The following is a 288,358-nucleotide window of genomic DNA, read 5'->3' on the forward strand; positions in this document are numbered from 1 at the left end:
TTTAAGCTTAATCTCGGCTGAGGTGCGGGTATCAAAGGTGTCCCTCAGCCGGGTTAGTATCCCCGCGACAGTCCTCCTCCCAGGTGGCCAGGACTTTACCTCCCTTTGGGCTGCCCCGGTTAGTTGGGCCACCAGGATGCTCACTTTTTGCTCTTCTGTGAGGGGGTACACCTGGAAGAGGCTATCCAGCTTTTCTCTAAAGTCATTCAGGGTATGTGACTCCCCTGAGTATTGGGGTAGCCAGGCTGCTCCCGGGATATAGGGCATGGTAAAAGGCATGACTGCAGCAGCGCTGGCGCTGGCGGGGGTTGAGGCAGTGAAGCTCTCCTCCGTATCCGACATCTTCCTCCCCCCTAGTGGACCGTGGCCTACCTTGCGATGATCCTCTTCCGTAGGCCGCGGCTCCGCAGTGGATCGTCAGGGTTGAGGACCTTCCGTCGCGCTCCTGTGACGTCAGCGTCTGCTGGGCTCCTTCCAGGACCTTACGCGACGTCTGGACGTGAGGCGGGGCTTCAGTTCTCGCGCGCTTTTGGAGTCCACGCCCCTCTTCTTCCCGCGCGGCGTCTTCAAGATGGCGTCCAACGGCGGGAAAACTCCACGGAAGGCGGGAAGAAGGCTGAAAATGGCGCCGGATGGCGGGAATCTTCACCGATGGCGGGAAGAAGGCTGAAGATGGCGCCGGATGGCGGGAATCTTCGCCACAGGTAAGTTTAAAAGTCTCTTTTTTCAGGCACGCAGTACCCGGTGGTTGCGGGCACGGGATCCTGCCGACTACGCCAAAAGCTGACGCGCCCCTGGGCCTGAGTCGCGCAGCGTTGCGCACGCGGGAGCCTACCCGGAGCCGGATCAGATAGGGGTAGTAGTCTCGTGGCGATGACCCGGTCCGTGCCCAGGGAGTCAGACTAAGTGGCGATATATTAGCAGTAGATGTAGGACGACTACGCCACCCGTTGAATGCAGCTATGGAGCTGCCACTGCAGGGCAGACCGCTGAGGCCGGTGGAAGGATGGTGCAGCGTGGATGGTGTAACCCCCAACGGGAGGGGTATGGCCTCAGGGCAGCCGACGTGGATGATGGGGGTAGCAGGAACCACTCAGAGACGATGCGGTGTAGTTCAGGGTCTTTACTGGTGACAAAGATAGACCCTCCCGGAGTACTGGCTAGCGGTCGGGGCCTGGTCAGTCCTTGAGCAGATGGGATCCCCCTTGGCCAGGCGGAGTTGTAGGCCTCCCCAACTAATTGTACTCTTCTGGCTCCCTTGCTAGAGGCGGGTAAAGGTAGCCCACGTCCCTGAGTGTACCGTGTGGTGCTCACCCGTATGGCCGGTGACTCGGGGCCTTCTAGTGGCTTCCGCTCCACGACAGCGGTGCTGGTCCCACGCGTGTGACCGTGCCTTCGGGTTTCTTGGCCAGAGGACCTGAAATCCCCTGCCGGTCGGTTTCTGCTGCTGGGTCAGGGTTAATCCCCACAGCCTCGGACTCCGGGTCCGGTGGTAACTCTTCAATCAGGGCGAGCTCTTCAGCTGCCAGCCCCTGATTCCTTTTAGCACTGCTCCCACTGAGCTCCTGATCTTTCTTTCCTAAGCTGCTCCTCTTCTTCTCCCTAACCCTGCCTCAGCCCCAGTTTTATATAGGGGAAGTCCTTCCCATCCCAGGACCGGGCAGGAGGTGTGGCATGAATAGGATTCCTGACCAAGAGACCTCCCACCTGCTCTCAGACATAACATTGCTATTACTGTGGAGACCAGACCCCTGGGGTGCCACATTGAATACCTCCCAATCATCCCCAGACAGCCACTCCCTGCTGGCGTGCACATCAGAATGAACATAACTCCACCACTGCTTAGTGCCAGACAAAGAAACATCCTGCGTTGCCTGGCAACCGGGGAAATCAGTGAGAGACACAGCATCCCGCATCTTCACACATCCTACAACACCAGAACACGATGCTCCAGAAGATTGGGACAGTCTCCGCGCGCTTGTAGTAGGTCCGCCTCCAGGGTCAGGACAATGGCGGCACCTGCAACCGGAGTACCGTAGCACTGGACCTGCTCCATTCCCAGAAGGGAGCACAAAACCACGATTCCTAACAATATCGATCCTTTAATGAGCCTTGCTATATGACTTAGGATAAAAGCAAAACCAGAATTTAAATTTGTAGATTGTCTTTCAGGCTGTTGCCCCTTGTCAGTGCAAAGTATGAGATCTGATTTGGCTAGGTGAGAGGCTTAAGACTGGGATCTAAGGGGTAATGTTTCTCCAGCTAGCTACTTTGTTATTCTGGAGTTAGTAGTGACTGTACTGGGGTATATATACTGTGTGTATATATATATATATATATATATATATATATATATATATATATATATACAGGGTGGTCCAAAAGTAGGTGGACAGAAAGTGTAATAAGGTTATGAAGGGGGAGATTTATCAAACATGGTGTAAAGTGAAACTGGCTCAGTTGCCCTTAGCAACCAATCAGATTCCACTTTTCATTCCTCACAAAGTTTATAGTCGAAAACCAAAAAGTGTCAGTGATTTGAAAAATTACATAAGATGCATTTCAAGAAATTAATACCCAAAGAGACTTGTGCAAAAAAGTTTGTCGAAGCGTAAGAGGCAGACTTCAAAGCTGTGCAAATTGTAATGGAAAACAGTTTGAGCCCCTGCGCTGATAAAATTTAAGGGCTTTTGTATTATTGTTCAGAATAAAATGTAATTGTCAATGTTATGCTTGTGTTAGTAAATATAATTTTATATATAAATCAAAATGAATGTTATTATTTTCTGGCCACCTACTTTTGGACCACCCTGTATATATATTCCATGTGTTGGGATCGGATGTGTATGTACTATACGCCCACTGTGAGTTCCCCAACTAGTAGTAGACCTAGTAGTGGAAACAGCCGCAGCATTGTTTATCATTCGTCAGTCAATTGCATAATTGTCCTGATGCTTGGAGGCAGCGGAGTGTTGTTTCCTGACATATTCGTGTTCTCAATGACAAACTGGTGGCAGCGGTGGGATCTGCATGATTCCCCTGGTTGGTTCCGTTGATAATTTGGTGGCAGCGGTGGGAACTGTGTGATTCCCCCTGTTGGTTCCTTGACAAATTGGTGGCAGCAGTGAGATCTACATGATTCCCTCAGTTGGTCCCCCTTGACAAATTGGTTTCCCAGAGCAGCATGCATGGTGTATAAGTCTCCCGACTCTGACATGCTAGGCCTGGCTTGTCACTCTCCACAAGGAGAAACGTTACCCCTTAGATGCCAGTTTTAAGCCTCTCACCCAGCTAAATCAGATCTCATACTTTGCACTGACAAGGGGCAATACAGCGAAACACCGTGTCTTCAAATTTAGATTCTGGTTTAGCTTTTATCCTAAGTCATATGGCAAGGCTCGTTAAAGGGTCGATATTGACTTTTAGGATTTCCAGTAGGTGGCACTAGAGTTCAAGTCCTCTTCTTCACTGAAGAGGCAATTTGCATATTTAATTTTCCAGAGGGGCATGCATGGCATCTAAGTCTCCTCACTCTAATATGCCAGGCCTGGCTTGTCACTCTACACAAGAAGAAATGATCCCAGAATTATAGTGAACATTTTTTGCATGTGAGAAAAACTGATTGGTTTTCATCGGTGTGGCATCACTTTTTAGCATACGATGAAGCCCTATGAGTCATAAGAATGATATAATACGATTTTTATTATGTATGCACTTGGCTGATTGTAGATTGTACTATATCTATTGTAAATGATGCAATAAATTCTATTTCTGATAAAAATAAGGTTTTTCTCACATTCAATACATTTTTTTTAAATGTTCATGCTTTCTACCTATTAGACAGTAAAAAACAGACTGCACTTAGAATGTTTCCAAGTGCTATGTGTTTTTTTGAATGACCCATTCACTTGACTTGGCAAGTTTGATCTGAAATTCGGATGAATAATGACCATGTGAACAGTCCCATAAAGTATAATGGGTTTGTGCTCTGTCTGTGAAAAACACAGATAGAATACATACGTGAAAAACGGAAGTGTAAATTGGGTCTAGGAGAGGGTGTCTACAATTATTTCACATTTAGGGTCAGTAGAAAGCTGGGTGATACGCTTATGATCCTTGTAATTATCAATGCATGCTATACATATCAGAACACAAATATGGGCTTAGATCCAAGGTTTCAGCAGACAGTACCACACAGAATAAGATTAGCTAGAACAGCTCAGCAGGCGGTAGCACGGAAGTGAGGTATCGCAATTTATATTAGTGTTGACACCCAGCTATTATTATCATGTATTTTGCATAGTTCCATGTATTTAATCATATAGTTTAAAGGAGTTGTTCAGTATTTAGATGTTGATGGCATAGCCTCATCCTTTTGATAGGTCATCAATATTAGATTATTTTTGGGTTTGACACCTGTCACTCTCATATTCAAGTGCTCACAGGTCCCGCGGCAGCGATTTTCTCATGTCCAAACATGCGGCTTATGTGTTGTGCAGAAACAAAGAATGGGGTGGGGGCACCAAAGTGCAAATTTGTACTGGACTTCATTTAGCTTAAGGCAAACTGATTAAAAAGTTTGTAAAAATAGAATCAGAGAAATCTACAGCTTGTACTGCAAACAGTGAGCCCTCACACAGCTCTGTCTAAAGAAAAAAGTTATGGGTCGGAATATGGTGACAGAATAAAAATCTTTTAAAATGTGATTTTTTTTGTGTTTTCAAAAGCAGTAAAACCTAAGAATAAAAAAAATATTATTGGGTATTATCATTATCAGAACAACCATAGAAAAAAGAGCTGAACATACCAATTATCAAACACTGATCACCATTCAGTATAAAAAAAAACAACACACAATTCTAGAATTGCTCTTTGTTCATTCCGCCTCTAAAAAAGTGGAATAAATAGTGATCAAAAAGTCGCAAGTATCACAAAACGGTATGAGTCGCAAAAAGTGAGTGATTGCCGGAGGGGATTCCCAATCCCATCTTACAGCCTCTTATGTATCTATGAAGCTGCAAGTTTGGGTTGGAAGACCAGTCGTGAGTCGGGGCATTGTGGCGTGTGTACGTACCGTGAAAAGGACCTATCTGATCCCAGGCATAGGGCCGTGGCTATGCACTTTTAATACCTCTTCATCAGCCAGCCTTTTGGATTCTTGTTACACAGTCTTCTGTCTTGATAACAGCCACACTCTTCCTTTATTGGGGGCTTACAGGGGTTGGTTAACAGCGGCTCTTATTATAAAACATTCTTCATGAAAAACTTGCGCATATGCAGCGTCGTGTGCATTGGTTTTCCATGGAGGTTGCTAATGGATAGTTAGCTCACATGCCTTGCCCCGCTCCCTCAATGCTTGTGGTGCTGACAGGTTACAATGGCAGCAGAAATCTCACAATGACCTTTGGATCTGCCATAGGTGCCAGAGCTAGGGTGGAATAGGCTGCCTGTCAGCGTTACAGTAGTTGGCTTTCATATGCCGGTAGTTGGTGTACCCTCACCAGCTGTGCCCATCCACTGGGTTACCATTACACTGTACAGACAACTCATTGACTCCTATGGGCATACCTCTTTGCACCAACATGATGCCCATGCCGGAACATATAGATCACCTTGGTGAATTTATGCATCGCTATGGTAACAGACTAGAAACACACAGGTTATAGTGTCATCCTGCTGTATGTACTTAATATTCCTATGTCTAAAGGCTCTTTCTAAATCAGTATCACTCATAAGAACGTCGGAGGGGTAACATTGGTGCCCTGTGTATGAACCGCAATCCCCAGACTGACCGTGAGGCCCCGACCTTATAGCCTGATAGACACATATGAAGCATGTGGTCAGTCTGGGCATTGCGGTGTGAAAAGGGGCCATGAAATACCCCAGTCTGAACTTGGCCCAACCGTGAGGACACACAGTGTGGAATTATTGTGATACAGATAGCACCAGGAGTGGATTACACGCTTTCCTTATACGACCCACACCTGTGGTGTATGGGGTCAGAGTATTGTGCTCCCATACAGGTGGTATCGGCTATTGTGCCAGGTCAGAGGTGACACATATGTGGCGCCCCTGCGGGTTCAGTCGCCACAGAGGTACTGCATCTCAGCCAGAGGTGTGGTGCCCCACTCTCAGGTAATGATGGGGTACTGTCCGGGACCCACCCACCTGCATCCAATACTACACCATTCCAGACCAGCAGGCGAGGCAAGATGCATGCATACAGTCCTGAGCCTTGTCCCAGGTTGGAAGTGGGGTAACCAAGAGAGAGGGAACCATGTAGTGGGTGTGGGTGCAGAAAGTAGATCAGGGGAGCACCTTCAGTAGGTGTATAAGAAAGAAGGGAACCATCTAGGAAGAGATCAGTCTGTGGAGAGAGTTGGGAGCAGGAGCTCTGGAGGAGCTCTGCTCAGAGGAGTGGAGAAAGGAGAGGGGCCTAGTCTGAGAGGCCCAGGAGGAAAGACTGAAAGAAGAGGACGGGAGCAGAGGGAAGGCTTCAGAGACAGAGGGGATCCCAGGGGCATGGTGAGTGCGGAAGCCACCCGTGCGCCCGAATCTACATTGACGTGGAGGGATCAGGCTGGAGAGGGGACCGGCCCCTAGACCAGTGGAGAAGAATCAGGCTCAGCTAGATAACCAGAGGCTACTGTACTTTCAAGGTGCAGCTGCCCACTACCACAATTACATCGCCGAAAAGGTGGCCGCATAGGGTCCAGGGGACTGCATGTTGCCCGACAGGATTCGAGGCTACAGGCTTGGGACACTGATTGTAAGGTGCAGGGCTGGAGGGTGAGAGCCAGCGCAGGAAGACGACCGGGAAAGGAACATAGAACGGGGTCCCGTTTAAGCACTCCTGAAATACTTGAGAGCTGCTGAACCCCTTTCTTGGTGAACGCAGGACGACGTGGGAGGTTATAATCTGGCAGTTGTAACCAGGAGCAGCGTGATAACTGTGAGTAAAACCTTGAAGACTGCACCCCACTGTGTCCTAGAATTATTGCTGCGCCATCACCAGCCCTGCACTACACAGAACCAAGAACATCTACCTCATGGCATCACTATATCCTGCCCTGGAGCTTAGCTCTACCTGTGGAGAGCTGAACCAACTCTGCTGCGTCACCATCAGCTACAGAGGATCTGCACCGCAGCGGCGGCCTCATATAGCCACATACCACAGGTGGCGTCACGAAGATTATCTCTATCAAAACTTTATTCCCTTTTACTTTTCCCCTTTTATTGACCGCCCTGGCTCACGGACAGGGTCACTGCCACTGTGACATCCCCCAGCATCGACCGGCGCGGCTACTGAGTACCCCAAGGCCCAGGGGGCGCATCAACTTGGCGTCACGAACAGGGTACGAACCAACCCGCTATAGCCGGGTACTGTGCGCCTATAGACTGTGATTAATACTGAATGTGGAGCCCACCCCAGAAGAACGCCATTATGTGCGTGATAAAAGACAAGAAACCTCCCATCATGGGCTGGGGTACAGCCTCCTCCATCCCTGGGATACAGCCTTTTCCATCCCTGGGGTACAGCCTTCTCCATCCCTGGGGTACAGCCCTCTCCATCCCTGGCGTACAGCCCTCTCCATCCCTGGGGTACAGCCTTTTCCATCCCAGAGGTACAGCCCTCTCCATCCCTGGGGTACAGCCTCCTCCATCCCTGGAGTACAGCCTTTTCCATCCCTGGGGTACAGCCCTCTCAATCCCTGGGGTACAGCCTCCTCCATCCCGGGGGTACAGCCTTTTCCATCCCTGGGGTACAGCCTTCTCCATCCCTGGGATACAGCCACCTCCATCCTTGGGGTACAGTCTCCTCCATCCCTGGGGTACAGCCTTTTCCATCCCTGTGGTACAGCCCTCTCCATCACTGGGGTACAGCCTCCTCCATCCCTGGGGTACAGCCTCCTCCATCCCTGGGGTACAGCCTTCTCCATCCCTGGGGTACAGCCCCCTCCATCCCTGGGGTACAGCCCCCTCCATCCCTATGGAGTACAGCCCTCTCCATCCCTGGGGTACAGCCTTCTCCATCCCTGGGGTACAGCCCTCTCCATCTCTGGGGTACAGCCTTTTCCATCCCTGGGATACAGCCACCTCCATCCTTGGGGTACAGTCTCCTCCATCCCTGGGGTACAGCCTTTTCCATCCCTGTGGTACAGCCCTCTCCATCACTGGGGTACAGCCTCCTCCATCCCTGGGGTACAGCCTCCTCCATCCCTGGGGTACAGCCTTCTCCATCCCTGGGGTACAGCCCCCTCCATCCCTGGGGTACAGCCCCCTCCATCCCTGGGGTATAGCCTTCTCCATCCCTGGGGTACAGCCCCCTCCATCCCTGGGGTACTGCTTTTTCCATCCCTGGGGTACAGCCTCCTCCATCCCTGGGGTACAGCCCCCTCCATCCCTGGGGTACTGCCCCCTCCATCCCGGGGGTACAGTCTTTTCCATCCCTGGGGTACAGCCTCCTCCATACCTGGGGTACAGCCCACTCCATGCCTGGGGTACAGCCTCCTCCATCCCTGGGGTACAGCCTCCACCATACCTGGGGTACAGCCTCCTTCATCCCTGGGGTACAGCCTCCTTCATCCCTGGGGTACAGCCCCCTCCATCCCTGGGGTACAGCCTCCTCCATCCCTGGGGTACAGCCCCCTCCATCCATGGGGTACAGCACTCTCCATACCTGGGATACAGCCTCCTCCATCCCTGGGGTGCAGCCCACTCCATCCCTGTGGTACAGCCTCTCCATCCCTGTGGTACAGCCCCCTCCATCCCTGGGGTACAGCCTTTTCCATCCCTGGGGTACAGCCCCCACCATCCCTGGGGTACAGCCCCCTCCATCCCTGGGGTACAGCCTTCTCCATCCCTGGAGTACAGCCCCCTCCATCCCTGGGGTACAGCCCTCTCCATCCCTGGGGTACAGCCCTCTCCATCCCTGGGGTACAGCCTCCTCCATCCCTGGGGTACAGCCTTTTCCATCCCTGGGGTACAGCCCTCTCCATCCCTGGGGTACAGCCTCCTCCATCCCTGGGGTACAGCCTTCTCCATCCCTGGGGTACAGCCCTCTCCATCCCTGGGGTACAGCCTCCTCCATCCCTGGGGTACAGCATTTTCCATCCCTCTGGTACAGCCCCCTCCATCCCTGGGGTACAGCCTTCTCCATCCCTGGGGTACAGCCTTCTCCATCCCTGGAGTACAGCCCCCTCCATCCCTGGGGTACAGCCCCCTCCATCCCTGGGGTACAGCCTTCTCCATCCCTGGGATACAGCCCTCTCCATCCCTGGGGTACAGCCTCCTCCATCCCTGGGGTTCAGCCTTCTCCATCCCTGGGATACAGCCACCTCCATCCCTGGAGTACAGCCTTCTCCATCCCTGGGGTACAGCCCTCTCCATCCCTGGGGTACAGCCTCCTCCATCCCTGGGGTACAGCCTTTTCCATCCCTGGGGTACAGACCTCTCCATCACTGGGGTGCAGCCTCCTCCATCCCTGGGGTACAGCCTCCTCCATCCATGGGGTACAGCCCTCTCGATCCCTAGGGTACAGCCTTTTCCATACCTGGGGTACAGCCCTCTCCATCCTTGGGGTGCAGCCTCCTCCATCCCTGGGGTACAGCCCCCTCCATCCCTGGGGTACAGCCTTCTCCATCCCTGGGGTACAGCCCCCTCCATCCCTGGGGTACAGCCTTCTCCATCTCTGGGGTACAGCCCCCTCCATCCCTGGGGTACAGCCCCATCCATCCCTGGGGTACAGCCTCTTCCATCCCTGGGGTACAGCCTCCTCCATCTCTGGGGTACTGGCCCCTCCATCCCTGGGGTACAGCCTTCTCCATCCCTGGGGTACAGCCCCCTCCATCCCAGGGGTACAGCCTTTTCCATCCCTGGGGTACAGCCCCCTCCATCCCTGGGGTACAGCCCCCTCCATCCCTGGGGTACAGCCTCCACCATCCCTGGGTTACAGCCTCCTCCAACCCTGGGGTACAGCCTCCTTCATCCCTTGGGTACAGCCCCCTCCATCCCTGGGGTACAGCCTCCTCCATCCCTGGGGTACAGCCTCCACAATCCCTGGGGTACAGCCTCCTTCATCCCTGGGGTACAGCCTCCTCCATCCCTGGGGTACAGCCCCCTCCATCCCTGGGGTACAGCCTATACCATCCCTGGGGTACAGCCCTCTCCATCCCTGGGGTACAGCCTTCTCCATCCCTCTGGTACAGCCCCCTTCATCCCTGGGGTACAGCCTTCTCCATCCCTGGGGTACAGCCTTCTCCATCCCTGGAGAACAGCCCCCTCCATCCCTGGGGTACAGCCCCCTCCATCCCTGGGGTACAGCCTTCTCCATCCCTGGGGTACAGCTCTCTCCATCCCTGGGGTACAGCCTCCTCCATCCCTGGGGTACAGCCTTTTCCATCCCTGGGGTACAGCCCTCTCCATCTCTGGGGTACAGCCTCCTCCATCCCTGGGGTACAGCCTTTTCCATCCCTGGGGTACAGCCCTCTCCATCCCTGAGGTACAGCCTCCTCCATCCCTGGGGTACAGCCTTTTCCATCCCTGGGGTACAGCCACCTCCATCCCTGGAGTACAGCCTTCTCCATCCCTGGGGTACAGCCCTCTCCATCCCTGGGGTACAGCCTCCTCCATCCCTGGGGTACAGCCTTTTCCATCCCTGGGGTACAGACCTCTCCATCACTGGGGTGCAGCCTCCTCCATCCCTGGGGTACAGCCTCCTCCATCCATGGGGTACAGCCCTCTCGATCCCTAGGGTACAGCCTTTTCCATACCTGGGGTACAGCCCTCTCCATCCTTGGGGTGCAGCCTCCTCCATCCCTGGGGTACAGCCCCCTCCATCCCTGGGGTACAGCCTTCTCCATCCCTGGGGTACAGCCCCCTCCATCCCTGGGGTACAGCCTTCTCCATCTCTGGGGTACAGCCCCCTCCATCCCTGGGGTACAGCCCCATCCATCCCTGGGGTACAGCCTCTTCCATCCCTGGGGTACAGCCTCCTCCATCTCTGGGGTACTGGCCCCTCCATCCCTGGGGTACAGCCTTCTCCATCCCTGGGGTACAGCCCCCTCCATCCCAGGGGTACAGCCTTTTCCATCCCTGGGGTACAGCCCCCTCCATCCCTGGGGTACAGCCCCCTCCATCCCTGGGGTACAGCCTCCACCATCCCTGGGTTACAGCCTCCTCCAACCCTGGGGTACAGCCTCCTTCATCCCTTGGGTACAGCCCCCTCCATCCCTGGGGTACAGCCTCCTCCATCCCTGGGGTACAGCCTCCACAATCCCTGGGGTACAGCCTCCTTCATCCCTGGGGTACAGCCTCCTCCATCCCTGGGGTACAGCCCCCTCCATCCCTGGGGTACAGCCTATACCATCCCTGGGGTACAGCCCTCTCCATCCCTGGGGTACAGCCTTCTCCATCCCTCTGGTACAGCCCCCTTCATCCCTGGGGTACAGCCTTCTCCATCCCTGGGGTACAGCCTTCTCCATCCCTGGAGAACAGCCCCCTCCATCCCTGGGGTACAGCCCCCTCCATCCCTGGGGTACAGCCTTCTCCATCCCTGGGGTACAGCTCTCTCCATCCCTGGGGTACAGCCTCCTCCATCCCTGGGGTACAGCCTTTTCCATCCCTGGGGTACAGCCCTCTCCATCTCTGGGGTACAGCCTCCTCCATCCCTGGGGTACAGCCTTTTCCATCCCTGGGGTACAGCCCTCTCCATCCCTGAGGTACAGCCTCCTCCATCCCTGGGGTACAGCCTTTTCCATCCCTGGGGTACAGCCTTCTCCATCCCTGGGATACAGCCACCTCTATCCCTGGGGTACAGCCCTCTCCATCCCTGGGGTATAGCCTCCTCCATCCCTGGGGTACAGCCTTTTCCATCCCTGGGGTACAGATCTCTCCATCACTGGAGTACAGCCTCCTCCATCCCTGGGGTACAGCCTCCTCCATCCCTGGGGTACAGCCTTCTCCATCCCTGGGGTACAGCCCCCTCCATCACTGGGGTACAGCCTTTTCCATCCCTGGTGTACAGCCCTCTCCATCCCCGGGGTACAGCCTTCTCCATCTCTGGGGTACAGCCCTCTCCATCCCCGGGGTACAGCCTTCTCCATCCCTGGGGTACAGCCCTCTCCATCCCTGGGGTACAGCATTTTCCATACCTGGGGTACAGCCCTCTCCATCCCTGGGGTACAGCCTCCTCCATCCCTGGGATACAGCCACCTCCATCCCTGGGGTACAGCCTTTTCCATCCCTGGGATACAGACCTCTCCATCACTGGGGTACAGCCTCCTCCATCCCTGGGGTACAGCCTTCTCCATCTCTGGGGTACAGCCCCCTCCATCCATGGGGTACAGCCTTTTCCATCACTGGGGTACAGCCCTCTCCATCCCCGGGGTACAGCCTTCTCCATCCCTGGGGTACAGCCCTCTCCATCCCTGGGGTACAGCCTTTTCCATACCTGGGGTACAGCCCTCTCCATCCCTGGGGTACAGCCTCCTCCATCCCTGGTGTACATCCCCCTCCATCCCTGGGGTACAGCCTTCTCCATCCCTGGGGTACAGCCCCCTCCATCCCTGGGGTACAGCCTTCTCCATCCCTGGGGTACAGCCCCTCCATCCCTGGGGTACAGCCTTTTCCATCCCTGGTGTACAGCCCTCTCCATCCCTGGGGTACAGCCTTCTCCATCCCTGGGGTACAGCCCTCTCCATCCCCGGGGTACAGCTTTCTCCATCCCTGGGGTACAGCCCTCTCCATCCCTGGGGTACAGCCTTTTCCATACCTGGGGTACAGCCCTCTCCATCCCTGGGGTACAGCCTCCTCCATCCCTGGGATACAGCCACCTCCATCCCTGGGGTACAGCCTTCTCCATCCCTGGGGTACAGCCCTCTCCATCCCTGGGGTACAGCCTCCTCCATCCCTGGGGTACAGCCTTTTCCATCCCTGGGGTACAGACCTCTCCATCACTGGGGTACAGCCTCCTCCATCCCTGGGGTACAGCCTCCTCCATCCTTGGGGTACAGCCTTCTCCATCCATGGTGTACAGCCCCCTCCATCCCTGGGGTACAGCCTTTTCAATCCCTGGGGTACAGCCCTCTCCATCCCCGGGGTACAGCCTTCTCCATCCCTGGGGTACAGCCCTCTCCATCCCTGGGGTACAGCCTTTTCCATGCCTGGGGTACAGCCCTCTCCATCCCTGGTGTACAGCCTCCTCCATCCCTGGTGTACAGCCCCCTCCATCCCTGGGGTACAGCCTTCTCCATCCCTGGGGTACAGCCCCCTCCATCCCTAGGGTACAGCCTTCTCCATCTCTGGGGTACAGTCCCCTCCATCGCTGGGGTACAGCCCCCTCCATCCCTGGGGTACAGCCTCCTCCATCCCTGGGGTACAGCCTTCTCCATCCCTGGGGTACCGCCCCCTCCATCCCTGGGGTACAGCCTTCTCCATCCCTGGGGTACAGCCCCCACCATCCCTGGGGTACAGCCCCCTCCATCCCTGGGGTACAGCCTTCTCCATCCCTGGAGTACAGCCCCCTCCATCCCTGGGGTACAGCCCCCTCCATCCCTGGGGTACAGCTTTCTTCATCCCTGGGGTACAGCCCTTTCCAGCTCTGTGGTACAGCCTTTTCCATCCCTGGGGTACAGCCCTCTCCATCCCTGGGGTACAGCCTCCTCCATCCCTGGGGTACAGCCTTCTCCATCCCTGGGTTACAGCCCCCTCCATCCCTGCGGTACAGCCTTCTCCATCCCTGGGGTACAGCCCCCTCCATCCCTGGGGTACAGCCTTCTCCATCCCTGGGGTACAGCCCCCTCCATCCCTAGGGTACTGCCTTTTCCATCCCTGGGGTACAGCCTCCTCCATCCCTGGGGTACAGCCCCCTCCATACCTGGGGTACTGCCCCCTCCATCCCGGGGGTACAGCCTTTTCCATCCCTGGGGTACAGCCTCCTCCATCCCTGGGGTACAGCCCACTCCATGCCTGGGGTACAGCCCCCTCCATTCCTGGGGTACAGCCTCCACCATCCCTGGGGTACAGCCTCCTTCATCCCTGGGGTACAGCCTCCTGCATCCCTGAGGTATAGCCTCCTCCATCCCTGGGGTACAGCCCCCTCCATCCATGGGGTACAGCCCTCTCCATACCTGGGGTACAGCCTCCTCCATCCCTGGGGTGCAGTCCCCTCCATCCCTGGGGTACAGCCTTCTCCATCCCTGGGGTACAGCCCTCTCCATCCCTGGGGTACAGCCCCCTCCATCCCTGGGGTACTGCCCCCTCCATCCTTGGGGTACAGCCTTTTCCATCCCTGGGGTACAGTCTCCTCCATCCCTGGGGTACAGCCTCCTCCATGCCTGGGGTACAGCCCCCTCCATCCCTGGGGTACAGCCTCGACCATCCCTGGGGTACAGCCTCCTTCATCCCTGGGGTACAGCCTCCTTCATCCCTGGGGTACAGCCCCCTCCATCCCTGGGGTACAGCCTCCTCCATCCCTGGGGTACAGCCCCCTCCATCCATGGGGTACAGCCCTCTCCAAACCTGGGGTACAACCTCCTCCATCCCTGGGGTACAGCCTTCTCCATCCCTGTGGTACAGCCCCCTCCATCCCTGGGCTACAGCCTTCTCCATCTCTGGGGTACAGCCCCCACCATCCCGGGGGTACAGCCCCCTCCAACCCTGGGGTACAGCCTCCTCCATCCCTGGGGTACAGCCCCCTCCATCCCTGGGGTACAGCCTTCTCCATCCCTCTGGTACAGCCCCCTCCATCCCTGGGGTGCAGCCTTCTCTATCCCTGGGGTACAGCCTTCTCCATCCCTGGAGTACAGCCCCCTCCATCCCTGGGGTACAGCCCCCTCCATCCCTGGGGTACAGCCTTCTCCATCCCTGGGGTACAGCCCTCTCCATCCCTGGGGTACAGCCTCCTCCATCCCTGGCGTACAGCCTTTTCCATCCCTGAGGTACCGCCCGCTCCATCTCTGGGGTACAGCCTCCTCCATCCCTGGGGTACAGCCTTTTTCCATCCCTGGGGTACAGCCCTCTCCATCCCTGGGGTACAGCCTCCTCCATCCCTGGGGTACAGCCTTTTCCATCCCTGGGGTACAGCCTTCTCCATCCCTGGGGTACAGCCTCCTCCATCCCAAGGGTACAGCCTTTTCCATCCCTGGGGTACAGCCCCCTCCATCCCTGGGGTACAGCCTCCTCCATCCCTGGGGTACAGCCTCCACCATCCCTGGGGTACAGCCTCTTTCATCCCTGGGGTACAGCCTCCTCCATCCCTGGGGTACAGCCCCCTCCATCCCTGGGGTACAGCCTCTACCATCCCTGGGGTACAGCCCTCTCCATCCCTGGGGTACAGCCTTCTCCATCCCTCTGGTACAGCCCCCTCCATCCCTGGGGTACAGCCTTCTCCATCCCTGGGGTACAGCCTTCTCCATCCCTGGAGTACAGCCCCCTCCATCCCTGGGGTACAGCCCCCTCCATCCCTGGGGTACAGCCTTCTCCATCCCTGGGGTACAGCCCTCTCCATCCCTGGGGTACAGCCTCCTCCATCCCTGGGGTACAGCCTTTTCCATCCCTGGGGTACAGCCCCCTCCATCTCTGGGGTACAGCCTTCTCCATCCCTGGGGTACAGCCTTTTCCATCCCTGGGGTACAGCCCTCTCCATCCCTGGGGTACAGCCTCCTCCATCCCTGGGGTACAGCCTTTTCCATCCCTGGGGTACAGCCTTCTCCTTCCCTGGGATACAGCCACCTCCATCCCTGGGGTACAGCCCTCTCCATCCCGGGGGTATAGCCTCCACCATCCCTGGGGTACAGCCTTTTCCATCCCTGGGGTACAGGTCTCTCCATCACTGGAGTACAGCCTCCTCCATCCCTGGGGTACAGCCTCCTCCATCCCTGGGGTACAGCCTTCTCCATCCCTGGGGTACAGCCCCCTCTATCACTGGGGTACAGCCTTTTCCTTCCCTGGTGTACAGCCCTCTCCATCCCCGGGGTACAGCCTTCTCCATCCCTGGGGTACAGCCCTCTCCATCCCTGGGGTACAGCCTTTTCCATGCCTGGGGTACAGCCCTCTCCATCCCTGGGGTACAGCCTCCTCCATCCCTGGTGTACAGCCCCCTCCATCCCTGGGGTACAGCCTTCTCCATCCCTGGGGTACAGCCCCCTCCATCCCTAGGGTACAGCCTTCTCCATCTCTGGGGTACAGTCCCCTCCATCCCTGGGGTACAGCCCCCTCCATCCCTGGGGTACAGCCTCCTCCATCCCTGGGGTACAGCCTTCTCCATCCCTGGGGTACTGCCCCCTCCATCCCTGGGGTAGAGCCTTCTCCATCCCTGGGGTACAGCCCCCACCATCCCTGGGGTACAGCCCCCTCCATCCCTGGGGTACAGCCTTCTCCATCCCTGGAGTACAGCCCCCTCCATCCCTGGGGTACAGCCCCCTCCATCCCTGGGGTACAGCTTTCTCCATCCCTGGGGTAGAGCCCTCTCAATCTCTGTGGTACAGCCTTTTCCATCCCTGGGGTACAGCCCTCTCCATCCCTGGGGTACAGCCCCCTCCATCCCTGCGGTACAGCCTTCTCCACCCCTGGGGTACAGCCCCCTCCATCCCTGGGGTACAGCCTTCTCCATCCCTGGGGTACAGCCCCCTCCATCCCTGGGGTACTGCCTTTTCCATCCCTGGGGTACAGCCTCCTCCATCCCTGGGGTACAGCCCCCTCCATCCCTGGGGTACTGCCCCCTCCATCCCGGGGGTACAGCCTTTTCCATCCCTGGGGTACAGCCTCCTCCATCCCTGGGGTAAAGCCCCCTCCATGCCTGGGGTACAGCCCCCTCCATCCCTGGGGTACAGCCTCCACCATCCCTGGGGTACAGCCTCCTTCATCCCTGGGGTACAGCCTCCTCCATCCCTGGGGTACAGCCTCCTCCATCCCTGGGGTACAGCCCTCTCCATACCTGGGGTACAGCCTCCTCCATCCCTGGGGTGCAGCCCCCTCCATCCCTGGGGTACAGCCTTCTCCATCCCTGGGGTACAGCCCCCTCCGTCCCTGGGGTACAGCCCCCTCCATCCCTGGGGTACTTCCCCCTCCATCCTGGCGGTACAGCCTTTTCCATCCCTGGGGTACAGCCTCCTCCATCCCTGGGGTACAGCCCCCTCCATGCCTGGGTTACAGCCCCCTCCATCCCTGGGGTACAGCCCCCTCCATCACTGGGGTACAGCCTTTTCCATCCCTGGTGTACAGCCCTCTCCATCCCCGGGGTACAGCCTTCTCCATCCCTGGGGTACAGCCCTCTCCATCCCCGGGGTACAGCCTTCTCCATCCCTGGGGTACAGCCCTCTCCATCCCTGGGGTACAGCATTTTCCATATCTGGGGTACAGCCCTCTCCATCCCTGGGGTACAGCCTCCTCCATCCCTGGGATACAGCCACCTCCATCCCTGGGGTACAGCCTTCTCCATCCCTGGGGTACAGCCCTCTCCATCCCTGGGGTACAGCCTCATCCATCTCTGTTGTACAGCCTTTTCCATCCCTGGGATACAGACCTCTCCATCACTGGGGTACAGCCTCCTCCATCCCTGGGGTACAGCCTTCTCCATCTCTGGGGTACAGCCCCCTCCATCCCTGGGGTACAGCCTTTTCCATCCCTAGGGTGCAGCCTTCTCCATCCCCGGGGTACAGCCTTCTCCATCCCTGGGGTACAGCCCTCTCCATCCCTGGGGTACAGCCTTTTCCATACCTGGGGTACAGCCCTCTCCATCCCTGGGGTACAGCCTCCTTCATCCCTGGGGTACATCCCCCTCCATCCCTGGGGTACAGCCTTCTCCATCCCTGGGGTACAGCCCCCTCCTTCCCTGGGGTACAGCCTTCTCCATCCCTGGGGTACAGCCCCTCCATCCCTGGGGTACAACCTTTTCCATCCCCGGTGTACAGCCCTCTCCATCCCCGGGGTACAGCCTTCTCCATCCCTGGGGTACAGCCCTCTCCATCCCCGGGGTACAGCCTTCTCCATCCCTGGGGTACAACCCTCTCCATCCCTGGGGTACAGCCTTTTCCATACCTGGGGTACAGCCCTCTCCATCCCTGGGGTACAGCCTCCTCCATCCCTGGGATACAGCCACCTCCATCCCTGGGGTACAGCCTTCTCCATCCCTGGGGTACAGCCCTCTCCATCCCTGGGGTACAGCCTCCTCCATCCCTGGGGTACAGCCTTTTCCATCCCTGGGGTACAGACCTCTCCATCACTGGGGTACAGCCTCCTCCATACCTGGGGTACAGCCTCCTCCATCCTTGGGGTACAGCCTTCTCCATCCCTGGTGTACAGCCCCCTCCATCCCTGGGGTACAGCCTTTTCGATCCCTGGGGTACAGCCCTCTCCATCCCCGGGGTACAGCCTTCTCCATCCCTGGGGTTCAGCCCTCTCCATCCCCGGGGTACAGCCTTCTCCATCCCTGGGGTTCAGCCCCCTCCATCCCTGGGGTACAGCCTTCTCCATCCCTGGGGTACAGCCCCCTCCATCCCTGGGGTACAGCCCCCTCCATCCCTGGGGTACAGCTTTCTCCATCCCTGGGGTACAGCCCTCTCCATCTCTGTGGTACAGCCTTTTCCATCCCTGGGGTACAGCCCTCTCCATCCCTGGAGTACAGCCCCCTCCATCCCTGCGGTACAGCCTTCTCCATCCCTGGGGTACAGCCTTTTCCATCTCTGGGGTACAGCCCTCTCCATCCCCGGGGTACAGCCTTCTCCATCCCTGGGGTACAGCCCTCTCCATCCCTGGGGTACAGCCTTTTCCATACCTGGGGTACAGCCCTCTCCATCCCTGGGGTACAGCCTTTTCCATACCTGGGGTACAGCCCTCTCCATCCCTGGGGTACAGCCCCCTCCATCCCTGGGGTACAGCCTCCTCCATCCCTGGGGTACAGCCTTCTCCATCCCTGGGGTACTGCCCCCTCCATCCCTGGGGTAGAGCCTTCTCCATCCCTGGGGTACAGCCCCCACCATCCCTGGGGTACAGCCCCCTCCATCCCTGGGGTACAGCCTTCTCCATCCCTGGAGTACAGCCCCCTCCATCCCTGGGGTACAGCCCCCTCCATCCCTGGGGTACAGCTTTCTCCATCCCTGGGGTAGAGCCCTCTCAATCTCTGTGGTACAGCCTTTTCCATCCCTGGGGTACAGCCCTCTCCATCCCTGGGGTACAGCCCCCTCCATCCCTGCGGTACAGCCTTCTCCACCCCTGGGGTACAGCCCCCTACATCCCTGGGGTACAGCCTTCTCCATCCCTGGGGTACAGCCCCCTCCATCCCTGGGGTACTGCCTTTTCCATCCCTGGGGTACAGCCTCCTCCATCCCTGGGGTACAGCCCCCTCCATCCCTGGGGTACTGCCCCCTCCATCCCGGGGGTACAGCCTTTTCCATCCCTGGGGTACAGCCTCCTCCATCCCTGGGGTAAAGCCCCCTCCATGCCTGGGGTACAGCCCCCTCCATCCCTGGGGTACAGCCTCCACCATCCCTGGGGTACAGCCTCCTTCATCCCTGGGGTACAGCCTCCTCCATCCCTGGGGTACAGCCTCCTCCATCCCTGGGGTACAGCCCTCTCCATACCTGGGGTACAGCCTCCTCCATCCCTGGGGTGCAGCCCCCTCCATCCCTGGGGTACAGCCTTCTCCATCCCTGGGGTACAGCCCCCTCCGTCCCTGGGGTACAGCCCCCTCCATCCCTGGGGTACTTCCCCCTCCATCCTGGCGGTACAGCCTTTTCCATCCCTGGGGTACAGCCTCCTCCATCCCTGGGGTACAGCCCCCTCCATGCCTGGGTTACAGCCCCCTCCATCCCTGGGGTACAGCCCCCTCCATCACTGGGGTACAGCCTTTTCCATCCCTGGTGTACAGCCCTCTCCATCCCCGGGGTACAGCCTTCTCCATCCCTGGGGTACAGCCCTCTCCATCCCCGGGGTACAGCCTTCTCCATCCCTGGGGTACAGCCCTCTCCATCCCTGGGGTACAGCATTTTCCATATCTGGGGTACAGCCCTCTCCATCCCTGGGGTACAGCCTCCTCCATCCCTGGGATACAGCCACCTCCATCCCTGGGGTACAGCCTTCTCCATCCCTGGGGTACAGCCCTCTCCATCCCTGGGGTACAGCCTCATCCATCTCTGTTGTACAGCCTTTTCCATCCCTGGGATACAGACCTCTCCATCACTGGGGTACAGCCTCCTCCATCCCTGGGGTACAGCCTTCTCCATCTCTGGGGTACAGCCCCCTCCATCCCTGGGGTACAGCCTTTTCCATCCCTAGGGTGCAGCCTTCTCCATCCCCGGGGTACAGCCTTCTCCATCCCTGGGGTACAGCCCTCTCCATCCCTGGGGTACAGCCTTTTCCATACCTGGGGTACAGCCCTCTCCATCCCTGGGGTACAGCCTCCTTCATCCCTGGTGTACATCCCCCTCCATCCCTGGGGTACAGCCTTCTCCATCCCTGGGGTACAGCCCCCTCCTTCCCTGGGGTACAGCCTTCTCCATCCCTGGGGTACAGCCCCTCCATCCCTGGGGTACAACCTTTTCCATCCCCGGTGTACAGCCCTCTCCATCCCCGGGGTACAGCCTTCTCCATCCCTGGGGTACAGCCCTCTCCATCCCCGGGGTACAGCCTTCTCCATCCCTGGGGTACAACCCTCTCCATCCCTGGGGTACAGCCTTTTCCATACCTGGGGTACAGCCCTCTCCATCCCTGGGGTACAGCCTCCTCCATCCCTGGGATACAGCCACCTCCATCCCTGGGGTACAGCCTTCTCCATCCCTGGGGTACAGCCCTCTCCATCCCTGGGGTACAGCCTCCTCCATCCCTGGGGTACAGCCTTTTCCATCCCTGGGGTACAGACCTCTCCATCACTGGGGTACAGCCTCCTCCATACCTGGGGTACAGCCTCCTCCATCCTTGGGGTACAGCCTTCTCCATCCCTGGTGTACAGCCCCCTCCATCCCTGGGGTACAGCCTTTTCGATCCCTGGGGTACAGCCCTCTCCATCCCCGGGGTACAGCCTTCTCCATCCCTGGGGTTCAGCCCTCTCCATCCCCGGGGTACAGCCTTCTCCATCCCTGGGGTTCAGCCCCCTCCATCCCTGGGGTACAGCCTTCTCCATCCCTGGGGTACAGCCCCCTCCATCCCTGGGGTACAGCCCCCTCCATCCCTGGGGTACAGCTTTCTCCATCCCTGGGGTACAGCCCTCTCCATCTCTGTGGTACAGCCTTTTCCATCCCTGGGGTACAGCCCTCTCCATCCCTGGAGTACAGCCCCCTCCATCCCTGCGGTACAGCCTTCTCCATCCCTGGGGTACAGCCTTTTCCATCTCTGGGGTACAGCCCTCTCCATCCCCGGGGTACAGCCTTCTCCATCCCTGGGGTACAGCCCTCTCCATCCCTGGGGTACAGCCTTTTCCATACCTGGGGTACAGCCCTCTCCATCCCTGGGGTACAGCCTCCTCCATCCCTGGTGTACAGCCCCCTCCATCCCTGGGGTACAGCCTTCTCCATCCCTGGGGTACAGCCCCCTCCATCCCTGGGGTACAGCCTTCTCCATCTCTGGGGTACAGTCCCCTCCATCCCTGGGGTACAGCCCCCTCCATCCCTGGGGTACAGCCTCCTCCATCCCTGGGGTACTGCCCCCTCCATCCCTGGGGTACTGCCTTCTCCATCCCTGGGGTACAGCCTCCTTCATCCCTGGGGTACAGCCCCCTCTATTCCTGGGGTAAAGCCTCCACCATCCCTGGGGTACAGCCCCCTCCATCCCTGGGGTACAGCCTGCAGATGTTGTCACACGTCGGAAATACGTAAAACTGCAGCGATCCTCCCTGCGCGAGCATCTGGGCAGGTCTGCAGTACCGGCTACGGCCGCCAAGCGGCCACGTCCGATCAATGCAAACAATAAGGCTGCACAAGCCCTGAGCTCCGGCTCTGCCCACTGTCACCGCTCCATTGTATAGGGCATAGAGGAAGGCAATGCGAGGAGTGGGCACCAGCTCCACTGTACTGACAGGCTGCAGCATGCCAAGCCGACCCCATTCATCGGGTGGCACAACGTGCCCACAACTGGTGGCAGTGTAGAGCGCATCTGCATCGCTGGGCTAGCTCCGCCCGTGTGTAGCCCTTCCGTCCAGCTGCACGGTGCGCCCGTCCTCCTGTGCAGTCCCTCCTCCTCCTCCTCTTTCTTCTTCTGTCTGTCTCTTCCTCCCTCCTCCTTCCTCTCGCTTCCTCTCTCCCCCTTTCCTTCCCTCCTCCCTTTATCTCAGCATCCTCGGGGACGTAGCGGGAGAGCAGCGGAGGGAGTGCCGTTAGGACCGACCCCGGGCTGCCGTGCTTTCTATTGCGGTGGGTACTGAGTGTGGGCAGTGCCAGCGCCATTAGTATGCCTCCCCCAGCTCCTGCCCTACATTAGCCTGACATCTAGTTTGCCTTCCTTTTCCTATATTCTCTGTGCATCCTTCTCCACCATTTTCTTCCCTTGCATCATCCCTCCTTTTCTCACACCATCTTTCTCCATTTTGCCTGTGTCCTCCCCCCATGCCCGGCAGCTTGCTCTGCTGTAGGCCACTGCTGTGCCCACGTGTCGTGCCCACCTGTCATTCACCCCCGTCTTTCAGTATTTGACCCCTCAGACAGATTTGCCCCCTTTGCAATATTTCTCCTCTTTCCCCAGGACGGGGAGGTGGAATGATGCAGCGGAAAGTGAAGCCGCCCTCAGGGGTGGGTCCAGGCCGATCTGCGGAGCTGCGTGTTTTCCGTGGCCCCTCAAGTACCTCCCACGAATCCCGCTTGCCCGGAGCACCTCTTAGACGCCAGCGGTCCCTCACCAATCTTTCTGTGTTGACTGATGCTGAGAAGAAACTACGTCTATGTGGCCCTGACTGGTGTGATGACCTGTCTACCATAACGCCACCACGCAACCATGCGGCCAGCCCAGCTTCCCCTGCCATGTCCAGGGCGCTGTCTCGCTCAGAACACTCCCTTCTACAGCCCCGGACGCCTAGCCGTATTCCTCGCGGTCCATATGCCGAGGTGAAACCGCTCAGTAAAACATCAGACACGAGCACCGGTGGCCCTGCGGCCGAGGAGTCCACCAATGAACCCTCTGATGACAAGAAGACTTTCCTCAAGGTGGATCCTGAACTAGTGGTGACTGTCCTTGGCGATTTGGAGCAGCTGCTCTTCAGTCAGATGTTAGGTAAGAAAATTTCTCTTTGGGACCCATCCGACAAGCTACAAAGTTGCAGATGTTTGTGCAACAACAGTAGGTGCACAACAAAAATGTTACAACTTTTGTCACTTTCATGCCAGCACTGTCACCTTTAGAGAAATGGGCAGAGCTCAGCGTTAGTGGAAGAGGCCGCGCCAGGCCAGATACACTCTCATTTATGTCACAGCTAAATTATAGCAGAAATGTGCTCAGCAGAAAGATATGCCACATGTACTGATAAGCGCATATTATTATTATTAATTTATATCTTAAGGGATGGTCCCCGTTCAGTTAATGTCTGTCCCAGGGCACTGTTTAGTATACAAAAAAGAAACGGCGCTGTACTGACCATTTCCACCGACGAGTCTCCTTTGCTGCTCCCAGTGACTGTCATTGGCGCTGCCGTCACGGTGACAGCTCGGCAGCCAATCACTGAGATCAGTGGCTCTAAGTGGGGCGTTCCGTCTACACTGGCTGAGCTCACTGATTGGCTGCCACGGTATCGACATAGACGCCACAGCCACCGGGAACAAATGGGGACTCGTCAGTAAATTTGGAGACGTTGAGGATAGTGTGGTTTGCTTTTACTGCTTCCACAGACAAACATTATCTGAAACAGTGAGGGTGATCAATGAGTGGAACAGGCGGCCACGAGAGGTGATGAGTTCTCCTTCAATGGACGTCTTCAAGGAGAGCCTGGACAGACATCTGTCTGAGATGGTTTAGTGAATCCTGCATTGAGCAGGGGGTTGGACCAGATAACCATGGAGGTCCCCTCCAACTCTAACATTCTAGGATTCTATGAGATCAACCCCTTTAATTAATTAATTTTTCGCACCTAGACTGGCGTACTAAGGCATCATTCACATGTCCGTTTGTCCCGGTCAGGATACCTGTGGCCAGTCTGAGATCCGTGGCCTGTACTCCAACCACGGCACATGAATGTGTGAATTCGGCTTACACATTATCCCCCCAATGAGCAGTTTGTGAATATTCTGGGATCCGAGTTCTAGTTACATGACAGCAGCCATATAGGTACAAGAACATCTGCAAACTTGTATTCCTCACCACAAAAGAAGGCTCAAGCTTTTTCTGTCATGGAGTATAACAAGTTTTGAAGATCTATTGCACGTACAGTATGTGGTGGCTGACATTTTGGTAACTTGGATAGCTATGGTGTGAGTGGGCTCCCAGACTCCGTGACCCTGGGTGGGAAGAGTGAGTGCTTATCCTAGCTGTCCTGTGGCAGGTGAGTCAGTGGATGAGGCCCAGATTCAGACATTAGTCAGATACTGGGCTGTCAAGGGTCAGAGTCATACAATGACTGATTGGTAGGGTTTGGGTTGTAAGACTGTAGTTTCCTGCACCTATTCTGCCTGAAAGGCTTATTGTTGGTTTGTAGATGTCTCTTTCTTATTTTGGCCCCTTTATGTCAGATTGTATAATATAGTAGACTGCTGTTCTTTTTGGGAAGCCGGCACTGTGGCATTGGGGATCACGGGCAGATTCCTGAAAGAAATTCCAGAGAAATGAATGCTCTGTTTGGTCCAGTGGCATTTGGGTTCTATTGATGCCCACCATGGGACGGATTCATCATGCCAGTATTTCCCCTTCCTATAATGAAGCAGAACAATGGAGATAATGCAGACGTGAGCAGATCCCTATCTCTGGAGGTCTTACACAACGAGTTCTAATTTTTCTAGATTTTTAGAGTAACAGGATTTATCAACTACAGCTTTCCCTGCTGGATTAGCCGCACATTTTACTGGCGAAGTCCGCAGCGTAATCATGTGTCATGGTGCCCTGCAATGAGCTGGCCTGTCACTTTTATGCTGCCCATGTTTAGGGCAGCGTGAAACTGCTGAAAGGTTGGAGTCATGCATAAATAGAGGAACCAGCAATCTGACTCCAGATTCATTGCGGCTGCTTCCCTGGCTGTGTCAGCAAAATGGAGCTGCTGCTTGCATATGGTTTCTCAGGGACATTTACATCTCATCTTGTAGTGTTGATCCAGTGTAAAGGAGAACTAACCCCAGAAGGCAATTGTTCTTCCTTACGCCAATTGTGATAATAATATGCACACTGTTTGCCCAAGGGCACATAAAAATCACAGTTTACCACAATACAAGATTGTATTATATAATTTCATGAATACAACTTCTTTTAAAGGGAACCTGTCTCCTCTTAGTTGCTATGTACACTGCCCCCAGTGCTTTGTTAGTGATGCAAGTAATGTGCATCACTATCAATCTTTTTAATTAAAATCGGTGATAGTATAATGATTTTATAACATTATATACACTTTGTCCTACCTGCTCGTTTTCAGTCATAGGGGTGTGATCCTGCTATTCAGTCATAGGGGTGTGATCCTGCTATTCAGTCATAGGGATGTGATCCTGCTATTCAGTCATAGGGGTGTGATCCTGCTATTCAGTCATAGGGGTGTGATCCTGCTATTCAGTCATAGGGGTGTGATCCTGCTATTCAGTCATAGGGGTGTGATCCTGCTATTCAGTCATAGGGGTGTGATCCTGCTATTCAGTCATAGGGGTGTGATCCTGCTATTCAGTCATAGGGGTGTGATCCTGCTATTCAGTCATAGGGGTGTGATCCTGCTATTCAGTCATAGGGGTGTGATCCTGCTATTCAGTCATAGGGATGTGATCCTGCTATTCAGTCATAGGGGTGTGATCCTGCTATTCAGTCATAGTGGTGTGATCCTGCTATTCAGTCATAGAGGTGTGATCCTGCTATTCAGTCATAGGGGTGTGATCCTGCTATTCAGTCATAGGGGTGTGATCCTGCTATTCAGTCATAGGGGTGTGATCCTGCTATTCAGTCATAGGGGTGTGATCCTGCTATTCAGTCATAGGGGTGTGATCCTGCTATTCAGTCATAGGGGTGTGATCCTGCTATGCAGTCATAGGGGTGTGATCCTGCTATTCAGTCATAGGGGTGTGATCCAGCTATTCAGTCATAGGGGTGTGATCCAGCTATTCAGTCATAGGGGTGTGATCCTGCTATGCAGTCATAGGGGTGTGATCCTGCTATTCAGTCATAGGGGTGTGATCCAGCTATTCAGTCATAGGGGTGTGATCCAGCTATTCAGTCATAGGGGTGTGATCCTGCTATTCAGTCATAGGGGTGTGATCCTGCTATTCAGTCATAGGGGTGTGATCCTGCTATTCAGTCATAGGGGTGTGATCCTGCTATTCAGTCATAGGGGTGTGATCCAGCTATTCAGTCATAGGGGTGTGATCCAGCTATTCAGTCATAGGGGTGTGATCCTGCTATTCAGTCATAGGGGTGTGATCCTGCTATTCAGTTATAGGGGTGTGATCCTGCTATTCAGTCATAGGGGTGTGATCCAGCTATTCAGTCATAGGGGTGTGATCCAGCTATTCAGTCATAGGGGTGTGATCCTGCTATTCAGTCATAGGGGTGTGATCCTGCTATTCAGTCATAGGGGTGTGATCCAGCTATTCAGTCATAGGGGTGTGATCCAGCTATTCAGTCATAGGGGTGTGATCCTGCTATTCAGTCATAGGGGTGTGATCCTGCTATTCAGTCATAGGGGTGTGATCCAGCTATTCAGTCATAGGGGTGTGATCCAGCTATTCAGTCATAGGGGTGTGATCCTGCTATTCAGTCATAGGGGTGTGATCCTGCTATTCAGTCATAGGGGTGTGATCCTGCTATTCAGTCATAGGGGTGTGATCCTGCTATTCAGTCATAGGGGTGTGATCCAGCTATTCAGTCATAGGGGTGTGATCCAGCTATTCAGTCATAGGGGTGTGATCCTGCTATTCAGTCATAGGGGTGTGATCCTGCTATTCAGTTATAGGGGTGTGATCCTGCTATTCAGTCATAGGGGTGTGATCCAGCTATTCAGTCATAGGGGTGTGATCCTGCTCTTCAGTCATAGGGGTGTGATCCTGCTATTCAGTCATAGGGGTGTGATCCTGCTATGCAGTCATAGGGGTGTGATCCAGCTATTCAGTCATAGGGGTGTGATCCTGCTATTCAGTCTTAGGGATGTGATCCTGCTATTCAGTCATAGGGGTGTGATCCTGCTATTCAGTCATAGAGGTGTGATCCTGCTATTCAGTCATAGGGGTGTGATCCTGCTATTCAGTCATAGGGGTGTGATCCTGCTATTCAGTCATAGGGGTGTGATCCTGCTATTCAGTCATAGGGGTGTGATCCTGCTATTCAGTCATAGGGGTGTGATCCTGCTATTCAGTCATAGGGGTGTGATCCTGCTATTCAGTCATAGGGGTGTGATCCTGCTATTCAGTCATAGGGGTGTGATCCTGCTATGCAGTCATAGGGGTGTGATCCTGCTATTCAGTCATAGGGGTGTGATCCAGCTATTCAGTCATAGGGGTGTGATCCAGCTATTCAGTCATAGGGGTGTGATCCTGCTATGCAGTCATAGGGGTGTGATCCTGCTATTCAGTCATAGGGGTGTGATCCAGCTATTCAGTCATAGGGGTGTGATCCAGCTATTCAGTCATAGGGGTGTGATCCTGCTATTCAGTCATAGGGGTGTGATCCTGCTATTCAGTCATAGGGGTGTGATCCTGCTATTCAGTCATAGGGGTGTGATCCTGCTATTCAGTCATAGGGGTGTGATCCAGCTATTCAGTCATAGGGGTGTGATCCAGCTATTCAGTCATAGGGGTGTGATCCTGCTATTCAGTCATAGGGGTGTGATCCTGCTATTCAGTTATAGGGGTGTGATCCTGCTATTCAGTCATAGGGGTGTGATCCAGCTATTCAGTCATAGGGGTGTGATCCAGCTATTCAGTCATAGGGGTGTGATCCTGCTATTCAGTCATAGGGGTGTGATCCTGCTATTCAGTCATAGGGGTGTGATCCAGCTATTCAGTCATAGGGGTGTGATCCAGCTATTCAGTCATAGGGGTGTGATCCTGCTATTCAGTCATAGGGGTGTGATCCTGCTATTCAGTCATAGGGGTGTGATCCAGCTATTCAGTCATAGGGGTGTGATCCAGCTATTCAGTCATAGGGGTGTGATCCTGCTATTCAGTCATAGGGGTGTGATCCTGCTATTCAGTCATAGGGGTGTGATCCTGCTATTCAGTCATAGGGGTGTGATCCTGCTATTCAGTCATAGGGGTGTGATCCAGCTATTCAGTCATAGGGGTGTGATCCAGCTATTCAGTCATAGGGGTGTGATCCTGCTATTCAGTCATAGGGGTGTGATCCTGCTATTCAGTTATAGGGGTGTGATCCTGCTATTCAGTCATAGGGGTGTGATCCAGCTATTCAGTCATAGGGGTGTGATCCAGCTATTCAGTCATAGGGGTGTGATCCTGCTATTCAGTCATAGGGGTGTGATCCTGCTATTCAGTCATAGGGGTGTGATCCAGCTATTCAGTCATAGGGGTGTGATCCAGCTATTCAGTCATAGGGGTGTGATCCTGCTATTCAGTCATAGGGGTGTGATCCTGCTATTCAGTCATAGGGGTGTGATCCTGCTATTCAGTCATAGGGGTGTGATCCTGCTATTCAGTCATAGGGGTGTGATCCTGCTATTCAGTCATAGGGATGTGATCCTGCTATTCAGTCATAGGGGTGTGATCCTGCTATTCAGTCATAGGGGTGTGATCCTGCTATTCAGTCATAGGGGTGGGATCCTGCTATTCAGTCATAGGGGTGTGATCCTGCTATTCAGTCATAGGGGTGTGATCCTGCTATTCAGTCATAGGGGTGTGATCCTGCTATTCAGTCATAGGGGTGTGATCCTGCTATTCAGTTATAGGGGTGTGATCCTGCTATTCAGTCATAGGGGTGTGATCCTGCTATTCAGTCATAGGGGTGTGATCCTGCTATTCAGTCATAGGGGTGGGATCCTGCTATTCAGTCATAGGGGTGGGATCCTGCTATTCAGTCATAGGGGTGTGATCCTGCTATTCAGTCATAGGGGTGTGATCCTGCTATTCAGTCATAGGGGTGTGATCCTGCTATTCAGTCATAGGGGTGTGATCCTGCTATTCAGTCATAGGGGTGTGATCCTGCTATTCAGTCATAGGGGTGTGATCCTGCTATTCAGTCATAGGGGTGTGATCCTGCTATTCAGTCATAGGGGTGTGATCCTGCTATTCAGTCATAGGGGTGTGATCCTGCTGTTCAGTCATAGGGGTGTGATCCTGCTATTCAGTCATAGGGGTGTGATCCTGCTATTCAGTCATAGGGGTGTGATCCTGCTATTCAGTCATAGGGGTGTGATCCTGCTGTTCAGTCATAGGGGTGTGATCCTGCTGTTCAGTCATAGAGGTGTGATCCTGCTATTCAGTCATAGGGGTGTGATCCTGCTATTCAGTCATAGGAGTGTGATCCTGCTATTCAGTCATAGGGGTGTGATCCAGCTATTCAGTCATAGGGGTGTGATCCTGCTATTCAGTCATAGGGGTGTGATCCTGCTACTCAGTCATAGGGGTGTGATCCTGCTATTCAGTCATAGGGGTGTGATCCTGCTACTCAGTCATAGGGGTGTGATCCTGCTATTCAGTCATAGGGGTGTGATCCTGCTATTCAGTCATAGGGGTGTGATCCAGCTATTCAGTCATAGGGGTGTGATCCTGCTATTCAGTCATAGGGGTGTGATCCTGCTATTCAGTCATAGGGGTGTGATCCTGCTATTCAGTCATAGGGGTGTGATCCTGCTATTCAGTCATAGGGGTGTGATCCTGCTATTCAGTCATAGGGGTGTGATCCTGCTATTCAGTCATAGGGGTGTGATCCTGCTGTTCAGTCATAGGGGTGTGATCCTGCTATTCAGTCATAGGGGTGTGATCCTGCTATTCAGTCATAGGGGTGTGATCCTGCTATTCAGTCATAGGGGTGTGATCCTGCTATTCAGTCATAGGGGTGTGATCCTGCTGTTCAGTCATAGAGGTGTGATCCTGCTATTCAGTCATAGGGGTGTGATCCTGCTATTCAGTCATAGGAGTGTGATCCTGCTATTCAGTCATAGGGGTGTGATCCAGCTATTCAGTCATAGGGGTGTGATCCTGCTATTCAGTCATAGGGGTGTGATCCTGCTATTCAGTCATAGGGGTGTGATCCTGCTATTCAGTCATAGGGGTGTGATCCTGCTACTCAGTCATAGGGGTGTGATCCTGCTATTCAGTCATAGGGGTGTGATCCTGCTATTCAGTCATAGGGGTGTGATCCAGCTATTCAGTCATAGGGGTGTGATCCTGCTATTCAGTTATAGGGGTGTGATCCTGCTATTCAGTCATAGGGGTGTGATCCTGCTCTTCAGTCATAGGGGTGTGATCCTGCTATTCAGTCATAGGGGTGTGATCCTGCTATTCAGTCATAGGGGTGTGATCCTGCTATTCAGTCATAGGGGTGTGATCCTGCTATTCAGTCATAGGGGTGTGATCCTGCTATTCAGTCATAGGGGTGTGATCCTGCTATTCAGTCATAGGGATGTGATCCTGCTATTCAGTCATAGGGGTGTGATCCTGCTATTCAGTCATAGGGGTGTGATCCTGCTATTCAGTCATAGGGGTGTGATCCTGCTATTCAGTCATAGGGGTGTGATCCTGCTATTCAGTCATAGGGGTGTGATCCTGCTATTCAGTCATAGCGGTGTGATCCTGCTATTCAGTTATAGGGGTGTGATCCTGCTATTCAGTCATAGGGGTGTGATCCTGCTATTCAGTCATAGGGGTGTGATCCTGCTATTCAGTCATAGGGGTGTGATCCTGCTATTCAGTCATAGGGGTGTGATCCTGCTATTCAGTCATAGGGGTGTGATCCTGCTATTCAGTCATAGGGGTGTGATCCTTCTATTCAGTCATAGGGGTGTGATCCTGCTATTCAGTCATAGGGGTGTGATCCAGCTATTCAGTCATAGGGGTGTGATCCTGCTATTCAGTCATAGGGGTGTGATCCTGCTATTCAGTCATAGGGGTGTGATCCTGCTATTCAGTCATAGGGGTGTGATCCTGCTATTCAGTCATAGGGGTGCGATCCTGCTATTCAGTCATAGGGGTGCGATCCTGCTATTCAGTCATAGGGGTGTGATCCTGCTCTTCAGTCATAGGGGTGTGATCCTGCTATTCAGTCATAGGGGTGTGATCCTGCTATTCAGTCATAGGGGTGTGATCCTGCTATTCAGTCATAGGGGTGTGATCCTGCTATTCAGTCATAGGGGTGTGATCCTGCTATTCAGTCATAGGGGTGTGATCCTGCTATTCAGTCATAGGGGTGTGATCCTGCTATTCAGTCATAGGGGTGTGATCCTGCTATTCAGTCATAGGGGTGTGATCCTGCAAATCAGTCATAGGGGTGTGATCCTGCTATTCAGTCATAGGGGTGTGATCCTGCTATTCAGTCATAGGGGTGTGATCCTGCTATTCAGTCATAGGGGTGTGATCCTGCTATTCAGTCATAGGGGTGTGATCCTGCTATTCAGTCATAGGGGTGTGATCCTGCTATTCAGTCATAGGGGTGTGATCCTGCTATTCAGTCATAGGGGTGTGATCCTGCTATTCAGTCATAGGGGTGTGATCCTGCTATTCAGTCATAGGGGTGCGATCCTGCTATTCAGTCATAGGGGTGCGATCCTGCTATTCAGTCATAGGGGTGCGATCCTGCTCTTCAGTCATAGGGGTGTGATCCTGCTATTCAGTCATAGGGGTGTGATCCTGCTATGCAGTCATAGGGGTGTGATCCAGCTATTCAGTCATAGGGGTGTGATCCTGCTATTCAGTCTTAGGGATGTGATCCTGCTATTCAGTCATAGGGGTGTGATCCTGCTATTCAGTCATAGGGGTGTGATCCTGCTATTCAGTCATAGGAGTGTGATCCTGCTATTCAGTCATAGGGGTGTGATCCTGCTATTCAGTCATAGGGGTGTGATCCTGCTATTCAGTCATAGGGGTGTGATCCTGCTATTCAGTCATAGGGGTGTGATCCTGCTATTCAGTCATAGGGGTGTGATCCTGCTCTTCAGTCATAGGGGTGTGATCCTGCTATTCAGTCATAGGGGTGTGATCCTGCTATTCAGTCATAGGGGTGTGATCCTGCTATTCAGTCATAGGAGTGTGATCCTGCTATTCAGTCATAGGGGTGTGATCCAGCTATTCAGTCATAGGGGTGTGATCCTGCTATTCAGTCATAGGGGTGTGATCCTGCTATTCAGTCATAGGGGTGTGATCCTGCTATTCAGTCATAGGGGTGTGATCCTGCTATTCAGTCATAGGGGTGTGATCCTGCTATTTAGTCATAGGGGTGTGATCCTGCTATTCAGTCATAGGGGTGTGATCCTGCTATTCAGTCATAGGGGTGTGATCCTGCTATGCAGTCATAGGAGTGTGATCCTGCTATTCAGTCATAGGGGTGTGATCCAGCTATTCAGTCATAGGGGTGTGATCCTGCTATTCAGTCATAGGGGTGTGATCCTGCTATTCAGTCATAGGGGTGTGATCCTGCTATTCAGTCATAGGGGTGTGATCCTGCTATTCAGTCATAGGGGTGTGATCCTGCTATTCAGTCATAGGGGTGTGATCCTGCTATTCAGTCATAGGGGGGGGGGATCCTGCTATTCAGTCATAGGGGTGTGATCCTGTTATTCAGTCATAGGGGTGTGATCCAGCTATTCAGTCATAGGGGTGTGATCCTGCTATTCAGTCATAGGGGTGTGATCCTGCTATTCGGTCATAGGAGTGTGATCCTGCTATTCAGTCATAGGGGGGGGATCCTGCTATTCAGTCATAGGGGTGTGATCCAGCTATTCAGTCATAGGGGTGTGATCCTGCTATTCAGTCATAGGGGTGTGATCCAGCTATTCAGTCATAGGGGTGTGATCCTGCTATGCAGTCATAGGGGTGTGATCCTGCTATTCAGTCATAGGGGTGTGATCCTGCTATTCAGTCATAGGGGTGTGATCCTGCTATTCAGTCATAGGGGTGTGATCCTGCTATTCAGTCATAGGGGTGTGATCCTGCTATTCAGTCATAGGGGTGTGATCCAGCTATTCAGTCATAGGGGTGTGATCCTGCTATTCAGTCATAGGGGTGTGATCCTGCTATTCAGTCATAGGGGTGTGATCCTGCTATTCAGTCATAGGGGTGTGATCCTGCTATTCAGTCATAGGGGTGTGATCCTGCTATTCAGTCATAGGGGTGTGATCCTGCTATTCAGTCATAGGGGTGTGATCCTGCTATTCAGTCATAGGGGTGTGATCCTGCTATTCAGTCATAGGGGTGTGATCCTGCTATTCAGTCATAGGGGTGTGATCCTGCTATTCAGTCATAGGGGTGTGATCCTGCTATGCAGTCATAGGGGTGTGATCCTGCTATTCAGTCATAGGGGTGTGATCCAGCTATTCAGTCATAGGGGTGTGATCCAGCTATTCAGTCATAGGGGTGTGATCCTGCTATTCAGTCATAGGGGTGTGATCCTGCTATTCAGTCATAGGGGTGTGATCCTGCTATTCAGTCATAGGGGTGTGATCCTGCTATTCAGTCATAGGGGTGTGATCCTGCTATTCAGTCATAGGGGTGTGATCCTGCTATTCAGTCATAGGGGTGTGATCCTGATATGCAGTCATAGGGGTGTGATCCTGCTATTCAGTCATAGGGGTGTGATCCAGCTATTCAGTCATAGGGGTGTGATCCAGCTATTCAGTCATAGGGGTGTGATCCTGCTATTCAGTCATAGGGGTGTGATCCTGCTATTCAGTCATAGGGGTGTGATCCTGCTATTCAGTCATAGGGGTGTGATCCTGCTATTCAGTCATAGGGGTGTGATCCAGCTATTCAGTCATAGGGGTGTGATCCAGCTATTCAGTCATAGGGGTGTGATCCTGCTATTCAGTCATAGGGGTGTGATCCTGCTATTCAGTTATATGGGTGTGATCCTGCTATTCAGTCATAGGGGTGTGATCCAGCTATTCAGTCATAGGGGTGTGATCCAGCTATTCAGTCATAGGGGTGTGATCCTGCTATTCAGTCATAGGGGTGTGATCCTGCTATTCAGTCATAGGGGTGTGATCCAGCTATTCAGTCATAGGGGTGTGATCCAGCTATTCAGTCATAGGGGTGTGATCCTGCTATTCAGTCATAGGGGTGTGATCCTGCTATTCAGTCATAGGGGTGTGATCCTGCTATTCAGTCATAGGGGTGTGATCCTGCTATTCAGTCATAGGGGTGTGATCCTGCTATTCAGTCATAGGGATGTGATCCTGCTATTCAGTCATAGGGGTGTGATCCTGCTATTCAGTCATAGGGGTGGGATCCTGCTATTCAGTCATAGGGGTGGGATCCTGCTATTCAGTCATAGGGGTGTGATCCTGCTATTCAGTCATAGGGGTGTGATCCTGCTATTCAGTCATAGGGGTGTGATCCTGCTATTCAGTCATAGGGGTGTGATCCTGCTATTCAGTCATAGGGGTGTGATCCTGCTATTCAGTCATAGGGGTGTGATCCTGCTATTCAGTCATAGGGGTGGGATCCTGCTATTCAGTCATAGGGGTGGGATCCTGCTATTCAGTCATAGGGGTGGGATCCTGCTATTCAGTCATAGGGGTGGGATCCTGCTATTCAGTCATAGGGGTGTGATCCTGCTATTCAGTCATAGGGGTGTGATCCTGCTATTCAGTCATAGGGGTGTGATCCTGCTATTCAGTCATAGGGGTGTGATCCTGCTATTCAGTCATAGGGGTGTGATCCTGCTATTCAGTCATAGGGGTGTGATCCTGCTGTTCAGTCATAGGGGTGTGATCCTGCTATTCAGTCATAGGGGTGTGATCCTGCTATTCAGTCATAGGGGTGTGATCCTGCTATTCAGTCATAGGGGTGTGATCCTGCTATTCAGTCATAGGGGTGTGATCCTGCTGTTCAGTCATAGAGGTGTGATCCTGCTATTCAGTCATAGGGGTGTGATCCTGCTATTCAGTCATAGGAGTGTGATCCTGCTATTCAGTCATAGGGGTGTGATCCAGCTATTCAGTCATAGGGGTGTGATCCTGCTATTCAGTCATAGGGGTGTGATCCTGCTACTCAGTCATAGGGGTGTGATCCTGCTATTCAGTCATAGGGGTGTGATCCTGCTACTCAGTCATAGGGGTGTGATCCTGCTATTCAGTCATAGGGGTGTGATCCTGCTATTCAGTCATAGGGGTGTGATCCAGCTATTCAGTCATAGGGGTGTGATCCTGCTATTCAGTCATAGGGGTGTGATCCTGCTATTCAGTCATAGGGGTGTGATCCTGCTATTCAGTCATAGGGGTGTGATCCTGCTATTCAGTCATAGGGGTGTGATCCTGCTATTCAGTCATAGGGGTGTGATCCTGCTATTCAGTCATAGGGGTGTGATCCTGCTGTTCAGTCATAGGGGTGTGATCCTGCTATTCAGTCATAGGGGTGTGATCCTGCTATTCAGTCATAGGGGTGTGATCCTGCTATTCAGTCATAGGGGTGTGATCCTGCTATTCAGTCATAGGGGTGTGATCCTGCTGTTCAGTCATAGAGGTGTGATCCTGCTATTCAGTCATAGGGGTGTGATCCTGCTATTCAGTCATAGGAGTGTGATCCTGCTATTCAGTCATAGGGGTGTGATCCAGCTATTCAGTCATAGGGGTGTGATCCTGCTATTCAGTCATAGGGGTGTGATCCTGCTATTCAGTCATAGGGGTGTGATCCTGCTATTCAGTCATAGGGGTGTGATCCTGCTACTCAGTCATAGGGGTGTGATCCTGCTATTCAGTCATAGGGGTGTGATCCTGCTATTCAGTCATAGGGGTGTGATCCAGCTATTCAGTCATAGGGGTGTGATCCTGCTATTCAGTTATAGGGGTGTGATCCTGCTATTCAGTCATAGGGGTGTGATCCTGCTCTTCAGTCATAGGGGTGTGATCCTGCTATTCAGTCATAGGGGTGTGATCCTGCTATTCAGTCATAGGGGTGTGATCCTGCTATTCAGTCATAGGGGTGTGATCCTGCTATTCAGTCATAGGGGTGTGATCCTGCTATTCAGTCATAGGGGTGTGATCCTGCTATTCAGTCATAGGGATGTGATCCTGCTATTCAGTCATAGGGGTGTGATCCTGCTATTCAGTCATAGGGGTGTGATCCTGCTATTCAGTCATAGGGGTGTGATCCTGCTATTCAGTCATAGGGGTGTGATCCTGCTATTCAGTCATAGGGGTGTGATCCTGCTATTCAGTCATAGCGGTGTGATCCTGCTATTCAGTTATAGGGGTGTGATCCTGCTATTCAGTCATAGGGGTGTGATCCTGCTATTCAGTCATAGGGGTGTGATCCTGCTATTCAGTCATAGGGGTGTGATCCTGCTATTCAGTCATAGGGGTGTGATCCTGCTATTCAGTCATAGGGGTGTGATCCTGCTATTCAGTCATAGGGGTGTGATCCTTCTATTCAGTCATAGGGGTGTGATCCTGCTATTCAGTCATAGGGGTGTGATCCAGCTATTCAGTCATAGGGGTGTGATCCTGCTATTCAGTCATAGGGGTGTGATCCTGCTATTCAGTCATAGGGGTGTGATCCTGCTATTCAGTCATAGGGGTGTGATCCTGCTATTCAGTCATAGGGGTGCGATCCTGCTATTCAGTCATAGGGGTGCGATCCTGCTATTCAGTCATAGGGGTGTGATCCTGCTCTTCAGTCATAGGGGTGTGATCCTGCTATTCAGTCATAGGGGTGTGATCCTGCTATTCAGTCATAGGGGTGTGATCCTGCTATTCAGTCATAGGGGTGTGATCCTGCTATTCAGTCATAGGGGTGTGATCCTGCTATTCAGTCATAGGGGTGTGATCCTGCTATTCAGTCATAGGGGTGTGATCCTGCTATTCAGTCATAGGGGTGTGATCCTGCTATTCAGTCATAGGGGTGTGATCCTGCTATTCAGTCATAGGGGTGTGATCCTGCAAATCAGTCATAGGGGTGTGATCCTGCTATTCAGTCATAGGGGTGTGATCCTGCTATTCAGTCATAGGGGTGTGATCCTGCTATTCAGTCATAGGGGTGTGATCCTGCTATTCAGTCATAGGGGTGTGATCCTGCTATTCAGTCATAGGGGTGTGATCCTGCTATTCAGTCATAGGGGTGTGATCCAGCTATTCAGTCATAGGGGTGTGATCCTGCTATTCAGTCATAGGGGTGTGATCCTGCTATTCAGTCATAGGGGTGTGATCCTGCTATTCAGTCATAGGGGTGTGATCCTGCTATTCAGTCATAGGGGTGCGATCCTGCTATTCAGTCATAGGGGTGCGATCCTGCTATTCAGTCATAGGGGTGTGATCCTGCTCTTCAGTCATAGGGGTGTGATCCTGCTATTCAGTCATAGGGGTGTGATCCTGCTATGCAGTCATAGGGGTGTGATCCAGCTATTCAGTCATAGGGGTGTGATCCTGCTATTCAGTCTTAGGGATGTGATCCTGCTATTCAGTCATAGGGGTGTGATCCTGCTATTCAGTCATAGGGGTGTGATCCTGCTATTCAGTCATAGGAGTGTGATCCTGCTATTCAGTCATAGGGGTGTGATCCTGCTATTCAGTCATAGGGGTGTGATCCTGCTATTCAGTCATAGGGGTGTGATCCTGCTATTCAGTCATAGGGGTGTGATCCTGCTATTCAGTCATAGGGGTGTGATCCTGCTCTTCAGTCATAGGGGTGTGATCCTGCTATTCAGTCATAGGGGTGTGATCCTGCTATTCAGTCATAGGGGTGTGATCCTGCTATTCAGTCATAGGAGTGTGATCCTGCTATTCAGTCATAGGGGTGTGATCCAGCTATTCAGTCATAGGGGTGTGATCCTGCTATTCAGTCATAGGGGTGTGATCCTGCTATTCAGTCATAGGGGTGTGATCCTGCTATTCAGTCATAGGGGTGTGATCCTGCTATTCAGTCATAGGGGTGTGATCCTGCTATTTAGTCATAGGGGTGTGATCCTGCTATTCAGTCATAGGGGTGTGATCCTGCTATTCAGTCATAGGGGTGTGATCCTGCTATGCAGTCATAGGAGTGTGATCCTGCTATTCAGTCATAGGGGTGTGATCCAGCTATTCAGTCATAGGGGTGTGATCCTGCTATTCAGTCATAGGGGTGTGATCCTGCTATTCAGTCATAGGGGTGTGATCCTGCTATTCAGTCATAGGGGTGTGATCCTGCTATTCAGTCATAGGGGTGTGATCCTGCTATTCAGTCATAGGGGTGTGATCCTGCTATTCAGTCATAGGGGGGGGGGATCCTGCTATTCAGTCATAGGGGTGTGATCCTGTTATTCAGTCATAGGGGTGTGATCCAGCTATTCAGTCATAGGGGTGTGATCCTGCTATTCAGTCATAGGGGTGTGATCCTGCTATTCGGTCATAGGAGTGTGATCCTGCTATTCAGTCATAGGGGGGGGATCCTGCTATTCAGTCATAGGGGTGTGATCCAGCTATTCAGTCATAGGGGTGTGATCCTGCTATTCAGTCATAGGGGTGTGATCCAGCTATTCAGTCATAGGGGTGTGATCCTGCTATGCAGTCATAGGGGTGTGATCCTGCTATTCAGTCATAGGGGTGTGATCCAGCTATTCAGTCATAGGGGTGTGATCCTGCTATTCAGTCATAGGGGTGTGATCCTGCTATTCAGTCATAGGGGTGTGATCCTGCTATTCAGTCATAGGGGTGTGATCCTGCTATTCAGTCATAGGGGTGTGATCCTGCTATTCAGTCATAGGGGTGTGATCCTGCTATTCAGTCATAGGGGTGTGATCCTGCTATTCAGTCATAGGGGTGTGATCCTGCTATTCAGTCATAGGGGTGTGATCCTGCTATTCAGTCATAGGGGTGTGATCCTGCTATTCAGTCATAGGGGTGTGATCCTGCTATGCAGTCATAGGGGTGTGATCCTGCTATTCAGTCATAGGGGTGTGATCCAGCTATTCAGTCATAGGGGTGTGATCCAGCTATTCAGTCATAGGGGTGTGATCCTGCTATTCAGTCATAGGGGTGTGATCCTGCTATTCAGTCATAGGGGTGTGATCCTGCTATTCAGTCATAGGGGTGTGATCCTGCTATTCAGTCATAGGGGTGTGATCCTGCTATTCAGTCATAGGGGTGTGATCCTGCTATTCAGTCATAGGGGTGTGATCCTGATATGCAGTCATAGGGGTGTGATCCTGCTATTCAGTCATAGGGGTGTGATCCAGCTATTCAGTCATAGGGGTGTGATCCAGCTATTCAGTCATAGGGGTGTGATCCTGCTATTCAGTCATAGGGGTGTGATCCTGCTATTCAGTCATAGGGGTGTGATCCTGCTATTCAGTCATAGGGGTGTGATCCTGCTATTCAGTCATAGGGGTGTGATCCAGCTATTCAGTCATAGGGGTGTGATCCAGCTATTCAGTCATAGGGGTGTGATCCTGCTATTCAGTCATAGGGGTGTGATCCTGCTATTCAGTTATAGGGGTGTGATCCTGCTATTCAGTCATAGGGGTGTGATCCAGCTATTCAGTCATAGGGGTGTGATCCAGCTATTCAGTCATAGGGGTGTGATCCTGCTATTCAGTCATAGGGGTGTGATCCTGCTATTCAGTCATAGGGGTGTGATCCAGCTATTCAGTCATAGGGGTGTGATCCAGCTATTCAGTCATAGGGGTGTGATCCTGCTATTCAGTCATAGGGGTGTGATCCTGCTATTCAGTCATAGGGGTGTGATCCTGCTATTCAGTCATAGGGGTGTGATCCTGCTATTCAGTCATAGGGGTGTGATCCTGCTATTCAGTCATAGGGATGTGATCCTGCTATTCAGTCATAGGGGTGTGATCCTGCTATTCAGTCATAGGGGTGGGATCCTGCTATTCAGTCATAGGGGTGGGATCCTGCTATTCAGTCATAGGGGTGTGATCCTGCTATTCAGTCATAGGGGTGTGATCCTGCTATTCAGTCATAGGGGTGTGATCCTGCTATTCAGTCATAGGGGTGTGATCCTGCTATTCAGTCATAGGGGTGTGATCCTGCTATTCAGTCATAGGGGTGTGATCCTGCTATTCAGTCATAGGGGTGGGATCCTGCTATTCAGTCATAGGGGTGGGATCCTGCTATTCAGTCATAGGGGTGGGATCCTGCTATTCAGTCATAGGGGTGGGATCCTGCTATTCAGTCATAGGGGTGTGATCCTGCTATTCAGTCATAGGGGTGTGATCCTGCTATTCAGTCATAGGGGTGTGATCCTGCTATTCAGTCATAGGGGTGTGATCCTGCTATTCAGTCATAGGGGTGTGATCCTGCTATTCAGTCATAGGGGTGTGATCCTGCTGTTCAGTCATAGGGGTGTGATCCTGCTATTCAGTCATAGGGGTGTGATCCTGCTATTCAGTCATAGGGGTGTGATCCTGCTATTCAGTCATAGGGGTGTGATCCTGCTATTCAGTCATAGGGGTGTGATCCTGCTGTTCAGTCATAGAGGTGTGATCCTGCTATTCAGTCATAGGGGTGTGATCCTGCTATTCAGTCATAGGAGTGTGATCCTGCTATTCAGTCATAGGGGTGTGATCCAGCTATTCAGTCATAGGGGTGTGATCCTGCTATTCAGTCATAGGGGTGTGATCCTGCTACTCAGTCATAGGGGTGTGATCCTGCTATTCAGTCATAGGGGTGTGATCCTGCTACTCAGTCATAGGGGTGTGATCCTGCTATTCAGTCATAGGGGTGTGATCCTGCTATTCAGTCATAGGGGTGTGATCCAGCTATTCAGTCATAGGGGTGTGATCCTGCTATTCAGTCATAGGGGTGTGATCCTGCTATTCAGTCATAGGGGTGTGATCCTGCTATTCAGTCATAGGGGTGTGATCCTGCTATTCAGTCATAGGGGTGTGATCCTGCTATTCAGTCATAGGGGTGTGATCCTGCTATTCAGTCATAGGGGTGTGATCCTGCTGTTCAGTCATAGGGGTGTGATCCTGCTATTCAGTCATAGGGGTGTGATCCTGCTATTCAGTCATAGGGGTGTGATCCTGCTATTCAGTCATAGGGGTGTGATCCTGCTATTCAGTCATAGGGGTGTGATCCTGCTGTTCAGTCATAGAGGTGTGATCCTGCTATTCAGTCATAGGGGTGTGATCCTGCTATTCAGTCATAGGAGTGTGATCCTGCTATTCAGTCATAGGGGTGTGATCCAGCTATTCAGTCATAGGGGTGTGATCCTGCTATTCAGTCATAGGGGTGTGATCCTGCTATTCAGTCATAGGGGTGTGATCCTGCTATTCAGTCATAGGGGTGTGATCCTGCTACTCAGTCATAGGGGTGTGATCCTGCTATTCAGTCATAGGGGTGTGATCCTGCTATTCAGTCATAGGGGTGTGATCCAGCTATTCAGTCATAGGGGTGTGATCCTGCTATTCAGTTATAGGGGTGTGATCCTGCTATTCAGTCATAGGGGTGTGATCCTGCTCTTCAGTCATAGGGGTGTGATCCTGCTATTCAGTCATAGGGGTGTGATCCTGCTATTCAGTCATAGGGGTGTGATCCTGCTATTCAGTCATAGGGGTGTGATCCTGCTATTCAGTCATAGGGGTGTGATCCTGCTATTCAGTCATAGGGGTGTGATCCTGCTATTCAGTCATAGGGATGTGATCCTGCTATTCAGTCATAGGGGTGTGATCCTGCTATTCAGTCATAGGGGTGTGATCCTGCTATTCAGTCATAGGGGTGTGATCCTGCTATTCAGTCATAGGGGTGTGATCTTGCTATTCAGTCATAGGGGTGTGATCCTGCTATTCAGTCATAGCGGTGTGATCCTGCTATTCAGTTATAGGGGTGTGATCCTGCTATTCAGTCATAGCGGTGTGATCCTGCTATTCAGTTATAGGGGTGTGATCCTGCTATTCAGTCATAGGGGTGTGATCCTGCTATTCAGTCATAGGGGTGTGATCCTGCTATTCAGTCATAGGGGTGTGATCCTGCTATTCAGTCATAGGGGTGTGATCCTGCTATTCAGTCATAGGGGTGTGATCCTGCTATTCAGTCATAGGGGTGTGATCCTTCTATTCAGTCATAGGGGTGTGATCCAGCTATTCAGTCATAGGGGTGTGATCCTGCTATTCAGTCATAGGGGTGTGATCCTGCTATTCAGTCATAGGGGTGTGATCCTGCTATTCAGTCATAGGGGTGTGATCCTGCTATTCAGTCATAGGGGTGCGATCCTGCTATTCAGTCATAGGGGTGCGATCCTGCTATTCAGTCATAGGGGTGTGATCCTGCTCTTCAGTCATAGGGGTGTGATCCTGCTATTCAGTCATAGGGGTGTGATCCTGCTATTCAGTCATAGGGGTGTGATCCTGCTATTCAGTCATAGGGGTGTGATCCTGCTATTCAGTCATAGGGGTGTGATCCTGCTATTCAGTTATAGGGGTGTGATCCTGCTATTCAGTCATAGGGGTGTGATCCTGCTATTCAGTCATAGGGGTGTGATCCTGCTATTCAGTCATAGGGGTGTGATCCTGCAAATCAGTCATAGGGGTGTGATCCTGCTATTCAGTCATAGGGGTGTGATCCTGCTATTCAGTCATAGGGGTGTGATCCTGCTATTCAGTCATAGGGGTGTGATCCTGCTATTCAGTCATAGGGGTGTGATCCTGCTATTCAGTCATAGGGGTGTGATCCTGCTATTCAGTCATAGGGGTGTGATCCAGCTATTCAGTCATAGGGGTGTGATCCTGCTATTCAGTCATAGGGGTGTGATCCTGCTATTCAGTCATAGGGGTGTGATCCTGCTATTCAGTCATAGGGGTGTGATCCTGCTATTCAGTCATAGGGGTGCGATCCTGCTATTCAGTCATAGGGGTGTGATCCTGCTATTCAGTCATAGGGGTGTGATCCTGCTATTCAGTCATAGGGGTGTGATCCTGCTATTCAGTCATAGGGGTGTGATCCTGCTCTTCAGTCATAGGGGTGTGATCCTGCTATTCAGTCATAGGGGTGTGATCCTGCTATGCAGTCATAGGGGTGTGATCCAGCTATTCAGTCATAGGGGTGTGATCCTGCTATTCAGTCTTAGGGATGTGATCCTGCTATTCAGTCATAGGGGTGTGATCCTGCTATTCAGTCATAGGGGTGTGATCCTGCTATTCAGTCATAGGAGTGTGATCCTGCTATTCAGTCATAGGGGTGTGATCCTGCTATTCAGTCATAGGGGTGTGATCCTGCTATTCAGTCATAGGGGTGTGATCCTGCTATGCAGTCATAGGGGTGTGATCCAGCTATTCAGTCATAGGGGTGTGATCCTGCTATTCAGTCATAGGGGTGTGATCCTGCTATTCAGTCATAGGGGTGTGATCCTGCTATTCAGTCTTAGGGATGTGATCCTGCTATTCAGTCATAGGGGTGTGATCCTGCTATTCAGTCATAGGGGTGTGATCCTGCTATTCAGTCATAGGAGTGTGATCCTGCTATTCAGTCATAGGGGTGTGATCCTGCTATTCAGTCATAGGGGTGTGATCCTGCTATTCAGTCATAGGGGTGTGATCCTGCTCTTCAGTCATAGGGGTGTGATCCTGCTATTCAGTCATAGGGGTGTGATCCTGCTATTCAGTCATAGGGGTGTGATCCTGCTATTCAGTCATAGGAGTGTGATCCTGCTATTCAGTCATAGGGGTGTGATCCAGCTATTCAGTCATAGGGGTGTGATCCTGCTATTCAGTCATAGGGGTGTGATCCTGCTATTCAGTCATAGGGGTGTGATCCTGCTATTCAGTCATAGGGGTGTGATCCTGCTATTCAGTCATAGGGGTGTGATCCTGCTATTCAGTCATAGGGGTGTGATCCTGCTATTTAGTCATAGGGGTGTGATCCTGCTATTCAGTCATAGGGGTGTGATCCTGCTATTCAGTCATAGGGGTGTGATCCTGCTATGCAGTCATAGGAGTGTGATCCTGCTATTCAGTCATAGGGGTGTGATCCAGCTATTCAGTCATAGGGGTGTGATCCTGCTATTCAGTCATAGGGGTGTGATCCTGCTATTCAGTCATAGGGGTGTGATCCTGCTATTCAGTCATAGGGGTGTGATCCGGCTATTCAGTCATAGGGGTGTGATCCTGCTATTCAGTCATAGGGGTGTGATCCTGCTATTCAGTCATAGGGATGTGATCCTGCTATTCAGTCGTAGGGGTGTGATCCGGCTATTCAGTCGTAGGGGTGTGATCCTGCTATTCAGTCGTAGGGGTGTGATCCAGCTATTCAGTCATAGGGGTGTGATCCTGCTCTTCAGTCATAGGGGTGTGATCCTGCTGTTCAGTCATAGGGGTGTGATCCTGCTATTCAGTCATAGGGGTGTGATCCTGCTATGCAGTCATAGGGATGTGATCCTGCTATGCAGTCATAGGGATGTGATCCTGCTATTCAGTTATAGGGGTGTGATCCTGCTATGCAGTCATAGGGATGTGATCCTGCTATGCAGTCATAGGGGTGTGATCCAGCTATTCAGTCATAGGGGTGTGATCCTGCTCTTCAGTCATAGGGGTGTGATCCTGCTGTTCAGTCATAGGGGTGTGATCCTGTTATTCAGTCATAGGGGTGTGATCCGGCTATTCAGTCATAGGGGTGTGATCCTGCTATTCAGTCATAGGGGTGTGATCCTGCTATTCAGTCATAGGGATGTGATCCTGCTATTCAGTCATAGGGGTGTGATCCGGCTATTCAGTCATAGGGGTGTGATCCTGCTATTCAGTCGTAGGGGTGTGATCCTGCTATGCAGTCATAGGGGTGTGATCCAGCTATTCAGTCATAGGGGTGTGATCCTGCTATTCAGTCATAGGGGTGTGATCCTGCTATTCAGTCATAGGGATGTGATCCTGCTATTCAGTCATAGGGGTGTGATCCGGCTATTCAGTCATAGGGGTGTGATCCTGCTATTCAGTCGTAGGGGTGTGATCCTGCTATGCAGTCATAGGGGTGTGATCCAGCTATTCAGTCATAGGGGTGTGATCCTGCTCTTCAGTCATATTGGTGTGATCCTGCTGTTCAGTCATAGGGGTGTGATCCTGCTATTCAGTCATAGGGGTGTGATCCTGCTATGCAGTCATAGGGGTGTGATCCTGCTATGCAGTCATAGGGGTGTGATCCTGCTATTCAGTCATAGGGGTGTGATCCTGCTATTCAGTCATAGGGGTGTGATCCTGCTATTCAGTCATAGGGGTGTGATCCTGCTATTCAGTCATAGGGGTGTGATCCTGCTATTCAGTCATAGGGGTGTGATCCTGCTATTCAGTCATAGGGGTGTGATCCTGCTATTCAGTCATAGGGATGTGATCCTGCTATTCAGTCATAGGGGTGTGATCCTGCTATTCAGTCATAGGGGTGTGATCCTGCTATTCAGTCATAGGGGTGTGATCCTGCTATTCAGTCATAGGGGTGTGATCCTGCTATTCAGTCATAGGGGTGTGATCCTGCTATTCAGTCATAGCGGTGTGATCCTGCTATTCAGTTATAGGGGTGTGATCCTGCTATTCAGTCATAGCGGTGTGATCCTGCTATTCAGTTATAGGGGTGTGATCCTGCTATTCAGTCATAGGGGTGTGATCCTGCTATTCAGTCATAGGGGTGTGATCCTGCTATTCAGTCATAGGGGTGTGATCCTGCTATTCAGTCATAGGGGTGTGATCCTGCTATTCAGTCATAGGGGTGTGATCCTGCTATTCAGTCATAGGGGTGTGATCCTTCTATTCAGTCATAGGGGTGTGATCCAGCTATTCAGTCATAGGGGTGTGATCCTGCTATTCAGTCATAGGGGTGTGATCCTGCTATTCAGTCATAGGGGTGTGATCCTGCTATTCAGTCATAGGGGTGTGATCCTGCTATTCAGTCATAGGGGTGCGATCCTGCTATTCAGTCATAGGGGTGCGATCCTGCTATTCAGTCATAGGGGTGTGATCCTGCTCTTCAGTCATAGGGGTGTGATCCTGCTATTCAGTCATAGGGGTGTGATCCTGCTATTCAGTCATAGGGGTGTGATCCTGCTATTCAGTCATAGGGGTGTGATCCTGCTATTCAGTCATAGGGGTGTGATCCTGCTATTCAGTTATAGGGGTGTGATCCTGCTATTCAGTCATAGGGGTGTGATCCTGCTATTCAGTCATAGGGGTGTGATCCTGCTATTCAGTCATAGGGGTGTGATCCTGCAAATCAGTCATAGGGGTGTGATCCTGCTATTCAGTCATAGGGGTGTGATCCTGCTATTCAGTCATAGGGGTGTGATCCTGCTATTCAGTCATAGGGGTGTGATCCTGCTATTCAGTCATAGGGGTGTGATCCTGCTATTCAGTCATAGGGGTGTGATCCTGCTATTCAGTCATAGGGGTGTGATCCAGCTATTCAGTCATAGGGGTGTGATCCTGCTATTCAGTCATAGGGGTGTGATCCTGCTATTCAGTCATAGGGGTGTGATCCTGCTATTCAGTCATAGGGGTGTGATCCTGCTATTCAGTCATAGGGGTGCGATCCTGCTATTCAGTCATAGGGGTGTGATCCTGCTATTCAGTCATAGGGGTGTGATCCTGCTATTCAGTCATAGGGGTGTGATCCTGCTATTCAGTCATAGGGGTGTGATCCTGCTCTTCAGTCATAGGGGTGTGATCCTGCTATTCAGTCATAGGGGTGTGATCCTGCTATTCAGTCATAGGGGTGTGATCCTGCTCTTCAGTCATAGGGGTGTGATCCTGCTATTCAGTCATAGGGGTGTGATCCTGCTATGCAGTCATAGGGGTGTGATCCAGCTATTCAGTCATAGGGGTGTGATCCTGCTATTCAGTCTTAGGGATGTGATCCTGCTATTCAGTCATAGGGGTGTGATCCTGCTATTCAGTCATAGGGGTGTGATCCTGCTATTCAGTCATAGGAGTGTGATCCTGCTATTCAGTCATAGGGGTGTGATCCTGCTATTCAGTCATAGGGGTGTGATCCTGCTATTCAGTCATAGGGGTGTGATCCTGCTATGCAGTCATAGGGGTGTGATCCAGCTATTCAGTCATAGGGGTGTGATCCTGCTATTCAGTCTTAGGGATGTGATCCTGCTATTCAGTCATAGGGGTGTGATCCTGCTATTCAGTCATAGGGGTGTGATCCTGCTATTCAGTCATAGGAGTGTGATCCTGCTATTCAGTCATAGGGGTGTGATCCTGCTATTCAGTCATAGGGGTGTGATCCTGCTATTCAGTCATAGGGGTGTGATCCTGCTCTTCAGTCATAGGGGTGTGATCCTGCTATTCAGTCATAGGGGTGTGATCCTGCTATTCAGTCATAGGGGTGTGATCCTGCTATTCAGTCATAGGAGTGTGATCCTGCTATTCAGTCATAGGGGTGTGATCCAGCTATTCAGTCATAGGGGTGTGATCCTGCTATTCAGTCATAGGGGTGTGATCCTGCTATTCAGTCATAGGGGTGTGATCCTGCTATTCAGTCATAGGGGTGTGATCCTGCTATTCAGTCATAGGGGTGTGATCCTGCTATTCAGTCATAGGGGTGTGATCCTGCTATTTAGTCATAGGGGTGTGATCCTGCTATTCAGTCATAGGGGTGTGATCCTGCTATTCAGTCATAGGGGTGTGATCCTGCTATGCAGTCATAGGAGTGTGATCCTGCTATTCAGTCATAGGGGTGTGATCCAGCTATTCAGTCATAGGGGTGTGATCCTGCTATTCAGTCATAGGGGTGTGATCCTGCTATTCAGTCATAGGGGTGTGATCCTGCTATTCAGTCATAGGGGTGTGATCCGGCTATTCAGTCATAGGGGTGTGATCCTGCTATTCAGTCATAGGGGTGTGATCCTGCTATTCAGTCATAGGGATGTGATCCTGCTATTCATTCGTAGGGGTGTGATCCTGCTATTCAGTCGTAGGGGTGTGATCCAGCTATTCAGTCATAGGGGTGTGATCCTGCTCTTCAGTCATAGGGGTGTGATCCTGCTGTTCAGTCATAGGGGTGTGATCCTGCTATTCAGTCATAGGGGTGTGATCCTGCTATGCAGTCATAGGGATGTGATCCTGCTATGCAGTCATAGGGATGTGATCCTGCTATTCAGTTATAGGGGTGTGATCCTGCTATGCAGTCATAGGGATGTGATCCTGCTATGCAGTCATAGGGGTGTGATCCAGCTATTCAGTCATAGGGGTGTGATCCTGCTCTTCAGTCATAGGGGTGTGATCCTGCTGTTCAGTCATAGGGGTGTGATCCTGTTATTCAGTCATAGGGGTGTGATCCGGCTATTCAGTCATAGGGGTGTGATCCTGCTATTCAGTCATAGGGGTGTGATCCTGCTATTCAGTCATAGGGATGTGATCCTGCTATTCAGTCATAGGGGTGTGATCCGGCTATTCAGTCATAGGGGTGTGATCCTGCTATTCAGTCGTAGGGGTGTGATCCTGCTATGCAGTCATAGGGGTGTGATCCAGCTATTCAGTCATAGGGGTGTGATCCTGCTCTTCAGTCATAGGGGTGTGATCCTGCTGTTCAGTCATAGGGGTGTGATCCTGCTATTCAGTCATAGGGGTGTGATCCTGCTATGCAGTCATAGGGGTGTGATCCTGCTATGCAGTCATAGGGGTGTGATCCTGCTATTCAGTCATAGGGGTGTGATCCAGCTATTCAGTCATAGGGGTGTGATCCAGCTATTCAGTCATAGGGGTGTGATCCTGCTATTCAGTCATAGGGGTGTGATCCTGCTATTCAGTCGTAGGGGTGTGATCCTGCTATGCAGTCATAGGGGTGTGATCCAGCTATTCAGTCATAGGGGTGTGATCCTGCTCTTCAGTCATAGGGGTGTGATCCTGCTATTCAGTCATAGGGGTGTGATCCTGCTATTCAGTCCTAGGGGTGTGATCCTGCTATGCAGTCATAGGGGTGTGATCCTGCTATGCAGTCATAGGGATGTGATCCAGCTATTCAGTCATAGGGGTGTGATCCTGCTCTTCAGTCATAGGGGTGTGATCCTGCTGTTCAGTCATAGGGGTGTGATCCGGCTATTCAGTCATAGGGGTGTGATCCTGCTATTCAGTCATAGGGATGTGATCCTGCTATTCAGTCATAGGGGTGTGATCCGGCTATTCAGTCATAGGGGTGTGATCCTGCTATTCAGTCATAGGGGTGTGATCCTGCTATTCAGTCATAAGGATGTGATCCTGCTATTCAGTCATAGGGGGGTGATCCGGCTATTCAGTCATAGGGGTGTGATCCTGCTATTCAGTCGTAGGGGTGTGATCCTGCTATGCAGTCATAGGGGTGTGATCCAGCTATTCAGTCATAGGGGTGTGATCCTGCTCTTCAGTCATAGGGGTGTGATCCTGCTGTTCAGTCATAGGGGTGTGATCCTGCTATTCAGTCATAGGGGTGTGATCCTGCTATTCAGTCGTAGGGGTGTGATCCTGCTATTCAGTCATAGGGGTGTGATCCTGCTATTCAGTCATAGGGGTGTGATCCTGCTATTCAGTCATAGGGGTGTGATCCTGCTATTCAGTCATAGGGGTGTGATCCTGCTATTCAGTCATAGGGGTGTGATCCTGCTATTCAGTCATAGGGGTGTGATCCTGCTATTCAGTCATAGGGGTGTGATCCTGCTATTCAGTCATAGGGGTGTGATCCTGCTATTCAGTCATAGGGGTGTGATCCTGCTATTCAGTCATAGGGGTGTGATCCTGCTATGCAGTCATAGGGGTGTGATCCTGCTATTCAGTCATAGGGGTGTGATCCAGCTATTCAGTCATAGGGGTGTGATCCAGCTATTCAGTCATAGGGGTGTGATCCTGCTATTCAGTCATAGGGGTGTGATCCTGCTATTCAGTCATAGGGGTGTGATCCAGCTATTCAGTCATAGGGGTGTGATCCTGCTATTCAGTCATAGGGGTGTGATCCTGCTATTCAGTCATAGGGGTGTGATCCTGCTATTCAGTCATAGGGGTGTGATCCAGCTATTCAGTCATAGGGGTGTGATCCAGCTATTCAGTCATAGGGGTGTGATCCTGCTATTCAGTCATAGGGGTGTGATCCTGCTATTCAGTCATAGGGGTGTGATCCAGCTATTCAGTCATAGGGGTGTGATCCTGCTATTCAGTCATAGGGGTGTGATCCTGCTATTCAGTCATAGGGGTGTGATCCTGCTATGCAGTCATAGGGGTGTGATCCTGCTATTCAGTCATAGGGGTGTGATCCAGCTATTCAGTCATAGGGGTGTGATCCTGCTATTCAGTCATAGGGGTGTGATCCAGCTATTCAGTCATAGGGGTGTGATCCTGCTATTCAGTCATAGGGGTGTGATCCTGCTATTCAGTCATAGGGGTGTGATCCTGCTATTCAGTTATAGGGGTGTGATCCTGCTATTCAGTCATAGGGGTGTGATCCAGCTATTCAGTCATAGGGGTGTGATCCAGCTATTCAGTCATAGGGGTGTGATCCTGCTATTCAGTCATAGGGGTGTGATCCTGCTATTTAGTCATAGGGGTGTGATCCTGCTATTCAGTCATAGGGGTGTGATCCTGCTATTCAGTTATAGGGGTGTGATCCTGCTATTCAGTCATAGGGGTGTGATCCTGCTCTTCAGTCATAGGGGTGTGATCCTGCTATTCAGTCATAGGGGTGTGATCCTGCTATTCAGTCATAGGGGTGTGATCCAGCTATTCAGTCATAGGGGTGTGATCCAGCTATTCAGTCATAGGGGTGTGATCCTGCTATTCAGTTATAGGGGTGTGATCCTGCTATTCAGTCATAGGGGTGTGATCCTGCTATTCAGTTATAGGGGTGTGATCCTGCTATTCAGTCATAGGGATGTGATCCTGCTATTCAGTCATAGGGGTGTGATCCAGCTATTCAGTCATAGGGGTGTGATCCTGCTATTCAGTCATAGGGGTGTGATCCTGCTATTCAGTCATAGGGGTGTGATCCTGCTATTCAGTCATAGGGATGTGATCCTGCTATTCAGTCATAGGGGTGTGATCCTGCTATTCAGTCAGGGGCGGGCGCTGTGTTCACTCACTGCTGGCGCCGCCCATGTATGTGAATACTGCTCCTGGCAAGGTTGTGTCTAGATCGGAGGTGATTTTTTGTGCTCCTTACTTCAGCCCCTCTGATCTAGACGGTTCACTGCTGAGGAAACTAGATCGGTGTTGCCGGAGTGAGTGTCTCAAAAAATCACCTCCGATATAGACACAACCTAGCTGTATTGAAATACATGGGTGCCGCCCCTGACTGAATGAGAGAATCACACACTTATGACTGAAAACGAGCAGGTAGGACAAAGTGTATATAAGGTTATAAAATCATTATACTATCACCGATTTTAATGAAAACAGCTTGTTAGTGATGCACATTGCATCACTAACAAAGCAATGGGGGCAGTGTAGATATTGAATACGACATGACTGGTTCCCTTTAAAGAGGACCTGTCACTAGATCAAAAGTGTCCAGTGCCCCCAGGGAACCTTCAGAGATACGCCTCCCAGGGAACCTTCAGAGACACGCCTCCCAGGGAACCTTCAGAGACACACCCCCAGGGAACCTTCAGAGACACACCCCCAGGGAACCTTCAGAGACACACCCCCAGGGAACCTTCAGAGACACACCCCCAGGGAACCTTCAGAGACACCCCCCCAGGGAACCTTCAGAGATACACCCCCAGGGAACCTTCAGAGACACACCCCCAGGGAACCTTCAGAGACACACCCCCAGGGAACCTTCAGAGACACACCCCCAGGGAACCTTCAGAGACACACCCCCAGGGAACCTTCAGAGACACCCCCCCAGGGAACCTTCAGAGATACACCCCCAGGGAACCTTCAGAGACACGCCTCCCAGGGAACCTTCAGAGACACACCCCCAGGGAACCTTCAGAGACACACCCCCAGGGAACCTTCTGAGACACGCCCCCAGGGAACCTTCAGAGACACGCCTCCCAGGGAACCTTCAGAGACACGCCTCCCAGGGAACCTTCAGAGACACACCCCCAGGGAACCTTCAGAGACACACCCCCAGGGAACCTTCTGAGACACGCCCCCAGGGAACCTTCTGAGACACACCCCCAGGGGAACCTTCTGAGACACACCCCCAGGGAACCTTCTGAGACACGCCCCCAGGGAACCTTCTGAGACACCCCCCAGGGAACCTTCAGAGACACGCCTCCTAGGTACAGACCATAAAAATTAGCGCTAAGTAAAAAGGCCCAGATATCTGGCACTATACCAATTATGATAATCCTGGGATCAGCGGGAATACAATAAGAGCAACAACTTTACAATTTTGACATGGTGACAGGTCCTCTATAATCAGTTGTAACTTACTCAAAAAATGTGTATTTAAAAATACACTTTGGTCTGCAATTTATTTGTATATCAGTGTGTTATTGTGCTACTGTTCTCTAGGTTAGAATTGTATTCATGTATGAGACTCGGCTTCTCCAAGTCTGTAATACGGCTCTATAATATTAACGGACCCTCCACTGTCTTAACATTAAAAAGAAGACTAGCACCCCCAACACAACTTACGAAGCACAACTTCTTCAGCGGAAAACGGGTGCCCCAAGTTGCCTACCTGCAGCGAAACATGTCGGAGGTGGGAGACTTAAATCTACTTTTTTCAGGCAGGTACACAATTAATTAAAGTGATGTTTTATTTATATGGTGATAAAGCACAATAATTCTTATCATTTCCTGTAGTGTGCTAAACTGTTTTTATTTGCTCTTGGGAAAACCGTGTTCATAATTTAAGCAAAAAACAATAACACCTACAGGGGTCGTAATTTCAAGATTAAATATGACAATAAGCATATATCCTCGAATCAGGATGGCTTGTGATAATATGTCTCTGTTTTCTCGATTGCTGTATACACAGTGCTAAATAAGTGCTGTGAATACAATGTTGGGAAGTGCTAATGGCACTTCCTCCTCTTGACCAAGTGAGCATGTGATTGCTGGGTGTAAGAAGGGAGCAGGAGCTACTGTGTCATAGGAGACCCAGTCAGCTCTGCTGTGCTCCCCTGTAACAGGGGCTAATATATCAGGCCCAGTTACAGGGGAAATCAGATTTTAAAAAAAAAGTATTTAAATGTTGAAATGTCCCACAAAGATCTTTTAAGATATCGGCAGAAAAGTAAAAAAAGCGAGTATAAAAGTAACATAAAAATTAGGCCCAACATATCACGAAAAAAGATGCAAAATTTTTTTAATATCTGAACGAGAACACTTTTTACAGCTTTTAAACCACATGCACAAAAAATCATGAATGTAAAACTTGAGTTTCATCCAGAAAGCTCGGCTGATGTTCATCTATATTATCATCCGTGTGTCCATTTATTGTGTCCGTGTGACATCTGTTTGTATACATGATCAAATACTGCCTCCTAGATTAATAATGGCATTGTATTTGTACAAATTGGATGCCACACAGCTGATCCGTAAGGAGTCCCATTTTTTGCACACTCTAGACTTGTATAGGAGATTCACATCCTGAAGAGGATGGTGCATGCTGCGCTCTGTCTCTAATCAGCCCTAATTCATTGCATTGGTCAGTTGCTGTCTGAGTCTTACGCAGCACACGTCCATATATCACGCTCGTCTGAATCAGCGCTTAAACTTCCCTTTTCCTTAAGCACGCCTGGTGTAGTCAAATATTGACCTGTCTTGTGTGTTCTTGACTTGTGTCTTTTGGAGCTAACTTTTAGATGTGTAGAAGAAATATCAAGGCCTGGAACGAAATGTACTTATAAGGGTGGAGAACATGAAGACAGTCTAAAACAGACTGCTGCTGACACAAAGATGCTGTTATGGCCTCGTCATCTGATGTAGTCACTTGATTTCAGTTAGGCGTCTTCTAATTGATTATCTCCGCGCTGTCTGGACTTCTTCTGGTCTTGTACAGTTCAAGATTATCACACAGTTTTATGTTAAAACATACCTAAAAATACCTACTAGATAATATGTAGATGATATGTGGGTGACAGTGCGGGCGCAGCAGAGAAGTTTTCTTTATTAGTCTGTTTAGAGTCTCTTCTGGATGTCTGAAAATCTGATTACTCTGACACTAGATAATGCAATGTGAAAACTGCTTTCATTCCTCAGCCTCCTGCACAGTTCTCTCCCTTCATCTACAGTACATGTGGAGCAGAAGCATGCATGTGTTAAGGGGCATTAATTGGGTATTTTATGACTGTACCGAGTACAGTATGGGCGTACTAAATGTATAATGGCGGTATTTCATCTTTGTGTGGTGGTAATGGCTACATTGTAGTGAGATGTGGTGGCAGAGAGGACAATTTGATTGACATGTTGAAAATGGTGTCTGATCTGCAGGCTTTATGTTACAGAGCAGGAGGAGCTGAGCATACATTTTTTGTGGGAACATTTTAAGAAAAATGTGCACTTTATTCATTGAATTCCCTGGTGTTTGCATATGGCGGTCTTAATCCCTGATTACCAGTCTTCCCTGTATAACTGTGCATGCAGAGATAGCTGTCAGTCACTGAGTAGGACCTCCCACTGGACTGATATGCAAACAATGACCAAATATTTCACTTTAAAAAATACAAGTTTAGCTCAATCAGACGTCCATGCAAATTTGTCCGAACTCGGACCGCAATGCACGGACTGGCCACGAATCTCCCTACCAGAGCATGACAGCTTCATGTATTTACTCCTCTTTGGTCAGACCTCATCTGGAATACTGTGTACAGTTTTGGGCACCACATTTTAAAAAAGACATAGACAAACTGGAGCAAGTTCAGAGAAGAGCGACCAGAATGGTGACTGGTCTGCAAACCATGTCCTATGAGAAACGGTTGCAGGATTTGGGAATGTTTAGCTTGCAAAAAAGAAGACTGAGAGGAGACTTAATAGCTGTCTACAAATATGTCAAGGGCTGTCACATTGTAGAAGGATCATCTTTATTCTCATTTGCACAAGGAAAGACTAGAAGCAATGGGATGAAACTAAATGGGAGGAGACACAGATTAGATATTAGAAAAAACTTTTTGACAGTTAGGGTGATTAATGAGTGGAACAGGCTGCCACGAGAGGTGGTGAGTTCCCCTTCAATGGACGTCTTCAAACAGAGGCTGGACAGACATCTGTCTGAGATGATCTAGTGAATCCTGCTTTGAGCAGGGGGTTGGACCAGATGACCCAGGAGGTCCCTTCCAACTCTACCATTCTATGATTCTATGATTCTATGATTTCTATGAGGCTGTCACTCGGGTCAGGAGACCTATGGACAGTCCATGCATTGCGGTCTGAGATCGGACTGATTTGCACCGACATCTGATTGAGCCCCTATACTTAATCTTTGCCCACAAACCTATTTATCATTCTGCTCAGCTTCTCCGTCTGTATACTGTGCTGTATACAGATCGGACTGTGTGTACAACCTGACAGTCTCCCTATAAGGTAAAACAGATTATAGTCTTGATTCTAATTCTTTGATTAAGAGACACTTGGCATAGAAATATTGAAAAATACTAGCCAATAGTTTTAGGAGCATTTTTGGGCATTCTTGAACATATCTAGGATTTTGGCTGATACATATGGAAATGTTTATTTGGATCTTCTTAGTGACCAGGCCTGAATGGACCTGTTTTTTTTTAGCAATGTTGCCCTGCCTCTTTTTTAGCAGCCATCATTTTCTTATTTTCTTATTGACGTGGCTGTATGAGGCTTTGGTCTATTCATGTCAAATTGTATTTTTTTAAGCGCTGTTTTATTTTATTAAGGTTTTTTTTGCTATTTTAGAAAAAAGCTACTTTTAGTTTTGTTTTTTTTTGTTTTGACTTTTTGTTCCGCACCAAATATTTCACACATTTTGTTTTTGTTACATAATTGCATATGTTGAAAAAGACCTAGGTCCATCAAATCAGGTTCAACCTTCCTCCACCAATTGTTGCTATATGTGTGCAATAAAATGTGTCTATTTTACATGAAAAAAATTTTTTTTTGCATTTTTTGGGGTTGGGACTCCTATTTTTTTTTATTACTCTTTCTTTATTTTTTCCATATTTTTATACACACATTCACACTCATGTACACTCCCGTGTGTGTATAAAGCTTCTGCCAGAATTAAAGTAAAGTAATAAAAAATAGCAGTCCCAACCCAAAAAATAAAAAAAGAATGCCTTTAAAACAGGATCTAAACATCAATTCCTCTAGGCACACTTGCACACAGTTTTTCGAAATAACTCAGCAGTGAGTTTATTCCAAACATCTTGGAGAACAAACCACAGATCTTCTATGGATGTAGGCTTGTGAAAAGCTCAAATCCTTCTGTCTTTTCATGTAATCCCACACAGACTTTATCTTTAGGTCAGGGCTTTGTTGGGGCCATATCATCATTGTAGGACCTTTTGTTCTTCTTTATGCCGAAAATAGTTCTTAATTATATTGGCTGTTTGTTTGGTGGTCATTGTACTGTTGCAGAATAAATTTGGAGCCAATCTGAAGCCCCCTTGATGGTATTGCATAACCAACAGCAACCAGGATTAGCACCATTGGCTGCATCAACAGAAAAATAAAAATGTTACAAGTCTCAGAAAATGATGACACTAACCTGGAGAATCATATTGTGGGGTCATTTTTACAACACACTGAACACCATAAGGGCCATGTCTACCATTGTGTAGCATCCCCTCTTCTGTAAGTGTGTGGGAAGTGAGGACTTCCCCATGCACTGCAGAGTCCAATCTATCAAAATATAACATTATACAAACCATACTTTTAAACTCTAAAAAGAATTAAAAAAAACACTTCCCCCAAAAATTCAATAAAAAGCGATAAAAACATCATATGTACCCCAAAATGGTATCAATATAAATTTCAGCAAGAAAACAAGCCCTCACACAGCTCTATGGACATAAAAGTAATAAAGTTACTGGTCTCAGAAAATAGTGACAAAACCATTTTTTTTTTACAATTTCATAATTTTTTCATCATTAAAATAGCGAGTAAACTGGACAAGTTTGGTATCGCCTTAATCATACTTACCTGGAGAATGAATCAAATTGCGAGATCATTTTACTGCATAATGAATGCCACAAAAACAATACCCAAAAAACAATGGCTGAATTCCGTTTAGTTTGGAACTTTTTCGTGACTTTCATTAAATTCTATGGTAAAATTAATGGCTATATCAATGGAACTAGTGTAAAGAAAAGTGCAAAAATAAAAAAATTCCTGGATTGTTAAGGGGTCAAACAACAGGTCACTTTGTGCTGACACATTCTCTTCAAGTATTTGTGGAAATAAGAGTGTTGCTCACACCATTTACTAAAATGAGGGATACAAGTACCATATAAAGTATCATTGATGTTTCTCCCGCACCTAACCTTTGTCAAGCCATGATTCTTCCAGTGTCATGGCTTCTACACATGCTTGGAGTTGGGCAAACAGGTGATGCAAGCCATCTGTGCCACATCTGAAGTGTTTCTTACTGAAATCTAATACCGGTGGTGCTAGTTTGTGCCTCTGACCAACATACAGCTAGTGCGTGGCATAGAGGGCTTGTTCAGATGAGTGTATTAGGTGGATGTGTGCTGTTCGTGGTAAAATCAGATATCACACAGACCACACACTTCACCAATGTTGTCCTTATGACAATTTTTTTTACATTAACCAAGTGGCTATGTGAAAAAATTACAACATGCGCTAGGGTATTCCGAATTTTTGGATGAGACTCGCATGCAAAAGAAAAATGTCTGTATAGTATCCCGATTTTTCCACAAACATTGGAAACTGCATTTGATCGTGTACATGTTAATCTGTTGACGTATAAATAAAATTTAGAACAGACACATGGATGACAATACTGATGAAAGTCGTTTGATTTTTCTAGATGAAAATTTGAATATTTTTCATATTCTCATCTGAACGGGTTCAGACAAGGGCACGCATACTGTCATCCGTATGAAATCCGTGTATCTGTTTTGTCCATCAGTATGGCATCCATTTCTTACATGAACAGTTTAATAAATAATTAAGGTCATACGTGATTTCCTGTTGTAATAATTGTAATGGATCTGTGACAAACACAAGACGTACGGATGGTAAACCCTATGTGATCTGTTTTTTTGTGAACCCATTGATTTATAATGGGCGACTCTGATGCAAACTGCAGATCAAAATAGAGCATTCTGCGATGGTCCGTGTGTAACATTGACTTGTGTTGGTGCTGTTCTCATGCTACCCGTTTTGCTTAATGGACTGATTATATTCTCGTCTGAACAAGCCCTAATGAGAAAACATCTGGGCTGAATATATCAATTCATTCCTCTCATTATATTAAAATGACTGAATATCTCTATGCTGGGTTTGCCAATGGCTTCCTGTGCACTAAATTAGATTTGGTAATAGCTTTACTCAAACCATTAAAGGGTTTTCTCATAAAGACAACCCTTGTCTTTATGTCCTGTCGAGGCGCATGGACATCATAGAGAGGAAACCCCTGCTTAGAGCTCCTCTATATAAGCCAAATCAGAGAGCCTGAAGGGCCACTACATAATACCCCAAGGGAAATGGCTAGCTAGCTTTGTCTTCTGGCTAAATCGGCTTTCTGGTCATACAACCCTTTAAAAGGATTTTTAGGACTTTAATATTTATATCCTATCCTTAAGTCGGCCTCCAACCCTCTATGTTTTTCTGAGTTGGAGGATTATCCTTATTAGTTGCCGTAAGGAAATATTTATTCAACTTTGCTTATATAGAGCCTACATATTCTGCAGCGCTGTACACAGATCGTCATTCTTTACATCGGCCAACATGGGGTTCGCAATCTACTTTATTATATTGGGCACAGAAATATTCCGTTCAGATATCCTCTAGATTTTTGGGGAGAATTAGAGATGAACAAATCTGCCACTGTTCAAATTCAACAGATTCGCTTGATTATACCCTGAGGTCTCCAAACCCCAAAAATCATATAAAATGTTCTTCATTTATGTTTCTATGCATAAAGAATTTCCCAAATTCACAGGTTCTAGCAAAGAATAATTTTTGGGAATTTGATTTGTCCAGCCGGCTACCATTTTTCTGGATTTATACAGGCCAGGAAAGATGTAGAGGGGAATGGTGCCGGAGCGGAGTGGGGCCAGAGGAGGAGCGGCGGGAAACTCTGGTGACAGGGACGAATGGGGGGGCGAGGTGAGTATCATATTCTGTTGTTTTTCTAACCCCTTTAAGGCCCATATGACCTATCCTTGTTAGCCCAAATAAATCCAGCAAAATGGCAGCTAGCTGGACATCATATTGCTGCATTTGTGCCAATCAAATTCCCAAAAGTTCTGCTTTTCTAGAATCTGCGGATTTGGAAACTTCTAAACACAATGAAACCACAAATGAATCTGGTTCCGAAGAGATTTAAAACCAAATACACATTAGAGAGCCAAGTTGTTACTCGGTGTCTCACTGCCCTGCCTCCTTCAGCTGTGCAAAGCAGCAAGCTACATCTTCATGCAAACGTAAAGTGTAATTGTTCACAGGAAACCGTTGCCTTTAGCCATTAGTTCACATCTGGGACCTGTAATTAGACAGATTCCATTCAGCCCTTATTTACATGCAATTATTTTGGACGGTATTTGTAAGCCAAAAACAGAATTAAGAATCTTTCCCAGGGCCAGGACATGGTGAAGGCGAGGGTAGGCAAAGTAGGTGTAGGTCTAGGGCACATCTAACTAGAAATGTGAGGGGATGCAATAAAAAATAGCACTCAAATGTCATCCGCATGCTGAGTTGTTGGTGCACATGTGAGTCTGTCCCCAGCGCTCCCACTGCAGTACAGGGGTGTGCTTCTTAGAGCAGAGCCCATGACCGGCGTCTGCTTTACCCGGTCATGTGCCCAGCTTTCTGCCAGGGAAGCACATCATTGAGCAGAATACATCACAGCTATCACTGCTGCCTGCTTACTACTAGAAGATACTGTGTACTTCCACAAACCGTGCTGCACTGTTAGCTATGGCGGGTGGGAAAACACGGAGAAATAAAAGCAGCCGCTTCAGAATGCACTGGGTGCCATAAAGCAAAGCAGTAGTTGTAGGCTATACAAGAAAGTACAAGTAAAGCATCTTAGAAAGTGAGTAGGCGAGCGTGTGAGGGTTGTGCTCCTAAGGCTATGTTCACACTGATTTTCTGCAGTGTATTTGGAGATTCAGTCTGAATCATCCTGAAAAATGGGATTCAGACTAACACCTGAAGAGCAGATAGACTGCAATGACACTACCGGAGTTCAAATTTGGGTGTTTCTTTATTTTTCTTAAAGTGTCCACCTGTTCAGACCGGCACAGAAATCTAGCACTCCATGTTTGTATGTGTTTCTGAATGATGAACACTTTTAGAGACAAAAAACATATTGCCCTGACGCAGGTTTCCTATTCAGGCGGGTAATTTGAGCTCACTGCAGAAACACAGTGTGAACTGGCCCTATGTGTCTTGTTTATATCCTCTGTTGTGTAATCCCCATTAGTAATATGAGCTTTGTTATTGACAATGCCATCCAGTGTTACATCTAGTCACATGTATGAAATCCTTGACCGGCCGTTTGAGGGTGGATACTGCTGTGCAAGATTTGTGCACATTATACATTTGGAAGCCCAAGCACAGGATATGACTGAACAGCTGGCAACACTGAAATCCACAGATAATATGGAAAGGAGTTTGCTGCTCACTGAGCAGGTGCTCGCTGGGGTAGATGTGGGGGAGGATCGTAGTATGGAGCTTCAAGAAGTTGTCCACTACTTGGACAATCCTTGTTCATACCCCACGCTTGGCCCCGATAAAATAATAAAGCTTATACTCACCTCCCTTGTAGATGTCGTTCCCGCGGTGTTTGCACGCGCGGTCCCGGAGCTGTCGTGCTGTTGTTGTGACATGTGACGCTGGCGCCCAATCAGCGCTGGCGTCACCGCCCCGCCTACGTATGAAGTGAACATGAAGAGGAATGAGAGATTTGCTGATCTCTGGCTTCCTCTTCGTGTTGAAGCCGTACGTAGGTGGGGCAGTGACGCCAGCGCTGGGGTTGATATATTACTGAGAGATGACCCAGCAGTCACGATGCCTAATGGCACCAATGACAAAGTTAGAGCTAGCTGAAAAGTTCTTGGATTTTGTCTGTAAGCTTAAAGCGTAACCATCATTTTAATTTTTATTCCATAAATCAATAGTCCACATGAAAATAAGCAACTTTGTAATATATCTTATCAGAGAGATTTGCTTCTTTTTCTGCCAAAATTGATTAGTCAGTGTCAAAATTCTCAATTATGAGGTAAAATCTGTATTCAGTGAAGACTTTCCCATTACTGAGATAGGAGATGGCAGCTCTTCCTGATAAGATTCTATGTAGGAGGGAGGGTGAGGAGGGAGGAGCTCTGCCTGTAGCTCTTGTATCCCTGCCATCTCCTATCTCAGTAATGGGAAAGTCTGTCTTCACTGAATACAGATTTTACCTTAGAATTAAGAAGATTGACAATGACTGATTAATTTCGGCGCCATTTTTCAAATGTCCTTTTATTTTGTGAGGATGTTAGAAGAGTTAAAACTTAGCAGCAATATTTCATTTTTTTCAAGAAAGTTTAGAAATCTTTTTTTTTACCTATTCAATTTTAAAGAGACTTTGAGGGGCCTATATATTGGAGAATGCCCTGAAGTGACACCATTTTAAAAAATGCACCCCTCAAATTATTCTAAACTACTGTTAGGAAATGTGTTAACCGTTCAGGTGCTACACATGGATTAAGGCAAAAGTGAATGAAAAAATGAAAAATTATGTTTTTTCCACTAAAATATTTAGCCCTAAATTTTTCATTTCCACATGAGATAATAAGAAAAAATTGACCCAACATTTTATTACTCAATTTCTCCTGAACGTTGGCAGTGTCCCATATGTGGTGAGCCTGCTGTTTGGGAACATGCCAAGACCAGAAGTGAAGAAGCGCTATATGGTTTTTGGAGTGAAAATTTGGCTGGAATACATTGTGGACCCCACCTTGTATTCACAAAGTCCCTGAAGTACCAGCAGAAATCCCCACAAGTGAACTCACAAGGGGTATCAGGATAAAATGGACCCCAACATTTGTTAAACAATTTTTCCCAAACACGGTGATAACCCGAATCTGGTCAAAAACTGCTGTTTGGGCACACGGTAAGGTTCAGAAAGAAAAGGGCACTATTTGAATTTTAGTGCACAAATTTCGCTAAAATTGACTGCGGACATCTTGTTGCATTTGCAGAGCCCCTGAGATGTTACAACAGCAGAAACCCCTCTATTTTGGAAACTGGACCACTCAAGGAATTCATCTAGGGGTGTGTTGATCATTTTCTACTCATAGGTGCTTCACTGAAATTTGGTCATGAAAACAAAAAATATTTTTTTTTCCAGTGAAATCTTATAGCCCCGAATTAGTCATTTTCACAGGGTTAACAGGAGAAAATGGATGCCTCAATTTGTTGTGCAGTTCGTCCCGAATGCAGTGATAACCCATATGTGTGAAACTTCTGTCTAGGCACACAGCAGGGCTCCAATAGGAAAGAGCGCTATTTAATTTTGAGAGCCCCATGTTGCATTTGCAGAGCCTCCAAGGTGTACAAAAAAGCAGAAACACCCACAAGTGACACCAAAAGGGGAAATTAAACTCGTCACGGAATCCATGTAGAGGTATGGGGACCAACTTTAACCCACCCACAAGTAATTCATAGATTGGTCTGTGAAAAAAGAAACATTTTTTGTTTGCTAAAATATTACTATATTAGGGGTAAAACTAGAAAATGTGTTACTCAATTCTTACTGAATATGGTAATACCCCATGTGTGGTTGTACACTACTGTTTGAGCACACGGCAGGGATCTGATGGGAAGCAGCGGCAGGGATCTGATGGGAAGCATCGGCAGGGATCTGATGGGAAGCAGCGGCAGGGATCTGATGGGAAGCAGCGGCAGGGATCTGATGGGAAGCAGGGCTTCTTGGCTTTTGGAGTGCCGATCCCCTGTAAGAAAACTATTTAAATTGCATCATTAACCCTTTGATATATATTAATAGGACCAGAAAACCGAGCAAGTAAGATGAATTGCAATGGGACAAGGGGTCCCACAGCAACACTAAGTATCAATGATAGAGAAAGAAACATTTTATTAAATATCCAAAAGATTTATAAAAATGCTCGATGGCATCTCCATATCAAACATTGACCAATGACTGTACAAAAGTAATTAAATATTATCCTAGAGCGTAGATACGGGAGGAAGAGAAGGACTAAGGTATGGGAAGGTTGGATTGAAAAAACGACTTCCAAAATAGATAAGAACCACCCCAACCCTAAAAGTTGACATTTTTATCAATTGGACAGATTAATAAGGGGAGTATGCTTTTTTAATGGGTTGCTGGGGGCTTAGGCATATTGGTGAGTTATTTAAAACGTTAATTCTTAGGAGAGGTCAATCCTTTTAACTGTGCCGACTCTCCAGGGGACCTAAGTATTGATAGGTTTAGACGACATCTATGATGAACAGTTATGAATGTCTCTGTGGTTTCTAGTCTTTTCCCAGTTGAGCAGTTTTTTCTTATTTTCTTTCTGACACCGTCCCAATCTGTTATTTCCATTTGTCCTTCTCATTTTCACCTCATTCCTATGGGTTGGGGCTTTTCTATTACACATTTATGGTATGGAGTGCTATTTCTTCTTTCTCAGCTTCTCTGTGATTTTTCTATTAATGTCATATGTCGAAGTCTTAGACGTTCCCCCCATTTTCCATGGTGTGATTTGTCTGTGTTGTTGCTGTTACTGTGGTACAGTTGTGGCCAAATCTTTTGAGACTGATACTAATGTTGCTTTTTGCAAAGTTTGCTGCTACAGTCGTTTTAGGCCTCATTCACACGGTGTAATCAGTGTTTTGGATCAATGTGTCATCAGTGTATAGTCCATGTGTTCATTTTTACCATCAGTGTGTCAGTGTCATCAGTGTTTTTCATGGATGGATAAATACATAAATTACAAAGCTTCTCCTATCTCCACATCCTGACGGATAACAGCCCATTTTTCCCTAATCAGGACTTGGAGTTCATAACACTTTTTGTGTTTTTGTTCGTCCACCTGCTTTTCAGAATTGACCACAGGTTCTCAATGGGATTGAGAGCTGGGGAATTTCCTGGCCATGGACCCAAAATTTCAGTGTCTTGCTCACTGAGCCGCTTAATTATCACTTTGCATTGTGACATAGTGCTCCATCACGATGGAAAAGGATCGTTGGGAGAAGTTGCTCTTGGAGGATGTTTCGATACCATTCTTTATTCATGGCAGTGTTCATAGAGAAAATTGTGAGTGAACCTACTCCTTACACCACGGCCCCACTATCAGTATTTGGTCAGTATTTTTTCTCAGGAGTGGGAGCCAAAACCAGGAGTGGGTGATAAATGCAGAATTGGTGACTTGTTTCTATTATACCTTTTCTCTGATTGTTCCTCACCTGGTTTTGGCTCCCACTCCTGAGAAAAAATACTGACTGAATACTGACCAAATACTGATAGTGGGGCCATGGCCTTAGGATGAAAGGCAACCTCACACATGAATGGTCTCAGGATGCTTTACTGTTGGTGTGACCCAGGACTTATGGTTGCACTCACCTTTTCTTCTCTAGACAATCATTTTTCTAGATTTCCCAAACAATCTGAAGGGGGCTTCATCAGAGAAAATAACTTTGCAGGAAATACTGGGATTGTACTGCAGGGATCTGGGTTAATGGTATCTAACAATCCTGATTTAGGCACTCTAGAACACCAAGAATGGGGCTCTCCAGCTTGTCTTGAGTGAAGTGGAGGTTCATATGTTCGTCCTCCTTTCCATTCATTGTTTATGGGACTGCCAGAGAAAATCAAGAGCTGTACTTGGCTTTCTCTGGTAAAGGGGAATTATACTGCGAGTGGTGGAGTTGTGAACACATCATACTGTTGGCAGGAGAATGTACTGTGGAAGATATAATACTGTTGAGTAGGTAAAGTACTGTGAGGATATTATACCATGTGGGGAGATGTACTATGGGGGCATCATATTGTGTGTAGGGGAGTGTACTGTGAAGGCATCGTTTTGTGTATATGGGGAAATGTACAGTGGGGGCTTCATGCTGCGAGTGGGAGAATGCACTGTGGGGGGCATTATACTGTATGTGGGGGAAAATACAGTGGGTATCATGCTATGTGTGGTGGAATGTACGGTGAAGGTACTATGAAGGCAGCATACTGTGTCTGGGGAGTGAATGTAATGTGGGGGCATCATACTGTTTGTGGGGGAATGTACTGTGCAAGTATCATACTGTGTGTGAGGAAATGTACAGCGAAGACATACTGTGTGTGGTAGAATGTAGTATGGGGACATCAGACTGTGGGTGGAAGGGGAGTGTCCTATGTGGGGGGAATGTACTGTGGAGGTATCATTCTGTGTGTGGGGGGGAAAGTACTGTGGAAATATACTGTGTGAGGAAATGTACAGTGAAGACATACCATGTGCGGTGGAATATAGTATGGGGACATCAGACGGTGTGGGGGGAGGGGAGTGTCCTATGTGGGGGGGAATGTACTGTGGTGACATCAGTCTGTGTGTGGAGAAATGTACTGTGGAGGTATCATTATGTGTGTGTGTGGGGGGGAATGTACTGTGGGGACTTCAGCCTGTGTGTGGGGGAGTGTACTGTGGTGACATCAGTCTGTGTGTGGGGGAATGTACGGTGGAGGTATCAATATGTGTGTGTGTGGAGGAATGTACTGTGGTGACATCAGCCTGTGTGTGTGGGAGTGTACTGTGGTGACATCAGCCTGTGTGTGTGGGAGTGTACTGTGGGGACTTCAGCCTGTGTGTGGGGGAATGTACGGTGGAGGTATCAATATGTGTGTGTGTGGAGGAATGTACTGTGGTGACATCAGTCTGTGTGTGGGGGAGTGTATTGTGGGGACTTCAGCCTGTGTGTGGGGGAATGTACGGTGGAGGTATCAATATGTGTGTGTGTGGAGGAATGTACTGTGGTGACATCAGTCTGTGTGTGGGGGAGTGTACTGTGGGGACTTCAGCCTGTGTGTGTGGGAGTGTACTGTGGTGGCATCAGTCTGTGTGTGGGGGAATGTACGGTGGAGGTATCAATATGTGTGTGTGTGGGGGAGTGTACTGTGGTGACATCAGTCTGTGTGTGGGGGAGTGTACTGTGGTGACATCAGTCTGTGTGTGTGGGAGTGTACTGTGGTGGCATCAGTCTGTGTGTGGAGAAATGTACTGTGGAGGTATCATTATGTGTGTGTGTGGGGGGGAATGTACTGTGGTGACATCAGTCTGTGTGTGGAGAAATGTACTGTGGAGGTATCATTATGTGTGTGTGTGGGGGGGAATGTACTGTGGGGACTTCAGCCTGTGTGTGGGGGAGTGTACTGTGGTGACATCAGTCTGTGTGTGGGGGAATGTACGGTGGAGGTATCAATATGTGTGTGTGTGGAGGAATGTACTGTGGTGACATCAGTCTGTGTGTGGGGGAGTGTATTGTGGGGACTTCAGCCTGTGTGTGGGGGAATGTACGGTGGAGGTATCAATATGTGTGTGTGTGGAGGAATGTACTGTGGTGACATCAGTCTGTGTGTGGGGGAGTGTACTGTGGGGACTTCAGCCTGTGTGTGTGGGAGTGTACTGTGGTGGCATCAGTCTGTGTGTGGGGGAATGTACGGTGGAGGTATCAATATGTGTGTGTGTGGAGGAATGTACTGTGGTGACATCAGTCTGTGTGTGGGGGAGTGTACTGTGGTGACATCAGTCTGTGTGTGTGGGAGTGTACTGTGGTGGCATCAGTCTGTGTGTGGGGGAATGTACGGTGGAGGTATCAATATGTGTGTGTGTGGGGGAGTGTACTGTGGTGGCATCAGTCTGTATGTGGGGGAGTGTACTGTGGTGACATCAGTCTGTGTGTGGGGGAATGTACTGTGGTGACATCAGTCTGTGTGTGGGGGAGTGTACTGTGGTGACATCAGTCTGTGTGTGTGGGAGTGTACTGTGGTGGCATCAGTCTGTGTGTGGGGGAATGTACGGTGGAGGTATCAATATGTGTGTGTGTGGGGGAGTGTACTGTGGTGACATCAGCCTGTGTGTGTGGGAGTGTACTGTGGTGGCATCAGTCTGTGTGTGGGGGAATGTACGGTGGAGGTATCAATATGTGTGTGTGTGGGGGAGTGTACTGTGGTGACATCAGCCTGTGTGTGTGGGAGTGTACTTTGGTGCCATCAGTCTGTGTGTGGGGGAATGTACGGTGGAGGTATCAATATGTGTGTGTGTGGGGGAGTGTACTGTGGTGGCATCAGTCTGTGTGTGGGGGAATGTACGGTGGAGGTATCAATATGTGTGTGTGTGGGGGAGTGTACTGTGGTGACATCAGCCTGTGTGTGGGGGAGTGTACTGTGGTGACATCAGTCTGTGTGTGTGGGAATGTACTGTGGTGACATCAGTCTGTGTGTGGGAGAGTGTACTGTGGTGACATCAGTCTGTGTGTGTGGAAATGTACGGTGGAGGTATCAATATGTGTGTGTGTGGGGGAGTGTACTGTGGTGACATCAGCCTGAGTGTGTGGGAGTGTACTGTGGTGGCATCAGTCTGTGTGTGGGGGAATGTACGGTGGAGGTATCAATATGTGTGTGTGTGGGGGAGTGTACTGTGGTGACATCAGTCTGTGTGTGGGGGGGTGTACTGTGGTGACATCAGTCTGTGTGTGGGGGAATGTACGGTGGAGGTATCAATATGTGTGTGTGTGGGGGAGTGTACTGTGGTGGCATCAGCCTGTGTGTGTGGGAGTGTACTGTGGTGGCATCAGTCTGTGTGTGGGGGAATGTACGGTGGAGGTATCAATATGTGTGTGTGTGTGGGAGTGTACTGTGGTGGCATCAGTCTGTGTGTGGGGGAATGTACGGTGGAGGTATCATTATGTGTGTGTGTGGGGGGGAATGTACTGTGGTGGCATCAGCCTGTGTGTGTGGGAGTGTACTGTGGTGACATCAGCCTGTGTGTGTGGGAGTGTACTGTGGTGGCATCAGCCTGTGTGTGGGGGAGTGTACTGTGGTGACATCAGTCTGTGTGTGGGGGGGTGTACTGTGGTGACATCAGTCTGTGTGTGGGGGAATGTACGGTGGAGGTATCAATATGTGTGTGTGTGGGGGAGTGTACTGTGGTGGCATCAGCCTGTGTGTGTGGGAGTGTACTGTGGTGGCATCAGTCTGTGTGTGGGGGAATGTACGGTGGAGGTATCAATATGTGTGTGTGTGTGGGAGTGTACTGTGGTGGCATCAGTCTGTGTGTGGGGGAATGTACGGTGGAGGTATCATTATGTGTGTGTGTGGGGGGGAATGTACTGTGGGGACTTCAGCCTGTGTGTGTGGGAGTGTACTGTGGTGGCATCAGCCTGTGTGTGGGGGAATGTACGGTGGAGGTATCAATATGTGTGTGTGGGGGGGAGTGTACTGTGGTGACATCAGCCTGTGTGTGGGGGAGTGTACTGTGGTGACATCAGTCTGTGTGTGGGGGAGTGTACTGTGGGGACATCAGTCTGTGTGTGGGGGAGTGTACTGTGGGGACTTCAGCCTGTGTGTGGGGGAATGTACGGTGGAGGTATCAATATGTGTGTGTGTGGAGGAATGTACTGTGGTGACATCAGTCTGTGTGTGGGGGAGTGTACTGTGGGGACTTCAGCCTGTGTGTGGGGGAGTGTACTGTGGTGACATCAGTCTGTGTGTGGGGGAATGTACGGTGGAGGTATCAATATGTGTGTGTGGGGGGGAGTGTACTGTGGTGACATCAGCCTGTGTGTGGGGGAGTGTACTGTGGTGACATCAGTCTGTGTGTGGGGGAGTGTACTGTGGGGACATCAGTCTGTGTGTGGGGGAGTGTACTGTGGGGACTTCAGCCTGTGTGTGGGGGAATGTACGGTGGAGGTATCAATATGTGTGTGTGTGGAGGAATGTACTGTGGTGACATCAGTCTGTGTGTGGGGGAGTGTACTGTGGGGACTTCAGCCTGTGTGTGGGGGAGTGTACTGTGGTGACATCAGTCTGTGTGTGGGGGAATGTACGGTGGAGGTATCAATATGTGTGTGTGTGGAGGAATGTACTGTGGTGACATCAGTCTGTGTGTGGGGGACTGTACTGTGGTGACATCATACTGTGTATGAAGGAATGTACTGTGGGGTCATTGGACTGTGTTTGGGGGGCTCTGTGGGAGCCAAGAAAGGGGTATCATACTGTGTGGAAACACTAATGGCTTTCACTAGAAGCAGTATTTCTCTGTAGGCATACATAAAGAACTGGGTGAGATTAGGTTGCTGGCATAGCATAAAACAAAAATTGTATCTCTCTTTCAATGTTGGAGGTATGGCTTTTGTTTGAAAACGACACCAACCTGTTTAGCTGCATTATGGCCAGAATATGTGTACACATTATGATACTGAACTTTTGAGGAGAGTGGGTGCATTTTGAGGCCATTGCCTTGGATGCTAATAGAGCTTGTTCCACCCCCGATCTTTCCATAATAGTATTATAGCTGTTGGCTTACAAATACTGATGCAATATCCTGACCAAAATAATAACATGTGAATAACGCCTTAGCTTTTCGTTTCAGTTGTGACCTATAGCGCATTGTAAGTAAAAGTCCATAAAGTGTCTAGTATAGAAGGTGGTTTTATGGTATTGCCCCTATCTTATCAGAGACCAATAATAAAACTGTAGTAGGACCTGAAAATTATGTAGAGTGAGTTCCAAATGGATTAGATTTCTAAAATTGACACTAGGTGCAGTTTTACAGCCTGATCCCTTATAAAGTTCTGCCGCCCACAATCTCTGTTAGAGACTTTCTGGTCCTGGGACTAGAACTCATAATTCCAGTTGGGCTTTAGATGAATTCCCTTGGTATGAACCTCAAGTCTAACCTTGAATTTTGGTGAATTTATGAATCCATTTGACCAATGAGCACTTAAGCTCTCATAGTGATCCAGCATCATGTTCTGTCTGTTATTGAGTTTTGCAAATTAGTAGGAATCTAATGAGAAACAGGTATAATACAGTTGGGTGACTTCTATGAATGCTGTATTGTTGCGCTTGAGAGAGGCTTCATATTGCTGGGTGCATGAGCACTAACACGAGCATTTGGCAATTTTAGATGAAATTTGCTGTGGAAATATCTAGTGCTTTCTTCTTCTTATCTCCATAGTAACCTAATTAAAACCCACACGCCAAAGCCTGTGGATATTTGTACTAATACTAGGAATCCTTTTCAAAAAATAACTGCGCTTATTCCCTACCTTCAAGTAAGGATGTGTATGATTGACCATGCTAAATGCCCCGGAAACCATTGCCGTATATGCCCCACCTTTATTTTCTGTTGTAGACACTTTTTCATGCCCCATCCTACAAGAAGGCATAGCTGTGCCGGAAAGATGCACTGGCCTGCCAAGGAAAAGATGTGGCGGGAGATGCAACATTGTGTGCTAAAATTTGGGTCATATTTTTGGCGTAAAGGAAGACTGAATTGAAACTTGTGTTTAGGATTTCCGTTCCTGTTCAGTTTTAGGAATAGCTATAACGGAATTCACATCTAATACAGATTGGCAGCACGGTGGCTCAGTGGTTAGCACTGCAGCCTTGTCCTGGGTTCAAATCCCACCAAGGACAACATCTGCAAGGAGTTTGTATGTTCTCCCCATGTTTGCTTGGGTTTCCTCCCACACTCCAAAGACATACTGATAAGGAATCCCCAATGGGGACAGTGCCCATAATGTCTGTAAATTGTCTGAATTGTAAAGCTCTGCGGAATATGTTGGCGCTATATAGGATCCAGCTCCACGGAATAAAATCTTCTTTATTGTGAATGTATTTCAGTTAGGTAGTGAAAATAAAAGCGTGTCCTAACTAAGACATATGCACAGTCCATGACTGAGCGGTCTGAGACCGACCCGGCTGTCGACACGTTTCTGATGCTTCCACCCTCAATCATGATTCATGATTAATCAAGATTTTATTCCCCAGAGCTGGATCCTTCTTCAATCAGTTTTTAGAGCAGAAAAAAATAATCTGATGAATGAGCAAAGGTGAAATTATCTTTTGGTTTGGCCAAAATATCATCTTTCTCAGCAGCGTGTCGTCCTGTGTAAACAGGACCTATGTTGCCAAGTACAAAGGCAGCCTATGTACTCTGATCAACATATTACCTACCGATCGTTAAGGCTTTTAAACAACTGCCGGTCAGCAAACAAGTAGCTGATCGATGGTCATTTAATGAATGGTCATTTAGACCGGGTTCATCTAAATCTAAGAAAAATCGTCTGTTTTTCAGCCACAATAAAAACTGATTATTTTTCATCTGTATTGTCATCAGTATGTCTGTTTGGTACATCTATATGACAATCATTTTATACATCAACAATTTAAAATAGAATATTAATCCAAATACAGTTTTACAATAAATCCATAAAATAAGTGCCATATAGGTGGGGTCCACATGACATTCTTTTTTTTTTTTTTTTTTTATCCAACCCACTGATTGGGCAAGTCTGATCTGAAAAATGTTTTAGACTGGTGCATGCAGTGCATCATTGACTTGCATTGGCCCTGGCGTTGTCCATATGCTATTCATTTTGCAGCACACAGCTAGTCTGAATGAGCCCTTATACTGACCTGATCACTCCATACACACTGATGGAAAGCAGTGATGACACCTCTACCATTTTTTACTTACCTGTTTTTACAGTCATGTGCTGCACAGTTAACAGTAGATACAGCCCTGCGGCCTGTACTATATAAAGGTACTCTGGATACTGGACAGCTACATTACAATTGCACTTGCGCTTTGGATTTAACACAATAGATAAGACTAATGCCCTTTTTTTTTTCCACACAGATCTTTGAACCATGTAAAAAATTGCACACGTGAATTGCCCCATTGATTTGCATTGATCCGTTTTCATGTCCATACATGAAATTATGTTAGTCTGATCTGGCTCTTACGTTGCAGAAAACAAGCACATCAGATGTCTAGTCTGGATAGGACAGGGAAAGGGATAAGACAACAGCATAGTCAGCCTGAGTAGGGATCGGGCATCACTGCAGATACCAGATGCGGTACCTCAATGAGGCACCTAACTGAGTTTAAAGAGCAGCATTCAATTGATTGAATGTGGAAAATGCATGAGATTTATACAGCAAGCAAAATATAATAATGTTGAGGCCTGAATGTATTTTACCTTTGTGTTTTTATAATTCATTATATTAATTATGGTTATGTCATTCACAAATACACTGCTCAAAAAAATAAAGGGAACACTCAAATAACACATCCTAGATCTGAATGAATGAAATATTTTCATTGAATAATTTGTTCTGTACAAAGGTGAATGTGCTGACAACAAAATCACACAAAAATCATCAATGGAAATCAAATTTATTAACCAATGGAGGCCTGGATTTGGAGTCACCCCCAAAATTAAAGTGGAAAAACACACTACAGGCTGATCCAACTTTGATGTAATGTCCTTAAAACAAGTCAAAATGAGGCTCAGTATTGTGTGTGGCCTCCACGTGCCTGTGTGACCTCCCTACAACGCCTGGGCATGCTCCTGATGAGGTTGCGGATGGTCTCCTGTGGGATCTCCTCCCAGACCTGGACTAAAGCATCCGCCAACTCCTGGACAGTCTGTGGTGCAACGTGACGTTGGTGGATGGAGCGAGACATGATGTCCCAGATGAGCTCAATCGGATTCAGGTCTGGGGAACGGGCGGGCCAGTCCATAGCTTCAATGTCTTCATCTTGCAGGAACTGCTGACACACTCCAGCCACATGAGGTCTGGCATTGTCCTGCATTAGGAGGAACCCAGGGCCAACCGCACCAGCATATGGTCTCACACGGGGTCTGAGGATCTCATCTCGGTACCTAATGGCAGTCAGGCTACCTCTGGCGAGCACATGGAGGGCTGTGCGGCCCTCTAAAGAAATGCTACCCCACATCATTACTGACCCACTGCCAAACCTGTCATGCTGAAGGATGTTGCAGGCAGCAGATCGCTCTCCACGGCGTCTCCAGACTCTGTCACGTCTGTCACATGTGCTCAGTGTGAACCTGCTTTCATCTGTGAAGAGCACAGGGCACCAGTGGCGACTTTGCCAATCCTGGTGTTCTGTGGCAAATGCCAAGCATCCTACACGGTGTTGGGCTGTGAGCACAACCCCATCTGTGGACATCGAGCCCTCATACCACCCTCATGGAGTCGGTTTCTAACCGTTTGTGCAGACACATGCACATTTGTGGCCTGCTAGAGGTCATTTTGCAGGGCTCTTGCAGTGCTCCTCCTGTTCCTCCTTGCACAAAGGAGGAACAGGGTTGTTGCTCTCCTATGGCTCCCTCCACATCTCCTGGTATCTGCTCCATGCTCTGGAGACTGTGCTGAAAGACACTGCTACCCTTTTTGCCACAGCTCGCACTGATGTGCCATCCTGGATGAACTGCACTACCTGAGCAACTTCTGTGGGTTGTACTGTAGACACCTCCTCATGCTACTGTACCTCTAGGGGTGAGAGCAATGGCAAAATGAAAAAGTGACCAAAACAACAGCCAAAAAGGATGAGAGCAGAGAAATGGTCTGTGGTCACCACCTGCAGAACCACTCCTTTATAGGGGGTATCTTGCTAATTGCCTATCATTTCTACCAGTTGTCTGTTCCATTTGCACAAGAGCAGGAGAAATTGATTCACAATCAGTGTTGCTTCATAACTGGATAGGTAGATTTCACAGAACCGTTATTGACTTGGAGTTACATTGTGTTGTTTAAGTGTTCCCTTTATTTTTTTGAGCAGTGTATATCATCAGCTATATATACACCAATTGACTGTGTAATATTGTGTAGATTCCCCTCATGTTGCCAAAATAGACATGCGCTCCACAAGACCTCCGAAAGTGTCTTATGGTATTTGTCACCAAAATGCTAGTAGCATGGGTTTCAAATTGGGGTTTCTATACATAAGATTTGTTTTTCCTGCACATCCCACAGATGATTGACAGGATTGACATCTAGGGAATTTCGAGGTTGAGCTGTACCGTCATGTTCCATAAACCATTACTGAACTATATGGTGCTGAAAAAGTGAAGTGCCATTAGGGAAAACCATTGCATAAACTGATGTAACCATGGTCAAGTCAAAGTAACATTCACATGAATGGCAGTAGAACATAAATTGTCCTTCTCAATAGAACTCTAGGGGAATGGAAGCTCTGGATCCTCCCTGGAGTGATCAGATAGGTGATAAATGTCTTTCTTGAGAAAATCCCATAAACTCTCTAATGATAAGATCAATTGGCTTATCCAGAGCTAGTTTACTCCACATAGTTAATAAATGACCTACAGAAAACATGATGGCATCAGCTCTTCTGCTCTTCTCACCAGTGTGAAAACTAGAATACTGTAACATTTTTCTGTTTGTGGATAGTTACAAAAAATAAAAGTAACTCATAAAATATAAAAATTGTTCAATATATTCCATTCAATAATATGCTCCAAAGACTTACTGATAGGGTATTCTGATTATGAGCCCTAATGGGGACAAGTGATGAATATGGTGCCGCTGTGTAAGTGAATAAAATGAAAATGAATGAATGATTTTGAAGGGGAACTATCGAATTCCAATCTAATTTTCTGCTTTTAATGTAATTTTTTTCAGATCCTGAGACTCAAAGGAAAAGAACTGTTCAAAATGTTCTGGATCTGAGACAAAACTTGGAGGACACCATGTCCAGTCTTCGTGGCTCTCAGGTAACACACAGGTAGGTAGCAGCTGTTTGAATCATATCCAGATCTCTTCACATATAGAATGTATAGGATGTTTTAAAGGGGTTTTCCAGCCTGCTCAAGACAGAATACCAAATATCACTGTACATATGTTTTGTGGAAAAAAAATGATGTTAATATTAATCAAGATCGGTGTTTTTCATGCTAGTCTTGTTAGGGGGGCATGCTGGAGTCAGACGATCCTGATTCATTAAGAGCCTCTAAATAAATCCAGTGTGTCTTAAAAGTAGCATGTGCCTTGTCACCAATCTTACCGCAGTCCGGGACTGGAGTAAGATTTGTAGCCTAAGGAATGCATGAATTGAGTAGCTGTGAACGCCATGCCGTCGTCCCGCCCCAGTTCCGCCCACTTTGTTTTAGCTAGGCAAAAAAAGGTGTGAGAACGTGACAAGTCTCTAAATTTTAGCGCAGCCTGATGGTGCTTCAAAAATTTTGCAACTTTTCAAAGCTTTTTATTGCAGAATTCTGGCGTAAAAGCTTTGATGAATCGGGGTCTAAAATGTCACAATGTAGCTTCGGTGTGTGGTTTATTCACACCCCTGACTACCAGGTCAACAGAGCTTCAGCATCACATGTAAAACTACATTTCCCATCATCCCTAGCTGTCTCTCCCTTCTTCCCCATTGATCTAGCTCCTTCCCTTTGTGTGTACCTCCACCTCGCCCTACTCTAATTGTAATGTGGCCCGATAATCGCCAAACATGCTTTCATAAAAGCGCTGGTTCCATTGGCCCACGTAAAGATGTCGCCGATCAATCACACACACTCACTTTGGTATCTCCGCTAGCATACTGACCTGCAGAAATATTTCTGTTTCTAGATTTTACTGCTTATCAAGAAATCTCTAACTTTTTTGCTGTTTGTTGCAATATTTTAGGACCAATACATTTTTTACTTTTCCATCAATGGAGTTGTGTAAGGGCTTAGTTTTATTGGTCCCATTGTAGGATGCATTTGTCTTTTTGATTTCAGTTTTTCCTTTGCGTTTTTCTGCAGGTGTCTGCACCAATATACAATCACAATCTCCTCTGTTTTTGCTGTGTTTTTTTAAACATTATCCCCTTTTCTTAATGTGTTTTTAGAGCAAATTTGACTTGTCCATTTTTCGTTTAGGATTTTTAGTGCAGAAAGGCTGGGATTTTGCACACAAAAATGCAAGTTGATTTTGCTATGCATTTTTTCAGGTTTCAGCATAGAAGTGAAACAAAAGGGCAACCACAGACAGATGAAAGGGCAGCCACAGACAGGTGAAAGGGCAACCACAGACAGGTGAAAGGGCAACCACAGACAGGTGAAAGGGCAGCACAGACAGGTGAAAGGGCAACCACAGACAGGTGAAAGGGCAACCACAGACAGATGATACAGCAACCACAGACAGGTGAAAGGGCAACCACAGACAGGTGAAAGGGCAATCACAGACAGGTGAAAGGGCAACCACAGACAGATGAAAGGGCAACCACAGACAGATGATACGGCAACCACAGACAGGTGAAAGGGCAACCACAGACAGATGAAAGGGCAACCACAGACAGGTGATAGGGCAACCACAGACAGATGAAAGGGCAACCACAGACAGGTGAAAGGGCAACCACAGACAGGTGAAAGGGCAACCACAGACAGGTGAAAGGGCAATCACAGACAGGTGAAAGGGCAACCACAGACAGATGAAAGGGCAACCACAGACAGATGATACGGCAACCACAGACAGGTGAAAGGGCAACCACAGACAGATGAAAGGGCAACCACAGACAGGTGAAAGGGCAACCACAGACAGATGAAAGGGCAACCACAGACAGGTGATAGGGCAACCACAGACAGATGAAAGGGCAACCACAGACAGGTGATAGGGCAACCACAGACAGATGATAGGGCAACCACAGACAGGTGATAGGGCAATCACAGACAGGTGATAGGGCAACCACAGACAGGTGAAAGGGCAACCACAGACAGGTGAAAGGGCAACCACAGACAGGTGAAAGGGTAACCACAGATAGGTGTTAGGACAACCACAGACAGGTGATAGGGCAACCACAGACAGGTGATAGGGCAACCACAGACAGGTGAAAGGGCAACCACAGACAGGTGATAGGGCAACCACAGACAGGTGATAGGGCAGCCACAGACAGATGAAAGGGCAACCACAGACAGGTGAAAGGGCAACCACAGACAGGTGATAGGGCAACCACAGACAGGTGATAGGGCAACCACAGACAGATGAAAGGGCAGCCACAGACAGATGAAAGGGCAACCACAGACAGGTGAAAGGGCAACCACAGACAGGTGACAGGGCAACCACAGACAGATGAAAGGGCAACCACAGACAGGTGAAAGGGCAACCACAGACAGGTGATAGGGCAACCACAGACAGATGATAGGGCAACCACAGACAGGTGATAGGGCAATCACAGACAGGTGATAGGGCAACCACAGACAGGTGAAAGGGCAACCACAGACAGGTGAAAGGGCAACCACAGACAGGTGAAAGGGTAACCACAGATAGGTGTTAGGACAACCACAGACAGGTGATAGGGCAACCACAGACAGGTGATAGGGCAACCACAGACAGGTGAAAGGGCAACCACAGACAGGTGATAGGGCAACCACAGACAGGTGATAGGGCAGCCACAGACAGATGAAAGGGCAACCACAGACAGGTGAAAGGGCAACCACAGACAGGTGATAGGGCAACCACAGACAGGTGATAGGGCAACCACAGACAGATGAAAGGGCAGCCACAGACAGATGAAAGGGCAACCACAGACAGGTGAAAGGGCAACCACAGACAGGTGACAGGGCAACCACAGACAGATGAAAGGGCAACCACAGACAGGTGAAAGGGCAACCACAGACAGGTGAAAGGGCAACCACAGACAGGTGTTAGGACAACCACAGACAGGTGTTAGGACAACCACAGATAGGTGTTAGGACAACCACAGACAATTGAATGGGCAACCAGAGACTGGTGAAAGGGTAACCGGAGACAGATGAAAGGGCAACCAGAGACAGTTGAAAGGGCAACCACAGACAGGTGAAAGGGCAACCAGAGACAGATGAAAGGGCAACCACAGACCGGTGAAAAGGCAACCAAAGACAGGTGATAGGACAACCAGAGGCAGGTGATAGGACAACTACAGAAAGGTGAAAAGGCAACCAAAGACAGGTGATAGGACAACAAGAAACAGTTGAAAGGGCAACCAGAGGCAGGTGATAGGACCACCACAGACAGGTGAAAGGGCAACCACAGACAGGTGATAGGGAAACCACAGATAGGTGTTAGCACAACCACAAACAGGTGAAAGGGCAACCACAGATAGGTGTTATGGCAACCACAGACAGGTGTTAGGACAACCACAGACAGGTGTTAGGACAACCACAGATAGGTGTTAGGACAACCACAGACAGGTGAAAGGGCAACCAGAGACAGGTGAAAGGGCAACCAGAGACAGATGAAAGGGCAACCAGAGACAGTTGAAAGGGCAACCACAGACAGATGAAAGGGCAACCAGAGACAGATGAAAGAGCAACCACAGACAGGTGAAAAGGCAACCAAAGACAGGTGATAGGACAACCAGAGGCAGGTGATAGGACAACAAGAAACAGTTGAAAGGACAACCAGAGGCAGGTGATAGGGCAACCACAGACAGGTGACAGGGCAACCACAGACAGGTGATAGGGCAACCACAGACAGGTGATAGGACAACCACAGAAAGGTGATAGGGCAACCACAGACAGGTGATAGGGCAACCACAGACAGATGAAAGGGCAACCACAGACAGGTGAAAGGGCAACCACAGACAGGTGATAGGGCAACCACAGACAGGTGATAGGGCAACCACAGACAGATGAAAGGGCAGCCACAGACAGATGAAAGGGCAACCACAGACAGGTGAAAGGGCAACCACAGACAGGTGATAGGGCAACCACAGACAGATGATAGGGCAACCACAGACAGGTGATAGAGCAACCACAGACAGGTGATAGGGCAATCACAGACAGGTGATAGGGCAACCACAGACAGGTGATAGGGCAACCACAGACAGGTGAAAGGGCAACCACAGACAGGTGAAAGGGCAACCACAGACAGGTGAAAAGGTAACCACAGATAGGTGTTAGGACAACCACAGACATGTGATAGGGCAACCACAGACAGGTGATAGGGCAACCACAGACAGGTGAAAGGGCAACCACAGACAGGTGAAAGGGCAACCACAGACAGGTGATAGGGCAACCACAGACAGGTGATAGGGCAACCACAGACAGATGAAAGGGCAACCACAGACAGGTGAAAGGGCAACCACAGACAGGTGATAGGGCAACCACAGACAGGTGATAGGGCAACCACAGACAGATGAAAGGGCAACCACAGACAGTTGAATGGGCAACCAGAGACAGGTGAAAGGGTAACCAGAGACAGATCAAAGGGCAACCAGAGACAGTTGAAAGGGCAACCACAGACAGGTGAAAGGGCAACCAGAGACAGATGAAAGGGCAACCACAGACCGGTGAAAAGGCAACCAAAGACAGGTGATAGGACAACCAGAGGCAGGTGATAGGACAACTACAGAAAGGTGAAAAGGCAACCAAAGACAGGTGATAGGACAACAAGAAACAGTTGAAAGGGCAACCAGAGGCAGGTGATAGGACAACCACAGACAGGTGAAAGGGCAACCACAGACAGGTGATAGGGAAACCACAGATAGGTGTTAGCACAACCACAAACAGGTGAAAGGGCAACTACAGATAGGTGTTATGGCAACCACAGACAGGTGTTAGGACAACCACAGACAGGTGTTAGGACAACCACAGATAGGTGTTAGGACAACCACAGACAGGTGAAAGGGCAACCAGAGACAGGTGAAAGGGCAACCAGAGACAGTTGAAAGGGCAACCACAGACAGGTGAAAGGGCAACCAGAGACCGATGAAAGGGCAACCACAGACAGGTGAAAAGGCAACCAAAGACAGGTGATAGGACAACCAGAGGCAGGTGATAGGACAACAAGAAACAGTTGAAAGGACAACCAGAGGCAGGTGATAGGGCAACCACAGACAGGTGACAGGGCAACCACAGACAGGTGATAGGGCAACCACAGACAGGTGATAGGACAACCACAGAAAGGTGAAAGGGCAACCACAGACAGATGATAGGGAAACCACAGATAGGTGTTAGCACAACCACAAGCAGGTGAAAGGGCAACCACAGATAGGTGTTAGGGCAACCACAGACAGGTGATAGGGCAATCACAGATAGGTGTTAGGACAACCACAGACAGGTGAAAGGGCACCCACAGACAGGTGAAACGGCAACCACAGATAGGTGAAAGGGCAACCACAAACAGGTGAAAGGGCAACCGCAGACAAATGAAAGGGCAACCACAGACAGGCGATAGGGCAACCACAGTTAGATGTTAGGACAACCACAGACAGGTGAAAGGGCACCCACAGACAGGTGAAAGGGCAACCAGAGACAGATGAAAGGGCAACCAGAGACAGGTGATAGGACAACCAGAGGCAGGTGATAGGACAACTGCAGACAGGTGATAGGACAACCAGAGACATGTGATAGGACAACTACAGACAGGTGATAGGACAACCAGAAACAGTTGAAAGGACAACCACAGACAGGTGAAAGGGCAACCACAGATAGGTGATAAGACAACCAGAGACATGTGATAGGACAACCAGAGGCAGTTGATAGGACAACCACAGACAGGTGAAAGGGCAACCACAGACAGGTAGTTGGCCTTCAGAAGTGCACTATTGCTAAGCCTCCCAGGTTCTTGCTGCCCAGGGAGCATTGTGCTCCTGAAGACTGACAGTTTGGGCATGCCGCATAGTTGGGCCGCTGGCCCCATTCTGGCTAACAGAGGCAGATTTTCCGCTGCGGCATGAAAGAAGTGAACTGACCAGCTGTATAACAAAACAACTTGCAAATGTACGCTTTTTGCCTAGGAAACCGACCACTGCAGACTGCAGAGGTGGCTGTTATACAGTAAAAGGAAAAACGTTTTTCTCATATAAACTCATGGAAGAGAAGCATATTGGAGCGGTTCATGTGCCAGTATTATTTCATTCAGACTACTGGAAGTTGTTAATTGAGCAAATCCCAGTAGTCTGATGGGTGCTGTGTACTGGATTCAAAACAAAAAGAATTTCCAGCACTCGTCTTCCGAGTGAAAAGCGTACTTTATTACATTCTTTTAAAATCCAGTGAGATACAAGAACTGCAGTCATTCCAATTTATAAAAAATACACCCATTCCTACGCATGTCCAATCTGTAATATTGAGGGCTTCTAAATCAGTGCTGGAACGTCTTCTTCTAGATCCAGAGATGGCTGTTAGGCCACGTAAAGTATAAAATGATGAATCCCTCCGTTTCTTAGAGTGGAGAGTATTTTTAACAAGAAGTAAGTTGCAAATTTGCTTGTTTTTACAAGCAGTTCTAAATTGTAATCCTTTCCAAACATGAGAGCACCCCTTTAAATGAACTGTTTTTGAATAACAAGTTGGAGATCTAAATGTTAAACTTATTTCTGCTTTTTTTTAGCTCCTTAGACATGACATGTTATGACAGTGATGATGCCAATCCTCGCAGTATTTCCAGTCTATCCAATCGCTCCTCACCGGTGTCCTGGCGCTATGGACAGGCCAGTCCACGCCTGCAGGCTGGAGAAGCCCCCTCACTTGGTGGTTGTCGTGCTGAGCACGGGGGAGGAGGCTGGCAGTTCTCTCACACCATGCCCCTCCGCGCTGGCACACGAATCTGCAGCATTACCCAACGCTTGGAACTTCTAGAATCTGGCAGCCAGGATCTGAAATCAGGTTATGGAAGTGACTCTGACTGTAAACTGGCAAAAGAAGTGGCGCATGAGGATGACGATATCATTACTAGGTAAGTACTACCAGCATTACTGTTCCATCCCGCTGTGCATCCTTAGTGGAGTTAACTTGTAATACAGAAATGCTTAAGTACACCGTGCTATATAATATGATGACTGGAATATTTTAAGAGGATAAAAACCTTGATGGGAGGAGTGCTTCTTTAAGCCTAATGGAGCTGGTCTACTTACTGTGAAAATGTATGTAAGTATGGCTGTATAATCTTAAATATAATAAAATAATAATAAAATGAGCTCTGGCTGCACTAATAGAATAGCTGTATAAACCTTACATTTTTAAATTAGCATTTTGATATTGATTTTCAAAGTAAATACACCAGCTTCACCGGATCAAACATATCTATGTCATAAGTATGCAGTTTACATTGTGAAATCTGCTGACTGATCTTAACTGATATTTATGTAAATATTCAGATACATAAAACTTTAATGTTTTTTCTTACGCAGTTGTAAACTTTGCACAAGTTTTGTAGCTTGCTTCAGGATACTTCAGGTCTATTTTGTTCTTTTCTTCATACTCATCAGAATAGAGTTTGGTAATTGCCAAAATTTACAGTGGGTATGGAAAGTAATCAGACCCCTTTAAATTTTTCACTCTTTGTTTCATTGCAGCCATTTGGTAAATTCTAAAAAGTTCACTTTTTTCCCATTAAAGTACACTCTGCACCCCATCTTGACTGAAAAAAAAACAGACATGTAGAAATTTTTGCAAATTTATTAAAAAAGAAAAACTGAAATATCACATGGTCATAAGTATTCAGCCCCTTTGCTCAGTATTGAGTAGAAGCACCCTTTTGAGCTAGTACAGCCATGAGTCTTCTTGGGAATGATGTAGCAAGTTTTTCACACCTGGATTTGGGGATCCTCTGCCATTCTTCCTTGCAGTTCCTGTCCAGTTCCGTCAGGTTGGATGGTGAACGTTGGTGGACAGCCATTTTCAGGTCTCTCCGGGGATGCTCAGTTGGGTTTAGGTCAGGGGATTTGTCCGTATTTAATTTGCTCAGATGCTGGCGTACTTCTAATTGTGAAGATAAATGGATGATTTTTTATCTGTATTGTGATCCGTTTGTAATCTGTATGGCATCTGTATGTCGGTTTTTATAAATCAGCAGTTATTAAAGTTTACAAGACAAAATGCAGTTTATGTTATATAATTACCATGTATCCGTAAATTTCGGATGCGATACAGTTGATCCATATGGGATCCGATTTTTTTTTGTGCACCCATAGACTTGAAAAGACAAGTCTCATCTAAAATATGGAAGACACTAGTGCATGTTGTCATTTTTTTCACACATACATTCAGTCCGTGGAAAATAAAACAGTCAACTGCACAGCCATATTGAATCACATTGGTCTGAGTGCTGTCAGGTTTTTTGGACCTAAAATACAGTTGTGTGAATGAAGCTATAGGGTATGTACATTTGTACCGACAGTAGTTTTTACATGAGATGTTAAAAAATGACACATTTTCTAGTGGAAACGTCTTCAGGGAAGGCTCCTTATTCCTTCTTTGAAGAGTTTTTAGAGTAGTCTTTTGGTTCCTGAAGTGGTTTTGAAGAGTTTTTCATGTATTTTATGCCTAGTTTGGAACGTTATCCATCAGGAAATGCTTCGGAAAAGTGACAAGCACTTCCTTTTCGCCAACCAGGTGAAACGTAAAAGAAAATCGCTCAAAAGACTGAACATATGAACAGCAAAGTGGTTTTACAATCTAAATCAGACCTGGGCAAACTGCGGCCCGCGGGCCACATCCGGCCCTTTGACCGCTTCTGTGTGGCCCGCTGACACAGTCAGCCAGACGCAGGAGAAAGCCTGAGCTATTATCTTACTCAGACTCAGCATTCTGATTGTAGCTCCGCCCCCCTGTGGATGCCATCTTCTCATTGGTGGATGTGGGGATGCTCAGTTCCTTGCTTGCAGAGCAGAGCTACTGTAATGTCTTCAGGTCAGGAGTGTTCAAGAAGAGGGAAACTTGGACTACTACACCCATCTGCTGCACATAGTGGGCAAGTGACATCTAAGTTGAGCCCCATGGTATAAAATAACAGCTAGGAGCTGACATTGTGTCTACTGTGCTGATCAGTTCACAGCACAGCACTGCCTCCTTTCTCAGACCGCAGTTTACACTCAGTGAGAGCAGCTAATTATCTGCAGCTTACTGAGTCTTCCCCTGGCAGCTCAGACTGATCGGAGAGAACATTTGTATTCCTAGTGAATGACTCCAACAGTGAAGTGCCCCTCCTCACCTGGGATATTCTATGTGCTCCCCAAACTGCACCCCACATACTCTGCTGCCTCTCCACCTTTGAGTGAGGGTTAACCCTTACCTCACCCTTTACACTGAGCTTTTGAGTTATTGCGCTGTGTTCTATGTCCTGTGCAGGTGAGGTAAGTGTTAAGCTCCTCACAATGCTCCCTGCTGTGATCTGTGACTTATCACAGCCATAGACTTTAATAAAGATCCCCCCCACCTGCCTGTTACCTCCTGCCCCACATGTGATGTGGATCTATGCATGTGGAACAGGGGTGGGCAAACAACTTTTTTTTTCCACATGCTCCCAATTTATGTATTGATTGATCAATTGCCAATGCTTGCTATGATAAACTTTATTGTAGCAAGTATTATCAGGGTGTGTTCACACAACTGTATTTTCGGTCCTAGTGCTTTTCGTGAAAAAAATAAAATAAACCTGACTTCACACGGACAGGACTAGTAGCAATGCTTTGCAATTGAGCTATTCAGATTACAGTTTAAGTCCATGGCCCCACTATCAGTATTTGGCAGAATTTTTTTCTCAGGAGTGGGAGCCAAAACCAGGTGAGGAACAATCAGAGAATAATAGAAGGTATAATAGAAACAAGTCACCAGTTCTGCATTTATCACCCGCTCCTGAGAACAAATACTGACTGAATACTGATAGTGGGGCCGTGGCCTAACACAGACCAAATATCCGTGTGAAAAAGATCACAGCACACACCAGTTTCTTCTGTGTATCGGATAACACTCACTTATTGAAGTCAGAGTTTGCAAAAAAAAAATTGAATCCCATATTAATCATCTGTATGGCATCTGATTTTTACAGATACATTTCGATTACAATCATACGAAACTGTATTTGTTTTTGTACATTTTATTCACTTCTGATATATAAAAATGGATCACAATACAGATGATAAAAATAGTCTGCCTTTCTGGATGACAATCATGACATCGCTCGTGTAAACGTAATCATATAATCACCTTCTTTTTATAAAGCGATAAAATTAATATTGAGCAGAATTAAAGGGGCGGCCTAAAACAGAAGGTAAATTTCATACTAAATGTCTATTTAATTCAATCCAATCACTTATCTAGTACAGTTCAATTAAAAATTCCCTACCGTTTCCTCTCTACTCTAACTTCTTGTTTGTTTTTTCTCATCCAATGATGTTTCGTTGAGAATTCCAGTGCATTTTGGGATACTCACATGGGACGTCATCAAGGGGAAAAGGATGCGATCACTGACGCTGCTTTCCTCACATTTAAACGAAGCACCATCAGTGACCTCTGTTTCGGAGTCTGGGTTAGTCCCTGCTTGCTGCGTGGTGTCCTTACAATTTCCACTGACAGCGCACTCTCTTGCTGGCTCATCACTTCTCTTTAGAGCCAGCAAGGGAGTGCACTGTCACTGTTCATTCAAAGGAATATAGTGCCGGGAGCTCATACTGTCCATAGGTCATAATTTATAACCGATGCATTATCAGTAGAGCAGGGACTAGCCCAACCTCTGAAACAGACATAATTGATGCCACTTCATTTCATGGAGGGGGCAGAAGCTGCGGAAGTGACCACAGCTTCTACCACCTTATGACGTCCTGTGTGAGTATTCCAAACAAAATGCCATTGGAGGTTAAAAAAAAAGACTGGAAGTCAGACTGGAGAGGGTATATTAGGGAATTTTCAATTGAAGTATATAAAAAAAGGAGATTAGAAAATTACATTGTTTAGATAAATGTTTAGTATGAAATTCACCTTTGGTTTCGGACCACCCCTTTAAGTTCAGCCGACTGGTTCGGCCCTCAAAAGCAGTGCCAGTTTCTCATGTGGCCCCTTGGGAAAATTAATTGCCCACCCCTGATCTAAATGAACAGGAAGTCTTTTATGAGCTATTTTTCAGGCATCTGTTGGAGCAGACCTGCATCCTTTTGGTTTTTATTTTTAAAGGGCATCTGTCAGTAAGATGAACCCCCTCCCCTTTCCAATAACATATATAGACATGCTGGTCCAAATCTATGGACACCTTTATATCTTCAATCTGTTGCTGCATTCCTGAGAAATCAGCTTTTTAATTCATATGCATATTAGGTGTTAAGTGCTCTGGGTGTGACAGAGCACCTCCTGGGCCTCTTCCTCCTGAGGATGTTTCTCTGAACAGCACCTGCCTCTTTAGCTTGATTAACAAACTATATTTGATTTCCTTACCTGGCGGTTTCCATAGCACAGACAAATGAGCTAAATTGTCTGGTACAGGGCGGGCAAACAACATGGGGAGGAAGTAGCTCTTTAGGTGCTCTGTCACCCCCAGAGCACATAACTCCTCACTTGCATATGAATTAATAAGCTGATTTCTCAGGAATGAACAAATAGAAGATATAAAGGTGGTGATGGATTTCGCTTTTTAGGCCTTGCATGCCCATATATGTAATTTGGAGTTTTATTTAGTGTTTGGTTTATTTTATGTGTGCGACCACCACAGTCATGATACCCCCAGTAGATTTCACAAAACCTAGCTAGGTCTTTCCATGGATCTGCAATGTCAAAACGACATGTTCCGTCTCATGTCACTTCTTTGAAGTACTTCACAGTTCGGAAACCCTGAAGTGGTTAATAGAAGTAACATGTTCATCCTTTGCTGACTGAAACTATAGAGCAGAGCGAATGCGACTGGCGGCAAGAACGGTGGCAAGCCGCTTCAGGATAGCGACCTCTGGCGCTGTGTACACATACCCTAAAAGGGTTTAAAACATTTGGACAACTGCTGAAAATGATGGAAAGTACCGCCCAAAATCATACTCACCTGTTATATACCCTTTGCTCCAACATTTGCTTACTTGGCTACAGCGGTGTCATCTCATGTAACCGCTGCAGCCGATCCCTGCTCTCAGTGGTCACATGGATTCCTGTGTAGATCTCGGAGCTGCGGATGGTCGGTGCTGGAGTGCCTGAGGACATAACTGATGAGTATGCAGTAGTTTCTTACCGCGCAGTGGCGCAGCAGACACGTTAGTGTAAGAGAGTTGTCGGTAAGGTGAAGGCAGTGATCCCTCAGTCCGGCTTGTGTCACTGCTTATTAGCAGCAGAAGTGACATCAGATTGTAAGGGTCCTGCAGTGAATGTGTTAATATGCGAGGAGGAGCGCTCAGCCTTGTGGAGGGTGTGAAAAGGGTTAGTAATCTCTTGGCTCTCTTCCTGGTTGACAGCTGGAAATACAGAGCATTTCACATCTGTGCTCACTAGCCCTGCGCAGGGACCCCTCAGGACTGACCAAAATTTGTCACCGAGCGACTGATGGAAAGGTATTGTATAACACGGCACATATGTGAGCTGCTCGCAGGATGTGGGATGCATGCGTGTGTGCTATAGAAGGAATCGCCATTATCCTGCCTTCTTATTAGAATTGTGGGGCTTTTTGTTACCAATGTAAAACTATATCTGCATTAACGTTGTCAGGATCCGTGACTGCGCCTGAGTCACATTGTGTCTGTGAGGAAGTGTTGCTTTGTGTCTGACGGATTCTGTGGTCAGAGCAATGCTGTGCTTTTGTATATTGGCGGGTGGGGGCCTGCAGGAAGGAGATATGGGATGCTAACATTTGGTGCCTAGATAGACACACACTGATATGTCACTGAAACCAGTAGCTAGACCACATTGCTGTATCAAAGTGAAGAGCTTCGGCATGTACTTTGTCACAAAGAGACGCTTCTCCACCAGCTGAAATCACAAATCAAAACCCATGAATATGGATTAACTCATCATCAACCAAATTTGTTACATAGATGTTAAAGGGGTGATTCCAGAAAGGGCATGTATCATCAAACCTTCGGTATACTTAGCTTTGGCCATCAGCCCCTTAGTCTTTGAATGAAATGACAGCTCACATGCTTTACCGCTATTCTATTCAAACTGTTACTCTGCTGTCAGATGAAGTGAAAAATGATGGACTCCGATCCCCTGTTCTAGAGATCATTAGATTTACCACCTAGACTGTGTAAGTCCAATAATTGTCTCCTCTGGGAAATGCAATTGAGCAGGAATCTGTCTCCAGGTTTTTACTACCTAATATTAGAGCAGCATCCAGGACTAGTAAACCTGCTGCCAAGTAGTCCTCCATATTCATGAGCTCTGTACAAGCCCGCCCCCACTAGTGATTGGCAGCTTTCTGCCTATGCACAGCGTAAATAAAAAGTTGCCAATCAGTGGTGTGAACGAGGTTATGCAGAGGTCAACATTCAGAGAACTGGTAGATCTGCAGCAGATAAAACAGTGATTTTATCAAAACGGCAACAAGCTGCCCAGTAACTGACACATCACTGGAATCAGGGCCTCTGCTCCTACATCATGTTATTCTCAAATGGGGTAGCAAAAACCTAGTGACAGATTCTCTTTAAAAAAAAAAAAAAAGGCCATAGATTTACATGACATAGCTGTGTGATTCTTTAGATGTCAAAAAATCCTTTCTGACCCCACATAGTCTGTTGGAAAAACTTTATATGTAAATGTAACATACTATCAGTCAGATGTGTGTCTTTCTATGCCTTCTTGAAAATTATTTTATATTTCTGTTACTAACATGTTCCTCTGAAAATAAGTTAGGGTCTTATATTATTTTTTCTCTCCGAAAGATGGGTTAAGGCTTATTTTCAGGGGAAGTCTTATGTTTTTTTTCCATGAACAACAATCCAAATTTATTCTTGAACAAAAAAAAATCAACATTTATTCAAATATAATCATGTCATCACACACACACTGCGCATACACATGTATATACACACACACTGCACATACACATTTACACACACTGCATATACACATGTATACAGTACAGACCAAAAGTTTGGACACACCTTCTCATTTTAAGATTTTTCTGTATTTTCATGACTATGAAAATTGTACATTCACACTGAAGGCATCAAAACTATGAATTAACACATGTGGAATTATATACTTAACAAAAAAGTGTGAAACAACTGAAAACATGTCTTAAATTCTAGGTTATTCAAAGTAGCCACCTTTTGCTTTGATGACTGCTTTGCACACTCTTGGCATTCTCTTGATGAGCTTCAAGAGGTAGTCTCTGGAAATGGTCTTCCAACAATCTTGAAGGAGTTCCCAGAGATGCTTAGCACTTGTTAGCCCTTTTGCCGTCACTCTGCGGTCCAGCTCACCCCAAACCATCTCGATTGGGTTCAGGTCTGGTGACTGTGGAGGCCAGGTCATCTGGCGTAGCACCCCATCACTCTCCTTCTTGGTAAAATAGCCCTTACACAGCCTGGAGGTGTGTTTGGGGTCATTGTCCTGTTGAAAAATAAATGATGGTCCAACTAAATGCAAACCGGATGGAATAGCATGCCCCTGCAAGATGCTGTGGTAGCCATGCTGGTTCAGTATGCCTTCAATTTTGAATAAATCCCCAACAGTGTCACCAGCAAAGCACCCCCACACCTCCTCCTCCATGCTTCACGGTGGGAACCAGGCATGTAGAGTCCATCCGTTCACCTTTTCTGCGTCGCACAAAGACACGGTGGTTGGAACCAAAGATCTCAAATTTGGACTCATCAGACCAAAGCACAGATTTCCACTGGTCTAGTGTCCATTCCTTGAGTTCTTTAGCCCAAACAAGTCTCTTCTGCTTGTTGCCTGTCCTTAGCAGTGGTTTCCTAGCAGCTATTTTACCATGAAGGCCTGCTGCACAAAGTCTCCTCTTATCAGTTGTTGTAGAGATGTGTCTGCTGCTAGAACTCTGTGTGGCATTGACCTGGTCTCTAATCTCAGCTGCTGTTAACCTGCGATTTCTGAGGCTGGTGACTCGGATAAACTTATCCTCAGAAGCAGAGGTGACTCTTGGTCTTCCTTTCCTGGGGCGGTCCTCATGTGAGCCAGTTTCTTTGTAGCGCTTGATGGTTTTTGCAGCTGCTCTTGTGGACACTTTCAAAGTTTTCCCAATTTTTTCGCACTGACTGACCTTCATTTCTTAAAGTAATGATGGCCACTCATTTTTCTTTACTTAGCTGCTTTTTTCTTGCCATAATACAAATTCTAACAGTCTATTCAGTAGAACTATCAGCTGTGTATCCACCAGACTTCTGCACAACAATACTGATGGTCCCAACTTGATTTATAAGGCAAGAAATCCCACTTATTAAACCTGACAGGGCACACCTGTGAAGTGAAAGCCATTTCCGGTGACTACCTCTTGAAGATCATCAAGAGAATGCCAAGAGTGTGCAAAGCAGTCATCAAAGCAAAAGGTGGCTACTTTGAAGAACCTAGAATATAAGACATATTTTTAGTTGTTTCACACTTTTTTGTTAAGTATATAATTCCACATGTGTTAATTCATAGTTTTGATGCTTTCAGTGTGAATGTACAATTTTCATAGTCATGAAAATACAGAAAAATCTTTAAATGAGAAGGTGTGTCCAAACTTTTGGTCTGTACTGTATACACATGTATGTACACACACACACTGCACAATCACATGTAAATGTACACACATTCCACATACGCTACATACCAGCCTGTCTCCTCTTCGGTTCCTCAAGACTCCTGCAGTTAAAGGACCTATGGTGACATCATGGTCACATGACTGTGATGTCACCTAAGATCCCTAAGCAGTTTTAACCTCAGAATAGAAATGCTGGGGTCACCTAAGAGAGTGGGGCCCTGGGCAGTTGACCAGTGCACCTCCTCCAAATTCCGGTCCTGACAATAACTAGAGCTTATTTTCGGAGTAGGGCTTATATTTCAAGCATACTCCAAGAATCCTGTAAAATCATGGCAGGACTTATTTTCAGAGTAGGTCTTATTTTCAGGGGAAACACGTATGTTTTCGGTTGAGCATAGTCATGTAATGACTATGCTTCTGGAATGTAAAAGGAAATGATACGGCCTCAGAAAAGTTTTGTGCAGAAATAATTTAGTTTAAAGTCTGTTATATTTCATTTTGATCGCATTAAATAATCTAAGAAAAGCTATCAATGGTCTAAGAAAACAATATTCGGATCATATATGATCTGACAGTTTGTGGTGCTTGTATCGGAAAAAAAGATACTCTCAATACAGGTTTCCTTGGAATCAGATCCCAGCCTTTTTTTGCATTACCCATTAACCTGTCGGCTGTCCCTATAGTTAAAGTGAAAATCTCTGGGGTGAAATGGAGAATAAATGCACTTCTGCCATTGTTCATGTTTAATTTTTACAGCATTCACTATGTGGTAGAAATGACATGTTACCTTCATTCTGCCTGTCAGTTTGATGTCCATGTGGCTGCAGACTGCAGAATCGTGATGGTGTGCAATGCACACACTGTCATGATTTCCTTGTATTCGCAGCATTAGTGGCCAGTCATATGGCCACATGTGTGCTTCTCGCATACTTGCAGTAACCTGCTGAATAGATTGTCATCTGCATCTCTGAATGTCCTTTGAGAGTCTAGTTGGCATTGACAAATATACTGTATATCAGTGTGTCTCAGTGTGTATTTGTAGCAGTGTGCTGATGTGTGCATTGATGTACCTATAAATGTGTCATAATGTGTAAATATGTACCTTGAATTTTTTGTGTGCATGTCGAGTGAGTCAATACGTTTGTCAGAGTGTGCTTGTGTGGTCAGAATCAACTTTTAGCCCACACCAACGTGTTATGTTCACAGTGTAAATTTGCATTACTCTTACGGTTGTTCCATAAAAAGCAAGCAATTCCCTATCCAAAGGGTAAGGGATAATCTGCTGATCACTAGGGGTCTGACGGTTTGTACCACCAGTGATCCCGAGAACTTGGCTCTGCAGTCCCTTTTTGAATCCAGCAGAAGTGCTCATTCTCAACCTCCTCTCCATTCATTGTCTATGGGACTGCCGGAGAAAGCTGAGTGCTGCGCTCGCCTATTTCTAGCAGTCCCATTAACAATGAAAGAACAAAGGCCAAGCAGTTACACTTCCGTTCTACTGAGGAAGGGGCTGAGGAGCCCTGATCCTGTGATCCCTAATCCTGTGGATAGGGAATAACTTGCTTGTTTGTGAATAACTCTTTAAAGAAAAAATTCTGAATAACAGGTCTTAACATAGCAACGAACAAGGCACCATATAGAATATTAACGGACTGCCTGTTGGACTTCTAAGTATGGAAAGAGCAGGACGTTTAAAAGGGTTGTCCAATCTGGGACATTTATGGTATAGCAATGGAACAATCATCTGTCTTGTAAATGGGGTCCTGGTGCTTGCTGTCAGGGATGTAGAAGTAGCTGCTCATGAGTGTCTCCATTCATTTGTTTGGGAGATCCATAGATTGCCAAGCAGTATCTATTGGACCTAAGTCCTGGAACTATAGAAATAACGGGATCAATAGACATGTTAATGATGGAAAAATGGAAACAATATTTTCAAAACATCTTGTCTCCCATTGAGCACATTTGGGATGTCACTGGTTGGCAACTGCAAAGAGTATGTGCCAGCAGTGGATCTTGATGATTTGTGTGCCCAAGTGCATTCAGTGGATCCATTGGGATGAACACGTAGGTGGGCTGAGCTGCTTGAGTAAATCAGTTTTTCAGAAATGATGATGAGAATAATTTTTTTTATTCACAACGTGTTTCAACGCCGTACCGGCATCTTAATAAAGTGAAAAAAAAAACAAATGTGCAAAACATGACTACAGATGGGTTGTTAAAGGCCCAAAATGGATGCTAATTACACAGGGAACACCACAGGAACACTTAAACCAATTGGGAAGGGGAGGGAAGTTTAACCGGCAATTTCAAAATGATTAAAGATAGAGAAAACAAATTGCATTCAGTGTGGCAGAACATTACCCAACCATTAGTAACCTCACTGATAGTGTGTGTATTTCTGCACATGGCGCTCATACTCAATACTGTATAAATGGAGGTGTTTTCAAAACTTTGTTTCCAGTTTTTCAGCATTTACATATCATTTACATGTCTCTCAATCCGGTGATTTCCACAATTTCACTACTTTTCCTTTTTGGTGTTGCAGTTTCAGTGTTGAGGAGCGTGACTGTCTATGACTCTACCTACTATTGTGCTCAGGGCCGATGTTATACCAATTGTGGCCTTAGGCGAAATTCATAGTGGGGCCTCCAATTCTGAAATACTCCACCAACAGCGCGGTCACAGTCAGTTCAGTATGTTAAAATCAGTATAATCAAGCAAAAAAAAGAGATGGAATTGTATTAACCAAAGCTATAAAACCATATTATATAACCCGCATAATGATTGTCATAAAAAAAGTAGACTCCCTGTCTAGCGTTGTCGCCAATTCCATCAGCCATGACAATGGTGTATGGTCGCTGGACGGAAGAGGAGTGTGGCCTCTTACCTATCGGTAATGTCAGCTATGCCATGTTCGTCAATTTCTGCTGCCAAATTTCTACAGGGCGATGAAATCTCATTCATAATAATGGTACTGTAATGCATTTATGATTTTCCAGACAGAAATTCTGCTGCGCACCTGAGCTGTGTGGAAGTATGCTTGAGGGGAACTTGAAAGCAAGATTTGCCTCTAGAAGGTGTCCGGAGCGCTTCATCAGCCTGTATGATCACTAAGCGCTGCTGTAGGATGCCTCCAAGAGACGTTTAATGCCCCTCTCATATCATGCACACAGAGGCGTGATTGACATCCCAGCATGTGCAGGGAGAAGCACCTCTTCTCCTCTCTATACAAGCTGAGACATCAGTCATGTTTCTGTGGGCATGATGCCAGGATGCTACTGGAATGAGTGACAGCGATCTTGGACTAGTCCAGGTACATACATGCCAGCATTAAAGGGGTATTCCCATCTCCAAGATCCTATCCCAATATGTAGTAAGTGTAATACTAATATCAAATACCTCCAATGAGAAATGTAGTGTAGTTTTTGTGATTCGCTATGTCTCTTTCCTTATGTGCAGGCATTGCAAGGCCTTAGGTATCCATATTAGGCAAGTGAATATTTTCACCATATCATCACTTTTATCCAGATTTTCCAATGCCAAGCTGTATAAACTTGAGTTCTTATTGGATGACACCGTGTACATAATATGTACTACGATATAAAGAAGTTACATACGGTACATGCATATTGCATGCTATTGGAAACATACACTCAGACCTGTGACATAGCATAATAACAGTAAATCTTGTACTGGTAAAGCTGTATTCACACCCTGGAGCCTTTCTGAGAAGTATTTACCTGGTGTCAATCCTGTGTTCATGCTGCCCGCAGTGTGGACAGCATGAATCACCTGACATGTTCTCCTTAAAGAAGTTGTCCACTACTTTTACATTGATGCCCTATCCACAGAATAGGGCATCAATGTATGATCTTCCGGTGTCCCGCACCCGGCACCCCTGCCGATCAGCTGCTATCGGTGCCAGCAGCGGCCGGCCGGAAGTGTTCACTTGCGGGGCTCCGCCGTACTGTGGTAGTGGCCGCCACGGTGTACTGCACATCCGCCTCCTATTCAATAAAAGGACCCCATTGACTATAATAAGGGAATCACTTGTTTCTGTTTTGTGTTAGTGCATTGAAAAGAATGAGAAGTGTGGCATACGGTTATCACAGACCCATTGCGTACATTGACTTCATTTTTCTATTCTTAAAACAGAAGAAAGAACTGGAAGTGAAAATGCAGGTGTGAATAGAGCCTAAGCGTAACAGGGCCTAAGCGTAGCAGAGCCTAAGCGTATCAGAGCCTAAGCGTAACAGAGCCTAAGCGTAACAGGGCCTAAGCGTAGCAGAGCCTAAGCGTAATAGAGCCTAAGCGTAACAGGGCCTAAGCGTAGCAGAGCCTAAGCGTATCAGAGCCTAAGCGTAACAGAGCCTAAACGTAACAGGGCCTAAGCGTAGCAGAGCCTAAGCGTAATAGAGCCTAAGCGTAACAGGGCCTAAGCGTAGCAGAGCCTAAGCGTAGCAGAGCCTAAGCGTACCAGAGCCTAAGCGTAACAGAGCCTAAGCGTAGCAGAGCCTAAGCGTAACAGAGCCTAAGCGTAACAGGGCCTAAGCGTAGCAGAGCCTAAGCGTAATAGAGCCTAAGCGTAACAGGGCCTAAGCGTAACAGAGCCTAAGCGTAGCAGAGCCTAAGCGTAGCAGAGCCTAAGCGTAACAGAGCCTAAGCGTAACAGGGCCTAAGCGTAGCAGAGCCTAAGCGTAATAGAGCCTAAGCGTAACAGGGCCTAAGCGTAACAGAGCCTAAGCGTAGCAGAGCCTAAGCGTAGCAGAGCCTAAGCGTAACAGAGCCTAAGCGTAACAGAGCCTAAGCGTAACAGGGCCTAAGCGTAGCAGAGCCTAAGCGTAACAGAGCCTAAGCGTAACAGGGCCTAAGCGTAGCAGAGCCTAAGCGTAACAGGGCCTAAGCGTAACAGGGCCTAAGCGTAACAGAGCCTAAGCGTAGCAGAGCCTAAGCGTAATAGAGCCTAAGCGTAACAGGGCCTAAGCGTAACAGGGCCTAAGCGTAACAGAGCCTAAGCGTAGCAGAGCCTAAGCGTAATAGAGCCTAAGCGTAACAGGGCCTAAGCGTAATAGAGCCTAAGCGTAACAGGGCCTAAGCGTAACAGAGCCTAAGCGTAGCAGAGCCTAAGCGTAGCAGAGCCTAAGCGTAATAGAGCCTAAGCGTAACAGGGCCTAAGCGTAGCAGAGCCTAAGCGTAATAGAGCCTAAGCGTAACAGGGCCTAAGCGTAGCAGAGCCTAAGCGTAATAGAGCCTAAGCGTAACAGGGCCTAAGCGTAGCAGAGCCTAAGCGTAGCAGAGCCTAAGCGTAACAGAGCCTAAGCGTAACAGGGCCTAAGCGTAATAGAGCCTAAGCGTAACAGGGCCTAAGCGTAACAGGGCCTAAGCATAGCAGAGCCTAAGCGTAGCAGAGCCTAAGCGTAACAGAGCCTAAGCGTAGCAGAGCCTAAGCGTAATAGAGCCTAAGCGTAACAGGGCCTAAGCGTAGCAGAGCCTAAGCGTAACAGAGCCTAAGCGTAACAGAGCCTAAGCGTAGCAGAGCCTAAGCGTAACAGAGCCTAAGCGTAACAGGGCCTAAGCGTAGCAGAGCCTAAGCGTAATAGAGCCTAAGCGTAACAGGGCCTAAGCGTAACAGAGCCTAAGCGTAGCAGAGCCTAAGCGTAGCAGAGCCTAAGCGTAACAGAGCCTAAGCGTAACAGAGCCTAAGCGTAGCAGAGCCTAAGCGTAACAGAGCCTAAGCGTAACAGGGCCTAAGCGTAGCAGAGCCTAAGCGTAATAGAGCCTAAGCGTAACAGGGCCTAAGCGTAACAGAGCCTAAGCGTAGCAGAGCCTAAGCGTAGCAGAGCCTAAGCGTAACAGAGCCTAAGCGTAACAGAGCCTAAGCGTAACAGGGCCTAAGCGTAGCAGAGCCTAAGCGTAACAGAGCCTAAGCGTAACAGGGCCTAAGCGTAGCAGAGCCTAAGCGTAACAGGGCCTAAGCGTAACAGGGCCTAAGCGTAACAGAGCCTAAGCGTAGCAGAGCCTAAGCGTAATAGAGCCTAAGCGTAACAGGGCCTAAGCGTAACAGGGCCTAAGCGTAACAGAGCCTAAGCGTAGCAGAGCCTAAGCGTAATAGAGCCTAAGCGTAACAGGGCCTAAGCGTAATAGAGCCTAAGCGTAACAGGGCCTAAGCGTAACAGAGCCTAAGCGTAGCAGAGCCTAAGCGTAGCAGAGCCTAAGCGTAATAGAGCCTAAGCGTAACAGGGCCTAAGCGTAGCAGAGCCTAAGCGTAATAGAGCCTAAGCGTAACAGGGCCTAAGTGTAGCAGAGCCTAAGCGTAATAGAGCCTAAGCGTAACAGGGCCTAAGCGTAGCAGAGCCTAAGCGTAGCAGAGCCTAAGCGTAACAGAGCCTAAGCGTAACAGGGCCTAAGCGTAATAGAGCCTAAGCGTAACAGGGCCTAAGCGTAACAGAGCCTAAGCGTAACAGGGCCTAAGCGTAATAGAGCCTAAGCGTAACAGGGCCTAAGCGTAACAGGGCCTAAGCGTAGCAGAGCCTAAGCATAGCAGAGCCTAAGCGTAACAGAGCCTAAGCGTAACAGGGCCTAAGCGTAATAGAGCCTAAGCGTAACAGGGCCTAAGCGTAACAGGGCCCAAGCGTAACAGAGCCTAAGCGTAGCAGAGCCTAAGCGTAATAGAGCCTAAGCGTAACAGGGCCTAAGCGTAACAGGGCCTAAGCGTAACAGAGCCTAAGCGTAGCAGAGCCTAAGCATAATAGAGCCTAAGCGTAACAGGGCCTAAGCGTAATAGAGCCTAAGCGTAACAGGGCCTAAGCGTAACAGAGCCTAAGCGTAGCAGAGCCTAAGCGTAGCAGAGCCTAAGCGTAGCAGAGCCTAAGCGTAATAGAGCCTAAGCGTAACAGGGCCTAAGCGTAGCAGAGCCTAAGCGTAATAGAGCCTAAGCGTAACAGGGCCTAAGCGTAGCAGAGCCTAAGCGTAATAGAGCCTAAGCGTAACAGGGCCTAAGCGTAGCAGAGCCTAAGCGTAATAGAGCCTAAGCGTAACAGAGCCTAAGCGTAACAGAGCCTAAGCGTAACAGGGCCTAAGCGTAATAGAGCCTAAGCGTAACAGGGCCTAAGCGTAACAGAGCCTAAGCGTAACAGGGCCTAAGCGTAATAGAGCCTAAGCGTAACAGGGCCTAAGCGTAACAGGGCCTAAGCGTAGCAGAGCCTAAGCGTAATAGAGCCTAAGCGTAACAGGGCCTAAGCGTAGCAGAGCCTAAGCGTAATAGAGCCTAAGCGTAGCAGAGCCTAAGCGTAACAGAGCCTAAGCGTAACAGGGCCTAAGCGTAATAGAGCCTAAGCGTAACAGGGCCTAAGCGTAACAGAGCCTAAGCGTAACAGGGCCTAAGCGTAATAGAGCCTAAGCGTAACAGGGCCTAAGCGTAACAGGGCCTAAGCGTAGCAGAGCCTAAGCATAGCAGAGCCTAAGCGTAACAGAGCCTAAGCGTGCTTCTGGTCTCATGATGTTTTTATCATAGGAAGGTCTGAGAATGCTTTTCATTATGTGACGTTTAGCCATCTTTTTAGCTTTTGTACTTTTCTTAGTGTTGCTTTGCATTAATATGGCCAAGTTGACTCACATGTTGCAAAAAATCTGCATATTTGGATTTGTTGCATGCGCTCTCAGCCTCTTGCTCACCAATCCAGATGTGTTATACCCATGGACGAATTCCAGATTGATTCCTTAGTATCCCTTTGCATTTTTATCATAGTCGTCATTTCTTTCTTTCAGCAATTTGGGCGACAGTTGCTCTTTTGTGTTACTATCCCCACAAGTATCATTGAGCCTTAAGCACTGAAGACACTGGTGCCAAGGTTCAACAGTTGTTTCTCTTTGGACCACTTTTGGCGACTATTCACTACTGAATTTGAAGATCAACAATCCACAAGACCTACTGTTTTGGAGATGCTCTAATCCATGTAGCTCCACAAATGATTATACCCTTTCACTTGATAGGTGCCATTGTAACGAAATAATCAATTGAGATGAGTGGATCTCAGCCTGGACCATGGTCTAGGTCAGAGTTTTCTGGCCGTGGACAGGAGCTGCGTGAATTTCTTTACCTTCTGGAATCCCAGACTCGGCTTATGATTATCCACGCTGGCGAGATGTCACTTGTGTACCGCACAGATCATGGCACACCAGGGCGGGGAATCAAACGTCATGTTAAGGAACCCGGAGGCAGAACATTTGCACCACCTGACCTGGACCACGGATTGGGGTTGCGCGAAGCGATTTGCTCATCTTTAATGATCAACATACTTTTTTTTTTTTTGTCAGCGACTTTGGCTGTAAGAAAACACCCTCATGCATCAGCCGGAATCAGAGCGAATTTCGTTCTCTGCCAAGCAAGTAAACAGCGGAAAAAGAGTTGCATTGGTGGCCAGGGATCTAACAAAGTTCTCGCCTCTGCCATTCGTCTATTATACCATGCCTACGACGTATCCTATTAGGTTTCCATATTGGGCGAAATGAATAAATAAATAATGATGACATAAACTGTGTTAGAATGAAAAGGAAAAAACAACTTCACCCATATTTTGTATTGCCACATTTGTGACATGTGTACCAAAGTTAAGATTTGTTCATCCTCCCTCCAGAAAGATGCCAATGAGTTTCATAACATTTGTTAAAAAAGCTCTGCTGCCAAAAAAATAAAAATGTTATGGCTTTGTTCCTGGACCATTAGTCCACAAAAAAAGAAGAGATGTGCAAAGAGTCCTAGAATAAAGGCGAATGAGGCCTTGTAGTTACAGCAGAACAGAAGAAATTTGCTGTTGTATTATAATACTTATTATGCATGCTTATATAACGCTAAGATATTCTGCTGGGCGGCACAGTCTCTGGGAAATCATGTGGCCAGCTCATTTTTATTGCACAATGAACACCGTAAAAAGAAAAAAAAATGGTGGAATTGAGGGTTGTTTTTTTCTTACTATTTCACTTTTCTTGAGTTTTCTTCCCATGTTCCTGTACATTATATGATAATGTGAATAGTGCCATTCAAAACTACAACCTGTCTTGCAAAAAAAAGGCGGAAAAATAAAAAAGTTCTGGCTTTTGGTAGACAAATAATAGCTCAGTAATGACTGACATCCTGCTCTGCGTGTGTACAGAGCAGACTGATTATAGCGCGGTCCTTGTGTAGACAGAGCTGACTAGTCACTGGCTTGGCACTATTCCGACGACTGGAAGCGAGCAGCTGCAGGGAGAATATATCGCCATTTTCTCCCTGCAGCTGCACTTCCAATTAGACTATCGCACATGTTTATAATGATAATATAGTATAATGATATTCATCTGCACATTACCACTACGGCTGCAGGTAAACACTGTTTGCTTTTGCTGACAGGTTCCTGCATTATATATCAGCAGTGTGGTACAGATTTCATTGTAACATCCTATTGTGTTTAGTAAGCATTCTCGTACATAGCCTGTGCCCTGTTTTCCAGTACGGTAAATTGCAATGAGCTGCGGTACCTGACACAGCCTTTATAAGCAGTCTGAAAAAAGTCTCTGACCATTCTTTTAAAATGTGTGCAACCCTTGAAAATGGAGCGGGGTTTTCTCTTACTAATCACTACATGTGTAGGAATGACTGATCATCAGTGCTGCACGAGGAGGGAGTCAAATAATGAAGATGAAGATTTCCCGCCACTCACATTCCTTCAGTGCTGTGTCCTTTCATTTCAGCTTTCCATCTCCTTACAGTAATAGTAATAGGACACATTTTGGCCTCTGCCAAGTCTCTCATCAGCTATTTAAAATGTTAAACATAACACTTGAAGTCATTTTCTGGGAACTAAAATTAATTTAAGAGTAACCATCAATTCATTTTTTATTTCATAAAACAATAATGCATGTGAAAATAAGCAGCTTTGTAATATATGTTATCAGAGAAATCTGTACTGATCTTTACTCTCAGTTCTGGGTAAAATCTGCATAGAGTGAAGACTGATTTTCACATTCCTGACATAGGAGATGACAGTTGGTGCTTGTAAGGTTCAATAGAAAGGTGAGAGGGAAGTGAGAAGCTGGAGGCAGAGACAGAGAGTTACACTTTGCATTTGAAAGCTTTAGCCCGGGGAATGTATGCCATTGAAATAGGAGATGACAGTTAGTGCTCATAAAGTTCTATGGAGAGCTGTAATTTTCATTTCAGGAGAGCTTGCAGTAGAATGTCTGTGTCTGCCTCTAGATCCTATCTCTCCCGTCACCATAGAATTTTATAAGCACCAACTGTCATCTCTTAATGGGGAAATCTGATTTTCACTAAAAACAAATTTTACAGATTTTATCCATGAATTGAGAATGAATGATCAGTCCAGGAGGAGAAAGAAGCTGATTTCTAAGATAAGATATATTACATAGTTGCTTATTTTCACCTGTACAAATGATTTATGAACTAAAAATTAAAACTGCGGTTACGCTTTAAGTCTAGCCGCAGCAGGATGACATCATAATCATCATCACAACATATATAAAAGATAAACTGAAATACAGAGATTATTCATCTGACCTAGGCCACATTCACACGTTCAGTATTTGGTCAGTATTTTACATCAGTATTTGTAAGCCAAAACCAGGAGTGGGGGATAAATACAGTCATGGCCAAAAGTATTGAGAATGAGACAAATAGTAATTTTTCCAAAGTTTACTGCTTCATTTTTTGTAATGGCAATTTGCATATACTCCTGAATGTCAAAGAGTGATCAGCTTAACAGCAATTACTGTACTTGCAAAGTCAATATTTGCCCAGAAAATGAACTTTAACCCCCAAAACACATTTCAACATCATTGCAGTCCTGCCTTAAAAGGAGCAGCTAACATCATTTTAGTGATTGATCCATTAACACAGGTGTGGGTGTTGATGAGGACAGGGCTGGCGATGAATCAGTCATGATTAAGTAAGAATGACATCACTGGACACTTTAAAAGGAGGCTGGTTCTTGGTATCATTGTTTCTTTTCAGTTAACCATGGTTATCTCTAAAGAAACACGTGCAGCCATCATTGCACTGCACAAAAATGGCCTAACAGGGAAGAGTATCGCAGCTACAAAGATTGCACCTCAGTCAACAATCTATCGCATCATCAAGAACTTCAAGGAGAGAACTTCCATTGTTGTCAAAAAGGCTCCAGGGCGCCAAAGAAAGACCAGCAAGGGCCAGGACCGTATCTTAAAACTGTTTCAGCTGCGGGATCGGACTACCAGCAGTGCCGAGCTTGCTCAGGAATGGCAGCAGGCTGGTGTGAGTGCTTCTGCACGCACTGTGAGGCAGAGACTCTTTGAGCAAGGGCTGGTTTCAAGGAGGGCAGCAAAGAAGCCACTTCTCTCCAGAAAAAACATCAGGGACCAACTGATATTCTGCAAAAGGTACAGGGAGTGGACTGCTGAGGACTGGGGCAAAGTCATTTTCTCTGATGAATCCCCTTTTCGATTGTTTGGGACATCTGGAAAACAGCTTATTCGGAGAAGAAGAGGTGAGCGCTACCACCAATCTTGTCTCATGCCAACTGTAAAGCATCCTGAAACCATTCATGTGTGGGGTTGCTTCTCAGCCAAGGGAATCGGCTCACTCACAGTCTTGCCTAAAAACACAGCCATGAATAAAGAATGGTACCAGAATGTCCTCCAAGAGCAACTTCTCCCAACCGTCCAAGAGCAGTTTGGCGCCCAACAATGCCTTTTCCAGCATGATGGAGCACCTTGCCATAAAGCAAAGGTGATAACTAAATGGCTCATGGAACAAAACATAGAGATTTTGGGTCCATGGCCTGGAAACTCCCCAGATCTAAATCCCATTGAGAACTTGTGGTCAATCATCAAGAGACGGGTGGACAAACAAAAACCAACAAATTCTGGCAAAATGCAAGCATTGATTATGCAAGAATGGACTGCTATCAGTCAGGATGTGGTCCAAAAGTTGATTGAGAGCATGTCAGGGAGAATTACAGAGGTCTTGAAGAAGAAGGGGCAACACTGCAAATATTGACTTGCTGCATTAACTCATTCTAACTGTCAATGCATTAACTCATTCTAACTGTCAACTGCAATATGATTGCAATTATATTTCTGTATGTAATATAAACATCAGACAAACACTAATAAAAACCAGAGGCCAGCACATCATGTGAAAATATAATTTTGGTGTCATTCTCAAAACTTTTGGCCATGACTGTACAGAAGTGGTGACTTTTTTCTATTATACTTTTCCTCTGATTGTTCCACTCCTGGTTTTGGTTTATACATACTGATGTAAAATGCAGATGAACATGTGACCGTTGTCTTAAAGGGAATCTGTCATCAGGTTTTTGCTATCTCACCTGAGAGCAGTATAGTATAGGGAAAGAGACCCTGATTCCAACGATGTATCACGTACATTTCTGGGTGCAGCAGTTGTGACACAATCAGAGTCTTTAGATGTAGCAGAGCTGAGAAAGCTGTCCTCGCCCACACCACAGCTTTCTATGTACATTGTATATTGACAGTAAGCTGCTAATCAATGGTGGAGGCGGAGCTGGACGAGAATGCACATGGGAGCTAGTCTGGCAGTGATAATCTCCTGCTGATAAAACACTGATTGTATTGAAACAATAGCACAAAGCCTAATGAGTGACACATCACTGAAATCATTGCTAAGCAGCTTATACAACAGGTTTCAGTAAAAATGCAGCAAATAAGTAAATTTATACATAAAGCATAATATTATTACTTAGCCTTCCACTGAAATCTCCTCTTCTAGGTTTAGCTGGTCTACAACGTCTAGAAAGCAAAATGGGAAATTGTGCTAGACTATACAATGACAATAATAAATGATTAATCTCATGCTCTCAGTCTTATCCCTTTGGAACCATTGTTTTTAACATGCGGATCCAAAAGGCTTCTCTGTGAAGAATCAAAAACTTTTTTCTATAACTTTCCCATGTCGGGGATTGCACCTGATCAATTGTTTGGTATTTGAGCTGAGAGAAGGAAAGATTCTAATCCTTAGGGATTACATGAGTTTCATCCAGAAAAGTGGGAACATTTTTTTCTCACTTGTCATCCGTATACAATCCGTTTTTGCAGCAGCAGCTATTAACCATTTACAGTTTCCTATTTTAAAGAATTGCAATATTTCTGCAAAAGTTGGATTGTGAACCTTCAGTATTATTCAATATCAACATGTCCAAAAAGATCACTCTGATCATACGTAATAGTGAATTTAAGTTCTTGACATATCAAAGTCTAAAGCCCACCATACACAATAGATGGCTGTCGTCCGAGCAATGATTCAGCCGATGGTTCGGCCTCCAGCTGGCTTTCCCGACCCGCCATGCCAGGAGCGTCCAGCTTGGTGAGCGATATTGTTGGGGGGACAACTCTTCTGCTGATTTCTCATTGAGGTCCTGTTAGTGGGGGTTTCAGATTCATATGTTGTGTATTTGTGATAAGCAATTAAAATCTACAGTGTGCTGAAACATTTGTGTATTAAAGATTAACACGTATCTGACCTTAAAAATAATCAAATTTTCATTTAGTTTTGGCAAAAACTAAAAATTTTGTTCATTCCCAAAGTTATGGATTTAATGGCCTCAAAGTTTCACTTAGGTCTGATTGCTCTCATTCCAAATATCTCTCGCTTCCCCCACACACCGCTCTGTAGTTTGCATAGAAAATACTCTTTTTACCACTGCAGGTATTGAAATTTTTATACTTTTGTTAAAGCACTGCAGCTTTTTTTTTATTACAGCGCTAGAGTAGTGTTATTAAATGAAGTTCCTTGCCCCAGTCTCATACTTACCAGCCGCCGGCTTCAGCTCTTCCCAGCGCCACTCATGTTGGTCTCCAGCAGTTTATGACCTGTCGGATCGCTCCAGTGTTTGCTGGGCGATCCGCAAGTCACAACTCAATGTTAGTCTATGAGAGCCAGAACAATGCTCCCATAGACAGATAGTGACTGGTAAGTATAATACTAGGGTCAGTGAACTTAGATTATTAGCACCACTCCAGCGCTGAAAAAAAAAATGCTGGAGTGGAGCTTTAATGTAGGACAGTTAGGCTATGTTCACATGTTGCATTTTTGCTGTATTTTTTTTCTGCAGGAAAACCTGTTCTCTTGACAGAAAAGAAGCAGCGTCAAAAACACAGGTTTTGATGCATTTTTCAGGATTTGCAGGACACTGTTTAGTTTCACACTCTGGTCTGCCATTGAGTTGCTCAGGCATTGTTCAGTCTCACACCTTGGTCAGCCAATGTTAATTTGTACACATCACTAATTTAATTAAACTGTATTAATCCTAACTGCCATCTCAGGTCACCAAGACAACATGGTAAACTTGGGAAAATCACAAAAATAAATGAGTTTCACATACTGCTGTGCATGCTCTTTTTTTTCACTAAAAACGCAGCAAAACCTGATACCTGCATTTTTTTTCCAGCGTTTTTCGCACCACCCATTGTTTTTAATGTGTGAAAAATGCTGAAAAAACGTTGCAAGAAGTGACATGCTGCATTCTGCAAAACCCAAGGTTTTGCACAAAATACTGAGGACAAAAAAACCAAGCTGTGTGCATGAGATTTCTGAAATCTCATAGACTTTGCTGGACTGTAAGGCAGGTGAAAACTTGCATTAAAAAAAACGCATCAAGAAAACGCTGACAAAATGCAATGTGTGAACATAGCCTAAGGCTACATTCCCACGGTGAGCTTTTGGTGCGTTTTTGATGTAGGTTTTCTGCACCATTTCTGCAGCCATTAATTAAAATAGGTTACCTGCACTTTTTGGAACTCTGCCATTTAGTGAAACTTTGGGGAAGCCATAAGTCCATAACCCTGGCAGTATTTATACTTTTTATAGCATATCATTTAGACCTAAGAGAGTTTTAATAATATGAACCAGTTAAGTGTGTATAGAAGTATTTTTTATTCCCATTTTCCATATTTGAATTGTTTTAAAGAATTAGTTTTAATTGTACTAAAGTAAAAGCCATTGTGAGGAATCCTTGATAACTATATAACGATGCTGTCTTTACAGTTGGGATGAGAGCAGCTCTATAAGCAGTGGCCTGAGTGATGCGTCAGGAAATCTCAGCTCCGAGGAGTGCAACGTCAGTTCTTCTCTTACCTCTCTACCATCCACACCTACCGCATCGCGACGAAGCTCAACTATTGCTGTAAGAATGAAAATATGACTTTTCTGCCTTTCTTCATAGCAGTGCATATTTAGTACACATAAATATACTTATACTGCACTCATGCATGTATACACACGTGCATACAAACCGTACACAAGCATATATACATTCCCATGTATATATACACACATGCATATAGAAACTCCACTCAGCCATGTACACACACACATATTACAAACATTCCACACTCAAAAATTCAATTGTTACATAGTTTTTAGGCTGAAGGTCGGCTTAAGTCCATCAAGTTGAACCGAAGTCTAACATGTTGATCCAGAAGAAAGAAAAAAAAACCATGATACAGATGGCAATAGCTCCATATTAGAGGAAAAAATCCTTCCCGACTCCACATCCGGCAATCAGACTAGTTCCCTGAATCAAGATCTCATCACAGAATCCAGCACCCATAACCTGTAATATTAAAATGTTCAAGAAAGACATCCAGGCTCTCCTTGTACTTTAGTAGTGAGTCAGCCATTACAACATCATGCGGCAGAGAGTTCCATAGTCTCACTGCTCTTACAGTAAAGAATCACATTGTGTGATTGTGATTAAACTCTCTTTCCCCTAGAAATAGATGATGCCCCCTTGTCACCGTTGCAGGCTTGGTGTAAAAAGATAATTAGAAATATCTCTGTACTGTCCCCTCATACATTGTAATGTAAATACTTTGGCTGCTATCAGTGAGGTTATTATTTGTTGTCTGAGGAGTATTCTGCCACGCTGAATGCACTTGGGCAAGCAAATAATCAAATCAATGGATGACAGCTCTAACTGCATTTGCTGACCAATGACGTCCCAGATGTACTGGATGGCAAACAAGACAGGAGATGCTCAGGACATGGTAGTATGTTTAGTGCATGCAGGCTACACACAGCAGCATGAGCAACATGCGGTCTAGGGTGTCGAAAAATAGCTCCAGCGACATTTTCATGTTGCCTTGTGAAAGCTTCTTCATATCGCTTCCCACATGATCTCCAGTCCAATCTTCAGCTATCATTGTGTCCAAGACAAAAGCGTGACTCTTCGCTGAAAAGGATAGACCTCTAGTCCAGCCTCCATTGCTGTCTTGCTCTGCACCATGATAGCCTTTGAGTGGTGGCATGAGGTCAATAGAACACCTGTAGCTGGACTTCTGGCTCGTAGCCCAATGTTCTGCAAATTATTCACAAGTGGAAAACATTTAAGACAGTTTACAATCTTCCCAGTAGTGGACATCCCGGCAGATTCACCTCAAGTTCAGACTGTGCAATGCTTATAGAAATTGTAAAAAACTCAAGAGCTACAGGTCAGACTCTAAAGGCCTCGGGTGACATATTAAATTCTCACGTTCTCAATTACAATTAGAAAAAGGCTGAACAGATATGGCTTGTTTGGAACAGTTGCCAGAAGAAAGTTTGTTTCTAAGAAGAACATGGAAACACATCTAAGGAATGCAAAGTTGCATCTGAATAAACGACAAGACTTCTGGAGCAATGTCCTATGGACAGATGAAACCAAATCTTGGTCATAATACCCTGTGCTGCGTTTGTCAAAACCCAAATGCAGCATATCAGTACAAACATCTCATACTAACTGTCAACTCATCATGCGAACTTAACTTTAAGGAGCCAGGAATTTCAATTTTTGCGTTTTCCTTTTTTCCTCCCCTTGTTCCAGGAGCCATAACCTATAGGTAAGCAGGCCCCCTTCCATCTTCAGAGCAGGTGGAATGTGTATAATGATTATTGGACTGCAGAGCGCCCATATACTGCTTTTGCCCAGGGGCCCAGTAGGTAAGGGGGCCCACGTCTACCTCCAGGTGGAATTGTGTATTATGATGGGCTATTGGACTGCAGAGCGCCCATATACTGTTCTTGCCCAGGGGCCCAGTAGGTGAGGGGGCCCACGTCTACCTCCAGGTGGAATTGTGTATTATGATGGGCTATTGGACTGCAGAGCGCCCATATACTGTTCTTGCCCAGGGGCCCAGTAGGTGAGGGGGCCCACGTCTACCTCCAGGTGGAATTGTGTATTATAATGGGCTATTGGACTGCAGAGCGCCCATATACTGTTCTTGCCCAGGGGCCCAGTAGGTAAGCGGGCCCACGTCTACCTCCAGGTGGAATTGTGTATTATGATGGGTTATTGGACTGCAGAGCGCCCATATACTGCTCTTGCACAGGGGCCCTCTTCTGTCTGTGGCCGTTCCTGCATTCACACATTCAGGATTTGATAAGGATTTCGCCATGTATTTTGCACCAAAATGTGTAACAACTCTGCTAACATTCCGGAAACGGGAACAAAATGTCTGAGAGAAGAATGAGTAGAGTAATTCTTCTTGCTGAGTATGGACAGAAAAGCTGAAGATTAGCCGTATTGAATGACTAAGCAGCAGCTAATCCTCGGGCAGATCTTCTGGCATTTCTACACATCTGCGCCAGAATTACAAGTGTCATCCTCGGAGTTCTGCCATAGATCCTCTTGTAAACAATAATCAAATTTGCCAAAAAAATGTGTGGACACACCCTGTTAGTCATACAGAGCCAATAAAATGCAAGCGCTTAGAATGCAACCTTCCCCCACAGGGAGAAAGAAGCAGACCCCTGCCAGCCATTTACGTCATTATTTCTGACGAAACGTAATGAAATCCAGCCAGATACTTATCACTGGTTTTGGGCAGCTCTGGTATTCTTCTACTGACTCTAATTATTACCCGTAATTATTTAGTTTAGGCCTGACTCCACAACCACTCTTATGTAGATTTTTTTCGAACAACCTACATTAAACATGTCAATCATTGTTACACCATGCAAAATTTATCTGCAGATTTGCATGGAAAATCTGTAGTAAATACGCCTAGAATATCTGAAATATGGTAGGCTTATGTTGTACGAGCTAAGGGCAATGAGAATGACAGTATATAATGCATATATTATTATAGTATTATTCTTAATTGTATTAATTTGTATATTATATTAATTAACTATTTTATTCATTTAGATAATTAACATAATTAATAATAAAATAGAGTAAATAGGTAAAATGAGTAAAATAGGTTTATTGGTATCCTACTTTTACTGGATTAAATAGCACTGCATTCTACACTATCCTAAAGGAAAATAACTAATGCAAGTGTGTCTGCAGCCTCAATGCCTCGATAACAGGATTTTATTTTTACATTTTTCAGCACAGCACACTCCATCTATTGTTTTACCTATTAGTGCAGTGTAGGCTATTAGTAAAGAATAATGTGGAGGCTTGTGTATACCTTGGGTATACTTATTTTATCTGACGTATCAGCTCTAGGTTGTTTGCCATCTTGATTCTTTTATCCTCTCTTATATAGTTCCCCTAATGCAAACTACATTTCCCGTGATGCTAGAGTCTCATTATAATGACCTTTCTCCTATTTAGTGGCAGCCAATGATAGATCAGTGACATAGAACCTCTGCCTCCTGATATATACAGCAGAGTCTCAGCGTATCCTATATGATGTGCCCAGCAGTCTCTGTGTCTCCTATGTGATGTATATACAGCTGAGTGTCAGTGTCTACTATGTAATATATACAGCAGTCTCAGTGTCTCCTATGTGATATATACAGCAGTCTGAGTGTCTCCTTTGTGATATATACAGCAGTCTCAGTGTATCCTATGTGATATATACAGCAGTCTCAGTATATCCTATTTGATATGTACAGCAGTCTCAGTGTTTCCTATGTGATGTATATACAGCAGTCTCAGTGTATCCTGTATGATATGTATACAGTTTCAGTGTATCCTATATGACATTTACAGCATTCTCAGTGTCTCCTATGTGATATATACAGCAGTCTCAGTATATCCTATGTGATATATACAGCAGTCTCAGTATATCCTATATGATATGTACAGCAGTCTCAGTGTTTCCTATGTGATGTATATACAGCAGTCTCAGTGTATCCTGTATGATATGTATACAGTTTTAGTGTATCCTATATGACATTTACAGCATTCTCAGTGTATCCTATGTCATATGTACAGCAGTCTCAGTGTCTTCTATGTGATGCATATACAGCAGTCTCAGTGTATCCTGTATGATATGTATACAGTTTCAGTGTATCCTATATGACATTTACAACATTCTCAGTGTATCCTATATGATATGTACAGCAGTCTCAGTGTCTTCTATGCAGGACTGTGGAGTCGGTAAGCCAAACCTTCGACTCCAACTCTGACTCCTCAATTTCCATGACTCCGACGCCACGACTCCGACTCCCTCATACATGGCTCATGTTTAAGTGATAAATTTACTGTATCACAGATTCATCTCCGCTAAGTCTAGACCCTTTGATCAGGAATAGGACAGACATTTATAGGACATTTCATAACTTTCCCAAATTCTTATGAAAAAAATATTCCCCACGAACTGCATTGAACTACTGTACCCAATTTATTATATATTTTAGGAGTTGAAGTCGGTCCATTTTATACCGACTCCACCAAAATGAACACCGGCTCCGACTGCGACTCCACAGCCCTGCTCCTATTTGATGTGTGCAGCAGGCTCAGTGTATCCTATGTAATGTAACAGCAGATTCTCAGTGTCTCCTATGTGATGGAGCTTTAACCTGTCTCACCTTCTATATCACTTTTATATAAAGCAGAAATAATAGGTCACATCCATAAAATTGTCTAACATAAAAAGCACCCAATCACAGCACAGCTTTCATTTTACTATAGCAGTGTGCACAATGAAAGCTGCTTATGGTTGCCTATGGCTGCCCATAGCCAACAATCATAGTGCAGCTTTGACTGTCCAAAAGCAAAATAGAAAATGAAAGCTGCTCTGTGATTGGCTGCTATGGGCAGCAAAGGCAGTTTTTCTTTTTAGACAGATTCATAATTCTTCACTAATTTTTTTTAGCTACATGGGACGAGGCGAGGAGTCAGGGTGCCATGGAATTTGATGTCATTCTGTACTGAGGTGGGGTGAAATAAATTACACAGCTAGAAAATTGATGGCCTGTAAGCACTGTATTTGCAAAAAAGCTGGAATGCTTCTTTAAATATAAATGAATCAATAAAGGGATATTGTCACCCCAATCTGACAGTTTCAGCAAAGCTCATAGCCTTGTAGGGGATATAGCCCTTCTAAAAATCACACATCTAGTGTACTAATTGCATAGTTACAGAGGTTGAAACAAGAGTTGAAAGAAGACCTTGGTCCATCAAGTTCAGCCTTTCTTCACCAATTACACATTTTGTCAGTAAATTAACTGTAACACACAATGTTATGTGTATGTAGAAAATCATCCAGCCCCTTTTTAAAAGCTGTTATAATGTCTGTCATCACTGCCTCTTGTGGTAGGGCATGCCACAGTCTGACTGCTCTTAAAGAACCCTTTCCTGTTTAGGTGCCGGAATTGCCTTTTTTCCACCCGTAGTGAGTGTCCCCTTGTCCTTAGTATGGTCTTTGGAAGGAATAAGTCATGTGCCAGTCCTTTGTATTGACCACACATGTATTTTAACATACAGAGTGGTCCAAAAGTAGGTGGACAGAAAGTGTAATAAGGTTATGAAGGGGGAGATTTAGCAAACACTAAATTGCAGCCGCCTGTCTGGATCATCCTCCAATAAACCATGAGTTAGATGTGGACGATAAGCTTTCCACCCAATAGATTTCAGGATTCGCATGATAGAAGCTCGTGAAATTCCCAATTCCAAAGAGGCTCTTCTGGTGGACTTTTTTCGACTCTGAACAAATGTTTCAGCAACAAGTTGTTTATTATCTTCTGTACAGACTGTTTCGGGTCGACCAGTTTTTGGAGCATTAAGGATTGAGCCAGTGGCATTGAATTTGTCACGAATGCGGTAAATGGTTTGTCTCTTTGGGGCTTGAGTACCAAATGTTTACACCCAATTTGCTCTAACGGTTTCAGCATTTTGAGATTTCCAATACTCTGTTAAAATCCATTTTCTTTGATCTGTATTTAAATTATTTGCCATTATGTGTTATCTGAATTATCTGAAAAGAAAAGAGATTTGGGGGAGATCTATCTGTGAAAACTAGATCTGTGAAACTGGCTCAGTTGCCCTTAGCAACCAATCAGATTCCACCTTTCTTTTTCCAAAGAGTCTGCGAGGAATGAAAAGTGGAATCTGATTGGTTGCTGAGGGCAACTGAGCCAGTTTCTCTTTACACCATGTTTGATAAATCTCCCCCTTCATAACCTTATTACACTTTCTGTCCACCTACTTTTGGACCACCCTGTATATGTGATTGCAGGGCACCAATAGGTTGCCAAAGCGACTAGGGGTCTGCTTAACACCCCTATGCCTGTCATGACGGTACTCCTGTGAAAGCCAGCCTCTGGCTGGCATTCATAGGAGGCAGTGATTTTTGCTATACATAGCAATACTATGGCATTGCTGTGTATAGTACAAGAGATCTGATGATCGCAGGTCCCCTAAGGGAACTAGCAAATACAGTAAAAAAAAATGTTACAAAACATATAAAAGTTCAAATTACCTCCCTGTTTCCCCCATTAAAAATCAAGAAATAAGAAATACCCATATTTGATTTTGCTGTATTTGTAAAAGTCCGTTCTGTCAAAGTATAACATAACTTATTCCAATCTGTAAATGGAGTAACGAGAAAAAAAATCAAAATACTAGAATTACAGTTTTTTGGCCACGCCAACAATACAAAAAATGTAGTATAAAGGTTTCCCAAGATCATATTAGACTAGGGCACATCAGCATGCATAAGTAAGAGTGTGCCCAAAAAACATGAAAAAAAACAGAGAAACTAGGAGTTTCTTGTACAAAAATATAACAAAATCTTTATTAAATACACATGTATACATATTAGCAAGAAGACAATATGGGTAAAAGCAGTGTGCATAAAGAGCAGAGTCAGGAACCCCCCCCAGAACAAAAAAACTGGTCAGAGGTTATCTATGATTGTATACTAGGTATGGGCCGGGAAAAGCGGAATATTTAAGGCTAATCATAACAGGTTAATCCAGGTAGTGTATATAAAGCAAGTAATAGGAGTATAAGCACACAGTGTGCCTGCTAAAATACAAACTCCCAGGGCTACCCTCAACACATATATAAGTACCAGCGTATTGTACCACAAAGTCTAAGACCGCTTACCCTAATTGTAGTGTCCCAAAGACCCTCAGACCGGTAGCTGGGGTGGATTGGCGTCTTCCCAACGCACGTTTCGCGTTGCCTGTGCTTTGCTTTCTCACGGGAATGTAATAGGTGATCAAAACATCACATCTACGCCAAAATGTTATAAATAAAAACATCAGCTCTGTGCGCAAAAACCAAGCCCTCACACAGCTCCATGTCCCAAAAATGTAAAACATTACGACTCTCGGAACATAGCGACATAAGCCAATGTTTTTTTTTTTTTTACAAATTTCTTAATTTTTTTCTCCACTTAAGTAAAACAAAAATTGATGCACGTTTGGTATTTGCATAATCGTATTGACCTGGAGAATCATATTGGCAGGTCATTTTTACCATAAAATGACCACTGTAAATAAAAACCCAAAAAACATTTGCGGAATCGCGTTTTTTTGCTAGTCCGTCGCTCTTGGAATTTTTTTCCGGATTTCCAGTATATCACATGATAAAATGGATGGCATCATTCAAAGGACAATTCATCCCACAAAAAACATGCCCTTACACTGCTATGTCAGCAGAAAAATAAAAAAAGTGATGGCTCTTGGAATAAGGGGAGGAAAAAGCGCAAAAACGAATAATCGCCTGGTCCTTAAGTGGTTAATGTCAGTTTCTGCAGAATTGTGGCAGTGATTACAACACTAAAGAGACATTATAGGGGCTATACACCCTCCAAGACTTTGTGCTTGATTTATATTGCAGTTTTGGTTTTCAGACTCCCTTTAACATAACATGTTAAGTATCAATTCTTATATATGTATGTGTTCATTTGCTCCACAGCTACGCACTGATTCTGAAAAACGGTCACTGGTTGAGAGTGGATTAAGCTGGCACAGCGAATCTGATGAACGAGGCCCACGCAGGATGGAGTATGACAGCGGAAGCCTAAAGTCAGAGCATGGCTCATCCCGCTGGCGCAGAGATAAGAACGATGATGCTCCAAAATCTGATGTGAAAAAACCCGTCAGTCTAGGACAGCCATTGCGGAAAGGAAAAAACCCTCCAGTTGGTGTTACATCTCCCATTACCCAGAGTGGACAAACAGTTTCTAAAGGAGGTACTAAATACTGATGGTTTACAGATCCGCTTAGGCTATGTGCACACGTTGAGTATTTGGATGCAGAAATTTCTGCATCTTTTGGCAGGAAAAGCACAGCTGACAATACGCACGTTTTTGATGCGTTTTTCAGTTGCGTTTTTTACCTCTTTTTGTTCAGCAATGATTGCAATTTGTAGCTTATAAAGCTAGTTGAAAAAAAAGGAAAGAAAGCTTTCAATAAATAAAGATATAGATAATAGATAGATATGGGATAGATAGATAGATAATAGATAGATATGGGATAGATAGATAGATAGATAGATAGATAGATGCTGTAGATCAGTAGATAGATAGATAATAGATAGATATCCAGCAGATATATAATTTCACAACCCATGACACATTAGTGTCTTGCGTGTGGAGCTTACTGAACATCTATTAACCTAATAAATAAATAAATGAAAAAAAAATTGGACATGGGGCCCCCCCATTTTTTTAACCAGCAAAGGTAAAGCAGACAGCTGCAGGCTGATTTTATCAGGCTGGGAAGGTCCATGGTTATTGGGCCCTTCTCAGCCTAAAAATACCAGCCCGCAGCAATCCCAGAAGTGCAGCATCATGAGATGTGCCAATTCTGACGTGTTGCCCAGCTCTTCCCGATTTCCCTGATGCAGTAGCAAATGGGGTAATGGGGCTTGGGGTTGATATAACCTGTGAATTGTTTTTTATACAGTGGAAAGTTTTTGTAAATATTCCTGTCCTGTTAATAACCTTTAAGGACATATTTGACTCTCTTACATTGACATAATATATTTATTCTTAAAGGGGTTCCCCAAATTAAAGGGAACCTTTCACTAGATTAAAACTGCCTAAACCACAGGCAGTTTGAATCATGGCATGGCAATGCAATTGCAGCCAGGTGTGTTTTACATTGAAATGCTGCTGCATTTGGCTGCCGTGGCTGACATTTCCATGCTCCGCTCTGGTTGATTGATAGGTCTATCCCTATGTACACACATGGAGGAGACCTGTCAGTCAACTAAAATGGGGCAGGGAGAAGCTGGCCGGGGATGTCATCGGACTAGTAAAGCCTTTCCCTATTGTCTCTGGTTGGATTTTCAAACCGTGTTTTCTCTGAAAGGCTGCACCATTTCAGGCTAAAACCTATTTGGCTGCAGTCACGCTGCCAGGCTATGATCATGCTGGGTCAGCATTCATTTAATGACAGATGCCCTTTAAATTAAAAGTTGCTTACTGGCAGCAATTCAGCTAAAATAGGTAAATGTGGTGCGCTCACCCTTATACTTCATTCCGTTCCGAAGCCATATCCCTGATCCTCCCCTTTTAGTCTTTTCTGTGCATGGTCTGCAGCCGCCGTGTCCCATGTCCCTGACATAACCACTGCTGGGATAGGTGGAGCGCGCGGTTAGTTCCTAATTCCTGGCAGCTGCAGTCCCACTGTCCTTCCAAAGCTGCCTCACATATCAGCATTGGAAGACTCGCGGTTCAGGTCAGCAGTGAGATGATGCTGCTATATTGAACTGCCAATCAAGTAGGACTGACCCCCACCCTGCCCCCCAGCAACCAGTCAGGATCTAGGGAGTTGTACACTTTTGGAAAAAGATGATGGGACCAACTCTGTAGACAAAAATCTATAATGCATTTTAAGACCTACAGTGATAATTAATTAGCTAATTTGAGTTGCATTTCTTGTTGTACAGCATATTTGATCCTGTGTTATTTTTCAACAGCTAAGCCTGAACAGAAAGCAACGGATAAGTGTAAACTGACCATAAAAACTGCAGGGCTGCAACGGTCATCTTCTGATGCAGGACGAGATCCACGCTCACCTGATGCCAAGAAACCACCCTCAGGTATTGCTCGTCCAGGGTCAACTTTTGGCTACAAGAAACCCATTGCACCTTCTTCTCCACTCACTGGAAATTCAGCCACATTAGGAAAAACTCCAAAATCTTCAGGGATTCCTGTGAAACCTTCTTCAGGGTCTGTAAGTGGAAGCCGGAAGACTAGTTTAGACGTCACGGGGGCACCAGAGCCTGGATTCCTTTCTCCATCTGCCCGCACAAATATACAGTACCGTAGCCTTCCGCGGCCTGCCAAATCTAGTTCTATTAGTGTTACCGGAGGTAGAAGTGGCAGCCGGCCACTGAGCAGCAGTGTGGATGCAAGTCTTGTGCCAGTGCAAGGAAAGCCTTTGGGGACTCCATCTTCCCGTCTTAAAGAGCCATCAAAAGTTGGCGGAGGGCGACTGGGGGTGAACCAAACTGATCGTGAAAAAGAGAAGGCTAAAGCAAAGGCTGTAGCTCAAGACACAGAGTGCCGAACAAACACAAAAAATGAAGTAGAAGTAAATGTGAAGGAAGTATCAACTACCCCTCAAAGGTGGGCCTGACTTATTGAAAATGTCTTCATATTTTATCTATATACAAATCTTGTAATTGCTTTCCTTGATTATGCTGATTTTTAATCTTTTATTCTAGGGCTATCACAAAACCTTTCATGAAGACACCAACCTTATCAAATCTAGATAAAGTCAACTCAAACAGCCTAGATTTTACTCCTTCTGTTCCAGAATTGCCAAATAAACAGCTAGAATTCCCGATAGGTGTTGCTTGTCTGACGCCAAGCCCTGCTCCTATATTAAACATCAATTCAGCCAGCTTTTCCCAGGGACTGAGTAACCTTAGAATGTACCCGAAATTATCAGGGTTACACCGTAGTATGGAGTCACTTCCACTTACTATCAGTGTCCCTCCTGCCCAGTATGCTGGAGATGGAAACGATCAAACGCCAGATACTGGATGGAATGATAGCAATCTCAAGTCACCTGCACCTGAGAGGTAATCCTGTTTTTTATATTCTTAAAATTAGTGACATTAACATTTAATTGATACATTTGTATGGAGATTTATGTGCAAGAAAAAAGTATCTTTTGCATAGTGTAGGTTGCTGTAGTTTTGAAAGGGGTTGTCGCACAAACAAAGTACATTTTAATCAATAGATCGTGGAATAATAATAACTTCCACAATTAGATATACCTTCAATGAGGAAAGCAGTGGTGCTGGTAGATGGTCAAATAGTCCTACTGCAAATTGGGACACTAGCCACTAAGTGCCCAAATAATATCTGATAGAGATCTCAAATAGGAAGTGAAATTAAGGTAATTTGCGCTGGGCTAAGGGAATGAATAAGAAAGGAATGGTTAATAGCTAAAATGAGAAATAATTTATTAAGGTTAAAATGACATACGATGAAGAATAAAAATAATGGTGGAGGAGGGGGTGGAGAGGATGGCCCTATTGCCAGGACGGAGTCCTGTTTTGGATCGGGTAGATGTTAGCAGTTGTTAGTAGTTAAGTCACGTGGAGGTCTATTTGGAATGCTGAAGAGTTTAGGTTGGGATAGCGGTCATTCCATGAAGAAAAAAGAGGAAGGTAAAATTAGAGTTTTTTTAGTTGTATTCCAAGATAATTAGATCTGGGATTCAGTATTTATACCTGGACCGGGTCTAAGGTCCGGATGTAGTAAAGCAGTCCCGTAGGGTGTTGTGAACCCACTGAGGAGGATGCGAAAAAAGAGAAAGACGAGGATAAGGTCTAAATAATCTAGGTGATATAGACCTAGTGGTATAGATGACCGTACCTGGTTGTTAGGACAGTGTCCATAAACCTCCTAGGAGTGTGAGGGAGGTCAGTGCAAGAAGAAAGAGTTAGGCGAGATAGTTGTGGCACCTTAATAACCCAGATGGAGAAGGCAGATAGATTATAGATTTGGTGATCTAATCTAATTTAATCCTGTGGATATGAAAACTAGACAGGATACCTACTGAACAGTAAGTAGATGTTGGAGTTAACATAGATGTATGTGTGGTAAGCAACCAAATCTGGTCCCGTGAATGGACAGATGTGCTTTTGGTGATGTCCCCAATATACACTTAGTTCGGTGCACTTCACATGTGCAGATAGAAAAAGGCTGGTCAATGCTGCGATCTTGGTAGTGCCTGAAATGTAGCAGGGCTGTGCGCTGCGGTACCACGGTCCTGGTGGATTAGGAGACTGTAGGTGGCTTTAGCCTTACTGCAGATTGCGAGTCTATAGGCACAGTCTTATTTCCATGTCAGAAGGTCTTACCTTCTTTTGCTGTGGTGCATGGTCTCAGGTTGCGGCTGGTGAACTGCCAGTAGGTGGCTTACCTCATTGAGGATAACCCGTCGGGTGGTGGAGCCTGGGCTGTAGTGAGGTGGGTGCTTGGCAAAGCTGGAACGGTGCATTGTAGAGCAGAGTCCCGGCCGGTGACTTGTGCTCTGAGTGATCCTGGTGCGTTAGCGGTGCAGGACCTGCCTGTGTTATGTTCTGCTACCAGAGCTAAGGAAAGAGAGGAGATCTGTCCCTACGATAGAACTCAGCTGAATCCCTACGATGTAACAGGGAACCTGATCCTGCGATCAGACCTGCTAAAGTCCTAAGCTAGTCTGTACGAAGACCTATAGATGTGGGGGAGGAATCCCTACAAGTACTAAGGACTGGGAGGAATATGGGACACCTCCTAACAGAAATAGTAGCAGACAGACGAACAAACAAAATATAAAGAACATAGAGGTCAGTAAACCAAGCAAACTAACAGAGCAAGACACAGAGCACAGGCTAGCTAGAAAGTAGATATACAATGAAGTCCAGCAAAGCCAGAAGGGCGGAGCAGGATTAAATAGGCCAACAAGGTCATGTGACCAGCAAAGGAAAAAACCTAAGAGCAAGGTTCTAACAGTACCCCCCCTTCTAAGAGGATCCTCCGGATCCCCTAGGACCAGGCTTATCAGGAAATCTCCTGTGAAACGCTCTGATAAGTCTGGACGCGGAAACATATCTGACCTCACCCAAGAGTTATCCTCGGGTCCGAAACCTTTCCAGGCCACAAGATACTGCAAACTACCTCTATACCGTCTAGAGTCAAGGATGCGAGAAATTTCATATTCCCCGTCCTCCACCACCGGAGGAACAGAGGCAGAGGCGTCACCATCCGACACAACAGCTTTTTTTAACAGAGAGACATGAAAGACCGGATTAATTCTCCAGGAGGTAGGAACCTCCAACCTAACAGCAGATTGGTTGACAACCTGAAGCACCTTAAAGGGCCCTACAAACTTGGGACCCAATTTCTTAGAAGGAATCCTCAACCGCAGATTCCTAGAGGACAACCAAACCATGTCACCAACAGCGAACAAAACCTCCTGTCGTTTCCTATCAAAGTAGTCTTTAGATTTTCTGTTGGCCTCCTGAAGATTACCACGCACATCCGTCCAAACTCTTTCCAAATCACCGGAAAAATTCTCCTCCTCAGGCACGGCAGATCCCAACTTGGAGAACGACCCAAACGACGGATGTCTCCCAGAACAACAAAAAAAAGGCGAACAACCAGCAGAAGAAGATGTATGATTGTTCAGAGCAAATTCGGCAAGTGGCAGAAACTCAGACCACCCCTCTTGATTGTCTGCCACAAAACAACGCAAGAACTGCTCAACATCCTGGTTTTTCCTTTCTGTCTGGCCATTAGATTCAGGATGATATCCGGACGAAAACGACAAATGAATTCCCAACCTGTCACAAAAGGCACGCCAAAAACGAGCCACGAACTGAGGACCCCTATCAGAAACAATGTCAGTAGGAACGCCATGAAGTCTGACAATTTCCTTGACAAAGGCCTTAGCGAGAGTTTTAGCGCAGGGCAGTTTGATGAAGGGAACCAAGTGACACATCTTACTAAAACGGTCCACGACCACCCAGATGACAGTAAAACCCTCAGAGGGGGGAAGGTCAGTTATAAAGTCCATAGCCAAATGTGTCCAAGGAGCACTGGGGACCTCCAAAGGACAAAGCAACCCCGCAGCAGGAGTATGTGAGGACTTAGATCTAGCACATACAGTACATTGGCGTACCCACTTAATGACTTCCTTCTGCCATCCAGGCCACCAAAAACTGCGACCCACCAGTCTCTTGGTCTCAGAGATTCCGGGATGACCTGCCAACCGAGATTCGTGACACTCAACAAACAAATCTCTCCTAAAGGTCCCAGGCACAAACAACCTCCCATGAGGAGTGTTAGATGGGGCATTCTCCTGAGCTTTAAGAATCTCATCTTCCAAAACGGAGTCTAAAGCAGCTATCACAACACCTTCTTGTAAAATGTTTTCCTCTTTCTCAGCACCGACTATGGGAGAAAAACTGCGAGACAAGGCATCCGCCTTAACATTCTTAGTACCAGGGATGTAAGTAACGGAGAAATTAAACCGCGAGAAAAACAGTGCCCACCTAGCCTGACGGGCATTCAGGCGCTTGGCAGCGTCAAGATATATCAGATTTTTATGATCCGTAAGAACCTGAACGGGAAATTCCGCACCTTCCAAGAAGTGGCGCCAGTGTTCAAATGCGAGTTTAATAGCCAATAATTCCCGATTACCAATATCGTAATTCAATTCAGTCTCCGAAAATTTTTTTGAAAAAAAGGCACAGGGATGTAATCCATCCCCGTTATCCTGAGACAATACTGCGCCAACCCCCACAGAGGAAGCATCAACCTCAACCAAAAACGGCCAAGTAACATCAGGCTGCATAAGGATGGGAGCAGAGGTGAACCTCTCCTTGAGATACACAAAAGCTTCAATGGCCTCAGAAGACCACTGAACCGCATCAGCACCTTTCCTGGTGAGATCAGTCAGAGGTTTGACAATACTAGAAATTTTTTTTATGAATTTTCTATAGTAATTGGCGAAACCCAAAAACCTCTGTATCGATTTCAAACCAATAGGCCTAGGCCATTCCTGCACAGCCTGAACCTTAACCGGATCCATCTCAAAACCTTTGCTGGAGATAATGTAGCCCAAAAAACTAATTCTCTGTACAGCGAACTCACATTTCTCCAGCTTAGCAAAAAGCGAATTGTCCATTAATAACTGTAATACCTCACGCACGCTCCGCCAATGAGACTCCAGATCTGGCGAATAAATCAAAATGTCATCCAAATACACAACCACATTTTTACCGATCAAAGGTCTAAGGATGTCATTAATCAGATTCTGAAAAAATGCAGGAGCATTAGTAAGACCAAAAGGCATAACCAGATTCTCAAAATGACCCACAGGAGTGTTAAAAGCAGTCTTCCATTCATCACCCTCCTTCATGCGCAACAGATTGTATGCCCCCTTAAGGTCAATTTTAGAGAACCACTTGGCCCCCAATAACTGGTTAAACAGATCAGGAATCAATGGCAGTGGGTAAGGATTGCGTACCGTAATTTTGTTAATCTCACGAAAATCCAGACAAGGACGTAAACCGCCGTCCTTTTTTTTTACAAAAAAAAATCCAACCGCCACAGGAGACTTAGAGGGCCTAATGTGACCGGCGGCCAAACTTGTCTGTATGTATTCCTCCAAAGCCTTCCTCTCAGGAATAGTAAGGTTAAATAAACGACTTTTAGGAAGAGTCGCTCCAGGGACAAATTCAATAGAACAATCATAGTCTCTATGGGGAGGCAAAACCTGCGATTCCTTCTCAGAAAAAACTCTCCAAAAATCCTGAATAGGAACAGGCAATTCTCCCCTATCCAAAGCTGCAATACGCCCGTTACAACACTTGTCATAACATTTATGGCTCCAGGATTTAATTTCACTGGTAGACCAATCCAGTACAGGATTGTGACATTTTAACCAGGGCAATCCCAATATTACTGGAGAAGGCAAGTTATTCAACACTACCAAATCCAATTTCTCATGGTGAACACCATTAATAGTGAGAGGAAATTCACAGACCTTGAGAGTAATATTCTTCAAAGGGGAGCCATCCACAGAAACCACAGCAATGGGGGATGATAAAGGTTCAGGTTTTAAATTGAGTTTTTCCACGAATCCCCCATCAATTACATTCAGTGTAGACCCGCAATCAACAAACACCCGAAATTCCATTAATTTTTCCTGAGCAATCGTGGAAGCAGCTAAAAATACACCCTTGGAATTTAAACAGGCAATACGGGCATGACTGACCATTTTTTTTTCTTTCTTCATACGAAGCTCACAGCCTTTAATCAAATGACCAGATTTTCCGCAATAGAAACACAAGCCTTTCGAAAAACGACGGTCTTTTTCTTGAGAGCGAGGTGCCACCGATCCAATCTCCATCGGTTCACAACTGTTAGTACACACATTATCATAACCAGAAACTGACATAGCAGAGGATTTGCTCTCATTAACCCTAGCACGCAGTCTTCTATCCACCCGTATAGCTAATTGCATAGCCTGTTGCAAATCCTCAGGTGTAGGATAAGCAATTAGCAGGTCTTTAACCCTTTCACTGAGCCCAGCAAGAAATAGACTTTTCAGAGCAGAATCGTTCCACCCTGTTTGAGTGGACCAACGACGAAAATGTGTACAATATTTTTCGACATTACCTGATCCTTGTTTTAAACGTCTCAACTCAGTTTCAGCTGATGCGACACGGTCAGGATCATCATATAATAGTCCTAAAGCAGAAAAAAAAACTATCCACTGATCTGAAGCATGTATCACTAGGTTGCAAAGAAAAGGCCCACTCCTGAGGCTCTTTGCGCAAAAGTGACATTATGAACCCTACGCGCTGGGATTCATCCCCAGAGGACTTGGGTCTCAAACGAAAATACAATAAGCAAGCATTTTTAAATGAAAAAAATTCTCGATGTTCACCAAAAAATAAATCCGGCAAACATACCTTAGGCTCCAAGAAATGTGCTCCAGAACAGTTACTCACGTGCTGACGGAGCTCGGCCACTTCCAGAGAGAGTCCCTGCAGGCGATGAGCCAAATCCTGAACCGACACCATGATGGAACAGAAAAATCTTTCCTTAGAGAATTTGCTGGCTGGACTTACTGTTATGTTCTGCTACCAGAGCTAAGGAAAGAGAGGAGATCTGTCCCTACTATGAGACTCAGCTGAATCCCTACGATGTAACAGGGAACCTGATCCTGCGATCAGACCTGCTAAAGTCCTAAGCTAGTCTGTACGAAGACCTATAGATGTGGGGGAGGAATCCCTACAAGTACTAAGGACTGGGAGGAATATGGGACACCTCCTAACAGAAATAGTAGCAGACAGACGAACAAACAAAATATAAAGAACATAGAGGTCAGTAAACCAAGCAAACTAACAGAGCAAGACACAGAGCACAGGCTAGCTAGAAAGTAGATATACAATGAAGTCCAGCAAAGCCAGAAGGGCGGAGCAGGATTAAATAGGCCAACAAGGTCATGTGACCAGCAAAGGAAAAAACCTAAGAGCAAGGTTCTAACAGCCTGACGTCACGGTCACGTGATGACCACGTGACAGACTGAAGACGGAACAGCAGGAGGACCAAAATTCCTACGCGTTTCGGAGGCGTTCGGCTTCCTTCATCATAACCTTAATAAATTATTTCTAATTTTAACTTCCACAATTATATGTGTTAAAAAAATGTTCCTGTGCTGAGATAATCTTATAAATGTGCCCCTGCTGTGTACTGTGTAATTGCCGTGTCTGACCGTGCTGGAACATGGTCTGATCATACCACATCTCCTGGGCAGGGGAGGACACAAAAGAGTGTACAGACAGGACAGCAAGGGATCGCAGATGATTCTTTTTGTAAGGAAAAACATTTCCCTGCCTATTTAAAACATGTTTTACCTCAAGGAAAGTTGGGCTGGCAGCAGCTTTCATTTTTTATTTTATTTTTTCCCTTTTATTTTCTTATTTTGCACCTTTTGGAGAGGATTTTAACATTTAACTATATATTTTTTTGATTTCTGATTTTCCCTGTAACAGAGGCTGGAATATTAGCCCCAGTTACACAGCAAATACTGGCTGCACAGCAAAGCTGACCTGGCTGTGCTAAGACCCAGCAAATTCTATGTCTGTTTTGGCACCCAGTGACTGTAATGTCGCTGGGATTGTGGAAAGAGTTGCTGTCACTGCTTTCTAAACCCAAACTGTATGCACAGCACTCAGTCAGCACTGTGTATAGAACGACCGGGAAGATAAAGATAGTAATATCCCATGTCTGCCTTCTTCTTGGGGAGTCTGGCTGTGTCTGATAGTCAGCTCTGTGCACCTGCACAATCTCATGCCGCTGCTTAGTCTGTAAGGACGTTTCACATCATTGCAGAGTAATACATTCACCGCCTAGATGTCTTCGGCTGATCCTGGAGCAGTTATTTTAAGTATTTTTTTTATTATAGGGAATAGGTCAGCAGGGAGCACATCGTCTATACGTTCCTTGCTTTACCCATTGACAGATTTTGAAAAACATTTGAATAACAGCTATCAAATGGTAACACCCAAATCGTTCACTCTAGCACAGGGTTCCCCAACTCCAGTCCTCAAGGCCCACCAACAGGTCATGTTTTCAGGATTTCCTTAGTATTGCACAGGTGATGTAACTATTGCCTGTGCTGATGATGGAATTATCACCTGTGCAATACTAAGGAAATCCTGAAAACATGACCTGTTGGTGGGCCTTGAGGACTTGAGTTGGGGAACCCTGCTCTAGCAGATAATCTGTATAAAGCCTCATTCAGACATCCGTGTTGCATGTATGTGTTATATACAGTACAGACCAAAAGTTTGGACACACCTTCTCATTTAAAGATTTTTCTGTATTTTCTTGACTATGGAAATTGCACATTCACACTGAAGACATCAAAACTATGAATTAACACATGTGGAATTATATACTTAACAAAAAAGTGTGAAACAACTGAAAATATGTCTTATATTCTAGGTTCTTCAAAGTAGCCACCTTTTGCTTTGATGACTGCTTTGCACACTCTTGGCATTCTCTTGATGAGCTTCAAGAGGTAGTCACCGGAAATGGTCTTCCAACAATCTTGAAGGAGTTCCCAGAGATGCTTAGCACTTGTTGACCCTTTTGTCTTCACTCTGCGGTCCAGCTCACCCCAAACCATCTCGATTGGGTTCAGGTCTGGTGACTGGAGGCCAGGTCATCTGGCGTAGCACCCCATCACTCTCCCTCTTGGTCAAATAGCCCTTACACAGCCTGGAGGTATGTTTGGGGTCATTGTCCTGTTGAAATATAAATGATGGTCCAACTAAACGCAAACCGGATGGAATAGCATGCCCCTGCAAGTTGCTGTGGTAGCCATGCTGATTCAGTATGCCTTCAATTTTGAATAAATCCCGAACAGTGTCACCAGCAAAGCACCCCCACACCATCACACCTCCTCCTCCATGCTTCACAGTGGGAACCAGGCATGTAGAGTCCATCCGTTCACCTTTTCTGCGTTGCACAAAGACACGGTGGTTGGAACCAAAGATCTCAAATTTGGACTCATCAGACCAAAGCACAGATTTCCACTGTCCATTTCTTGTGTTCTTTAGCCCAAACAAGTCTCTTCTGCTTGTCGCCTGTCCTTAGCAGTGGTTTCTTAGCAGCTATTTTACCATGAAGGCCTGCTGCACAAAGTCTCCTCTTAACAGTTGTTGAAGAGATGTGTCTGCTGCTAGAACTCTGGCATTGACCTGGTCTCTAATCTGAGCTGCTGTTAACCTGCGATTTCTGAGGCTGGTGACTCGGATAATCTTATCCTCAGAAGCAAAGGTGACTCTTGGTCTTCCTTTCCTGGGGCGGTCCTCATGTGAGCCAGTTTCTTTGTAGCGATTGATGGTTTTTGCAACTGCACTTGGGGACACTTTCAAAGTTTTCCCAATTTTTCGGACTGACTGACCTTCATTTTTTAAAGTAATGATGGCCACTCATTTTTCTTTACTGAGCTGCTTTTTTCTTGCCATAATACAAATTTTAACAGCCTATTCAGTAGGACTATCAGCTGTGTATCCACCTGACTTCTGCACAGCACAACTGATGGTCCCAACCCCATTTATAAGGCAAGAAATCCCACTTATTAAACCTGACAGTGCACACCCGTGAAGTGAGAACCATTTCCGGTGACTGCCTCTTGAAGCTCATCAAGAGAATGCCAAGAGTGTGCAAAGCAGTCATCAAAGCAAAAGGTGGCTACTTTGAAGAACCTAGAATATAAGACATATTTTCAGTTGTTTCACACTTTTTTGTTAAGTATATAATTCCACATGTGTTAATTCATAGTTTTGATGCCTTCAATGTGAATGTACAATTTTCATAGTTATGAAAATACAGAAAAATCTTTAAATGAGAAGGTGTGTCCAAACTTTTGGTCTGTACTGTATATATTTTTTTTACGGATACAACACGTACCCATTTTAATCTATGGTGCTATTCACATATCCGTGCTTTTTCATGGACTGTGTGTCCGTACAAAACACATGGAGACATGATTGTGTTTTTCCAGCAGCACGGATGAGAAGAGCCCGTACAAGTCTATGGGTCCATGAAAAACACGTACAGCAGATGGGTGGCATCCGTGTGCTGTACATACGTAAGACTGCAAAGTATAGGAGAAGTTTTGTCATTTATTTCTTTATCCATCTGTGAAAAACACTGATGGTAAAAATGGACACACTGATGCAAAACACTAATAAAAGCAGTATCATTTTTGTCACGTAGGTGTTTAGATACGGACATGTGAATGAGGCCTAAAGAGGCATGCAAAGAACACACGGTTGACATAATTTCTTCATTAAAATGTCTATCTATCTTGTCATTTTCATAATTCCACTACAATTTTCATCTTGGGGTGTTGATATCATTGTAGAGGAGAGTATTTAGACATGGTGTTAAAATATTTTAATGATACACAGTTGGTACATAACTACTTGTTTCAGAAAGTGTTGGGGTATATTTATTTATTATGCCTTTATATGTATTTATACAAGTCTCAGGTATAACTTATTTTAATAATGTATCTTATACTATAGTCCACTTGTTTTATTTATTACTTTAGATGCCCACCTCTGGACCATATCCACCTTGACTATGTCTTTTTTTCTATAAACCTATACACAAAACTGTAAACCATATAATTTGCTGTGTGTAATTATTTAACTTTACTTCCACAGTGCTATCCAGGACCGAAATACATTGCCAAAAAAAGGATTAAGGTATGTTTTTATTTCTATTGCAGTACTGGGGTTCTATTGCCACCATAGCTTGTGCTTTTTTTCCAATATTGGACATACTGCTACATACAGATTTTGGTTGCCATCTTTGATGCAGGCTCTGGAGCTGAGCCTGAAAATTCCCGGCAGATGATGGCTGGCTGTGCCTACCTCTAACCAGGGAGTGGAGCTGGACTGCACTCTCTGCTGTGAACTCATTAAATGCTGCTGTCAATCTCTGACAGCCGTATTTACAGTGCTTGAATTGGATGGAGGGACAGTGCTCCACTACAAGAGCCATCAATCCTTGTTACGTGATCACAAAGTGCCGATGGGCTGCCATGACAGTATTCTAGTAAGGATCAGCTGGCGTTCCATAGGAGACTGTTATTTTTTCTTTTTTCTATATACTGAAATACTGTGGTACTGCTGCATGTAGTGTAACTGATCAGACGATCGCAGGTTCAAGTACCTTAAAAGGACTAAAAAATAAAGTAGAAAAAAATATAAAAAAATTAATGACTACTTTTCCCCATTAAAGATAAGTAAAAAAATAAACATTGTATGTGGCATTGTTCCTTCTGTAAAAGTCTGATTTATGAAAATATAAAATGAATTACCCTTATTGGCAAAGTGTTATGTTCTGCTACCAAAGCTAAGGAAAGAGAGGAGATCTGTCCCTACTATAAGACTCAGCTGAATCCCTACGATGTAACAGGGAACCTGATCCTGCGATCAGACCTGCTAAAGTCCTAATCTAGTCTGTACGGAGACCTATAGATGTGAGGAGGGAATCCCTACAAGTACTAAGGACTGGGAGGAATATGGGACACCTCCTAACAGAAATAGTAGCAGACAGACGAACAAACAAAATAGATAGAACATAGAGGTCCGTAGACCAAGCAAACTAACAGAGTTAGATACAGAGCACAGGCTAGCTAGAAAGTAGATATACAATGAAGTCCAGCAAAGCCAGAAGGGCGGAGCAGGATAAAATAGGCCAACAAGGTCATGTGACCAGCAAAGGAAAAAAAACCTAACAGCAAGGTTCTAACAGTACCCCCCCTTCTAAGAGGATCCTCCGGATCCCCTAGGACCAGGCTTATCAGGAAATCTCCTGTGAAACGCTCTGATAAGTCTGGACGCGGAAACATCATCTGACCTCACCCAAGAGTTATCCTCGGGTCCGAAACCTTTCCAGGCCACAAGATACTGCAAACTACCTCTATACCGTCTAGAGTCAAGGATGCGAGAAATTTCATATTCCCCGTCCTCCACCACCGGAGGAACAGAGGCAGAGGCGTCACCATCCGACACAACAGCTTTTTTTAACAGAGAGACATGAAAGACCGGATTAATTCTCCAGGAGGTAGGAACCTCCAACCTAACAGCAGATTGGTTGACAACCTGAAGCACCTTAAAGGGCCCTACAAACTTGGGACCCAATTTCTTAGAAGGAATCCTCAACCGCAGATTCCTAGAGGACAACCAAACCATGTCACCAACAGCGAACAAAACCTCCTGTCGTTTCCTATCAAAGTAGTCTTTAGATTTTCTGTTGGCCTCCTGAAGATTACCACGCACATCCGTCCAAACTCTTTCCAAATCACCGGAAAAATTCTCCTCCTCAGGCACGGCAGATCCCAACTTGGAGAACGACCCAAACGACGGATGTCTCCCAGAACAACAAAAAAAAGGCGAACAACCAGCAGAAGAAGATGTATGATTGTTCAGAGCAAATTCGGCAAGTGGCAGAAACTCAGACCACCCCTCTTGATTGTCTGCCACAAAACAACGCAAGAACTGCTCAACATCCTGGTTTTTCCTTTCTGTCTGGCCATTAGATTCAGGATGATATCCGGACGAAAACGACAAATGAATTCCCAACCTGTCACAAAAGGCACGCCAAAAACGAGCCACGAACTGAGGACCCCTATCAGAAACAATGTCAGTAGGAACGCCATGAAGTCTGACAATTTCCTTGACAAAGGCCTTAGCGAGAGTTTTAGCGCAGGGCAGTTTGACGAAGGGAACCAAGTGACACATCTTGCTTAAACGGTCCACGACCACCCAGATGACAGTAAAACCCTCAGAGGAGGGAAGGTCAGTTATAAAGTCCATAGCCAAATGTGTCCAAGGAGCACTGGGGACCTCCAAAGGACAAAGCAACCCCGCAGCAGGAGTATGTGAGGACTTAGATCTAGCACATATAGTACATTGGCGCACCCACTTAATGACTTCCTTCTGCCATCCAGGCCACCAAAAACTGCGACCCACCAGTCTCTTGGTCTCAGAGATTCCGGGATGACCTGCCAACCGAGATTCGTGACACTCAACAAACAAATCTCTCCTAAAGGTCCCAGGCACAAACAACCTCCCATGAGGAGTGTTAGATGGGGCATTCTCCTGTGCTTTAAGAATCTCATCTTCCAAAACGGAGTCTAAAGCAGCTATCACAACACCTTCTTGTAAAATGTTTTCCTCTTTCTCAGCACCGACTATGGGAGAAAAACTGCGAGACAAGGCATCCGCCTTAACATTCTTAGTACCAGGGATGTAAGTAACGGAGAAATTAAACCGCGAGAAAAACAGTGCCCACCTAGCCTGACGGGCATTCAGGCGCTTGGCAGCATCAAGATATATCAGATTTTTATGATCCGTAAGAACCTGAACGGGAAATTCCGCACCTTCCAAGAAGTGGCGCCAGTGTTCAAATGCGAGTTTAATAGCCAATAATTCCCGATTACCAATATCGTAATTCAGTTCAGTCTCCGAAAATTTTTTTGAAAAAAAGGCACAGGGATGTAATCCATCCCCGTTATCCTGAGACAATACTGCGCCAACCCCCACAGAGGAAGCATCAACCTCAACCAAAAACGGCCTAGTAACATCAGGCTGCATAAGGATGGGAGCAGAGGTGAACCTCTCCTTGAGATACACAAAAGCTTCAATGGCCTCAGAAGACCACTGAACCGCATCAGCACCTTTCCTGGTGAGATCAGTCAGAGGTTTGACAATACTAGAAAAATTTTTTATGAATTTTCTGTAGTAATTGGCGAAACCCAAAAACCTCTGTATCGATTTCAAACCAATAGGCCTAGGCCATTCCTGCACAGCCTGAACCTTAACCGGATCCATCTCAAAACCTTTGCTGGAGATAATGTAGCCCAAAAAACTAATTCTCTGTACAGCGAACTCACATTTCTCCAGCTTAGCAAAAAGCGAATTGTCCATTAATAACTGTAATACCTCACGCACGCTCCGCCAATGAGACTCCAGATCTGGCGAATAAATCAAAATGTCATCCAAATACACAACCACATTTTTACCGATCAAAGGTCTAAGGATGTCATTAATAAGATTCTGAAAAAATGCAGGAGCATTAGTAAGACCAAAAGGCATAACCAGATTCTCAAAATGACCCACAGGAGTGTTAAAAGCAGTCTTCCATTCATCACCCTCCTTCATGCGCAACAGATTGTATGCCCCCTTAAGGTCAATTTTAGAGAACCACTTGGCCCCCAATAACTGGTTAAACAGATCAGGAATCAATGGCAGTGGGTAAGGATTGCGTACCGTAATTTTGTTAATCTCACGAAAATCCAGACAAGGACGTAAACCGCCGTCCTTTTTTTTTACAAAAAAAAATCCAACCGCCACAGGAGACTTAGAGGGCCTAATGTGACCGGCGGCCAAACTTGTCTGTATGTATTCCTCCAAAGCCTTCCTCTCAGGAATGGTAAGGTTAAATAAACGACTTTTAGGAAGAGTCGCTCCAGGGACAAATTCAATAGAACAATCATAGTCTCTATGGGGAGGCAAAACCTGCGATTCCTTCTCAGAAAAAACTCTCCAAAAATCCTGAATAGGAACAGGCAATTCTCCCCTATCCAAAGCTGCAATACGCCCGTTACAACACTTGTCATAACATTTATGGCTCCAGGATTTAATTTCACTGGTAGACCAATCCAGTACAGGATTGTGAAATTTTAACCAGGGCAAACCCAATATTACTGGAGAAGGCAAGTTATTCAACACTACCAAATCCAATTTCTCATGGTGAACACCATTAATAGTGAGAGGAAATTCACTGACCTTGAGAGTAATATTCTTCAAAGGGGAGCCATCCACAGAAACCACAGCAATGGGGGATGATAAAGGTTCAGGTTTTAAATTGAGTTTTTCCACGAATCCCCCATCAATTACATTCAGTGTAGACCCGCAATCAACAAACACCCGAAATTCCATTAATTTTTCCTGAGCAATCGTGGAAGCAGCTAAAAATATACCCTTGGAATTTAAACAGGCAATACGGGCGTGACTGACCATTTTTTTTTCTTTCTTCATACGAAGCTCACAGCCTTTAATCAAATGACCAGATTTTCCGCAATAGAAACACAAGCCTTCTGAAAAACGACGGTCTTTTTCTTGAGAGCGAGGTGCCACCGATCCAATCTCCATCGGTTCACCACTGTTAGTACACACATTATCATAACCAGAAACTGACATAGCAGAGGATTTGCTCTCATTAACCCTAGCACGCAGTCTTCTATCCACCCGTATAGCTAATTGCATAGCCTGTTGCAAATCCTCAGGTGTAGGATAAGCAATTAGCAGGTCTTTAACCCTTTCACTGAGCCCAGCAAGAAATAGACTTTTCAGAGCAGAATCGTTCCACCCTGTTTGAGTGGACCAACGACGAAAATGAGTACAATATTTTTCGACATTACCTGATCCTTGTTTTAAACGTCTCAACTCAGTCTCAGCTGATGCCACACGGTCAGGATCATCATATAATAGTCCTAAAGCAGAAAAAAAACTATCCACTGATCTGAAGCATGTATCACTAGGTTGCAAAGAAAAGGCCCACTCCTGAGGCTCTTTGCGCAAAAGTGACATTATGAACCCTACGCGCTGGGATTCATCCCCAGAGGACTTGGGTCTCAAACGAAAATACAATAAGCAAGCATTTTTAAATGAAAAAAATTCTCGATGTTCACCAAAAAATAAATCCGGCAAACATACCTTAGGCTCCAAGAAATATGCTCCAGGACAGTTACTCACGTGCTGACGGAGCTCGGCCACTTCCAGAGAGAGTCCCTGCAGGTGTTTAGCCAAATCCTGAACCGACACCATGATGGAACAAAAAAAAAAAAAAAAAATCTTTCCTTAGAGAATTTGCAGGCTGGACTTACTGTTATGTTCTGCTACCAAAGCTAAGGAAAGAGAGGAGATCTGTCCCTACTATAAGACTCAGCTGAATCCCTACGATGTAACAGGGAACCTGATCCTGCGATCAGACCTGCTAAAGTCCTAATCTAGTCTGTACGGAGACCTATAGATGTGAGGAGGGAATCCCTACAAGTACTAAGGACTGGGAGGAATATGGGACACCTCCTAACAGAAATAGTAGCAGACAGACGAACAAACAAAATAGATAGAACATAGAGGTCCGTAGACCAAGCAAACTAACAGAGTTAGATACAGAGCACAGGCTAGCTAGAAAGTAGATATACAATGAAGTCCAGCAAAGCCAGAAGGGCGGAGCAGGATAAAATAGGCCAACAAGGTCATGTGACCAGCAAAGGAAAAAAAACCTAACAGCAAGGTTCTAACACAAAGGCCATAAAGAAAAAAAAAATCAAAACACCAGTATTACAGTTTTTCTGGTCACTTCAACACCACAAAAAAACGTAATTATAAGCAAATGCATCTTAAAATGGCATCACTAAAAATGTCAGCACGCCATAGCAAAAACAATCCTCGCACAGCTCAATTAATCTAAAAATGAAAACATCACAGCTCTCTGATAATGATGACACCAAAGAATTTAATTCTTTTTACTTATTTCCAATTTTTTTTCTAGCACTTAAATAAAAAAACAAAATACAAGTTTGGAATAGCTGTAATCGTACTAACCTGAGGAATCATATTGCCAGGTCATTTTTAGTGCACAATGAAAACTGTAAAAACAGAACCCAAAAACTTTTGTGGAATTGCATTTTTTTGCTCAATTTCACCGCACTTGTAATATTTTCCTTCTTCTCCAGTACACTGAGTAATAAAAATAATTGTGTCATTCAATAAACTCATTCTGCAAATAACAAGTCCTCATATGGCTGTGTTGACAGGAGAAAAAAAACAATTAAGGCTCTTGGAAGAAGAGAAGGAAAAAGCGAATGTGTAAAAAACCTAAAATCGTCCAGTCGGGAAGGGGTTACCTGGGTGTGAGATTTACCATTTCCTTCAAGCATGTGTAAGCTCCTATACATGATCTCATCAGGGGGGTGCCAAAATAATTCTGCAAACTTGGAACAGCCCCTCCGTCCCGGCCAATAAAGCTGTTTCTTGAAAAAATGATCAGGGAAATGAATTGGGTGGAGACACCCAACAAGAGAGAAATGCTGAGCTAAGTGTTAAGCTTTTTTCTCCAAGCTGGAGAAGCTTTATTGCAATAATTCCCACTCATGTAAAACTTTACATTTAGGATTGTTTCCAGTTTGACAGTCCGACAATAAACTTTGAGCCTTTTCCTGGTGTTGGGAGGTCCGCTGTGCCATTGCATCAAAATCAGAAAGGAGGAAATGAGAGAGTCCTCCATACATCTTCCTCTAGAGCAGGGTTCCTCAACCTTTCTTAACTTGACAGCCACTTCAGCTCTGAGAGATAAAATTGTGAGCTGTATTCCATGTGAAAGAATTGTAGAAGCCTTTGTGTATTTCGGAAGGAAACACTCAAAAAATGATACCCTTCAAAGTAAAAATGCTGCGAGTGCCCCCATATAAAGTAATAATGCCCAGAGGGCCCACATAAGCAGTAATGGCCTAAGTGCCCCTAAAAAGTAACAATGCTGTGTATTTCTCTTTAACATTAGAGACCCCTTAATGATTAAAAATGCCCAATTGTTTTCCGCAAAGTCCTCGTGTTCTGTCGACACCAATACAGTTGAGAGTGGTGTAGACAGACGTGGCCGTCAAGATACATGTGACTCTCAAAGTAGTGATGCAGACACATTTGGCTCTCGAGCCATGGGTTGGGGACCAATGTTCTAGGTCAGGGGTGGGCAATTAATTTTCCCAAGGGGCCATATGAGAGGCTGTGACTGTTGTGGAGGCCGAACCAGCCAATTAATCAGTTGGATAATGCCATGACATAAAAAACAGCTATATTAATACAGCAAATGTCAAGAAATAACAAGCAGATAAAAAGTGTAATCTTTATTGAATATGAAGTGGAGAAGACAAGATAATTAAAAACAATTAGTTAATAAATAATGAAGTGGATGGAGCACAGACCGCATAGAGAACAGCAATATATACAGATGGTAGGAGAGAGATGTGTCACAAAACATGACTGGCAAAGTAATTAGAATTGCACACTATTGAAGTATATAATGTGGACAAGAACTCATTAAATAGAATAACAATAAAGTGCATGGTGCATTAAATACATAATGTGGAACTTTTTGAAATCCATGATGCAATAGGAAAGTAACAGTAAAGTGCATAGTGCACTTAAAGTGAACCTGTCAGGTCCGATGTAAGGTTAATCTGCAGGTTATGAAGGTGCCCAGCCATTGTACTGAAAGTCTGGCACCTCAGAGAAAATGAACTCCGTTCAGTCATGCAGGTGTGCCTCGAGCAATCACAGCACTGAGAGCACGACTGTAAGCACGCCCTGGCATGAGCGACAGGCGACTCTGCAATATCAGTAATGAGCTGGCTGTAAGTACTGCACCACTCCTGACTTTTTTTTCTTTTTCACGTCCTGCGTCTCACTACTGGCGGGGCAGGTGGCTTCGGCTGATGTCACATGTCACTCGGGTTGGCACCATTGGTGTCATTGGCTGCGTCACCCACCCCATGTTCTGCAGATCTGGGCGCCGATCACATGCGTCATGTAGGTATCGTGTGGGGATTTTCTACATCTGAGCCTTATTTCCCCTAATTGCTCCACCCTTTTTACACCCACCTCTTACACCACCTCACCACTCCCTAAAGAATTGTTGGCGAAACACGCGTTGGAGGGTGACATGGAGATCTAACAGCGTGAATGGATGCATTGGGTCCATACAGCCCTTTATTATTTATTTTCATTTATTTTGTCACTTTCTATCTGATATGACAAATGTGGCATTATTTGTAATATCAATACTGGCTGATTATCATTTATTATAATTCCTTTAGACATCTATTATTATAATTTCTTTCAACATCTATTTTTTTATGTGGCACTTTACTACAGAGACTCTATTATGAATTAATATCTATAGTATTTATTTTTGCACTGCCACTTTATTATATTATATGTTTAATATTGGTCATTTTATTGATACATTAAGTGCAATATTGTTGTTTTTTATTGCATCATGTATTTCAGTAAGATTTATATCATGTACTTAAGCATCGTGCACTTTATTGTTATTCTATTTAATGAGTTCTTGTCCACATTATATACTTCAATAGTGCTCAATTATAATTACTTTGCCGGTCATGTTTTGTCATATCTTTCTCCTACCACCTGTATATAAAGCTGTTATCTATACACTCTGTTCTCCTCCATCTCCATTATTTTTAACTAATTTTGTTAGTCATGTTATTAATTGGTTTTTAATTATCTTGTCTTGTCCGCTTCATATTTAAAAAATATTTTTTATTTTATTTTATTAGCTTGTTATATTTTCATCATTTGCTGGATTTATATATATGTTTTGCTCCTGTTATTCAGCCTTAAATGGATTTTCCCACGAACAAAGTTAATTTTAATCAACGCTTTAATCAATAGATCTTTGAATAATAAGAAGTTCCACTATTGGATGTGTTTAAATAAAATGTTCCTGTGCTGAGATAATCTTATAAATGTGCCCCTGCTATGTACTGTGTAATGGCTGTGTCTGACAGGGGAGGAAGCAAAAGAGTATTCAGACATTACATCAGGGGATCACAGCTGATTCTTTCTTTGAGGTAAAATATTGATTAAAAACAGGCAGGGAAATGTTTTACCTCACAAAAAGAATCAGCTGTGATTCCGTGCTGTCTTGTCTGTATACTCTTTTGCCTCCTCCCCAGTCCAGGAGATGTGGTATGATCAGACCGTGTTCCTGCATGGTCAGACACAGACATTTTTTTAACATAACCAATTGTGTAATTTTTTCTTCCAAGATCTATTAATTAAAATCAGGGCTGTGGAGTCGGTAAGCCTAACCTCCGACTCCAAGTCCTCAATTTCCATGACACCGACTCCCTCATACATGGCTCATGTGTAAGTGATAAATTCACTGTAGCACAGATTCATCTCAGCTAAAAGTCTAGACCCTTAGATCAGGAATAGGACATTTCATAACTTTGCCAAATTCTTATGATAAAATATTCCCCACAAACTGCTTTGAACTTCTGTACCCAATTTATTATATATTTTAGGAGTTGGAGTCGGTCCATTTTAGACCGACTCCACCAAAATGGGCTCCAACTCCATGACTCCGACTCCACAGCCCTGATTAAAATGTACTTTGTTTGTGGGAAAACCCCTTTAAGTATGGATAATAACTGTAGATATACTGTGATCAACAGCTTCTCCCAAGCACAATATGATGCCTCCACATACAATATGTTGCCCCCAGTCACCCCTCCATAGTATGATGCCCCCACAGCTCCAAACACATAATAGGATGGCCCTCCCAAAACAGTATGATGACCCCCAGTTTCCTCCCACAAGTACCGACTGACAGTATGGTACCTCACAGCCTGGCCGCCTCATACAGTGTTATGCCCCCACAGTTTTCCCCCAAGTACTGAGAATTTTCATGTGTAATACATAAAACCTAGTCTTACCCAGGAACAGGAGGAGATCACACAATTTCTCACAGTGTCCCTGCAGCCTGTTAGCTCGCCCTCGTCTCCTCCTTCACACTGGCTGAAATGGGTGGGGGCGGGTGATTTTAAACAGACTGTATCTCAGCCTAGATTTCAGCTACAGCCCCTAATATTCTCAACTTTAATATGAGACCATTGTCTCGTCCCAGCCGCAATATCAGCTCTCATGGGAATGCCAGAGCCCCCTCTCACCCACAGCTCTCATTGTGATCCTTAATATCTCAGGCTGGGTAGCGGCGACAGAGGCAATTCTTGGAGAATCTCTGCTGTCGCTGTGAGCTAGGCTGAGATATGGCCATTAGTAGCCTGAACTTATTTTATACATTTTTGGCTACTGAGCTGCCACCCTGAAAGGACATGCAGTATAAGATTCATTCTTGGCAGGGAATGGGTAAAATCCTCCACTATTTGTGACCATCAGATCAGGCACAAAGGAAAATTAGAACATCTCTACCAGTCCCAAGGGGATGTTCGCTTTCTCCTTTGTGACGGCATCTGCACCATCGCAGTGTAAAACTATTCCTAATCATGCATTATTATTTTATATCGTATGTCTGCCATTTTGCTGGCTAAATTCTGGACTCTGGCACTAACTTGTTAATGAATTATTGTTCAACAAAACTATGTTACAGTAATGAGCTTACATTATTTTATTGCGATTTTAACTCATCAGGTACCAGTCACATTCTCAGGATGAGCCCAAGGAGAGGCGTCATTCACACACCATCGGGGGCATCCAAGATAATGATGATTTATCTCCTCTACCTCCTCCTTTACCACTTACTAATGTAGGGAAACCTCCTTTAGCATGTTTGGGTGAGTTTGTTTTATTTTTGCGGAAAGTTTAATATAAACCTAGATATGATCATTTTCTTCATACGCAGTATTGACATTTCCCATAATAGTCATTTGGCAATGCTGCCATAACTGTCTTAATGAAGATTTGTACCTGTGAAATCCAAAATAAGTAAAAAAAAAAGTCCTGCATGCTATTAAAAAAATAAATTATCCCATCAGAATGGGCAAAGGACCGCTGTAGCCAGTGATTAGCCTAAGCCCCATTCTGGGACCCAGGTAACATTAGAAGAGAAGCAGCAGGAGATTGGAAGGGGATTATAATTTTAATATTTTGCTTTGTTATAGGGTTGAAAATCACCTTTAAATTTACTACCATATATTTGGAAAAAATGTCAAAAATAAATAACAGATTTGATGCAGAACATGTGCTTTTTCTTTCCACAATTTTCTATTAAATTTGTTATTTTTTTGTTTAAACCTAATAGGGGTCAAGCCAGCTAGAAAACATATCTTTAGACATATTAAAGTTTACAATAATATACTAGCCACTAATATGCTTTAATTATGTAAGAGCCAGTGATTATACCGCTGTCAGCGCCACTTCTGAGTCTTATATATGAAGAACTTGGTACTCAAGTATAACTCGAATATGTAATTTTGATTGCAATCCACAGTAAAATATATGATGTTTCGGTCTATTATAGAGCTTCTTCACACAAACACATTGCCCATAGAGTAGGTGACACAAAAAGATGCTGAGAACTTGTATGAAGTGATAGTGGAATCCCACTGGAGGTATGGCGCCTATGCAAGTCAGTTAACCGCTCTATTGGGTTTGACACAGGAGAGAAGAACTTTAAAGGAGCTATCCAGAACTGAACTATTGAGGACCTATTTGTAGAATGATTCTTCAGTGTGAGATTGGTGTGGGTCTGACTCCCGGAACCCCCAATGATCAGCTGAAAACTGCTTCTGCAGCAGGTGGAACTAAGCAATGTAGGGTCGGAACACTGCAGCCCCCTTACATTAGTACTTGCTGCCAAGTAATATCTCCCATTCACTGCCAAGTACCGCACATTATCTCTCATTAACTTGGCGTGATGCAGATTATTGTGCTTTATCTCGCGATCACGTGATGTGATGGTGGAGTGTGGTGCTGAGTATTGCACTTTATCCACCATTCACGTCATGGTGAGAATGCGGGATAAAGCGCAGTACTTGGTAGCGGCTACTAAGCTATGTGTGTGGCTGCTGTGGTCCGCCCCGTACATCACTTAGTCCAGGGGTCTCAAACACGCGGCCCGCAGGCACAGACCCCTTGACGATCCCGACCTGGTCCAGGAGGAGCCGCCGACAGCAGCGCTGCATTGCCGCACAGAGACCGTCTCCCAGCACTGCATTTCCAATGCCAGCCGCCGGCCAATCAGAGGCCAGCAGCTGATATCTGCGTGTCGGCGCAGCGAGTATGACGTCATTGCCATATGCAGATGTCAGCTGCTGGCCTCTGATTGGCCGGCGGCTGACATTGAAAATGCTGTGCTGGGAGACAGTCTCTGTGCGGCAATGCAGCGCTGCTGTCGGCGGCTCCTCCTGGACCAGGTCGGGATCGTCAAGGGGTCGGACTCTGTGGTGCCTGCGGGCCACATCTGCAGGAAGGCCGCCGAGGGAACGGAGGACAGGTGAGAATCATCTTTTTTTTTTTCTATTTTATGTGTGTGAAGAACAGCACAGGGGGCACATAGCCACAAGAGGGGACCTGGATGGGGCACATAGCCACAACATGGGGACCGGGATGGTGCACAGAGCCACAAGAGGGGACCTGGATGGGGCACATAGCCACAGGATGGGGACCTGGATGGGGCACATAGCCACAGGATGGGGACCTGAATGGGGCACATAGCCACAACATGGGGACCGGGATGGTGCACAGAGCCACAGGATGGGGACCTGGATGGGGCACATAGCCACAGGATGGGGACCTGGATGGGGCACATAGCCACAAGAGGGGACCTGGATGGGGCACATAGCCACAGGATGGGGACCTGGATGGGGCACATAGCCACAGGATGGGGACCTGGATGGGGCACATAGCCACAGGATGCGGACCTGGATGGGGCACATAGCCACAAGAGGGGACCTGGATGGGGCACATAGCCACAAGAGGGGACCTGGATGGGGCACATAGCCACAAGATGGGGACCTGGATGGGGCACATAGCCACAGGATGGGGACCTGGATGGGGCACATAGCCACAGGATGGGGACCTGGATGGGGCACATAGCCACAAGAGGGGACCTGGATGGGGCACATAGCCACAGGATAGGGACCTGGATGGGGCACATAGCCACAGGATGGGGACCTGGATGGGGCACATAGCCACAAGAGGGGACCTGGATGGGGCACATAGCCACAAGAGGGGACCTGGATGGGGCACATAGCCACAAGATGGGGACCTGGATGGGGCACATAGCCACAGGATGGGGACCTGGATGGGGCACATAGCCACAGGATGGGGACCTGGATGGGGCACATAGCCTCAAGATGTGGACCTGGATGGGGCACATAGCCACAAGAGGGGACCTGGATGGGGCACATAGCCACAAGAGGGGACCTGGATGGGGCACAGAGCCACAAGATGGGGCACATAGCCACAAGATGGGGACCTGGATGGGGCACATAGCCACAAGATGGGGACCTGGATGGGGCACAGAGCCACAAGATGGGGCACATAGCCACAAGATGGGGACCTGGATGGGGCACATAGCCACAAGATGGGGACCTGGATGGGGCACATAGCCACAAGATGGGGACCTGGATGGGGCACATAGCCACAAGATGGGGACCTGGATGGGGCACATAGCCACAAGATGTGGACCTGGATGGGGCACATAGCCTCAAGATGTGGACCTGGATGGGGCACATAGCCACAAGATGGGGACCTGGATGGGGTACATAGCCACAGGATGGGGACCTGGATGGGGCACATAGCCACAAGAGGGGACCTGGATGGGGCACATAGCCACAAGATGGGGACCTGGATGGGGCACATAGCCACAGGATGGGGACCTGGATGGGGCACATAGCCACAGGATGGGGACCTGGATGGGGCACATAGCCACAAGAGGGGACCTGGATGGGGCACATAGCCACAGGATGGGGACCTGGATGAGGCACATAGCCACAGGATGGGGACCTGGATGGGGCACATAGCCACAAGAGGGGACCTGGATGGGGCACATAGCCACAAGAGGGGACCTGGATGGGGCACATAGCCACAAGATGGGGACCTGGATGGGGCACATAGCCACAAGATGGGGACCTGGATGGAGCACATAGCCACAAGATGGGGACCTGGATGGGGCACATAGCCACAAGATGTGGACCTGGATGGGGCACATAGCCTCAAGATGTGGACCTGGATGGGGCACATAGCCACAAGATGGGGACCTGGATGGGGTACATAGCCACAGGATGGGGACCTGGATGGGGCACATAGCCACAAGAGGGGACCTGGATGGGGCACATAGCCACAAGATGGGGACCTGGATGGGGCACATAGCCACAGGATGGGGTCCTGGATGGGGCACATAGCCACAGGATGGGGACCTGGATGGGGCACATAGCCACAAGAGGGGACCTGGATGGGGCACATAGCCACAGGATGGGGACCTGGATGGGGCACATAGCCACAGGATGGGGACCTGGATGGGGCACATAGCCACAGGATGGGGACCTGGATGGGGCACATAGCCACAAGAGGGGACCTGGATGGGGCACATAGCCACAAGAGGGGACCTGGATGGGGCACATAGCCACAAGATGGGGACCTGGATGGGGCACATAGCCACAGGATGGGGACCTGGATGGGGCACATAGCCACAAGAGGGGACCTGGATGGGGCACATAGCCACAGGATGGGGACCTGGATGGGGCACATAGCCTCAAGATGTGGACCTGGATGGGGCACATAGCCACAAGAGGGGACCTGGATGGGGCACATAGCCACAAGAGGGGACCTGGATGGGGCACAGAGCCACAAGATGGGGCACATAGCCACAAGATGGGGACCTGGATGGGGCACATAGCCACAAGTTGGGGACCTGGATGGGGCACAGAGCCACAAGATGGGGCACATAGCCACAAGATGGGGACCTGGATGGGGCACATAGCCACAAGATGGGGACCTGGATGGGGCACATAGCCACAAGATGGGGACCTGGATGGGGCACATAGCCACAAGATGGGGACCTGGATGGGGCACATAGCCACAAGATGTGGACCTGGATGGGGCACATAGCCTCAAGATGTGGACCTGGATGGGGCACATAGCCACAAGATGGGGACCTGGATGGGGCACAGAGCCACAAGATGGGGCACATAGCCACAAGATGGGGACCTGTATGGGGCACATAGCCACAAGATGGTGACCTGGATGGGGCACATAGCCACAAGATGGGGACCTGGATGGGGCACATAGCCACAAGATGGGGACCTGGATGGGGAACATTGCCACAGGATGGGGACCTGGATGGGGCACATAGCCCCAAGATGGGGACCTGGATGAGGCACATTAGTACAAGATGGGCGCCAGGATGGGGAACGTTGCCACAGGATGGGGACCTGGATGGGGCACATAGCCACAGGATGGGGACCTGGATGGGGCACATTAGTACAAGATGGGGACTTGGATGGGGAACATTACTACAAGATGTTTTCCATTATTACTATATGATGCTAATTGTAAGACAATATTACTGTATGTGGCCAATTGGGGGAAATAAAATTGTAAAAAAAATAAAAAATAAAATAAAGCATGAAAAAATATTGAGCACTAAAAATGCTGTTTTATATGTAAACTAAAGTAAACACAAAAAAGTGCACGTTTATTATCGCCACATCCATAACGACCCAAGCCATAAAAAAATAAACACGGCAAAAATGTTCAAAAGGTGTATACAAAAAAAATGGTATCACTAAAAATGTCACATTGAACAAAGAATGCGGCCCCCCAAATTCAAATTTTTTCCATGTGCGGCCCATATACCCAGCCGAGTTTGAGACCCCTGACTTAGTCCCTGTCCCTTCCAGAACAGTTTTCAGCTGATTGGTGGAGATCCCAGGTGTTGATCGCTCACCAGACTTATATTGACCTATACTAATAGTTCAGACCTGGACATCCCATTAAATTTAATGGCTAAACTGGCCCCAATATCTGTTTTTGCATGAGCCATCATAGAGAAAGACTGGCTTAGCTCTCGCAGTGAATCACAGGGAAGCTGTTTGCTGGGTCAGACCCAACGCAGAAGTGGAGCTGCTGAACCTGGAACTGGCGCTCACAATGGGACATTGCTAAACTTTGACAGTGAATATACTAGTACTATGTCAATCATGTCAAGCATCTGTAAAGATTATGTCGTCTAGCTAGATAAACCCTCTATGGACTCTATTACAACTTTGATCGAAGTTAAATTCCTAGACCGGCTCTGGTCACATTGGCTTTTCTTTTTTTTTGCCTGAGAGATATGATGAATTCTTTGCATGGATCCCTTATAAACAGTTATGAGTTGCTTTTTTTCACCTCAGTGGTTTTTAATAATCTGTGAAATTTCCATCAGATATCTATTTTTTAGACTGGTTGACAGGTTTCCAAGCTATTTAGGTCAGCATGTAATACTATAATGGATAAATGCATGCAAGTGTGAACAGAGGCTTCAAGTATCTATAATTAATGCATCTGTCCCTTTGTTTCTATGATCAATAGGTGTCTCATCAGTCTGAACCTCTCACTTGTCAATATGACATGTCAGATGTTATTGAAATGATAGGCCCAGTTTGGGACCCTGCAGACAGAATACGTATAATTTTCATTTAATTTTCTTCCCAACAGTGAGTCCCTCTTCTGCTCCTCGTATTGCTCGGTCAAGCAGTATTCCAGCTCAAGACTCTTCTTTTGAACTTTTCAGTTCTTCAAATTTAGGGAGTTCACTATCTCTTGCTGATCGACCTAAAGGGACAATGACTCGATCTGGCTCATTTAGAGACCCCTCTGATGATGGTAAGTGTGGTACGTTTTATTTAGCAGAATTTAGCGTACAGGGGCAAGTTTGCATTATTATCACTTTGTGTAATTTGGTATGGCCGTCATTTAGGGGATATAAAGATTGGACAGATTTCCTTTAATCTACATGCAGAATGATTCTGCTGTTAAATTTTGGCACCACTGATACTCTTTTATATATTTACACCTACTGTAGATATAATCACTTTATCTGGAAGCCCTTAGTTCTTGGAGGGCTTCTGTGTATACAAGTCTGGTGTATGGGGTAGTGATAAAAGTGCAATTCAGCCAACTCTCTTTTTTTGTCTTTTTTGCCTTTTAAATGCAAAAATGATCTTGATTGTATTTCTTCTGCAACTATAACAGTTTAATAATCCTTTTAATAATATAGCAGAATATAAGAATATTTGTTTTCTTGAGGTTCACAACATTAGTTAAGAGTAGTGTTGAGCCACCCCCGTAGTGTTCGGGTTCGGTTCGGTTCGTCGAACACCGGGATGTTCGAGGAACTGTTCGTCGAACTGTTCGTCGAACACCTTAGAACACCGTCGAACACCGTTAAAACCAATGGCAGGCAAACAAAAACACATAGAAACACATAGAAAACACCTGCAAAGGTGTCCAAAAGCTGACAAACTGCTCAGAAGACACTCTCTTTAAAAAAGCCGGCCGGCAAATTCAGCAGCGGCATACACCGGTACCCGACAATTTAGACAAGAAGGAATAGAGCTTCACACATAGATTAGATAGATAGAAACATGTCAGTCACACATATAAGAAGCACAGTGACAGTGTTGGTTACTGCACTTGTCATTTAGTGTAAAGGATTTATTAAAAAAAATATTAGTGTTTTCATGCACCGTCTCTTTAAAAAAGCCGGCCGGCAATTCAGCATCTGTACCCGACAATTTAGAACAGAAAGATAGAGCATCACACATAGATTAGATAGATAGAAACATGTCAGTCACATATATAATAAGTACAGTGATAGTGTTGCTTACTGTACTTGTCATTTAGTGTAAAGGATTTATTTAAAAAAATAATAGTGTTTTCATGCACTGTCTCTTTAAAAAAGCCGGCCGGCAATTCAGCAGCGGTACCCGACAATTTAGAACAGAAAGATAGAGCATCACACATAGATTAGATAGATAGAAACATGTCAGTCACATATATATGAAGTACAGTGATAGTGTTGGTTACTGTACTTGTCATTTAGTATTAAAATAAAGGATTTATTATTAAAAAAATTGGCGTGGGGTTCCCCTTAATTTTAGGCTCTAGCGGAGGTTAAGCGGACGGCTGGGGCAGATGTTTGAAGCCTGGGAAGGGGGTAATACCCACGGAGCTTCCCAGGCTACTAATATCAGCCCCCAGCTGAATACATAGCCTTTACTAGCTATTAAAATGGGGGACCCCCCAAAAAAAATGACGTGGGGTCCCCCCTAATTTAATAGCTAGCAAAGGCTAGGCAGACAGCTGGGGGCTGATATTAATAGCCCAGGAAGGGAGCCATGAATATTGGCCCCCTCCCAGGCTAGAAACACCAGCCGTCAGCCGCCCCAGAAATGGCGCATTCATAGGATGCGCCAATTCTGGCACTTAGCCTCGCTCTTCCACGCTGCCCTGGTGCGGTGGCAGGGGGTAATAGGGTTGGGGTTGATGTCAGCTTATAATGCCAGCTGACATCAAGCCCAGGTTAGTAATGGAGAGGCGTCTATAAGACACCCCCATTACTAACCCCATAGTCAAAGTTAAAAAAAACACAAACACCCAGAATAAAGTCCTTTAATTGAAATAAAGACACAATCCTTTATTGTTCTAAATTAAACCATACTTACCATCACGCCCATTCCAGCTGAAGCCAACGATCTCCTGCAATAAAAGAAAAATAATAAAGCAACCTCATCCTTACCTTTCCATGGTTCCCACGACAGCTTCAGCTCTGCTACATCGAGATGACAGGCTGGACCGCAGCAGAACGCTGCCATCCAGCCTGTCATCCCGCAGACACTGAGAAGCGCAGGCTTGCTTGCGCTGCTCAGCGTCTCTCTGTGACGACATCCAGATGAGCCGAGTTCATGTCCAATGAACTCGGCTCACCTCATGCACGTCACTGACAGCGTGGGAAAATTCTCACGCTGAAGCGCTGATTGCAGGAGAATTTTCCCACGCTGTCAGTGACGTGCAGGAGGTGAGCTGAGTTCATTGGACATGAGCTCACCTTATGCACGTCACTGACAGCGTGGGAAAATTCTCCTGCACTCAGCGCTTCAGCGGGAGAATTCTCACGCTGAAGCGCTGAGTGCAGGAGAATTCTCCCACGCTGTCAGTGACGTGCAGGAGGTGAGCTGAGTTCATTGGACATGAGCTCACCTTATGCACGTCACTGACAGCGTGGGAGAATTCTCCTGCACTCACCGCTTCAGCTTGAGAATTTTCCCACGCTGTCAGTGACGTGCATGAGGTGAGCCGAGTTCATTGGACATGAACTCGGCTCATCTGGATGTCGTCACAGAGAGACGCTGAGCAGCGCAAGCAAGCCTGCGCTTCTCAGTGTCTGCGGGATGAGAGGCTGGATGGCAGCGTTCTGCTGCGGTCCAGCCTGTCATCTCGATGTAGCAGAGCTGAAGCTGTCGTGGGAACCATGGAAAGGTAAGGATGAGGTTGCTTTATTATTTTTCTTTTATTGCAGGAGATCGTTGGCTTCAGCTGGAATGGGCGTGACGGTAAGTATGGTTTAATTTAGAACAATAAAGGATTGTGTCTTTATTTCAATTAAAGGACTTTATTCTGGGTGTTTGTGTTTTTTTTAACTTTGACTATGGGGTTAGTAATGGGGGTGTCTTATAGACGCCTCTCCATTACTAACCTGGGCTTGATGTCAGCTGGCATTATAAGCTGACATCAACCCCAACCCTATTACCCCCTGCCACCGCACCAGGGCAGCGTGGAAGAGCGAGGCTAAGTGCCAGAATTGGCGCATCCTATGAATGCGCCATTTCTGGGGCGGCTGACGGCTGGTGTTTCTAGCCTGGGAGGGGGCCAATATTCATGGCTCCCTTCCTGGGCTATTAATATCAGCCCCCAGCTGTCTGCCTAGCCTTTGCTAGCTATTAAATTAGGGGGGACCCCACGTCATTTTTTTTGGGGGGTCCCCCATTTTAATAGCTAGTAAAGGCTATGTATTCAGCTGGGGGCTGATATTAGTAGCCTGGGAAGCTCCGTGGGTATTACCCCCTTCCCAGGCTTCAAACATCTGCCCCAGCCGTCTGCTTAACCTCCGCTAGAGCCTAAAATTAAGGGGAACCCCACGCCAATTTTTTTAATAATAAATCCTTTATTTTAATACTAAATGACAAGTACAGTAACCAACACTATCACTGTACTTCATATATATGTGACTGACATGTTTCTATCTATCTAATCTATGTGTGAAGCTCTATTCTGTCTGTTATAAATTGTCGGGTACCGCTGCTGAATTGCCGGCCGGCTTTTTTAAAGAGACAGTGCATGAAAACACTATTATTTTTTTTGATAAATCCTTTACGCTAAATGACAAGTACAGTAAGCAACACTGTCACTGTACTTCGTATATATGTGGCTGACATGTTTCTATCTATCTAATCTATGTATGATGCTCTATTCTGTCTGTTATAAATTGTCGGGTACCGCTGCTGAATTGCCGGCCGGCTTTTTTAAAGAGACAGTGCATGAAAACACTATTATTTTTTTAAATAAATCCTTTACACTAAATGACAAGTACAGTAATCAACACTGTCACTGCACTTCTTACATATGTGACTGACATGTTTCTATCTATCTAATCTATGTGTGATTCTCTATTCCTTCTATTCTAAATTGTCGGGTACCGCTGCTGAATTGCCGGCCGGCTTTTTTAAAGAGACGGTGCATGAAAACACTATTATTTTTTTTGATAAATCCTTTACGCTAAATGACAAGTACAGTAAGCAGCACTTTCACTGTACTTCATATATATGTGGCTGACATGTTTATATCTATCTAATCTATGTGTGAAGCTCTATTCTTTTGGTTCTAAATTGTCGGGTACCGGTGTATGCCGCTGCTGAATTGCCGGCTTTTCATGTTTCACTGTTGGCACTGTTCCCATCGATTTGGGCAATCACTGTAATGCCACAACCACCATGGCTGTGGCATTACAGTGAGTGGCAGACAATCCCTGCATGATTGGTGCTCTAAATAGCGCCAGGCATGCAGGACACGCTTTTGGTGCACGAACAGTTATCGAACAAAACCTCGAACAGCCGAATTTTTTGCAAATCGTTCGGGTTCGTCGAACAACTCGAACACCGCCCAAAACAGCTCGAATTTGAGATTGGCGAACAGTTCTAGTCGAACACCGCTCATCTCTAGTTAAGAGGTGTCAAAAAAACTAAAAATTCTATTTTTAACATTTTAATTAATTACACAGATACCAGATAGGTACCAGATAGTAAGCCAAAATAGATATGTTAGCCAAATCCTAGTTAAAAGCTCGCATAGAGAGTGTCTAAAAAGAGTGTCATGTCTTCCATTTTACAGCTAACCTAATGATTTGATTGGGCATCCCACAGATTAGAGTTGATTGCTAATAGACCCATCAGTAGGACACTTTCCTGACCAGCCTGTCAGAGGACCTTTTTGACAAGTTAGGTTTGTTTAAAGAAGAGAAACCTTTATCCCCTTAAGGACCTTTTTGGTTTTAAAGACAACTTGTCGGTTGCTTAAAAAAATTGAATTAAATGCATTCTACAAATCCCAAAACTTTCTGATTCTGCCACTTTTTTCAGTTTTACGCTAAGTCACTACATTGCAGAGATATTCACTTTTGTTGCTTTTAGAGTGGAGTATGTGAAATTTCTGCATGCAGACCAGCTGGGGGTTTCATTTGTCTTCTCTGGCGGTGTGCGCTTTTACACCTCCCCCTCCAAGATTCTGACAATCACAGCTTGGCAGTGTTTGAGGCTGCCAGACTGTTAGATCACCTTCTGAGCTGCGAATGTTAGTGTCTTTGAGGCAGGAGTAAGAGTTCATGTTCCCAGTGAATAAACGCCCAGTTGGACTGCAAGCAGAGATTTCACATACTGTGCGCCATAAGCAACACATGTGAATATCTCTGCACTGGATTGACGCATTGCAAAACAAAAAAGACTGCCTGAATCAAGAGAGCTCTGGGATCTTTACAAGGTATTTAACTCTTTTTTTTTTGAGCAAGTGACAGGTCCTCTTTAAGGACTGAACATTTTTTCCCAATCCTTGCATCTCGAGAGCTAGGATTTTTTAAGCAATTTCTGTACACATAGCTCTATGAGGATTTGTCTTTTGCTGGATGAGTGGTATTTTTCAATATCACCATTTGTAAAGTAAATGTAACTTTTATGCTTTATTGCATTAACACTTTCTAGGGGGAAATGGGCAGGAAACAGCAGTTCTTGCATTTTTTTTTATTATAATTTTTTTAGCGTTTACACTTCAGCATGTTTCTAACTTGTTATCTTTATTCTGCAGGTCGTTAACACGATTCAAACATGTTTTCTCTTATATTTTTCTGTGCTATTGTTTCCATTTGGGGTACATTTAATTACTTTTTACTCAGATTTTTTGGGAGCAAAAACAAGAATTCTGCCTTGATTTTTGATTTGATTTATTTTTTTAGTATTCGCCATGTGCGTTAAATAATGTGAAATATTTTTGGATGTTAAAGACATGTAAAAGTTTGATTTAACTTTTTTTTTAAGTTGCACTTGGAAGCCTAGAACGTCCATAAGTCTGTGCAATGTTCTATGCCTGTCAGCGTGGCGCTGACAGGCATCCTATCAGACTACCATATGTGCTTGCCACAGTTTGCCATACATTGTGTTACTGTGATCACATGGGTGCAGGAGCTGGGTCACCTGGGATCAAAGGTATATTTGATCCCAGGCATTCAACCCCTTGATAACATTGGTTAATAGTAAGGCTATGTGCCCACGATGCGTTTCTGCATCTCCCTGGCAGAAAAAACGCATGTGGATTGTACATGCTTATTGTACATGCGTTTTTCATGCCAGGGACATGCGGAAATGAGCCGTTCTTCACTTGCATTTCCGCTTACATAACTGCAGCTTCTATGGGTTCCCTAGAGGCTAACTGATACCTACTAAAATGCAGTCATCTATGGAAGCATTGCTTTATATTGGTAAAAATGTCACAAGAAAATGCCATTGTGTATTTAAGATGAGCTGTAAAGTGGCTTTCCAGGCTTGAGCTAGATTTCTGCAGTTTGGCGAATCTGGTGTAATGCACCTTGGCTTTCCAGGCATCTGCAGTCGCGTTGTGACAGTGTGCATTGCATGTGCCAGATCCAGTTGGTGCTGTCCAGAGTCTCATCCACTTCTTGCATTCTTGCATCTAGCTTCTCACAAGTTCCATTGAGAAAAGTCAATGAGAATGTAGTCAGTATGTGACTGCCAGTATGCATAAAGGCAATGTGCACTTAGCTTAAGTGGAGTAATAGGACCCACGGAATTGATAGAGAAGCTCAGCCTTATAGGGATAAGATGTGACACATTAATCATGCATTATAAATGAATGCTATATTTGTAAGTATTTCAAATCTTCCGAATCTCACCATTTTAAAGGATTTTCCGGGCTTGAACTAAATTTCTGTGGTCACTGCCTTTTTACTAGGTTCTCACCTGCTTCTCTCAATGTTCTCAGGTCATTAATGGCGGTCACGTAACTGCCCTCTTAATCTGGCAATCTAGGGGAGGTGTGCTTAATGCAGGATTTGCCAGTCTTATACATTGGTAGTTTTTCCCGTCATATACTGTAACATTACCATATGACCCCATTTACCAGATGAAGGGCAATAGTGAGCTCTTGAGGCCTGCATCTGGCATTCATGTGTCAGCATACCACTCACTACGCTCACCCTACAAATAATTAAAGCTGCTTTTAGTGCACATTTTAGACTAGTATGTCCAGGCACCGTACCAATGCTCATGCTTTGTAACTGACCATGCACATTTTTGAGTGGGCTGTTCTTCATGAGCATTGCTTCTGCCATTGTCCAATGTCTCCCTTGCCTCTAACTGTTAGCAGTATCCCCAAACGCTGTTTAACCGCAGAACAAGAGCAGGGAGACAAAGTCTCGCCCCACTTTCTGTAACCCGTCTTCTAGAGACTGTTTTCTGTTGATAACGGGCAGTGGACAGTACGTTAGATAGAACGGAGGCCCCCGGTGAGACGCTTCTTTTTGGGTTTGGACGTTTGTTGGTCCTTGTATGGACTGAAATTCTTGGATTGACCACAGATGTTCAGACTCAAACTTGCAACCTAAAGAAATAAAAAAAGGCTGTTAGTTTGGGTTGGAAGACCTATCTACGTAGGTTGGGAGACCTACTGTGAGTTCATATATGACCCGTGAAATATTCTTGTATAAACCCGGCCTTCACGTGACAGACAATCATTTGATTGCCTTTTTAGCACGTCATCGAGTCAAGTTGTCTGATAGTACAGTGACCATCCATATCATATAGATAATTGTACACAATATTTGTCTGGTGATTTTAACATTGGTTGAATGTATAATTAAGGCAAAAGTTGCTTTTCTTCAAATATTGTGTCATTTATTAAAAACACTTGTCTCATTGTATCTCTCTAAAGCTGTAGCTATTTTATTCTGTGGTCTGTAGACCTGTCTTCTCTACTAATATATTCACCTGTTTATTTTTCAGTCCACGGATCTGTTCTGTCTCTGGCATCAAGTGCGTCTTCAACATATTCCTCTGTAAGAACTGACTTGTGATGGTTTGTTGCATACTCCACTGCCCACTGTAGAAAACGTTACCTACAGTCCCAGCGCATGAAAGAGTCTCTGCTTGTGCTTTGAATGCAATCAAGGGCCTAGTCTGCTAATTCTGTAACCTCCTCTCTGTTTTTTCCTTGGCATGCCACACTTTTCTATCAGGCTGAGGAAAGGATGCAGTCAGAGGTACTTATTCATTTCTTATCTGTCATGCATTTTTTTTCTTTGCCCATGCCAGCTTTCTGCAAGGAATGACATATGTTTAACAACTTAACTTATTTTTATTCATTTTTGTTTTTTTGTGGAATGAAGCAAATACGGAAACTACGACGAGAACTAGAATCCTCACAAGAGAAAGTGGCAGTATTGACCACTCAGCTGTCTGCCAACGTAAGTGCCATACATCACAACAGGATGTGAATTATGATATATTCTAAGTTAGTGGAGTTCTTGAAAGCACCTATGATCCTCTCTTGAGCAATGTTGACATCACTTCTGTCATGCCCCCAAAAAACAAACACCAACACAAAAAAGTAAAAATCCAAATCTGCTTCTAAAGAAGCACTGCCATCAAAATTTTTATCTTTTTAGTATATTGCAATCATACTATATGGCACTGTGTACTTACAAAATGAGCAATTGTAAGTACACAGAGCCATATAATATGATGATTGCATGGGAGGAGGAGTGCTTCTTTAAGGAAAAAGAGCCCTAGGCATCATTAACTGCATGATCAATAGGACTTATTTCCACCAGCAGGATGCTCATTTGGCCACATTCCATTATCTATATATTTTTTTACATTAGGTTGGCCTGTTATGTAGCAGTTTGAGGATTTTAAATATGTATGTTTGTGTGTGTGTGTACATATATGTACAAATGTACAATATATACATAGTCATACATCAGTTTCAGATAGGTCGTCCAAAGATATTGCCCACTTTTTTCCCATGTGGCCTGTGTTTTGCTTCTTTTTTCCCATGTGTTTTTCAAAACCGAAGGAGGTAAACTGTCTGAACTTTTTTTCATTGCTAAGTGACAATCGATCAGTTAAATTAGATATAAAATGGATGTCTTCCGTTTCTCATCCATTTTTAAAGTGCCACTCCAGCTTTTTTTTTTATTGCAGCACTGGAGTGGTGCTGCTAATGTAAGGCCGTCTTCTGCTCTTCTGCTGTTATCGGCTCTGCTCCGGTCGGTCTCCAGCAGCTTGTGACCTGCCAGATCACTTCAGTGTGTGCTGGAGCGAGCTGGAGGTCACTTTTCAGTGCAAGTCTATGAGAGCCTTGTTTTGGCCTCATTGTGGCCCTCATAGACTTACATTGAGAGCTTGAGTTGCGATCACAAGATGGTAGCATGGTACCGGAGCAGTGCCGGGAAGAGCTGAAGACGGCAGGTGGTGAGTATACTATTAGGTGCTGGGATCTTATGGTAGTAGCACCACTCCAGCGCTGACATGCAAAAAACACTGGAGTGGTGCTTTAATGAGTCCTCCTAGACATAAATAGACAATTCTGATCCGTAAAACCAGATGAGGATTGGACATGCACTGAGATTAATGAGGAATTATTGGTAATAATAAAACAAAATGTGACAGTAGATCAGATTACTAGACTTTTCTCAAAGTATGTCATAAGCAAATCAAATAATTTCTCTTGTAATTCCAAGGAGCCAGGTTTATCTCTCATGTTAGCAGAGTGCGTGTAACGGGTCTGGGAGGCGGAACCTCTGGGCTACTATACAAGGGAGCGGTCCTTGTAAGGGAGCGGGTGGCGACCAGGCAGGCAGTCACAGCAGGTGACCGGGACAGTCTCTGGGTGTACGGGCAGGAGGTCACGGCAAGTGATCAGGGCAGTCTCTGGAAGAACGGGCTGGAGGTCACGGCAAGTGACCGGGGCAGTCTCTGGAAGAACGGGCTGGAGGTCACGGCAAGTGACCGGGGCAGTCTCTAGGTAAAGGGTAGGTACGACCTGTGATGGCTGAACCTCCAGGTAGGCTAGCAAGGCAGATGGAGGATGTGTGCTCCCAGGTGAGCAAGCGAGAGTCTCTGGAATAGCAGGTGGTCACAGCACGTGACGGCGGAGCCTCCAGGTAGGCAAGCAGGCAGGTAACGGAGAAGCGCTCCCAGGTGAGCGGGCAAGAGTCTCTGGAATAGCTGGTGGTCCCAGCACGTGACAGCGGAACCCCCGGGCAGGCAAGCAGGCAGGTAGTGGAGAAGCGCTCCCAGGTGAGCGGGCAAGAGTCTGGAATAGCTGGTGGTCACAGCACGTGACAGCGGAGCCTCCGGGCAGGCAAGCAGACAGGTAGCGGAGAAGCGCTCCCAGGTGAGCGGGGAAGCTGGTCCATAGACAGACTGACCGGAGTTGTAAGGCAGACCGTCGGACCTCAGGCAAGCAGGCAGGTAGCTGATGTGTGCTCCCAGGTGAGCGGGCAAGTTGGTCCTTAGACAGACTGACCGGAGTTGTAAGGCAGACCGTCGGACCTCAGGCAGGCAGGCAGGTAACAGGAAATCAGGCAGGATTAGGACAGCAAGCTAGCAGGAATCTGGCAGGTAACTGGCAGGTAACTGGCAACGGGACCTGAGGGCTGAAGCAGAGTAGAACGGTGCAACAACATTGCTCGGGCACCTCCATTTTGGAGGAGGTGCCTTATATATGGTAAAGTCCTCCGGCCATTGGCCGGGGACTCCTTAGGACGGCGCGCGCGGCCCCTTTAAGAGGGAGGGACCTAAGCACAGTGGCCGGGAAGGAGCGCGCGCTGCCAGCAGAGCGGGAGAGGGACGCCGGGCACGGAGCAGAGCGGTGAGGGGAACAGCGTCCCTGCCTAGCAGAGGGCAGGGACGCCGGCACTACAGTGCGTGTGAAATCTGGTTAGATTCTCTTCCCTAGGGCATACCAGCTGCGGAGGGTGGTGGAGATGATTCTCTACAGCATCTGGATGGCAGAGTGGAGCCTTCTGCTGGATTAGGCCTGTCAATAAAATACAATGGAAAAAAAGATTTGCCTATATTTCTCATAAATTCACCAAAATAGTATGACAAACATGGTGAATTAATTAATCAATGCATTCAATATCCAGCATATCGCCACATATTTCCCTCACCTCCCTAGAAGCCTGAACTTTACTGCATACTGAATTTTGCTATTGATCAGCCATGTAATCTGAAGCCCTTATGTATTATACTGTTAGTACACAGGAGGAGAGTACAGCTGTTTCTAAAGAGTTAATCTGCAAGGGGATGACACACAGTTGAAACCAGAAATTTACATACACTATATAAAAGACACATGTGCATGTTTTTCTCAATATCTGACATGAAATCAGAATAAACCTTTCCCGTTTTAGGTCAATTAGGATTACCATCATTTTTAATATTTGCCAAATGCCAAAATAATGAGAGAGAGAGAATGTTTAAGACATTTTCATTACTTCAAAGTCAAAAGCTTACGTACATTTCATTAGTATTTGGTACCATTGCCCTTAAACTGAATGACTTGGGTCAAACGATTGAGATATGCTTCCACAAGCTTCTCACAATAGTTGGTTGGAATTCGGTCCCATTCCTCCTGACAAAACTGGTGTAACTGATTCAGGTTTATAGGCCGCCTTGCTCGCACCTGCCTTCTCAGCTTTGCCCATAAATTTTCAATAGGATTGAGATTAGTGCTTTGTGATGGCCACTCCAAAACATTGACTTTGTTATCCTTAAGCTACTTTGATACTATTTTTGCAGTATGTCATTGTCCATTTGGAAGACCCATTTCCGCCCAAGCTTTAACTTCCTGGCTGATGTCTTCAGTATTGCCACATAATCTTCTTTTCTCATGATGCCATTTATTTTGTGAAGTGCACCAGTCCCTCCTGCAGCAAAACAATCCCACAACATGATGCTGCCACCTCCAGTTGTAATGGTGTTCTTAGGCTTCCAAGCTTCTCCCTTTTTCCTCCAAATGTAACGATGGTCATTATGCCCAAAAAGTTCAATTTTAGTTTCATCAGACCACAGGACATGTCTCCAAAAATTAAGGTCTTTGTTCCTGTGTGCATTTGCAGTCATTAATCTGACTTTTTTATGTTTCTTTTGGAGTAATGACTTCTTCCTGGCAGAGTGGCCTTTCAGCCCATGTTGATACAGTACTGGTTTCACTGTGGTTATTGACACAATCTTACCAGCTTCTGCCATCATCTTCACAAGGTCTTTTGCTTTTGTCCTTGGGTTGATATGCACATGTCGGACCAAAGCACGTTCATCTCTGGGACACAGAACCCATCTCCTTCCTGAGCGGTATGATGACTAGACATTCCCATCTTGTTTGTACTTTTTTATACAGATGAACGAGGCACCTTCAGGTATCTTGAAATTGTACCCAAGGATGAGCCAAACTTGTGCAAGTCCATAATTCTCTTCCTGATATCTTGGCTGATTTCTTTAGACTTTCCCATGATGCTACACAAAGAAGCAGTGTGTTTCAGGTGTCCATTAAAATACATCCACAGGTGTGTCTGTAATTAACTTAAATGTTGCCAAAAAACAGAAACTTCCAAACACATGACATCATCATGGGCAGTCCAGAATTGTTTAAAGGCATAGTAATCTTAGTGTATGTAAACTTTTGACTTTGCAGTAACTAATAAAAATGCCTTAAAACATTCTCTCTCATTATTCTGGCATTTGGCAAATATTAAAAATTATGGTAATCCTAATTGACCTAAAACGGGAATTGTTTATTCTGATTTCATGTCAGATATTGAGAAAAACATGCAGATGTGTCTTTTTATATAGTGTATGTAAACTTCTGGTTTCAACTGTAGCTACATGTAAAGGACTAATCAGCAAAAGAAAGAATCGTCTGCATGCAAAGGGTTAATCTGACTCAAAATGAGGAGCAGCCTGTTACAAGGTCTCCTCCTACTGCCCCTTCTTACAGAACAGCACAGATCTCCCCTGTGTCTCCCCCAGCTGTGAAGCAGGAGGTCTCACACAACTGTCACAGTAGTGAGACAACAGAGAGCCTGATTTCAGCCTCCTTTTTAGAGGGCTTGAGCTATTATTACCAAAACAGGCAGGTCATCTAGTTTGACATTGTAGTCTACTTTTAATACATGAAGTGTTCTGCGGGCTTATAGATCCTCCTGAAATGGGATGGACACATGGATCTGTAAAAAAAAAAAAAACAGTAGTGTAAACAGTTAAATTAAGCTGTATGGGTCTGTATGCTGCTCATCTAAAAAAACGAACAGCATGAGGATGAGAAAAACTGATGTGTAAATGTGCCCAAATGTTACTTCCTCATGTATCTGAAGATAGTGTTTATAGAAATACGTATAGTAGACTTTTAAATAGACATAAGTACAGCCTTCTACTAACTTGTTTCTAGTACTCTATAAAACAGGAGGGCTTATAACCGGCAAAATTTAGAGATTAGACAAGCAGTGCAGCACAACAGTATAGCACAACAGTACAGCACAACGGTATAGAAGAACAGTACAGCACAACGGTATAGAAGAACAGTACAGCACAACAGTGCAGCACAACGGTGCAGCACAACAGTGCAGCACAACAGTACAGCAAAACTGTATAGAAGAACGGTACAGCACAACGGTACAGCACAATGGTGCAGCACAACAGTGCAGTACAACAGTACAGCACAACGGTATAGAAGAACAGTACAGCACAACAGTGCAGCACAACGGTATAGAAGAACAGTACAGCACAACGGTACAGCACAACAGTGCAGCACAACAGTACAGCACAACGGTACAGCACAACGGTATAGCACAACAGTACAGCACAACAGTACAGCACAACGGTACAGCACAACGGTATAGCACAACAGTACAGCACAACAGTACAGCATAACGGTATAGCATAACAGTACAGCACAACAGTACAGCATAACGGTAGAGAAGAACAGTACAGCACAACGGTACAGCACAACGGTATAGCACAACAGTACAGCACAACAGTACAGCATAACGGTATAGCATAACAGTACAGCACAACAGTGCAGCACAACGGTATAGAAGAACTGTACAGCACAACGGTATAGAAGAACAGTACAGCACAACAGTACAGCACAACGGTATAGAAGAACAGTACAGCACAACGGTATAGAAGAACAGTACAGCACAACAGTGCAGCACAACGGTATAGAAGAACAGTGCAGCACAACGGTATAGAAGAACAGTACAGCACAACGGTATAGAAGAACAGTACAGCACAACAGTACAGCACAACTGTATAGAAGAACAGTACAGCACAACGGTATAGAAGAACAGTACAGCACAACGGTATAGAAGAACAGTACAGCACAACAGTATAGAAGAACAGTACAGCACAACAGTACAGCACAACGGTGCAGCACAACAGTGCAGCACAACAGTACAGCATAACGGTATAGCACAACAGTACAGCACAACAGTGCAGCACAACAGTATAACACAACAGTATATCTCAACGGTATGAAACAGTACAGCACAACGGTATATCACAACCGTGCAGCACAACGGTACAGCACAACGGTACAGCACTATGGTACAGCACAACAGTACAGCTCAACAGTATAGCACAACAGTACAGCACAACAGTACAGCACTATGGTACAGCACAACAGTACAGCTCAACAGTATAGCACAACGGTACAGCACAACAGTGCAGCACAACGGTACAGCACAACAGTGCAGCACAACGGTACGCACAACGGTACAGCACAACGGTACAGCATAACGGTACAGCACAACGGTACGGCACAACAGTACAGCACAACGGTACAGCACAACAGTACAGCTCAACAGTATAGCACAACGGTACAGCACAACAGTACGGCACAACAGTACAGCACAACAGTACAGCACAACGGTACAGCACAACAGTACAGCTCAACGGTACAGCACAACGGTACAGCACAACAGTGCAGCACAACGGTACAGCACAACGGTACAGCACAACGGTACAGCACAACAGTACAGCACAACGGTACAGCGCAACGGTACGGCACAACGGCACAGAACAATGATAAAGCACAACAGTACAGCACAACGGTACAGCGCAACGGTACGGCACAACGGCACAGAACAATGATAAAGCACAACAGTACAGCACAACGGTACAACACAACGGTAAAGCACAACGGTATAGCACAACAGTACAGCACAACATATTTCAGCTATGAAGCAACATTCATGTCATGGTTTGATTAGTAAATGCTGCGTGATTGACTTCAGTAGCCTCATATGTAGAAGTGGGAAAAGAGAAACCAAAGAGCGCAGTCATTACAGATCCCAATCAGGTTTTCTTATAGTAGTTGAATTGCAGGTCATACGTTGTTTGCGCACGAGTAACATCCCAGACATCTCTCAGTTTTTGGAAGAGATGTTCCTAGATAATATTTCAATACCTTTTCTCTGTATGATAATTTAAGGCCATGTTAAAATGTGTGTTATGGCCTCGATTCATACTACAAGTCTTAACGCTGTGCCGGATCTGTCATACTGCTCCTGACAGAATTCTTTGCCTTTGATTTGGTAGTTGTGCCTAATGTAATTCGATGGATTCAACAGTAAAAGTTACTACTTATGTCTTGGATCTTCATTACATATGCCTATAGCCCTTCACTGACATTTCCAGGACTGGGCACCTTCAAAATGACAGTTTTCATAATTTTGGAAATAGTTCACAGTAATGATAATGTTCCTCTTACACACATCTCTAACATAGTAAGAAAACCTAAAATATTTAAATTTGTTGATGAAATCATTTGTTTCAGTTTATACATTATCTTACAGGAATTTGCAAACGTAGTTGTTCTTCATTGATTTCTAAGGGAGTTATGGGAACATCATAGCAAGGCCGCTCAGCATTTGTTGTATTTCCACCTCCAGCGGTTGGAGCTTGGAGAGAGTTATTCCTCGGTCAGCAATAAAAGGCCGAGATGGGAATGAGACGTTAAAGAGAATCTCTTACCATCTGACGCCATCTGAGAGCAGAATAATGCACAGACTGAGACCTTGATTAAAACATCACATACTGGGTTGCATGCTGCAGTTTTGATAAAATCACTTTTAACTTTTGCAGATTTATCAGTTCTCTGAATGCTTAGCTCTGTATAACCCTGCAGACACCACTGATTGGCAGCTTTCTGTGTACACTGCATAGGCAGAAAGCTGCCAATCAGTGGTGGGGCTGGGGTTATACAGAACTCATGGATGTGGAGGACAAGTCTCTGTTGAACGAGTGTTTGGCCCAAAGCTATCTAAGAATATAGACACCATTAGCTCTTGAGCCAGCAAAGCTATTTGTATCTAGTATCTACCGGATAACCCTTATTTATATGGAAATCCATGCTAATACTTCTGCATACTGTAAGCCTGGAGTGATACATGTATTATAGCATGTACTCATGTCATTACACCATCAACACTCTTGTATGTCATTGAAATGTGAGATTTTTAATGATATTGGATGTGGTGAAACACACTCACATAACATGTCCGCAAGAGTTATTTATATGTAAATGTTTAGCTTCTTAATGATTTCTATTTTGTCGCTTTTTTGCAGGCAAATTTAGTCGCAGCGTTTGAACAATCTTTAGTGAATATGACTTCAAGACTACGTAATCTAGCTGATACTGCGCATGAAAAGGTAACGAATTGAACGCAGTCACGAAAGTGATCACAAAAGTGGAGATGGGGAGAAGGACTGCCTTTTGTGATTGCCCCAAGGGGACTGAGTAAAATTAGATAAAAACATACTTACCTTTGGACCGGCGCTGCTCCTCCACTATGAGGCCGTGTCCCCGGTGATCTCATGACATTGTTTATGTCATGCGAGCACTGCAGCCTATCAAAAGCCGCTGAAGGGCTGCAGCCTTCACAGTTCCATCAGACGGATACTAGTCCGCGAGATAAATAGGCTTTTTTCTTATTTTATTTAGTAGCTTAACATAAAACCATGTAATACTTCCAGATGGCTATGCGTCAGTAAATATAGATGTTTATAGATATAAAGACATGGGAAAAATATGCCCTTTGTATTTATTAGCCAGGGCCTAATTGTTTGTCCTCCTCAATGTCTTTAATTAATAAATAACTACCGTTTCCAACAAAACAATTACAATTAGGGCTTGCTCACACGAAGGTTGCGTCTCTCATGTGAGAGAATGGGGCCGATTATGGAAATGACACTGATCAGAGTTTGAGCCGAGTGTCAGTTTACTGTGATCCAATTCTCTTGGATGAGAGACTTGTATCATAGGTACGGAGAACTTAATTTCTTCATGTTCTCCATTGTCTCTTTTTGCGTAAATCGGACTGCACTTGGATGACATCCTAATGTAGTCCGATGTCTTCCATGCATCCACAGACTTGAATGGGTGCTCGTGATCCTGATTTGCAGAGTCACTCGCGGCTTGCTGCGATTGTTTTCTCTTGCTGATTCGTTCTGTAGAAAAAAAACACAGATCTGCAGTGCCCCATAGTATAAGATTGGTCCGAGTGCAGTCCGATAAAACATTGAATAGCACTCGTCCGAGTTATACAGTCGTCTGAGCGAACCCTTAGGCTAAGGCTACACAGCAACTTTGGCCGAGAAACCCAACGCACAACCAAAGTCCGCTAGGTGTCACTGCAAAACGACAGCGCAATACAAGTAAATGCAGTCATATGGTGACCCATAAGGAACTGCGACTGCGAAAAGCTAGTCGCAAGAAGTCTAACTTTTTTTGAGTCTTGCTTTTTGCAATTGCAGTTTCCTTAGGGTAGCAATGCGACTGCATTCACTTGCATTGTGCTGTGATTTAGCCAAAGTCACTTTATAGCCCAACCTTAAGGCTAGGGTCACACGACCGTATTTCCTCTCATCCGAGAGAATTGGGACGATTATGCTAATCACACTGATCAGATTTTCTTGGATGTGGAGAAGATAGAAAAAAAACCTCTCCATTCTGTCAGCCTGTGATGGACCCATTGACTAGCATGGTCAAGTGCAGTATGATTTACAAATGCAAATTTTACATGCTGTGATTTTTTCCTCTGACAGACTCGGTCCAAGGAAAAAATCGGACATGTTCACGACTCCATAGACTAACATTGGTCCAAGTGTGATGTGATGTATTGTCTGATTGCACTTGGACCGTAAACACAGTCGTCAGCATGAGCCCTAATAAGAAGCCATTTTGAGTCAGCCTCCCTACTTCCTCCACAGTAATTATCAGTAATTAGCCACCAGGGGTTACTGTAAAAATTCCCAAATTCTGCTAACCAATAAGAAGTGTGACTTGAACTGTAAGGATGCTGTTGTAGCCATCATATTACTGTGCTGCACCTGTACTTTCCGTGGTTTCGCACAGGTATAGCAGGACCGTAAAGCTAGTGTTATACCTACAGTCATCAAGAAGTCATTTTTGACCGTGCAGTAAGGAAAAAATGCATCAACAGCTGCACGCTGTTTGACATCTATTTGCTGCAATGTTTGATTGTGTGATTTTTAGGCAAAACTTATTTTTTACGTGTCTCACCTGGAATGCATCACAAAAGCAAGGCAAATTGGGGTGAAACTTTGTGGGCAAAACTGGCTCATATGAATGCACTTCTTATAGTGTTTTTATAGAGTAATGAAAAACTTAAAGAGAATCTGTTACCAGGTTTTTATTATGTAATCTGAGAGGAGCATGATGTAGGAGCAGAGATCCTGATTCCAGCGATGTGTCACTTACTGGGCTGCTTTCTATAGTTTTGATAAAATCACTGTATTATCTGTGGGAGATCTACAAGTTCTCTGAATGCTTTGAATAACTCTGCCCACACCAAATTGGCAGCTTTCTATGTATACTGTGCATAGGCAGAAAGCTGTCATTCAGTGTTGGAGGCAGGGTTATACAGAGCTCATGAATATGGAGGACTACATGGCGGCAGGTCTACTAGTCCTCTAGGAATAATCTCCTGCTGAGAAAACTGATTTTATCAAAACCACAGCAAGCAGCGCAGTAAGTGACACATTGCTGGAATCAGAGTTTTTGCCCCAACATCATGTTGCTCTCAGATTAGGTGGAAAAACCTGTTGACAGAGTCTCTTTAACCTGCCTTTTCAAGTGATTTCATTTTCCTTCTAGTTTTCATAAAACATCTAGGTATATCCCTAGGAGCAGAACTTAAGGTACATTGACATTCATGAGCACTCAGGTGTGTGTCTACATCAGGTTTGGAAGAACAAATTAGCCGTGCTCAACAGTCTGGGAAGGGTTGGAAGGCCATCTCAAAACAAGCTAAAATTCATCATTGTATAGTGCGAAGGATTATCTACTGAGCCTTCAAGGAAATTTCCCATTTTTCCGGTATTTTACATCCCTTCAAATTTATTTCAACGCTCAGCGAGATAAAAAAAAAAGTCACGTGACGTGCATGCCTCTGTGAGCATGCTAAAGGAGTTTTCAAAGGGTGGCCTCGAAAAAAGACCCTTCTCTTTAAAAGAAGTACAACAGCATGACTTAGATTTGCAATTGCACCTGAACAAATTACTAACGTTCTGGGGTAGTATCCTCTGGAACAATGAGACCGAAGATATTGTGTTTGGGTTTGTGCATGACACCGATAACCTTTCACTACAGACATTTCATGCGAGCATAATGGTGAAGCGGTGATGGTGATTTGGGCTTATTTTGTAGCCACAGAACCTGGAGACTTGAAGTCAATAAGATAACTTCACTTTATGCCCGAATATTATTGAGCCAAATGTAAGTCCACTTGTCTAGCAGCTTAAAGGAGTTGTCCCAAGACTGTAAGTGTTAGGGGCTCACCTAGTGAGGTGGATTCACTAAGCCGCGCGTCAGGGTGAACCACATAGTCTGAACATGATGGCACGATGGGCAGGACTTACCATGGCACATGCACCAGTGAGGACCAAGACAAAGGGGTGTGCTGGACTTTAGGCAGACAAGTGAAGCAGGGCACACCAGAAGACAGAGTATTCAGTGAAGACAAACACGGGAACTGAAGATTTATAGGGAATCCTTGAATTACTGTAGCGTTTGTAATGTGAACAAGTCCAAAAAGGAGTTTTTTATTCTTGCAGGAGACGAAGGGTTAACCAGCAGATCTGCTCTAAGAAATAGATGCAGATTGTAGAATTGATAGGAATTTGCTGAGAAGAACTCCAGGTGGGAGAACTAATGAGGCAACCTCGGAAGTACGCAGTACATGAATACAGTAACCAGGCACACGAGTGTCAGAGTCGAGTGTCAGAGTCGGCCTTAAAAGACCTTGGGAGATGATGACACTGGAGTTTGCTGGGCAACATGTGAAACCTGGTATTGACCATAGCAAGGGAAGATAACCAAAGGAGAAGGGGGCAGGGGCCAGCGCTGGATCTGGGACAGATGCGTAATAGTAACGTATATTCTATCCTTATGATAGGGGATAACTTACTAATTACTGGTGGTTTGATCACTGGGGCCTTCACCAATCTTAAATATGATGCTCTGCAGAACTCCTGTCTAAATGGAGCACAGGTAGATCATGCACAACTTTGTATTGAGCTGCCAGATATAGCCAGATAGACTGCTTGGCTTTTTCTTAAGAGCCCCCTTCTTGTGATCGAAGGGGGTCCTGCGTCCAGCTCACAAGTGATCAGTAAGTTATTCCCTATCCAGGTGATGAAGCTGTCCTAACGGCAATATATTTGGGGACTCCACTTCCACCACTTTGTAGTCCGGAACACAAAGCTTTGGATATTGTACTAACCTATAGTATTATTTGTTGTACCACTAGTATTTCTCCCGGTTGACTTCTTTACTTTGGGTTATGTAGTTTGTGTTACTTCCTGTGATTTTTTTGTAATAATAAACATTCTTTTTGATGATAGCTCAGTTGGGCTGTCATATATTTTTACATGTAGTCTTTAGCTTTGTTTTTGTTTTTTTTATATCTGTACAGTCAATTTTTTTTAATCAATTGGTCATTGAAATCTACTGCCCTCACTTAGGGCTGATTCAGAAGAGCATATAATCAGTCTGTGTGTCCACGGCCCAGAGACTGGAAACACAGGGACTGTCCAATATTCCACCCAAAGCCATGGACAGTGGCAACCAAAAGTTTTGCAATTTTTTAAAAAGTGTGATTACTTCTGTCTGGTTATTGTGATGCCATTTTCCTGGTGATTTTAGTAAACTGGAAGCAAATAGTTGTCAGCTATAAGGACGAAAATTGCATTTGACATAGTTTTATCCCTCTGTGTGTTAGTTTTCAACATTTGCTGGGCCAAAGGTTTTGCATATTTTGTGATTGGCCAACCCAGTGATGTATATGGAAGCGTCCTGACAGTAAATTGGGGAAAATAAGAATCATGCAGTTTAAACGGGACAGGTCACATATGGCAAGTTTTTGCTCTTAAATTATTCCTGGTGCAATCATGAAAATTCAATTTTATTTTTTTCATTTCCACCATTTAGTTACAGAGATATGGGCCATTTCAATCAGTGCAAATTTCTATGATCTTTTTCAAGGAGGTGAGGCTCACAATATAATAATGCAGAGCAGTCTATAAAGTCATGGTAACATAGTCCTAGTAGATTGGCGTTCTTCACCAGAAATATAGGTGGCCATTTTTTGTTTGCTCATACTTTTATTTTTAATTCCAGGACTCTGAACTTTCGGAACTGCGAGAAACTATTGATTTACTTAAATCAAAGAACTCGGAAGCACAAGCTGTTATTCAGGGAGCTCTCAATCCCCATGATCCTGCACCGAGGGGTAAGGCAACTTTACATTTAGATTTTACAAATATTTCTGCAGTTTTTAAAAAGGTTTTGTAAAAGTTTATTTGCAAAGAAAATGTTCTAGAAAACAATAATAATGTTGGTGAGATATGTCACTTATCCAAATTTTGACGTTTGTACGTCGTGTCATATATAATAATCACAAGTTAGATGACTGGATCAAAATTGGCTGAATGTGCATGAGCCCTAAGAGTGCTTCGGTGTGTATGTGGTAGTGTATTGTGGTGTGTATGAGTGTAGGCAGGAGTGTATATTTGTGTAAGGCCACGAACTCACTATCAGTATTTGGTCAGTATTTTTCTCAGGAGTGGGAGACAAAACCAGGAGTGGGTGATAAATGCAGAATTGGTGACTTGTTTCTATTATACCTTTTCTCTGATTGTTCCTCACCAGGTTTTGGCTCCCACTGCTGAGAAAAAATACTGACTGAATACTGACCAAATACTGATAGTGGGGCCGTGGCCTAACAGAAACAGAGGCCCACTGATTATTATGGCTTCCATTATGCTTCTGTTTTTTAAATGGATAAAAAGTTTTGCGTGTAGGACTTTTTTTTTCTACGTTCTAAAGACCGTCACATAACAGAACCCAGATGGATCCCATAATAATCAGTTGGGCCCTTCTATTTCCATTTGTTTCTGATATGCAGCAGATCCATTTTATCCGGGCAGAAAATATTGATGACCTAGTGTGAGCTAGGTCATTAATATGAGATGGGGTGGGGTACAACAACAAATCACACCCACCGATCAGCTGACTACACATTCAGTGGGCCTCATTTATAGAAACTGGTTAAAGAAAAACAGTCTTTGTTGACTATAGCACCAATAGAAACTCAGCTTACATTTCATAAACTACTCTGGCAAAATGAAAGCTGAGCTGCGATTGGTTGCTCTGGGCAGCAAAGACTGTTTTTGTTTTAGCCAGTTTTGATAAATTAGGCCCATTTAATGGAGTGGCTGATTGCAGCTCCATTCAATATGTAGTTGCTGCTGCATAGCATTGCAGAACAGCTCCTACCCTTTTGAACAGTAGCTGTGCTGCAGTACCTTACAGAGGCCACTACATACTAGACGTGTGCTCTGCAGCTCCATTCAATATGTAGATTCTGCTGCGTATTATTGCAGAACAGCTCCTACCCTTTTGAACAGTAGCTGTGCTACAGTACCTTGCAGAGGCCACTACATACTAGACGTGTGCTCTGCAGCGCCATTCAATATGTAGATGCTGCTGCGTATTATTGCAGAACAGCTCCTACCCTTTTGAACAGTAGCCGTGCTGCAGTACCTTGCAGAGACCACTACATACTGGATGTGTGCTCAGCAGCTCTGTTCAGCGTGTTACATCTCTAACAGCACCCCCAGGATAAGTATAATAATGCGGATTACACCCTAATAGGATTTTTCTGATTGGTCACAGACCCCATTTTAGTTTGAGAAGGCTTAGATGGGCCTGTTTGTTTACCACTGGTTTAATTCTTGTTCTGTCTTTGTTGTCCATAGCAACCAATCAAAGCTCAGCTTACATTTCATAACCTACTCTGGCACAATGAAAGCTAAGCTGTGATTGGTTTTTATGGACAACAAAGGCATTTTATCTTTTAGCCAGTTTTGATAAATGAGTGCCATTGAACTCAAGTCTGTATAGAAACACTTTAGTTTAGTTGAGGTCCTGCATATCCAAATATGAGGTTATCAGTTGGAGCGTGGCTCCGTTTGTTTGTTCTCTGCTGAGATTGAAAATGTTCGCAATTATTGACATTGCTCCAATATGACCATATATTTGATCACATCTGCGGTACCTCCGTATACTGTTTATGCGTCTCTGTTGTCAATCAGTATTGTTTTCTCTGCTGTCATCTAAATTAAAAAATAGATAATATTAACCTCATAATAATATTAACTTTTGACTATGCTGGTGTAAGTAGTGAATGACTTCATGAAAGGTGTTGTCTGCTCACACATATTAATGACCATAGGTCATCATTAGGATAGGTCTTCAATAACAGATTGCGAGGGTCCGATATCCAGACATACCCCGATTAACTGTTGTTTGTTCTGACTACTGGCATCTGTAGAAATGCTCAAAAAATAGATCTTTCGGCAGTGCCTGCCAGCAGTCGCTACACACTTAATGGAGATATGATTTGCAGCGCCGTTCAAAGTGTTTACATCTGGCGGCTGCCAGAGCAAATACCAGTTGATCAGTGGAGATGCAAGGGATCAGATATTGAGGACCTTTCTTATGGACTGGACACCGTTGTTAAATATAATCTTATGCAAGTATCGTCCACAATTTATGTAGTATGAACATAATACAGGTACTGTCTCCTAAGAACCACATCCCTTTAAAAGAAGTGTAGTGTACATGCCTGTGGATAAATTAAAGAAATCTTTCATAGGCATAATGTATTTGCTGTTGCATATACTGTACATGCAACAGCATATACATACACATATACATACAGTACAGACCAAAAGTTTGGACACACCTTCTCATTTAAAGATTTTTCTGTATTTTCATGACTATGAAAATTGTACATTCACACTGAAGGCATCAAAACTATGAATTAACACATGTGGAATTATATACTTAACAAAAAAGTGTGAAACAACTGAAAATATGTCTTATATTCTAGGTTCTTCAAAGTAGCCACCTTTTGCTTTGATGACTGCTTTGCACACTCTTGGTATTCTCTTGATGAGTGTAACGGGTCTGGGAGGCGGAACCTCTGAGCTACTATACAAGGGGGCGGTCCTTGTAAGGGAGCGGGTGGCGACCAGGGAAGACGGGCAGGAAGTCACAGCAGGTGACCGGGACAGTCTCTGAGTGAACGGGCTGGAGGTCACGGCAAGTGACCGGGGCAGTCTCTGGATGAACGGGCAGATGGTCACGGCAAGTGACCGGGGCAGTCTCTGAATGAACGGGCAGATGGTCACGGCAAGTGACCGGGGCAGTCTCTGAATGAACGGGCAGATGGTCACGGCAAGTGACCGGGGCAGTCTCAGGATGAACGGGCAGATGGTCACGGCAAGTGACCGGGGCAGTCTCTGGGTAAAGGGTTGGTATGACCTGTGGCGGCTGATGATAGACGTGAGCTCCCAGGTGAGCAGGCGAGAGTCTCTGGATGAACGGGTGGTCACAGCATGTGACGGCGGAGCCTCCAGGAAGACCAACAGACAGGCAGCAGATGAGCGCTCCCAGGTGAGCGGGCAGAAGTCTCTGGACAGGCGGGTGGTCACAGCACGTGACGGCAGAGCCTCCAGGTAGGCTAGCAGACAGGCAGCAGATGAGCGCTCCCAGGTGAGCGGGCAGGAGTCACTGGACAGGCAGGTGGTCACAGCACGTGACGGCGGAGCCCCCAGGTAGGCTAGCAGGCAGGTAGCAGATGTGTGCTCCCAGGTGAGCAGGCAAGCTGGTCCATAGACAGACTGACAGGAGTTGGAAGGCAGACCGTCGGACCTCAGGCAAGCAGGCAGGTGGCTGAAGTGCGCTCCCAGGTGAGCGGACAGGCTGGTCCTTAGACAGACTGACAGGAGTAGTAAGGCAGACCGTCGGACCTCAGACTAGCAGGCAGGTAGCAGATAATCAGGCAGGAATAAGACAGCAAGCTGGCAGGAATCTGGCAGGTATCTGGCAGGTAACTGGCAACGGGACCTGAGGGCTGAAGCAGAGTAGTGAACAGTGCAACAACATTGCTCGGGCACCTCCATTTTGGAGGAGGTGCCTTATATATGGTGAAGTCCTCCGGCCATTGGCCGGGGACTCCTTAGGACGGTGCGCGCGGCCCCTTTAAGAGGGAGGGAGAGCGCGCGCCCTAAGCACAGTGGCCGGGAAGGAGCGCGCGCTGCCAGCAGAGCGGGAGGAGGACGCCGGGCACGGAGCAGAGAGGTGAGGGGAACAGCGTCCCTGCCTAGCAGAGGGCAGGGACGCCGGCGCTACAGTACCCCCCCCTTTAGGCCCCCCCTTTTTTAGGCCAGACAGAAATTTAGCTAGGATAAGAGGGGCATGGATGTTCTCCCGGGGCTCCCACGTTCTCTCCTCAGGACCAAACCCCTTCCAATCTACTAGAAAAAAGGTCTTTCCTCTTACCCTTTTGGTGGCAAGAATGTTCTCTACCTCAAACTCGTCCTCAGCAGAAACTGGAGCAGGAGGCGTACCTGTAGACTTGGAAAAAGAGTTAAGTACCACAGGTTTGAGGAGAGATACATGGAAGGAGTTAGGGATCCGTAAGTTGGCCGGGAGTTTCAATTTATAGGCCACCGGGTTGATCTGACTGATGACCTCCAGAGGACCGATGAACCGAGGCCCTAACTTGTAAGAAGGTATCTTGAGTCGGACATATTTAGATGAGAGCCAGACTTTATCTCCAGGACGAAATTGTGGAGGATCCAGGCGTTTTTTGTCAGCGTGTCTTTTCATCCGTTCGGACGACTGAAGGAGTGCGGATCGGGTACTCTCCCAAATGGAGGAAAATTTGCTAACGAGAGATTCCGCAGCCGGGTTGTCCACAGAGGTGGAGACAGGAAAAGGAATCCGAGGATGCTGACCGAAGACTACAAAAAACGGGGATTTGGAGGAGGATTCGCTCTCGTGATTGTTATAAGAGAACTCGGCCCATGGTAGGAGATCCACCCAGTCTGAATGATGGGCATTAACGAAGTGCCGGAGGTAACTGGTCAGGTTCTGATTGATCCGCTCCACTTGACCATTGGACTGTGGGTGGTAAGCGGAAGAGAAGTCCAGGGTGACGTCTAGCAGTTTACAAGTGGCTCTCCAGAAACGTGAGGTGAACTGTACCCCACGATCCGACACGATGTGGAGGGGCAGGCCATGAAGACGGAAGATGTGGCGGATAAAGTCTTTAGCCAGCTCGGGTGCAGACGGGAGGGCTGGCAGGGGAATAAAGTGAGCCATCTTGGAAAAGCGATCAGCGACCACCCAAATGACCGTACAACCGGCGTAGACGGGGAGATCAGTTATGAAGTCCATAGCAATATGCTGCCAGGGGGCAGCAGGCACAGGAAGCGGAAGGAGGCGACCGGCTGGCAGGTGTCTCGGGACTTTGTTGCGGGCGCAGGACACACAGGCAGAAACAAAGTCTATTACGTCCTTGTGCAGGGTAGGCCACCAGTAGTGCCGGGCAATAAGCTGGAGGGTCTTTTTCTGACCGGCGTGGCCAGCTAGTTTAGACGAATGGCCCCAGTGTAGGATCTTCTTCCGATCAGGTACTGAAACAAACGTCTTACCGGGAGGGAGACGATTTAGACTCACGGGAGCCACCTGCATTACTCTGGCGGGATCGATGATATGTTTAGGTTCTTCCTCGAGATCGGACACCAGAAAGGATCGGGACAAGGCGTCTGCTTTGACGTTTTTGTCAGCCGGGCGAAAATGAAGAACAAAATCAAAGCGAGCAAAAAACAAGGACCACCGGGCTTGGCGCGGGTTAAGTCTCTGGGCATGCTGGAGGTAAGCCAAGTTCTTGTGGTCAGTGTAAATTATTACCGGGTGAAGAGCCCCCTCGAGTAGGTAACGCCACTCCTCCAACGCCAGCTTGATGGCCAATAACTCTCGGTCTCCTATGGAATAGTTGCGCTCAGAGGAGGAGAAGAGTTTGGAGAAGAAGCCACAAGTTACCATTCTCCCGGAAGATGATTTTTGAGTAAGTACCGCTCCGGCTCCAGAGGAGGAGGCGTCAACTTCCAGGAAGAACTGCTTGTTGCCGTCCGGGCGATGCAGCACCGGGGCGGAAGAGAAGGCCTGTTTTAGGGAAAGAAAGGCCTCCTCTGCTTCGGGCGGCCACTCTTTGGGATTAGTACCCTTACGGGTGAGCGCGGAAATTGGGGCAGTCCGGGAAGAGAAGTGTGGTATGAAGAGGCGGTAGTAGTTAGCGAAGCCCAGGAATCGCTGAATGGCCTTCAACCCCTCCGGTCGAGGCCATTTCTCGATGGCAGACAGCTTCTCTGGATCCATTCGTAGGCCGGTCTGAGAAATAATTTAGCCCAAAAACGGAAGCGAGGTCTGCTCAAAGAGGCACTTCTCGTATTTAGCGAAGAGGTGATTCTGCCTGAGCCTGAGCAGGACCTGACGAACGTCCCTCCGGTGAGTCTGGAGATCCGGAGAGAAGACCAAGATGTCGTCCAGGTACACCACTACGCAAGAGTAGAGAAGGTCCCGGAAGATGTCATTGACCAACTCTTGAAAGACGGCAGGAGCGTTACAGAGACCAAAGGGCATTACCAGATATTCATAGTGGCCGTCCCGGGTGTTGAATGCCGTCTTCCATTCATCCCCCTAACGGATACGAACCAGGTTGTACGCCCCACGGAGGTCCAGTTTGGTGAAGATTCTAGCCCCCCTCAGACGATCAAATAACTCCGGAATGAGCGGAAGGGGGTACTTATTCTTCACCGTGATCTGGTTAAGGCCTCTATAGTCTATACAGGGACGGAGAGAGCCGTCCTTCTTTTTGACGAAAAAGAAGCCTGCTCCCGCCGGGGAGGTAGATTTCCGGATGAATCCCCTGGCCAGATTCTCCTCAATATATTCGGACATCGACCGGGTCTCAGCAGCGGATAATGGATAAATACGCCCACGGGGAGGAGTAGTACCAGGTAACAGGTCGATAGGGCAGTCGTATGGTCTATGAGGGGGTAGTGTCTCTGCTTCCTTTTTATTAAAGACATCAGCATAAGACCAATAAGAATTCGGAAGTCCAGGTAGATTAGCTGGGGTAGGAGAAGGACGGACGGGATAGACGGGAACCAGACAGGTCTTATGGCAGTCCTGTCCCCAGCGAAGGACCTCTCCGGTCTGCCAGTCAAGCACGGGTGCATGTCTCTGGAGCCAAGGTAGGCCTAGCAAGAGGGCGTGGGAGAGTCCAGGCAGAACATGAAAGGAGATACTCTCAGAATGCAGCATTCCCACCTGCAGAGTAATGGATTCGGTGATGAGTTGGATGGGGCGTGGTAAGAGACCCCCATCCACGGCAGCAACAGACAAGGGTACAGCCAGAGGTTTGGTGGGGATGCGGTATTTCTCTACCAGGGACTGTGAAATAAGATTCCCGGCTGCTCCAGAGTCAAGTTGGGCTAGTTCGAAATAACGGTTCTCCCCGCAGACGATTGAGACTGACAACAGCAGAGATGGAGAGGATTTATTCTTGTCTAGGTTGACCTCTCTGAGCGAACCTAGACACAGGCGTTTCCCGACCTCTCCGGGCAGGTACGGATCCGGTGCTCCTTACTGCCACAGTAGAAGCAGCTCCCCTCGGCACGGCGTAAGTCCTGACGGGTTTTGACCATCTTGGTCTGGTCGACCTGCATAAGCTCAGGAGAGTGTACCTGGGTAGAGACGGAGGGAGTGACGGGTTTCTGAAAAGTAGGAGCTAGACGTGGTAACCTCCTCTCACGGGTGACCTCTTTGGCACGCTCCTGGAACCGTAGGTCAATCCGAGTGGCAAGAGTTATTAGGTCATCGAGAGTGGTAGGGATGTCCCTACCGGCAAGTTCATCTTTAATACGGCCGGACAGACCCTCCCAGAAGACGGATACCAGAGCGTCGTTATCCCAGGCCAGCTCCGAGGCAAGGGTACGGAACCGTATGGCATATTGGCCCACGGTGAGACTTCCCTGACGGAGGTGTAGCAGTGATGATGCGGATGAGGTCTTCCGTCCGGGTTCGTCGAAGACTTTCCGGAAAGCCGTGAGAAAAGCAGGCAAGTTGGACACCAGGGGGTCTCCTCTCTCCCATAGAGGATTTAGCCAGGCCAGGGCCTCCCCGGTGAGATGGGACATGATGAATGCAATTTTGGCTCGGTCGGAGTTAAACTGGTGGGACAATAGTTCAAAGTGCAGGGTGCACTGATTTATGAAGCCCCGAGCCTGGGCGGAGTCGCCTCCGAAGCGAGGAGGTGCAGAAAGCCGGGGTCCGGGGTAGGATACCATGGTATTAGTGGGCAGCGGAGCTGCCGGATTGCGAGACATGGCACTGGCGGAGGTTGCTGGTGGAGCAGTCAGAGTGTCCAGGCGAGTATTGACATTCCGCAGGTGACCCAGGATGGACTCCTGTTGGGACCTTTGACGGGACAGTTCATGACACAGGTCCGAGAGCGAGGGAGCTTGGGTGCCACCGGGTTCCATGGCCCGAGCAAACTGTAACGGGTCTGGGAGGCGGAACCTCTGAGCTACTATACAAGGGGGCGGTCCTTGTAAGGGAGCGGGTGGCGACCAGGGAAGACGGGCAGGAAGTCACAGCAGGTGACCGGGACAGTCTCTGAGTGAACGGGCTGGAGGTCACGGCAAGTGACCAAGGCAGTCTCTGCATGAACGGGCAGATGGTCACGGCAAGTGACCGGGGCAGTCTCTGAATGAACGGGCAGATGGTCACGGCAAGTGACCGGGGCAGTCTCTGAATGAACGGGCAGATGGTCACGGCAAGTGACCGGGGCAGTCTCAGGATGAACGGGCAGATGGTCACGGCAAGTGACCGGGGCAGTCTCTGGTTAAAGGGTTGGTACGACCTGTGGCGGCTGATGATAGACGTGAGCTCCCAGGTGAGCAGGCGAGAGTCTCTGGATGAACGGGTGGTCACAGCATGTGACGGCGGAGCCTCCAGGAAGACCAACAGACAGGCGGCAGATGAGCTCTCCCAGGTGAGCGGGCAGAAGTCTCTGGACAGGCGGGTGGTCACAGCACGTGACGGCAGAGCCTCCAGGTAGGCTAGCAGACAGGCAGCAGATGAGCGCTCCCAGGTGAGCGGGCAGGAGTCACTGGACAGGCAGGTGGTCACAGCACGTGACGGCGGAGCCTCCAGGTAGGCTAGCAGGCAGGTAGCAGATGTGTGCTCCCAGGTGAGCAGGCAAGCTGGTCCATAGACAGACTGACAGGAGTTGGAAGGCAGACCGTCGGACCTCAGGCAAGCAGGCAGGTGGCTGAAGTGCGCTCCCAGGTGAGCGGACAGGCTGGTCCTTAGACAGACTGACAGGAGTAGTAAGGCAGACCGTCGGACCTCAGACTAGCAGGCAGGTAGCAGATAATCAGGCAGGAATAAGACAGCAAGCTGGCAGGAATCTGGCAGGTATCTGGCAGGTAACTGGCAACGGGACCTGAGGGCTGAAGCAGAGTAGTGAACAGTGCAACAACATTGCTCGGGCACCTCCATTTTGGAGGAGGTGCCTTATATATGGTGAAGTCCTCCGGCCATTGGCCGGGGACTCCTTAGGACGGCGCGCGCGGCCCCTTTAAGAGGGAGGGAGAGCGCGCGCGCGCGCCCTAAGCACAGTGGCCGGGAAGGAGCGCGCGCTGCCAGCAGAGCGGGAGGAGGACGCCGGGCACGGAGCAGAGAGGTGAGGGGAACAGCGTCCCTGCCTAGCAGAGGGCAGGGACGCCGGCGCTACAATGAGCTTCAAGAGGTAGTCACCGGAAATGGTTTTCACTTCACAGTTGTGCCCTGTCAGGTTTAATAAGTGGGATTTCTTGCCTTATAAATGGGGTTGGGACCATCTGTTGTGTTGTGCAGAAGTCTGGTGGATACACAGCTGATAGTCCTACTGAATAGACTGTTAGAATTTGTATCATGGCAAGAAAAAAGCAGCTACGTAAAGAAAAACGAGTGGCCATCATTACTTTAAGAAATGAAGGTCAGACAGTCTGAAAAATTGGGAAAACTTTGAAAGTGTCCCCAAGTGCAGTTGCAAAAACCATCAAGCGCTACAAAGAAACTGGCTCACATGAGGACCGCCCCAGGAAAGGAAGACCAAGAGTCACCTCTGCTTCTGAGGATAAGTTTATCTGAGTCACCAGCCTCAGAAATCGGAGGTTAACAGCAGCTGAGATTAGAGACCAGGTCAATGCCACACAGAGTTCTAGCAGCAGACACATCTCTTCAACAACTGTTAAGAGGAGACTTTGTGCTGCAGGCCTTCATGGTAAAATAGCTGCTAGGAAACCACTGCTAAGAACAGGCAACAAGCAGAAGAGACTTGTTTGGGCTAAAGAACACAAGGAATGGACATTAGACCAGTGGAAATCTGTGCTTTGGTCTGATGAGTCCAAATTTGAGATCTTTGGTTCCAACCACCGTGTCTTTGTGCGACGCAGAAAAGGTGAACGGATGGACTCTACATGCCTGGTTCCCACCGTGAAGCATGGAGGAGGAGGTGTGATGGTGTGGGGGTGCTTTGCTGGTGACACTGTTGGGGATTTATTCAAAATTGAAGGCATACTGAACCAGCATGGCTACCACAGCATCTTGCAGCGGCATGCTATTCCATCCGGTTTGCGTTTAGTTGTACCATCATTTATTTTTCAACAGGACAATGACCCCAAACACACCTCCAGGCTGTGTAAGGGCTATTTCACCAAGAAGGAGAGTGATGGGGTGCTACGCCAGATGACCTGGCCTCCACAGTCACCAGACCTGAACCCAATCGAGATGGTTTGGGGTGAGCTGGACCGCAGAGTGAAGGCAAAAGGGCCAACAAGTGCTAAGCATCTCTGGGAACTCCTTCAAGATTGTTGGAAGACCATTTCCGGTGACTACCTCTTGAAGCTCATCAAGAGAATGCCAAGAGTGTGCAAAGCAGTCATCAAAGCAAAAGGTGGCTACTTTGAAGAACCTATAATATAAGACATATTTTCAGTTGTTTCACACTTTTTTGTTAAGTATATAATTCCACATGTGTTAATTCATAGTTTTGATGCCTTCAGTGTGAAGGTACAATTTTCATAGTCATGAAAATACAGAAAAATCTTTAAATGAGAAGGTGTGTCCAAACTTTTGGTCTGTACTGTACATATATATATACATGTTATATTTGCTGCTTCATTTACTCATATAGCTTATACAATGAAGAAAGTTAGCCCACATAGTCTATAATGAAAGCAGATTACGTGATCAGTCTCTGGAAATGGAAGATTTGTCAAATTGTCCAGCTTTCATCATTTTCGTTGCACAGTCTTTTTTATGTTATATTACTAATACATTTTTCTCATTTGTACTGTAAGCTTCCAAAGGTAAAAAAAACAGCTTGCTATTAACATCATTACGTTTATTTTCGTTGTGTTATTCTAGAGTTGCGAATTAGGCGACAAAATTCATCGGATAGCATTTCCAGCTTAAATAGCATTTCAAGTCACTGTAGTGCAGGCAGTGTCAAGGACTGTGACAGCAAAAAGAAGAAGAAAAAAAGCTGGGTAAGATATACATTGTATTTCATTGTTACATGAAAATTCAAGCAAAGGAAAAAGCATAATAAGGTATATGCAACATGGACGGGTGCATGCTTCAAAAGGGTTAACGCAAGTATCCAAAACGAACCAAAGAAGTGAAAGGCAGATACATAACAATTTACCAAAAGAACCCGAGTCCTATGCCAATAAACTATCTTTGTAACTGATTTTTTGGAGTACTGCTTTTATTTTCACTTCTTTCAATTTTTCCCTAAAAGGGGAAATATTGAGACCATTCCAGCAGTTTGTGGGTTTTTCTTCCTAAGTTGTGAGTTGTGTGGTGACACAACAGGAATAGAAGGAGGAAACTTCCCTTTAATGGCTTTACAATGCACATGGAATTGCAGAAATGTATTTAGTAACTATAAATAAAATGTGTTTTGTTTGGATCACTCCATATTTTAGTACATCCGTTTTTATACTATGTTTCATCATTGTGTTGGAGCCGGCGCACTGTGCTTTCAGTGCAAAATGACTTCAGTGTGACGTCACTGCCGCGAGAGAGGCCGGCTGTGATGAAGGCAGGAATGTCCTTAGATCTTTCTATATTGTGGGACTAGCTGACTATAGAAGGCATACAGTTGCTAATGGATTCTTGTTGTATTTTCTCATATTATGACACAGAATATTTTAACATTATGTGCTTGGAAAAAATGAAAATAATATAGCACATTATTAGTATATAGTAAATATTACTTGAAAGAAATATGTTAGTGTGACGCTCTCAGCCCTCCCTGGGAGATGGGGGTACTCGGAGCCGGGTCAGATGTTGGGGGTTGCAGCCGTGGCCTGGACCCGTTCCTTTCCCAGGGCCGTCACATAAAAGATTTAATGGGCTTTCAGAGTTTGGTGTTAATCGAGTGGATGTAATGACTACGCCACCTGTGGTTTCTGGTGATCCTCCACCAGCACTGCTTCAGTCTTCTGAGCCGGGATGTCGTGGCAGCAGCAGATGGTACTACTCCCCACAGGCGGAGCAGGGCCTCAGGCCAAAGAAGATGGATCAGGGGAGTAGTAGTAGGGGATGTGGTGCGGTGTAGTGCGGTGACGCGTTGCAATAAGGAACCGGAGGCAATAGATGCAGTCTTCCAAGCTTTACTCACCATGTTAGGTGTCAGCTGCAAGGCTTCTCCTTGCTCCTCACGGCATGCTGCGGCCACCAGGAAGGGGTTCAGCACACTCCGGGTAGTTCGGGTGCATCAATCAGGACCCCCTGCACCAGAGTGTTCCTAGACTTTCCCTCTAGGTCTTCTCCTGTCCATATGTAGTATGTGTACTAAGGCCGGGTCTCCCTCTGGACTATGCACAGAACAAGGATACGGGTGGCGACTCCGCTCCGTCCTTTACCCGCTGGGATCCACTGAGCCTCCGGGCTTCTCCGACTAAGACTTAAAGTGACAGAGTCAGATATCGGGGGCCGGTACCCCTTTTGCACCAGGAATCCCTCTGACTAGGCCAGAATAGTGAGGACAGGTGGCGTATACCGCTCCGTCTGCATCCCCCTGGGATCCTTTTGCCTGTGGAGCTTGTCTCCTCTGCTCCCCTCCAGGCCTTCTTGGGTAGGCATCTTGACCGGGTAGAGACAGCCGTTAACTCTAGCCCGCTCCTCGCCTCAAGGCCAGAGCACGAGGACCGTGCATCTTCAATCAGCTGCAGGTTCACACAGAAAGCCACGTTCAGTGATGAAGATCACAATCAAAGACCATAAGCCCAAGATGGCCTTTTATTAAATATGAATTTTGTAGTGTAACCTAAAAATGCGTCCTCCACCTTCACCCACTACATGGTTCCCCCTATCTTTTGGTTCCCCCCATCTCCTCTTATCCCGGCTGGGGCAGCACTATGGTGCCTTAAAGCTCCCCTCAGGTGGGAGAGGTGTAGTGTTGGATGGATGGCTGAGTCCTTAGAGGTGCTCCTTCCTTACCTCGGAGAGGAGATACCACACCTCGGTATGAGGTGCAGTACCCCTGTGGTGACTGAACCCTCAGGGGCGCCACATTAGCAGGTTTTGCTATGTAATTTGATAGGAGCATGAGGTAAGGGCAGAGACCCTGATTCCAGCGATGTATCGCTTAGTTTACTGGGTGAAGCACAGTTTTCTCTGCAGTTGCTGATCTGTGTATAACCCCATGCACACCACAGCTTTCTGTGTACGGTGACAGAGAGCTGCTAATCAGTGCTGGGGGCCTGGCTGGACTAGGAGACATGAGGACAGTTGTCCTGTAGTGATGATCTGCTGATAAAACACTGATTGTATTGAAACAGCAACACACAACCCAGTAAGTGAGACATCACAGTATTCAGGGTCCCTGTTCCCACATTACAGGGTTTCGCAGATCACATAGCAAAAATCTGCTGACTAGATTCCATTTAATAAAAAAATGGACGTAATATTTTTGTTTCTAAAAATATGTGTGCTTTTCAAAATAACTTCTACAATATGGGCTCAATTCATTATTGCATTTGTTTTGCACCAAATTCATCTTCCTGTTTTCACCTTTTCTTAGACTATTTTATGTGCTCACCTGTTTTTTTTGCTTTATCTTGGCCCTGCTTGCATGGTTTTAGTTTCCAGATCTTTCTGCTTGATTTATCATTTGTGACATTTTTAAAAGTAGAAAAAACAGACCCTTTTTTGGCAAAATTCATTCTCCATTTTGATGGATTTTTCTTAATAAATGTCAGAATACCACAGTATAGAAAAAGAAAACTGACTTTAAAAATTCCCACAAATGATGAATTGGGCCCAATGTGTTTGTATTAAAGGTGTTGTCCATAGGATAGGTCACTGACCATGAGATTGGGGGGGTCAGGCACTCTGCACCCCCACCGATCAATAGCTATTTGCTGTGGCATTGTTTGGATGTAAGCAGTATACAGAGCTGAGCTCAGCAGCTTCATACATTGCTAAGTGGGTACTGCCGAGAACAGCCGTCCCATTCACGTGAATCTTTAATAACATGGTCAATTATTTGTGTTTGATCCAATTATCTATTGCTATCATTTGCAGTATTTCAATATTTTTTTCATGTATAAACCTTGAGTGACATTACCCAGGCCATTGTTGTTTAGCTATTGGTTAATATTTGTTATACTCTTACTAATCAATTTAACTTAATCTGATTCTATGTTTTTTTCTTTTCCTACATAATAAATTGTGGAATTATATTTATCATTTCTCTAAGTTTGGGAATTAAGGATATAATCTTATTGTTATTTCTAGTTGCGCAGCTCATTTAATAAAGCATTTAGTATGAAAAAAGGACCCAAGTCAGCCAACTCCTACTCTGATATTGAAGAGATGGCGACCCCCGACTCATCTGCACCAACATCTCCGAAACAGCACCATGGACCACCAGGTCCAGAGTCGCCTTCTTTGCATTCCTCACCGTCATCCTCTGCGTATGTATCACATCTTAGGTTTGGCTTTATATGTGGAGTTTCTTAAACAATTATAGCAATGTGAGCAGAAAGCATGCCTTTCTGGTAGACAATTACATAGGGTACCATACAGTCTAATCAATGGACACTGTATTAAGGAGTTTGTCCCAAAAAGTGAATGAATTATATACCTAGCTACAAACTATGTTTGACAAACAATTGTCAATAAAATCACCAGTTAAAGTGGACCTGACGTGTCCCAAAAAATGACTTTAATTTAACCCAAATCTCCTTGCTCTCCTGAATCTGCTGTTTTTTTTCTCCTTTTTTGTCCCTCTACTGCGGAGATATGGCTTTTTATCTTTTGGACCCCAGTATGCTAATTTCAGGCGTGTAGTCCTCCCGTTCTGTGACTGTCCAATCACCGCTCAGCAGCATACGAAGCTGGTACAAAGGTGTGATCTTATGAGATCTCCCTGTTCTTGTGACCACGCTGTAAGAAGACTTTCCTGCACTCACGTCGCACCGAGGACAGGGAGATCTGGTGAGATCCCGCTGTTCAGCCAGTTGCTTCCAAGCAGTGTCATGGAGGGAAGGACTACACTCTTCTGACATGCCCTCTTGGATCACCCTACTTGGTACCAAAAGAAAAAAACTGATCTCTGCAATAGAGGGGCAAAATGAAAAAACAAAACAGCGGCAGATTCATGGGAGCACGGGGATAAGATAATGTTTTGGAGACATGTGACAGATCCTCTTTAGTCTATGTTGATTTTTATTCAGGCTCCATTATAACCCTTTTAAATTAAAATAATAAGTAAGAAAAATGTTAGTTTATATGCGATTGCACCAACATACACCTCTTTACAATGCAGAGGGATCATGTATAATGCATTGTTTCCTAATTATTCAGTATATTTGAAGCTCAAGAAGGGGAAGAACCAGAAAAGAAAGAGGTCTCAGAGTTACGTTCAGAATTGTGGGAGAAAGAGATGAAGCTAACTGACATTCGCCTGGAAGCACTTAATTCTGCCCACCAACTGGAACAGCTCAGAGAGACCATGCATAATATGCAGGTAGGCTGACATACACAATACTTTAGTAATCAGCTTTATGTACGGGAGCTGCGTTCCCTTTCTGGCTTACTTTTCTTGTTTTGCCATTTATCATCAGCTGGAAGTTGACTTGTTAAAGGCAGAAAATGACCGTTTGAAGGTGGTCCCTCTTTCCGTACACCCTTCTGCTTCTCCACGACGTTCCTTGGCATTGACTCTAAACCAATCCCTAGGAATCTCTGCATCATCAGATACAGGTAATGTGACACATATGCTGTTGTGTGATCCCAATTTATACCTATACTAATGGTCATTGCCACCATAGCCACTTAATAGGCCATCAAATCCTTGAACAGTAGGTTTAATAACCTTCCTGACAATATTTTTATTGTCTTTGTACAGGATTTTTTATTCCCTGAGATATTTGACACAAGAACAAACAGACCTCCCTTTTCCCAAAAGTTTAAAGTATATGAGCTCTTTGCATTCGCCAAATAACATGCATTTTAATTATTATCTTGACACCTGTCAAAATGTGGCACATAAATTGCTCCTGGGACCTTGTTGTTCTAGAAGGAAGATTCTGTAAAGGAGTTGTCTGAATAGTGAACTTTTCAATCCCTGTGTTTCCCCCCAGTAAAATAATAACACCCATACTCGCCTTTAGTGCCAGCGCCGTTCCAGCGGTGTTGTCACTGGCTCTCCCGAGGCTCGCGTGACATTATTATGTCACTCAATCGCTATGGCCAATCAGCGCTACCCCTGGGAACTCCCTCTGAAATACGTCTGACTTTAAATCCAAAGTAGTGTGTATTCTTAGTATTATTTATAGATTTGTTGTATATTTTACTGATGTGAATGATACGATATGTCTGGTTTTGTAACATTTGTAAAATCTAGACTTATTCATTGTGAGTCTCTTACAGATCTTTCACCAATGGATGGTATAAATGGTTCTCTTCAACGGGAAGTATCACTACGAACAGTGGTGAGAGTGCCCCCGCAGCACATTATTAAAGGTGTAAGTCATCTTATATTAAGCTACATATTAAATACAATCAGTGTAAAGGAGAATGAAGATATGTTGTTTCAAAATTGAAATATTTATTACATGTATGAGTGGAGAAAACAAAGGTGTGACCTTTATGTATTTCAGGATCTGAAGCAGCAGGAGTTCTTTTTGGGCCATGTAAAAATTAGTAACAAAGCTGACTGGAAAAGCCTTGATGATGCTGTTTGCCAAATTTTCCAGGTAACTCTATTTTTCCAGCTCTGCAGTTCATTCCAGTGTCTTTCAGATGCTAATAATAAGTCCTTTAATTCTAAGCACTTTGTTTTGTATCTTTTCTTGTAGGATTACGTTAATAAGGTTGATCCAGGAGCTACGTTAGGTCTGGGGAGAGATTCTGTGAGTGGATACAACCTTGGGCACGTGAAGAGGGATCTAGATACTCAGGCTCCTGATACTCTTCCCACCAGGAACCTGCGCAGCACTGCAAATGTTATATTACACCTAAAAGGTTGGATGGGGGTCTTCGTATAGCTGGGGGTTGTTTATTTTTCAAACTCTAAACTGATCATTTCTTCTTTCTGTAATTTCTGAATTCAGGTCTGAAGGAAAGATGCGTGGACCTCCTCGTGTTTGAGTCGCTAATCCCTAAACCAATGCTTCAGCACTATGTTAGCTTGTTACTAAAGCATCGACGACTGCTCTTGTCTGGTCCAAGTGGGACAGGGAAAAGTTTCCTAGCACACAGGCTGGCTGAATATTTGGTAGAAAGATCAGGACGAGACGTGACTGAAGGCATTGTCACTGCGTACAACATGCATCAGCAGTCCTGCAAGGTTAGTGACTCGCTTTCCTATCCATTGTTTTTTTAGTTACATTTCTTTTCTTTGCTTTGGACATTTTGTTATATTTCCCTAATTAGCAGCGGGATCATATGCTGGCTGTGCAGAAATAGTTTCAGATATTAAGGGATTTTATGTTTTCAGATTACCCCTATGTAACATACCTGGCGGCGTCCTTGCATAGTGGTCCATCTCCCACTGTGCAAGAGCGCGCACTTGATCTCCAGTCCAGTCTGCTAGCCTGGCTTCCCTCCATGCTGTCTGCTTGCCTCTGTTTCTGCTGCTTAAGGGCGGCGCCCGATCACTTCCTGTTTCTTGTACCTGCTGCGGGCACACCCCTTGTGCGTCCTCAGCCTATTGCTGTCTGTCACCTGGTATTTAACCCAGCTCCTCCCAAGAAACCCTGCCTGAGCATTGTGTTCTGTCAGTTGGCTTCTGGTCACTGATATGCCAGGTCCCGTTTATGTTTCCTGCCTTCGGTATCAGTTCCCGTGTCTGAACTGTGTCCTGTCTGTACTATCTTCTAGCCTGTTGTCTTCTGCCTATCCTGGAGGCTGTATTTCCAGGCCTGTGTGAACACGCTCCTAGCCTGTTCTTTCCGCCTTCTAGGGGCCGCATACCTAGACCCGTTCCTGTATCTTGCCTGTTCCTGTCTGAACACGCTCCTAGCCTGTTCTTTCCGCCTTCTAGGGGCCGTATACCTAGACCCGCTCCTGTATCTTGCTGCTGTGTCTGTTCTTGTCTGAATACTCTCCTAGCCTGTTTCCTGTTTTTCTCTATGTCCGTACCTTCCATTTTTCTGCAGAGTCTGAACTCATACCTAACTCCTGCTCGTTGTCACTGTACTTCCGTTTGTGAGTTTGTGGTCCACTCACTACTTCACTGCAAGTACCCTGTGGGTATCTGGTTCTGCCTTTCCCTTCCTGTCTGTTCCATGTGAACAGAGCCCTGTCCCCCCTGCTCTGCCTTGCTCACTGGTCCGGCAGTCTCGATCCGCTCTGACCCTTTGCTCGCTGCTCCGGCAGTCTCGCTCTGCTCTGTCCCTTTGCTCGCTGCTCCGGCATTCTTGCTCTGCTCTGACCCTTTTCTCACCGCTCCGGCAGTCTCGCTCTGCTCTGACACTTTGCTCACTGCTCCGGCAGTCTCGCTCTGCTCAGACCCTTTGCTCACTGCTCCGGCAGTCTCGCTCTGCTCTGACTCCTTTGCTCACTGCTCCGGCAGTCTCGCTCTGCTCTGACTCCTTGTTCACTGCTCCGGCAGTCTCGCTCTGCTCAGACTCCTTGCTCACTGCTCCGGCAGTCTCGCTCTGCTCTGACCCTTTGCTCACCGCTCCAGGCGGCCTTGTCCTGCTCTACTCTCGCTCACCGCTACTGGCGGTCTCGTCTTGCTCTGCTCTTGCTCGCCGCTCCAGGCGGTCTCACTCTGCTGTGTTTGTCCGCTGCATCTGCAGTTCTGTTCCTGAGTCCCAGTCTGAACTGGGTCCTATCCACTCTGTGCTCCAACCTGTCGTATCAGCCAGTACCTCCCTGCCTGCATACCAGTCGTGCTCGACAGCATCCACCCTTCTGTCTTCCAGCCGTGTCTGCCTATACCCACCAGTCTGTGTGCCAGCCTAACCTGCCTGTACCAGTATTTCCCTGTGTGGGTCAACAGCCGTGTCCGGGGTCTGACCTGGAGTAGCACCTGGTCCCTCTGCCCGGTTCCTCCCTGGTGCACTGGCGTCGTATGCCGTCGTGCGACCTTGGCAGATACTTAGTTACGCCCCTCCAGGCACTCTCCGGTTCATGGCACAGTGGAATCACTACATATACACGCACACGCCACTCAGCCCGGGCGTGTGCATTACACCCTATCCCTGGGTGCAGTTTGTTTTTAAACAAAACTGTGCTTTACTAACCATCCCTGGGTCCAGGGCCGAGTCTCCACCACTGCTCCCGGTTTCTGGTGTTATCTGCAGTCCTGATGTCACGTCGAAGGTGCTGCAGCCAGTCATTGAGTTCGGTGGCTCTGCCCGTTGTAGATGACACAAGGCGCTGAGCTCAGTCATTGGCTTCCGTACTGTCAACTTGACTTCAGCATTCCAGACAATAAAAGACATTGGGAACAGCCGCGGAGACCCAGTGCTGAATCGGGAACGGTGAGTAAAGCACAGTTTGTTTTTCTTTCAAATAAACTGCGCCTGGCGATAGGGGTTTTCTAAAAACTAAACTAAAAACCGCTTTCAAGAGAATCTGTCAGCAGATTTTTGCAATATAATCTGATAGCAGCATAATGTAGGAGCTGGGAGCCTGATTGCAGGAATGTGTCACTTATTAGGCTGTGCATTGTAGTTTCAATACAATCATTGTTTCACCAGCAGGAGGTTATAACTAGAGGACTAGACCCCACGTGCAGCCCAGACCAGCCCATATTGTAACCCCGCCCCCACCACTGATAAGCAGCTTACTCACAATGCACAGTATACACAGAGCTGCCAGTCAGGTGTGTGGCGGGTTATACTCAGCTCAGAAGTCTTAGTCTTAGCTCTGCTACATCTACATCAGACAAACAGTGATTCTATCAGAACTGCACCAATCTGTCCAGTAAGCCATGCATCGCTGGAGAATTTTATAATTGAAAGGTTGAACTTGATGGACTTAGTTCTTTTTTCGTTCTGTGTAATTACAGTATATGTAATTAGGAATCGGACTCTCTGTCTCTACATTATTCTGCTATCAGATTACATAGCAAAACCTGCTGACAGATTCCCTTTAACCCTACATTTTATTTCACAAGTATTATTTTCTCTATGCGGCCAGTGAATAACTGATAATTAAGATGCAAAATTTGAAGTGCACCTGTCACTTGCGGTAGCATGTCAATGTCTGCCTCTTGTACCTCCTTCCTCCTCACCCTGCACTTTCCATAGAATTTTATGAGCAGCAACTCATCCCAGCAGTTAATTCCCTCATTTGCTACTGTCAATAGTGACATTTTTTTTTATAATATAAGTGTTCTAAAAGAAAGGTATAAAAATCCTCTCTAAAATGCCACTTTTTTCCAATGAAAAATTGTTAATTTTGGAGGGAAAAAATCCCCCCAAAAATGACACATAATATAAATAAACGTTCATCAAAAATAAAAAACAATGTCGGAATTGCTATTTTTGTTCATCTCGCTTCACAAAATAAAGAAATAAAAAGAGAACAAAAAGTAGTATATGTTCCAAAATAATACTAATAAAAATTTGAGCTTGATCTGCACAAAATAAGCCCCCCTTGAGCACTGTAAAAACTTAAAATGAGAAAAATTATGGCTCTCGGAATATTAGGCAAAAACCAAATATTAGAATGCTATTTACTGTATTATTTACTAGTAAACGTTAAAAATCGTATCAACCCATACTATAAAACCATATTTATCCCGTATGGTGAACGCTTTAAGAAGTATACACAAAAATGCCAGAAATGCATATTTGTTGTGTTTTTGTTTATTCAACGTCATAAAAAAATGAAATGAAAAATTATCAAAAATTTGTATGTACCCAAAAATGGCATGAGTGAATATTATAGCTTGTTCCACAAAATATAATCTGTCACACAACTTTGTCTACACAAAAATAAAAAAGCGATTGGTCTCAGAATATGTATTTATACAGTTTTTGTGTAAAAGTAGCAAAACATAAAAAACACATACTTTTAATATTGTTATTACCGTAACAACCTAGAGAATAAAATAGACTTGTCAATTAAACTGAGCAGTGAATGGTGTTTGAAAAAATCTTACATCCAAAGTGATCAAAAATTCGTACACACACATAAAAGACTCAAACAGGTCATTCAGAAAATGGCAACACAAAACCCTTTTTTTTTCTTTTTTTTCAAATATTGTACTTTTTATACAACAGCCATAAATCAAATTAAAGTACATAAATTTGGTATTGCAATAACCATACTGACCCATAGAATAAAGTTAACTCTAACTCTATAAATAGTTAATAAAATGTAGGTAATTGGTTATATAAACACTGAATTCAAATTGTGTTATGCACTTATTGCCGTGTTGGCTCTTAATAGAGTCTAAAGCTGTCCCTGATTTTAACTCTTAAATTCTCTTATGGTCTAGTCCATTCATCAGCTGACATGTGCTCCTAAGAGCCCTGGGTGGAATCGTGATCCATCCGCGGCTGTTAACATGTTAAATTCCGCTGTTAATCTCTGACAGCGGCATTTAACATGATCACGCCTGAAGTGTGTCATTAGCTCTGCCCATGATCGCGGGGCGCCGATAGGTTGGCATGACAACCCAGGTCTGCAGCACACCCCTGTGGTTGTCATTGCCGAACTGCTGTGAGCACTGCCCAGTGGCTGGCGCTCATAGCAGATGAGCATTTTTGTTTCACATACAGTTATATGAAAAAGTTTGGGCACCCCTATTAATCTTAAGCTTAATGTTTTATAAAAATTTGTGTTTTTGCAACATCTATTTCAGTTTGATATATGTAATAACTGTTGGACACAGTAATGTTTCTGCCTTGAAATGAGGTTTATTGTACTAACAGAAAATGTGCAATCTGCATTCAAACAATATTTGACAGGTGCATAAGTATGGGCACCCTTATCATTTTCTTGTTTTAAATACTTCTACCTACTTTTTACTGACTTACTAAAGCACTTTTTTTGGTTTTGTAACCTCATTGAGCTTTGAACTTCAGAGCCAGGTGTATGCAGTCATGAGAAAAGCTACTTAAAGTGGCCACTTGCAAGTTGTTCTCCTGTTTGAATCTCCTCTGAAGAGTGGCATCATGGGCTCCTCAAAACAACTGTCAAATGATCTGAAAACAAAGATTATTCAACATAGTTGTTCAGGGGAAGGATACGAAAAGCTGTCTCAGAGATTTAACCTGTCAGTTTCCACTGTGAGGAACATAGTAAGGAAATGGAAGAACACAGGGACAGTTCTTGTTAAGGCCAGAAGTGACAGGCCAAGAAAAGCATCAGAAAGGCAGAGAAGAAGAATGGTGAGATCAGTCAAGGACAATCCTCAGACCACCTCCAGAGAGCTGCAGCATCAACTTGCTGCAGATGGTGTCACTGTGCATCGGTTAACTATACAACGCACTTTGCACAAGGAGAAGCTGTATGGGAGAGTGATGCGAAAGAAGCCGTTTCTGCAAGCACGCCACAAACAGAGTCGGCTGAGGTATGCAAAAGCACATTTGGAGAAGCCAATTTCTTTTTGGAAGAAGGTCTTGTGGACTGATGAAACCAAGATTGACTTGTTTGGTCATACAAAAAGGCGTTATGCATGGCGGCAAAAAAACACAGCATTCCAATAAAAACACTTGCTACCCACAGTAAAATTTGGTGGAGGTTCCATCATGCTTTGGGGCTGTGTGGCCAATTCCGGCATCGGGAATCTTGTTAAAGTTGAGGGACGCATGGATTCCACTCATTATCAGCAGATTCTTGACAATAATGTTCAAGAATCAGCGATAACGTTGAAGTTACGCAGGGGATGGATCTTTCAGCAAGACAATGATCCAAAATACCGCTCCAAATCTACTCAGTCATTCATGCAGAGGAACAATTACAATGTTCTGGAATGGCCATCCCAGTCCCCAGACCTGAATATCATTGAACATCTGTGGGATCATTTGAAGAGGGCTGTCCATGCTCGGCGACCATCAAACTTAACTGAACTGGAATTGTTTTGTAAAGAGGAATGGTCAAAAATACCTTCATCCAGGATCCAGGAAATCATTAAAAGCTACAGGAAGCGACTAGAGGCTGTTATTTTTGCAAAAGGAGGATCTACTAAATATTAATGTCACTTTTCTGGTGAGGTGCCCATACTTATGCACCTGTCAAATTTTGTTTGAATGCGGATTGCACATTTTCTGTTAGTACAATAAACCTCATTTCAAGGCAGAAACATTACTGTGTCCAACAGTTATTACATATATCAAACTGAAATAGCTGCTGCAAAAACACCAATTTTTATAAATCAATAAGCTTAAGATTAATAGGGGTGCCCAAACTTTTTCATATAACTGTATGTGTAACACAAGCGATCAAACGATTGCAGCTTCTGGTCTCCTAAGGACACTATTGAAGCATGTGAAAAAAATGTAAAAAAATATATATATATAAAAAAAAAATTAAAATATAAAAGTTCAAATCACCACCCTTTTGCCCCATTCAAAATATATATATATTTAAAAAAACAAAAAACACATTTGGTATCGGCCACATTCACAATCTCCCGATCTATGAATATATAAAAATTAATCCGATTGGTAAAAAATATCAAAACTCCAGATTTACGTTTTTTTGGGTCATTTTATTGCAATAACGGGCAATCAAAACATTGTATCTACCTCAAAATGGTATCAATAATAACATCAGATGGGTGCGCAAAAAATAACCCCTCACCAGCCACAGATCACAAAAAATGGAGACGCTATGGGTCTCGAAAAATGGCGCTTTTTTTTTTTTTTTACCAAACTTTGGATTTCTTTTTCACCAAATAAATAAAAATGAACCTGTACATATTTTGCATCTCAGATCTCATAATGACCTGGAGAATCATAACGGCTGGTCAGTTTTAGCATTTGGTGAACATGGTAAAAAAAGAAAAAAAAATAATTGTGGAATTGCACTTTTTTTTGCGATTACACCGTACTTGGAATTTTTTTCCTGTTTTCCAGTACATTATATGGTAAAAGCAATGGTTTCATTCGAAAGTACAACTCGTGCTGCAAAAAACAGGCCCTCGCATGGCCATATTGATGGAAAAATAAAAAACTTATGGCTCTGGGAAGAAGGAGAGGAAAAAACGAAAATGCAAAAATGGAAAAATCCAAGGTGGTGAAGGGGTTAAAGGGAAGCTACAAACAGAAAATGAACTGTTGTTTGAATCAAGTTTTTGGGTTACATGTATTTTTTAAAAAAGTTGCCAATGTGGTTTTTTTTTCATTTTACAAATAAAAAACATAACTTATTATTCTTGCAATCTTCACTTTGGCCACTGGGGCTTTTATAGACTTATACTTTTATCTTTTTTGGGAAGAGTTTACAGCAGGCTCCGTATTATTAGTACAATTACAGGTGCCTCCTGGACACACAGTTCATAACAGATGATCAAAATAGGTGATTTCACACCTGACTCTTCTCCACCTCACTTTACAAAGACTTTTGCACAGGCTATGACAAGCTATGTCAATGGAAAAATAAAAAAGTTATGGCTCTTGGAAGAAGGGGAGGAAAAACACGACAACTCAAAAATGAAATATCAGACAGTTGGAAAGGGGTTAAGACTTAAACCCTGTGTATATATATACACTGCTCAAAAAAATAAAGGGAACACTTAAACAGAATATAACTCCAAGTAAATCAAACTTCTGTGAAATCAAACTGTCCACTTAGGAAGCAACATTGATTGACACTCAATTTCACATGCTGTTGTGCAAATGGAATAGACAATAGATGGAAATTATTGGCAATTATCAAGACACCCTCAATAAAGGAGTGGTTCTGCTGGTGGGGCCCACAGACCACATCTCAGTACCAATGCTTTCTGGCTGATGTTTTGGTCACTTTTGAATGTTGGTTGTGCTTTCACACTCGTGGTAGCATGAGATGGACTCTACAACCCACAGAAGTTGCTCAGGTAGTGCAGCTCATCCAGGATGGCACATCAATGCGATCTGTGGCAAGAATGTTTGTTGCGTCTGTCAGCGTAGTGTCCAGAGGCTGGAGGCGCTACCAGGAGACAGGCCAGTACACCAGGAGACGTGGAGGGGGCCGTAGGAGGGCAACAACCCAGCAGCAGGACTGCTACCTCCGCCTTATTGCAAGGAGGAACAGGAGGAGCACTGCCAGAGCCCTGCAAAATGACCTCTAGCAGGCCACAAATGTGCATGTATCTGCACAAACTGTTAGAAACCGACTCCATGAGGGTGGTATGAGGGCTCAACGTCCACAGATGGGGGTTGTGCTCACAGCCCAACACCGTGTAGGACGCTTGGCATTTGCCACAGAACACCAGGATTGGCAAAGTCGCCACTGGCGCCCTGTGCTCTTCACAGATGAAAGCAGGTTCACACTGAGCACATGTGACAGACGTGACAGAGTCTGGAGACGCCGTGGAGACTGATCTGCTGCCTGCAACATCCTTCAGCATGACCGGTTTGGCAGCGAGTCAGTAATGGTGTGGGGTGACATTTCTTTGGAGGGCCGCACAGCCCTCCATATGCTTGCCAGAGGTAGCCTGACTGCCATTAGATACCGAGATGAGATCCTCAGACCCCTTGTGAGACCATATGCTGGTGTGGTTGGCCCTGGATTCCTCCTAATGCAGGACAATGCCAGACCTCATGTGGCTGGAGTGTGTCAGCAGTTCCTGCAAGATGAAGGCATTGAAGCTATGGACTGGCCTGCCCGTTTCCCAGACCTGAATCCAATTGAGCACATCTGGGACATCATGTCCAGGAGTTGGCAGATGCTTTAGTCCAGGTCTGGGAGGAGATCCCACAGGAGACCATCCGCAACCTCATCAGGAGCATGTCCAGGCGTTGTAGGGAGGTCATACAGGCACGAGGAGGCCACACACAATACTGAGCCTCATTTTGACTTGTTTTAAGGACATTACATCAAAGTTGGATCAGCCTGTAGTGTGTTTTTCCACTTTAATTTTGGGGGTGACTCCAAATCCAGGCCTCCATTGGTTAATAAATTTGATTTCCATTGATGATTTTTGTGTGATTTTGTTGTCAGCACATTCAACTTTGTAAAGAACAAAGTATTCAATGAGAATATTTCATTCATTCAGATCTAGGATGTGTTATTTGAGTGTTCCCTTTATTTTTTTGAGCAGTGTATATATATATATATATATATGTATGTGTATAGATATTTGTTAAGAAAATGGAACAGCACCATTCATGCATATATGGGTGCAGGGCCTCCCAGACAATGATCCCGTTGTCATACTATATATTCAATATGAAAAGAAGGCAGCACTCCAAAAATTGTTGAAAAAAGTGGGGACTTTATTAGTCCATCAGATGTGGAGAAAGGCTGTACTCAGCCAAAACATCACCACATCTGATGGACTAATATTAATAATTGACTTTTTTCAACAATTTTTGGAGTCCTGCCTTCTTTTCTTATTGAATATATATATAATTAGATAGATATATGATTACAATCCAAATTATAGCCAACATAGACGCTTATATAAGAAATATTTGTTTTGTATAATAAATATGTCAGTAAGAAAGAAAAACACCCGCAGAATTATTTTTCGGAAACATTCTTAGGAAAATGTTCCTATACCAGTTATTCCGTTTCTAGATTATATTTTTCTCAGGCCATTTAAAAACTAAAGTTGCAGTTTTATTGGTTTCTCTAGACACCTACCCAACTTTTTTTGCAGTAATTTTAATGAATATCATCTCCTGATTTTTAAACTAATAGTAAAGTAAAATCTTTAGAGTGAGCTCACATTGTCCCTGACTGTTTCTTCTATAAGCTCTCAGGCTCTCCTCTGTCATTAATATTTTGACGCTAAGTACTTTTGCTAAGTGAACCTGTGATTTGATTCATGTGGCCCGATCCACGGGCAGCATATATCAGACACTGGCTGTGTTACTGCAGCCTGGTATTTGTCACTCTGAAATGCTGCAAGCATACTTTGACATGCCGGCCGGGGGGCTATGCGGCTCATATGACTAGTCGGGCAGATCCGCAGTATGATTCAGATGACAGGTGAAATTACATTTCTTTTATACTGTATACGGTAATTTTTTTACCTGTTAGTTTAGGAAAAAGTGGTAAGTGTAAGATGTACCTTACTTTTCTAGGATCTGCAGCTATACTTGTCTAACTTGGCAAACCAAATTGACCGAGAGACAGGACCCTGTGATGTCCCTTTAGTCATTTTACTGGATGATGTTAGTGAAGGTGGAGCCATTAGTGAATTGGTGAATGGGGCCTTGACCTGCAAATATCATAAGTGGTAAGTGACAACTGACAGACTGTATTATACTGCATTTTGTGTTTGTTTTCCCATGCTATATAAATAGAACTTGGCATTTTTACAATTTTGACCGTGGCCTCTGCAGTTATTTTTATACAATTTACAGTCAAAGTTCCTGCTTAACAGACAGCTGAAAAAATGGCCCCACACATGGACAGCAAAGATACCCCAAGTACTCTGAGGCTATGTGCCCACGATGCAGAAATGCTCCGGATTTTTTCCTGAGCGTTTCTGCATCTCCCTGGCAGAAAAAACGCATGTGGATTGTACATGCGGATTGTACATGCGGATTGGACATGCGGATTGTGCATGCGTTTTTCCTGCCAGGGACATGCGGATGTGAAGCGTTCTTCACTTGCATTTCCACATGCGGGTTGACAAGCGCTTTCCAAGCGATTTTAGCATCACTTGGAAAGTGCTTGTCAACTTGGTCACACTATATAAATCCATGCAACCAGCATGGGCAACCGGCATGGATTTATATATAGTGTGACCGAAAGAATGGTAAAAAATAAATATATACTTACCTTCTGATGGCCCCTGGTGTCCATAGCGATCCGTCCTGGCTTGCCGGCAGCTCGCGATAGTCTAAAAGGACCTGCCATATTTAGTCATATGACAGGTCACGCGATCGCCGACTTCAGCGGTCTCGTGACGCATAACATGACTAAATGACATCACCGCAGATCCTTTTAGACTATCGCGAGCTGCCAGCAAGCCAGGACGGATCGCTATGGTCACCAGGGGCCATCAGAAGGTAAGTATAATGTATATTTTTTATTTTATTCTTTTTTTTTACAGGTACTATGGTACCCGGGTCTGGAGTAGAGTCTCCTCTCCTCCAAACCCGGGTACCATCAGCCCATTGAACCGTATGATATCCACATGTGCAGATGCAGTGATGCGGATGTCATGCGGTCCAATGCAAGTCAATGGCGGCGAAAACGCGCGATTCCGCAAAATAATTGGTGGTGCTGCGGATTTTCCCGCAATGATAATCCGCTGCTGAAATTTCCGCAGCATGTGCACAGCACATGCAGATCATCATTGGGGAACATGGCAGGCCTTCTACGATGCGTTTTTTAAGCATTTCTGCAGCGGAATTGCCACTGCGGAAACGCTTAAAAAACGCATCATGGGCGCACAGCCTTAATATCATTCATACACCAGAGTGGGTATACCTATGTGATTGAAGGTTTCCCCAGTGAAAAATAAAATCTTTGCAGAGCTGTGAAAATCCTCATGGGCACTTCTTTTGAGAAGCTATTTGAAAGGAATGGCTTCATACAGGAAGTGCCCATGAGGATTTTCACAGCAGTTCTACTGTTGTTTTTTGATGTTTTATATTTTCCACTATTAATGTGCTGCTCAAATAAAATGTTACCTTTATTCTGTGGGTTAGTACGATTATTGCGATACCAAATTTATATATATTTTTTTTAAGTTTTACTACTTGAACAATAAATACACTATTTGAAAAAAAATATTTGTATAAGACAATTTTCAGCACTTGAATGTTCATTGTATTCTTCTTTACAGGCAGAATGTATTCATACATAGAGTTACCGCTCCTTTTGCTTATTGTAGAAATGAAAAATTTTGAGCTTAAACAGTGTTATAAAATTCTGTGAAATACCTGTGGGTTCAAAATGCTCACTAAACCTTAGATAAATTCCTTGAGTGGTGCAGTTTCCAAAATGGGGTCAGATTTATGAGGTTTCCACTGTTCAATGTCAACAACCGTTAGTTTCCAACCACAGAAGGGTATTGTCACATTCAGAGAAATTGCGTAGCAAAAATGTGCATTTCTAATTTGGGACTTAATCAAAATTCTTTTCAGTTGAAAAATTAAATATTCATTTTTTTGTTTTGATTTTTTTTCATTCTTTTAGTTCATGCAAAGCACATGAAGGATTAAGAAACTTTCCGAATTTTGTTTTAATAATTTGAAAGGTGCACTTTTTAAAATAGTGTCACTTTGGAGGTTAATCTAATTTGTAAGTTTTTCACAGCCGCTTCAAATAGGAATTGATCCCTAGAAATAGGTATATAAATTTCCCTGAAAATATGAATAACTGCTGATAAACATCATAAAAAAGACATATGAAAAAAGATACCAATGTAAGGGTACGTTTCCGGGATGAGCTTTTGGTGAGTTTTTGATGCTGCAGAATTTCTCCACCGTTTTTGCACCTATTATTTAAATTAGATTAGCGTTTTGTCATTGCATTTTTGTGTGCGTTTTTAACATGCTTTTTTATTGTATTTTTGTCGCTGTGTATTTTGACACTTTTTGGTGTGTCATGCTTTAACCCCTTTACCCCCAAGCCTGTTTTCACCTTCCTGATTAGGCCAAATTTTACAATACTGACCAGCGTCCCTTTATGAGATAATACATCTGGAACGCTTAAACATATCCATTTGATTCTGAGATTGTTTTTTCTTGACACATTGTACTTCATGTTAATGGTACATTTTGTTCGATACAATTTGCGTTTATTTGAGAAAATATAAAAAAATTGAAAATTTTGCTATTTTTTTTACGATTTTCATCAGTTCGTGTAAAGATCATGCCTACAACTGTGAACATTTGGTTTTCTTTTTTATTGTGAAGCAAACAACAAATAGGACAAAATAACTGAAAACTTCAATGTGCATAACTATTCACCCCTTAAAGTCACTACTTTGTAGAGCATCCTTTTACAGCAATTACAGCTGCTAGTTGTTTTGGATAAGTCTCTATGAGCTTGCCACTGGGGTTTTTGCCCATTCCTCAAGGCAAAACTGCTCTAGCTCCTTCAGGTTAGATTTTTCCTTCTGGTGAACAGAACTCTTCAAGTCTGACCACAAATTCTCAATTGGATTAAGGTCTGGGCTCCAAAACATTTACATGTTTCCTCTTAAACCAATCAAGTATTGCTTTAGCTGTATGCTTTGGGTCATTGTCTTGTTGGAAGGTGAACCTCTGTCCCAGTCTCAAATCACTGACAGACTGAAACAGGTTTTGCTCAAGAATATCCCTGTATTTTGCTTTTGCACCATCCATCTTCTCCTCTGCTCGGACCATTTTCCCTGTCCCTGCTAGCGAAAAACATGCCCAGATCATGATGCTGCGACCACCATGTTTCACTGTGGGGATGGTGTTCTTGGGGTGATGATCTGCGTTGGATTGGCGCCAGACATAGCATTTACCTAAAAAAAGTTACATTTTGATCTCATCTGACCACAGTACCTTCCTCCATACATTTGGGGAGTCTCCTATCTTTGTTTTGACTAACTCAAAACAAGCCTTACAATTTTTGTGAAAGAAAAAAAGCTTTTTTCTGCCCACTCTTCCATAAAGGCCACCTCTATGGAGTGTATGGTTTATTGTGGTGGTATGGACAGATACTCTAGTCTCTGCTTGAGAACTCTGTAGCTCCTTCAGGGTTACCTTTGTTTTCTGTGCTGCCTCTCTGATTAATGCCCTTCTTGCCCAGGCTGAGAGTTTTGGTGGCAGCCCTCTCTTGGAAGGTTTGTTGTGGTACCATGTTCTTTCCATTTGATGATAATGGATTTGATTGTGCTCCGGGAAATCATCAGAGATTGGATATTTTTTTTATAACCCAACCCTGACTTGTACTTTTCAACAACTTTGTCCCTGACTTGTTTGGAGATCTCCTTGGTCTTCATGGTGTTGTTCGATTAGTAGTGCCTCTTGCTTAATGGTGGCCTTTCAGAAAAGGTGTGTATATACTGACAGACCATGTGACACTTAGATTGCACACAGGTGGACTTCCTTTCACTAAGCATGTGACTTATGGAGGTAACAGCATTGCACCAGAAATTTTTAGGGGCTTCATAGCAAAAGAGGTGAATACATAAGCAGATGCCAATTTTTAGTTATTTAATCCCATAAATTTAATTTATGCCTATATTTTTCTCAATTCACTTCACCAACCTAGACTATTTAGTGCTGATGCATCACACACAAATCATTACAAAAATAATTAAACACAGGTTTTAACAAAATAGGTAAAAAGCCAAGGGGGGTGTTTACTTTTGAAAGCCACTGTATACCACACAAAATAGATAAAAAATAACATTTACCATGTCTAATTTACATTAGCATAATTTTTGAAACATAATTATTTTTTTTTGTTATGCAGCCAGACGAATTAAAGTTAATCAACAATTTTTCACTTTTCCAACAAAATTTACAAAATCCAATTTTTTAGGGACCACATCACATTTGAAGTGACTTTGAGAGGCCTATATGACAGAAAATACCTATTTTAAAAACTGCACCCCTCAAAGTGCTCAAAACCACATTCAAGAAGTTTACTATCCCTTTAGGTGCAACACAGGAATTAAAGCAATATAGTAGGAAAAAATTAAAATTTTGCTTTAGCCCCAAATTTTTCATTTTCACAAGGGTAACAGCAGAAAATGGACCATGTAGTTTGTTGTGCTATTTCTTCTGAGTGCAACGATACCCCATGTGTGTTAGAAAACTTCTGTTTGGGCGCCAGGCTGGGTTCAGAAGGGAAGGAGCACCATTTTACTTTTGGAGGCAAAATTGGCTGGAATAGATATCGAACGCCATGTCGCGTTTGGAGAGACACTGATGTGCCTAAAAAGTGGAAATTCCCCACAAGTGACCCCATTTTGTAAATTACACCTCTCAAGCTCACACAATCTAGAGGTGTGGTGAGCACCTTGAACCCACAGATGCCTCACAGAATTTTAGTGCCCAGTACGTTGTAGTGCCCAGAACATTGTAGTACCCAGTACATTGTAGTGCACAAAAAAATGTCAAGTTCGTGCTTCTTGAGACGTGCACCCATAAATTAAGTGGGATCTCATCGCTACAGAAATGCGAAACATGTGGACGCTAAATAAGGTTTAGGCTGACTGGGGCTCAGAAGGGAGGAGGCCTTTGGATTTGGGAGCGTAGCGGTTTTCCAGATCTTTTGTACTATCAGTAACATGGAAGCCCCCTATATTTCCGTTGACAGATGACAGACCTGAGTGGGGACTTGCTTTTTTTGTGTAATTACAGCGATGCCAGATTTATGTTGTTTTTTTATGTTTGGCTACTATAACATACTTTTCCGGGACGAGTTGACGTTTTTATTGGTACAATTTTCGGGCACATGACATTTTTTCTTCTCACTCTATTCCTATTTTTGGGAGTTTTGGGAGGCAGAATGAAGAGAAACCAGCAATTCAGAAATAGTTTTTTTTTTTTTTTTAATGCCATCGTGTGGTAAAAATAATAAGGCAGCTTTGATCTTCTGGTCAGTACAATTACAGTGATACCACATTTATAGTAAATCATTTCTTATGATTTCACATTTTTAAACAATAAAAACTATTTTATAGAAAGAAAAATAGTTTTTGCATCGCTATATTCTGAGAGCTATAGCTTCTTTATTTCTCCTCAGAGGGAGCGGTATGATATGGTGGCTCGTTTTTTGCGGTACACAATGACATTTTCAGATATACCATTTTTATTTACAATTGACTTTTTGATTGTGTTTTATTCTACTTTTTTTGGCGATATTATGAAAAAACGTAGTTTTTTGGCACGCTTTTTATTTATTTTTTACAGTGTTCACTTAAGAGGTTGAATAGTTTTATAGAATGAGGTGGATGTAGATGCGGCGATACCAAATATGTGTACTTTTTTTTACATAAATATCCGTATTTATTGGTATAATATTTTTTATTTTGTGATTTATTTATTTTTATATTCTTACATTTTTTATTTTTTTTTACTTTTTAACTTAGTTCCTCTATGGGACTTTACCTTTTATTACTCTGATCACTGGTGTAATGCATTACAATGGACATGTATTGCAATGCATTACACCTGTCAGTGTTACACTGACCGAACACCTTTAAGACTATGCTGCTGGCATGCTCTAACTGGCCACCGTAGCTGGCAGATTTCGAGATTGTCACGGTAGTGCCGATCGGGAGGGAGAAGGAGTCCCCTTTCTCACATAGCCTTCCAAATGCTGCGATCACTATTGATTGCGGCATTTCGGGGGGTTAAATAGTTGTGACAGCCGAAGCTATCACTTAAGCGAAGCTCCCGGCGGCGATCATACGGGCACAGCTCCTGTTCCTGCATGATCATCATGACGTAAGTTTACATCAGTTTGCGGGAACCCCTTCCCAATCAACGCCGTCAAATGTCGTGAAACGGTTAAATTAATCTGCCTTGTTTTTTGATACTTCCTGGTATTTGGCTTTGACAAAACTTTATTGATACATTTTCTGCTGCGGAAACACACACTAAGAACGCGTGTACGTTTTTTACCTGCATGTTTTCTGCATTCAATGCAAGTCTATGGGGAAAATCTGCTCAGGAAACTTAGCATATCAGCAAGAGAAATTGACATGCTGTGGATTTGCAAAATGCTCTCTAGGTTTCTCCTTATAACATGTTAGTAATGTACATAAAAATGTATGGATGTAAAGCAGATGGTGTTGGTTATAACAGCATGATTTTTAGAAGTTCCAAAAACTTTCGTGTGATGTTTTCTGAAGTCTTAAATTTCCATTTTCATAGGCTTTCTAGCTTCTAAGAACTTTAGCTCATTATAAGAGAAATTCAAAATAATAAAAAATATAACACTAGAGTCAAATGTTTATATTTTGTTTCATTTGCATTTAGTCATTTTGGTTTTTTTTTCTTCACTTATAGCCCTTACATTATTGGAACTACCAATCAGCCGGTGAAAATGAGCCCAAACCATGGACTTCATATAAGTTTCAGGTAAATATTTCATAACTTGTTACACATGCATCATTACCTTTGTGCTTATTTTTATATAGTTTTGTGTGTTTTGCCCTTTTTTGTAGTTTGACAAAAAAAGAAATCCAGCATCAAGATCTAATAAAATAACTTCTTTATTGTATAAGTGAAAAAAGTCGCAGTTTTTGGTCAATTTTTTTTTTGCACCCAATTAATTATTCTATTTGAGCCTTTTTTAAGTCACTTTATATCTGCTCCCTGTTTTTTTTCTGCTTTCTGGGCTGAGTCTAGCAATTCCAGACCACATGTGTCAGGCCACATTCACACTATCAGTATTAGGTCAGTATTTCTCATAAGTATTTGTAAGCCAAAACCAGGACTGGGTGATAAATACAGAAGTGGTGACGTGTTTCTATTATACTTTTCCTCTGATTGTTCTTTTCCTGATTACACATATTGATGTAAAATACTGACCAAGTACTAATGTTATGATGTAAAATACTGACCAAATACTAATGTTATGATGTAAAAGACTGACCAAGTGCTGATGTGTGAACGTGGCCTTAGCCTGATTCATCAATTTTTAAATTTGGCAAAATTTGGTGCAACTTCACTCCAGTCCCACCCTGATGTATTTTGAATACGCCAAAATTTTGGCGCAATTTGTACGACTATTGGTGCCAACCTACTACTTTTGGTGCATGTAAAAATCAGATGTCTGAATGAAGCCTAAGATTAATCCATGTGGTTACACCTTGTTGTATATTAGAAGGATGATGAGATTCGCAATTTGTTATCTTTCCTTAATATATAGATACAAATAAATTGTTTTTCTTTTATTGTTGTTTTATAGACATCATTGTATTGTCTCCAGGTGAAAAGTGGTCAGCATTTGCTTGCATATTATTACTGTTGCTCCCCTGACTATTCCATTTTTTTATTATTGTTATTACTATTTTTTAATATGCTCTATGAAAATTACATATCCCGTGAATTTTTTTAAACTAATTTTCTGTCTGTTATTTTTTTAATGACATGTAATATATTTTTATAAATGAAAATCAAATATTGATATGTTCAATTCATTTGAGAGTGCATCTTGGATATTGCGGAGACTAATTACTGTCGCTCACTGAATTGAAATTATTTTGTCTTTCACAGGATGCTAACTTTCTCTAACAACGTGGAACCAGCAAATGGTTTCTTAGGTCGATATTTACGACGAAAACTACTAGAGTCTGAAGGAGGCATTGGAACTGGGCATGGGGAGCTACTCAAGATTCTTGACTGGGTTCCCCGACTGTGGTACCATTTGCACACTTTCCTGGAGAAGCACAGTACTTCAGACTTCCTCATAGGTATACAAAAACAAAATCGCCTTACCTCATCTTCTCCCAATATTTGCTGAACTTCATCTTTTATTTTTTTTACTTTTTCATTCTAATTTCTTCTTTGACACACATTAAATTCCTACATGCCTCTCAACAGTGTCAGACATAGCATACATCAGTTTCATTATCATTGTGCAACCTAACTGATACCTAAAATTGGTGATTAGTGATACATGTGGCATAATAAGTATTTCTTAGTTATTAACTTTCATAGATCTTTTACTTGTAAAATGGGTTGGATGTCTTTCTTCCAATAAAGGTTTGGTAAATATTCTTTTTTTTGTTTTATAGGTCCCTGCTTTTTCTTATCCTGTCCAATTGGAATTGAGGATTTCCGTGTATGGTTTATTGATCTGTGGAATAACTCTATTATCCCATACCTTTCAGAAGGAGCCAAAGATGGACTTAAGGCAAGTGTGCTACTATATTATGATACTATTCCAATTTTAACCAAGTATTTCAAGGATTTGCTTCATGTGAGAAGAGGTCCAAGAAACTGAAGGAGATCTCTGTGTTTGTTTAGCCTATTTAATTTGCTAAAGAAAGTGAAAATGTTGGGAGTACAAATGCATCTGCCCTTACTTTTTCTCTTGGCTCACCATATCCTGAGATATGTGGCAGAAAATTGCTAGCTTTTTAAAATTGGTTTAAAATGGGAGTGGGAGCTTCAGTCATCTACAGCGCTCACTTTAACTCCTGATATCACAGGCTGGGTGGCATCTACAGCTGCGATTTTGATGCTGAAAAGCTTTAAATGAGCCCAGAATTGCTTCCAAAATGAGATATAACCATATGTAGCCACATTGTATCTCTTACAGGTCCTCTTCAAAAGGGTTATTTTCAAGTTGTGTCTTGAGCATCACACAGCTGTCCAGACTCTGTCACTTTCTTGTTTCTGGTAGTCACGCACTGCTCCTTTAATGACCGTTTTGTGACAGTTTGGGGCAACTGCTTTGGGGGCTGGTGAATTTAGGACTAATAACAGCAGTCAGTCAGGAGCTGAAAGGGAAAGGAAGGTAAGCAGTTCACTGATGTATAGAAATCAATGGACTGGAGAGAGCTGACTGATAACTCAGGAGTTAACTCTTTAGCCTGGAATGTAGCTACTGCATACTTGTAGTTGTAGCTACTGGCTCTGGTAGTTGATTTTAGCAAAAAGTCTGTACACTGTGTAAGCTAAAATCTCTCATAGCAGGAGAACAAGAGCAGATAGAAAAGCAAGTAAATTGCAAACTTGTTTAATTTCATGCTCTCTAACTATCCCAATTTTATAACATGAGAATACTCCTTCAATAGTTCTGAATAACTATATACTATGCATACTGGAATCTCATCTTGAAAGATTTCCTCTTGAGAAGACCAATTTTAATGCAATTTTGAGTAGTCATCTCAAAATATATATGTATGTAGTTATATATGTATGTATAGATATAATCGTCCACCTATATTTAACAAAAGGGCTGACCTGTCAACATACCTTTCAGTCATTTTAAAAAATAAATATAAATATATAATATACATATATATATATTTTTTTTTTTTCGCTACACAACCTTTGGCAACAGTGACTGCCTCCGAACATTTTTGTAGACATCTGTGAGCTATTTTCATGTTTTGGCTTTACGTTTCTTCCACTGCAAATCTCTCTAGCTATAGAATGTCTCCATGGTTTTTTTCATTATAGCAGATTTGAGCCCTCTCCAAAGATTTTCAGCTGAATTGTGACCTGAACTCATTACTGGCTAGTTTAAAACAGTTCATTCTATTGCACTATTGGATGTGTGATTTGTGTTATTATCCTGCTGTTCTATTCAAACCTAGTTTTCTTATATTTGGGAGCACATTTAGCTTTAAAATGATTTGATAATCCTCTGATTTCATTGTTCTTATAACACATTCAAGGTCTCCAGTCCTAGAGGTAGCAAATCAGCTCTAAAACATTATCACTGAAAGTAGGATGCCATTTTCATTATAGGCATCATTTTGTTGTCAATAAACACAATGCTGGAGCGCATTGCAATGGGCTCTAGTTTAGTTTCGTGTCCATATGACATATTATCAGAAGGATTGTGGCTATTTTTTATGCCTTCCGTCATGTAGTGAGTGGGTTCTCTTCGACCTTCACTATTAGACACCATTTTTTGTTCTGTGTGCAGCTTTGAAACCATCACCATCAGATGCCTCCAGTTCAGCCTAAAGTGCTTAGAATGCTCTACGTGGTTTCTTTGGCACATTTCAAACCAGCTTTCGTAGGTTTCTTTTTCATCTTTCAATTTTCCTCTCTACACTTCATCCACGATGTTCTTGACTGTTCCTTGAATAGCAAACGTCTTGATAACATTTCGAATCGTTGAAGCCTTGTCTTTATGAAAAAGGAAGAGGGAATAAAACTGGCATTTTCATGCATCAAAGTCATTGTTCAAAGGCTGTTTAACCTCCTTTCCAACATATGTCAATAAGACAGCCTATGTTGGAACCCCATGTATGGTACAGGCTCAAGAGCTGAACTAGCACCATACCTTCCATATGCTGGCTGTGTTACATAGCCGGCATCTGTCAGCATCTACAACGATGAGAGCTTACTTCCGTCGCTGGAGTTTAACCATTTAGATGCCACTGTAAATCATTGACTGGCATTTAAATGACATGCGTGCACCAGGGCCCCATATTCTACTGAGTGGAGCCAGGCACCATAGAGCTATCTTGGCTGAACTGCCCTGATGGCAGCCCTGTAGTTATACTTCATCTTAGCTAACAGCTTATTTCCATAGAATATACAATCACTACTACCTGCACCAGTGACCCTATTCCCTCACGTCTCCTTCAGTCCCTTTCCCCTGCTGCACCACTCACCTAACTAAAATATGTTTCCTCTTTCATCTGGTATCTTTCCCTCCTTCAAACACGCCTGCATACATCCATTACTTAAAAAAACATCCCTCTACCAGAACTGCGCTGCTAACCACAGACCTGTCTCTTATCTCCCCTTCATTTCTAAACTCCTGAAATGTTTGGTCCACTTCTGTCTAATCCACTATCTCTGCGATAAAGCTCTTCTTGATCCTTTACAATCCGGTTTCCACTCCTTACACTTGACTGAAACTACCCTTACTAAAGTCTCTAACAGCTAATCCTAATGGTTACTACTCCCCGCAGATTCTCCTGGATCTCTCTGCAGCATTCAATAATGTGGATCACCAGCTCCTCCTCACTATGCTCCGCTCTATTGTGCACAAGGATACTGCTCTCTTTTGGTTCTACTCTTACCTCTCTGACCGCTTCTTCACTGTATCTTTTGCCGGCTCCTCTTCCTCTCCTCTTCCTCTTACTGTCGGGGTTCCTCAGGGTTCAGTCCTAGGTCCCCTCCTCTTCTCCCTATATACTGCTCCTATTGGACAAACCATCAGCAAATTTGGTTTTCAGTACCATCTATATGCTGATGATACCCAGTTATACACATCGTCTCCTGACTTCAGTACTGCATTACTACAAAATTCCAGTGATTGTTTTTCTGCTGTCTCTAACATCATGTCCTCCCTCCATCTAAAACTGAATCTGTCAAAAACTGAACTCCTTGTGTCTCCTCCCTCTGCTGACCTTGGCAAACCCAATATTGCCATTTCCATGTGTGATTCTACCATTACTCCCAAGCAGCACGCCCGCTGTCTTGAGGTTATTTTTGACTCAGATCTTTCCTTCAATCTCTACATTTGATCACTAGCTCGCTCATGTCACCTACACCTCAAAAACATCTCTAGAATTCAACTTTTTATTACCTTTGACTCTGCAAAAACTCCTACTGTTGCTCTTATTCATTTTCGTCTGAACTATTGCAGCTCTCTACTAATCGGTCTCCCTCTTATTAAAGCGCATCTGTCAGCAGGATTGTGCTCAGTAAACCACATACACTGTCGGGTGGGCGACATTACACTGATTAATATGATACCTTGGTTGATGAAATCCGTCCTGTGGTTCTTGTGTGATCTTTACTTTCAATTTGGAGATAATGATATGCTCGTGCTTCGGGGCGGCCTGTGGGGGGGGGGCGCTCTATCTGGTGCTCTGCTTATTTATTCAGCTATATGCTCTTATGACAGGTCACAGTGCCTTCACTGTCCTGCCTCCTATTTTACATAGCCCCGCACTACTAGATGCATTATGTAAAATAGGAGGCTGGTCAGTGAGCTGCCATAAGAGCATTCAGATGAATATGCAAGCAGAGCACCAGATAGAGCCCACCCCACAGACCGTCCCGAAGCACGAGCATATCATTATCTCCAAACTGAAAGTAAAGATTACACAAGAACCACAGGACGGATTTCATCAACCAAGGTATCATTTTAATCAGTGTAATGTCGCCCACCTGATAGTGTATGTGGTTTACTGAGCAGAATCCTGCTGACAGGTGTGCTTTAAACTTTTCCCTCTCCAATCCATCCTGAATGCAAAAATCAGGATCATATTCCTCTCCAGCTGCTACACCGATGCCACTACCCTGTACCAGTCATTGCACTGGTTGCCCATCTGCTACAGAGTCCAATATAAACTTATCACTCTCACTCACAAAGCTCCCCACAGTTCTGCACCACCCTACATCTCTTCCCTCATCTCTATAACCCTACGCGTACCCTCAGTTCCGCTAATGACCTAAGACTAACATCCTCATTAATCCGAACCTCCCGTCTCTGAGACTTATTGCGGGCTGCGACAAATCTCTGCAATTCACTACCCAAGACAATTCGATTACTTCCCAATGCTGCGACTGATCTCTGGAATGCACTGTCCAGGACCATTTGATTAATTCCCAATACCTACTGTTTTAAGTGTGTCCCAAAAACACATTTCTTTAGACTGGTCTATTACCTCACCTCAATTATGCAACTATTCCCGTTTTGTCTTTACAACATTTGCCTCCAAATTTGGTCCCTCGTAGCATTTGCTGACACACCCTCCATTCACTTAATGGGATTGTGCACTACTAGGATAACCCCTTCTTAAACTATATGTTCGGCCCCAATAAAATAAAAAAACCTATACTCACCTCCCAGGTCGGCTCCGTTTCAGCGGTGTCGTCACTCGTGGTCCCGGGGCTTTGATGCGGTGGAATGACACGTGAGCCCGGCGCCCAATCAGCACTGGCGTGTTCCCGCGTTCGTACGAATTGAAGTCAGACTTCAGCTGCAGCCTGGACTTCCTCTTCATGTTCAGTTTGTCCGAAGGCGGGGACAGTGACACCAGCGCTGATTGATCTGGTAGTGGACAACCCCTTTAATAGCCCTCGGTATCTCTACTATACATATACTGGCTGGTGACCAGTACATGCAGCTTTATTTGAATACCCTATATATTATATTGATGGCTGGACCATATAGGAAAAGCACTTTTTACCATCCACCTTTCATGTCTCCCCTATTTCCCCATAGATTGTAAGCTTGTGAGTAGGGCCCTCACTCCTCCTGGGATCTGTTGAATTATTTGTTACTCTGTTATATATTTATTATATCTGAAATCTAAAGTGCTGCGGAATATGATGGCGCTATAGAAATAAAAGTTATTATTATTTTCAGTTATAGATGAAAGTTCATATTCATATAAAATCTGAAAATCTGACCTGTAAAAATGTGGTGGGCAATTGCATGCATATACAGATCACTTAGTATAGATATATTTTAGAATATCAAGCAAAACAAAATAAATAATTTTATGTGTCTAGCTTTAGATTTTACAAGATTAATTTTAGTTAAAATATTTTATATTGTATTACCCAAAGCTAAAATCTGTAGCTCTGTGCATTCTTTTTTCTCTCCTCATTACCATAGGTTCATGGACATAAAGCCGCCTGGGAGGACCCAGTGGAGTGGGTTAGAGACACCCTACCCTGGCCTTTGGCACAACAGGATCAGTCAAAGTTGTTGCACCTGCCACAACCCAGTATGGGTACCAGTCTCTCAGCATCACCTCCTAGGGAACACATTGTGAAGGAATCCCCACCAGCTTCTTTGGAGTCAGACCCACTGGTATACCTTATTAAAAGTATAAATTAACACTTACAGCTTTGTTCACAGTTCATTACATCCAATGAGAAAACCACAGAGAAAACATCCCACCATGTGCACTGAATGTAAACTTGCAGTATATGACTTTACACCATACAGTTGAATATTTCATCCATTGGTTCCTATACTAAAGAAAAGTTTACTATGGTTTTTACTACAGCAAAAAAAAGGAATGGCAAATATACTTTCTGAACATATGTCAAAATAACACTCTTTTGGCATATGTTGGGTTACTTGGTCTATAGGGGTGCACTATATGGGCGCACTATATGCTTCAGGAGCATACCATATACTAGTGCATATACAATAGTGAAAAAAGTAAGTTAATTCACCAAACGTTTAATAGTATAAAAAGGAATGCAGTTATTTTTTTATCATTATTTCTTTACAATGTTTGAAAAGTAACAATAATCGGTATGTGTAGGTAGCCGCCTTAGAAGTCAAAAGAAAACACTAGATATCATATAAATACTCTTCTTTTAGAAATTGTCTTCAGCCGTTTCAGAACACTTAGTGGCGAGCATGGGCACAGTTATAGCACCCACAGGATTTGTTACTTTGTTTTCTCAAAGCTCTAAACAGCAAATCTACATATTGTGCAGTAATGTGGCCGCAAGGAGCATTATGGCTAACAACTATGCATATTTTTCTTATGTTTACATGGAAATGCTGAGAAATAGCATGGAATAAGCAACAGCATCCAGTTGAATACATAAAAATGATGAGCCCCAAAAGGCAAAATCCCTAACTAATCTGGCACCTCACCCCCCAAAAAAAACAACTATTCATTGAAGTAGGTGGGGTCATGGCGCTTAGATGGAGTCACAAAAGGGCATACTTCCCAAGTTTTAAATATGGAGAGGAACTTGTATTGCAGCACGTAGATAAAAATATGCCCTCATTTAAACCCCTTAATGTTCTCCACCCACTTTAATACCACCCAAGAGTATGATGCCTCCCAAAATGCTCCCTTACACAATTTGATACACCCATAGTGAATTCCTGAACACAATTTGCGCCCACAGAACACTTCACACAAAGTGTACACAATTTTTCCCAAAGTACACAGCACACATACAGTATGATGCCGTCACAATGCCCCAACACAGTGTGATACTGCTGCCACAGTGCACCCAATACAGTATAAAGTCTCCACAGTGCCTTCCAACACAGTATAATGCACTCACAGCCCCCAACACAGTAGAATGCTCTATAATGCTCACCACACTATGATAATCTCACAGTGATCCCCAACGCAGTATGATGCCCACACAGTGGCCACCAACACAGTATGATGCACCCACAGCCCCCAACACAGTAGAATGCCATACAATGCTCACCACACTATGATAATCTCACAGTGATCCCCAACGCAGTATGATGCCCACACAGTGGCCACCAACACAGTATGATGCACCCACAGCCCCCAACACAGTAGAATGCCATACAATGCTCACGACACTATGATAATCTCACAGTGATCCCCAACGCAGTATGATGCCCACACAGTGGCCACCAACACAGTATGATGCACCCACAGCCCCCAACACAGTAGAATGCCATACAATGCTCACCACACTATGATAATCTCACAGTGATCCCCAACGCAGTATGATGCCCACACAGTGGCCACCAACACAGTATAATGCACTCACAGCCCCCAACACAGTAGAATGCCATACAATGCTCACCACACTGTGATAATCTCACAGTGATCCCCAACGCAGTATGATGCCCACACAGTGGCCACCAACACAGTATAATGCACTCACAGCCCCCAACACAGTAGAATGCCATACAATGCTCACCACACTATGATAATCTCACAGTGATCCCCAACGCAGTATGATGCCCACACAGTGGCCACCAGCACAGTATAATGCACTCACAGCCCCCAACACAGTAGAATGCTCTATAATGCTCACCACACTATGATAATCTCACAGTGATCCCCAATGCAATATGATGCCCACACAGTGGCCACCAACACAGTATGATGCACCCACAGTCAATACTCCAGTTTGATGCCCACACAGCTCCCTTCACAAAATAATGGCTCCACCGCTTCATCCCACTCAGTATGATATCCCCCATAGACCCCCAGTCACACAGTATGAAGGCCCACATTGCCCCCTACACTGTATGATGGCCCCAACAACTCCCCACAGACTATGATGGCCCCCACACCATATGATGCCCCGACAGCTACTCCACACAGTATGATTCACCTACACATATTATGAGGCACCTACAGTGCCAATGTACTCCCACCACAGTTTGATACCCTCAGTTTGTTATCACACATTATGGAGACCTGCAGTTTCCCCACAAGTATTTACTTAAAAAAAACTACACGTCTAACCCTGTCACCCTCAAGTGCTAGTTCAGGCTGTACTATGTGCAGACTGCAGCTCCACACAGTAGGCTTGGTCTAGTGATATCCTCACGCCTGCTGCCGTGAGTCTCAGATGCACAATCTAACTAGTGGAGTAGAGTCGAAAGCACATTGTATTCACCTGTAACTACATCCTGAAGATGCTGATACTACTGACGCCAGGAAGGGTGAAGAATTGGAAGAGGAGCATAGTACATAACCTTATAGTTGCTAGTTTTCATTATTTGTTAGAAGTACTCTTTAACTAGAAATCTTACCAAGGAATTATTTCATGAGCCATTTGTTATTTAAGGTAGTCAAAGATGATGTTAGCATAAAAATAACGAGAGGAGAGGGATTTGATTCCCATGCCAGTTACCAAATTGATCCTTTTTTTTGTCTTGCAGATGGCGATGCTTTTAAAACTTCAAGAAGCAGCCAATTATATTGAATCACCTGACAGAGAGACGATGTGTGACAGCGATCTATCTTCCACCATCTGAAGAGTCTGATATCTTCTGAAAGCCGTCTAAAATCACAAAATGGAAATTATCCTCTATACAATACTATAGTTGCAAAATGGAGAGGGATTGAATTAGTAGGATTTAGTCTGTGTATTCAACATTTTATACCTTATTTCAACTGTAATGCCTAATAATTATGCTATCCTGGCTCAGAAATCAATTATTGCTACAGATTGAAGCATTTTTTTAAATTATTTTTTTTATTATTAGTACGGAAAATTAACAAGACAAGTTTTAGGAGGAAGCTGTGTTTTCTTCTTTTATTTCTTATATCTTAACCATAATTCCCAAGCCTGACTACTAAGTATTAATAAATAACTCCATGGATGGCATCTTCTTTTGCCAAGGACAAAAGAGGTAGTTATTGTTTTTTTTTTATACTGGAGTAGAAAATAGGAAACCGTTTTGTTCAGTTTCAAGACTGTTATTAGTATAACTGTACTTCCTAGATGAAACTTTGACAGCTATTATTGAAACGTATGATCGTCAGCTTTGGATAAGCATTCATCTTTAATAATGTAACTTGTTTTCATGCAGTCCAGTTTTGATCCAGTGTTTGATGTTTTTCATTCCGAAACAAAGAAATGAATTAAAACTATAAAAAAGGGCACTATATCAAAACACATCAAAGCTGCACCGAACTGCACTGTGTGGACCGAACATAAATATAATTTCTTCCGTGAAGCATATTTCTCATGCCATTCTTATGTCTTCTCTTGCTGCCAGTAGCGATCCCCCCTTCCCTCAAGAGCATGCCAGGTGTAATGTCTGGGTCATATATACTGCTAGATATTGTTCTACAGGTGAATAGTTCTAATTTTTAATAAGAAAAATAGGGGTTCATTGTGGCCCCCTAAATACCAAGAATCACACAGTGAAGAGCCTTGTGGAACAAACTACAACTTGGCAGGTTTCTGTGGAATACTAAACATTATATTAAACCAAGGATATACAGCATAACTGTGATTTCAGGGCACTAAATTGGGATATTTAATTGAAGAAATTTGAATGATTTGTTTATTTCAGTTTAAATATATATTCCATTATTCTCATATTATGCAAATTTGTTATATATATACATATATATATGTCTCCAACCTGGTACTACTGAAATCCTACATGTTTTGCAGAATTCTGCTTGACAAACCTCACCCAAGTGACTTAAAGCAAATGATCAATACATTTAATCATTATAACCTGGAAAAGATTATCTGAATTCAGTATTATGGTGGAAAAATAATGAAATGTTCATATCGTTATGACAGATCTTTCATCAACAAGTGACCACTTTAGTGTCAGTATGGAGTAAAGCCATTGTGATCACACTGAAATGTACCCCAGCACCCAGTGCCAAATTATTTTATTCATGTTTTAGTTAATACAGCTGAAAAATAGCAATGTGGGATGTGTGCTAATTTCTGGATCAACATTGACACGATCCTTAACTCACATTATACAGTGGGGAAAATAAGTATTTGATACTTCTGATTTTGCAAGTTTTCCCACCTACAAAGAATGGAGAGGTCTGTAATTTTTATCGTAGGCACACTTCACCTGTGAGAGACAGAATCTAAGAATAAAAATCAGAAAATCACATTGTATGATTTTTACATAATTAATTAGCATTTTATTGCATGAAATATGTATTTGATACAATAGAAAAACAGAACTTAATATTTGGTACAGAAACTTTTGTTTGCAATTGCAGAGGTTAGACGTTTCCTGTAGTTCTTGACCAAGTTTGCACACATTGCTGCAGGAATTTTGACCCACTCCTCCATACAGATCTTCTCTAGATCTTTCAGATTTCGGGGCTGTCGCTGGGCAACATTGAGCTTCAGCTCCCTCCAAAGATATTTTATTGGGTTTAGTTCTGGAGACTGGCTAGGCCACTCTAAGACCTTGAAATGCTTCTTACTGATCCACTCCTTAGTTGTCCTGGATCTGTGTTTTCAGTTCATTGTCATGCTGGAAGACCCAGCCACGACCCATCTTCAATGCTCTTACTGAACGAAGGAGGTTGTTGGCCAAAATCTCGCGATACATAACCCCATCCATTCTCCCTTCAATACTGTGCTGTCATCAGTCCCCTTTGCAGAAAAGCACCCCCAAAGTATGATGTTTTCCCCACCATGCTTTACGGTTGGGACAGTGTTCTTGGAGGTTGTACTCATCTTTCTTCTTCCTTCAAACATGGTAAGTGGAGTTCATACCAAAAGGTTCTATTATGGTCTCATTTGACCACATGACTTTCTCCCATGCCTCCTCTGGATCATTCAGATGGTCTTTGGCAAACTTCATATGGACCTGGACATGTGCTGGCGTGAGCAGGGAGACCTTGCGTGCCCTGCAGGATTTTAATCCATGACGGCATAGTGTGTTAGTAATAGTAATGTTTGAGACTGTGGTCCCAGCTCTCTTCAGATCATTGACCAGGTCCTCCCGTGCAGTTCTGGGCTGATTCTTTACCTTTCTCAGAATCGTCCTTACTCCATGAGGAGAGATCTTGCATGAGGAACATTTACAGCCATCTTGTGTTTCTTCCATTTTCTAATAATTGTGACAACAGTTGTTGCATTCTCACCAAGCTGCTTGCCTATTGTCCTGTAGCCCATCCCAGTCTTGTGTAGGTCTACAATTTTGTCCCTGGTGTCCTTAGATAGCTCTTTGGTCTTGGCCATGGTGGAGAGGTTGCAGTGTGATTGATTGTGTGGACAGGTGTCTTTTATACAGGTAACAATTTCAAACAGGTGCAATTAATACAGATAATCAGTGCAGAGTAGGTGGGCTTCTTAAAGAAAAACTAATAGGTCTGTGAGAGCCAGAATTTTTGCTGTTTGGTGTGATCAAATACTTATTTAATGCAATAAAATGCAATTTAATTATTTAAAAATCATACAATGTGACTGTCTGTCTTTTGTTTTTAGATTTTGTCCATCACAGTTGCAGTGTACCTACTATAAAAATTACAGACCTCTCCATTCTTTGTAGGTGGGAAAACTTGCAAAATCGTCAGTGTATCAAATAATTATGTTCCCCACTGTATATGTATCTTACTCAGCTCTGCATAGATGTGAAACTATGAAAGACTTGAAATGACTTGCTTTCCCAGTCATTTTTAATAAATCTGGATTTTGAACCCAAAATCATTGCAGGTGGCAGATCTCATCCTAAAACACTGCTATTTTGGTGGTAGAGATAAATGTACAATTGTGCAACAGCGAGAAGATAAATCTTACAATGTGTAGATGCTTAGAAATAGGATCCCACCTCTCCCTTTCCCACAATAATGTCGCTAAGTAAATAGAACTGAACATTAAAGTTTTAGAATAGTTTTATTACGGATAAGTTTATTTTCTGTGCAGCTGCTGCAGGTGTGAAACTATTGGCAATCTTAGTTGTAGGGGCATTTTGTGCTGTTTCATTTGATGTATTGTCAGTGCTGACTCTCAATCAATGACTTAAAATTTATCTAAATTGCACTTTAGTGTCAGTTCCCCTTTAATGTTTTCTGTCGTTTAATACATACAGGTAAGCAGATTTAGGGGTTTAGTGTCTTTACGATCTAAAGTAGCTTTGTCAGGTCTCCTATGCTTCCATATCTAAGGGTATCATTTGATAAAGGAGGAGCTGCTGAGCTTGGAAATATATGGATTTCTATGGCTTCATTTGGTATTTGAATGTAAAAGGTAAAATTTCCATGATGAGTTTTTGGTGCTGCGTATTTTCACTGTGCAAAAAAAAAGTTGCATCTTAGGGCTCTTTCACACGTCCGTGTGTCCGGTACGAGTGGTGACAGTTTCCACACATACCAGAGACACTGACACACGTAAACCCATTCAAATCTATGGGTCTGCGCACTTGTCATTGTGTTTCCATGGACCGTGTGTCCGTGTTCTCCACACGCTGACATGTCCGTTCTTTTCCGGATGCACGGTCCGTGTGTCATCAGTGTGACACGTACCGACGCCTGGGAATCAGTGTACATTTAGCGCTGTTCCCAAGCACCGGGTGCTGAACGCTGCCCTCATCATTGTTCCTTGCTTGCGCTGTGATCAGCATGAGCAAGAGACAATGTTGGTAGTAGTAGTGTCTATTCCCGCATTGTGTCTAACTGTAAAAATAAGAATAAAATAATAAAATCCTTATATTTAGCTGTCCGGAGATGTCCCCGGCTGTAATCCTCTGACCACTGACACCGAGGAGCCAGGGAGAATGAGCCTCTCCAGCAAGCGGGACCCTACACTGAGCGGAGCGGAGTGCTGGGACACCACTTGTGAGCTCAGTGCAGCTCCGGGGCCCACTCGCTGGAGCGGCTAATTCTCCCCGGCCCCTGGGTGTCAGCAGTCAGAGGATTACCGCCGGGAACATCTCCGGATAGATGAATATAAGGATTTTATTTTTATTTTTACACAGGAGCACTGTGGGAGCAGACTACTACTCCCAACATTGTCTCTTGCTCGTGCTGATCACAGCGCGAGCAAGGGACAATGATGAGGGCAGCGTTCAGCACACAGCGCTTGGGAACAGGGTTAACTGTACGCTGATTCCCAAACTGCAAAAACGTGGAAACGACGCATGTAAAAAACAGAAGCATAAAAAACGCAATAGTCTAATGTACATAATAGGTGCAGAAAATCTGCAACATCGAAAACCCACCAAATACTCATCGTGGGAACTTAGCCTAAGGCCATATTCACACATTTACTTCAGTATTTGTAGGCAAAATCAGGAGTGGAACAATCAGAGGAACAGTATAATAGAAACACATCACCACTTCTGTATTTTTTACTTGTTTTTGTCTTACAAATACTGATGTAAAATACTGACCAAATACTGAACATGTGAACATGGCCTAAACTGCTAGCAGGGCTGATAGAGAAAGCCTGAGAGTCCTGATTACCATGCCTGCGCGCAGTGATTGATAGCTTTCCCTCCATACAAACCCATACAGAAATGCTGTCAGTCACTGACATATAAGATGTCTGTCTACCTGTACGGAATGAAATCCTAGAAAAGGACATATTCTCCAGACTCAGTTTCTACCCTCTCTTATTATATAGTGTCGTCAGAGTATAAAAGCTCACCTGACTGATCCACTCGGAGAACCAGTCTTCATTCTCCATTCCAGTTAGTGAGAAAATGATGGCTGGTACACGCGGCTAAACAAAGCCATATGGAATTGGTGCTAAGAGCCTCTTTGGTGCTTTAGAGCCTTATTGTAGTAGGAATATACTACTGGCAAAAATACCTGTCCTTAATACCATGACTCTGTGCCTCCTACGTTTACCCCCAGTCTGGATATTATTAGGATGCATCTGAATCTTGGACATACTCTGAATGTTTCTATGAATCTTTCATACTGAAGTCATACATAAATCATCTAAATTCCTACCAATTAAATTCAGTAGAAGGTTAAAATTAAATATACCTCATAATATGCTGTTCAGTACCATATATCAGTTCCTATAAATATCATTTCACATGACAAAGAAATGCTATGACCATAGAAGCAAGATTCTTGGCAGGAAAGGACAATTGGCATAGGACGCTACTGGCCACTGCCAGAAGATGACGGTGGAAATCTGTAAATCTCAGTACATTGATACGGTGCATAAAAAAGTAACAGAAATTGTAGAGTTGAAGTGAAAACAGTGAAATATTCAGCAATATTTATAATGAAGTGAAAATAAAGCAATCAGTTGTGTCATGAGCCTTTGTAAGAACAAAATCACAATACCATTTCCCAGACAAATACTTTTACTTAAATAGATGTTGTCTTGTGCGGAACTAAAATGCAAGTTTTTGTAGCATTCCCATAGGAAATACGGTGACTTCTGTTAATATTGTATTTACTGAAAAGTCAGTATATAGCCTTTATTAAAAAATCAGAAAGCAGATAAAAACTCGTTATAAGAAAAGGAAAATCCATGAAGAAGCAAGAATAGTTTTTGCAATTTTACCGTTGTTTTCCATCCATTCAGAACCATTGACTTTTATACAGAATCGCAGGTGCTAGCAAAGGGATTATTTTACAGTTCCCCTCTCAGAAGGCCTAAAATTTTGCTGCTGTTTTTTTTTTTTATTTTGTTTTTGTTCTGATCAGGCAAGATTTATAATGGTGCTTATAAAACCACAAGGAGTATATTCACACATGGCAATTATACAATGCTTCGCAAACATCAATTCACCCCCTTTGAAAAGTAATATTTTAATCAGTATCTCACTGAATACAAGAACAATTTCCAAAATTTTGACAAGTCTGAGTTTCATAGAATATTTTTTGATCCAAAACATGAAAGTAAGGTTAGTAATATAATTTTTATTACAAAATCTTCAGTTTTACTCAAATTAGTTGATGCAAAAATGAATGAACACCCCAATAATTGATATGTCATTAAAAACCCAAATAAACACAAATAACCAAAAGGGGAGGATGACCCAAACATAGATAAAGTGGCACAGTGCAAATATCAGACGTGCCCTACTACATATATAGGTCGATCACCAGAAGGCTATTTGACCCTTTATAGTAAACCTTTAATGTATACCTGCCTAACCGCGGAGGTTGCCACCCTAAAATGATAAGTGACAGTGGTGCCCCCGCTCCTTGACGACTGGCTCTAGGATGCCCTATAGATGAATGGGTTAATGTGATTGAGGACCATATAAAACAATAGTACTGTTAGCAGGTATCTAAGGTTAAGCAGAAAAGCAATACTTATCCATATAGCCCTATTGTCAATGCCTCAACGCATTTCCCCATGAACAGGTTCCTCAGGAGGCCAATAATGATGACATCTTAATAGCATAGCAAGCCCAGCATGACATACTGCCATTGAATCACTTTCACCCTGTCCTTCTTCAGTAGTGCAACAGTGGTCTTAGATGCATATTTTGGATCATTGGAACTTTGGAAAAGTGCACTTAAGGACACTGCTACCACCATGTTTCACTGTAGGCACCATGCATTTAGAAAAATTAATTTAGAAAAATGTATGGTGCCTACAGTGAAATAGTGATGGCGGTGGCAGTGTCCCTATGCGGGGCTGCATGAGTGCTGCTGGTGTCGTGGGGCTACATTTCATCGATGGTACCATGAATTCACAGCTGTACTGCTCTATATTGAAAGGGAAGATGCTACCATCACACTATACCCTTGGTAGATGTGCATTTTTCTAACATGACAATGATTCTAAACACACATCTAAGGCCTTTGTTGCATTTTGGAAGAAATCAGGGTGAATGTGATTCAATGGACAAGTATGTCTCCTTATCTGAACCCAATCGAATATCTATGGGGAATTCTGAAGAGACAAGTTGAGCATCACTCTCCATTCAGTATCCAGGCTCTAAAAGAGGTCGTTCTTGAAGAATGGGAAAAGATAGATGTTGCATTATATCACCAACTTATTCACTCCATGCCTTGAAGACCCGGTGCTGCCCTTTAAAATCATGTGGGACATACAAAATACTAGAAGTAGTGGTTTTTGATGGGTGCATTCATTTTGCATCAACTAATTTTAGTAACACTGAAGATTTTCTAATGAAAGTTATATTATTAGGCTATGTGCGCACGTTCAGAAATTGCTTGCAGAAATTTCTGCAGCGTTTCTGCACCTCTTGGCAGCAAAAACGGAAAATCTGCAGCTTTTACATGCTTTTTTGGTGCGTTTTTACTTGCGGATTTGCCATGTGTTTTTTCAAATGCATTGTATAGGCAAAAACGCATGCGTAAACGCACAAAGAATGGACATGCTGCGTTTTTTTCCGCACATGAAATCCGGTCAGGAAAATTCCTGATCATGTGCACAGAATTTGCAAAATGTCATAGGAAGTCATGGGATAAGGTATGTAACGCTTTTTTGGCCCATTTCCACGCTGAAAAACACTAAAAACGCACTGTGTGCACTTAACCTAAACCTTACTCTCATGTTAAGGGTTAAGAAATATTCTATGAAAGTCTTGTAAAAATTTGGAAATTGTTCTTGTATTCAGTAAGATATTGATTTCGTTTTCAAAAGGGGTGTACTTTATGCTGAGCACTGTGTATATACAAATGTAATTTGAAAATAAAAATTGCATATAAATACAAGCATTTTGTTGCATCAGATTTACCATTTTCTGTTGCAGCATTATTGCACTGTATAAATATACCCTAAGACATCAGAGGCCTTAATTCAGGGTGGGACCTACAAAACACCCCCCTCTCCATTTGTACACAAGCTCTTCTATTGCCTTTTATTTTAGTCCCAGTCCCAGATGTCTTTATCACAAAATATTTGGGGCAGTTTCATTCTGGTAACCTGTAGCATGTTGGTTTTTTCAATGTATTTATAAAGTTGTACCATTGATAAACATATATTCAATAATAATTTTTATTTGTTTTTTTTTTTTGTGAATGTTCCCAGTTAAAATGTGTCCATCTCAAAGTTAATAATGTATTCTTTGTTATTGTTATAAACTAAAATATAAGTGGATATAATGATACTTAAAAGGGAACAAGAAGTAAAAAATGTGGAAGACAATAAACAAGTTCAAACCACACTATGGCAATGAGGAATTCATTTCTCAAAATGAAACATTTGTGTTGACTGTTTTTGAACTTCAATGCGTGCTTGAGCCTTATATGCCTCTTAAATGCGTATAATATATATATGTAATATATATAAATATACAGTATATGTATATATACTGTAAGGTGGCTAATGGTCGCATAGTCGATGGGAGGTATGTGTCACAGAGATGGCTGGTCTCTGTGATGTAACCCGGAGTGTTTCTCTACTGCACGTAAGCACTAAGAGGATTGGTGCACCTAAACCGGGTTATGGGTAGTTTAGAGAGATGGACAAGTCTAGCTACCCACATACCTCATCTCTGGGTGTGATTAACAGCCTATATAATGGAGGCTGTTGTTTGGCACATTGTGTGTCTGGAGGGAGAAGGCCTCCTGTGTGTGGTTGTTTCCAGGCTGAGCCAGTGTACTGGATGCTAACCAGCCTGTGTGACCACAGCACTGGCTAACCAGAGACTTTGCTAAAAGGACTGTTTTCTTTGTTTTCTTGCCTTATAAAAGGGGTTGGGACCATCAGTTGTGTTGTGCAGAAGTCTAGTGGATACACAGCTGATAGTCCTACTGAGTAGACTGTTAGAATTTGTATTATGGCAAGAAAAAAGCAGCTAAGTAAAGAAAAACGAGTGGCCATCATTACTTTAAGAAATGAAGGTCAGTCAGTCTGAAAAATTGGGAAAACTTTGAAAGTGTCCCCAAGTGCAGTTGCAAAAACCATCAAGCGCTACAAAGAAACTGGCTCACATGAGGACCGCCCCAGGAAAGGAAGACCAAGAGTCACCTCTGCTTCTGAGGATAAGTTTATCCGAGTCACCAGCCTCAGAAATCGCAGGTTAACAGCAGCTCAGATTAGAGACCAGGTCAATGCCACACAGAGTTCTAGCAGCAGACACATCTCTTCAACAACTGTTAAGAGGAGACTTTGTGCAGCAGGCCTTCATGGTAAAATAGCTGCTAGAAAACCACTGCTAAGGACAGGCAACAAGCAGAAAAGACTTGTTTGGGCAAAAGAACACAAGGAATGGACATTAGACCAGTGGAAATCTGTGCTTTGGTCTGATGAGTCCAAATTTGAGATCTTTGGTTCCAACCACCGTGTCTTTGTGCGACGCAGAAAAGGTGAATGGATGGACTCTACCTGCCTGGTTCCCACCGAGAAGCATGGTGGAGGAGGTGTGATGGTGTGGGGGTGCTTTGCTGGTGACATTGTTGGGGATTTATTCAAAATTGAAGGCATACTGAACCAGCATGGCTACCACAGCATCTTGCAGTGGCATGCTATTCCATCCGGTTTGCGTTTAGTTGGACCATCATTTATTTTTCAACAGGACAATGACCCCAAACACACCTCCAGGCTGTGTAAGGGCTATTTGACAAAGAAGGAGAGTGATGGGGTGCTACGCCAGATGACCTGGCCTCCACAGTCACCAGACCTGAACCCAATCGAGATGGTTTGGGGTGAGCTGGACCGCAGAGTGAAGGCAAAAGGGCCAACAAGTGCTAAGTATCTCTAGGAACTCCTTCAAGATTGTTGGAAGACCATTTCCGGTGACTACCACTTGAAGCTCATCAAGAGAATGCCAAGAGTGTGCAAAGCAGTCATCAAAGCAAAAGGTGGCTACTTTGAAGAACCTAGAATATAAGACATATTTTCAGTTGTTTCACACTTTTTTGTTAAGTATATAATTCCACATGTGTTAATTCATAGTTTTGATGCCTTCAGTGTGAATGTACAAGTTTCATAGTCATGAAAATGCAGAAAAATCTTTAAATGAGAAGGTGTGTCCAAACTTTTGGTCTGTACTGTATATCTAGGGTCTCTTTCATTATAAGGCGAATAGTGCAATTACACCATACCTTCATGTGTGCATGATATGATAATGTCGTTCCCAAGCCCATCACTTGCAAGTTTTACAATTCTAGTTGCGTACCCCTTTAAAAATACTGTGCGGTGTCCCACCAGTTTTAAATATTATGTATCTTGTGAGCATATAGTAGGGTGACTATACAATGAGCAAACGTATGTGTCCCTGTATGTTTGGAAATAGCATGTCCTCCATTGTATCTGGTGTGTGTTTCTGCATATATGAAGAGTGCATTTACATGTGTGCATTTATGTATGTAGTGACTGGGAGCTGATCAAGATTTAAAACCTTTACGGGCCTGTGCACACGTTGCAGATTTGTCGCAGATTAGCTGCTTTTTTTCAGTGCAGATTTGTCACAAAACCTGAAGGGATACCTGATGCCAGCAAAGTGAATGAGAATCCTGAAGTGTCATGCACACGTTGCTTATTTGTGACTAGCAGATTTGGTGCAGATTTAAATCTGCAGGATGTCAACTATTTCAGCGTTTTTGCTGCAGATTTCACTCATACTAATGAGTGGGGAAAACCTGCACCAAAAACATATTAAAAACATGCATATTATATGCTCTGTTTTTTCTAATGCAGAAATTTCTCTACCAAATACTTAACGTGTGCACATACCCTCAAACCTAAGGTTTAGAAAAGGGTCATAAAAATGTCAGCTGCAACTTACTGGCATATGTAAACCATACCATCAACTCAAAAAAGAAGATAAAGTGGAAGATAGCATCCACCAATCATATGGTCAAGGGGAGACTTAGGCCCCAATGCAAGTAGACCGTCATTGTTTATTATGGCCTTGATGAGAGGAGTGCTGGAGTCAGAGGCTTCTGATTCATTAAGAGGCGCACACCTTAATGACTCAGGCTCTTCTGACAAGTGGCGCGCACTTCCGTGTGCACCTCACCACAAGGCCTCTTTCACACGTTAGTGTGTTCGGTACGAGTGGTGACAGTTTCCACACGTACCGGAGACACTGACACACGTAGACCCATTCTAATCTATGGTCTGCGCACATGTCAGTGTGTTTCCACTATATAAAAAGGAGAAAAAGCCACAGGCATTGAAACCATGCATACCCAAGGTATAATTTAATTATATCAAATTTTATTAGGCATTTATTTGGAAAAAAAAACAGAGCAGCTACATAAAAGTAGTTAATAAAAACATTAAAAAAATCTTGACAAGGGTAGGATAGCCCATTGCACCTTGCAGCAGGTGTATGTGTGTATATATATATAATACAGAAATATACAAATCTAGGCTAGCTATAGAAAATTACGTTATATATGAAATATGGCCCAAGTACAGACACTACTAACATTATCATTGTCCCTGCTGGTGCTGATTGCAGCGCTGGCAGGGAACCATGATGAGGGCAGTTTTCAGCACCCTGCACTTGGGAACATCGCTAACTGTACACTGATTCCCAATCGCAGGTACGTGTGATCCTGATACGGGACGCATGTGACACACATGGACACATGGGACACAGGGATACAGGTTTTTCCGGTACCGGAAAAAAACGGACGTGTGAAACCGGCCCAAATCTTACTCCAGTAAGTGTAACGAATACCGCAGCTTGTCATGAGATGAGCAGTGGTTACCATGCCCCCATCCTGTCCCAGCTCCACCCACTTTGATAGAGCTGGGTGATCGTGGTGTGAGAATTCCATAAGTCACAACATTTTAGCACAGCCTTGTGTTAATAATGCCGTGGTGTGTGGTTTATCAAGGGAAGTCACAATGTCACCCCTTTCGCAAAAAGTGCCAATTCTTAGCAGTAAAGACCAATCTTCAGGAAAGAAACAGCAAAAACAGACATTTCTTACATCAAGAAAGTCCTCTTCATATGGAAGTGTGTAGAGCCGCTGAAGCTAGTAGTGTACTCCACGCTATACTTAACCAGCATCTATACTGCCAGTCAGTGACATCCCTGAAGCCCTCGGAGTACTAGTGGAATTACAGTGTGGGATGTGCTACCTGCCGGAGAAGCTCCATATGCTTCAAAGTGAAGAAGACTTTCTTGACCTAAGAAACTGCTCTGTTTCTTTCCTGTAGATTGAACTTTACTAGAGAGAATCTACACTTGATGTGATTTACCAACATAGTGATTTCACTGGATGAAACATGCACTACGGCCATGGCTGCATCTAGTGTTCATGCTGCCCTAGTCACTCTAAATTGTGATGCCCCCTACTGATAATTCAGACTAAAAGTGCCCATACCCTTTAGATTGTAGTCCCCCATACACACCAGATGTCTGACAAAGTCGCCGTATCACCGGGTTCGGCTGACAGTCTAATGGTGCCTGCGGACGAGCATATGAGAAATCCAGAAAACTCTTGCTGATTTTTTTCTAATTTTCATCAGATTTTATTCCATGTGTCTTTTTTTTATGCCCGTGTGTGATCTGTTTTTATGCAACTACTTTAAAATATGTACCAGCACACACGTACAGCTTCCCAGGTTTATAACAGTTATCTATCTATAAACATTGGATGCCACTTGGATGTTTCGTGTGGGGTTACATTTTTTTCTCTCACCCATAGAGTTGAATGTGTGAGTCTCATCCGAGAGTTGGTAGAAAGTAGTGCATGTTGCCATTTTTTGTTCTCATGGACAGTCGGACCAGGTATAAAAATCGTTCATTTGAACAGCCCTATTGAGTAACATTGATCAGTGCGCGATCTGATCAAAAATCACACGGTACATGGCCGTTTTAAACGCTCGTCTGCATGAGCCCTAAGGCTACATTCACACATTTCCATTTCAGTCTTAAAATCCAAGAGAAACAGACCAATTCTTTCAAAAGTGTCATCCTAGTTGTACCTAATTGCTTTTGTGTGTGTAGAGGTGTCGTTGCTTCCAAGCCAATAAAAAAAAAACTTTGGAAGATCATGTTTTTACTCGTTTATCACTAAGCAACAAATCCACGATGCAAATGTGAAGCCTCCGATCTGTATCCGAGTCTCACGGATCCCCATTGGCTAGAATGACCGGGTCTGATCGCGGGTAGGATCAGAATGAGACTTGCTCTGAGTCACAGGGATCTCCCTACCTGATCCATGCTTTTACAGATTTGTGAATACATCTATTCTACTCTGAGACTAAATGCTGCTTGAGGAAAAAAATCAAAATTGGACAGCACTCGGATGTGAATTAGCTTAAGGCCATGGCCCCACTATCAGTATTTGGTCAGTATTCAGTCAGTATTTTTTCTCAGGAGTGGGAGCCAAAACCAGGAGTGGGTGATAAATGCAGAATTGGTGACTTGTTTCTATTATACCTTTTCTCCGATTGATCCCCACCTGGTTTTGGCTCCCACTCCTGAGAAAAAATACTGACCAACTACTGATAGTGGGACCGTGGCCAAATACTGACAGTAGGACCATGGCCAAATACTGACAGTAGGACCGTGGCCAAATACTAACAGTAGGACCGTGGCCAAATACTGACAGTGGGACCGTGGCCAAATACTGACAGTGGGACCATGGCCAAATACTGACAGTGGGACCGTGGCCAAATACTGACAGTGGGACCGTGGCCAAATACTGACAGTGGGACCGTGTCCTAAGGGCGCAGTCAGACGGGGCCGCATAACACGGACGACGATCACATCACAGTGCATGGACTGGCCGGCAGCTCGCCTGACCCTAGCGTGACAGCTGTATAGAAATAGAAAGTCCGTACACTGCGATGTGATCGTCGTCCATGTTATATGGCGTCTGACTGCGCCCTCAGGCTAAGTTCTTGCAATGAGTATTTGGTGCAAAAAATCTGCATCAAAAACTTATCAAATAGCTTAATTTGCATTTTTTCAGCTGCGTTTTTTGTCTCTTTTTTGTTTGTCATGTTTTAATTAAAACTACTTTGTCTTGGAAACTTCCTGTTACTTTGCTTTGCTAAGACTTCATTGATAAAGTCATGTATGGGTTACACGTGCTTTTATTGCGTTTCAAAAGTGGAAAAACACAGAAGCATTTTTATCTGTGGATTTTCCTCATTACATTCAAGTCTGTAGGTAAAATCCACAAATAAAAGAGATATTTACCGCAAGAGAAATTGACATGTTGCAGGTTTCAAAATCTCACCAGTTCAGTTTCAGCAAAGTGAAAAAAAAAAAATCACAGTGGCCCTGAGATTTCTATAAATCTCATACACCAAATGCTCACCTGGGGAACTTAGTCTAATATATAAGGGGCCCCTGTCAGATGATTGTCCGGTGAGGTGAGAATTGGGCATGTCTACTATCGGACAGCTGATCCATTTATTGTCTAAGAGACAGGTCACCACCAGAGATGTCTGACAACGGCTCTATCATAGAGAACGCAGAAGAACTTGGTGTATGGGAGGCTTGGGCGAGACACCTTGTTGTTGAGAAATCATCTTTTATCACTTTATATAAATGACCTCTTCCAGGCTATGTGGTGGATGGTGCTCGGAAGATAACTCTGCCTCCACACTCCATCTCCATACATCTCACCTCCCATCAGTGTCACTCTGTCCTTGTGACATCAGCCGCTCGAGAGAAAATCTCGCACATGCGCATTACTGCTCTCTTCTTTCTTCCGCAGTCTTCTGTCTTTTGTCCATCTATAGGCGCAAGCATCAAGTGTCTTCTGTGCAGGTGCCATTTCCAGTGTTCTCCGACATGTGCGTCTAATCACGGCTGAACACTGGGAACGACACCTGCGCAGAAGACACTTAATGCCTATAGAAGGATGGAAGACTGCGTAATGCACACGGGCAAGATTTCCTCTCAAGCAGCCGACATCACAGGCACAGAGTGACGATGATGGGAGGTGAGATATATGGAGGTAAAATACGGAGGCAGAGCTATCTTCTGGGCAGCGTCCTCACCATAGCTTGGAAGAGGTCATTTATATAAAGTGATAAAGATGATTTTTCCACAACACATCTGATATGAGACATACAGGGATCACCCTCCTCAGCTGTCTATAACCTGTATGCCCATATTAATAGTTTACATAGGTCAAATGTAGTGACAGATTCCCTTTAAGCTGACTTAAATATTATTGAACATCAAGAACTTTTTATTCTATACACACAAAGTGATCGTATTAAGAATCTCTTTGTGCACAAGAAAGTGAAGTTGGCTGGTCTAAAAAGGCGAATTAAAGACTGCTGATCGGTTTCATATAACCAATCAGTGGTCATTTAAGCGCCGCGATTGACCAGTGTAAATGCACCCTTAGATCCAGGTACCTTATAGGTGACATCTCAGTTTGAAGTTCTCATACTTTTCTTCTTCATCTGGTCAAGACGCTGTAGCTCGTCTCCGCAGATGTCCCTCTTCTCCAGTCTTCTGCAGCACATCCTGACACAGTGCCCTTAAAAATAAAAAGTGTCATTAACATGCTGCCTAAATATCGCTGCCCATGCTGTGTGCCTTAAATAAATAATTGTTCTTCACTGTGCTCTCTGCCCAAAAAAGTGACCCCAACACTGTCCCTCTTATTATGATACATGACCTCCTCTGCTAGAAAATATTGCCTCTACACTGTCCCCCCTTATATATTATAATGTCACCCCATCCCTCCCCCATGAACTATGGCTGCCAAACTGTCCTTTCTTATGAACAATAACTGTCAAACCATCCTCCCTTAAAAACTATGGCCTATACACTGTACCTTCATTATAAAATATAGCCTCCAAACTGTCCCTATCTTCAATGCCACTCCCCTCAATGCCCCTTCTCCATACTGTACCCCCTTCACACTGTACTCCCTACATACTGTGCCCTCAATAAATACCACTCCACCTCATTGTCTACAGTAAAAGTTCCTTGCATCTTCAGCTCCACTAAGGAGTGCTTACCTTCCCCTCCTGTGTGTCGCTCTATCACATACAGTCCGCACTCCATGTCCCCCGCACATATAGCCTGCACTCCCATGTCCCCCACACATACAGCCTGCACCCCTATGTCCCCCACACATACACCCTGCAACCTCTTGTTCCCCTACATATAGCCTGCACTCCTATGTCCACCACACATACAGCCTGCAACCTCATATGTACAGCCTGCACTCCCACATATATTTTATTTATTTATTATGCATTGCTTATATAGCGCCATCATAATCCGCAGCACTTTACAGACATCATCATCGCTGTCCCATTGGGGCTCACAATCTAAATTCCTTGTTAATATGTCTTTGAAGTGGGGACAAAACCAGAGAATCTGGAAGAAACCCACACAAACACAGGGAGAACATACAAACTAATCGCAGATGTTGTCCGTGATGGGATTTGGACTTCTCCCCCATATGTACCCCCAAATATAGCCTGAACCCCACAACATATTTACCCCCGCATATCTCCAGCACCCCCCATATGTACCCCATGTAACCTGCAACTTCATATGTACTTCACCTGCAGCCTGCACCCCCATATGTACTCCACAAGTGGCGTGCAACCCCTTATGTACCCCACATGTAGCCTGCAACCCCATATGTACTCCACATGTAGCCTGTACCCCCATATATAGCCTGCACACCCATATGTACCCCTACATATAGCTTGAACTCCCCATATAGCTTGCTCCCTCAAATGTAGCCTGCACCCCCATATGGACCCTATATTTCATGTACTCCCACATATAGACTGCACCCCTATATATAGCTTGCACACCCATATGTACCCTGTATCTCATGTACCCCCACTTATAGCCTGCACCACTATACCTGCGAGCCCATGTACCCCTGTTCCCTACCTGTCACCAGTGCCTCTTGCTTGCCTGGGAAAACACTTCACTTGTAACCTGAAGCATGGCTCTGCCCATAAGTCACATGGGCAGGACATCATCTCAGGTCACCTCTATCATTTATCTTCTTTCGTTGGGGTAGGGAGCTGATCGGTGAAAATGTGAAAATCCCTGATGAAACAATAATGGTAAAACTGACCGAACACTGATGAAACTCAAACCATCTTTTGCGTATGTGAATAATCACAGACGTGAGGCCTTAGTGGACATTAGTGCGTTATCCAGGGTTAGTGTGTTGATACTTTTATAAGTAATTTTATGTACTATTATATGAATGTGCTGTATCCTTTCACCAATAGTGCACTTTAGTCTCTTTGCATTTTAGACCTGTGCATGGGAATATTTTATATGTATGTTCATTACCTATTGTTGATACTTAAAGGGGTTGTCCACTACTCAGCCAACTCCTCCTTAATCTGAATGTTTGCCAGTCATACTCGCCTCTCGTCCCGGCGCAGTTCCAGTGGTGTCAGCACTCACATTCCCGGGGGTCTCGTGAGGCTGTTATGGTGAGCCCTGCACCTAAATCAGCTCTGGCGTCACTGTCCCTGCCTTCAGACAAATAAGTAATCAAAAGGAAGTCAGAACTGCGGCTGCTCTCACCTCCTCTTGATTACTTATACGCCTGAAGGCGGGGACAGTGACGCCAAAGCTTACTCTAAGCCCACAGCCCCACTATCAGTATTTGGTCAGTATTTTTTCTCAGGACTGGGAGCTGAAACCAGGTGAGGAACAATCAGAGTGTAAAAAAAATAATTATTTCGGTATATATTTTTTTCTATCAAGGACTTCTTATCAGATGCGATCGATCACAGACTATATCACGATTTTCTTCTAAAAAAATGAATCGATTTATTCTTGGATTGTCCATTAAAAAGAATGATTGCATTAGTTACTTAAAATAATTCAACAGTTACAAAGTGATTGTCCATTTGTCCATAATTAGCTTAATTGTTGAGATTCACCCATCTTTTCCTGGGATCCTGGATAGTAGATTGCGTCTGTCTGTGTTCAGCGTGTGTGTCAGGATGACACCATGTGTCCGGGTAAAGAGCGTGTCTCCTTGGGTCTACATCGGTAGCTGTTTCCTTCACACCTAGATTCTCGTCCAGTTTCATGTGAAATGGCAAGCATGCCCCCTGTCTCTAACATGGGGTTATATAGCCGGTCATACTAGCTTTTCTTCTATTTATGGTACCAACTAAAAATACACAAATAGCGTATGTCATCTAGAAACCCTAGCACGATGGCTGATGCAGTCTTATGCAATGTATGTTACAGAATTCAGAATTAAGAATAAAATGAATATCCGTAATTAATATTTAACACAGAGAAAAGGTATAATAGAAACCCGTGCACCAATTCTGCATTTATCACCCACTCCTGGTTTTGGCTCCCACTCCTGAGAAAAAATACTGACCAAATACTGATAGTGGGGCCGTGGCCTTTGGTGAGGTATTGATGTTGTATATTTTCTGCTGCATTTGGGTTTCATTTTTTTCTTTGCTTTTTTTACATGCAAAATCATCATGTTTTTGACATTGTGTTTTTTTTTCTTTTGTGCTCTATTTCAAATTATGTTGCTTTGTTTTTTATATTTCGTGGTATTTGGCTTTGACAAAACTTTATTGACACAGCAAGAATTACTTGCGTGTGTAGTGCATTTCCGCTGCAGAAACGCACTAAAACACTTATGCGTTTTTTACCTGTGGATTTTATACATCTAATACAATTCTATGGGAAAAATTTGCACATAAAGCTCAGCGTTCTCACAAGATAAATGAACATGTTGTGCATTTCAAGCACGCACCGCAGGTGAGATTTCTATAAATCCCGTCCACTGAAAACGTAACACACTGCAGTATTTGCACAGCAAAAATTCACAGCGTCAAAAACTCATCGTGGGAACTTAACCATCGACTAACGGCAAAGCTCGGGTGAAATTTGACTCTATCACTATCACAGTTTCTTATTCTCAATCATTGGCCGAAAATAGGAGAAAATGCTATTGTTATATCCAGGATCTCTGACACAGGGGCATGGATGACATACCATTTAGACTTGTGCTTGAATACCAAGTGCTCTGAAGCCTGAGAAAACCCTAAGGTCTCATTCACACTTCCGTATTTAAACACGTACATTAAAAAAAATGGTACCGGTGTCATCAGTGTTTTAGATCAGTGTGTCATCAGTGTATGGGCCGAGTGTCGGTTATAACTATGTGTTTTTCACAGATGGATAAATAAATGACAAAGCTTCTCCTGTCCACCACAATGTTACACACGGACAGCACACGGACTGTACACTGATGCTGAGTGCTGTACGTGTTTTTCATGGAACCATTAACTTGTATTGGTACTTTTCATCCGTGCTGCCGGAAAAAAACATAGTAACGTAGGTTGAATAACGACCTAGGTCCATCCAGTTCAACCTTTCTCCCCCAATTGTACGGACATGTCTCCCTGAGTTTTTCACGGACACACGGCCAGTGAAAAAACACAGACATGTGAACAGCCATATAGGCTAAAATGGTGCAGTTTCGATAAAAATTATTCAACTCCCATTGCACATTAGGTTTATTAGCAAAATTGACACATTTTCTGCTGTTTGCATTAATCAAATCAAATAAGAAAAGTTGAAATAACGCAGCATACCAGCATATTAAGTGATTTCTCAATATTCAGCACAAAATGTCACTTTGAATGATTCTTGCAGTCTCAGAATTATTTAATCCCTTTGTGATAAGCATGTTTAGTACTTATAACAGCACATTTTGGCTTTGACCTGCTGGAAACGTGACAGCTAGTCAAACACCAGCTTCAGTGTTCCTGAGGAATCTTAACCCATTCCTCATGAGCAATGGTCTCCAGTTCACTAATATCCTTGGCTTTTGTGAGTTGCTGCCGTCTTCTTCAAATCCCATTAAAGATTTTCTATGAGGTTCAAGTCAGGTGGCCATGATGGTCACTCCAAAATCTTCCTGGGTTTTTGTGTAACCAAGCCTTGTTGAACTTCGAGGTGTGCTTGGAATCATTGTCCTGTTTGAAGATCCAGTGACACCCAAGTTTCAGCTTTTTCACTGGAGGCATGACATTTTCTCCTATGGTTTTCTGTTGCTTGATTGAACTTATCTTGATCTCCACAAAGGGGTGGATTAAGAGTAGCCAGGGCCCCGGGCAGTTTAGAAGGCATGGGCCCCCCCCATGATCCTGTTTGATAGATCATGAGATAGGTCATGTGAGTAATGCATAGGTGCTTTGGTGCACATCCATACACGGAAAACGACATAGCTTATTGCGCCGCTCAAATTTTTCCCTTATGAACAGCACCATACAAAACAGCGCTATACAAAATAGTGCAGGGGTGGGAGATAATTTTTCCAAAGGACCACAAGAGAGACTGTAACTGTTGTGGAGGCTGAACCAATAGGCTAAAATTAATTCTGCTCAATATTAACATAGTATAAAAAAAAATTGTATTGATAACTGTATGACTTGATATTGAGCAGAATTAAGTATGCTGACATCCCACTACATACAATATTAGTCCCCACATAGCCCCCTACATACAAGATGAGCCCCCATATAGCCCCCTCAATCAACAACCAAAGCGATCAACTATGTACATGTAAACCATAACAAAACAAAAAATTCTCTCTTTATCTAGTTAGTTTAAAAACCCCATATAAAAAGACATAAATGCAAACACATTTGCACAGAAAAACTTTGATTTAAAAAAATAAGAGCAGAAATGAGGGGAGATGGGGACTAGTTTTGCTCTTCACAATTCCCTTCTTGACAGCGGAGGTTGGCACACTAAGTTTACACGGTATAGTACCCCCGCTCCTCGACGATTGCGCCTATGTCCCTATGTGGCTCGACCACTACTCTAACTGACCATGCATCCTCAATAGCTGATCAGATAATATGTAATGAACATATATAAATATATACAATATAGATACTAGTGGGCTGAGGAGTATGTATATATGTGTGTGTGTGTGTGTGTGTGTGTGTATATATATATATATATATATATATATATATATTTATATTTAGTACAGACCAAAAGTTTGGACACACCTTCTCATTTAAAGATTTTTCTGTATTTTCATGACTATGAAAATTGTACATTCACACTGAAGGCATCAAAACTATGAATTAACACATGTGGAATTATATACTTAACAAAAAAGTGTGAAACAACTGAAAATATGTCTTATATTCTAGGTTCTTCAAAGTAGCCACCTTTTGCTTTGATGACTGCTTTGCACACTCTTGGCATTCTCTTGATGAGCTTCAAGAGGTAGTCACTGGAAATGGTCTTCCAACAATCTTGAAGGAGCTCCCAGAGATGCTTAGCACTTGTTGGCCCTTTTGCCATCACTCTGCAGTCCAGCTCACCCTAAACCATCTCGATTGCGTCCAGGTCTGGTGACTGTGGAGGCCAGGTCATCTGGCGTAGCACCCCATCACTCTCATTCTTGGTCAAATAGCCCTTACACAGCCTGGAGGTGTGTTTGGGGTCATGGTCCTGTTGAAAAATAAATGATGGTCCAACTAAACGCAAACCAGATGGAATAGCATGCCGCTGCAAGATGCTGGTTCAGTATGCCTTCAATTTTGAATAAATCCCCAACAGTGTCACCAGCAAAGCACACCCACACCATCACACCTCCTCCTCCATGCTTCACGGTGGGAACCAGACATGTAGAGTCCATCCGTTCACCTTTTCTGCGTCGCACAAAGACACGGTGGTTGGAAGCAAATTTGGACTCATCAGACCAAAGCACAGATTTCCACTGGTCTAATGTTCATTCCTTGTGTTCTTTAGCCCAAACAAGTCTCTTCTGCTTGTTGCCTGTTCTTAGCAGTGGTTTCCTAGCAGCTATTTTACCATGAAGGCCTGCTGCACAAAGTCTCCTCTTAACAGTTGTTGTAGAGATGCGTCTGCTGCTAGAACTCTGTGTGGCATTGACCTGTTCTCTAATCTGAGCTGCTGTTAACCTGTGATTTCTGAGGCTGGTGACTCGGGTAAACTTATCCTCAGAAGCAGAGGTGACTCTTGGTCTTCCTTTCCTGAGGCGGTCCTCATGTGAGTCAGTTTCTTTGTAGCGCTTGATGGTTTTTGCAACTGCACTTTGGGACACTTTCAAAGTTTGCCCAATTTTTCGGACAGACTAACCTTCATTTCTTAAAGTAATGATGGCCACTCGTTTTTCTTTACTTAGCTGCTTTTTTCTTGCCATAATACAAATTCTAACAGTCTATTCAGTAACACTATCAGCTGTGTATCCACCTGACTTCTGCACAACACAACTGATGGTCCCAACCCCATTTATAAGGCAAGAAATCCCACTTATTAAACCTGACAGGGCACACCTGTGAAGTGAAAACCATTTCCGGTGACTACCTCTTGAAGCTCATCAACAGAATGTCAAGAGTGTGCAAAGCAGTCATCAAAGCAAAAGGTGGCTACTTTGAAGAACCTAGAATATAAGACATATTTTCAGTTGTTTCACACTTTTTTGTTAAGTATATAATTCCACATGTGTTAATTCATAGATTTGATGACTTCAGTGTGAATGTACAATTTTCAAAGTCATGAAAATACAGAAAAATCTTTAAATGAGAAGGTGTGTCCAAACTTTTGGTCTGTACTATATATATATATATATATATATATATATATATATATATATATATATATATATAGCCTGAACAGTTCTGTACTTACCTTAATGGCATCTTTTTCCGACACATTTCTCCCCTCTTTTGGTCATTTAGGGGTTCATCAAGGAATTCTTTCAATCACTCACCACACCAGTTGTCTTTCATTTATTTTAATCCGGTAGCATGGCAACAGCGTGTGTAGAGAGCGGGGCAAATAGGAAGCCAATTGTTTCTTTCAGGAAAAAGTAAAAATATAAAATCTATGGTCGTGAAAAGGGAGGTTTACAGAAAAATGCATAGTGTGAATTTTGTGCAAAATCAAAAAAAACTCTTATTTTTGTCTTTTACCTTTTAGGCATTTTTTAGCTCCATCTTTCACATCCCACTAAAATGTCAACAAATTTGTGCAAAATGTCATGGGTGCATGAAATCACAGCAGTGAAGACAGGAGTTTATTTGCGCAAAAAATCTAATGACTTTTTAAAAAGTTGCAATTGAAGAATCAGTGGAAAACATCTGGAAAACCCCAAACTCTGCCCACAATGGTGAACATGAAAAAAACAGACACTGATAAAAAAAATTGATACAATGATATAAAATATAATCCAAAAAATTGAATTAAAAGAAGAATATGACGCAACTCAAGAACTTGTAAAAAACACTAAAAACTAAAATAAATAAAAAAGCGCAAATGCAATAATCGGGCCCATAATTTACTATTGAAGAAAAAAGCATTGGGTCCAGGAGGTCTAAGTGTCGCTAACGACCTATATCCACTTTTCCAATGATTTCCTATTAATGTATCTATTTAGTATTTACTAATAAAATTCTGAGTCTTAAATATAAGTAGACTAGTGAGATAACCTGTGATGGCTTAGAGGAAATGTGGTTCTTAGCCAATACAGACGCTTCTCACAAAATTAGAATATCATCAAAACGTTAATTTATTTCAGTTCTTCAATACAAAAAGTGAACCTCATATGTTATATAGAGTCATTACAAACAGAGTGATCTATTTCAAGTGTTTATTTCTGTTAATGTTGATGATTATGGCTTACGCCTCCATGCCATGCTGCATTGATGCAGTAATTGATGCAACAGGAGCCCCGACCAAGTACTGAGTGCATTTACTGAACATACATTTCAGTAGGCCAACATTCCGGATTTTACAAACATTTTTCAAGCTGTTGTTATAAAGTATTCTAATTTACTGAGATGATGACTTTTGTGTTTTCATTGGCTGTAAGCAATATTCATCAACAGTATGTATTTTAGTATGGTGCAACTACTCATGCAGATGGAATGAAAAATGTTCTCTGAACCTTTCATACATACACCTAATTGTTTTGCCAAAATAATAAAAATAACATAGACACAAAACAATATAAGCGACAAAGCAATTCCTACAGGACATGAAATATTTGAATTTATGTTTAATGTTCCCCATCTGCAAATGTCTTGTCCCTAATTTATAAGTGTAGAAAGAGCAAATACTGCACTTAAACCTTTCCACTGGGTTATGCCTTTCTAAATCTATTTCTCATTTGCACGTCTCTAAGATTTCGGGAACGTTTGGAAGATATATGCGGTTTTAACTGAGTCACCTTTTTTAAATCTGGGTCACTGTCAAGTTTCAATTTCACATCATGGCTGACCTAATAATTGTGGCTTATGCTTAAAGCTGAAAACAAACCTTTTGGTTTTATTTTTTAGCATTCAAGATTCTTCTTGTTCTACACAATATGTCCTGCTGGTTTAGCGTCTTTACCTACAACAAGTAATCTATCGGAATAACCCCTCTCCACAAACATTTCCTTAAGTTCAAGGACCTTTTGTGAAAATTTTGTTTTCATTGTTATTGATTTTCCTCAAACAGAGAAATTGACTCTATTAAATTGAACAATACAAATGCTGTGGATGTGATGTATTGTAAGGCAATAGCACATTCATTGCAGTTGGTGTTCTCAAAGCTTTAGTCTCTAATCTGCCTTCTATCACTTTCAATAGTACATCTAAAAATTCTACATTTAGGCCACCAAAACAATGCGTGAACCTCATATTCATAATGTTCGTCTGATTTAAGTAGGTGCAAAATTGTTAAACTGCTCTTCTGCGACCACACTAGAAAATGTCCATGCCATGGAAAAACAATCTGATATATCAATTATAAGGATTCTCAACAGTATAAATATATAATTCTTCCTAATCGCCTAGATATAGATAATCAAAGATGCATGCTACAGGTTTCCCTTTTGTGGCCCTCATTTTTAGATTGTACATTTACATTCATTGCTTTACTTACGAAATCTACGTATGATCTACTCTTTTCTGCATTTTTAGAATTCATCAAATAGAAGAAATGCCCTCCTATACCACAAAAATCTATTTCCTTTCTTAAAAGAAACTGTTGTTGACTTTGATATTTGGGGGTTGAGTTTCCAGGCAAGGGAACATACAGTAAGTAGTATCACCATTGTGTTGCCTCTCAGCTTTAGCTATATAACATTCCCTTGTCATGAGAACCAAGTTTCGTCCTGTCGTTCGATCGATTGTCCAAACTTTTTAATTTTTGCAACACTGTTTGTTGCGATTTTTGCTGAGATTGGAGGGTGGGGATAGATTATTGTTTGTATAGCCCTGAAAACCTGAGAGGAAAACATATCAAGGGCATTCTCTAACTGTATTGTGGGTGTATAATCTGATTGTAAGTCCCATTCTACTTGATTATTGACATCATTCCTTTGTCGTGTGTGTTACTGTAATGAAGGGACTCGTGGAACAGCTGTAATAGTGGGGAAGGGCGTAGCCTTCCCTTGGCACTGAGATAGTTAAAGGAAGTGTTCCTGAAGTCAGACCTCTCTGAACTGTTGGTAGACCAAGCTAAGGGGTTAGCTTTAGTGGTCCAGTCAGTAGAGTAGAGGGGGAACTTAGTGCCCTGATCAAGCCTTGAGTGACATAGAGCTTGTTCCTGGCATAATTCCTTGTGGGCTGAAAACAGCCATAAGATGCCACTGTCCTGGGTGCAGATGTCAGGTTGAGTCTGCTAGCAGTGTTACAGTCTGTGATGAGTTAATTCTTTGTGATGACAGCTCACTGAGGGTGGGCACATTAGGAAAATCTCTGTTTAGTTTCCAGAATCAGGAAGTGATTCTTCAGTAAGAGATAGGACAGAGAACCCTACAGGCAGCCTGAATATATATTGGCTGCTAGGGTAGACAGGAGCTCCATACCCTCAGACAGTGGGATCACCAGTGTGAAAGTCTCCCTACGCAAGAGCAAGAGTCCTGTTAGCCGGCCGGAGAAACTCATCAAAGGTAGTGAGGACCCGGGGCACTTCTAGTCTGCAGGAAGCAGAGGAAGATAAATAGGCCTCCAGGCTAAGACGTGGGGGTGAGATATCGGATCCAGATCACTGTTGGTAATTCAGAAGAGTCTCTTGGGCCAGAGATTAGAGTCACAGAGATGCTTCACTTAAAGAGGGAACCAGGGCTGAAGGAGTTACCAGAGCCTGTGAGAGAGATGATAACCTGTCGGGATTTATCCATTATATCTGCCTGTAAATATTGTACATATTCTGCTTCCCCAAGTAAAGTTCAAGTTCTAGTTAAGAACCTCGTGTCCTCTGAATTTATTGCTGCCCTGGTCCCAGAGGAGAAATGCCTGGAGACAGCCGCGATCGGATGGTTTGAAGTAAGTGGAGAGCCCCACATACACAGCCACACATCAGAGGGAGGACACGTATTGTCTGTAGGGTGCCAGAGCGAGAGGGGGCTACAGCTCGCCCACGACTATCTCGCTGGGGCACCTTACACAGCAATCTGGTGTGAAGCATGTGTGAGTGGATGCTGCGATCTAGTGACCAGAGGCAACAGAGGAAGGAGCCAAAAATGACATAGGAACCAAAAATAGGAAGTTTAATTGGACGAGGGGAAGGGAGAAGAGAGATGCACAGAGGGACATGTAATCTGCAATGATGCAGCAAGAAAATACAAAAAGCCACAGAGGCCAGGTCAGGGGCTTATTCATCACCCAGACTTGTAACAAGTCACCTGTGAAGCAAGGTCTGCATTGGCGTACACACAAACCCTGTTTACCCTTGGCATAGTCAGCAGGATGCAGCAAGTGGGCACAGAGATGGCTGGCCAATCGGTTGCAGAAGCTGGAGGGGGCAGCCTACCACTGGGAGATATGCCCAGCAATATACCAACGTTTACCAGTGATAACGTACCAATGAGGGATTGGATACTTAAAGAGTGTTGCGGATGTACCCGATGGTACCTGCCATACAGACAGCGATAGTGCTGCTGGCCCTAGATGGAAAGGCAAATGGTGATGTTCTGCAAGCTGGAAGACCGTGACACGATTGATAAAGTAGTAAAGATTTTGGAGGATATACATGGTAATGTGATGTGATTTACTTGAGTAACTTACGTATACGCTTCTTCTGCTGTGTCCAGAGTGAAGGTGAGACGATTATGCAATTTGTGAATGCGCTACAAGAAATAACGTCTCATATTACAAAGTAGACAGAGGACAAATATGAGGGGCTAGGCACAATGGTTGCAGGCCTAAGGGATATGCTTCTGAGGCAGACCCTAAAAGAACGCTTATTCCAGAGCCCTACTAGGAGTTTCCTCAAAGTTGGGGCTAAAGTAAGGGAATGGGAACAGGAGACCCAAACTGTGGCTGGCATGGTCTGGTGCCACGAAGCGAGTCACGCAGGGGGTGCTGGCACTGAGCCGAACTGTGCCCGAGAATTGCCCCCGTTGGGGCATATGATGCGCTCCCTGGGCCATGGGGTACCCGGTGCTGGGTCGGTAGATGCTGGGGGATGTCACAGTGGCGGTGACCCGGTCTGTGACCCAGGGCGGTCAATAAAAGGGGTTTATGGATAGGGGATTTATAATGTTTTTATAGAGTTGGTGACGCCACCTGTGGAATGCGGCTAAGGGAGCCGCCGCTGCTGAGCAGGTCCTCTGAAGCTGATGTTACTGCAGCAGGGATGGTGTGGCTCTCCACAGGAAGAGCTAGCTCCAGGGCAGTGTAGATATTGCAGGTTGTGCTGGGCATTGTAGTGCAGGGGTTGATGGCGCAGCAAGAAACACAGAGGCAAGGAAGTGCAGTCCTCAGGGTCTTTACTCACGGTTATTACAGTCCAAGTTACAGACGTCAAAGTAACTTCCCGTGCCGTGCTGCTTTTTCTCAGTGAGGGGCTCAGTCCACCCCCAGGTAACTCTGGAGTACATAGCAGGACCCCCTTCTGTGTCTTCTCTCTGGCTGTCTCCCTGAACCTCATACCAAGTGTCCCAGTCCAGTACCTGCGGGCCTTGGCGGGCGACGTCTGTTCCGTCCCCTGGGTCCTATATAGCTACCTTCCTGGTGTGACTGGTATGGACTGTTGGCTACAGGACATGAATTACTGCAGACTCTGGTTTCTAGTTAAGACGTACAGTCTTCCACTAGCTGAGGGACCGGTTCCCTTTATGCAGCCTGACCCCTCCACCTCCCGGTAGATTCGGGCGTACGGGTGGCCTCTCGCACTGCCCGTACCCCTAGGGTCCTTTCGTCTGGTTCCTGGAGCCTTCCTGCTCCTTCTCCTCTCCTTCTCTTCAACCTCGGGCTTCCCTGATTAGGCCCGCTTCTGAAGCAGAGCTCCTGCAGAGCCTCTGCTCCTGTCACTTTCCTAAAACTGACTAAACTGAACTGAACTCTCTTTCTAAGATGGCTTCCCTACTTATCTCTTTCTTCTATGTGCTCCCCTTAACTACTTCCTCCACCCACACCCACTACATGGTTCCCCCATCTCTGGGTTCCCCCCACTCCAGCCAGGAAAGGGGCTCAGCAAGAAGCAGAGGCGTTTTGCGCCTCCTGCTGGCCTGGAGTGGTGTGTTGGATGCAGGTGTTAGGGTCCTGAGCTGTACTCCTTCCTTACCTGAGAGTGAGATGCCACATCTCTGGCTGAGATGCAACACCTCTGTGGCGACCGAACCCTCAGGGGCGCCACACATACGTCCGAGCTCCCGCTCCACTGCAAAACGGGATTCGAATGTATATGCCGACGTGTGCTCAGCATGCGTCATTTTTGAGCATGTATGTGTGGCGCCCTGCTGCGCATTGGTGCCACAGATCCCAGAGGGGTGCATGGATGGACTTCTCCACAAGAGGCCCTGATAGCATTCACACACCTCCACCCTACCACCTCAGACCACCAAAGGGAGCCCGGATAGGGATATATATACTGGAGGGTGGAGTTAGGCAGGCAGTCTAGAGAACAGTTTCCTCAGGGGATAGAGTTAGTTCCAGTTCCTGCAGAAGATGAGCCTGAGAGAGGTCAGTCTGCTGTGGAGCTCAGTCAGTTCCTCTAGAGAGAGTTCAGACTCAGTGAGCTCAGATTAGTGAGCCAGGAGCATGCTGGCGTTCAAAGAGCGGCGAAGAGTAGCGAGGCCTACTGCCCGTGTGAAGCCTAGTGAGGGCCCCGAGCGTGGCCGAAGGCGAGTGAGTAAGCAAGCAACATAGGGGGCAGAGGAGCTTAACCAGCTCACCCCAAAACCATTTACCGGACACCGGGTCCGCACCTACGGGGGGCCTATATCTCCAGCAGGAATAACCGGAACCCCTGGAGAACTATACGTCCCAGGTTCACCAGAAGCTGACTGTTATACCAGGGTCAGGAGTCACGGAGGCCCCAGAGACCAGGGAGTGTGAACTCCAACAGAAGGCCCTACCACCAGGTCAGCAGGTGCAATACAGAGACCAAGTTAGGCCTAGCTCCAGGCAGGTCAGAAACTCATCCAAGAAAGGCAAGGAACAGGAGGCCCTATACCCGCTCACTGGGGAGAGTCCTGATATGCACCTTTCACCCTAAAGTGCCCTGGATTGTGCCTGAAACACCACCAGTAAAGGTACTGAAGTGAACTGTTGTGTGTGTGCCTATTCTTCCTCTGACCCGGCTGGGTCCCCTCTGTCCTGCATCCTTCACCTACACTGCCCTGAGGCCCCGCTCCACCTGTGGGGAGTCGTACCAACTAAGCTGCCTAAACACCGGCCTCAGAGGACTGTCGCAGCGCTGGTGATCCTCACCAGACACCACAGGTGGCGTCACGAACATCCCTATACCATACAACTTCCCCCCTTCTTTTAAGAGTGACCCCAGGGTACGGGCCCAGGAGCCGACCACCGTGACATCCCCCAAGATCAGGCAACAACAAGGCCCGGGCGCCGAGTCGTCCCCATCCCCTGGGCAAGTCATACACCTACTGGAGGTGGATACCCAGATGCAGTCTACTATGACTGGGTGTCAGCCTCCAGTAAGCATGCACGCTCGCATGCACACTTCGGTTACAGACATTGAGATGCCTGGTCAGGCAGAGGTTTCAGGAGACAAGACACATTGTACAGGAGGCACCTTTACAACTGGGGGATCGATGTTGGTCCGAGCAAAGCACCTTTGGGGCAAGTTGGACTACAGAAGGGAGGCTGTCCCCCACCTGAATGCCCAATGAGGAGAGAGCAACTGAGGCCTCAAGAGAACCCTGCACCTATAATATTGCAGATGACGGAGATGGGAGATGGGCATAGCTCCGAACTGTCCCAGGACTGTCTCGATTTGAGGGCTAAGTTCGTAAATGCTGCCTTTTTTTCTACTGCTTTTTTTCTGCAAGTTTTCTGCAGATTTCCGCACCACATGATGCAATAACAATCTTCTCTGATTATTGCATGTTTGTTGCATTTCTTTTATGTGTGTTCCCCTATATTTGATGCGTTTTTGGTGCTGATGTGAATCCACTTTTTTAACGCTTTTTTAACCCCTTAACAACATTTGACGTACTAATACGCGTCTGTGCCCTGGGACTTAAGAGCCAGACCCGTATTAGTACGTCATGGCGATTGTGCGCGCACACAGGCTGTGCGGGTGCGATCGCCGCCGGGTGTCAGCTGACACCCGGTACTATGAGCAGGGAGAGGTCATGCACCGCTCCCAGCACATTAACCCCCGCGATGCTGCGATCGAAGTCGATCGCAGCATTGCGGTGGCAAGGGGAGGTGATCGCAGATACTCACCTCCTCTTCCGGCTTCCAGCGCTTTCTGCCGTGGCTTCCAGGATGTTGCAATGACGACCCGATGTCGTCATGACAACATCCGGGTCACCAGACAGCAGGAAGATTTTTTGGACATGCGCAGTGCATCTCCAAACAATCTTCTCCCTGTCCAGCGCTGACAGCCTGCATGGCACAGGGATGGTGCTGCATTCCTGTGCCATGCAGGCGATCAGAGAAAAAAAAGTGAAAGTCCCATAGTGGGACAAAGTAATAAAGTATAAAAACTATCAGAAAGTGGAAAAAAAATAAAAACAAAATTGCAAAAATATAAAAAAAAAAAAATAAAAAAAATAATCCACCAAAAATAAAAATATAATGTACCCATCAATAAATATTATTATATAAAAAACAATAAAAGTACACATATTTGCTTTATCACCATACCGCCAAACAAAAAATGGAATAACACGCGATCAAAAAGACAAATATAAATAAAAATGGTACCACTGAAAACGTCATCTCGTCCCGCAAAAAACAAGCCGCCATACAGCTCCATCAGCCGAAAAATAAAAAAGTTATAGCTCTCAGAATAAAGCGATGCTAAAAAATAATTTTTTCTATAAAATTGCTTTTATTATGTAAAAGTGCAAAACATAGAAAAACGATATAAATGTGGTACCGCTGTAAATGTACTGACCCGAAGAATAAAGCTGCCTTATCAATTTTACCACACGCGGAACAGAATAAAAAAAAAACAAAAAAAAACAATTCCTGAATTGTTGGTTTTTGTTTATTCTGCCTCCCAAAAATTGGAATAGAAAGCGATCAAAAAATGTCACGTGCCTGAAAATGGCACCAATAACAACGAGCCGTCACATGACTGTCTGCCAAAATCTGGAAAAATTCTAGCTCTCAAAATATGGCGATGCAAAAACTAGATTTTACAAAAAATGCGTCTTTTAGTGTGTGACAGCTGTCAATCATAAAAACCCCATATGATTCTGGTATTGCTGTAATCACACCGACCCGAAGAATAAAGTCGTCTAATCACTTATACTGCACGAGGAACGGCGTAAAAAATAAACTCTCGGGTTAAGGTTGGGCTAGGGTTAGGGCTGGGTTTGGGGTTAGGGTTGTGATGGGGTTGGGATTTTTTTCAAAAGTAAGAAAAAAAGATGACGATATGGCGACTAGTGTTGAGCGCAAGTGCTCGCTACTTGAGTTTGCATCGGGTGCTCTGGTATCGTGGGTATTTGAGTGACATGCTCGAGTCTCCGCCCCATATGCTTCACGGCCAAAAAAACTTTGCGGGGATTGCCTGCCATGCACGAGCGATCCCCAAATGTTTCTTTTTGGGTGTCTAATAACCATGAAACATGCGGAGCAGGGACTCGAGCATGTCACTCGAGCACACGCTGTACATGGTGCATACCTGAGTACCCGATGCAAACTCAAGTAGCGAGCACTTGCGCTCAAGACTAATGACAACTTATTCAATATGATGACCTAATGTTATCAAATTCTGTGTCGTACCTCTGGGTTCAAAATGTTCACTATACACCTTAATAAAATCCTTGAGGGGTATAGTTTCCAAAATGGGGTCACTTGTGGGGGAGCTCCACTGTTTAGGCACATCAGGGGCTCTCCAAACGCGACATGGTGTCCGATAACAAATTGAATGGAAAATCGGCTCAAATTGTTAGCGGATGCCATGTTGCGTTTGGAGAGCCCCTGCGTGCCTAAACATTGGAGATCCCCCACAAGTGACCACATTTTGGAAACTAGACCCCCCAAGGCACCTATCTAGATGCATAGTGAGCACTTGGAACCCCCAGGTGCTTCACAAATTGATTCATAAAAATGAAAAAGTGTTTTTTTTTCACTTTTTCATTGTTACGAATCAATTTGTGAAGCACCTGAGGGTTCCAAGTGCTCACTATGCATCTAGATAGGTGCCTTGGGGGGTCTAGTTTCCAAAATGGGGTCACTTGTGGGGGAGCTCCAATGTTTGGGCACACAGGGGCTCTCCAAACGCAACATGGTGTCCGCTAACAATTTGAGCCAACAATTTGTTAGTGGATACCATGTTGCATTTGAAGAGTCCCTGTGTGCCCAAACATTGGAGCTCCCCCACAAGTGACCCCATTTTGGAAACTAGACCCCCCAAGGCACCTATCTAGATGCATAGTGAGCACTTGGAACCCCCAGGTGCTTCACAAATTGATTCATAAAAATGAAAAAGTGTTTTTTTTTTCACTTTTTCATTTTTACGAATCAATTTGTGAAGCACCTGGGGGTTCCAAGTGCTCACTATGCATTTAGATAGGTGCCTTGGGGGGTCTAGTTTCCAAAATGGGGTCACTTGTGGGGGAGCTCCAATGTTTGGGCACACAGGGGCTCTTCAAACGCAACATGGTGTCCGCTAACAATTTGAGCCGATTTTCCATTGCAAAATTTTCAAAATTTTCGCAAATTTCCGTTTTTTTCACAAATAAACGCAAGTGATATCGAAGAAATTTTACCACAGTCATGAAGTACAATATTGCACAAAAAAACAATCTCAGAATCAGGGGGATCCGTTGAAGCGTTCCAGATTAATTACCTCATAAAGTGACAGTGGTCAGAATTGTAAAAATTGGCCTGGTCATTAACGTGCAAACCACCCTCGGGGGTTAAGGGGTTAATACTACAGGAAAGCTTTGATTCTGCACTTAAAAATGCAATGGCGCTTTTTTGCCTTGCATTTTTTTCATGCTCCACATAGAAGCCTATAAAGAAAAAAAAGCACCAAAATTGCAGAGTACAGCAGCATCTTTAGATGCACCGAGGGCGGAGATTTCATGAAATCACATCCACTATGCTTAGACATTTAGACTGTGTTCACATACAGCGTAAATGCTGTGTTTTTTATGCTGCTCTTTTGCATAGAAATTCTGCTATGTTTAACTGTCCAAGCAAAGTGGATGTGATTCCATGAAAACTGCACCCACTGTGCGTCTAAAGACGAGGCTGAACTGCTGTTTTGGTGCTTTTTTTCACTGGAGGCTTCCATGTGGAGCCTTAGGCTGCGTGCCCACGTAGCGTTTTTCAGGCGTTTACGCTGCGGAATTTCCGTAGCGTTTTTCAAGCGTTTACGCTGCGGAATTTCCGCAGCGTAAACGCTTGTTAAACACTAGGTAATCCGCTCCCCATGGTCCCCAAGGGGATTCCGCAAGTTCTATGCCCACGCTGCGGATTTTTCCGCAGCGTTTATGCTGCGTTCAAAAATCCGCAGCATGTTCATTAATTTTGCGTTTCCACAAGCGAAATTGCCTTTTTCAATTCATTAAAAAACGCAAGGCAATTCCGCATGTGGAAATCGCGCGATAAACGCGCGATAAACGCGTGCGGAATTCCGCATGCGTTTTTACTTGCAGAAATGAAGCAGAAATTTTCTGCTTCATTTCTGCATCGTGGGCACATAGCCTTAAAGTATGTAAAAAAATGCAGATACTTTTTAAGCGCAGAATCAAAGCTTTTCTGTACTATAAAAACACTTAAAAACGTATCAAATAAGGAGGAAAAGTCTGAAAAATGCAGCAAAAATGCAATAATCAGAGAAGATTGCTACTGTGTAGTTTGGTGCGGACACCTGCAGAAAACAAAAAACACAGCATTTAAGTGTAAACACGGCCTTACAGACACCAAAAAGCCAAATGTATAGTGAAGCCACATAAAGATGAGAAAGTTCTGTCGGCTCCGAATGAATGAACAAAAAATAAATCCACAAGTCTCAACTAGGGATGAGCATGAGACACATTTGACATCGCGCCGGCCCTGGCTAATTAAGAGCCGCGCAGGGGAAGCCAGTAGGTAAGAGATTTGTGGCCTCCCATCTAGCCACCCAGTACCAATGACCTGGATACTGGAACAGAGACTCATGAATCAATCAGCTCAACTTTAGTTCTTAACCGTCCTGGATACAGCGGATTTAGGTCTACACTCTGCAGTCTCAGGCATATGAATTTCTCTCACTACCACAGCCCCTCTGACATCTCATCCTGCCATGGGAGAAAGAAATGGTAAATGCTCATGGATTGGGGTGTTGCCAGGGGCGTGAACAAAATTTGCCACGGTTCACTATGCATGCTGCTTAATTTGTCCCTCTTTCTGTTCTTCAAAAGTTGTGAGGTATGTAGGTGGGTAGGACCTACTGTACCAAGGGTAGTAACCCTATCTAGTTCAGAAAGAAGACTAAAGGTTGAGCTCACAGGAGAAGTTTCATAGGGATGGAATATTGGTTGTGTGAGTAGAGGCCTGGTTAAAGGGACAGAATCTCGATCGAGTGAGAAGAGAGGAATGTGAACTGTCTCCTTAGAATTGAGGACAACAAGAACAGGTCGATGACAGAAGGAAGTATCTGCAGCCTACAGTGCAAGATTTGCAGCCTAGCAGGAATGCGTATTGTGGATCCTGTTTGGGTCTAGATCGGTAACTGCTATCATAAGGTAAAGAGGCCAGGAGCAAGCCTCTACAAATTCATTTCGGACTCTGACAGTTAACGGGTAGGTGTATCTGTGGAGGATGGGAGGATGTAATGGCAGCTTACAATCATCCTTCAGCATGTGCAGTTGCAACAAGACACCTGGCTCCGCAGGTGGTCTCGCCTTTCAGCTGGAAAATCAGGATTTACACTCCCACCAGCTAGCTAGATGCAAGTTCATACAGGAAGACCCTCTGTGGATCTAAACCTTGCAGACTGCTTTGTTTAGACAGGAATTCCATAACAAATTATGGATCCCCAGACTGGACCGCACACTGTCCAGTGTCCCAATCTGTTCTAGCACATAGGGATAGGGAGACATATAGAACAGCTAGTAGAAACCAGATAGCAAAGCTGTGCTTGGTCTCAACGCGTAGCAGGGGCAAGGCCAGATCTGGGATGAGGACTTAGGTCCAGCCCAGAGGGCAGGAGGGGAGATATCCAAAGGAGGTATAAGCTAGAGTAAAGCCATGTGGCTCTCTCTCTCCCTGTTGCATGCGGACCACTTAGAACATGGAGGGCTCATGTCGTATAACTTGCAGCGAAGGACTGAGGAAACTGCTGGAAGCTCAGGCCCTCATGAGGCCCAGCGCACACATTGTCAGACGTCACTGGTAATTAACATGATTCATCTGCTTATATCTTTTGTCCTACCACTATTGTATTTGCATATCTGACAATTATATATGTATAACCCTTGTGTATATACACTGTGTTCCAAATTATTATGCAAATAATATTTTCTCAGATTTTCCCAAATTACCTATATGAATTGCAGTCATTGTAATTTTCCAGTCAAATAACTATTAGAAAATAAAGTTTTGAGTTGAAAACTGTTTGATTTCAGTTTGTAATAACCTGCTAATGCTTATAATTTCAAAAATGACCATTTTTTTGTTCTTTATTAAAATGAAAAGGTTGAAAACTCTGCTGTGCATAATGTAACGGGTCCGGGAGGCGGAACCTCTGAGCTATTATACAAGGGGGCGGCCCTTGTAAGGGAGCGGGTGGCAGTCTCTGGGTGAACGGACTGGGAGTTACGGCAAGTGATCAGGGCAGTCTCTGGGTAACGGGTAGGTACGACCTGTGATGGCAGTGCCTCCGGGTAGGCTAGCAGGCAGATGGTAGATGTGTGCTCCCAGGTGAGCAATCGAGAGTCTCTGGAACAGCAGGTGGTCACGGCACGTGACGGCGGGACCTCCGGGCTGGCAAGTAGGCAGGTAACGGAGATGCGCTCCCAGGTGAGCGGGCAAGAGTCTCTGGAATAGCAGGTGGTCACAGCACGTGACAACGGAGCCTCCGGGCTGGCAAGCAGGCAGATAACGGAGAAGCGCTCCCAGGTGAGCGGGCAAGCTGGTCCATAGACAGACTGACCGGAGTAGTAAGGCAGACCGTCGGACCTCAGGCAAGCAGGCAGGTAGCTGATATGCGCTCCCAGGTGAGCGGGCAGGCTGGTCCTTTAGACAGACTGACAGGAGTAGTACGGCAGACCGTCGGACCTCAGACTAGCAGACAGGTAACAAGTATTCAGGCAGGAATCAGGCAGGTAACTAGCAGGAAACTGGCAGGAAACTGGCAGGTAACTGGCAACGGGACCTGAGGGCTGAAGCACAGGTGAGACACAGGTGCAAACAACATTGCTCGGGCACCTCCATTTTGGAGGAGGTGCCTTATATATGATGAAGTCCTCCGGCCATTGGCCGGGGACTCCTTAGGACGGCGCGCGCGGTCCCTTTAAGAGGAGGGGAGCGCGCGCGCGCCCTAAGCACAGGGGCCGGGAAGGAGCGCGCGCTGGAAGCAGAGCGGGAGGAGGACGCCGGGAAGGAGCGCGCGCTGACAGCAGAGCGGGGAGAGGACGCCGGGCACGGAGCAGAGCGGTGAGGGGAGCAGCGTCCCTGCCTAGCAGAGGGCAGGGACGCCAGCGCTACACATAATAATTTGGAACATGCATTTTGAGTGCAGTTTGAGTTTTTTATTTTTTAAAGAATATACTGTTATCATAGGCAGTTTGTACAAAAACCTTTCAATTGTACTCTAATAGGTATTTGACTGGAAAATTACAATGACTGCAATTCATATAGGTAATTTGGGAAAATCTGAGAAAATATTATTTGCATAATAATTTGGAACACAGTGTAGTGTGTTGTCTAGTTTGCCCTTAAGGTGATTAAATATATAATTTAACCTTGGGCTGCTCTTTCATCTTGATCCACGAATCCACATGTCTGTTGCTTGGTTTAATTTCCCATGCTACCGAGGCTGATTTCTGGCCCGATATAATTCCCGTTAATGGATCGGGTTTATATTGAATGGGATCTGGTGGCGGCTCTACTGGGCTGATGAGGTTCTGTTTCACTTGGGCTAGTGAAAGTGGTCTCTCAGCCTGTCAGGGGTGTGAGCGAGTGTGGTGCCACATCAGTCACTGAGTGGGCCACCTCTTCTCACTCCCTGTACCTTCCTGAGCACATGAGGACAGAGGGTGTCTGTGTAAAACGGTACCAATCTGACCTCACGTGTCCACAAGGGCTGAGGAACCTCAAGTTGGTGCAAAGTGCAGATCCATATCATGTGATTCGTCTGATGTAATAGTGACATCAAGTGGGTGGCGAGGTGCGGATTCATCACAGTATCCTTTGTATTATTGTTCAATATATATTACTGCCAAAGTTCGTATATTGGTTTGTTTCATATGCCAGATTGTGAATTCTGACAGACAATGGTTATTTGCTTTAGGGAGAGTTAGGGATATTGTAACGGGACGGGTGGTGGAACCACTGTGCCGCATTGCAAGGAGAGGCCGGAGGGGCGTGACTAGTTGCCTAACCAAATACGATCTCAGATCTACGGCGTCTTATCGACTCCATGATCCGAAGAGGGATGAGGAAGGTGGACTAGGTGCTACTCCCATACTGACCTCGGATCGATGGCAGCTGACCCCCAAGGACAGGAGTCGGGCACAGGCAGACACAGCTGATGTCAAGGCAGGCGAACACGGCTGATAGACAGGCAGGCGGACACGGCTGATAGACTGGCAAGCGGGCACGGCTGATAGACAGACAGGTGTGCATGGCTGACAGACAGGCAGGCAGGCACGGCTGACAGACAGGCAGGCGGGCACGGCTGACAGGCAAACAGGCACATGCACTGGGATCTGAGAACTGAACAGAGTGTTTCAGACAAGCCAACTAAGTTGCACAGGCACTTCCATATTGGAGGAGGTGCCTTAAATAGTTACTCCTCCGACCATTGGCCGGGAACACTTCAGGACAGCGTGCGCGGTCCCTTTAAGAGGAGGGGAGCGCACCCTAAGCACAGTTCCCTTGGATCTGCGGGTCGTGCATGCACCCCGGGCAGTGTCAGCATGGAGGGAGGATGCCGAAGCGGGACCCTCTGGCTGGGGGCCGCGGCAGTAAGGTAGGAGGCAGAGACGCCGGCACTACAGATATACAGTTAATGACTAGCATATCGGTGTTACACTTCTAAGTACGGTAGCCGGATTTATTATTTTATAGGGCAGTGTTTAGGGTAACAGGGACAGAGTTAGAGACAGACTGGCCACTAAGTCAAGAGAGGCAGCAAGAACGGTGTCATATTGTTTCTCATTGTTACAAATTTACGAATTGCTATATTACTGATTTTTCACCTTGTCTTGCCAAACCTGTATATAGTTAATAGATAACAACTTCTTTTACTGTACCGCTGACTCTGCGTTCTCCGTGCCGTCACATTCTCCACCTGTTTACACTACTTTGAGTAAAGAGGCTCCCTTAAGTTTATGGATAACCCTGAATCCCAAAGGAGCTATAACACACTGAATCTCACCTACTTTAGACTATCGCTTTCAGATGATTTACATTTTAATTGGCTTCATTTTGTGCATTGAACTGCAAAAATCAATATCAATATCCACAGGGTCATAGAGTAGTTCTCACTCAACCCAAAATTCAGTTCCTTAGAGAGCAAATCTATGCCGTCACTGTCCCATAGTTGATCAGTACAATTAATTATTCTCAAGGATTTTGTTTTCAACACATCCACAATACTTTTTTTTGACTGTCTGTCTGCATATTCTTCCGTCCATGCTTTGTTGGTTTTGTAACAGGACTGTTCACATTGCTTCTACCAATGATTCCTGTCACATATTGTGTGCAGGATGTTGTTGCTCATCAGAAATGCTTTTGTAGCACCCCGAGGGTTCGGTTGCTACAGAGGTATTGCATCTCACCCAGATGTGCGATATCTCACTTCCAGGTAAGGATGGAGTGTGGCTCAGGACCCTAACACCCACATGCACTACACCACATTTCCGGGGGACAGCTCGACGGTGCTCCCATTAGTTATGCAGGCACGAGTGAGCATGTCCCTGGCTGGAGTGGGGGGAGGAAACACCTAGAGAAGGGAAACCGGTAGTGTGTGCGTGGGGGAAGTAGATCCTGGGTGCACTCTGTACAGGAGTATAAAGGGAGGCACCATCTTGGAAAGGGAGTGAGTTGAGAGAGGAGAAGACAGGGAGCAGAGCTGCTTTATGGGCTCTGCTCCACAGGCAGGCCCTGTCAGGAGGCCTGAGCCTGGAGGAGGAAGAGGAGCAGACTGGGCTCCAGGAAGGACAGAGGGGACCCCAGGGGTGTGGACTGGCTGGTAGCCACCACACGCCCGCCGCTACCTGAGTAGGGGGGTCAGGTCAAGAAGATGGGAACCGGATCCCAAATTAGTGGAGGAGAGAAACTACCCTCAACTAAGAACCGGAGGCTGCGACATTACATGTGGAGCAGCCCCTCACCACACCCGCTAGGAAGGCACCACATAGGACCTGGGAAACGCAGGCCAACGTTTGCCCACCAAGAAGGTCCGAGGCAGCTGGACATAAGCGTGGTCACTAGTGGGGTTGAAGACCAGAGACAGGGGACATAAAGGGGGTCCTGCAAACCACTCCAGAAAGACCTGGGAGTTAACCGAGCCCCTCACCTGGTGAGCACAGCGCGACACAGGCGGCCACCTCTGCAGCGGTGGCCTGGAGCAGTAACCGAGTAACCGTGAGTAAAGACCCTGAACTGCACCACCAAGACTCCGAGTTGTCTTTGTTGCGCTCGTGTACCACCATCACCCCCATAATTTATCCCTGCTGCCCTGAGGCCATACCCCTCCCGTTGGGGGTTATAACATCATCGCTGCACCCATACCACCGGCCTCAGCGGACTGTTCTGCAGCGGCGGCTGCAAAGCCGCACTCAACGGGTGGCGTAGTCGACATCCAAGTTAACATCTACTGCCAGAGACTGCCACTTAGTTTGACACCCTGGGCACGGACCGGGTCACCGCCACAAGGACTACTACCCCTATCCAGATCCGGCTCCGGGTATCCCCTGAATATGGCCCAGGGGGCGCGTCAACTTTTGGCGTAGTCGGCAGGATTTCGTGCCCGCAACCACCGGGTACTGCGTGCCTGAAAAAGAGACTTTTAAAACTTACCATCCGTGAAGTTTTCCCGCCATCCGGCGCCATCTTCAGCCTTCTTCCCGCCATCCGTGAAGATTCCCGCCATCCGGCGCCATCTTCAGCCTTCTTCCCGACATCTGTGGAGTTTTCCCGTCATTGGGCGCCATCTTGAGGACGCCGCGCGGGAAGAAGAGGGGCGTGGACTCCGAAAGCGCGCGAGAACTGAAGCCCCGCCTCACGTCCAGACGTTGCGTAAGGTCCTGGAAGGAGCCCAGCAGACGCCGACGTCACTGGAGCGCGACGGAAGGTCCTCGACCCTGATGATCAACTGCGGAGCCGCGGCCTACGGAAGAGGATCATCGCCAGGTAGGCCACGGTCCACCAGGGGGGAGGAGGACACCAGGAACGGACAGCAAGATGGCGGACCGGCAGCAGACTAAGCTGCCCAGCATCGGCAGCGCCCCAGCCGTCGCGGGCCCCGACCAGCACCAGGAGAAGACGCGTGACGCAGGAGCGGTCGCGGGAGCAGGTAAGAGGAGTCTCCCTGTCCCGGACGCTGCCAGCGTCAGCCTGCTCCCGGGCCACCCGGTGGAGCCGCCGATCCCGGGCGCTGCAGACGCAGACCTGCTCCGGACCCCGCAACAAGCCCTGCAGCCGAGCCCTCCAGACCTGGGCACTGCCACCACCAGCCCGCGCCCAGGCCCAAAGTCGCACCCCCTGACCCCGGGCGTCATTAACAGTACCACTCAGACCCCGAGTACCAAGAGGGCCCGGACGGGTCTGAACCTGAGAAAGAGAAAGGAGTGTGTGGAGCACACTGTTAATCGTAAACGGTAAAAGAGGAGATGTAAATAGTTACCCGACCGGGTATAAGGACTGTTGTGGGACTGTTTCCACTAAGAGTGTGGTCCCCGTTGGGACAGAAAGTGAACTGTTTCCCTTACCCCCTACCTGGCTGGGGACTGAGAACAGCCACCTCTTTTTTCCCTCTAACTGGCTGGGGACTGAGAACAGCCACCCCTACCTGGCCGAGGACTGAGAGCGGCCATATCCTGCAAATAATTATGTGTTTCTAGTAATGTATAGGAGTCCTTGGTGGATTTACCGGGAATCCTTTGTACAGTTAGTGGAGCGTAACCCAGGATGGACTAAAAGACTGTTAAGGACTCGGGGCAGGACAGACCCCTACCTGGTTACGTCTCCCTGTTTTAGGAAAATGGACACCTGGTTGCAGAATAAACTGTGACCTGTTATAAAGAGACTTCTTCGTGGATCTGCTGCTAGAAATGTTTTATATGAAAAATTTATATGCTAGAATGTGTTACTATGAAAAAGAGTTCCAGAACAGTACATATGCACTTATACCGTTTAAGAGAGAGCCGTTCCCATAAAGGGAAACTGAATGTTGATACCTGTTATACTTGTTGTTTATGAAAAATTTGCATATTCTAATGTATACCCTGTCTTTTGCTCAGTTCCAGCCCGCGGACGTGCTGGGTTTTGCCAGGGGGGAATGTAGCACCCCGAGGGTTCGGTTGCTACAGAGGTATTGCATCTCACCCAGATGTGCGATATCTCACTTCCAGGTAAGGATGGAGTGTGGCTCAGGACCCTAACACCCACATGCACTACACCACATTTCCGGGGGACAGCTCGACGGTGCTCCCATTAGTTATGCAGGCACGAGTGAGCATGTCCCTGGCTGGAGTGGGGGGAGGAAACACCTAGAGAAGGGAACCCGGTAGTGTGTGCGTGGGGGAAGTAGATCCTGGGTGCACTCTGTACAGGAGTATAAAGGGAGGCACCATCTTGGAAAGGGAGTGAGTTGAGAGAGGAGAAGACAGGGAGCAGAGCTGCTTTATGGGCTCTGCTCCACAGGCAGGCCCTGTCAGGAGGCCTGAGCCTGGAGGAGGAAGAGGAGCAGACTGGGCTCCAGGAAGGACAGAGGGGACCCCAGGGGTGTGGACTGGCTGGTAGCCACCACACGCCCGCCGCTACCTGAGTAGGGGGGTCAGGTCAAGAAGATGGGAACCGGATCCCAAATTAGTGGAGGAGAGAAACTACCCTCAACTAAGAACCGGAGGCTGCGACATTACATGTGGAGCAGCCCCTCACCACACCCGCTAGGAAGGCACCACATAGGACCTGGGAAACGCAGGCCAACGTTTGCCCACCAAGAAGGTCCGAGGCAGCTGGACATAAGCGTGGTCACTAGTGGGGTTGAAGACCAGAGACAGGGGACATAAAGGGGGTCCTGCAAAGCACTCCAGAAAGACCTGGGAGTTAACCGAGCCCCTCACCTGGTGAGCACAGCGCGACACAGGCGGCCACCTCTGCAGCGGTGGCCTGGAGCAGTAACCGAGTAACCGTGAGTAAAGACCCTGAACTGCACCACCAAGACTCCGAGTTGTCTTTGTTGCGCTCGTGTACCACCATCACCCCCATCATTTATCCCTGCTGCCCTGAGGCCATACCCCTCCCGTTGGGGGTTATAACATCATCGCTGCACCCATACCACCGGCCTCAGCGGACTGTTCTGCAGCGGCGGCTGCAAAGCCGCACTCAACGGGTGGCGTAGTCGACATCCAAGTTAACATCTACTGCCAGAGACTGCCACTTAGTTTGACACCCTGGGCACGGACCGGGTCACCGCCACAAGGACTACTACCCCTATCCAGATCCGGCTCCGGGTATCCCCTGAATATGGCCCAGGGGGCGCGTCAACTTTTGGCGTAGTCGGCAGGATTTCGTGCCCGCAACCACCGGGTACTGCGTGCCTGAAAAAGAGACTTTTAAAACTTACCATCCGTGAAGTTTTCCCGCCATCCGGCGCCATCTTCAGCCTTCTTCCCGCCATCCGTGAAGATTCCCGCCATCCGGCGCCATCTTCAGCCTTCTTCCCGACATCTGTGGAGTTTTCCCGTCATTGGGCGCCATCTTGAGGACGCCGCGCGGGAAGAAGAGGGGCGTGGACTCCGAAAGCGCGCGAGAACTGAAGCCCCGCCTCACGTCCAGACGTTGCGTAAGGTCCTGGAAGGAGCCCAGCAGACGCCGACGTCACTGGAGCGCGACGGAAGGTCCTCGACCCTGATGATCAACTGCGGAGCCGCGGCCTACGGAAGAGGATCATCGCCAGGTAGGCCACGGTCCACCAGGGGGGAGGAGGACACCAGGAACGGACAGCAAGATGGCGGACCGGCAGCAGACTAAGCTGCCCAGCATCGGCAGCGCCCCAGCCGTCGCGGGCCCCGACCAGCACCAGGAGAAGACGCGTGACGCAGGAGCGGTCGCGGGAGCAGGTAAGAGGAGTCTCCCTGTCCCGGACGCTGCCAGCGTCAGCCTGCTCCCGGGCCACCCGGTGGAGCCGCCGATCCCGGGCGCTGCAGACGCAGACCTGCTCCGGACCCCGCAACAAGCCCTGCAGCCGAGCCCTCCAGACCTGGGCACTGCCACCACCAGCCCGCGCCCAGGCCCAAAGTCGCACCCCCTGACCCCGGGCGTCATTAACAGTACCACTCAGACCCCGAGTACCAAGAGGGCCCGGACGGGTCTGAACCTGAGAAAGAGAAAGGAGTGTGTGGAGCACACTGTTAATCGTAAACGGTAAAAGAGGAGATGTAAATAGTTACCCGACCGGGTATAAGGACTGTTGTGGGACTGTTTCCACTAAGAGTGTGGTCCCCGTTGGGACAGAAAGTGAACTGTTTCCCTTACCCCCTACCTGGCTGGGGACTGAGAACAGCCACCTCTTTTTTCCCTCTAACTGGCTGGGGACTGAGAACAGCCACCACTACCTGGTCGAGGACTGAGAGCGGCCATATCCTGCAAATAATTATGTGTTTCTAGTAATGTATAGGAGTCCTTGGTGGATTTACCGGGAATCCTTTGTACAGTTAGTGGAGCGTAACCCAGGATGGACTAAAAGACTGTTAAGGACTCGGGGCAGGACAGACCCCTACCTGGTTACGTCTCCCTGTTTTAGGAAAATGGACACCTGGTTGCAGAATAAACTGTGACCTGTTATAAAGAGACTTCTTCGTGGATCTGCTGCTAGAAATGTTTTATATGAAAAATTTATATGCTAGAATGTGTTACTATGAAAAAGAGTTCCAGAACAGTACATATGCACTTATACCGTTTAAGAGAGAGCAGTTCCCATAAAGGGAAACTGAATGTTGATACCTGTTATACTTGTTGTTTATGAAAAATTTGCATATTCTAATGTATACCCTGTCTTTTGCTCAGTTCCAGCCCGCGGACGTGCTGGGTTTTGCCAGGGGGGAATGTAGCACCCCGAGGGTTCGGTTGCTACAGAGGTATTGCATCTCACCCAGATGTGCGATATCTCACTTCCAGGTAAGGATGGAGTGTGGCTCAGGACCCTAACACCCACATGCACTACACCACATTTCCGGGGGACAGCTCGACGGTGCTCCCATTAGTTATGCAGGCACGAGTGAGCATGTCCCTGGCTGGAGTGGGGGGAGGAAACACCTAGAGAAGGGAACCCGGTAGTGTGTGCGTGGGGGAAGTAGATCCTGGGTGCACTCTGTACAGGAGTATAAAGGGAGGCACCATCTTGGAAAGGGAGTGAGTTGAGAGAGGAGAAGACAGGGAGCAGAGCTGCTTTATGGGCTCTGCTCCACAGGCAGGCCCTGTCAGGAGGCCTGAGCCTGGAGGAGGAAGAGGAGCAGACTGGGCTCCAGGAAGGACAGAGGGGACCCCAGGGGTGTGGACTGGCTGGTAGCCACCACACGCCCGCCGCTACCTGAGTAGGGGGGTCAGGTCAAGAAGATGGGAACCGGATCCCAAATTAGTGGAGGAGAGAAACTACCCTCAACTAAGAACCGGAGGCTGCGACATTACATGTGGAGCAGCCCCTCACCACACCCGCTAGGAAGGCACCACATAGGACCTGGGAAACGCAGGCCAACGTTTGCCCACCAAGAAGGTCCGAGGCAGCTGGACATAAGCGTGGTCACTAGTGGGGTTGAAGACCAGAGACAGGGGACATAAAGGGGGTCCTGCAAAGCACTCCAGAAAGACCTGGGAGTTAACCGAGCCCCTCACCTGGTGAGCACAGCGCGACACAGGCGGCCACCTCTGCAGCGGTGGCCTGGAGCAGTAACCGAGTAACCGTGAGTAAAGACCCTGAACTGCACCACCAAGACTCCGAGTTGTCTTTGTTGCGCTCGTGTACCACCATCACCCCCATCATTTATCCTTGCTGCCCTGAGGCCATACCCCTCCCGTTGGGGGTTATAACATCATCGCTGCACCCATACCACCGGCCTCAGCGGACTGTTCTGCAGCGGCGGCTGCAAAGCCGCACTCAACGGGTGGCGTAGTCGACATCCAAGTTAACATCTACTGCCAGAGACTGCCACTTAGTTTGACACCCTGGGCACGGACCGGGTCACCGCCACAAGGACTACTACCCCTATCCAGATCCGGCTCCGGGTATCCCCTGAATATGGCCCAGGGGGCGCGTCACTTTGAATCAGAATCCATCGACAAGTTGCCCACGTTCTTTTGTCTCAGAGCCACCCTTCGTTTATTATTTTTATTATTCCATCCAAAAATACGATCGCTTTCAAAATTGTGCCTATCATATAAAAATGTATCTTTCTTGTGATGTTTTATGTCAGTTTGGATGGTTATAAGGATTTTTTTTCAATTTCTTATTAAATGTTTGCACTTGGCTTTCAGTCAAGAGCCTACATAGCTCAGCCTTGACCTTGCACAATTTTGCTGTTACATCCTCATACTCTTTATTTTTGTGTTTGAATAAGATACAGGGAAGCATGGCGAGAAATGGCTTATAGAACATCCAAGGTCAGAACACAACTGAACGGATAGAACCAATCAATCAAGAGATATAAAAGCTTTTCCGAGTGTTGTAAATGTCTTGTTTCCTCTCGTCCACAAAGCTGGGGTCATCATGGTATTGGGAGACGTCCTTAAACATAGTTTAATAACATAAGTTAAAATTGTCACTAAAATACCTTTATAAACCAGTACAGTAACCTCTGTCTACAAAAAGCATAGCCCACAGTTTAGTCCATAATAATGCATCCCATTGCCTAACTGAATGTACTAAAAATGATGCCAGTTATGTTACCCAATAACATAATAAATACATATGGCTGACACCATGGCAAAGGAGGACATAGTTGCAAAATGCAAATTATTGCAAACAAACTTAAAGAAGCACTCGTCCCATTAAAGTTTTAATCCTCTTAATATATTGCAGTCATTATATTATATTGCACAGTATACTTACAATTGCTTATTTTACCTTTCTACCCAGCAAATTCTTCTATTTTCTCTGCTCTAGGTAGAAACAGGAAGTGTCTTGTTCCTGCAGAAATTATTCCTTTCTTCAACTCCTGACCCAGCTGCTCTGCTGCTCCCCCTGCCATAGACTTTTGCAGTGACTCATGACTCATACAGGAAAAATTGATCTCCTGTTTCTACATAGAGCTAGTTTTTAGTCATGTGATGTAATAGACCTAATGGAAAAGAGAAGAGTCAGCTGGGTAGAAGGGAAAAATGAGCAATTGTAAGTACACAGTGCTATATAATATGATTGCATTATATTAAGGAGGATAAAAAATGTAATGAGAGAAGTGCTTCTTTAAAGAGTAACTTTTGTTTCAGAAGCACTTGCAGCAAAATGTCTGTGCCTCCTATTGCTCCTCCTCTCGCCATAGAATCTTATGAGTAGCAACTAAACATGAGTGGACCAATTTGTGGGACTCCGGTCTAGCATTTAGGTCAGTTGTAACGGCACGGCATTTAATTTGTCAGGGTTGGCACAATGTCATCTGTGTGTTCTGAAAGCTGTGTTGAGGATGCCGGAAGATAAGAGATTCACAGGCTTCTCATCTAGCCCCCAAGTAACACTGACCTGGACGCTGGACTGGAGTACTGAAAATCGATTCGCTCATCTCAAGTAGCATCTGTCATTTCCTATTCCAGTAATGTGAAAATCGGTATTCACTGAGCACAGATTTTACCCATGAAATGAGAATTTTGAGATTGAATGATCAGTCCAGGAGAAGAAAGAAGCAGATTTCTCTAATAAGATGTATTGCAAACTTTCACATGTGCTATTATTTATGAAAAAAAAAATGATGGTTACTCTTTAAGGCTGGACAAGGCAGATCAAAACATTTTAAAAGTACCCAACCAGTTTGAAAAAATGCATAGACAAAATATGTAAAATCATATAGCGAGATATTATGCAAGGTGCAAAAATCAGTAATGTGAATAATAATAAAAAACAACAGCTAAAGGACCAACAATATTCTGCTGCCAATGTACTGTGTGTGGAAGAGATCTCTGAGGGAAATAAGAAAGTGCAATTGTGCAGACACATGTCTATTAAATATGAGAGATTCACAGGATCCCATGAATCAATGCAGGGGTGGACATATCATCGGTGCAACCTGTGCGACTGCACAGGGGCCCAATAGGGGCCATTTTTACCTCCGAAGCAGGTGCAATTTTGCATTTTTAGCAGCTTTTGGGCTGCAAAGAGCCCATATATTGTTCTTGCACAGGGGCCCTTTTCTGTCTGTGTCCGCCAGTAAATCAATGTGTATAGCTGTATAGATCATTAAGGCAGGGCCGGCTCCAGGTTTTTGTGGGCCCGTGGGTGAAAGTCTCAGTGGGCCCCTGTAACACATATCACAATTCATGATGTAAAGATACAGCAGAGAAATATATATATAGTACAAGGCCAAAGATTTCACTTCTTACATTACATGAGTGATATCTATAGTAAATTCTACAATAGCTCAGAAACCGGCGAATCATCACAGTGTACAGTGCAGACCGGACAGTATAGTCCTCCATACAATATTATGGGCTCCACTAAGTCCTCCATACAGTATTATAGGCACCACTAAGTCCTCCATACAGTATTATGGGTGCCACATAGTCCTCCATACAGTATTATGGGTGCCACATAGTCCTCCATACAGTATTATGGGTGCCACATAGTCCTCCATACAGTATTATGGGCACCACATAGTCCTCCATACAGTATTATGGGCACTACATAGTCCTCCATACAGTATTATGGGCACCACTAAGTCCTCCATACAGTATTATGGGCACCACTAAGTCCTCCATACAGCATTATGGGCCCCACATATTGCACCATACAGAATAATGGACTCTATATAATGCTCCATGCAGAATACTGGCCCCCATATAATGCTCCATGCAGAATACTGGCCCCCATATAATGCTCCATAGAGAATACTGGCCACCTTATAATGCGACATACAGAAAACTGGCCACCTTATAATGCTCCATACAGAACAGTGACCCCCTTATAATGCCCCATAGAGAATACTGGCCCCCTTATAATGCTCCATAGAGAATACTGCCCCCCTTATATTGCTCCATAGAGAATACTGGCCCCCATATAATTCCCTATGCAGGCTGGGGCCCCATATAATGCCCCATGCCGCCTGAGCCCCCATATAATGCCCCATGCCTCCTGGGCACCCATATAATGCCCCATGCCTCCATACGTTGCTGTCTTAACGCTCTGCGCTGTGACTGCTCAGCAGAGGTCGCAGTGGAAAGACGTCATCGCGCCCTCTGACCGGAGACGTCATAGTGCAGCAGATGCGGAAGATACAGGACCTGCTGCGGAGGCACGGGGAGAGGTAAGTATTGTGCCGAGGCCCTGAGCAAGTGGAGGGGAAGGCGGGCGCTTGCACCGCTCTCCTCTGCTCACGGGCCCTGGCACTTGCCTGGGTGCGTCGGGTGCTGACGCCGGGCCTGCATTAAGGTAATGCTTAGTAGCATGTTAAGGTGCAACAGTGCCTCTCTATTCTGACAATCAGGGGTCCATGTGAAGTAGTATGCCGTGCTGAGTGTCCTAGTAAAGAGTGAGAGACAATAGGAATATACGGTAAAATACCAGAGGAGCATATATCTGGATCAATGTGAACAGCAGTGTCCCCAGTATGCGACCATCCGACGCTCTTTTCGGAGTACTTTCGTCAGGGGGTTGGGTCATCTAGGAAAGACTGGATTAAATATGTTACCTCAGCCAATGAAAGGTGACTGTGGTGTAGAGTTTCAGCCAATGAGAGGTGGTTGGGGTGTGGGATGGCGCATGCACACACAGAAGACCCAGGAAGACCACCTCCCCCACGTCACTTGACTCGTGACATCCTGGTCAGATGATTGTAACGTGCGGGCAATGAAAGATACAGGCGATAGAGACCGTCAGGGCGCAGTGGGCATATGCGCACCACCCCATCCAGCCGCATAGGGAAGAACCTTAATATGTGACATTGTATTGTGTGAAAAGGCAGGCATCGGTGTATTCTCGGAATCAACCACAAGATGGCGTGCGTTCATCATATATGGGAAAACTATATACATAATCTATAGATATATAAATAGTACAGTGACAGATACAATTATGCATATAATTAGTGCATAAATACATATATGTGTCATGATAATAAACATAATTGATACGTATATCAAAAATATATCATAAATTATATCAAACAATATATCTAGAAAATATATCTAAAATGTATATAAATATATAAGGAATTCATCAAAAAATAAGATCTAAATGTCAAAAAATAAAAGCTTATATACAAATTTATATTTATAAATAATAAATAATAATTTTAATAATAAAAGCTTATATACAAATTTATACCTAAACATATATATGCATAGTATTTATATGTGAAGTTAATTATAATTAGGAGTAACTGATTATATGTACATATATACCTATACATATACATTACCTATGTGCAAAATTATTATAATATGTAAATTATGTACAAAGATTATATAAAAAAATTTACATATACATCATTCATACTGTGAACATATACAGTGCCTACAAGTAGTATTCAACCCCCTGCAGATTTAGCTGGTTGACACATGCGGAATTAACTTGGCATTGTGACATTTGTACTTTAGATCAGCCTGGAAGTGGGAAATGCACTGCAGCAAATTTTGTTTTGGTTTTTTGTTTTTTGTTTTTTTAAAAACGTTAAAAGTTAATTCAGAGTGTCATTTATTATTCAACCCCTCAAACCACAAGAATTCTGTTTGGTCCCCCAAAAGTATTAAGAAGTAGTTCAGGCACCAAGAATAATGAGCTTCACATGTGTGGATTAAAGATCTCTTTTGCCAGCCTTTTCTGACTATTTAAGACCCTCCCCAAACTTGTGAACAGCACTCAGACATGGTCAACATGGGAAAGACAAAGGAGCATTCCAAGGCCATCAGAGACAAGATCGTGGAGGGTCACAAGGCTGGCTAGGGGTACAAAACCCTTTCCAAGGAGTTGGGCCTACCTGTCTCCACTGTTGGGAGCATCATCCGTAAGTGGAAGGCTTATGGAGCTACTGTTAGCCTTCCACGGCCAGGACAGCCTTTGAAAGTGTCCTCCCGTGCCGAGGCCAGGCTTGTCCGAAGAGTCAAGGCTAACCCAAGGACAACAAGGAAGGAGCTCCGGGAAGATCTCATGGCAGTGGGGACATTGGTTTCAGTCAATACCATAAGTAACGTACTCCACCGCAATGGTCTCCGTTCCAGACGAGCCCGTAAGGTACCTTTACTTTCAAAGCGTCATGTCAAGGCTCGTCTACAGTTTGCTCATGATCACATGGAGGACTCTGAGACAGACTGGTTCAAGGTTCTATGGTCTGATGAGATCAAGATCGAGATCTTTGGTGCCAACCACACACGTGACGTTTGGAGACTGGATAGCACTGCATACGACCCCAAGAATACCATCCCTACAGTCAAGCATGGTGGTGGCAGCATCATGCTGTGGGGCTGTTTCTCTGCCAAGGGGCCTGGCCATCTGGTCCGCATCCATGGGAAGATGGATAGCACGGCCTACCTGGAGATTTTGGCCAAGAACCTCCGCTCCTCCATCACGGATCTTAAGATGGGTCGTAATTTCATCTTCCAACAAGACAACGACCCAAAGCACACAGCCAAGAAAACCAAGGCCTGGTTCAAGAGGGAAAAAGTCAAGGTGTTGGAGTGGCCTAGTCAGTCTCCTGACCTTAACCCAATTTAAAACTTGTGGAAGGAGCTCAAGAATAAAGTCCACATGAGACACCCAAAGAACCTAGATAACTTGGAGAAGATTTGCATGGAGGAGTGGGCCAAGATAACTCCACAGACCTGTGCCGGCCTGATCAGGTCTTATAAAAGACGATTATTAGCTGTAATTGCAAACAAGGGTTATTCCACAAAATATTAAACATAGGGGTTGTATAATAATTGACCCACACTTTTATGTTTAAAATTTAATAAAATTCAACTGAGCAACATAACTTTTTGGTTTGTAAGATTTATGCTTCTGTTCATAAAACCTACTCTCGTTTGCAGTTTGAAGGCTCTAACTTATTTGCATCTTATCAAACCAGCTAAATCTGCAGGGGGTTGAATACTACTTGTAGGCACTGTATATTGAATTGAGAAAAAGGAAGAAAAATAAGAGTCAAAATATGCTGCAAAAATTATAATAATACTAGTATGTAAGTGAAGTGTGTATAATATATCAGAAAATGTATATGTCAATGTGTAAACTATGTAAATGACATATAGTCTACGTAGTCAATATAGTCCATATGTGGAAAAATATATATCCATATCTAGAACATGCAGAAAATATTTTTTTACTAACACATGAAATGAACATTAGTGAAAGACATTCCAGAGAAATATTCCCGAAGGAATTTTTGTTCAAAGATGACATAATATGACATTCTCACAAGTGTGCAAATAATAATAGTGTACTACAGAGATATACAAAATGTATTACAGAGATATGCCTTGTATATATGTAATGTCTGCGAGTTATAATCAAGAAAAAAGGAGGAATGTGACTGTGTGGATGGAGTGCAAAAACAAGTAGAAAGTGAGCTTGAACAAATGGTGAAAAATAATAAATACTGTAAATAAAAATAATGATAATGAAAAATAAATAGTAATAAAAGTAAAAAAATAAATAAAATAATAGAAAATAATAAATAAAAATTTATATAAATAAATCTGTAAAAATAAATTAAATATAAATGATATATGAGAATGTGCATGAAGTACCACATTGTAAGTAATATAATATATATTCTAGACAAATGAAATCACCAATACCTGGTGCGGGTCGAAAAATATGTGTTCTCTACACACAATTTATATATAAGGTTTACAGTGGGATGACAGTCTATATCTGTTGTCATACATTCACGAATGCTGTGTTATTTCTCAAAGGTCCAATAGATACATTAGAGATTCCAACATTTGTAGAATCTATCATAAATCCTATATAAGAATTCAGTATGAGAAATAGAGTATTGTTTTACAACATATGTATATTACGAGTTTCAAATACAGGATATGGTAGGAAAATTACATAGAATATTGTCCAGTGTATCAGATATCATCCTGAATGGGGTACAAATACAAATATATTTGAGTTCCCGGATGGACGGCAGAGTAGTACCAACCAGAGATCACAGATGCTATATAAATGGAAAATGAGAGAGATAAATGAACAATGAAAACGTACAAGAAAAAGAATGAAATCAATTAAAACCACGCACTTTAAAAAGAAAAAACAATCTATATATAAATAGAGAATACTAGATGACAACAATAGTCAGAGGAAAGGAACAAAGCTATTCTGTTCATTAAGACCCAACGCTTGGACTGTCTTCAATGTCCAAATCCATTTGGTCTCTAATTGTGCCAGTCTTTGGCTAGTTTTGCCACCCTGTATCGTAGGAGCGATCATGTCAATCCCACAAACTTTTAGAAGGGATGAAGTTGCTCAGGTAGTGCAGCTCATCCAGGATGACACATCAATGCGAGCTGAGGCAAGAAGGTTTGCTGTGTCTGTCAGCGTAGTGTCCAGAGGCTGGAAGCGCTACCAGGAGACAGGACAGTACACCAGGAGACGTGGAGGGGGCCGTAGAAGGGCAACAACCCAGCAGCAGGACCGCTACCTCCGCCTTTGTACAAGGAGGAACAGGAGGAGCACTGCCAGAGCCCTGCAAAATGACCTCCAGCAGGCCACAAATGTGCATGTATCTGCACAAACTGTTGGAAACCGACGCCATGAGGGTGGTATGAGGGCTCAACGTCCACAGATGGGGGTTGTGCTCACAGCCCAACACCGTGCAGGACGCTTGGCATTTGCCACAGAACACCAGGATTGGCAAAGTCGCCACTGGCGCCCTGTGCTCTTCACAGATGAAAGCAGGTTCACACTGAGCACATGTGACAGACGTGACAGAGTCGGGAGACGCCGTGGAGAGCGATCTGCTGCCCGCAACATCCTTCAGCCTGACTGGTTTGGCAGTGGGTCAGTAATGGTGTGGGGTGGCATTTCTTTGGAGAGCCGCACAGCCCTCCATGTGCTCGCCAGAGGTAGCCTGACTGCCATTAGGTACTGAGATGAGATCCTCAGACCCCTTGTGAAACCATATGCTGGTGCGGTTGGCCCTGGGTTCCTCCTAATGCAGGACAATGCCGGACCTCATGTGGCTGGAGTGTGTCAGCAGTTCCTGCAAGATGAAAGCATTGAAGCTATGGACTGGCCCGCCCATTCCCCAGACCTGAATCTGATTGAGCACATCTGGGACATCATGTCTCGTTCCATCCACCAACGTCACGTTGCACCAGAGACTGTCCAGGAGTTGGCGGATGCTTTAGTCCAGATCTGGGAGGAGAACCCACAGGAGACCATCCGCAACCTCATGAGGAGCATGCCCATGCATTGTAGGGAGGTCATACAGGCACGTGGAGGCCACACACAATACTGAGCCTCATTTTGACTTGTTTTAAGGACATTACATCAAAGTTGCATCAGCCTGTAGTGTGTTTTTCCCCTTTAATTTTTGGAATGACTCCAAATCCAGGCCTCCATTGGTTAATAAATTTGATTTCCATTGATGATTTTTGTGTGATTTTGTTGTCAGCACATTCAACTTTGTACAGAGCAAAGTTTTCAATGAGAATATTTCATTCATTCAGATCTAGGATGTGTTATTTGAGTGTTCCCTTTATTTTTTTGAGCAGTGTACTTTCATACTATATGTGTATTTATTTATTTAATTATTTACAGTTGAAATCAGAAGTTTACATACACTATATAAAAAGACACATATGCATGTTTTTCTCAATATCTGACATGAAATCAGAATAAGCATTTCCCGTTTTAGGTCAATAGAATTACCATAATTTTTAATATTTGCCAAATGCCAGAATAATGAGAGAGAGAGAATGTTTTAGGGCATTTTTATTACTTACTGCAAAGTCAAAAGTTTACATACACTGTATTTCATTAGTATTTGGTACCATTGCCCTGAATGACTTGGGTCAAACATTTGGGATATCCTTCCACAAGCTTCTCACAATAGTTGGTCGGAATTTTGGCCCAATCCTCCTGACAAAACTGGTGTAACTGATCCAGGTTTGTAGGTTGCCTTACTCGCACCTGACTGTTAGGGTTGGTATTTTTTCAAAAGTAAAGAAAGAAAAAAATGATAACGATATGGTGAATAGTGTTGAGCGCAAGTTACTACTCGCTACTTGAGTATGCATCGGGTACTCGGGTATGCACTGAGTATCGCGGGTGCTTGAGTGACATGCTCGAGTCCCCCCCCATATGCTTTGCGGCCGAAAAAACCTTGCAGAGATTGCCTACCATGCACGAACGATCCCTGCATGTTTTTTTTGGGTGTCTAACAACCGTGAAACATGCAGGGCGGGGACTCGAGCATGTCACTCGAACACTCACGATACATGGTGCATACCCGAGTACCCGATGCAAACTCAAGTAGCGAGCACTTGTGCTCCAGACTAAGGACAACTTACTCAATATAATGATCTATTGTTATCAAATTCTGTGTCATACCTCGGGGTTCAAAATGTTCACTATACACCTTGATAAAATCCTTGAGGGGGTCTAGGTTCCAAAATGGTGTCACTTGTGGAGGGTTTCCACCGTTTAGGCGCATCAGGGGCTCTCCAAACGCAACATGGCGTCCACTCTCGATTCCAGACAATTTTGCGTTCAAAAAGTCACACAGTGCTCCTTCCCTTCTGAACCCTGCCGTGCACCCAAACACTGTATTTTCCCCACAAATGGTGTATCGGCGTACTCAGGAGAAATTGCACAACCGTTTTTGGGGTCCATTTTCTCTCCATTTTTGTGGAAAAAGTTAGATTTTTTTTATTTTCACGGCTCAATGTTATAAACTTCTGTAAAGCACCTTGGGGTTCAAGGTGCTCACCACACACCTAGATAAGTCCCTTGAGGGGTTTAGTTTCCAAAATAACATCACTTGTGGGGTGTTTCCACTATTTAGGTACATCAGGGGCTCCCCAAATGCAACATGACGTCCGCTAATTATTCAAGCAAATTTTACATTCAAATGGTCAAATGGTACTCCTTCCTTTCCAAACCCTGCCGTGTGCCCAAACAGGGGTATCTGCATGCTCAGAAGGAATTGCACAACAAATTTTGAGTTCCATTTTTTCCTGTTACCATTGTGAAAATAAAAAAATGGGGTCTAAAGTAACATTTTTTTGAAAAAAGTTAAATGTTCATTTTTTTTTCTTCCACATTCCAAAAATTCCTGTGAAGCACCTGAAGGGTTTATGAACTTCTTGAATGTGGTTTTGAGCAACTTGAGGGGTGCAGTTTTAAGAATGGCTCTGGACTGGGGTCTAAGTTGTAATGTTTCTTCTTGTGGACAGTGACAAGCCAAGAGTGCCATGTCAGAGCGAGGATTGTGACAATTTGCATATTTAATTTCCCAGAGGAGCATGCATGGCTTATAAGTCTCCTCACTTTGACATGCCAGGCTTGGCTTGGCACTCTCCACAAGAATAAATGTTACCCCTTAGACACCAGTCCAGAACCTCTCACCTAGCCAAATCAGATCTCATACTTTGCACTGATAAGGGGCAACAGCACAAAACACCATATGTGCAATTTGAGATTCTGGTTTGGCTTTTATCCCACGTCATATTGCAAGGCTCGTTAAATAGTTAATATTGACTTTTAGGATCGCTGCTTTCAATAGGTGGTGCTAGATTTTTAGTCCTCTTCCTCTCTGAAGAGACAATTTGCATATTTAATTTCCCAGAGGAGTATTAATGGCTTATAAGTCTCCTAACTCTGACATTCCAGGATTGGCTTGTCACTCTCCACAAGGAGAAACTTTACCCCTTAGGTTCGTGAGACCCTTGTTATTACTTTTAATGACAATTAGTTTGAGTCTCCCAGCATTCACTGAAGATTCTCAAAAGCAGAGCATTATCGGTGTTTGGGGCTGCTGTCACCCCATTGCTTCCATTTCTGCCCTGAAACTAATCATTATTAGGGGGCGGCACTGCGGTAACTTACCACAGCTTCTGTCACTGCTGTCTACTGAAGCAGAGTGAGTGACAGCAGGGTCCTGAAAAGGATTGTCATCAGGGGGCAGGCCTGCTGGCACTCAACCAGCTTTTATCACTGCCCCCTGATGACATCTCGTTTTAGTGAATTAAGCAGCAGGGTCAGAAACAGTGAGGACTGAAAACAAGGACGACGTGATAAGAACTGTGGTCATTTGTGCCTCACTGCTACTGAAACAGGACCTCATCAGGAGTCAATGGTGACAGAAGCTGTGGTAAGTAACCGTAGCCTTGCCCCTTGATGATGCTTCATTTCAGGATGGAAAAAGAAGCAACGGATGTGATAGCAACCCCAGCACCATGATGATGATTCACATGAGAATCCCCAGTGCATATTGGGAAACTCAAACGAATCATCATCTGAAGAAAGGTATAAGAAACACAGTCAGAAAGTAAGATTATTAGAGTAAAGGGAAAATGGTACTGAATTTTGAATTGAAAAGATGTGATAGCTAACATTAGATTGATAATGGAAAGGGACAAAGAATACAACCAGGAGATCTACAGTGGCATGTAAAAGTTTGGACCCCTGGTCAAAATTACTGTTATTGTGAACAGTTAAGCAAGTTGATGATGATCTTTAAAAGTGCTAAAGTTAAAGATGACACATTTCCTTTGTATTTTTTGCAAAAAAAAATGTCGTTTTTTACACTTGGAGATTTGTGTGCTCAGATAACTTTGATCAAGGTTTCAGTCCTTAAGTAGCCTGTTAGGGTTATGGCTTGTTCACTATCATCATTAGGAAAGGCCAGGTGATGCAGATTTCCCAGCTTTATAAAAATTCAGACTCCTCTAACCTAATGCCAAAGAACAGCAGCCATGGGTTCTTCTAAGCAGCTGCCTAGCACTCTGAAAATTAAAATGGTAGAGGCCCACAATGCAGGAGAAGGCTATAAGAAGATAGCAAAGTGTTTTCACGTTGCCCTTTCCTCAGTTCAAAATGTAATTAAGAAATGGCAGTTAAAAGAAACAGTGGAGGTCAAGATAAAGTTTGGAAGACCAAGCAGAAGTTCAGTAAGAGCTGATCGCAGGATTGCTAGAAAGACAAATCAGAACCCTCGCTTGACTGCAAAAGAATTTCAGAAAGATTTACCAGACTCTGTAGTCGTGTACTGTTCAAAGTCACCTGCACAAATATGGCCTTCATAGAGTCATCAGAAGAAAACTTCTTCTCTGTCCTCACCATAAAACTCAGCATCAGAAGTATGCAAAAGAACATCTAAACAAGCCTGATGCATTTTGGAAACAAGTCCTGTGGACCGATGAGGTTCAAATAGAACTCTTTGGCCACAATGATCAAAGGCATGTGTGGAGAAAAAAGGGCACAGAATTTCAGGAAAAGAACATCTCGCCATCCATTAGGCATGGGGGTGGATCAATCATGCTATGGGGTTGTGTTGAGAAAAGAGGAAAATCTCCAGCATAGGATAAAGTTAAAACATAGTAATTTATTGAGTCCAAGATAAAAAAAATCTTTGAGTTCATCCGAGAAATGCAAGCATCACATCAATCTGACTGATGTAATTCCTCACTGGAGCAGATTGATGTGATGCTTGTATTTCTCGGATGAACTCAAAGATTTTTTTTATCTTGGACTCAATAAATTACTATGTTTTAACTTTATCCTACGCTGGAGTTTTTTCTCTTTTCTCTTCATTGCTCCGACCCGAGCCAGGGCGACTCCCTGTGAGGATCTCTGGACAGAGGATTTACAGACTGCATTCCGGTGAACGGACTCTCCCCCTCTTTCCCTCCCTGTTTCATATATTTACATGGGGTTGTGCCAATGGCGCTGGGAACATTTCACGGGTAGAGGGAAGAATTTATTCAATGAAATTTCAACAAATTCTTGATGCCAACATAACACCATCTGTAAAAAAGCTGAAGATGAAAAGAGGATGGCTTGTACAAATATATAATGATCCTAAACACAGGTCAAAATCCACAATAGACTACCTCAAAAGGTGCAAGCAGAAGGTTTTATGATGGCCTAAGTCCCCTGATCAGAACATCATTGAAAATCTGTGGCTAAACCTTAAAAATAGCAGTTTATGCAAGACTACCCAGGAATCTCACAGAACTGGAAGAATTTTCCAAGGAAGAATGGATGAAACAAAAATTGAAAGACTCTTGTCTGGCTACAAAAAGCATTTACAAGCGGGGATACTATCAAAAGGGTACTAACCATGCAGTGTGCCCAAACTTTTGTATCAGCCCATTTACCTTTTTGTAATTTTGCCTGACATACAAAGAAAATGTGTCATCTTTAACTTTAGGCTTTTTAGAGATCATTTCATCTTCAACTTGCTCAATTGTTCACAATAGCAGTAATTTTGACCAGGGGTGCTCAAACTTTTACATGCCACTGTATTTTTGCTTCATCGACTACAGCAAAGCCTTTGACTTTGTTGATCACCAGAAACTGTGAAATACCCTGAAGAATATGGGTGAAATTGACCAAGAAGCAACAGTCCAAACAGAACACTGCGAGGTAGCATGGTTCAAAGTAGAGCAGGCGTCAGACAAGGCTGCATCCTGTCACCATTTCTTTTCAATTTATATGCAGAAGCTATTTTCAGGAAGGCTGGACTTGCCGAAAAAGAAGAAGGAATCAAAATTGCTGGACGAATCATCAACAATCTTAAATACGCATCTAAGAGTGGTGGAGATGATGTTCTAGTCTCTGACACTCCAAGTGGTTAAATGTATTTTATAGTAATGTATGTTATCTGAAAGTAAACCCCCATGGGGCTGCAGTTTAGCCTAAACAGGGTTAACTGTAACAGCTGGCCCACATTGGGGAGTGGGGAACTGAGAGTTAGTGCCAAGTTCAGGAAGTGTCAAGTTCAGTTAGGGGAAGTAAGAAGAATTGATAGCAGTGGTCATAAGCAGTGGGCTGCTAGGGTCAACATGAGCCTTTTACTGGGGGCAGTGGATTGCCATAGAACCCTTCCGTACAAATCCGCCAGTCGGCCTGGGGACGTCGGGGCCTTTGGGCTCACTAAGCCTACAATGCTGCAGGAGAAAATGGACTTATACTGTAAGAGGCGGGAGTTATTGGAATCCGGGTGCAATGCTTGTCATGGAGAAGAGTTTCTAGTGCTAGAAGTGTTAACAAGAGGGATGCTATGCCCATACCGAGAACTAGGGCTGAAGTTATATCCGGTTCCTGTAGGCAAGACTATACCCTGTTGTGTCCTCCTATCCTATATGCTTCATTATAATGACCATAAACTGCTAAGTAAATGTTTGACTGTTTTACCGTATTTGGTGTACCCTGGATTGTGAGCTGCGAAGGTTCTGGAAGATGAAAGCCTGGAGCCAGTGGAGGCCCATGGGCCGCAAGTAAGTGAGATGCACCCCACATACAACAGGGACACCGTGACAGTGACACGATTTTCCTGTAGGGTGACAGAGCGTGCAGAAGCAGCAGCTCGCCCACGACTACTTCTCTCAGGCACCTTACATTTGGCATACTCAGCAGGATGAAATCATGAAGAAAGCAGGGTAAGGAAGACCCGTGGCACAGACGGAGAGCGCCGGAATACGTGTGGCCCAAGATGGCAGCCAGAAGTATGAATTCCAAAATGGTGACGACGGTGGTGAAGAGAAGGAGAAGAACCGCCTATCATGGACATGGGGGCACCCAAGAGTGCGAAAATATGTCCAGCCCCCAGGAGTGTCGGCCCGAAGAGGGATGTGCCCTGAAGTCATGATCCGGCCCAGGAGGTACATTCTTGAGGAGGGCGCGGCACAGTATGAAGCGCGGCCCATCGAGTGGAAGATGGCAATGGCAAACGGCGTGGCCAAAGGTGGAGTCACGGGGAACAAAGCATGATGGGGCAGTTGCGTCAGAAGTTTGGCTTGGAAGAGGTGGAGCCAGATGTGCAGGAAGCGCGTCATCAGGAAGCAACCGATACCATTTTCATCTCAATATGTGAGGAGCTGAGAGGAAAGTCCTGAACAATGATGGCACATGTCGGTATGCCCCACGATTGTCCTATGGACATTAGCAAGGGAGAAACAGAAGCGGAGGAAGATATGCCGGAGATCATCACCCCCATGGCCGCAGCGGGAAGTCACCGGACGATGGGCGCTCCCCAAGGACAGTCACCCCTATTGCAGATGATGATTCAATGGTTGACCACTAAACAGCCAGAGGTAGGCCTCTTGGTCCATGAACTGAGAGTGCTGTGCTGGAGCCGTTATCCGGAGGAAACTTTATCAGGCCAGGGAGTGAAAACCCCTGAAGCTGACAGCGTAAGAGCAACATCTCCTGAAGAGAGTGAACAGGCCATTGAAAGGTTCGTCCCTGCTCTGGTTCTTGCCCATAGAGTTCCTGAGAAGGAGGAAGCATAGGTCTGGCCCGATGGCAGCTTGACAGAGGAGAAAGGAAAGTCCCTCGTATCAATTGGCAGGAGATAGAGCGGGTCTTTCTCAGCACCCCACCGACCGACAGCCTCCCTGACTACCGACTGAGGTGCTTGATCGAACGTCCACCAGAAATGGACGACTTACTGGCCCATAGGAAGACGGCTGATCTCTACCTCAAGGGGTGGCTGAAGGTGTCCAACAGAGAGGTTGACTGATAGAATTTGATATCAGGAAGGGGTTCGGGTTCTTGGAAGAGGAGTAGACTGGGCACGAGGTATGTGTGAGCCGCTATGTGGTAAAAAGGAAATATCTGCCATCCCGGCTTCATAGTCTGTACCTGGGCAAGATCATGGAGTTTGTGAAATGCGAATATAGAAGAGGCTGTTAAGCGGAAGCCCTGGTATGTCCTTACACCTATGAGGGTGTGAGAGAGTGTGATCAGGAGGTACTACAGCAGAGAGCCCAGAGGGAGGCCTGGAAGAAGGGGGCAGAAGAAGCCCCTAAAGGGTTTATGCAAACCCTGAGGGTGAGTTATTCCTGCTGGGAAAAAAGAATAACCCCCAAAGAGCCTCTGATGGAGCCTGAAGAGACTTGCCAGAATCAACAGAAGGGCCGTGAACCAGCTAAATTGCCTGACCAGGCGGGGTCGCCAAGCTTACTAGAGTTGCGAGCTGAAGGTTCAGGCTGCATTACACCAGGACATCTGAGAGAAACAGAGCCATGGCAGGACCAATGGTCAAAAACTTCCAGGTAACCAGCAATGGAAGTGCTGTCTCTGGAAGAGACGATCCTGGACCAGCCAGATTTCCAGACCAGTCCTGGAAGTGGAAGAGACCACCCTCCCCCACCGCCTGAGCTGCCTTCATGAAGGAAAGACGAGACTCCCTGAAGAAATCCTGAAAGGTGGTCTGGGCTCAAAGCGCTCTTGTGTTAGAGTCATAGTTTAGCATGGAATCATCTCAGTCCTGTCTATTAAAAAATCAGGTGAAATGTCTGGAAAATCCCTGTGGGGGGCGACCTACCTCTGTTTCAGTTAAAGACTGTTCATCTGGTTTGTGTAGCATTTGGAAGAAGTCTGATTGACTGTTATAATACCTTTGGGGCCGAAAAAGCCTGTGAAATCCAAATCGGCTACGTTTATTTCCTTCTCAGTTTTTGTTGCGCCTGTTGTACCTTTTTCTTCTGGAATTGTAGGTACTGGTGCGACCATGAGGGTCTAATATCCTCAATAACAGAAATTGTGTGTTTTCTGGATTCTGTCCCTCATGAACATTATCATCAAGGGACTTTTGAGGACTGCACCCTTGGACAAAAAGGGCTATAGTTGTGTTGGCCTACCGGCCCCTATTAAACATATGGACATAAACACTTTGCTTCCAGGGTCCTTACCGAGAAGGACTGGTGCTGATAAAAGTTTTAAAGTTATGGACTATGTCGCTTGCTGTTCCAGGGCCCTTAACCTAGAAGGGCGAAATGTCCACTAAGAAGAAGATGTTGGGACAAGATTTCAGCCCAAATGTTTTTACAATGTTTTATGATATATGCACTAACTCCTCTTTTGAGGTCCGATATTGTTGAGGACGACCATAATTAAAGTGTAGGGGAATGTAGGAGTGGTGGAGATGATGTTCTACTCTGACACCCCAAGTGGTTAAATGTATTTTATAGTAAGGTATGTTATCTGAAAGTAAAACCCCTGGGGCTGCAGTTTAGCCTAGACAGGGTTAATTGTAACAGCCGGCCCAGATTAAGGAGGGGGGAACTGAGAATTAGTGCCAAATTCATGAAGTATCAAGTACAGTTAGGAGAAGTGATAGCAGTGGTCATAAGCAGTGGGTTGCTAGGGTCAACATGAGCCTGTTACTCAGTGAATAGCCATAGAACCCTTCCGTACAAATCTGCCTGTCGGCCTGGGGACGTCGGGGCCTTTGGGCGCATCAAGCCTGCAGTGCTGCAGGAGAAGATGGACTCCTACTGTAAGAGGTGGGAGTTGTTGGAATCTGGGTGCACTGCTTGTGGTGGAGAAGAATTTCTAGTGCTAGAGGAGTTAGCAAAAGGGATGCTGTGCCCATACCGAGAACTAGGGCTGAATTTATGTCCAGTTCCTGTAGGAAAGACTATACCCTGTTGTGTCCTCCTATGCAATATGCTTCATTGTAATGACCATAAACTGCTAAGTGAAGGTTTGACTGTTTTAACGTATTCGGTGTACCCTGGGCAAGCATGCAGAAGTAGCAGCTTGCCCACGACTACCTTGCTCAGGCACCTTACACGCAGACGATACAATATTGATAGCAACAAGCATAGATGGAAAACTCGAACATAAGACTAATACGCAACACAAAGAAGAAAAAGATATTGACTACTGCCAGGTTCGACCTGGACACATTTGAGATGGACGGTGACCAACTGGAAGTTGTAAAAGATTTCAACCTACTCAGATCAATGATCACTCAAGATGCAGCAACAACACCGGAAGTCAATAGCTATGTCCAAATCGACAATGAAGTCACTGGACAAGGTCTTCAAATTGAGAAACATTTCATTGGTTATGAAGACACGACTCATATAGTTTGGTCTTTTTTGTGGTAGAATATAGATGCGAAACGATAAAGAAACAAAACAGAAGATGAATCAGCGAGTAAAAAATGTGGTGCTAGAGAAGGATGTCATCAATACCATGGATGGCAAGAAGAAAAAATAAATAAATTTTGGAACAAATCAAGCTAGACATGTCATTCAAAGTAAGGATCGCCAAGCTACAACTTCCCTACTTTGGACACATCATACAAATAGAGAAATCACTAGAGAAGGACAATATGGTAGGAAAAATATAAGGAACAAGGCGAAGAGGAAGACCAGCAACCTGATAACTTGATACTATCAAGAAAATGGAGAAGACCCTGGTGACCCTATCTAGACTTCTACAAGAATAATCTTCCTACAGATCGTTCATCCATCAAGTCGCTATGGCTCGGGATCGATTCTAAGGCTGTTAAAAAAAAACAAAAAACATTAGAAAAGTGGTTAGATTATTGTATTAAATAGTTAGACATATAGCATGAAATTTACTTAGTTTTGGACAACCCCTTTAAATCAATTGTCTTTGTCCCCTTCTTTGGATTTTACAACTGTTTCTCATCCTTGTCTATATGCCATGGGATACAGCAGTCCAGTGAATTCTGCACCAAAGGAATTACAGCTTTGTGAATACAAATCACAAAAGTCACTGTAACAACAAAGTCAGATCACTGGAGACCTTCATGGAAATTTCTATTACCAGATTGTTTTCTTTCTTTTTGGTAATTGCTATCCTAAAAGAAAAACAATAAATCTAGTACAGTGACTTTTCATTATTATGTATTGAAACTATACATATTGTGATGATTAGAGAATGTTCTGATTCAATGTATTTTAATATTATTTTTTCTGTATTCCAAATGCAAGCAATTAAATTTGATCTAGTGTGCTTTCAAAATAAAAAAAGCTTCTTGGCATTCCTCAGCAGATTCTTTACTAGCACAAATCTTTCAGTGGCATAACCAATTCATCTTTTTCATTGCGTACAATGGCAAACACTACAGTTATCTGTAGCTTTATCCTGAGGATGCAGACGCAAATAAATATTAAGGTCGAATAACACTCTGCTCCATGCTACAACTTTCAATCAGCCATTTAAATTTAATGTATGAAGTTGATTCATTCCTTTCAATATTTTGCATAACTACATTATACTGTACCAATTGAAATGCTGGGAATATACTGTATGTCAATGCTGGACAGCTTGATTGCACATAGGTAGCAAAAGCAATGGCTTTTATTGGTTGGAAGATTATTTTGGTTAAATTCTGAGAATTGGGGTTCGCTAACTCACAATATAATTTCCTGGCTATACAGAATTCATAAAGTAGTTTGCAAATGGTCCAACCAAATTACAATTGATTTTTTCACTTGAAAAAGACGCTAGTCCAGCGATGAAACGCCTTGTGGAAATAAAAATCGTTCAGCTCATCTTGGTCCTAAAGATTCTTTATTAGAGCAGCGCAGCCTGATATTGTGTTTATTGTCCAAATTGGTCAGCCATCTCCGTATATGGCACTTCTATACTTTCCCATCATCATACTGCCCCATCTCCATAATGCAAAGAAAAAGAGAAAAGGCTCTCTAAGTGCGTTACCCTCAATATAGAATACAGCGAGCAAAGGATTGTATATGCTCACCTGCCTGGATTGTGACCTGGCACTACTCTGTACATGTAAGAATGAAGGGATACTGCTCTGACCGCTGACCCACACACTGGTGGGAAGAAGCTTATTCAAACCAAACAGGAAAAAGAGCAGTGATTCCTGGGCACTGCCACAGAGTGAAGAGAAGAAAGGTAGCAGAGGGGAGAAGATTAATCAGGACTCCTGGTTGAGTATCGTCAGAGAGACCAGCTCAGGAGATGAACAGCGCAAGCGCAAGGTCGGAAGTGATTTTGGCGCCAAGGAGAGAGACGAGAGAAGCTGCACCAGCATCCGGAGCTCCAGTCAGGAAGAGAAGTGCCGCGCATCCGCCGAGCTAAGACGTCGACGGTCAAGCCCCGAAGACCCCAGTTAAGGTTCCCAGCCCAGACTTCGATGGTCAAGGCCCGAAAACTTGAGCAACGCCAGTCAAGGTTCCTCACCCCAGTGACATCGGTCAACAGAACGGGAGCAGGCTACGGTGGCATGGTTTTCAGACGTGAGCGCCAGAAGTTCTGGAGGTGTCTGATGGAAGATTCGAAGTCGGCCAGTAATCAGAAAGGACGCGCAAGACGGGCTGTTATCTCTGGCAGAGACATACGGTACCGGAAACAAATAGAGGGAGAGACAATAGTTCGGCAGGGACCAGCAGACGCCAGAGCAGTGTTGCAAAAGTGGATAGAGGGTGCTGGGGGAAACGTGCAGCGATTTGTGGCAGGAGCAGAGTACTGCCAAGGCTTTCAAAGACTACTGCTTGCATGGTATAGTGAATGACAATCTAGTTCCCCTCCTCCTCAGTACTTAATTTTAAACTACCAGCCTCTGAATTCTAGTGTATTTTTTAATTTATTCTGTTGTGTGATTTATTGCTTATTTTACTGTCAAACATTGTAAAAAAAACTGTTACAGTATAATACGTGTTATAATTAATATTATTTTGTTAAATAAAAGAAATTTACTGTTATTCCGCCTGTGTCTGCGCTGTTGCATTCTGTTACCTGCATAAAAGATTCATACAATGCATTTTGAAGTCGGATTGACGCCTTCATTAGTTATAATCAACCCCAGACTTCCCAATCTCCATACAAAGTTTCCAATACTGCCCCATCTCCATACAGAGCTCCCCTATACTAACATCTAACGCGAAAAACCCTTTTACATAAAAGATAATCTTTAATAATCACAACATGACACATACAACATGAATAAAGTGCCCATAAAAAAGTGACTTAGTGCAGGTAGTTGTATAGATATTGATCCTATGCGGTCACTTCCCCCACACCCCCACCAGAGGCGATGAAAAGAGTTTTTTGCCACTGGATATACAATACGTTAGTGTGAGGTTAAACAAAAAACACCTTATATGCAACAAATCACTTGTCTTAAAAACAGCAGGAAAACTTAGCTAGGGGGTACATACTCAAATCTGATGTTGGTGGGTCATACTGATCCAATCCCCCAAACTACATTCAATGAATAGATGACACAAAAAACATATCAAGGGTACAACCAGCAATATAAGCCCAAAACAATATCAGCATGCTCTATTTTAAATGCAGTGCCCCTGTGGTTCTTAACACCTTTACCCCCGAGGGTGGTTTGCACGTTAATGACTGGACCAATTTTTACAATTCTGACCACTGTCACTTTATGAGGTAATTACTCTGGAACGCTTCAACGTATCCCACTGATTCTGAGAATGTTCTTTCATGACATATTGTACTTTATGATGGTGGTAAAATTTCTTCGATATCACTTGCGTTTATTTGTGAAAAAAATGGAAATTTGGTGAAAATTTTGAAAATTTTGCAATTTTCAAAATTTGAATTTTTATGCCCTTAAATCAGAGAGATATGTCACACAAAATAGTTAATAAATAACATTTTCCACATGTCTACTTTAAATAAGCACAATTTTGGAACCAAAATTTTTTTTTATTAGGGAGCTATAAGGGTTAAAAGATGACCAGCAATTTCTCATTTTTACAACAAAATTTACAAAACCATTTTTTTATGGACCGCATCACATTTGAAGTGACTTTGAGGTGTCTATATGACAGAAAATACCCAAAAGTGACACCATTCTAAAAACTGTACCCCTCAAGGTGCTCAAAACCACATTCAACAGCTTTATTAACCCTTCAGGTGCTTCACGGGAATTTTTGGAATGTGGAAGAAAAAAATTAACATTTAACTTTTTTCACAAAAATGTTACTTTAGACCCAATTTTTTTATTTTCACAGGGGTAACAGGAAAAAATGGACCAAAAAATTGTTGTGCAATTTCCCCTGAGCACGCAGATACTACATACGTGGGGGAAAAACACTATTTGGGCGCACGGCAGAGCTCGGAAGAGAAGGAGCGCCATTTGACTTTTTGAATGTAAAATTTGATTGAATAATTAGCGGACGCCATGTTGCGTTTGGAGAGCCCCTGATGTGCCTAAACAGACCCCTCAGTGAACTTATCTAGATGTGTGGTGAGCACCTTGAACCCCCAAGTGCTTCACAGAAGTTTAGAACATTGAGCCGTAAAAATAAAATTTTCACATTTTTCCCACAAAAATGTTTTTCAGCCCCCAATTTTGCATTTTCATAAGAGTAACAGGAGAAATTGCACCATGCAGTTTGTTGTGTAATTTCCCCTGAGTAAGCAGATAACCCATAAGTGGGGGAAAACCACTGTTTGGGCACACGCTAGGGTTCGGAAGGGAAGGAACGTCATTTAACTTTTTGATTGTAAAATTTGCTTCAATAATTAGCGGACGCCATGTTGCGTTTGGAGAGCCCCTGATGTGCCTAAACAGTGGAAACCCCCCAAAAGTGACACCATTTTGCAAACTAGACCCCTCAGGGAACTTATCTAGATGTGTGGTGAGCACCCTGAACCCCCAAGTGCTTTGCAGAAGTTTATAACATGGAGCCGTGAAAATAAAAAAATCAAACTTTTTCCACAAAAATAATGTTTTAGCCCCAATTTTTTTATTTTCACAAGGGTAAGAGGAGAAAATGGACCCCAAAAACTGTTGTGCAATTTCTCCTGAGTATGCCAATACCCTATATGTGGGGAAAATACATTGTTTGGGTGAACGGCAGAGTTCAGAAGGGAAGGAGCATTGTGTGACTTTTTGAACGCAAAATTGGCTGGAATTGAGAGCGGACGCCATGTCGAGTTTAGAGAGCCCCTGATGTGCCTAAACAGTGGAAACCCCCCCACAAGTGACCCCATTTTGGAAACTACACCCCTCAAGGATTTTATCAAGGTGTATAGTGAACATTTTGAGTCCAGAGGTATGACACAGAATTTGATAACATTAGGTCATCATATTGAATAAGTTGTCATTGGTCTTGTAGTTTGGAAGAAAAAAGACTCAGGATATACAACCGTGCACACCCAATATTAGAAAAATGAAAAAATCTTTATTACATGATTACACACTGACAACACAAGAAAAAATAAAAACATTTAAAAACAGACAAGGCATAACAATATTCATGGGGGAAGAACAATAATAATGTTCCAAAGCAATAAATCCCCCCTTAGGCCACAGGTATAATATACATAAATTTTAATATCTCATAATACAATAATGGTTTTTAACCAAGCTATGTCACCCTAATGAAGGGTAGCACAGCACCACTAGACCAAACATAGGTAATGAACCAGGCATTCCCAAATAATCAGACTATACATCATAATAGATTGAGGAATGAAGGAATGAGTGGGAGTGATAACCTGCTAGCACTAGGGGCCCATATAGTATCAGCATTTACCAGAAAGTGTCATCCCACGTAAGGTACGACATTGAATCATGAATTAAATCATGTATGGCAAAACGGGCACTCCTGAGTAGTCAAGGGATAAATCAAAAATAAAAAATTGACATAGTTACCTGTTGGCACCAGAGACCCTACGCGTTACGCTGCTAGACCGCAGCTTCGTCAGGGGTATGTTGTCAGTGAACACATGTGTACATTAAATAGTCTATCCAATTTAGTGTGATTCCCTTCAGGTGAGTATAAATGCCCTCAGATAATCTCTCCAGCATCGTGGCAAGTCGGACGGTAACTTCCTATTTCCACAGCGTACCGCCCACGTGCTGTGATGTGATGCAACCGGAACTGGATAAGACGTCATGTCCGGTCGGCGAACCGCCGCCCCTTCCTATCTCTCCTGCGTTCCACCCAGACGCTATGGTGGAACGCAACCGGAACTAGGTAAAAGATCATATCCGGTTTTGGAAACCGCCCCCTCAGGGATCAAGAGGGATGCAGTCCCCTAAGATAGCCACAATAGGAAAGAAGCTGGCATTCCCGGGGAAGATAGAATGCAAAGAACATGTATACCCCCGGAAGTAGCGCGTCCGCTACAAAAAATTACCGGTACAAAGAAAAGAGGGCTGGCCCTGATGAAGGAAAGTGCCTGGCCAGGCCAAAGAGCAAGATGAAAAATATGAATGGAGTCAGAAAGTCACCAAATGTGCATAAAAGTGTGACCAATAATGACAATACAAACATAAACATAAAAGACTTACCAGACAAACCAACTATAGACAAACATAGAACAAACTACAATCATGTACAAATTGTGGACCATTACAAAGATGGCTAATGAAGCCAAGCAGCAACATATATGGATATACGTACAATTATAAATAAGGACCTGGCATTTGAGATGATAAAAATGTTGGGGATTAACTTGTTATGAGATGGAGGAGATGCACAAGCCAGCCACACGAGAAGAGATGGAAGGATAAAAAGGATAAAAAGGAAAAAGGTTGAACCAGAGAGCCCTCAATCTAAGGCGGGGTTCCAATAGCAAGGATACCATGGGAGTTTAAGCCAAGTAACCAGTAAATGAAAAGTCCTCATTTATACCCCTAGGGGCCACTGTATCAAGAACAAAGATCCACCTAGATTCAGATCTCAATAGATCCTTGGTATGATCTGAATTACGTGAGTTGGGCCTCATCTTCTGGAGGCCCATGACTCGCAATTTACTGGGGCTACCAGAGTGGCATTGGAAGAAGTGCAGAGCCACCGAAGAGATGGCTTTGCCCTTCTTCAAATCCTGTTCAGCAAGATGGATGTTGGAAACATGTTGCTGTACCCGTCTACGGAGTTCCTGCGACGTTTGACCAACATAAACCTTCGGACAAGGACAGATCAATGCATATACAACATTGGTGGACCTACAATTGATAAAGTCCCTCAAAGGGTATTGATGGTTGTCAGTCGGATTAGTGAAAGTTTTACCAGAAGAGAAAAATGGACAAGCAGAACAATCGCCACAAGGGAATGAGCCCTTAAATTTACTACCGCCCGAGGTACTACAACTGGGGCGTGTATAGTGACTGTGCATAAGTTTATCCCTTAAATTTGGGGCGCGTCTAGCCGGCAACAACGGTCTCTCTGGTAAAATACTAGAAAGACGACTATCCGTCTTAAGTATATTCCAATGTTTTCGAAATAGACTACCCACTTCATTCCATTGATTGTTAAACCTGGTGATAAATCTAATCTGTGTATCCTCCATATTGACACGTGATTGTAGCAACATCTCCCGTGGTTTGACCAAAACCTTCTGGTGAGCCTTGGAAATTACCGCTTTAGGATATCCGCGTTCCCGAAAACGTGAGGTTAAATTGCTGGCCTTGGTTTTGTAATCCTCCTGTGTTGTACAGTTCCTTTTGGCCCTTGAAAATTGTCCCAACGGTATGCTGTCTCTCAAGTTTCTAGGATGAAAACTTTGGTAGTGTAAGAGACTGTTTGTGGCCCGTCTCCGTGCCCGTCCAGAAGCCGAGGCACTTACTTTCATTGATAGGCTGAACGTTAATGATTTTAACATTCATCTTACCCATTGTGTATCTTCCTCTGCAGTTAACTTCCTGGATCTGGAGATCAGGAAAGTGGGTGGCTCACTTGTGTCCAAATTACATAGGAAATCGACTGCCACAAACAGTCTCTTACACTACCAAAGTTTTCATCCTAGAAACTTGAGAGACAGCATACCGGTGGGACAATTTTCAAGAGCCAAAAGGAACTGTACAACACAGGAGGATTACAAAACCGAGGCCAGCAATTTAACCTCACGTTTTCGGGAACGCGGATATCCTAAAGCGGTAATTTCCAAGGCTCACCAGAAGGTTTTGGTCAAACCACGGGAGATGTTGCTACAATCACGTGTCAATATGGAGGATACACAGATTAGATTTATCACCAGGTTTAACAATCAATGGAATGAAGTGGGTAGTCTATTTCGGAAACATTGGAATATACTTAAGACGGATAGTCGTCTTTCTAGTATTTTACCAGAGAGACCGTTGTTGCCGGCTAGACGCGCCCCAAATTTAAGGGATAAACTTATGCACAGTCACTATACACGCCCCAGTTGTAGTACCTCGGGCGGTAGTAAATTTAAGGGCTCATTCCCTTGTGGCGATTGTTCTGCTTGTCCATTTTTCTCTTCTGGTAAAACTTTCACTAATCCGACTGACAACCATCAATACCCTTTGAGGGACTTTATCAATTGTAGGTCCACCAATGTTGTATATGCATTGACCTGTCCTTGTCCGAAGGTTTATGTTGGTCAAACGTCGCAGGAACTCTGTAGACGGGTACAGCAACATGTTTCCAACATCCATCTTGCTGAACAGGATTTGAAGAAGGGCAAAGCCATCTCTTCGGTGGCTCTGCACTTCTTCCAATGCCACTCTGGTAGCCCCAGTAAATTGCGAGTCATGGGCCTCCAGAAGATGAGGCCCAACTCACGTAATTCAGATCACACCAAGGATCTATTGAGATCTGAATCTAGGTGGATCTTTGTTCTTGATACAGTGGCCCCTAGGGGTATAAATGAGGACTTTTCATTTACTGGTTACTTGGCTTAAACTCCCATGGTATCCTTGCTATTGGAACCCCGCCTTAGATTGAGGGCTCTCTGGTTCAACCTTTTTCCTTTTTATCCTTTTTATCCTTCCATCTCTTCTCGTGTGGCTGGCTTGTGCATCTCCTCCATCTCATAACAAGTTAATCCCCAACATTCTTATCATCTCAAATGCCAGGTCCTTATTTATAATTGTACGTATATCCATATATGTTGCTGCTTGGCTTCATTAGCCATCTTTGTAATGGTCCACAATTTGTACATGATTGTAGTTTGTTCTATGTTTGTCTATAGTTTGTTTGTCTGGTAAGTCTTTTATGTTTATGTTTATGTTTGTATTGTCATTATTGGTCACACTTTTATGCACATTTGGTGACTTTCTGACTCCATTCATATTTTTCATCTTGCTCTTTGGCCTGGCCAGGCACTTTCCTTCATCAGGGCCAGCCCTCTTTTCTTTGTACCGGTAATTTTTTGTAGCGGACGCGCTACTTCCGGGGGTATACATGTTCTTTGCGTTCTATCTTCCCCGGGAATGCCAGCTTCTTTCCTATTGTGGCTATCCTAGGGGACTGCATCCCTCTTGATCCCTGAGGGGGCGGTTTCCAAAACCGGATATGATCTTTTACCTAGTTCCGGTTGCGTTCCACCATAGCGTCTGGGTGGAACGCAGGAGAGATAGGAAGGGGCGGCGGTTCGCCGACCGGACATGACGTCTTATCCAGTTCCGGTTGCGTCACATCACAGCACGTGGGCGGTACGCTGTGGAAATAGGAAGTTACCGTCCGACTTGCCACGATGCTGGAGAGATTATCTGAGGGCATTTATACTCACCTGAAGGGAATCACACTAAATTGGATAGATTATTTAATGTACACATGTGTTCACTGACAACATACCCCTGACGAAGCTGCGGTCTAGCAGCGTAACGCGTAGGGTCTCTGGTGCCAACAGGTAACTATGTCAATTTTTTATTTTTGATTTATCCCTTGACTACTCAGGAGTGCCCGTTTTGCCATACATGATTTAATTCATGATTCAATGTCGTACCTTACGTGGGATGACACTTTCTGGTAAATGCTGATACTATATGGGCCCCTAGTGCTAGCAGGTTATCACTCCCACTCATGCCTTCATTCCTCAATCTATTATGATGTATAGTCTGATTATTTGGGAATGCCTGGTTCATTACCTATGTTTGGTCTAGTGGTGCTGTGCTACCCTTCATTAGGGTGACATAGCTTGGTTAAAAACCATTATTGTATTATGAGATATTAAAATTGATGTATATTATACCTGTGGCCTAAGGGGGGATTTATTGCTTTGGAACATTATTATTGTTCTTCCCCCATGAATATTGTTATGCCTTGTCTGTTTTTAAATGTTTTTATTTTTTCTTGTGTTGTCAGTGTGTAATCATGTAATAAAGATTTTTTCATTTTTCTAATATTGGGTGTGCACGGTTGTATATCCTGAGTCTTTTTTCTTCCAAACTACATTATACAATTATATCAGGTTACTGTAGCACCCCGTTTTGCTCACTATTCTATAGCAGTGCCCACCTCCTTGCATAGGATTGTCATTGGTCTTGAGCGCAAGTGCTCGCTACTTGAGTTTACATCGGGTACTCGAGTATGCACCATGTATCGCACGTGATTGAGGGACATGCTCAAGTCCCCGCTCGCATGTTTCATGGTTATTAGACACCCAAAAAAAAAACATGCGGGGATCGCTCGTGCATGGCAGGCAATCCCCGCGAGTTTTTTTTGGCCACGAAATATATGAGGCAGAGACTCGAGCATGTCACTTGAGCACCCGCGATACTCGGTGCATATCAGAGCACCCGATGCAAACTCAAGTAGCTCAACACTAGTCACCATATCGTCATCTTTTTTTTTTTTACTTTTGAAAAACATCCCAACCCCATCACAAACCTAACCCTGGCCCAACCCTAACCCTAGAGTATATTTTTTACGCCGTTCCTCGTGCAGTATAAGTGATTAGACGACTTTATTCTTCGGGTCGGTGCAATTACAGCGATACCAGAATCATATCAGGTTTTTATGATTGACAGCTGTCACACACTAAAAGACGCATTTTTTTTGCAAAATCTAGTTTTTGCATCGCCATATTTTGAGACCTACAATTTTTCTATATTTTGGCCGACAGAGTCATGTGATGGCTTGTTTTTTGCGGGAAGAGTTTACGTTTTTATTGGTGTTTTTAGGCACGTGACATTTTTTGATCGCTTTCTATTCCGATTTTTGGGAGGCAGAATAAACAAAAACAAGCAATTCCAGAATTTTTTCTATGGGCTTTTAAAATTGATAAGGCAGCGTTATTCTTTGGGTCAGTACGTTTACAGCGGTACCACATTTATATCATTTTTCTATGTTTTGGCACTTTTACACAATAAAAGCTATTTTATAGAAAAAAATTTTTTTTTGCATCGCTTTATTCTGAGAGCTATAACTTTTTTATTTTTCGGCTGATGGAGCTGTATGGCGGCTTGTTTTTTGCGGAACAAGATGACGTTTTCAGCTGTACCATTTTTATTTATATTCATCTTTTTGATCTTGTGTTATTTCATTTTTTGTTTGGCTGTATGATGATGAAGCATTTTTTTTTGCTTCGTTTTTTTTTTTAATTTTTTTACCGTGTTTACTGAAGGGGCTAACTAGTGGGACAGTTTTATAAGTCAGGTTGTTCCAGACGCGGTGATACCAAATACAGTACAGACCAAAAGTTTGGACACACCTTCTCATTTAAAGATTTTTCTGTATTTTCATGACTATGAAAATTGTACATTCACACTGAAGGCATCAAAACTATGAATTAACACATGTGGAATTACATACTTAACAAAAAAGTGTGAAACAACTGAAAATATGTCTTATATTCTAGGTTCTTCAAAGTAGCCACCTTTTGCTTTGATGACTGCTTTGCACACTCTTGGCATTCTCTTGATGAGCTTCAAGAGGTAGTCGCCGGAAATGGATTTCACTTCACAGGTGTGCCCTGTCAGGTTTAATAAGTGGGATTTCTTGCTTTATAAATGGGGTTGGGACCATCAGTTGTGTTGTGCAGAAGTCTGGTGGATACACAGCTGATAGTCCTACTGAATAGACTGTTAGCTGCTTTTTTCTTGCCATAATACAAACTCTAAGTAAAGAAAAACGAGTGGCCATCATTACTTTAAGAAATGAAGGTCAGTCAGTGCAAAAAATGGGGAAAACTTTGAAAGTGTCCCCAAGTGCAGTTGCAAAAACCATCAAGCGCTACAAAGAAACTGGCTCACATGAGGACCGCCCCAGGAAAGGAAGACCAAGAGTCACCTCTGCTTCTGAGGATAAGTTTATCCGAGTCACTAGCCTCAGAAATCGCAGGTTAACAGCAGCTCAGATTAGAAACCAGGTCAATGCCACACAGACTTCTAGCAGCAGACACATCTCTACAACAACTGTTAAGAGGAGATTTTGTGCAGCAGGCCTTCATGGTAAAATAGCTGTTAGGAATCCACTGCTAAGGACAGGCAACAAGCAGAAGAGACTTGTTTGGGCTAAAGAACACAAGGAATGGACATTAGACCAGTGGAAATCTATGCTTTGGTCTGATGAGTCCAAATTTGAGATCTTTGGTTCCAACCACTGTGTCTTTGTGCGACGTAGAAAAGGTGAACGGATGAACTCTACATGCCTGGTTCCCACCGTGAAGCATGGAGAAGGAGGTGTGATGGTGTGGGGGTGCTTTTCTGGTGACACTGTTGGGGATTTATTCAAAATTGAAGGCATACTGAACCAGCATGGCTACCACAGCATCTTGCAGCGGCATGCTATTCCATCCGGTTTGCGTTTAGTTGGACCATCATTTATTTTTCAACAGGACAATGACCCCAAACACACCTCCAGGCTATGTAAGGGCTATTTGACCAAGAAGGAGAGTGATGGGGTGCTACGCCAGATGACCTGGCCTCCAGAGTCACCAGACCTGAACCTAATCGAGATGGTTTGGGGTGAGCTGGACCGCAGAGTGAAGGCAAAAGGGCCAACAAGTGCTAAGCATCTCTGGGAACGCCTTCAAGATTGTTGGAAGACCATTTCCTGTGACTACCTCTTGAAGCTCATCAAGAGAATGCCAAGAGTGTGCAAAGCAGTCATCAAAGCAAAAGGTGGCTACTTTGAAGAACCTAGAATATAAGACATATTTTCAGTTCTTTCACACTTTTTTGTTAAGCATATAATTCCACATGTGTTAATTCATAGTTTGATGCCTTCAGTGTGAATGTACAATTTTCATAGTCATGAAAATACTGAAAAATCTTTAAATGAGAAGGTGTGTCCTAACTTGGTCTGTACTGTATGTGTACTTTTATTGTTTTTTTTTTCATAATAATATTTATTGATGGGTACATTATATTTTTATTTTTTGTGGATTATTTTTTTTATTTTTTTAAAATATTTTTACAATTTTTTATTTTTATTTTTTAACACTTTTTGGACTTTTATTTTGTGCCCCACTCTGGGACTTTCACTTTTTTTACTCTGATCGTCTGTATAGCACAGGGATGCAGCACCATTCCTGTGCAATGCAGACTGTCAGTGCTGCACAGGGAGAAGATTCTTTGGTCATGCACTGCGCATGACCAAAGAATCTTCCTGCTGTCTGGTGACCCGGATGTTGTCATGACGACATCGGGTCATCATGGCAACATCCAGGAAGCCGCGGCAGACAGTGCTGGAGGCCGGAAGAGGAGGTGAGTATTGCGATCACCTCCCCTTGCCACCGCAATGCTGCGATCGACTTCTAAAGCAGCACTGAGGGGGTTAATGTGCCGGGAGCGGTGCAGGACCGCTCCCTGCACATAGTACCGAGTGTCAGCTGTAACAATCAGCTGACACCTGGCGGCGATCGCCGCGCACCGCTTGTGTGCGGGCGCGATCGCCATATGACCTAATAGTACGTCATTGGTCGAATCGGCCCAGGTCACCAAGAAGTACCATTAGGTCATACGTCAGAAAGGAGTTAATGCTGATAGACCCACAGCTATTGCTTTAGAGTGGCGGACAGATATTTCTGCCACATCTGCCGTTACATGGTAGTAACATGACATATAGGAAAACAAAATAGAACTTATCTTGCAAAAGTGTTAGGTTGCCCCAAGTACTCCTCGACGCGTTTCCCCGTTAATAATTAATTCACCAGGAGAAGATCCAGTCATCCTGCAGAGAGCTCCCCTATACTACCACATCTCTATTCTTCTCCATCTGCATACACAATCAAAATTTTGCCCAATCTCCATACAGAGCTCTCCTCTACTGCCCCATCTCGATGCTGCACCATCTCTATACACAGCCCCCCATATTGCCTCATCTCCATACAGAGCTTCTCTATACTGCCTCTTTTCCATACATAGCCCCCTATAATGCACCTTCTCAATACATAGCTCCCT

General features: G+C 45.0%; 1 protein-coding gene across 3 annotated transcripts; it reads left to right on the forward strand.

Annotated features, from left to right (window-relative positions):
* Positions 1-21,963: 21,963 nt before the first annotated feature.
* Positions 21,964-216,184, forward strand: NAV1 (neuron navigator 1). 3 transcript variants are annotated; one of them, XM_073666612.1, is made up of 30 exons: positions 21,964-22,343; positions 22,672-23,196; positions 74,909-75,011; positions 81,584-81,928; positions 105,699-105,837; positions 113,791-114,067; positions 115,801-116,452; positions 116,551-116,910; positions 127,078-127,119; positions 137,662-137,804; positions 143,674-143,841; positions 151,581-151,633; positions 151,814-151,837; positions 151,964-152,041; positions 160,209-160,292; positions 165,283-165,394; positions 176,497-176,618; positions 179,878-180,056; positions 180,949-181,111; positions 181,209-181,347; positions 182,017-182,111; positions 182,247-182,342; positions 182,445-182,610; positions 182,700-182,935; positions 192,786-192,940; positions 199,656-199,727; positions 200,868-201,064; positions 201,389-201,507; positions 206,917-207,114; positions 209,935-216,184. In XM_073666612.1, the coding sequence occupies exons 2-30, from the start codon at positions 22,686-22,688 to the stop codon at positions 210,028-210,030; spliced, it is 5,124 nt and encodes a 1,707-aa protein (XP_073522713.1). In that variant the 5' UTR covers positions 21,964-22,343; positions 22,672-22,685; the 3' UTR covers positions 210,031-216,184. The 3 variants fall into 3 exon arrangements, with proteins under 3 accessions (XP_073522713.1, XP_073522714.1, XP_073522715.1); XM_073666613.1 differs by lacking the exon at positions 151,814-151,837; XM_073666614.1 differs by lacking the exons at positions 21,964-22,343; positions 22,672-23,196; positions 74,909-75,011; positions 81,584-81,928 and adding an exon at positions 87,378-87,494.
* The last annotated feature ends 72,174 nt before the right edge of the window (positions 216,185-288,358 follow it).

The sequence above is a fragment of the Phyllobates terribilis genome, unplaced genomic scaffold (genome assembly GCF_046119375.1).
Source record: "Phyllobates terribilis strain yellow unplaced genomic scaffold, ASM4611937v1 Scaffold_2__4_contigs__length_985480577, whole genome shotgun sequence".
NCBI lineage: Eukaryota > Metazoa > Chordata > Amphibia > Anura > Dendrobatidae > Phyllobates > Phyllobates terribilis.

Excerpts from the sequence above, each read along its gene's own strand:
- NAV1 (XM_073666612.1), top strand. The coding sequence starts at position 22,686 with ATGATGCAGCGGAAAGTGAAGCCGCCCTCAGGGGTGGGTCCAGGCCGA. Across the intron at positions 181,348-182,016 it reads CTCTGCATCATCAGATACAG|ATCTTTCACCAATGGATGGT; the intron begins GTAATGTGACAC and ends AGTCTCTTACAG. Across the intron at positions 201,508-206,916 it reads GAGCCAAAGATGGACTTAAG|GTTCATGGACATAAAGCCGC; the intron begins GCAAGTGTGCTA and ends TCATTACCATAG.